The sequence below is a fragment of the Mustela erminea genome, chromosome 1 (genome assembly GCF_009829155.1).
Source record: "Mustela erminea isolate mMusErm1 chromosome 1, mMusErm1.Pri, whole genome shotgun sequence".
Lineage (NCBI taxonomy): Eukaryota > Metazoa > Chordata > Mammalia > Carnivora > Mustelidae > Mustela > Mustela erminea.
This window is the reverse complement of record NC_045614.1, coordinates 2,504,469-2,714,419: the sequence shown is the minus strand read 5'-3', so window position 1 is coordinate 2,714,419 and position 209,951 is coordinate 2,504,469. Positions and strand designations below refer to the sequence as shown.

Here is a 209,951-nt window from a genome sequence, read left to right as displayed (position 1 = left end):
GCAACGCCTTCCTTCCCTCGGGTCTCAGCCCAGACGTCGCCTCCTCACAGACTCCCTGAGCACCTCACCCTGTCACGTAACCACATTCGTCATCTGCTCACCACACACCACTGGTTGCGGTCCATGCGTTCCCTGCCTTCCCCCAGGGATGGGAACTCTGTGGGCAGGGAACGCATCCACTTCACTCGCTGCGGTATCCCCGGGTCTAGAACCTACCGAGTACATAGTAGTCACCCAATAAATGTGTTAACTGCTTGAAGCCGCGCTCTGACACCCAGAGAGGAGTCTCACTGTCCGAGGAGCGTGCCTCCCGCCTGAGAGGACGCTGTTTGTTGCCATCTTATCCCAGGAGACCGTTGTCATGGTTTGGGCGAGAGGCTTCAGCGAAGGCAGGGGCAACAGGAGGAAGGGGCGGGAGGATGGCTTGGCCCCCCGGGGCGAGGACTTGGCGGCCGCGACCATCCCACCTGCTCCGCCGTGGAAAGCCGGGCATCCCCCGCTGCTATGACCCGCACGCGGTTCCCAGCAGGGACAGCTCTGGGAAACCCCGTAACCCACGGTTCGCTGGTCCCCACCCCTGGCTCCTGGGGAAGACAGTGAGTATCTTCACCACCGAGTGGTCTAAAACCAACCCTGTTGACAGGGAGTTAAATCTTTCCCCCCCTAGCAACTCCAAAAAAATAAAAATAAAAATCAAGCAGTTGGTTAGCGAAGCCTTGGGTCCAGATGGATGAAGCGTCTGGGGGAACGGAGCTCCCTGCAAGCCCGAGGAGGGGTCGCTTCTGATCTTCCCTCTCCAGCCGGGCCCCCACCGGCGGAGGACCCCGGAGCGAGCCGCCCCGCGCAGGCGGGCAGGAGACGGGGAGACCTCGGGCTGCGGGCCGCGGGCCGGAGCCCGGTTGCTAGGAGACGGTGAGTGTGGGAGCGGTGACGCTGCCGCGTGGGCGGGGCTGCCGCCGGGCCTGGCGGGCCGCGCGAGACGGAACCGGCGGGCGCACCTGCCACCCCGCTCGGAGGGCAGCCGGGAAAACCCCCGCGTCCTGGTCTGAAACCCCCGCTGGCCGAGGCAGCGTCTCCGCAGGCTTGGCCGCTCGGGCTGCCCTGGGGTGGGGGGTGGGGGCGCCTCCGAGGTCTCCCTGGACGCCTGTGGCTTGGCTGCCCCGGAGACTTGCGGAGCGCGGGTCTCTCCTGCGGTGGAGAAGGCGGCCTGGGCGGGGGTGAGGAGCGAGCCAGTGCCCCGTTTGTCCGGCCAGAAAGAAAGCTCTGGGAAATACGAAGGTATTTGCAGCGCGATGTCACCGCAGCGGTGTCCCCGCAGGCCACAGGGCGCACGTGCCCCACGTGCCCGTCAGCAGGTGGATGGACACACTCGGGACAGTCCACCCAGACTCTGGAAGAAAGGAGGGACCCTGACCCCTGCCACGACGCGGAGGGACCCCCGAGGACACGGGGCTCAGCGAGAGGAGTCAGACCCAGAAGGACCCGTTCCTCCCGCAGGACCCCACTCCCAGGAGGGCCCCAGAGGAGTCGCGTCCACACAGACAGACAGGAGAGGGTGGGAGCGGGGGCTGGGGCAGGGGTGGGGCAGTCTGCGCTTCACTGGACGGAGTCTCCATGTGGGGGACGGAAAGTTCCGGAAGAGGACGGCGGGGGTGGCCGTGCAGCAGCGCGCCCGAGCTCTCTGCCGCTGAGCCGCGCGCTTGCACCGAACGACGGTAAAGACGCTGAGTTTCACGTCGGCTTTTGCAGCGGAGAGCTCGAGTGCGCTGGGTTTTCCATTACGCAGAAGGCCACGCTTCAGGACGACGGCAGAGGAGTGACCCGGACCAGCCCGAACACCCCGTGTTTCCTTCCTTCCGGTGTCTCCCGCGCTCTCGGGTGCGGAGCGGCTCTCGGTACCGCCGATTCCCGCTGTCCTCTCCTTGACCCTGACACAACGCGGGTTTCTCGGGGGGTTTCAGTGCGCTCAGATGCTTTGTCCGATGTAATACTTCTGCAGACCTTACCACGTAATTTTTACAGTCGTGGCAATGACCGCATAACTTAAAACTGCTTCATTTCACAGTGTACAACGCAGTGGTTTTTGGAGCTTTTGCAGAGGAGTGCAAGCATCACCACTATCTCATTCCAGAACATTCTGTCACCCAAAAAGAAGCTTCACCCCCATCAGTAGTCACGCTCCCCTCCCCAGCACCCTTCCCGTCGGTGGAGGAGCCTGGTCTGGGCGCATCGCCCGCGTGGACTCCCACCCCGTGTGGCCATCTGTGTCTGGTTCCCTCGCTGCGCATCCTGGGCTCGGGGTCCGTCCCCAGGGCAGCGCGTGGGGGCCTCGCTCCTGTCCGCAGCTGGTATTCCGTGTGTGGCGGCCACAGCTTGTCAGCCCCTCCTCGGTGATGGACCTTTCGGTTGTTTGCACTATTTTGGCTACTATGATGAGATGTAATTTTTAAAAAAGATTTTACTTATTTATTTGAGAGAGAGCGATGGAAAGGAAACATGAGCAGAAGGAGCAGAGGGGAAGCAGCTTCCTGCCGAGCAGGGAGCCTGATGCGGGACTTGGTCCCAGGACCCTGGGATCATGACCTGAGCCCACGGCAGACGCTTCATGGACAGAGCCACCCGGACGTCCTGGAAGAGATGTAATTTTTGACAGATGCGTAGTATTCCATAAAAGGACAGTACCCGAATCTTAGCCACCCCCTACTGGTGGACACTTAGACTGTTGTCAGATTATAAACAACAGCATGACAAACACATTCTTGTACAGTTGGGATTCTGTCTCTCCCATAGATATCCCAAAATGGAACTTCTCCATCAAAGGGCACGAGCGTGTGAAGGCATCTGAAACTCCCGTGGGCAACATTACGTTCCCCCAGAGCATTGCCGGTCTCCCTCTGGTTAAATGAAGGAGCCCTGTTCTCCGCCCCCAAGCCGGGACTGTGCGTTCTCATTTCCAAAATATCTTCTTCGCATGGACCGAAGTGTAGCAGTTTGGTTTCCTTCTGTGATGTCTTCCCGTCCCACGGCCGTTCTCCCGTCTTCTCGATTACGCAACACGTGTTTACGGAACATCTGTCCCGCGCCATGGACCGCCACTCACGTGGCTTCCGCAGATCTACCCGCGAGAGTGTGGATGCGTGTTCCGTGGCAGCAAGCACTTGGTGCCTTCCCTGGGAGGACCCAAAGAACCAGAAGCTGTCACTTCCTGCATGAGGGTGTCTCCAGTGTCAAGGTGGTCCTTGAACATGTGAGCTGTGGGTTGGGGGGCGGGGGTCAGGACAGCTCATTTCGCCTCCCGAGCCTCTGTAAAGCTTAATCAAAACCAGCAGTACCAGCCTTGCAGAGCTAGGGGAGGACTCAGTAGTAAAATGCTGTTTTGCACACTTGCTGCCCAGAAAGCTTCTGCCTCTGGGACGCAGGGGTGGGGGAGGCCCGGTGGAAAGGTGGAAACCGGCGATCGAGATGGAAGTCGCGCATTGGAACCGTGACCCCTTTAGCTTTCAGAGCAGTTGTTGCTGGTGTTTGGGACTCCCGAGACCAGTGTCCCATACTCAGCCCAGAGTGAAGCCACCCTAAGGGCAGGGCATCTCCTACCACCTTTGCAGCACGTGCCTCATAAATTCTAGCTAGTGAGAGACTAACACACAAAAAGAGGAGAAAAAAGTAACTTGTTGGAGGAAGGAGACAGAACAGAAGGAAGCAGCTGGAGAGAAGCCCTTCTGCAGGTTATCCTTGGAGAGCTTGTAGAAGACACCGTGGACAGGAAACAGCTCTACATTTGGATTTTGAAAAAAGAACATTCCAGGGGTGCCCAGCTGGCTCAGTCAGAGGACTGTGTGACTCTGGATCTCGGGGAGGTGAGTTCAAACCCCACGTTGGGTGTGGAGATGACTTAAAGCGAAGAAAGAAAGAAGGAAAAAGAACATTCCAAGAACTAGAAAAAGCCCTTGGAAGTTAAAAACCTGATAGTCGAGATGGAAATGTTGGCAAGCTTGGAAGAAAAAGAATGAAAAGATGAAAGAAAAAAGGCAGGAAGCCCAATATATGACAGAGGAGAGACTCCAAAGTGGGAGAAATCACCAGGGACGTCATTTGAGAAAGGTTGCTAGGAATGGAAGACACGACAAAGCCCACTAACTGCCCAGCACAAAAAGTAACAGAAAAAAAAACCAACCCCTCACACCAAAACCACACTTTGAAAGTGCAGGGTGTGGTGAAGGAGATTCTACAAGTGTCCAAAGAGAGAGGAACAATGTGACAAGCAGACAATGAGGAAACAGGGTAGCTTCGGGTTGTTCAACTGCCCAAGACTGGAAGCTGGAAGCCCAAGACAAGGGAAAGCCACCACCAGCACAGTGTCCTCAGCCAGAGCACCAGTCACACGGGAGCGTGGAGGGAATATACCTTCTCTGGCAATGCCTAGAGGTGCACATTCCCAAAACGAGGGCACAAACCAAGAAACACGGAGATCTGGACCCCAGAAACAGGAGCGACCCCCTAGGAGCCCCCAAGTGCTGAAACAGTGAAGGGCCAGGGGTACAGCCGGGCTGCAGCTGGCCCCGAGTGGAGAAGTTCATTCCGCTGGAAAGCCTGGGGGAAAGAGAGTGACATAGACACACAAAACAAAGGCAATTACTAACTTCAGGAAAATAACAAAGCCAGTCCTAGAAAGCAAAAGTGTTCTGTAGTGTTTATTGATCTGCTGCAAACAGTTTACCTGAGACTCTGCTATGTGCCAGGCTCCAGAGACAAATGACTGACCAAGTCAGAGACCGTCCTTGCCCTTGCTCATGGAACATATGTTTTGTCAAGGGGGCCAACGCCAGTCCGGAGGGCAATCCACAGGAATGAGTAAGACAGGGTCGCAGGCAGTGGTGTGGGCTCAGATGGCGGGGGGTCGTGATGGGTGGTCAGTAAGGGTCTCTTGGAGGAGCCGGTGAGTGGAGAAGGGCCCATCAGACCATGTCTCCAGTTGCAGAATGAACGATGCAGTGATTTTCCTCGAAAGAGCAGAATGTTCCTCCACCGAATCCCCAAGTCCCTGGCAGGGAGCAGAAAGCTAAATTTAAAGGTGTACTAATTGGGGCAGTCTGATCGGGCCAAGTGCTCCAGCAGAAGATCTGCTGGGGGCCCAGCAGCTCAGCTGTTCCCACATCTGGCTGCCACTGGCCTGCCTCATCCGCTCTCTAGAAAACTCCTTGGGGGTCTGTCATATATACCCAACATCTCGCTGGGCAGCGTGTGGGCTGTGGAGCCTGACAGACCTAGGTTAAAACTGAAGCTTGCCACTTCCTGTGTCCTGGGGTGGGAGGAGCCACAGAACCCTCTGGGCCTCAGTTTTCACATCTGTGAAATGGGTACAATGACAGTGTTTCTTTCCCTTCACGCGTGTCAGTCACTGCTCATTACCCCCACCCTTCCCCAATATTCACTGGCTTAAAAAAATACGTTCCGAGCATCTCCTGTGTGCCAGGAACGAAGGCCACAGCAATGAATGACACGGTCCCAAATCCCCACCCCTGGAGAGCTGATGTTCTAGTGAGGACGCAGCCAGTAAACGAGAAAAAGAAGTAAAACATGTGGTCAGTTAGACCATCGTAGCTCTCCAGAGCTATAGGGGGAGGGGATAATAAGTGTCAGCAGGTTGAAATATTCTAGGGTGCTGGGATATTGGGTAGGTCTGGGGAAGTATCCCAAGCAGAAGGCACAACTGATGCAAAGGCCCTGAGGTAGGAACAGGCCTGGGAGCTTTGTGGACACTTCCTTGACCCCTGCTGTAAAGACTACATTTCCCAGCTTCCCCTGCTACTAAATTTGGCCATGTGGCTAAATTCTACCCAATGAAATGAAGCAAAGGTGTCACAGGCATCTTCCAGGAAGAGTCCTTAAAGGGACTCTTCTCCCAGCTTCCTGCTTCCCATTGGCTGGAATGCAGATGGGAGGGCTGGAGCTCGAGCAGCCATCCTTGCTCAAGAGACGAACGTTCCTGTGCTGAGAAAGGCAGAGCAGCAAGACGTCAGGAGCCTTGGTTCCTGACACTGCCCAGGAGTGCATCCCTCAGAGATTAATTTCTATCTAATTCAAGCCTCTAGCACTTGGGGTCTTCCGTCCCTGTGCAGCCCATCCTACTGTCTGATATGTGAAGTGCATTGTTAACACGACTCCCTCTGTTCTTTGCCTGCGTTGAGTGAGTCCACACGCCTGATCAACAGCCCCAGCCAGCTGTGTGACCACAGACTAGTTGCTTTGCCTCTCGGGAACTCAGCTGCTCTAATCCTAAAACGAGAGGATTGGCTCCCACCAGACTGCCCGGAGTTAGGAGAAGGGGGTGTCCTACACGTCGGAACGGCCAACCTAGACAAAGAAAGGATGGGCAGAGCAGTGAGATTTGAATAAACAAGGACTGGCATTCGGGAGGGAGAGGAAGGGGGTCCCTCTGGGTTCTTCTGTTGCACGGGATGGAAAACGGCACTGGCAGACCCCGTGGAGGGAAGGCAGGTTTGTCGGCTCTTGGAAGGCGACGCCCAGGAGATCCCACTTCCTAGCTGGGTTCAGGGTGCCCTAATCTGACTCACGAATCCGTCTTAGTCTGTTTATTTCATCCTCCCACATGTGGACCCATTTTCAGTATTAGGAATCTTTTTGCTTACGAGTGGCAGAAACCCCTTCGGAAGCAACCAGAAAGCAACGAGTGGCTTCCAGCGCTAGTCATAGTGTGAGCTCGAGGCACGGCTGCTGCATGCAAGGGTTTGAATTCTTCCTGCAGGATTCTGTTCCTGCTTTCTTGTGGGGTGGGGGGCGGTGTTTAGGTTTGAAGCCAAGGCCAGGAAGGAGTTCTTGAGACGTCATTGGTGCAAAAAGGTGGTTTTATTAAAGCCCTGGGACAGGACCCCAGGGCAGAAAGAGCCGCCCTGGGGCCATGAGGAGGGACCCATTATATATTTTCAAGTTGGGAAGGGGTCAGGGATAGTGTAAGCCTCCCAGGTATTTTGGAAACGAGGCTCCGGGATCCTGAGGGTGTAGCTATTGTGGGAAGGGTCGTTCATTACCATTTAGTAAATCCTGAGCCACAAAAACCTTCAAATGTATATCGGTGGGTCTTGGGGGATGCTTGCCAACCTATATCTTGGGGGGTAGAGATAAAAGAAGTTTCCAAAAGAATTTTTGTATGTTAGAGTAGACTTATAGGGTCCTGGGGGTTGGGCCAGGATTGACTTTTTTGCCCTTGGCCAAGTGTCAACGTCAAGGCCATTGAGTCCCTAGAGGAATGTCACTCTGCCTCTTTCAAGGACTTGTCAAGGGGCTATAGGTAGTAAGGAAACGTAATAATTTTTCTTCTGCTTTTGTTTCGCACATCACTGGGCCTGGCCTCCTTCCCAGGCAGGCTGATGGGCTCGGTCACCCAGACCCGGTCCACAGCCCTCACACAGACACAGGAGAGCTGGTGTCTCCAGCGAGGCATCTCTGTGGGGCGTGGGAGCAGGGTCTGGCTCTGAGAAAGGTGCGGGCACCCAAGAAGGCTCCATAAAAGTGGTGCCGTTTGCGGTGCGCACAGGCGCTGGAGATGCCCGCTGGACAGGGTGGGAGAGCCTTCCCGGCAGAAGGGACAGCCGGGCCCCAAAGCACGCACATTCCTGCGGCGGAGAGTTGCCAGACCGCTGCGTGCTTTGTGGGAGCAGGAGACGAGGCCGGGGAAGCTGGCAGCCGAACCGGAAGAGCTCGGGGCGCTGGACCGAGCGTTTCAGGCTGCAGGAGGTCTGGAAGGATTTAGAGCTGGGGAAGGCCTTGGTCACCTTTTCACCCTTAGCCACGCAGGGGAAGTTGAGTGGTCGCAGGGAGAAAAAGCGGAGGCAGCTGGGGAAGCAGGGAGGGCCTTCTGGGTTCCCAGCCTGCACCAGGCGGGTGGCCTGGGGCGTCAGAGAATTTCTGGAGTCAAGTGGACAGGGTAGAAGTCTGGAGGCTGAGGAGCCCGGGACTGGGTCCTCCTGGAGTCCTGTCTGACGGTGTGGCTGCCACCTCTGGGATCTGCAATACCCATTTTGTCTTTGAGATTCCCAGTGGCCAATGCTTTTCATTTTTTTTTTAAATGATGATATTCATTAGATTTTTATGTAATGAGTTTACAAAGAATCACAGATATTGCTCTCACTTTATTTAAGATTTTATTTATTTATTTGACACAGAGAGAGAGATCACAAGCAGGCACAGGGGCAGGCTCAGGCTCCCTGCTGAGCAGAGACCCCCCCCCATGCGGGGCTCGATCCCAGGACCCTGAGATCATGACCCTAGCCGAAGGCAGAGGCTTAACCTGCTGAGCCACCCAGGCGCCCCGCAAGGGGCCAATTCTTGAATGCTTTCAGGAGTGGGAAGTTCACCCCTACTGTAGCTCTGACCCAAAGACACCAAGGACGCAAACCTATCTCCCCAGAGGCAGGAACAGCTCAGGGCCCCGTGCCCATATGCTGAGGGGTGGCGGACCCCCGCGCCCCAGGTTAACCCTTGGAGATTTGGGAACCTGGAGCCGTCCGCTGACGTCTGTCGCTTTCCATTCTCCGCACCTGTGATTCCTCTGATCCCTCCTCCTCGGGTAGGGCCTTCCAGAGCGTGGGACAAGGATCCCTGGGGTCCTGGGGAAAACAGACACTAAGTATGAATTCACAGGGGGGCAAACCAGCCCCTTTCAACCCTCTCCCTGTCTCCCCGACTGCATCAGAGAGAACGTCTCTCCGGGTGCTGGGGCCTTCCCAGGGTCTTACACATAAGGCTCCTGTCCTTGCTGAGCAGAGCAGGCAGGCCTCCATCATGGGACCTCTGTCTGCAGCCTCTGGTCTGAAACTACTGGTGTTACTGGGTTTCCTGTGGCCACTTTGATGTTTCTATTTCAGGCAAGTGATGACGGTTTGCCATATATGGTGGCCTCTGACCCAACTGAATGCTGGCTGCAGTGTCCCCCAGCCCTGGGTCCACAGCAAGGCCCATAGCTGGGAGGTGTGGCCATACGGGGACTCTCCCACAGCCCAGCCCGGGGAGCCCTGCTTACTGGAAATCCGCTGGGACATCTTCCCAGTTGACATCAGCCCCTACGCTGAATTCCACCACCTCACAGGAAAGAGGTCTTCTCCCTCCCTCTCCTCCCGCCCACCGGCCGGAGCTGGGGATAATCGGAGCTGTTGGGAGGGTCCCCTTCTGGAACTTTCCCTGTGGGCTTATTCTCTCCAGTATCACGGGAGCCGAGAGATAGGAGGGGACTGCCCTTTGGGTTGAGTCATACAGTGGTGATGGTGGGTTTCGACAACTGTGGATTCTAGAACCTCAATACATACAATTTCCTAGTTTTTGTTCTAGAATGTTCCATAATAGGGATGTTTTGCAATCCTGTAACTGGGCCTCTGTTCTGAGAAGTCACACGATGCCTTGGAGCCGGACACTTAGCCTTTTGGGCTGACAGAAGACTGAACGGGACTCAGGCTCCCTGGGCGTCCTGGGCCCTCACGCGCCTCCTGACGAGAGCCGCCCTTGTCCAGCGGACTCGGCCGGCAGAAGCGGAGCGATCGCTGGGCTGTGTGCCCTGGGGCCCGTCCGGCGCCCAGCAAATGCTCATCAAACTGTCGTCTGAGGTCGAAGCCCGCGCCGCCGGCCCTAGAACCCCGGGCAGAGCGGGGCTGACCCCGGGCAGGCTCCAGCAGGAGGCCTCCGGTTCCTCAGGTCCCCCTAATGTTGCCGGTGACCCTAACACACCGATGACCAGTGACATTCTTGAGCAACCGCTCCGCGCCAGACGCCAGCACCAACAACCTTCTTGGCAGAGGAGGTGGATGAGAAGGGCATATCGAAGTCCGAAGGGTCCGAGGCACAGTGTGGGCTCTGCGGCTTGCTTATCGCCCCAGACGGGCAACTCACTGTCCCTATTCCCCGCAACTCCTCCGCCCTGTGCGCTGCACCCGCTCCGCGCTCCCAGGCCCCTGTTTCCCAGGGTGGACGGGGTACGCGCCCCGCGGCACGGTGCCAGGGAGCGGCGTGGAGCCGGCGACAGCCCCGGGCCCCCGCCCGGGTGGGGCGGGCCGCGCCGGGGGCCTCAGGGGCGGGGCGGGGAGGGGAGGGGCCGGCGGCGGCGGCGGTGGCGGCGGCGGCGGCGCGCGGAGCAGACCGCAGTGCGGCCGGCGCTAGGACCTGCGGGGGCCTCCTGGGCCGCGGCGCCTCCCGCTCCCCCGCTCCCCCAGCCCTCCTCCCCCCACCCCAAAATGAGGAAACGGAGCAACTTGTTCCAAGTTGTGCAGCCAGGGCTGCCTCGGGGTGCGCAGCCAGCGCGCGGGGGCCCTCCTGGGTGTGGGCGCGGGGCGCGGCCCGGGGGCGCCCCCTGAACAGGTGAGCGCGGTGGCTGGGGGGGTGGAGGGGAGGTGGGGGTGAGGGGAGAGACTGCGGGGCAGTGGCGGGGTGTCAGGGGGAACCCCGAGGGCTCCGGGGGCGTCCCGGGCGTGCGGTGGAGAGGCCGGTGTGAGCGCGAGAGTGCGCGTCTGGCGTGCGCGGCGGGTACGCGGCTGGGGTAGCGGATGGTTAGAGGCGATCGGGCGCAGGGTGGGGGTGTTTTTCTGGGCGCGAGTGTGCGCGTCTGCAAGCTCCCGGGTGTGTGTATGCGCGCGTCCACGTGGAGGGATGTTCGCGTGTGGCCGAGATGCGTGTGCGCGGCCCTGCGTGTAGCTCTGCGTGCGGGGGTGGCCCAGTGGCCGGCGCCCCGCGGCTCCGTGCCCAGGTGTTCAAGTGTGGGTCTCTGTGTGCGCTGGGGGGGTGGGGGACAGGTACACACATTTCTGGATGTCTGAGAGTCTGCCCGTGTGTACACATGTGTAGAAGTGTACACACCTGTCTCTAGGTGAACGTGCTTTTGCTTGCATACCCGCGTGCCTGTGGGTACCTGTGTCCACCTGTGTCCAAGCCCCATGTGTTTCTGTGTGTGCTCGTGTGTACATGCATCAGTATGCGTGTGAGTACACATGGGGCTGGGGGTTTATGGGGGTAATACTGGAGGGTCAGAGGCTCATCCCCCTCGGCCGTCCCCACTGCCCAGCCGCTGGCTGTAGGGTCCAAGGAGAAGGAAGTGGGTGGACAAGCCCCTTCTCCAGCAGCAGTAAGAGACCGCTTGTCTGTTGTAGGTTGGTGTTGGGACTGGGGGGCATCAGAGAGTCTCTGCGGCTGGCCAGAGGAGCCCAGTAGGGCTGCATGCCCCCTCCCCCATGCCCTTCCGGCCCCACCCTAGGTTCAGAGATACTTGGGAATGACCTTGAATCACCTTCTGTTTCCTCGCCCTGCCCCTGCCCACTTATCAGAAAAGAGGAAGAGCCAAGCTCAATTAGGTGGCACCCGGTCCCCACCCACTGTGTGGCCACTGGGGCCTGAGCCAGCAGGCACTTCTCCCCTCCCCACCCTATGGCCAGTCACTCTGGGCCCACCTTATGGCCCCGTTGCCCTTTCGGGACAATGGCGGGGCCGGACTCTATGGTTTCCTTGCTGATGTTCCATGGCCGTGACTGAAGGAACTCCTGTGGGTAAAGACCACCTCCCCAGAGAGGCTTTGGGGAGCCACCGCCTGGAGCCCCCGATGGGGATGCCCTCCCGCCCTTGCCTCCCCCTGGCCTGGGCAGGAAGTGGTTAGTTAGTAATGGCCCTGGGCCCCAGTCTGCCTCAGATTGGGGCTCTCCAGCTGCTCTCTGCCCGCCCCCAGGTGAGCCCCCGCTTCCTCCGTGCCTGGCGTCCGGCATTCATCTCAGCCAGGATGCCAACGGTGAGTACCCCCAACCCAGGCGCTGGGGTTCCGGGCCATGCTCCACCAGGCCCACAGCCGCGGGACCTCATTCCCATGTTGGGGGGTGGGGGCTGTTCTCTGGGACTCAGGCCCCTTCAGCCAGTGCTGCACACTTTTTCACTGTCACCTGATGCTACCTTTCTGTCACCTTTTCTTCCTGACCTTCTGGTTTGGGACCCGGGGTTTTTGAGTGAGATTTCTGCCCTGGCTGCTCCCTCTGGATTCTGTCTCTGCCCTGCTGTCTTTTGCCCAATTTCTACTTCTTTCCCTCCCTGGGCCTCTCCTTCATGCCCCTTGGTCCCTCCCCCACCCCTTCCCCCACCTCTCAGAGGCGCTGGGCCCCAGGCACCCAATGCATCACCAAGTGTGAGCACACGCGCCCCAAGCCGGGAGAGCTGGCCTTCCGCAAGGGCGACGTGGTCACCATCCTGGAGGCCTGCGAGGTGAGTGGTGACTGGAGGGCCTGGGCGCGGGCGGTGGGGTGAGTCTCTGCCGGGACCCGGCCCCCCCATGCCCCCATGCCCCCAGCCCCGACTCCTGCCTGGCTCCCTCCCTGCAGAGCAAGAGCTGGTACCGCGCCAAGCACCACGCCAGCGGGCAGGAGGGCCTGCTGGCGGCGGGGGCGCTACGGGAGCGAGAGGCCCTGTCGGCTGACCCCAAGCTCAGCCTCATGCCGTGAGTCTGGGGACGGCCCGGGGTGGGTCTGGGGACCGCCCGGGATGGGCGGCAGGAGGGCTGGGGCGGCCTGGCCCCAGCGTGCCCTCCCACCCGGCCGCAGGTGGTTCCACGGGAAGATCTCGGGCCACGAGGCCGTGCAGCAGCTGCAGCCGCCCGAGGACGGGCTCTTCCTGGTGCGCGAGTCGGCGCGGCACCCCGGCGACTACGTGCTGTGCGTCAGCTTCGGCCGCGACGTCATCCACTACCGCGTGCTGCACCGCGACGGTCACCTGACCATCGACGAGGCCGTGTGCTTCTGCAACCTCATGGACATGGTGGAGGTGTGGCCGCCGCAGGCCCCGCCCCCTTCCGGCCCCGGGACCCCGCCCCTTCGCCCGGCCCCAGAGCCGCACGGTCTGCACGGTGGAGGCGGAGGGACCCGCACCCTGCAAGCCCCTCCGCCCGATTCCGGCAACTGCTGGGCCCAGGACACGCAAAGCTGCCTGCTCAGTCCCAGTGCGGGAAGGAGCGGCTGTTCCCCGCAGACCATCAGCCCTGCATCTGGTCTGGGTCTCCGGGTCCACCTCTAGGGAGGATCTGGGGTGCGTCCTCTGGGCACCCCTAGGAACCTCCCTGTCGACATTAATCCACAGACCACCGCCCCACCTTCCCCAGGATCCTCCTGTTTCCTAGCTTGGATCCTTTCCGTTCCCATGGAAACCAGTCCAACTCCCCGGGTGGGAAGCGAAGCCGTTCTCCCTGGCTCCTGCCCGCCCCACTCAGAGAGCCCCCGCTGGGGAGGGCACAGAAGGCAGGGGTTCCCTGCCAACACCCCCCGCACCCCCCCGTGGAGGGGGGCCAGGCTCACCGCTGCCTCTGCCCCAACCCCACCCCGCAGCACTACAGCAAGGACAAGGGGGCCATCTGCACCAAGCTGGTGAAACCCAAGAGGAAGCAGGGCACCAAGTCGGCAGAGGAGGAGCTGGCCAAAGGTAGGGCCCTCCCCTTCCCAGGGGGCCCACGGCCAAGGCCATGTTGCATGAGCATGTTGCTGTGCCGGCACTGTGAGCGAAAGACCTGGGGCAGCCCTCAGGTCAGGCAAGGGCACCCACAGACGCCCACCAGCCCACAAAGAGCGAATTCCCACCCCTGCTGCTGCTTCTGTGTCCCCATCATCCGCCCTGTCGCCTGGGCCAAAGACCTGAACCCCAGCCCCAGCCTGGCCTTAGACCGTCCCACCAGACCACCTCTTCCATGGGACCCCTGCCTCTGGGCCCCCAGAAGTGACTTTCTACCATGAAAGTCCACCCACGTCGCTCTCCTGCCTTCCAGAACCTTCCCTGTGGCTGAACCATCTTTCTCCGTTCATCTACAAACCCTTCCTCTTTGCTTGCCTCCTGGTTTTCCTCTCTGGCCTCTCTGCTATGGTGCTTTCTGTTCCCTCCACCTGAAGTGCTCCCCTACCCCCCAATAATGAGATCTTCGATGCTCAAGGCCCTGAGCAATGCCCCCTCCCAAGGCCACTCCTAAACCTGATGATGGTGTCTGTCTCTCCCAGGGAAATCTGGATGATTCGGGGATGGCCTCAAGGGGAGGCTGGTGTCCCTGTCCTTGGCCATGACTAAGGGCTCGTGATTTGGAGGGGGGGCTTTGGGGAGGAAGGGGAAGGGGACTAAAAACCTACTAGAGGAGAGAGGACAGGACACAGGCATGTTTGAGACAGGGAGTCAGGGAGGCTGGACCCCAGACCGGAAGATTCTAGAAGATTCTGGAAACGTTGCCAGAAGATTCCAGAAGATTTACTGGTCCCCGTGTCTCTCGTATTTTTTTGGTGTGTATCCTGGGTGGCCAGAGGTACAGGATTTTAAAGGGAAGAGCCTCTGGATATTTGGAGGGGCACAGTGTTCAGGTAGAAGTGAGAAGGGCAGCCCTAAAGGGTTTGTCAACATCTCCCCCTGGACCTGATGGGGCATTCCTGGAGAGCAAGCCTGGGGTCCACCCCCCCCCCCCAATAACCCCTTTCCTCAGGTCATCCTGGGGCAGACAGGCTCTGCTGCTTTCCAGCACTTGACTACAGGGCTGGGAGTGGGGGGGGGGGGCTCAGGCTGTTGCTGGGAGTAGCTGTATGTGTGCCCTGGCTGGGACGCAGCCGGGGACCCCACCCGGCTTCTCGCCAGGTGGGGCCCATTCCCCCGTGACCCCGTCCCCCCCGCCCCCCCCCACAGCTGGCTGGTTACTGAACCTGCAGCATTTGACGCTGGGCGCACGGATTGGAGAGGGTGAGTTTGGAGGTAAGTGGAGGCCTCGGTCAGAGGCTGAAGGGGGGAGGGGGGCGTGTTCAGGTTTAGGAATCACGGGGGGGGGGGGTGAAGTAATTCTTCCCTGGGTTAGCATCTGCTCTGTGAGGGGCTGAGGTCAGCCCCGGGAGGCGCTCGGCAGTGGTGCGTGATGCCTTCACCCCTCCAGGCCCTGTGCTTGGACGCCCCTCCTGGGAGCTGTTCCCCTGGAAGGCTCTGGGGCTTACTGAGGTCAGGGGTCGGCTTCCCTTCTCTGTAAAGGGCCCTAGTGCACCTGTTCCAGGCGTTTCGGGCCAGACAGTCTGAGTCCGTGTTCAGCTCCGCCTTTGCGGCAGGGAAGCAGCCGCAGACACAGGTAGATGAACGGGCAGGGCCGTGTACCAATAAAACTTTATTTGCGGCCTGACACGGGAGCGCCGTGTCATTTTCCTTTGTTGCAAAGTAGTATTCTTTCAATTTTTTTCCCCAAACATTTAGGACACTAAAAGCCACCAGAACTTAGGGGCCCTAACCGACTGAGCCGCCCAGGCGTCCCTGAACTTGGGGGCCTGGCAGAAGCGGGGTGCCCTCTGACAGGATAGGATTTGGCCCCCGAGCGGCACATGCTTCGTGCTTGTCTCCGATCAGCTTGTGGGCGTGAAGGGTTTCGGGGCGTGGGGCCCCGCAGCGGAGTTGGGGCGCGTGGGGTCGGGGTGGGTGGGCATTCCTACGCCCGTTCTCCCGCAGCGGTCCTGCAGGGCGAGTACCTGGGCCAGAAGGTGGCCGTGAAGAATATCAAGTGTGATGTGACCGCCCAGGCCTTCCTGGACGAGACGGCAGTGATGACGTGAGGCGGGGGCGGGGCGTCGTGGGGGCGGGGCGTCGTGGGGGCGGGGTCTCGGCCGAGCCCTCACGCCCACCTGCCGGCCCCCCCAGGAAGATGCAGCATAAGAACCTGGTGCGTCTGCTGGGCGTTATCCTGCACCAGGGGCTCTACATCGTCATGGAGCACGTGAGCAAGGTGGGGGTGAGGCCTGAGGTGCCCTCGGGGCCTGGGGGGGGCCGCCGAGCAGCCTCGAGCCCCCCAGGCCCATCTCCCTCCCCCGCAGGGCAACCTGGTGAACTTTCTGCGCACACGGGGCCGGGCCCTCGTGAGCACCCCCCAGCTCCTCCAGTTTTCCTTGTGAGTGGGGCTCCCGGGGCAGGGTGGAGTAGGGGGGCCTCCAAGGTCAAGGGGACACTGAGGCTCGGAGCCACCCCCGCCTCGGGCTCCGCCCCCTCCTCAGGCACGTGGCCGAGGGCATGGAGTACCTGGAGAGCAAGAAGCTGGTGCACCGAGATCTTGCCGCCCGCAACATCCTCATTTCCGAGGACCTGGTGGCCAAGGTCAGCGACTTCGGCCTGGCCAAAGCTGAGCGGAAGGGGCTGGACGCAAGCCGGCTGCCCGTCAAGTGGACGGCGCCAGAGGCTCTCAAACACGGGGTGAGCCCCCCACCGCCCCTGGGACCCTCAAAGCCCTGGTCCCCCTGCTCTGTGACCCTGGGCACAGCTCTCATTTGCTCTGGACGTCTCTTAAGGGAATGGCTCTGCCAGCCCAGTGAGCACTTGACCCACGGTCGTCCCCTTTTAGCTTACATTTGGCCTCTCCCTTGTGTGAACCCCTCTGGGCCCAGGTTTCCCCATTTCTGAAACAGACAGGCTCTGTCCTGGGCTCGAGAATACCAAGGACCCCTCCCTGCACTGGGTCTGAGTCCCACTTGGCTCAGGGAGGCTCAGAGGGAGTCTGTTGGGAGGAGACCAGAGAGTGAAGGTGAGCCCAGGAGGACTTCCTGGAGGAAGCTGGGGCCCCTCCTCACCCTGATCCTGGGCCCCACAGAAGTTCTCCAGCAAGTCGGATGTCTGGAGTTTCGGGGTGCTTCTGTGGGAGGTGTTCTCATACGGCCGGGCTCCATACCCCAAGATGGTGAGTGGGGCCTGGGGGGAGGCTCTGGGCTCCTTGCGGGTCTGACGACTGTGGCCCTGACCCCAGCCACGCCGTTGTGCCCTCTGCCCACAGTCGCTGAAGGAGGTGTCTGAGGCCGTGGAGAAGGGGTACCGCATGGAGCCCCCCGAGGGCTGTCCGGGCCCCATCCATGCCCTCATGGGCAGCTGCTGGGAGGCTGAGCCTGCCCGCCGGCCGCCCTTCCGGAAACTGGCAGAGAAGCTGGCCCGGGAACTGCGCAGCGCGGGCGCCTCAGCCCCAGTGGGGGCCCAGGACGCGGACAGTTGTCCCTTGCCCCGAGGCCAGGAGCCCTGACACTGCCCACTGGGGCCTCGGGCCCCAGAGGAGAGAGTGAAGGGCACGGGGTGGGGGCACGGCCAGGCCTGAAGAGGGTCAGGACCGGTGAGTGGCCCGTCTGGCTCACAGCAGGGGCAGGCACCCACAGGGGACTCCAGGCAGCCCGTGGGCACTGCGGACCGGGGAGGCGAGGGTCAGCCCTCCATAAAGACTGCTTTCCAAGGACGGCCGGTGTCTGAGTCTCTCTGCGGCCCTTGGCGTCCTGCACCCATGGGACCCCCTGCCACCATCGCTCAGCCTGGGTCCCTCCGCCTGCCCGGTGTCTACCCACTGAGGGCCCTGCCCAGCCGGGATTTTGCAGCCACCGCAGGGACACAGGTCTCCAGGGATGGAGCCCAGAGACCCCCCAGGCCCGTATCACGACCACCCCCGCGGACCTACTTAGGACCATGATTCCTGCTGTGGTACCCCCACAGCCACCGTATTGGGGTGATGCCTCCACCACCTCTGCCTCAGCCCTTGCCCCTCAGGGTGGGCAAGCGGGAGCCCGGGAGGGTCTCACCCCGTGGTGCTTCCAGACCAGTGACTCCGGGGGAGACTGGCTGCCAAGTGTGGCCCTGCCCCTGTGTCCACACCCCACGCAGAATTTGGGACTCGGGCTTGGACCCCCAGGTTCTGAGCCTTGTGGCCCTGACCTGTGGTGACCAACCATCCGACCTGAGAGCATTTCCAGAATGAGGGGGACATTAGTGCTACACGTTAGTGCATCTGGTGAGCGGGGTAGGGGGTCCCCCAGCCTGGGCTCCAGCAGCCCCTCTATGAGCAGGCGTCTTTTTGGAGTGGCAGCGGGGATCTGAAGGCTCACACCGGCCAAGGGCTCTGCGCGCACAGGCTCAGTTACTGCTGTGACTGACCGTCACCCCCAGCTCAACTGGTGTTTCTATCCAGTGAAGCTTCTAGGATGCCTCGAGGAGTCTCTGGCCAGGCTGGGGTGGTTCTCACCCCAGAAACCCCCGAAGCTAGGGCTGGGGAGGGATGGCCAGACCACGGCACACCTTCCCCCTTTGGCTGGTCCACCTCCAGCTGAGGCTCGGGGACTTTCACAAGGTCACACTGAACGCCTGTGGTGCCCCCCAGAAGCCTTCCCCACCCATTGGCCTCAGTTTCCCCACCAGCACCTGAAGGGGCTTCGGGATTCTTCCTGGGGGAGAGACAAGGAAGGGAGGCCAGTGGGGCTGAGCGTGGCCTGACCACGCGATCCCGCTGGAGGGGTCGCGTGGCCCCGCCCCGCCCCGCCCCTAATCCTGTCCTCTAAGCTGACGCAGCGTCTGCACCTTCAGCCCAGGCCGCTAAGCCACCAAAGCCCCAGCGCCCAAGGCCCAGATCCCTCTTGCAGCCTCTTAACCCACCCGGGGCCAATTAGCTAATTGGGGCCTGAGAACAGAGCAGCTCGTTAGTAATGAAGCAATTACAGACTTAGGGACCCCCCTGCCCCCGCCTCCTACTGCAGGCCTCGTGTCCCCCGCTCCAGAGCCTGGAGCCCACCTCAGGGCTCCAGACAGGGCAGCTGGGCTCACAGGGCCCCGGGGAGCCTTGGGAAGCACCAGCCAGGCCTCCCGCCTGGGCTGAGGGCGGCTGGGGCCCCCTGCCCGACTTCCCCCACTGCTGGGCGCTGAGGCCCGACCCCCCCTTCCTGGCCCTCAGCAGGAGCCACAGCTGGTTCCTCATCCAAGGCCCTTAGTGCGCGCAGGTGGACCCACTCCTCCGGGGCCTGGCGCCCCGTTCTCGGGGGTGCCCACAAGCCTGTCTCTCCTTCCCGCGGCCCCCCCAGAGCCAACACCCAGGCAGGGCCCTGTCTTCCTTGCATTGCTTCCTGGTCCGCACCGGGCCTGGGCCTCCCGCCGCCCTCCGCGGAGACAGTCTCCCTTCTGTCCTCCACGTCTCTGAACCCATCAGACACTCTCTTGGCCTCACCTTAACCCCCCAACCCCCGGTTCCCCTCCTCTTGGGCACCAGGCTCTTTGGGTGGGCGGGGGACGGGGTGGGCAAGCCAGCCTCAGGACCTTCCCCTGGGACCGGCTCTGGCTCTTGGGCCACTGCCTCTGGGACAATCGTGTCATCCCCTGTCCCCAAAATGGGGGCCTGGGTATCCCCAGTGCCTCCCTGTTCCCCAGCTTTCTCCCGGAGGGCTGATCCTCTGTCCCTCTCCCCCATGTCCGTCCCCAGAGCCCTTGCCCTGACCGGGCCTCCAGCCGTCTCCCGGCCTCCCATTTGCCCACAATGGATGCGTCCATCCGGATGCCTCCCGCCCTGCTCCACAACGGTCCGTGGTTCCCTGGTGACCTCGCCTTCATGCAGAGCTGTGTCTCGCTTCTCAGCCTTGGCCTCCACCCCCCATTCGGCTGACTTTCTCTAAAAGAGCAACCCCCCCTCTGTTCCCCCTCCCTCCCCTGCTGGGGTTTTCTCACTGGCCTCGGAAGCACCTGACATGCTCTGTCTTCTTTGCGGATTGTCTGTCTCCCCTACTGGCATGTCAGCTCCAAGATGTGTTCTGTTCACTGCTATGAACAGTACCCAGGATACAGTAAGTGCTCAGTAGCATTCACTGAATGAATGAAGAGTGAACTTCTATTCATTCCTCAAAACCCAGCGCAAATGCCCCCTACTCCCTGGCCAGCTTGGCGTCTGGGGGAGCCAACTGGAATGGCCTTCCCCTGTCAGGACCTTGGCTTCCCCCACCCCTGTCACCACCTGTGTGTCTGAGAGGAAATTTCTGTGGCCCCAGCTGATAAACATAGTAGTGGTGGCCACTGAGCACCTGCTGTGTGCCCGTCGCTGTGCAATGCTCTCTACTTGGCTTCCCTCCTTGCCCCGTGAGAGCCCCATCAGGTAAGTCCTGGTGTCACCCTTCTACAGCTAGGGAAACTGAGGCCCCGAGAAGGGGAGGCCCTTGCTGGTGTCCTGTGAGGGGAAGTGGACCCAGGCCCGTGGCCACCCCACACACACACCAGCCTTCCTCCCCGTGCCCGCCCTCTGCAGCCCAGAGCAGCCAGTGCCCGGGCGGGAGGGGCCGCCTCAATTAATCACCTCGCGCTAATCTTCCCCTCGCTGGACCCCAGCCTGCTCCCCGCCCCATCGGGCAGGGCCAGGCCAGCAGCAGACGGGGTGCTGGGCCCGCTGGGGCCGGAGCTGCGTGGATACTGGGGCCGTCGCGGGGCTGCTGGGGGCGGTGAGTACAGGGCAGGTGGGCACAGTGGCAGCTGGAGGTCCAGAGAGGCCCCACCCCGGGACGGAGGACAGTGCGGCAGCCTCCCAGCCTCCTGTCTTCCTGGGGGTCCCAGGCTCACAGAGGGATGGACAGACAGACCGACCAAAGCTGAGCTGTAGGTCGATGGAGGCCGTCGGGGAGGGCTCAGGCGGGGAAGCGGGACTAGAGGTGGAAGGACAGACGCACGGAGAGCAGACGGACAGACGGACAGCAAGAGCATCCCGAGGGCCAGGGGGGCGGGGAGGCGGAAGGAAGGTGCATCTCCCCCTCCCGCCCCGGCCCAGCGGATGCCGGGGGCTCCCCTGCGCTCCCCGGCCGGCAGTCCCTGCTGCTGTCTCACCGCCTTCCGTCCTGCTGCCGCCCGGCCAGGTGGGGCGAGGAGAAGCCATGTTCCTGAGCCCCGGCGAGGGGCCGGCGGCGGAGGGCGGGGGGCCGGGCCCGGGCGAGGAGGCCCCCAAGAAGAAGCACCGGAGGAACCGCACGACCTTCACCACGTACCAGCTGCACCAGCTGGAGAGGGCCTTCGAGGCCTCCCACTACCCAGACGTTTACAGCCGCGAGGAGCTGGCGGCCAAGGTGCACCTGCCCGAGGTGCGCGTGCAGGTGAGGGCGGCCACGGGCCGGGGAGGGGGCCAGAGCCGCACTGGGACCCTCCCCGTGTGTAGGCGTGAGATCTCGAAGCTGGGAAGGCTCCCCAGAGGAGGGGAAGTGGGACTGGAACCTTAGCGTTTGAGTAGGAGTTTCCCAGTTAGAAAGGAGAAAAGGCTGGGGTGTCTGGCTGGCTCGGCTGCTAGAGCACGTGACTCCTGATCTCAAGGTTGTGAGTTAGAGCCCCACACTGGGTGTAGAGATTACGTTAAAATAAAATAGAAAGAAAGGAGAACGGGTGATGTCTAGGCATCCAGGAGTGCGCGCTGAGCTGTGGGACAGGTTGCACGGGGGGTACTTGCCGCTGGTGCAGAGCCGGTGGCCGCGGAGGCTGAGCGCGGCTGAGGGCGAGCGCCTCGTGAAGGGTGTCCACTGCCGAGCTGAGCGGCTTGGACCCGGTGCCCGGGGCCAAGAGAGGCTGCGGAGCCTGAGGGGCTCAGCGGAGTGGCGAGGAGGGCTTAGCTTCGGAAGACTTGGGGCTGATTTGGTGGGGGGCTTGGGGGACCCTTCGAGACAGGTAACGGTATGTTGGCACTGCAGGTGGGAGTCAGGCCAGACGGCAGGCAGAACCCTGCAGAGCTGGGAGCCCCGAAGGCCACAGCGGGGTGGGGAAGAGAGGGCTGGCTCCTCCTCGCGGGTCCTCAACTGGTCCTCTCGCTACCTCCAGGTGTGGTTCCAGAACCGCCGGGCTAAGTGGCGCCGCCAGGAGCGTCTGGAGTCAGGCTCCGGGGCTGTGGCAGCCCCAAGGCTCCCCGAGGCCCCAGGACTGCCGTTTGCCCGCCCCCCAGCCATGCCACTGCCCCTGGAGCCCTGGCTGGGCCCCGGGCCCCCGGCCGTTCCAGGCCTCCCGCGCCTCCTGGGCCCAGGCCCGGGGCTGCAGTCACCCTTTGGGCCCCATGCCTTTGGTCCAGCCTTCACGGAGGGCTTCCCCCTGGAGGAGGCATCCTTGCGGCTGCTGGCCAAGGAGCACGCACAGGTTCTGGACAGGGCTTGGCCCCCAGCCTGAGTGGGGCCCACCCAGCCCTGTCTTCTCCGCCTGTCCGTGGCCACCCGTGCTGGAGCCCCCACCCCCAGCCGGCCCTGCGGGGAGACGGGCACCGTCTCAGGAACAAGATGGCCTGACCCCAGGCCTCGGTCTCCCCGTCCGCCAGACTGGCGTGGGGTGCACGGTGAGGCTCTGGGAAGCGAGGCCATGGCGAGCCGCACTCCTGCACCCGCGTCCCCTGCCCGCGCTCGCCCTTCACAGCTGAGCCCCAGCCCTTGGGCCTCCTGCCCGCAGAGAAACGCCCGCTTTCACTCCGTGCGCCCACCGGGGCCCGTCGCTTCACCCCTCACACGGCTGCTCTGTGGGGGAGGAAACCGAGGCCCAGAGAGACCAGGCTTGCCGACCAGCCTTCCCAGAACTCAGATGGACCCCAGGACAAGGAGGCCGCGGAGGGCAAGGAACAGGGTGCGACCAGGCTTGGGACTGGCCTAGTGTCCGCACGACAGGGGACCTCCCCATCGGACGCGGCAGCCGGGGTCAGGACAGAGGGGAGGGGCTAAGGGCAGAAGCTGCAGGCGACCAGCACCCTGTGCAAGCTCGGTCCGTGAAGGGACCACAGGCGCACTGCTGGGTCCCCACGCCAGCACATACCCGCTGGGGTTCGAGCGGGTCTGCTCAGCTCAGCTCAGCTCACTTGGCATCTCATACAGGAGTCCCATGGCCGCGTGTTCTTTACGTTGTGGCAGCTGGGCCGCTCACCCGTCCGCCCGCCATGCAGTGCAGACACGCTGGCGAACAGATGAAAACCCCTGCCCTGGCGGAGCCCCGCCGGAGACGAGCAGCACACCCGAATAAACACACGTACGCGAAGCGCCCGCTGGCTTTAAGTGCTGAGGGAAAGCAAGACAGGAGGCAATCGAGTGTGGGGCAGGACTGAAGTTTAACAGGGCGGTCGTGGGCCTCTTGGAGGGGACATCGGAGAACTGGAGGAGGTAAAAGAGCGAGCCATGGGGACACCTGCGGGAAGAGCCACCCAGGCAGAGGGAATGGCATGTCCAAACGCCCTGGGGCAGGACTGGGCCCAGTGAAGGGGAGGAACCACCAGGAGGTCCCTGGGGCTGATCAATGAGCGAGGCGCGGGCAGTGAGGTGATAGGAGGCAGGTCTGGTCAGGCCTTGTGGCCATTACAACTGTTTCTACCCTGAGAGTCCCGGAGCTCCCCAGGCGGGAGGGTTGGGACCTGCTCTGGATGGGCCACCAGGGAGGGCAGGTAATCTGCTTGGCGCAGTCCTCCTAAGCGGATGAGGGCTCTGGGTTTCCTGGGAGGAGGCAGAATTAGCCCCCAGCCCTGCCCGCCCCGCTAGACAAGACAGCACAGAGGGGCCTGGAGGGCCCTGGTCCAGCCCCCCAGGTGGTACCCGCATCGTGCCACTCCACCCCTGCAATCACACACCCTCTCCGACCCGGCCCTGGAGCCCCTGCCCCTAGTCAGGCAGGACAGAAGTGGGGCCGCTGGGAGCTGGTTCTCACTCAGGCTGTGGGTCAGGTTCATGGGCCCAATGCAAAACTCCCGATGCACTTCCTGGTGGGGTGGGCGCGGGAGAGGTTGAGCCCTGGGCACGAGTGAGGTAACAGGAAGACGGTGGGTAGACCTAGGTCCCGGGGCTCAAATGGCCAAGGCAGAGAACACGTGACCTTAGTAGGAAGGAGAAGTCGTCCCGTCCCTCTGGCTGGGCTTGCCAAACCAGGTAGGGGGTGTCAGCCAGGAGTCCTGGAGCTACCCCCGTCCAGGAACTACCCACCGGGGCGACAAGGACCCAGAGCCAGAGGGAGCGGGCCATCGGGATACCGGAGCCCCCGAGCCCAGCACACCGGGAGAGCCCGCCCCAGATGCGTCAGTCCCTCTCCCACAGTCGCAGAGTTGGGAACAGCGTTGAATCCCCTACAACTGAGAGGCGTGTCTAGAAAAGCCTCCCCCCTGGAGCCACAGGCCTGAGGCACCACCTCATCCCCCGGTCCCCGGGCCTGCCACCCTGCCCACCCGCCCTAGACAGCGCCCTGATCCAGCCTTGCTGTGGGGACCAAATAGGCACCAGCTCAGGGGGCTCCTCTGTCCTCAGAAAACCCCGTTTTCTCCAGGAAGATAAAGTCTCCCGTGGAGGCCAGGTGGAGAAGCCAAGGCGTGCCGCAGGGTCCTCCTCCGGGGCCTGGCGAGGTCCCAGCACTCCGGCCGGCCGGCCGCTGGCCCACTAGAACTTCCGGTTCTTGCTCAGGCGGTTGTGACGCCAGATGTTGTGTTTCCGCAGCAGCCGCCAGTACTCCCGGGTCTCGGGGTCCAGCTCCTCCAGCTTCTTGGGGGGGCCCACGTTCATCTGGAACAGCCTGCCGTAGCATGGGCAGGAATCAGGCAAGGCACAGCCCCAGAGGGCCCCCCACCCGGGGCGCTGTGGGCAGAGGTGGCAGCAGCCTGGGCCCTGAAGCCCAGCCACATGGTGGTGGTGGTGGCCTCCCGGGGCATGACCTCCCCACCCTGAGCTGGGGATGCCCTGAGTCTTCTGCCTCCTGGTCACTGTCTGTAATGTCCGCGGGGAACACCTCCCCACCCATTCACTCAAAATTTCTGAACTGTCCCTAAGCTTTAGGGATCAGCACAGTCAATGGCTTCTATGTCCTGCTACTGGTCCTAGGACAAGAGCAAAGTCTTCCCTGCATCCCCCCGGGCCCTGCGAGGGCCGAGATCCATCACCTCCCCGCCTCATCTCCCTCTATGCTCCGCCTTCACTTCCTGCTGTTCTAACAAACTGGGTGCAGTCCTGCCCCAGGGCCTTTGCACTGACTATACCCTCCACCTTTAAAGCTCCTTCCACCCACTGGGGTCTTGAGTCCTGCCTCCCTCCCCCAGGGAGGCCCCACGGAAACCTCAGATTTGATCAGCCAGACCCTCTTCACCCCCTCACGCGCTCTCTGGGCTCTCCAGCCTGGCTCACTCACCACTCAGGGTACTCTGAGTCTGGCTTCAGGACCACGTCCTGGCCCTCTTTGTAGATGTTGACACCCATGGCATGGGTGGTGAGTCGGACAGGGTCTGTGCACACGTCTGGGTCCTTCAGGGCCTCACTGGCCACACCGCCTTTGCCGCCTTTGCCCCCCTTCATGACTGCGGGGTGGGAGAGTCATTTCTGCCAGCGGCGGCCGCGGGAGGCCGGCCTTCCCTTCTGCCCCTCTTACCGCTGGTGCCCCCCACCCCGACTAGACCGTCTGCTGCACCCAAGACGATTTAAAGTGGGACATGGCCTGCATCGAACACTGACGCTTGCAGCGACCGATCACTGCTCTCCAGCTCTGTTCCTCTCCCAGAGAAGGGGTGGCACGCGTCCTGAAGCCCCAACCCCTCGTCAGCTCCCTCCTCCCAACACAGAGCAGGCCAGGCCATACCCGGGAGGTTTTGCCTTTGTTTCAAGCGCCTAATGCTCAGATGGGCCCCAGTCGTCCTCAAACTTCCAGTGGCGATTTGCTCAAGATCACACAGTGCCGTTAAGGCCACAAACAAGACTGGGACCCAAGTTCATGACAACCCCACCCCCCAAGCAAGAAAAACACCCCGCACCTGCGCAGTTGAGAGCAAGCCCTTCCCAGGAATCTCACACTGCGCCTGCGCACATCGCTCAGCGCCTGCCTCTGCGCTTGCGCAATGATTCTAGGAAGCCCCTCCCAACCCAGCGCCTGCGCACTATTTCCCCAGTGTCCCAAACTTCTCTCTTCTGGGTCCCTCTCAACCCAGCTCACCCGGTCTCTTGGCATAGCCCCGTATGAGGAGTCTTCCAGGCTCGGCAGGCACCGGGAGCTCCAGGGTGCGCCAGCAGGTCCAGGTCCACGTAGCCCCAATGAGGCGTCTGGCCGCCATGACGTATGCTGACTGCCGGCACGTGCACTTTTCCGGGAGACGACAGCAGGCAAGGGGTGCTTGGGAGTTGTAGGCTCCTACAGATTTCTGGGAAATGTAGTATTCCAGTCTTGGGCGTCCACGGTGCCTTCTTTAATCTTTTCTAGATACCCTGTTACTGTTCAGAGGGGACTTTAAAATTAAAAAAGTATTTCATTTACCTATTGCCCTTCTTCCGTTATCACTTTAAGGTCATGCTTTATACATTCCCGATTCTATTTAACGGGCCATTACTGAAAGCCTAAAAGGAGCTAATACCTAAGACTCATTATATTCCAGACCTTTTGCCAAATCCGTTCCCAGCGCGATCTCCTTTAGTCTTCACAAGTAGGAGGTAGGTACTATTATTAGCTTCAGCTTCGGGGACGGAAAGTTATACCAGGACGTGCCCTCCGCCTCCCAACTGGGAGCGAAACCGGAAGTCCGTCTACAGTAGGGTCCCTGCGCTGCTTCCGGTGTCTCTAGGGTCGAAAGAGACCGCCTCTCGCTTTAATACTTCCCGGTCCCATTTCTTTCCATCTGCCATCCGTTGGAATAATGCCCACAGCCGTCCATGGCAGGCAGTGATCACTAACCCCAATTTGTAATTGAAGAAACGGGTCCAGAGGGCAGCCCGACTTCCGCTCTGCGTGAAGAGGCCCGGGATTCGAACCCTTGGTTCCGGCACCCAGGGCTCCCGCGCGGTGAGGCTGGCTGGGCGAACTACATTTCCCAGCAGGCTCCGCACACGCGCGCAAGCCCAGTGGGTGCGAGCGCTGCCGGGACAGACCTGGCGGCGCCGGGACCGGGAATCCGGGAGCGGCGGCCGCTGGAGGACTGTTCGGCTGGGGACAATCTGGGGGGCCTCGAAGTCCGAGGCCATCTCGGTTTAGGAAGTGAGTGCCTCGGTGGGCAGAGCGGGGTCTGGAGGCGGCGGCTGGGGAAGGGGGTCTGAAATCTTGAGGCTGGGGTCCGCGAGGGGACTGGGGGCTTCATTCGTAGCTTTAGGTGGATTTACGTTTTCAGGCAGGATTCTGAGGTCCGGGTCAGAGTCCGGGGTTGGTCTTGAGCGTGGCCTTGGAGGTTTTGAGACTAGGCTCCGCTTTCTGGCGTTTTGGATCTCTACTGTTGAGTCTGGGGTCCTGGATCTAGTCTTAGGCTGAGGTCCTGAGTGCGAGGTGTCGGGGACCTGCACCCAGCGCGTTTGTGTAGTCAGGCTGAGTCTCCAGCCTGGGTTACAGGTCGCGCTAGGGGAGACTTGGAAGAACCAAGTCTGGGGGAACAGGGTCCACGGTTTGGGAGAGGCCTGGGCTGACAGGTCCAGGGGCGTACTCCCAGGTTCCGAGCCTAGGAAGCCACTCTCTTACCACTGCCTATTTGGCATCTGGATTTCCTTAGCCGTAAATTGGAGACCATAGCGGACCCGTCCTTGCAGGGTATGATGGGGGCTAGATTCTGTGTTCTACACGGACAGCACCCACCTGGAGCCTGACACCATGCTGGCACTCGGTTAGTCTTATCTTCGAATCTCTCTTGCAGATGCTGGCCTGAGCCTGGGGTCCAGGCATGGAATTCTTGACAGCTTCCCAGTCTCCCGCGGGCCCTCCAGCTATGGACTTGGAGGAGCCCAGGGACACACTTTCACCCTCTCAGGACCTACCCCCCCGCTGCCAGTGGGACCCGGTGCCGAGACGCTCCGGCAGCCTGGGACAGATGGAACTCGATGGGCCAAGTATTGAGGACCTGGTACCCCAGTTTGAGGCTCTGCCTGGTGATCTGGTGGGCTTGTCCCCGGATGGACCTCCCTGCCCTTTGCACGTAGCCACGGGCCACGGCCTGGCCTCTGGGGACATTGCTGATGGCCATGGGCTCTTGTCTGCCGAGGCCGGCCGGGACGACCTGCTGAGCCTTTTGCACTGCGAGGAATGCCCTCCTTCCCAGTCTTGTCCCAAGGAACCTCCGGACCCTGCCCCTCGCCCACTGCAGCCCCCTGAGGACCCAGACGGAGATACCAGCCCGGAATGGGCGGAGGGAGCTTCTGCCGAGCAGGGTGGCAGCAGGAGCTCCAGCAGCTCCCCAGAACCCTGGCTGGAGACGGTTCCTCTGGTTGCTCCCGAAGAACCACGTGCCAGTACCCAGGTAGAGCCTGTCCTGCCCCCCAGGGGACCTCTGCTGCCAGGAACCAAGCCAGGGCACTCAGTGCTACCCCTCTTCTATCTTCTTCCAGAGCCCCAAGACCCCGGTGCCATACCCTGCCCTCCAGGAGGGTGAGTGTCCCGCCCACCCTGGCCCCAGAGATTTAGCAATTTCAGAATCACCCCAATCAGGCTCCTCCCAAAAACGGCACAAAGCTTCCCAGTAAGGAGTTGCTTCTAGAGAGGCTCTGAGGTTGGTTGAGTAGATTCCAGATGGTGTGGGAGAGAATGGTGAGAATGTTCTAGAATGGATGGGGACAGGAGGGGCAGGCGTGGCATTCATGGCGCTGGGTTTTAGAGCAGGGGCTGGCAAATTACCGTCTATGGGTCAGATCCAACCCGCCCGTTTGGGCTTGTCTCATGAGCTAACAGGGGCTTTTATGTCTTTAAGTGGTTGGAGAAAAGCAGAGCAGCATTTCTCGATGTGTAAAAACGCTGTGCAACTCCCATTTCCGTGTCCACAAATAAAGTTTTATTGAGACACAGTCCTGCCCATTCATTTACATATTGTCTACGGTGGTTTTCATGTTACAACGGGCAGGTTGAGTAGTTGCAGTGCAGACCAACTGGCCCACAGAGACAGACTGTCTGCAGTTTGGCCCCCTGCATAGAAAGTTTGTCAATCTTGGGATGCCTGGATGGCTCAGTCGCTGAAGCGTCCAACTCTTGAGCTCAGCTCAGGTCTTGATCTCTGGGCTGTGGGTCCAAGCCCCGTGTTGGGCTCCCGGCTGGGTGTGGAGGCTCCAGGGTGTGCTTTTTAAAAAAAAAAAAAAAAAGAAAGAAAAGAAAAAAATTGTCAATCTCTGCCCTGAAAACATGGAAAGAACCAGTTCTGGGCACCTAGAATGTTCTAGGATTTCCCCCTAGACTACCTAGGGCTGCAAGTCAAAGAGCAAGTTTTATGGTTGTCGGAAGGTGAAGCTCGTTTGGACTTAGAGTTCCAAGAAGGTGCTGGAATCATGGGTGGAGCAGTGACTTACCTTGGGAGTTCCAGAACTTGGCATTTTGCCCCGTGGTTCTAGGTTTAAAAGAACCTGGGCTTGAACGTGTTCTAGAATGGTGAACAGAGCTGTCTAGACTGGGGAGTTTGGTAATCATGGAGTGAATAGAGCTTATCTGCTTACAGTTCTAGACCAGGGGGTGTTCTAGGCCTGTGGACAGGGCTGTCTGATTCCAGAGTAATCAGAAAGTTCTAGAGTCGTGCTATACAATAGAATCATAACGTGAGTGATGTGTGACTTTTTTTAAAAAATTGTATTTAGTGTGAGAGGGAGTGTGTGCATGTTAGCCGTGAGAGGGGCAGAGGCAGAGGGAAAGGAAAGTCCCAGCCAGGGGTGCCTGGGTGGCTCAGTCAGGCATCTGCCCTTGGCTCAGATCATGATCTCAGGGTCCTGGGATGGAGCCCCACGTTGGGCTCCCCACTACTCCCTTCCCCTCTGCTGCTCGCTCTGCTTGTGCTCACTCTTTCTCTCTCTCAAATAAACAAATGAAACATTAAAAAAGAAAACCCTGAGCAGACTCCTCGCTCAGTGCGGGACCCGATACAGAGCTTGACCCCATGACCCTGAGATCAGGACCCGAGCCGAAATCAAGAGTCGGATGTTCAACCAGCTGAGCCAGCCAGGTGCCCCTGTGTGTGACTTTGAATTTCCTAGTCATCTGCTTTAACAAAAATAAACATGGGGCACCTGACTGGCTTGGTCAGAGGATGTGGGACTCTTGATCTCAGAGTCATGATTTCAAGCCCCATGTTGGGTGTAGAGATTGCTTAAACAAAAAGCAAAAACTTAAAAAAAAAAAAAAATCCACCAGGAAAAGTAATAACATTTTAAGTAACTCAGGCGAGTTAAGGTGTCATTTCCCATATAATCAACATCTTAACAATTATTTTACCTTTTTTTCATACTAAATTTCCAAAATCCAGTTTGCATTTCTGAGGTGCATAATCCCTACACGTGTGTGGCCGCTAGCGTACTAGGTGGTGTGGTTCTAGAAACCCTGAGTGGACCTGTTTGTTTTTCCAGAATGCTTAGATCCCAAAAGATAGTGGGCAGAAGGGGCTTTAGATAAAATTCACTTCAGGTCATCCAAAGCTGGGGCCTTCACCTGCAGTTCTAAGCCAGAAAAGCAACCACTCCTTGTTAGGACATTCTAGAACTGGCTGGTTCTGGATTGCTCAGGAATTACGGAGCCTTGACTGCAGAGTTCCCGTGCGGTGCTGGGCTAGGTTGGTGGAATTCTAGAACTACACGCAGAGTTGCTCTTTTCTGGACTACTCATATCCTCTTAGGTTCGCTGGGGACAGCCGAGGTGTTCCGACCATTTGAAGATGTTCCAGAACCATAGGAAGAGCCAATGGCCGTGATGGCCAATGCCATTACAATTAGGAAGTTACAGAGTCATGGAGTAGGAAAATTTGGTTCTGGAGGGGTGCTGAGTTCTAGACCCTGCAGAATCCTGTGGGGTGGGACCTGTGGAAAAGCTCTGGAACCACGAGGAGCCATTTGGCGTTCTGGATAGTGTGAGAATTGTAGACATGGGGGAAGTCATCTCTTCCTGCTCTGATTGGGGAGTTCTGGAACCGTGGAGTTGCCTGCAGTCCTGGGCTGAGAAGGGAGAGTTCTCAAACAGCCGGAAAGCTGACTGGCTCTGGGTTGATTCGGGGGAATTCCTGAACCTTTGAGAGCAGTTGTCTGTGGTTTTATAAGGTTGCTGGTTTTAGAAATGGGAGTGCCTGGTTCTAGCTGGATGACAGAATTCTGGAAAGCCAGGGTGGAGGTGCCCGAGGACTCTTGAAACTGCCCCATGGACAGAGTCCGAGCTGGCTGTAGACAGACAAGAGGTCTCTAGATGTCTGGCTCCTGAAGATGAGATGGTTCTGGAACAGTGGGCGGATGCGTGTGGTTCAGGGGGGCTAAACCACGGGGTAGAACTCTGTGCTTCCAGACCCCTGAGGGAGCCGAGACCCAGGGCAGCGCCCGTGGGGTTGGACAGGCGTGGTTGGGAGCTCGCAGGGGCTGACCGTCCTCCACTGTTGCCCTCAGTCCCTGGTCCCTGTGACCACGAAGACCTCCTAGACGGTGTCATATTTGGGGCCAAATACTTGGGCTCCACCCAGCTGGTGTCTGAGCGGAACCCGCCCCCCAGCACACGCATGGCCCAGGCCCGGGAGGCGATGGACCGCGTCAAGGTGAAGCCAGGGCTGGGCAGGTGGGCTTCCCCGGGGCCAGTGGGCGGGTGGGGCGGATGGGCTGCCGGCCAGGTCCCCCGAGGCCCTCGGAGCCCAGCACAGCAGAGGCTGGGTCTTCGTAGACCTCCACCCCCCACCCACAGGCCCCCGACGGGGAGACCCAGCCCATGACGGAAGTGGACCTCTTCGTGTCCACTAAGAGGGTCAAGGTTCTGACGGCCGACTCCCAGGTATGGGGCCGGGGCCGGCTGCCGGGGTAGGGGGGCCCCGCTGAGGGCCCGCACAGCCCGCCCAGGCCCGGTGTCCCCCCGACTCCAGGAGGCCATGATGGACCATGCCCTGCAGACCATCTCCTACATCGCGGACATCGGCAGCGTGCTGGTGCTCATGGCGCGGCGGCGGCTGGCCCGGCGGCCGGCGTCGCAGGCCCCCAGCCACAAGCTCTACAAGATGCTTTGCCACGTCTTCCACTCCGAAGACGTGAGCAGCCCTGCTCCGGGCGTTCTGGTGGGGGGGTTCGCGTTGGGGGGGGAACTCGGGCTGGCTCCACCCTCTTCCAGAGCCCTCCTGGCCATGCTGTCACCACAGTGTCCTCCCACTGGTCCCCAGTGCTGGCCGCTGTCTCCCTCCCCACCCCCAAAGCCCCTGGCCCTTCCTGGAAGCCCCGGAGACTGGCGGCCGGAGACTGGCGGCCGACCCCGAACCTTCCTGGCTCCGGGCCCTTCTCCCTCCCCTCCCCTCCCCCCAGAGATTCCCCAAGACAGTGGCTGGTTTCACAGTCCCCAGAAGCCACAGGGGATCCACTGCCGCCTGGGAATCGTGCCCCCGCCACGGGGGCGGGAGGGCTCGGCCCTGAGGACGCCAGAGGGTTTGGGGGACCTGAAGGAGGTGGGTGGGGCACCCCCCAAGAGATGTCACCCATCGGCGTGCAGGCCCAGCTCATTGCTCAGGCCATCGGCCAGGCCTTCTCCGTGGCCTACAGCCAGTTCCTCTGGGAAAGCGGCCTTGACCCCAGCCAGGTGGGCGCCCAGCAGAGCCAGGCCGCGGGCCCCGGCCACCTCCACAACGGGGACCTCGACCACTTCTCCAACAGCGAGAACTGCAGGGAGGTGAGCACACGGGATGGTGGCCCCTCCCCGCCTCCCCCGGGGCAGCCCTCATGCCCCCCCACCCCGTGTCCCCCCTCCCAGGTGTGCATCGAGAAGCGCCGGGGCGAGGGCCTGGGCGTGGCCCTGGTGGAGTCGGGCTGGGGCTCCCTGCTGCCCACGGCTGTCATCGCCAACCTGCTGCACGGGGGCCCCGCTGAGCGCTCGGGGGCCCTCAGCATTGGGGACCGCCTCACCGCCATCAACGGGACCAGCCTGGTGGGGCTGCCCCTGGCCGCCTGCCAGGCCGCTGTCCGCGTGAGTCCACGCCGTGGGGTGGCCGGGGTGTCCTTCCCTGGCGCCATCTAGAAGGGGCAAGGCAGAGTGTGAGGTCCCACCCACCCCGGTGTGCTGGGGAGACAGAGCCTCCGAGAGGGGGCGCTGCTGGTCCAGGGGGACCTTGATGGTGTGGGGGCAGCATATGAACTCAGGCAGTCTAGCTGCAGGGCCAGGAGCCTTCCTCTCCGCCATGAGGCTGCCAGTGTGTTCTTGAGCCTTGACCCTTGTTGCCAGCTGGGGAAGCCGAGGCCCGGAGCTGGGGAGGACTTCCCATACCGTCCAGCATGTTACTGAGCGAGCGTGGCAGATGCTGCTAGAACCGTGCTCTTGACGGGGAAACTGAGACCGTAGATGTTCTAGAGGATATTCTAGAACCATAGGAAGAGATGGGGAGGGGAGAGGTCACCGCTTGGCCCCAAGGCCTCCTGGCTTGAGTCTGTGTTCTTAACTGCTTCTCGAGGGGTCTTCTAGAATCCAGAGCCTTGACTCCGAAGCTCCATTTCACGAGTGGATAAACTGAGGCCCTGGGGTGCTACAGTGTGCCGAGAGGCCCGACGGCACCCTGGAGTCCCCACTAGGCCAACAGCCCCCGTCCCGCGCAGGAGGTGAAGTCACAGACCTCAGTGACCCTCAACATCATCCATTGCCCGCCGGTCACCACCGCCATCATCCGCCGGCCACACGCCCGCGAGCAGCTGGGCTTCTGCGTGGAGGACGGCATCGTGAGACCCTGGCCCCAGGACGGGGAGGTTGGGGGGCGGAGTGGGGGCTGGTGGCCCCGAGCACGACCTCCTGAGCCACTATGGCACCTCTGTCCCCACGCCCTGCAGATCTGCAGTCTGCTCCGGGGCGGAATCGCAGAGCGCGGGGGTGTGCGCGTGGGGCACCGCATCATTGAGATCAACGGGCACAGCGTGGTGGCCACGCCGCACGCCCGCATCATCGAGCTGCTCACCGAGGCCCACACGGAGGTGGGCGGGCAGTGGGCGGGGCGGGGGCGGGGCCTCCTGCCCGCGCGCCGCCCCCCAGGAGTCACCACCTCCTCTCTGCCTTCCCCGCCCACAGGTCCACATCAAAACGATGCCAGCGGCCACCTACCGCCTGCTCACCGGCCAGGAGCAGCCCGTGTACTTGTGAGCAGCCACCAGCGTCCCCTCCTTCCCACCGCCGTGCCTTAGCCCCGGGGGCCCTGGGAGCCCGTCTGTGGAGACTCCAAGGCTTCTCAGTACCCTGTTGTTTTCTGACGGAAAACATTAAATGCTAAAAAAAATGGGCGAAATCTTGGCTTGAAGTCTGAGGGGTCGAGAGAAGAAAGACAAAACCAACTCTCACTCCGTGTCCTTTCCAAAAATCGCCAGACACCAGTGTTGTGAAAATACTCTATTTATTAAAAAGACTGGCAGAAGGAGGCTGGGTTCTAGGTTTTGAATGGGAAATGGAGTCCCAGCTCTGGGTTTGGGCCCGTCCGGGGGGAGGGGGGAGTATGGGTCAGCCCGGCCACCGGGGAAGGCATCACAGGTCAGTGGCCGGACCCCAGTCATAGCCGTCCTCATCGGAGGATTCCATATCTCGAGCTCGTGTAAACTTTTTCTTCAGGGCTTCCCGCCCATATGTCCTGGGGATCAGGAAACAGGAAAGGCTGTGGGCGGTGGGGAGGCTTGAACTACCCTTACCTGAGGCTGACTCTCTGCCAGGCACAGTGTGTGTGGACAGAGATGAGCAGGACTGTGGATTTAGGGGTCAGCCCTCATTAACGAACTCCTACGTATCCTTCAAAGCCCCATCTCATGTCTTGTCCTTCTGGAAGCTTTCCCACTCCTCTCAGGAAATGGGCCCTGACTACCTAGGGTGGAACTGGCCCTTCTGCTTTTATCTCGCCCACCAGGCTGGGAGCACGTGAAATCAGCTTGTCCAGGTCCCTTCATCCCCTGAGGCTGTGTCCCAGGAAAAGGGCTGAGGGGCTCCAGTCTGGAGTACAGGAGCTCTTACCGCACACTGTCCTGTCGCCTTTGACCGTGGTGGGGGTGGCTGTCCACCTAGGAGGGGAAGAAAGGAGATCAGCACTCCCCCCAAAGTGAGGAAAATTGGGATGAAGTGCGCCCCCTCCCAGCTCCCCACCTTGGCCCAAGCAGTGCTGCCCACAGGCTCTCCTCGCTCACAAAGCCCGCGACTCCTCTCTCATTTTTAGTGAGAAGATACGCTGGGATGGGGGTAGGGAAGACCTTGGCGGAGATCCCCTAGCCTGTCAGCACAGGAGGAGCTGGGTTTCCTGTCTCCAGAATTCCTCAGAGGGTTGCTAGGAGTTCATAATCATGTATGGAAAGTGCTCAGGATAGTGTCTGTCCCATAAGCAAGCTTCCATGGACAGTTGAGCAGGTCGGGTACTGCTCAACTCCTAGGAGTACATCATAGATGTGTACATTTTCACATTTAATTAAAAAGGGCCTGGAGGAAGGGGTTCCTTTGTCAGATTTACAGAAAGGCACTTTGGGGGCTGAGGCAGCCTCACAAAGAATACTATATGTAAATATTTGTTATTGGTAAACACCCAAGTCCTATGGGCTGGGACTTGGGTAAGCACATTCAATTTAAACCACCACCTTGTGACGTGGAGATTGATCTGTTCCATTGGATCCCAGATAAGGAAACACTGTGGTTAAAACATTTGTTTAAAGTTGTTCAGTGACTCATGGGTTCAAATGGCCTAGGTCTGGGTCTGAGACACTTCTGTTTGTTAATATCTTGAGGGGAAACAGGCCCTCCCCCACCCTGCGGTGTGTCTCAGCCCCATCCCCAAACCCCTGCCAGGGCCACCCCGGGTCCTTGCTCACCTGGGCCCCTTGGGGACTGGAGGCTCTCCCATGATCCCGCAGGCTCTGGGGCTCATCCGCCAGAACCGGCTCCGAGGACCGGGCCAGAGCTGGCGCTGGGGGACCCTCGTCCACGTCCGTGTGGGGCCCGCCCTCGCCGTCTGTGTAGCCCTCGCCGTCTGTCTCATAGTCGCTGTTGACCCGGCTGTCACAGCTCAGATCCGCGGAGCTGTCCACCAGGCCGCGGTGTGGGAGCTCCAGGTTGTCCTCCGAGGAGTTGTCCAGCTGTGGGGCAGGGCGCCCAGGCTGAGCCAAGACACCCCCCAACCAGCCAGACCCTCCCTGATCTCAGACCAGATCCCTGACCCCAGACACCAGCCTTCGATCTCAGTCCCAAACCAGGTCATGACCCTGACCTCAGGTCAAAGCTGGACCGCGGACAAGCCCCCACCCCTGACCCGCACCTGGTCCTCCGCGGTCCAGATGGGCCGGGTCTGCTGCTCACGGATGATGGCCTTGAGCTCCTGGTACCAGCCGTCACTCGTGCCGTGCAGGGGGATGGTGGCTGCGGGGAGGGGGGCATCAGCGCGGCGGAGAGCCTTGCCCCAGCCCCATCGCCTGCCCGGGCTCCCGGGCTCCCAGCCCACCGGTGAAGAGGTGCTCGCTGTGCTTCCGCAGCTCCCGGGCTTGCGCGTAGAGGCGGCGCGAGCTGCGGCGGGACACGGGCGCCAGCCACTGGCGCAGGGCTTTGAGGGCCCCGCGGCTCTCGGGGGCGCAGAAGACCACGATGGGGTAGTACTGCACGTAGTTGAGGCGTTCGATCGCCGACGGCGTCACATCCAAGAGCGCATGCTTGTTCTGGGCCCAGGCCACGTGGAGGCGGGGGCGGGGGAGGAGTGGGGGCGGGGGAGGAAGAGACCACGGAGACAGAAACACGGAGACAGAGTGGAGACGAGTCAAGAGGCAGGTGAAGAACAGCTCATCAGAGATGCGTGTGCGGGGCGAGGTCAAGGTGGAGCCCGGCCTCGCACCGCAGGTCCTGCAGGGCGGAGACGGCCCAGGGCTCGCCTGTCCCTCCCAAGCCCCCACATCACAGCACCTCCCCGAGGGGCGCTGGGGGAGTCCCCGCTTACTTTCTCCGCGATCATGCGCACGGTGTCCAGCTTGATGATCTTGGAGGGTCTGTCCGCCCTCAACACACTGTCTGTGGCGGGGAGAGAAGCCGGGGGCTTCGGAAGGGCGCTCGCCAGCAGCCCATATGCAAGCCCACCTGCCCCTCCCCCGCTCAAGAACCCACCCTGGCTCCCCATCGCCCGGAGGGCAAAACGGCCGCAGCTCTCCGAGCCTCGCGCCTGACGCTTCACGGCGCTCAGTCTCCCTGCTGACCTGCTGACCACGGCCCACACTGCTACTGACCCACTGGGAAACAGCCTCGGGGACAGAACGTCACTGGCTCAGGGTCACGAAGCCAACAAGGGGCAGGGGGAGGAGCCTGAATTGGGGTCTGTGTTCCAGACACTGCCTCTGCCAGACTTGACCCCCAACTCCAGGCCTTTGCTCAGACTGTGGAAGGAGCCTGGTCTCCCATCCCCCATCGGTCCTCCAGGACTTGAGAGGGAGCACTGCTTCCTCCAGGAAGCCCTCTAGCAAAGCCAGGCAGCTGAAGGAGGAGACACGCCCTGCCCTGGGGCACGGAGGGGAGGCGGTTTCTTTTTTTTAATTGTTATAAAATGTGCATAAGGTAAAATGTGCATAGCATAAAATGTACCACCTCAACCCTCTCTAAGCGCACAGCGCCGTGGCACGAAGCACACTCACGCTGTCATCCCCACCCTCCATCTCCAGAACTTTCCATCTCCCCACACAGAGACACTGTCCCTGTGAAGCACAGACTCCCCAGCCCTGCCCTGGCCCCGGCTCCCACCGACTCCTGTCTGTGTGGACGGGACTCCTCTGGGGCCCTCCTGGGGTCCTGCGGGATGAGTCCTTCTGGGTCTGGTTGCTCTCGCTGAGCCCAGTGTCCTTGGGGTCCCTCCATGTGGTGGCAGGTGTCAAGGTCTCTTCCGTCCTAAGGCTGGACCATGTTCCCACGTGGGGATGGACCGAGGCGTGTTTACTCATTGGCCCTGGGTCATGTCCACAGTTTGGCCTCCGTGGACAATGCCGCTAGGAACTGGGGGGAGGGGCGGGGAGGGCGGGACAGGGGTCAGCGGTCAGCGTGACCCCTGCCATTTACTTCTCTGGGGTGTAGACCCAGATGTGGACTCACCGGCTGGGTCAGATGATGACTCTGTGTTTGACTTTCTGAGGAGCTGCCAACTGTCCTCCCCAGTGGCCGCCCCGCTCTGTTCCCCAAGCCACGCACGAGGTCTCCAACTTCCCACATCCTCATGGACACTGGCCATTCATGTTGGCTTTGACACTATGGCCCTCAGGACCCCGGAGCCTCCTCCTGCGGCCAAGTTCCTGTCCCACAGACCCTGCGTCCCAGGTTGCTCTTGGAAAAGCCTCCTGGAAGGCTGCTGAGCCCCGGGGGCAGTGAGAAGGCCAAACAGACACCTCCTGAACCGCTCACACCTCCCTTGGTGGAAAACCCACACCCAGGAACCTCAGCCATGAGCCGCTGTCACAGATACATCTGGTGAGCGCAACAGGCCCCATCCGAGAGACGGGGAAGGGAGGTCTCAGGGAGGGCAAGCCACCAGCTCGGGGCCACCCAGCCACGAGCAGGAAGGGATTTAGGACACTGACTCCCCAGCACTGCTTCAAGCTGACAGGTGCTCGTCTAATGGCCTCTCTCCATCAGAGGACCCTCCAGGAGCTCGATGAGCTGTTGTGTCTGCAAACGCCTCTCCCCCTCCTGTGGGGGCTCCTGGGATCTCAGCCCCATGGGGCTCTGAGCAGAGGCTTTCTGTGTTCAGTGCATGCGCTCTGCAAACGTTTCTTGCTGGACAGCAGCCGCAGGCAGGATGTAAGTCAGCAGGCGTGGCTGTCTCCCAATAAAACTTTATTTGTAGATTCCGAGATTCGAAGTTCATTAGCATTTTCACGTGTCACAAAATTTTTCTTTTCACTTCTCTTCAACCATTTAAAATGTGTAAGTACGGGGCGCCTCAGTGGCTCGCCGGGTTAAGTGTCCGACTGGGGATTTTTGGCTCAGGCTGTGATCTGTCGGTTGTGAGATCAAGCCCTACAACGGGTTCCCTGCTCATGGGGGGGGTCAGCTTGAGATTCTCTCTTTCCCTCTGCCCCTCCCCCCTGCAGGTGCGTATTCTCTCTCTCTCTGTAAAAATAAATAAATCTTTTTAAAAATGTGAAAATACCATTGTTAGTTAGCAGGCTGTATTAAAGCTTAGCTGATGGGCCAGGTTTGGCCCAGGAGCTTTAATCTGCTGACCCCCTAAGCTAGCTTGTTTCTGGAGTCGTTAATTTGGGGCCTCCGCAGGGGAGCGTCTCTCTTGTTCAAAGCTGTGTCGATGGCTCAGTAAATATCTCACCCACAAACGAGGGACCGGGTGGCACGCTGGCTGCCTGGTGAGCTGTGTTAAGAAGGATTCTGAGGCTCTATCTGGACAAAGAGCGCCAAGATTGATTCCGGACATCGGCCCCCAGCATTAGAGGTGTGCTGGCACCTCGTGTGCTCACATCTCCACGGGCTGCCAACAAACAGCAGTCGCAGCAGCCCAGCCATCAAGCTGCTTTGGCCCCAGCGGCGGGGGAAAGTCTTGTCAAATGACCCCGCCCCCCACAACAAGGCCGCTGTAGGACCTGTGTTCTCACCTGCGATTTCGAACTGGTCAGGCATCTCAGCAGTCAACTTCTGCATCGCGATGTCCGCCACAGGCCCCAGGATCACCACCGGGCGCTTGAAGCTGGCTGAGGGGCAGCGAAATGAAAACAATCAAGGTCCCATGTGTAGTGAAGTCGGCTAGATCTAGCCAGGCCCATGGCCGCTCAGCTAAAGACTACATCTCCCAGTGTCCACTGCGGGCAAGGACAGCCATGTGACGGTATCCCGGCCAATGGGGTGCAAGCACGGTTGATGGGTGCGGTGCCGGGTTGTATCCTTCCGGGAAGGATAGGAGCCCTCTTCGCCTACCCGCCTCGTCTGTTACTTAAAAAGAGGCGTCTTGTTTGTGTCTGCAGGGGTCAGGGGTCACGTGGGGTCCGTTAGAGCCGCCGAACCTAGCTAACTCAGTGGTCAGCAAACTACAACCCAGGGGCCACGTCTGGCGCACCACCTGTTTTATGAATAAAGTTTTATTGGAACACGGTCACGCCCACTCCTTTAGGTATTATCTCTGGCTGCCTTCCTGCAGAGCTGAGTCCTTCTGGTGGACACTACCCAGCCCACAAAGACTAAAACGGTGCGTCTCTGACCTTGTACAGGAAGAGTCTGCCAACCCCTGGACGGATGGATGCACCATTTTAGCCAAGAGGAAACTGGCGCAGAGGGCACCCTGACAGGAGAAAGGGGGTAACCAGCACCCCTCTTTGTACCGTGACTCTGTTCTTGTTCTCTTTTCCCGGACTCCAGGCCTTTCTCTCTCTCTCAAAACCTCGATACATTCAGATTTCTAAATATTCTTTGGTCAAAATTAAATTGGTGGCTTTTTATTTTTTAGTCTTTCTCAAAATATAAGTGTTTCTCCTCTCCTGTTGGAGGGGCAACTGCGGAGCAGCTCAGCCCATTCCCATCCCTCTGGCAGATTTTTTTCTCTCTTTCTTTCTTTCTTTCTTTCTACCTTTCTTTCTTTCTTTCTTTTTATTTTTTTTAAGATTTTATTATTTGACAGACAGAGATCACAAATAGGCAGAGAGGCAGATGGAGAGAGAGGGAAGCAGGCTCCCCGCTGAGCAGAGAGCTGGATGCGGGGCTCGATCCCAGGACCCTGGGACCATGACCTGAGCAGAAAGCAGAGGCTTTAACCCACTGAGCCACCCAGGCACCCCAGATGTTTTTCTTTTAAAGGTCTCTGCCCCTGGGGTAATTCCTTCTCCACCCCCCACAAAGCTGTGGGCAAGGGCTCGCTTCCCCGGCTGCAATCTGGATGGGCCCATCTCTGCACCAGCCCAGTGCTCAGAGGAAGGATCTATGATCTACACACTGCTTTTGTGTGTATTTCCAAATATTTGATTAATTTCTTACGATTTTTAGCTCTTTTTTGAAATTACCTTTTAAAATATACATAACCTAAAATTTACATTTTACTCTACATTTGAAGGTGTGCAGTTCAGGGGCATTCAGTATATTCACAGGGCTGTGCGGCCACCACGCCTACTTTCAGAATATTCTCATCACCCCATCAGCAGTCCCCCCCACCCCATCTCCTCCCGAGACCCCATGAGCTCCCTTCCCGTCACTGGAGGAGCCTGTTCTTGACGTGTCACGCACGTAGACTCACACTCCCTGTGGCCTTCTGTGTCTGGTTCCCTCCCTAAGCGTCCTAGGCTTGAGGTCTGCCCCCAGGGTGGCGCACTGGGGCATCTCCCTCCTGCTCGGGCCGAGGGACCTGCCCGCGCGTGGGGGGACACGCTGTGTTATATCCCTTCATCTGCTAAGCATTCGGTTGTTTCCAAACCTGGGCTGTTGTGAATCACGCCGCTGCGAACATGCGCGTGCACGTTTCGGTCTAACACCTGTTCGCCCTACGCGTGTACTTTAAAGGGTGTCTGTTTGGCGCCTGCAGCACCCACGGAATGTGCAGCCCCCCCCGCCCCCCGCAGTGCTGTCTGGTGCCACATGTGGCTGCGGAGAATTACAACTCGGCTGGTCTGAACCAACATGTGCTTTGAGTGCAAAATACACACCAGATTTCTAACACGGTGCACGCACAGAAAAAGATGCAAAGTATCTCCCTGACAACTTATAATTGTATTATCTATTAAAACGATACTTTGGATACATTAACAAGGCACCTTATTTAAACTATCTGTAACCATTTCTTTTTTGATCTTATATGTGGCTAACTCGATTGGAAATAGGAATTAAATTTTTTAAAGCAAAGAAGCCCTCTCCTGTTTCCTCGGGCACCCTACAATAACCCCAAATGGGTATTTTTGGTGGGAGGAGCGAGATGAGGATGGGGGCTTCCGAAGAACACGTGGTCCACAAATTCAGACTATCTTAGGAGCCTTCTTCCCGGCCCCACCCCCTGGCCCCGGCCCCGCCCCCGGTCCCCCTCGCCCCGCCCCCCGCCCTGGAGACCCACCTTCTCGCAGCACCACGCGTTCGTAGGGCGGGTAGTGCCCCTGCCTGGTCAGAGCCGACAGGTCCTCGCGGCTCCGATGGGTGGTCTTCTTGGCTCCGCGCCGAAGGCCCCGCAGCCGCCAGAACTCGGCCCGCGCGCTGGAACCCCCAGAGGCACCCGGCCCGGCCCCCACGGCGCGCTGGGCCTCCTCCAGACTGGCCAGCTGCTCCGCCCTGGGGAGAAGCAAGGGGCTGGTCACCGAGGGCGGCAGAAAAGCAGCCCGGGGACGGTGGGCGGCGAGGCCGTGCCCGTCTGCGGCGGGGCAGCCGAGGCCGAGGGGGCGCGCACCTGCTCTGGTTGGGGATGATGCCCCGCTCCTGCTCCCGGAGGTCGCGCCCCATGCGCACCGCCAGCCAGTGGCCTCCGCGGGCGCGGCTCTGCCCAGGGCCGGGGTACAGCGTGTCCAGCACGTGGAAGACGTCCCCGCGGGTGAAGCCCAGGCCCGACGGCGGGCTGGCCTCCAGCTCGAAGTGCGTGCGGATGTAGAAAGAGTCGCCCACTCGGGACTGCACCATTTTTCGGAAGACTGCGGACAGGGGAGGCTCTGTGAGCGCCTGGGGCCGCCGCCGGGCCCCAGCCCTCTGGGCCACACACACACTCACTGTCCTGCTTCCGCTGTGTCACCAGCGTCACCTCCTCGCCCGGTGGTAGTCCCAGCAGGAACTGCACGGCCTCCTCCCGGGTCAGGTTCCGGAATGGCACATCATTCACCTGCCAGGAAGGGGGCGCGAGATGGGACACAGCCCCAGCCGCCCCCCCACTCCCCCCGCTGGGCATCCCAGCTCCGCCCCTGGACAGAGCCCCCTCCCAGGAGGAAGACAGCGGGGACTAGACGTGGTGCCCCGCTGACAGGGGCAAGGGAGCCCGGGACAAGGAGGACACTCAAGGCGGTTAAGATTATAAAATGGGCTGAAGGAGGCGATGGTTCTAGGGGCAGGAAAGGCACCAGGAAGGCATGACCCCGCTGAGGTGGTGGCCCAGATGAGCCGTGTCCTGGTCAGCAAGGTCGTGATCCGGCCAACAAGGTCATGACGCTGCCAGGGAGGCTTTAAAATGTTCAAAAAGTCCGTGGGGGGGTGTAACCAGCCCGTGGGGCAAGCACAGGGGAGGACACACGGGCAGGAACAGACCCAGGAACTGCACCCACTGCCGGCCGGCCGCAGTCACCTGCAGAATCTGATCTCCCTCCTGGATGCCCTGCCCGTCAGCCGGGCTGCCCTCCTGCACTCCCGACACGAAGATGCCCACGTCATTGCCCCCAGCCAGCCGCAGCCCGATGGTTGTGCCCTTGGGAAAGTGGACCACCCTGGAGTCGGGGCTGTACCTGGTAGGGGAGGCAGAGGCCGGGTCAGGCTGGAGGGGGCAGGGAGGGGGCATGCTGGGCGTCCTTGGGAGAGCCCCCACCCCCTCTGGGCCTCAGTTTCCCAAACGGCACCATATGGTAGATGCATCAACAGACTGGGGCCAGAAGGCAGGACCATGTGTCCTAGAGAGGCGGCCCCTGGATGTGTGGGCCTTGAGCCAGTGGGCTTTCTTTCTGGGGGACATACCCGCGGTCCTCCACGCTCTGGCTGCTGGACACCCTGTAGAGGTCGTAGCTACTTGCCCTCGGGGAGTCTGAAAGGGAACAGCAGTCTCTTTCCAAAGCACACGGACTGGTCCAGCCGCCATCCCGCTGCCAGATGGCCTCCCTACCCTACAGTGCTGTCACTCAGCCCTCCACCCTCCCCAGGGAGCCGTCCCTGACCTCTGAGGCCCATGCCAGCCTCTCCTGCCCTGCCTGGCGCAGACTTACTGGCTGGGATCAGAAAAACCAGAGGGACGCTCAGAGTGACCACCCTTCCCCAATCAGCTCACCTGGTTCTGAGACGGTTCTAGAATCCACCGAATTTTCCCGATGAGGTGGGGGGCTCTCCCTGGAGGGGAACAGACTTGAGGTGAAGTGGGGGTGGACGCTGAGAGGCAACTGTTGGAATTCTGACTTCGCTGCACCCGGGTTCAACTCCTGGTCCTGCTCCTTCCCAGCTGGCAACCACAGGCGCCGCTGCTCTCTCTGGGCCCCGGGGATGGCTCTGGCAGCCATGTGAACTAGTTGGGGAGGGGATCACCCACCCCCAAACCCGACAGTCCTAGGGGGCGCTGTGGCTGTAACCCGCAAAGATCACGCATCAGAAGGGACCCGCCAAGCCGCCCCAGCTCTGGAATCTTGGAAACGGCATGAGGACATTTCCTGGCATTTAGAGCTGCTAGGCTTTGGGGCAATTTGTTACACAGCCGCAGATAACAGAGAGACCTCCTGCCTCACAGATGCGGGATGCTTAAGCAGGATGCCCACTTTCTTATCCCCACCTGTCGGGCACTTAGGTTTTTAAAGATTTTTATTTATTTGGTTGACAGAGAGACACACAGTGAGAGAGGGAACACAAGCAGGGGGAGTGGGAGAGGAAGAAGCAGGCTTTCTGCTGAGCAGGGAGCGTGACGGGGGGGGGGGCTCGATCCCATGACCCTGGGATCATGACCTGAGCTGAAGGCAGACGCTTAATGACTGAGCCACCCAGATGCCCCTGGGCACTTAAGTTTTTAGGCATTGTGTTGTGTCCCCTCAAAATTCATCTGCTGAAGTCCTAACGCCCCACCCCATCTCTGCGTGGGACAGTCCTTGGAAATAGGATCGTTGTGGATATAACGAGCAGAAAGCAGGTCCTACCAGTAAGAGCAGGGCGCATGCACCCTGATCCCTTGTGACTGGTGTCCTTACGAAATGGGACACTTGGACACAGAGACAGAGGGGCACAGAGGGGAGATGATGTGAAGACGGAGAAGGGTGGCGGGGGGGGGGGTGCTACTGGAAGCTACCGGAAGCTAGGAGAGAGCCCCACCCCCACCCGCGAGCCTCCAGAGAGAGCGTGGCCCCACCCACGCCCTCCTGTGATGTCCTAAGCCCTCGCATAGTCCCCATCTGTAATCAACATCACAAGGAACATCACATCGGCTGTTGTGCCCCGAGAGAAAATCCCTAAAGGTACGTGATGCGTTCTGGAGTCTTCTGGGCTGTGATGTGAAATTCAGTTCCTTCTGCATTAAAGTTGGGTCATAGCAGGACCAAGAACCCAGAGCCAGTCATGGGGGCAGGGAGGACTATGGGTGGACAGGGGAAGCCTCTACCAGGCAGGCTGCCAGGTGCAAAAGATGTATGTGCCCATGTTCCCCTCGGGCTCGACCCTTCTGGCCGAGGGCGTACGTACTCGGGGGAGTCGGTTTGGCTGGCGTCCAAACTCCCTCGCAGGTGCCGGGGTGGCGGTGGGACATGGGAGGGCGGCGCCTGGGACAGCTCCGAGTGGAGGTCCGAGATGTCTGCAGGGCAGAGCACAACCCCTCAGGCCTCGGCCCACACCTTCCAGACTGGATCCATTTCACAGAGCAAAACATCAAGGCCCCTCGCAGCAGAGGGGCCCCGACCGAGTTACCCGCCTGCTCTTACTGTGTGGCCTTGGGCAAGTTTCTGTCCCTCTCTGAGCCTCTCCGGAGCTAGGCTCGCCAGTCCCCGCCAGGCTCTGCCCGTCACTCTGTGCCTCCCCTGCCCTCCACTGAACCCCCAGGGCCTGCTTCCGGCCCCTCACCGTCCAGGAGGGAGCTGTCGCTGTTGCTGTCGCTGACGGCCGGCGGGATGTTCACCAGGAACTGCCCTTGGTCCCTGAGCACCAGGAGAGTCAGCTTCCCTTCCGACTTCTCTATCAACCGCCGCGTGTCGCTCAGAGACAGATTCTTGCTGGACACACCATTGATCTAAAAGGGGCCGGGAAGGAAGAAGACGAGAAGGGAGTTAATGCAAAATCGGGGATACCAGAAACAGATAGTCTGTGCACTGTGGGTTGGGGATGGGTGGTTAGAAACACATAATACCCAAGAATTCACGAGAACAGCCAATCTCTAGAGGAAATAATAGAATTGGATTCCTCTTGCTCCGAGGAGACCATGCCCGAAGTACCTCCCACAAGAATTCCAGAATCGGCCAATTTTCTGAGGGGCAGGGTGGCACTAGGGGAAAATTAGAAGCAGGCTGACTCCCCATCTTCCTAGAAGGGGAACTTCTCAGGAGACCCAAGGAACAGTTGTTAGAAACAAGTCTAAATAGGGAACAGGGAGTAGACAGCCAAAGATACTAGAAGAAGACAATTGTAGTAGGCACTAGAAACAGACATTTAGAGGTGCATTAGAAACATAATTTGGGGAAGGACTTAAGGTCCTCTCCGGGGCGCTCCGGGAATCCCTTTCCAACATTTCCCCAGTGGTGTGTCTGTTTTCATCTACCCCGGGATTGTGAGTTTCTCATCCCCCCTGCTGGGTTACCGATTTCTAGCATCTGCCCCAAACCACTAGAAACAGACAATTCCTCCGGGTCACTAGAAACAGGTAACTCTGAAGAGGCTCTCGAAGCAATCCACTGGAAATGGTTTGGAAATCAAACATCAGGAATCACTAGAAACAGGTTTTCAGAAGAAGAGTCTGGAAAGAAACCAGCTCTAAGGCAGAGCCACGCCTCTGAGCCTGGCCTCTGGACCGTCAGCACCGAACACCCAGGGCGAGTTCTGGAAGGAGCGCCGTGGCCAGCCCATGGGATTCTGGGAATCCTGGAACCCGATATTTGGCCGTGTTAGAGGAGAGAATGGAGGCAGGAGGGAGCCCGCGTTGTCCTCTCTAACCTTTGGGAAACAGGCAACACCCAGGAGGCCCATGGTTCCAGCCAGCTCTGCTGACCTTGTCTGTGGCTGGGTCTCCCTGTCCTGTCCCCAACAGGAAGTCTGGGCTCACCTGTAGGATGAGGTCACCTTCCTGCAGCCCACGGTTCCTGGCGGCCAGGCCCGAATCGGTGATGTGCTTGATGAAGATCTGACTGCCCAGGGTGACCCCGAACTCTGTAGGGGGAGGAGGGAAACTGAGGCAGGGCCTGGGGTCTGGGCTGCGGGCTCCTCTCATGCTCAGACTTCTCACCTGCCCTCGACCCTCCCGCCGGCCTTCCGGGCCACCCACCTGAAGGGAGAGCTCGGGCCTGGCCCCCTCCACGCCACCCTGGGGCTGTTCTGACAACCCACCAGCCAGGATCGTGATGTCAGCACAGAAGGTCACGGCCCGGGGCCTGGGAAGGAACAGCGCCGTGGTCCCCGCTCCCCAGCGCCCTGCTCCATCACCCCACGGATGCTACTAATGACATCACCACCAGGATTCAGGATGTGACCGTTGCTATTAAAATCCCAGGGTGGGGGACCCCTGGGTGGCTCAGTCGGTGAAGTGTCTGCCTTCGGCTCAGGTCATGGTCTCAGGGTCCTGGGATCGAGCCCCGCTTTGGGCTCCCTGCTCAGTAGGGAGCTTGCTTCTCTCTCTCCCTGCTCTCGTGTTCCCTCTCTCTCTCCCTCTCAAATAAATAAAATCTTTAAAAAATAGTAATAATGGTAAATAAAATTCCAAGGTGGGGACAGATGTTCTGGTGCCATCTGTCACATCATTACATTTAGAATTCTAAAGTCCGAGGGGCGCCTGGGTGGCTCAGTGGGTTAAGCCGCTGCCTTCGGCTCGGGTCATGATCTCAGGGTCCTGGGATTGAGTCCCGCATCGGGCTCTCTGCTCGGCGGGGAGCCTGCTTCCCTCTCTCTCTGCCTGCCTCTCCCTCTGCTTGTGATTTCTCTCTGTCAGGTAAATACATAAAATCTTAAAAAAAAAAAAAAAAAAAGATTTAGAATTCTAAAGTCCCAGTGCTGCCATGGACTCGATAGGGGTGGAGGTCACGACCCCGTTGGTGGCACGAAGGGAATCCCGTGATCGTGACGCTCCATCCACGTCCAGTATGTGGACTTCCTGGGGCCGCTCGACATCGTCACAAACCTAGTGGCTTTAAAATGATACCGATCTGCAGTCTCATAGTTCTGGGCTCGAAGTTCTAAAACCTGGGCGCAGGCAGGGCTGGTCCTCACCGGGGCCCCAGGGAGCCCCGGCTCCTGCCCTTACCTGGCCCGCGCGCCGTCCCCTCAGCTCCCCGCTAGCGGCGCAGGGTCTGCCCGTCTCTGGGACCCCCGCCCTCTGCGTCCCTCTCATGAGGACCTCATGGGGATGCCAGGCCCCCACAAAACCAGGGTCACCCCCACCTGGGAAGGCGTGACTAGGTCCCCTCTGTCTCAGGAGGGGACACATCCACAGGTCGCGGGGTCCAGGCCAGGCACATCAGTGGGGGCCCTTACTTTGCTGACCACAGGCCACGCGGGATGGGGGCCAGCGCAGTGGTGGTGCCTCTCAGCGGGAACGCTGCACCGCCCGGCCCCAGCGCGCCCCGGCCGCGGGCTCACCTTCGCTTTCTCGCCTCCGCACCAGCACGGATTTCACGGGCCTCATGCGCACGTCCTGCCGCGGCAGCCGCTTGAAGCCGGACACCAGGGCCAGCCCGTTAGCCTCAGAGCTCGCCCCGGGGCTCCTGCGCCCGTGGCTACCAGCCCGGCTCCGGCGGCCCGCCCTTGGCCGGCGCGAGCACTCGTCCCAGGAGCGGCCGGAGCCACTGGACGTGTCCCCTTCATAGCCGCGGCCGTGGTCGACCTCGTCGGAGTCCCGATGGCCCCGGCCGGAGGGGCTGGTCTTGGTGGCGGGCAGCTGGATCTTCCGGGGACGCTTCACTGTCTGTTAGGGGAGGAAGCGGGGGGCCGGCTCGAGGCTCTGCCCCCATCCACTGGGTGGTCCTGGGGGACCCTGGCCCCCTCTCTGGGCCTCAGCATCCAAGCTGTGAAATGGGGACGAGAGTCCACTTGCTTGGAGAAGCTTACACTCCGACTGCCCCTGGGCTACAGGACCAGGTGGGGCTCGGGCTGGGGGGAGAGGCGGCCCCTGGCCCAGAGGCTGCCCCCCCCCGACCCCCCCCCGACTCACAATGTTGGCCAACTTCGTGCAGGTCTTGAGTATCTGAATGGCAAAGGTGGAGGTGACACTCTCCAAGGAGACCCCATTCACCATGACGATGTGGTCCCCCAACCTGAGGGAGGGGGCTGGGTCTCAGGGAGGAGCCCTCACAGGGGAGCCCTCTCCCCAGGCCTTCCCTGGGGGCTCCTAACACTTCCCCCAGTGCCCCACTTTGGGGTAGGCACCCCCAGTTCTGCAAGGCCTGCTTCTAATTCGCTGGGGTCCCATGTCTCATAAAGACCTGAATCGTTCTGGGTCTCAGTTTCCTCATCTGTAAAATGGGGCCAATCATAGATGCTTCTATAATAATAAAATGCAACCACAGAACCGGAGCTATGATTATAATGGGTGTCTTCATACCCCTCATTTCTTCTGTGCGTCCCCTCTTCCTCTGTCTGGGTTTCAACATCTCTCTCTCTCTCTGAAGCTGTTCCTTGAGTCTGGGCTGAACCAGATCACCCATGAGTCGCTCAGGTCCCTGAGCCATTTCCCCCCAACATAACTCCCCAGAGCCTCCTGCCCCCAAAGGCTCAGGACACTGGGTCTCCCTCCAGCCAAAACAGCCTTCCCAGTCCTCTCATTCCAGGAATGCCTGGGGCCACTATGACCCTCAGAGCTACATCGGAGGACTAGAAAGTGCATTGGGGAGAGGGAGGGCCACATCGCTAACTCGGTCCTGCCACCAGCTCCAAGCCCTGTGTTGCCGGAGCTAGAAGGCAGCAGGCACTGTGCTGGCTCCTCGCTTTGGCCCACACGGGTCCCTCCTCTCAGCCAGCACCCCTGCCGCCTCCCTACTCACCGCAGTCTGCCCTCCGCTGGTCCCCCGGGCAGCACATCAGACACAACCACGGACCCACCGGGCCGGTCTCGGCCACCAGAGATCGCAATGCCAAAGCCTCGCTGGGGGTCCTAAGAGATGAGGAGACATAGGATGAGCATCTGCTTCCCCTGGGGACAAAGATTCTCCCATCCAGTCAAGCAGCCCCGGACCAATAGGACATTCCTGTTGGTGCCCACACGGGGAGAGGGAGGCCTCACCTTGCAGAGCGTGGCCGTGTGCTGTTCCCAAATGGTCAGCTCCTCCATGTCCAGCACCTGGAATGAGGGGATGCAAGGTAGGTGTGAGGCCATGGCAGGTCCACTGAAGCACTTGGGGGTCCCCTCCCCGGGTGTGAGGCCATGGCAGGTCCACTGAAGCACTTGGGGGTCCCCTACCCTGGGTGGGGAGCCCGGGTCTGACACTCCCACCATCCAAACCTGTGGGCAAGTGGCCACCTCTCCGGGGGCCTCAGCTTTTGCATCTGTGAAGTGGGTCTACGTCAGGGTTCTCAGTAGGGACCGCTCTGCCCCCCAGAGGATATCGGGAGACATCTGTGGACATCATGACTCCAAGAACCGGGCAAGTGGGGGCCAGGGGTGCTGCTCAAACCCGCAGAGCAGGGCAGTCCCTGGCAGAGAACAATCTGGCCCCAAACGGTCATATGCCAAAGCTGAGACCCCGGTTTAAGTGAACCATAATGGTAAGAGCAGAGAAGGCAAATGCCTGGGGGATGGGGTCTGGGGGGACCCACGCCTGCGAGTCAAGCCAGCTCGGCCAGGCAGAGGGCATTTTTTCTGCTCCAGCCCCCCCGGGGCCTCCTCACTGTTCCTCCAATACTTGGGGCCTTTGCACCCGCCATTCCTTCCTCCTGGAACTCTCTTTCCCCCAGATCTCTGCCTGAGTCCTCCCTTGGCCTCCTGTTCATCTTGGCTCACGTGTTACCTTACTGGGGTGGCCTCCCAACCCCCTGTTGAGAACAATAAGCCCTCGCACTCCACAGCAGACCCCCTTAGCCACCCTGCCCCAACACGGTTTCCCAATTCACACAACCTGGGACCCCGTGACCTTCTCTAGATTTTTTTGCTCTGTCCACCTCCCCTCTCGAGAAAACCAAATCCGGAGGCAGAGATTTTTTCTGCCTCGTTGGCTGTGGGGTCCTGATTCACAGCAGGGGTTCAAGAGCTGCTGAAGGAAGGAAGGACGGGCTTTCCTTGGCCGGGGACTTCGCATGCCCTATCTCATTTAGTCCACTCACTGAAGGGAGCTTCTATTATCTATTATCCCTATGTTCCAGAGGAGGAAACTGAGGCACAGAGAGGCAAAGTCACCTGCCAAGCCAACAGAGCTGACGGAGGTGGGGGCTGGGGAATGCGGACCTACCAGATCATGGATGGGAAGGCAGAAAGGAGACCCCCCCCCCCCCCCGCCGCCAATTCAGCGGCTCTATTTCCCTGGGGCCTGGTAGAAAGGACCTCCCTCCCCAGCCCGGCACCGCAGGTGGGTGATTTTCTCAGCAGAAAATCCCTGCGCTGGCGGCTGCTGCCTGGTTCCCGGGAGAGCAGCATTCCTGGCTCCCAGGAGAGGGGAGGGGGGCAGAGAGGAACAAAGCCCAGGGCGGGGCCTCCCAGGCACTCCAGGCTCTGCTACCGGGAGCCGGAGCGGGAGCCGGAGGGAGAGGGCAGCGCTCACAACGAAGACTCAGCCCCCTTGGCTGGTGATGGTCCTGGAGCCACTCCCAGCCTTGGCTTCCCCTGCTGTGAAATGGGTTGGCCTCCATCCCCGCTGCCCGGTCGTTCAGGGCTGAGGCACCCCGGAGCGGGGCACGGAGGAGCCACAAGCCAAAGGCGGAAAGAGCCTCCGCCCCCCTTCCGCCCCCCTCCCCAGACGCAGCAGGTGTCTCTTTCCTCCTCCGCACACTGATAAGAAAACCTGTTCCGAGGGCTTTACACACACCAACTTGCTCAATCCTGAGGGGCCCTAGGATGTGGCCTCCTCCAGAGGGAGAGGGAAGGACGGCCCAGAGAGGTCCAGTACCACGACTGAGGTCACACAGCGGACGGCGGATCCAGGCAGCCCGTCCCACACCCCTGCGCCCCGCCACAGACCCCAGCCCTCTTCTGCTCCATGCTTCTGTTCTCCAGAAACTTATTTTTCAAAACAGAATCTTTTTACTTGGCTTTGATTTTGTGCTGAATTTGGATTTGTGCTGAATTTGGCCCCCCGAATTTGGATTTCCTGGCCTTCTTCTGAGAAACAGCCCCAGGGAACCAGGGCCCCCAGGGGACAGGTGCAGGTGGCCCAGGCTTGTCCTGTCTTGCACTGGTTCGTGCCTCCTCGGTTGTCAGAGGCCTTGACTAAAACCCAGAGAGCCAACCCTAGCACCCCCCCGGCACCCCCTCAGCCCAGTTCACCTCCACAGCTTTCCCCGATGGCCCCCTATGCCTAACACACAACCCCAGGATTTGCGCACGGTTAGCCCTTGCCGCTCAGGGTCTCGGCTCCAAAGCTGCCTCCTCAGGGAGCCGGCCCTGGCTAGCCAAATTTCCCTGACTCCCTATCACTCTTCCGTGTTTCATTATGTTTTATTCATGGCATCCAAATCGTCTTAAAATATCCTGTGTGATCATCAGTTGGCAAGTTTCTGGTCTTTCCCCCGGGCTGTGAAGGCTGGGTGAGCCTGTCTCTTTGCACACTCTGGTCATGGCCCTTGGCACCTCCTGGGCCCTGTGATCAGCCTCTGCTCAGAGCCTTAGCACGAATGGTACTCTCTGGCAAACTCCTATTCAACCTTCACAGCCCCAGTGCCATTGTCTCCTCCTTCAGGAAATGAGTCTTCAATGGCCCCATGCACACATCTCACATCCTTAATTACTGGAATCTGGAATGTCCCTGTGCACTATGTCCCGTACACCCCTCTAGTCTGGGGGCATGCTGGTGGGCAGGGCTGGGGGCCCAGGGACCCCAGCATCGTCCCCACAACACCAGCAGGGAGACAAGAGTTTGGGGGAACGAGTGAACGGTGGCGGGAAAGGTCTATTCAGCCAGGAGATCGACCGGTGTGTTGGGAACTCCTAGACCCCTCAGCCAGTGACCCACCTGGGAGAGCTCTGAGGGGGCGGGGCCGCACCTGCTTCCCCACCCGCCGAGCCCCAGGCCGGTGACAAACAGCAGAGGGGAGGAGGAGTCGCCCAGAGCAGGCAGGTCAGGTGGTACCAAGTCACACAACCCCAGGCACTAGGCTCTGGGACCGCAGTCCTCACTCCCCCGCCCCGCCCCCAGCTCCGGGAACAAAGGTGGGGGAGGCGGGAAAGGGGGCCACAAACAGGCCAGTTGCGGGGGGGTGGGGTGGGGGGGTGGATTCTGGAAGCTGTTTCCCCGCAGCCAAGATAAAGCTGGCGGGAACCTTAGGGCTCGAGCAGTGTGGTCTGGGACAGCCATATTTCCCCCCAGGCCTCAGTTTACCCCACCCCCACCCCCGCGCGATCTCCCACCCAGTGCAGACGCCGCGAATCGGTGTAAGCTCCATCCCTGGAGGGCGAGGCCCCCCCAAACAGAGACGCGGAGACCCCTCCCAGCAGGTTCGCTCTTGTGGAAAAGGGGCTTCTCGGTCCCCGTCTCGGCCGTCCCAGTATACAGCAAGCGCCCAATACATGGCGGTGGCTTCTCCAGCAGCTTCCTCGCTTTCACCGAAGCCACCCCAGCCCACAAAAGAAGTGATCGCTGCCGTTCCACTGTGGCTCAAACTTGAGGGAACACCGCGGGAGCCCGGCGTAAACATCTTCACAAGGCACCCAGCATGTGCCAAGCGCTTAAAGCACATTTTTCTCCTAGGATCCTCCCTACGCCCTTCTTTTAAAACGGTCACCAATTTTATAGGCGAGGTACAGAGAAGCTTTGTTTCGCGGGCCCAGAGTTATACAGAAAAAGTCAGGATTTGAACCCAGGTCTACCGGGTAACGAGGACGACCCTGGGGCAGACAAAGCCCCCAGAGACAGCTTTTGGACACCAGCGGGCGTGAACGCCCCTCGCTGCGCAGCCTCCAGCTAGCCACGCTATTCCTCTGGGCCTCAATTTCCCCATCTGTAAGCTGGGGTGATCTGGGGCCCTGGGTCTAGGTCGCAGCCCCCACTCCGGCTAGATTCCCCTCCCCCTCCCGCCCTCGGCGGGCTACTCGCCTGGAATCTCACGGCCATGGTCCACCCCCGGGACTCTCCAGCGCCCCTGCCCCTGGGGGGCCTTGGAAACGGTCACTCGGTCCCCACCTTGGGGTGAGGGAGGAGGCTGGGGAGGCTGGCGGCAGAGTGGCCGGCCCTCGCCCTACTCCAGCCCGCTCCGCGGCTCCCGGCTGCACCTGCCCCTCTTCCTCCTCCTTGTCCCCTACCGGCCCCGCCCCCGCCCCGACACGCCTCCGGGACGCCGCGGAGGGAGGCCGCCTTCGCCCCTGATCGCGGGATCCAGGCGCCGGGGACGGGCGAGCCAGGCCGGGTTTTCCACCCGGCTGAGCCACGGCCGGCCGTCGGGGCTGGAGGCCCGCCAGGCAAGGCTGCCGCGAAGACCCGGCAAAAATTCCGCCGCGTTTCCGAACGGAACCTGCGGTTCAACATCCGTGCACCCGGACCCTTTCAAGAATCAGGTGGGACCACGGCAGCAGAGCAGGTTCAGTGCCGGAGACGTCCAGAACCGAGCGCTAGCCTTTCTCGGGGCGCCCCGTCGCCGGGAGCTTTACCCCCATTACATAGAGGGGAAACTGAGGCCCGGTGACGTCAGCGGCAGGGACTTATGATGCACGGAGGGGCGCGGGAGCCGCCACTCTGCACTGGCCCGGGCCCCCAGCCGAGCAGGGCGGGGCTGGTGGGAGGAAATTCTGGGAGCAAAGGTCAGGCTTCCTCCTCAGCCTCGGAAGGTGAGATCTAGGAAGGACAGGGCGGGGGCAGGAAGGCCTCTCCTGGGGAAGGTGAGGGAGCGAGGCTGACGGTGGCTCCACCCACACCTTCCTTCCAGCTATATTTACCTTGACACCCAGCTGTCTGGGTGGCACCTCATGCCAAGGTCGAAAGGGCAAATCAAGGCACACGCTTCCCAGCCTCATCCAGTCCGTGCTGGCAGAGAGGAATCCCACCCACGCTGTGGCGCAGAAAGTAGGGAAGAAACGAGGAAACTGGGGAATCAGGAAATGCTTCCCGGAAGAGGGAGCATTGCAGCTGGGGTTTTGAAGGTTGGGTAAGAGTTTGCCAAGTGAACAGGATGATATAATACAATCTTTGAGCGCCCCCCCATGATTTCTTACCCCTCCCCGTTTCAGTTCTCCCCAAAACACGAGTCCGCAGAGCCCAGCCCGCCAGCATGGGCCTCTAAGCATCTCCAAAGTTCCCCCAAGACGGTAAGCCTTGGCAGAAACCCATCTGAGGACCGACTCCAAACCTCGGGGATGGAGGGGAGAGCTCCGCTTTTCCCCAATATGATCTTTGGCCTCCAGCAGGCTGTACACAAAACCATTTTAGGTAGAACAAGGTCAAACTTTTTTTTTTTTTAAATAGCTGTGTATTTGTTTTAATGAGTCATAGGAAAACATAAGTGAGCTCCCCGCTGACATGCGTCCGTGGGTGTTGGTGGCTGTCAGTGCCCGGGAGTGGCCCGCGTGTGGGGAACACCCCAAGCTCCTGCTTCACTACAGACCTCAGCCCCAGTATCTATGGACTAAAGGGGTTCAATGTGCGGTAATGAGGCTCCCGGCTCACGTTTATCGAGAGTTTGCTTCGCTGAATTACACATAATGATGGGCCTTAAGCCCACTATTCCAGCCACCCCCGAGCCGGATCACTTTAAGGAGATAAAAATCTGCTTTTCCCCAATCTACTTCATTCTTGCATTCATAGTTTTTATTCAGTCATTAACGCAAGAAAGTGTCTCCTGCTCTACACCAAGTACCTAAGCGGGAACCCAACCCAACTGACTTCCTATCTGAAGTGTCAGTGCCAAATTCAACCAGGAGGGGGCAGTGCGGGCATGGCGTGAGAGAGTGGGGGAGGGAGCATGCTTTGGACAGTGGGGTCCCGGAACTAACCCTGGGATGACCCTGCTCCGTCTTTCCGAGTGCCTAGGGGGGAAACTGAGGCTCAGACAGAGAGCCGGGGCTGGACGGAGGTCCCTGAGAGTGGTGGCCGCAGGAGGGGTGAGAGCCTGGGGGTGGGGCCCACGGAGGGGGCTTGGGGCCGGGTGTACACCAAGGGCTGATGTGACAGATCCAGGAGAGCCAGATGATATTCGAATCGTCATGTAACATAAATAGAAAGTGCTACTGAGACTTGTGAGAGCATCGGGAGGAAGACACGACAGGGGCTGGGGGCTCAGGGAGGGGTTCCCCGAGGAATGGCACTCAAAATAAGAACCGAGTTTAGGAGGAGTGCCCTGGGCCAGAGGGATCCAAGCAGAGGAACAATTGCATCTAAAATAGTTGAGGGAGGAGCCGTGGAAAGATCTAGGTGTTCCAGGCAGAGGGCGCAGCCTGTGCAAAGGCCCTGGGGCAGGACCACACCTGGCACATTGGAGGAACAGCCTGGAGGCACTGGTGCAGAGTGGGTGGGGGGTATAGGGAGGAGGGAAGGGCAGGAAGAGGAACGAGGAAGGTCATGCAGGGGCTTGGGGGCTCAGGTGAGGACTTGGGCTTTTACCCCCAGGGAGGACAGAGACCTGGAGGGCAGTGGGCACAGTGGGGCAAACCCTGATTTGGGTGATTGCAGGCGCCCCCTCGTGGTCACTGGGGGAGGACAGGCAGTGGGGGGCTAAGGCAGGAGCTGGGTACTAGGGAGGTCAAACCTGGAGGCCCTTGCAAGGTGTGGCTTTAAAACAAACGTTTTATTTTGGAATCATTTAAAATTGATGGAGTGGGGGCGCCTGGGTGGCTCAGTGGGTTAAGCTGCTTTCGGATCAGGTCCTGATCTCAAGGTCCTGGGATTGAGCCCCACATCCGGCTCTCTGCTTTGTGGGGAGCCTACTTCCCCCCTCTCTCTGCCTGCCTCTCTGCCTACTCGTGATCTCTCTCTCTCAAACAAATAAATAAAATCTTAACAAAACAAAAAAAAAATTTGACCGAGGGGCTCCTGGGTGACTCAGTCAGTTAAGCATCTGCCTTCAGCTCAGGTCACGATCCCAGGGTTCTGGATTCGAGCCCCTCATCAGGCTCCCTGCTCAGCAGGGAGACTGGTTCTCCCTCTGCTGCTCCCTCTGCTTGTGCTCTCTCTGTCTGTCAAATAAATAAATAAAATATTTAAAAATAAAATAAAATTGACCGAAAAGTTGTAAGTACAATTCAGAAAGTCCCCAGATGACCCTCACCCAGTCTCCTCCGGCACTAACATTTTCCACGACCGCAGTGTACTGTCAGAACTAAGACACTAACATCCTACGTCACCATGAACCGAACTGCAGACTGCTCTCACGCACCTACGCACACACCCAGAATGCTGACGTGAACTTACAGATGGACAGTAAGCCCTACGATTGCCACAGGGCAGTAATCAACAGCCTCCATTGGACAAAATTCGTTTGCATTTCTATGGACCTGCACGGTCTGGCATGCTGCCGCCACTGCCACCACTGGTTTCCTCTAACTTACAGGGCAGGGAAACAGTTCCGAGGCCAGGAGAAGCGCAGATAGTTTTAGAGGACACCCCAAAGCCTGGCATTGATTGGATGCTCAATCGCTCTACAAACACTAGGGAGCCATTGAAAGTTCTTGAGCTAAGGTCGCAGCTTATTAACTGCACATTTATTTATGGGACGATTTTTGGAAGATCTCTTCTTCCCACTGGCCTGCGAGCTCTACCCTCAGAGTATCCCAGGCACCTAGAACAGTGCCTGGTATGCAGGAAGTGCTTAATGAATGAGTAAATAGCTCCTGGGGAGCCACCTAAGGTACTGAGCAGAGGAGAAAGGCCAGTGCTGTGTGCCCTGGGGCGGGGGGCACATTCGGAGTGGGGACTGCAGTGGGCCCAGCCACAGAGCCCATAAGGACTGGCAATGTGGGGGTGGCAGTCGTGGGGGAGGCTGTGCTCCTCCCCTGCAGCAGAACTCCCCCCCAGAGCTCTGTCTTCCTCCTGTGGTGGGGAGGGGGAGGGCCAGGTAGGGGTACGTTCTGAGTCCCCCTCCAGCCACAGCTCGCATTGCAATCTTCTAGAAGAGTCTTCATGCCCCTCCTTACCTTCATTCCCCCTCTATGCCACAGTGGTCTCCTTAAGGTGCCCCGGGACCCCCCACGTTGCCAAGCCCTGGGACATACCTCCACCCTCCTGTACATGCTGCCCCCGATGCTGCCCCTCCCCCCGGCCACCCGGGCATAAGGAATGCACCCAACAAACCCCAAACGAGGCGCTTTCTGCAAAAACCCTGATCATCCCCTCCTGGTAGCGAAGGTCAAGGGACAAGGTCACAGCCGGGAGGAGGCAGAGGAATCCTGACAGCTGAATGGGCTCTTGGGTCCTAGATGGGGCTCCCGAGGCAGAAAAGGAAATCCCTGCGCTCCGACGACAGCCTGCCCTCAGCTCCTGGTGAGGGAGGGTGTTGGTGTCAGTCCTGGCCACAGCACCCCGCGGTCGGGACGTGTTAGTGTTGGAGACCAGGTGAGGGTCATATGGGGACTCTCTGAATTGTATCTACAGCTGTTCCGTCAGTTTTAGATGATTCAAAATAAAATGTTCTAAACCCACACTTCGCAGGGCCTCTGCCTTTGGCTTCCCTGGTCCTCCTGCTCCTGCCCTCACCCCCACAGTCTGTCGTTCCCGCAGTGGCCACCAGAGGGTGCCCGGGAGCTCGCGAGTCCAGTCCCACCCTCCTCTGGCCACAGCCCTCCAGGGCTCCCACCTCCCTGGGTCAAAGCCTCTGTGTGGCCCCCAAGACCCTGCAGGACCTGCCCGGTCTCCTCCCCGTCCTCCCCTCCTCCCTCTCTCCTCCTCTCCCATTCTGCTGCAGTCACACAGGTCTCCTGGCTGTTCCTCCAACATGCCAGCCCCGGTTCAGCCCCAGGACCTTTGCATGGGCTGTGCCATCTGCCTGGAACGCTCATTCCCCAAATAGTCACTTCCTTCATGTATCCTCAGACGTCACCTTCACAGCAAGTCTACCCTGATCTTCCTATTGAGGGTTGTAAAATACCTCTTTGACGTTTCACTCCTGTCCCTGCTGCTTTTCCACATTTCCTCCCTGTGACACTGACCAGTCTTTAACCCCGGATACAATTTCCTTCCTTATCATATATCCTGTTTCTTGAATGTCTTCCTCTGCCAAAACACAAGCCCACAAGAGCAGGGATCTTCATTGGTCTGGTTCCCTGCTGAATCGCCAAGGCCCAAAAGGGCACCCGACACACAGTAGGTGCTCATTAAAGCAAGTTTGCTCCCTGGGCAGCCCCTCCTCCCAGCGGCATCTCCCACGAACCTCAGCCCATTCCAAAGGGTGTCAGGCTCCTCCCTGAGCAAACACTGCTCCTCTGGCTCAAGGCCAGGCTGAGGAGGAAGAACAGGCACCCATCTGCGGACTTTTGCCAGAACTCAGGGCCATGCGGAAGCCCTGCACCATGGAGGAAGGAATTTTATAAGATGCTGTGCCTGGAGTGTTGGTTGTTGGGGGTGGGGTGGTCAGAGGCAGCCTCCAGACCTCCTGCTCTCCTGTATGCCTGAAATCCTGACTTGCTGTGCAGCTGCAGGCAAACAGCTGTCCCTCTCTGAGCCTGAGTTCAACTTCTGTCTATTAGGAAGGAAGATGGGACATGGCAACTAGCTTGGCATTCTGAGTTCTGGTTTGGGGTGGGACCGTTTACCCCACCACCACCACCGACTGAGAATCGATTACCTACACTCTCCTTTGCTGCTTTTAGCAGCCCTGGGTCATGCTGACTCGAACTGTACCCATTTTACAGAGTGGAAAATTGAGGTTTTGATAGGCAAAGTGGCTGGTGGCCAGATCTATCTGACTCCGTGGGTTTTCTCTCCAAATCCCAGGCAGGTGGGATTCTCACAGTCAAACTATATCCCCTTCCAATGCCACAGACTCCAGATTTGAAGCCTCTCCACTCCCTGGGAGTGACCCCCAATTCCAGACCTGGTGTATACCCTGAGACTCATGTGCCTGTGCCTCCCTGGCCCCAGAGGGCCCTCTCTGTCCCAGACAAAGAGACTTGAAGTGCAATCAGACACCCGACTGGCCAGGAAGCTTTGTCTTGCGCTTTGGGGAGCAAATGACCCAGAAAAACCTATTTCCTCCCCACCCTGTCCCCTCTGGGTTCTGAGCTTCTTTGATTTGGGGACCACCCAGCACCTTGCCCACAGGAGGCTCTGCCTATGCCCCGCTCCCCCCACCCCTTCTTGCTTTTCTCCATTGGCAAGTTTTGCCCAGAGAAGGAATCGAGACAGGCGAGATAAGCCCGCTGTGGGACCCCTCCCTGGCCCGCTGCGGGTCCCAGCAGTGGGGGAGGCACGTGCCACAGCCTGGAAACTTGGGAGTCTCTTTGGGAGTTCCAGGAAGTGCTGCCTCACCTGCCGCCTCCCTACCCAGGCCTCCCCTTCTCGGTTTTGGGGGCTCAGAAGCCAGCCTTTGCCTCTTCTTCCTCCCTGGCACCACCTGGGGCAACAATGACCCTTTTAAGTCTCTGGCTCCGGTGTCCTGGGCAGGTCGCCAGGGGCCGTAACTGCCAGCCAGATAATCCCTTAGAAACTATGTCAAATGCCCGCGCAGGAGTGTCCGTCTCCTGCTTTCCGGGCAGTTGAGGGGAGATGTTGGGGGGGTCCCAGGACCCCGTGGTCAGGGAGCTGGTGCTGCTCTGAGCAGAGCAGGCTGGGGAGGGGGGGGACTTACCTGTCTAGGAGGCAGGATGGCCTCTGGGCAGGCGGCGGCAGCCAGGGCTCGGGTGCCTGCCTGGCATGGGGGTAAGGAGGGGCCCTGAGGTTTGAGCTCTGTCCTCCTCACTTGGTTCCCCAACTTTTCCTCCCCTGTGGAGGCAGCGTTCTGTCCCGTGGCAGGTGGAACCAGCAGGACAAGGTGCACAACGCCAGAGAGAGACCAGCCGCTGGTTGGGCGTGTGGCTTTGTTGCAAGGTGCTCTCACGTGGGAGCAGCCGGCCTTAACCCCTGCTTGCCCAGAGGCCAGGGACGCTGAGGGACTGACTGCATTGTTCATGCCACTGAGCGCCAGGCCCTGGCTTCAGCACAGGGACTGGAACGCACACGCGGGTCCTCGGGAAAACAAGCACGTCTCGGCTCCCCTTCTCGCGGCCCTCCTGGAACCTGGGGCTCACAAGCCTTTCCAGCAGGCGTGCCATCCCACAGATGACTACGGATTCCTGGCTCCTTCCAGCTGGACAGATCTGAGTGCAAATTCTGCCCCTGCTTGGATTCCTGGATTCCTACCCTAGGAGTCTTCAACTGTTACCTTGATGGGCAGCTTCGGGCAAGTTGCTGCATCTCCTCAGGTTTCCCAGCTGAACAATGGCAAGAGCCCACCAGCCTCTGCCTCCTAAGACTGTTTCAGAAGTTGGATAAGTGGATGGGTGTCTGGACAGTGCTTACAGAACCGTGCAGGGTACGAAGTGGGTCCACACCCTCTATCTGCTATCCATCCGCAGGTCAGAAAGAAGAAGGTGCTTGTAGATGTAAGGCACACGTCCGATCTGGAAGGCTCGGCATGCAAAAAAAGAACGTAAAATAACTCGTTTTTTATTGTGATTCCCACACCTAGAATGTTTTGGGTCAGGTCACATATGTTGTTAAAATTAATCTTACCTGTTCACTTTTCATGCTTCCAAATGTGGTCACAAGGAAAATTTAAAATGATATTTAAAGTTTTAAATTTAAACTGGCTTGCGTGCTCGTTCTATTGAACAACGGGGGAGCAGGGGCTTAACGCGTACTATCCATCACATTCTGTCGTCGTTGTATTGCATCTGTGTTCTTTTCAAAGTATTTATTAGCACCGAAACTGCTCTGTGTCTCATGCCTGTTTATCTGTCTTCTCTAGGGTGTCGCCAAATTGAGGTTATGGATTCTTGTCTTGTTCATTCCTGTGGCCTGGGACAGTATCTGGTACACAGTAGGTGCTCAATAAAATTTTGTGGCCTGAGTGAATGCGTGGATGGATGGATGGATGGATGGATTCTGGGGAAGGGGATGGAAGGACCAGGAGTCCTTCCAGGGACACCTGGCGCTAATGGTAACAGCCGCCAGGGGGCGCCAGAAACCAGGTAACCGGCCCCAGCCAGGCAGCCTCAGTTTCCCAGCCTGCAAAATGGGAATCCAGGAGCAGGACCCCGTGAAAGAATGAAGTAGGAGAATCAGAAGCTGCGACGCCCCCCTCGCCTGCGGCCCCACCGGGATCCCTGCCCTTCCTCTCCGTTCCCTGCCCGAACTTTCTGGCCTCCCACAAAGCCAGTTTGGGGTTGTTTTTCCCAATAATGCACGCACTCAGAAGGGTCAAGTTCTCATGCAGGCTTGTTAAAATCAGCCGTGCCCTAGTCACCCCACCGTTTCTCCCCTCCCAGAGGCACCCCCCTCCTGAGCGTCTTTTAACTGATGATTTTGACATTCACTTCCGCATGTCTAAATAAGACCAGTTTGGCCACTTTTTGGTGGGTTTTTTTTTTTTTTCCCAGTTTTAGTGTTGACTTCCTTCCAGAAGACATTCAGAATCAACCTGAAAGTTGATTTTTTTTTTTAAATTCGGTTCCTTTTCATGACCTTATCATCGGCCCAGCCACCCAGCCCTTCTCCAGTTGGAGTCAGTGGTTGTCAAATTCAGGCCTCTAAACTGCCGAGAGTAGGGGTAGGGGTGTTGCTTGAAACCCAGATTATAGGTCCCACCTATGGAGTGTTTCATACACAAAGTCTGGGGCTGCCTGAGAATCTGCATTTCTTTTTTTTTTTTTTTTAAAGATTTTATTTATTCATTTGACACAGAGAGATCACAAGTAGGCAGAGAGAGAGAGAGAGGAGGAAGCAGGCTCCCCGCGGAGCAGAGAACCCGATGCGGGACTCGATCCCAGGACCCTGAGATCATGACCTGAGCCGAAGGCAGCGGCTTAACCCACTGAGCCACCCAGGCGCCCGAGAATCTGCATTTCTAAAATGCTCCTGGGTAAAGTTGCTGTGGCCAGTCCAAGGACCACGCTTTGAGACCCATCCCTCTAACCATTCAAAAAATGGATTTTAAAGGAGGGGTGCCAAGTTGGCTCAGTCAGGGGAGCGTGCGACTCTTGATCTCGGGGTTGTGAGTTTGAGCCCCGTGTTGGGTGTAGCGATGACTTAAAAACAAAAATAAAATCTTAAAAAAGAAACAAAACAGATTCAAGATGATTCAGGAGATCCATCGTGGCATATGTCCAAAGGGCTCTTCCTGGAGGCTTTTTGTTATTGTTGGTAAATGATGGTAAAAATGCACACAACATAAAATTTACCGCTCTCACCATCTCTAAGTGCACAGCTCAGCGGCACGAAGCACACTCACACTGTCCTGCAGCCACCCCCACCTTCCGTTTCCAGAACTTTCCATCTCCCCACATGGAGACTCTGTCCCCACAAAGCACGGACCCCCACCCCCTGCCCCAGCCCCGGCTCCCACTGTCTCCTCGTTGTGTGGATGGGACTCCTCTGGGGCCCTCCGGGGAGTGGGGTCCTGTGGGAGGTATCCTGCTGGGTCTGGCTCCTCTTCCTGAGCCCTGTGTCCTCAGGGCCCCCCCACATCATGGCAGGTGTCAGGGTCCCTTCCTTCCTGAGTCTGAATAACATTCCAGTGTGTGGATGGACCACATTTTGTTCCTCTTTCATCCTTTGAATCCCTTAAGTCTTTGGACTCCACTCTGCGCTGGCTCCCTTCTAACTGGGTACAGCTAAGCTGGGGGCCCCTTTTGCCACACCCCGAGTCCTGTTCTCCATCCCTTCCCTTTTATTAAAAATTATTTATTTATTTATTCATTTAAAAAATATTTTAATTATTTATTTATTTGACAGATCACAAGTAGGCAGGGAGGCAGGCAGAGAGAGAGAGAGGAGGAAGAGGTCACTGCTGAGCAGAGGGCCTGATGTGGGGCTCGATCCCAGGACCCTGGGATCATGCATGACCTGAGTCGAAGGCAGAGGCTTTAGCCCACTGAGCCACCCAGACGCCCCTTAAATTTATTTTTTAAATTTCTTTTCAGTGTACCAGAATTCATTGTTTATGCACCACACCCAGGGTTCCATGCAACACGTGCCCTCCATCATACCTACCGCCAGGGTCCCCCAACCTCCACCCCATTATCCCTTCCCTTTCTTCCCTTGTCTCCTTATTTTGATGGGAAAACATTTCAGAAACATCTTTCTAACCTCTGGGTATGATTGTGACCTGCTCCCTCTTCCTGATTCCCCATCGTCCCACTGCCAAGCACCCCAGAGCCCAGTCTCCCACCTACCTTGCCCGCACCCCAGACAATGGTGAGGGACCGAGCTTCCAGAGTCAGACAGGCTTGGGTGAAAACATTTTAGGTCTGTCCCTTACCATATGGAGACCCAAATCCCTCCACGTGCCCCCCCCAGCTGAAATCGTTAGTCATGAACAAAACTAATAATAACAACGTTTGTTACCCCCGAATCATGACCTCAGAATTAGTAACCACCAAGCCATATCACCAATAAATTCACCATTAAACTTTAACGATGATGTGAACACAGCTATTCTTAACCCAGTTCATAAATACACTGACAGGCAGCATGATTCTTTGTGATTTCCAGCAAGTGACCTCCACGATCCGAGATCCTGTTTTCTTTGTGTGTAAAACGGGAGTGATGATAGTCCCCATCTGGTTGATCAATTCTATCAAATATTTATTTCCTTCTAGGTGTTATGTTCTATATTAGATACTGGAAAAGTATTATTAGTTTAAAAAAAAAAAAAAGGGCAAACAAGGAATAGACCCCTGACTTCCGGAGAGACTGCTCACGGAAGCTTTCACATCCAGCCTGACATTTAATTACATTGTTACTTGTACTTGCCCGTAAGTTACACATTGTGTTATGTATTATATATGACGCTTGCACGTTCTCTGTCAACATTATCTCTACGCTAGTAATATCATACTTTTGTCCAGTAATGGTATTAATATGCCTGGACCTTTAACCTCACGTACTTTATATACCGTGCTTGCTTGCTAGCACAAATCAAATCTATTTTGGCTTATTACATCACTTATTACGTCATTATAAGGACCACTCATGACCAAGCACGCACCATACGTAGGTGTCATGGGCGCTCTGATGGTAAGTAGTTGGTTAATTGTAGAGTGTGCTTGGGTTTCTGACGTGTGACAGTTCCAGCCACAGGATCAGACGACGCGCACGGCGCCGTCCTTCCACCCCCCGGGCGCGTGGGGGCGCTCGAGACGCGGGGATGCACGCAGGCCCCCCGCTCGGCGACCACCCCCGCCCCGCCCCAGTCCCCGCCCACGGCGCGCGCGCGCTGCACGCTGGCGCACGCTGGCCCCGCCCCCGGGCCCGCCCCCCGTTCCCCGGGCCCGGCCCCCTCCCTCCGCCCTCCAGCCGGCGGCGGTTGTTGTTCGGCGGCGGCGGCCGCAGCTCGGGTGCAGCCTCCGGCCGCCCGCCGTCCGGCCGGTCCGCGCGCGCGGCCATGGAGCTGGAGGTGCCGGACGAGGCGGAGAGCGCCGAGGCGGGGGCCGTGACCTCGGAGGCGGCCTGGGCCGCGGAGAGCGGGGCGGCGGCAGGTAACGGTGCCGGACCTCCCTCCCTCCCCGCGCCCCGAGTGGGCCCGCCCGGCCTCCCCCCGCCGCGGCCCAGTGGAGCCGCCCGAGCGCCGGAGGGGCGCCGGGACCCGCCGCGGGGAGGCCGGAACGTTCCACTCGGGGGCGCCCGCGGGGGGGGGATGGGATTCCCCGCGCGGGGGGCTCGCGGGGGCGCCGCCCTTCCCGGGGGTACCGGGGGCACGTGCGGAGCCCGGAGCTGGGAGGCCGAGGGGCGAGCAGCCCCCCCTTCGGAGGCGCGTGGGGTGGGGGGGTGAGGCCACGCGGTGGGTGGGCGCACTGCCTCCGGCCCCGGGGCGCCTGGGAACGGCGTCGCACCCGGTCTTGTCGGCGGGGGGCTGCTCTCCGTGTGTGGGACGGTGTAGCACCCCCGTTCTGGGGAGGGGCCATGCTTCCGAGGTGGGCATGGCAGGGGAGGTGATACCGCCCCAGGTGTGCCTCCCCCTTCCTAGACAGTCTGCTGGGGCCGCCCGCTTGCTGGGGTCAGCTCTTGGGATCACCCCTGGGGGCACGTCTTCTGGGTGGTGAAGGGCAGAAGCTGCCAGGGTTGAGGGGCGGTCTCTGAGGCCATCTGGGCCAGCCTCCTGATTGTCTCGTCTGTCTCCGGGGGAGTCACTGGACCCGGTTTCTAGCGCGCTGGCCATTCATTGCCTTTCTGGGCCTCAGTTTACCTCCTTATGACAGGAGGGGACTGAGGACAGTGACATCTGGGGGTGCCTTCAGAGTCAGGGCTCTCTCTGCAGGCAGGTGGGGGAGAAAGAGGCGCCCCCCTCCAGCCTTCTCCCTGGACACTGGAGGGCGACTGTTGGCATGTGGGGGCCCTAATCCTCCCTCGCCCTCCAGAACAGCAGGTGTGTGGGGCCAGGTGGCCTGGCCCAACCCCGTGGGCTCTTGGCGAGCCCGCTGTACCCTGGGCAGAGCCGGGCCGCTGCCCGGAGGAATGGCCCCTTCTCCTCTGAGCTTCCTTCTGGGTCACATTCTCCAGCTTCCAGACAGAAGTTTCCGGATCTGCAGGATCGGCTGCTCTCCTCAGGCAGCCCTCGCTAGCGGAGGCCCTGCAGACACCCACACGGGCATCCGTCCTCCTCCTCCCCCAGGCCTCCTGAAGCTTCCTTGGCAGGCGGGCTATGCTGTGCGGCTGGGGGTGGGGGGGGGGGTTGGGCGAAGTATCTGGAGAGAGAGCGCCAGGGCTAGCGAGCTTCCCCCCTGGGCTCTGGAAGCCTCCCGCCACTTCTGTCCCTGCTGCCATCTGGAAGTGCTCCGTCGATGACCCGCTTCCTTCGGCCATCCGGTTGCCTCGCCCTTCTTCTTGGCCGGGCACTCGTGCCCCGGCCTCTTTAGCCTTAGACATGGTTCGGGGACCCAGACACACTCTGTTTCATCAGACCCCTGACCTCCACCATCAGCCCTCCTACCAGGGCTGATTAGAGACAAAACAGCCCAAGACTCAGTGACTATGAGGAAGCCACAGAGCAAACATTTGTTTGTTAAGGGCTCAGATGGGGGCAGATAAGGTCCCAGGCACCTGGGGTTGCTGGTTCTAAGCACTGGGTGTGCGCGACCCGGAAGTTAAGGGACCAGCCCCGGCGGTCTGTCACCAAGATCCACAGAAATCTGACTCCCCCAGCAAATCATTTATTTCACTCAGTTTAAAATTAAGAGCTGCTGCTCCCTTTCCAAACTTATTTCTCTGATGTAAATCCTAAGTGTGGGTGATAACCGTCCAAGCTTTTCCTCCTGCTCATAGAAATGTAGAAATCCATAAACACGTCTGCTTCTCCTTCGCCAAGATGGTTCCATGCCCCACTAGGGGTTCTCCGCCTTGGCATTATTAGTGTTTTGGGCTGGAAAATTCTTTGTGTAGAGGCAGTGTCCTGGGCCCTGGAGGGGACTGAGCGGCATCCCTGGCCCCGCCCATTCAGTGCCTGCAGCACCGCCCCCGAGTTGTGATGACCGTAAATGTCTCCAGACCTCTCTAGTGTCCCCTGGAGACATGGCCACCCTAGGTGACAACCGTTGACCTCACTCTATGTTATCCCATAACTTGGCTGGCTTTTTATCCGCAGGAATCTGAATTTCCCACCCCGGCTGTTGCTATCAGTTACATTTTTCAGAGGGAGAGAATATGGGGCCATGGTTAAGAGGGGGAGAAGCCCAGTCAAACCACCTGGCTTCCACTCAGTTGCTGCGTGACCTTGAAGGGCAAATGCCTTGACTTTTCAGAGCCTCAGTAGCCCCGTCTGTGAAATGGAGTGATGTGTGTGCCTGCTTGGGCCTGGCGGTGGGCCTCGCCTGAGCTAGCGTGAGGCAGCCTGTGAGAGTGCTTGGGGAACCTTTGGGACAGTCCATTACTGGTTCAGCCAGCCTCCTGCTGAGGACCATTCTGGCTGCTTCTGGAGTCCACCTTTTCCTGTAAACATCCTTGAACTTGGCGTCTAACTGTGGCACTTGGACTCCTGGCAGTTGAAGTCTCTGCTTTGGAGTGGCTGGGCTGTGGCGAGCAGCTTGAAAATTGTTCTCTGATGCCCACCGGCTTTCCAGAAAGGTCTGGCAGGGGCCGAGAGAGACCCTTGTCTCAGTGTTGCCAACTCTGAATGTTACCAGCCTCCTTGGTTTCGGCCAGTCTGATGGAGGTGAAATGATAAACACTATGTGTTTCGAATCTGGTTATGTAAATGGTCTGGTCCAGAGAGGGCCGGATGGGGTCTTCTGCCGGCTTTTGGGGGCTTGGATGCATTCACGAGGTCAGCTGTTGGGACCTGCGATCTGCCCGGGGGTTTTGGCCTGAGCCGAGGTGTGGTTTTTCCATTTCCCATTTCCCTCCCGTTCTTCCTGCTTCCCTGATATCACAGAACAGTTGGCTTCCCTCCCAGTAGGGCCCCCCCGCCCCCTCCCACATCTAATCTGGTGGCAGATTATGCTGGTTTTGTCTTCAGAATGGACCCAGAGTCTGCCTACTTCTTCCTTTTCTGCCCCACCTGGTCTAGTCCCGTCATCCATCGCGGGCCCGGTATCCCATCTCTTCCATGCTCCCAGCAGCTCATTCCAGAAAACTGACTTAGGTCCCACTCTCCTCTGCCAGTAGCCCTCCAGGACACCCACCTTCCTGGGGTAAAAACCTAAGTCCTCCATGAGGCCCATGAGGCCCTGCATGACCTCTCTCTCTCCCCCTCGCCCACTCTGCTCCAGCCACATGGGCCCCTTGGCTGTTCCTCTGACACACCAGGCCTGGTCCTGCCCCAGGGCCTTTGCACATGTGCCCTTGTCCTTCATATCTATGTTGTTTGCTTCCTTTGCTCTTTGTCCAGTTTCTGCTCAACTATTTGCTTCTTAGTGACGTCTCCGCCAACACTGGCGGGAGGACCGAAGGAGAGAAAGGAAGACGGCGCGCCCTGCGTGAAGGTCTGGCGCGCAGGGCTGGGGTGAGGCCTGTCGGCGGAGGCCTCTTCTGTAGTTGTGGGCCGGTGGTCTCCCCTTGGAGGCCGGAGTCTCCCAGCTGGAATTCTGTCCTGGATACTGCTTGGTAGAGGGACCCTTTGGACCTCTGATGGTTCAGTCCGTTCTGCGGAGAGGCCTTGGAACTCGACCACCCAGTTCTCATCCCAGATGAGCCCTTGGCTAGCCGGGGACACGCCGCTTCAGTGTCTCCACCTGTGAGATGGGTGTGATGAGCGTGGACAGACCTGGAAGCTCCGAAGTGCCCCCGGCAGGTAGCCAGCTATGTGTGGGCACGGGGAGCGTCCCTCCTCGGACAGATGGGTGAGCTCCAGGAGGCCACACGTGGGCCGCTGCTTCCGCACAGATCCTGGCACCACCGAGGGTCTGCTGTTGGACTCTGTTTGCACGAGGACGTGTGGGTGCCTCTTCCTTTGTCCTCAGACAGTGCTCATTCAGCACTGATCGGGCACCTGCTGGGGGCCAGCGGGGCTCTAGGTGCAGTGAGCCGGGCGGCTCCCTCGTGGCTGTCATGGAGAACAAGTAGACAGAGCGGGTCGGGGTCAGCAGCCTGGCCGCGGGGGCCAAGGCCCATCTAGCCCCAGTTTTTTCATCCATAAAATTTTATTCACGGGGCGCCTGGGTGGCTCAGTGGGTTAAGCCTCTGCCTTGGGCTCAGGTCATGATCTCAGGGTCCTGGGATCGAGCCCTGCGTTGGGCTCCATGCTCAGCGGAGAGCCAGCCTGCTTCTCCCCCCCTCTCTCTGCCTGCCTCTCTGCCTACTTGTGATTTCTGTCTGTCACATAAATAAATAAAATCTTCAAAAAATTTTTTTATTTGCACACAGCCACACCTGCAGACTCACAAACTTGTCGGTGAGCACTTTTGCTTGTGGACCTTATGGCTGGCAGAGTCAGAAATACTCACGGTCTCATGCTTTATGGGAAATGTTTGCCTTCGCCTGGCTGAGAGTGTGCTGGTCAGTGGCGAGCACGTAGTGGGGAAAGAAATCAGTGTTGTGGTGTTGCCAGGGGGAAGTGACCTCGGGAGGAAAGCAGCCACGGGTCCAGTGTTCTGGTAGAGGATTTGCCTGTACAAAGGCCCCGAGGTAGGAACGAGTTTGACTCATTTGATCCATGGAAACAAAGTCCGGGGCGCCTGGGTGGCTCAGTGGGTTAAGCCGCTGCCTTCGGCTCAGGTCATGATCTCAGGGTCCTGGGATCGAGTCCCGCATCGGGCTCTCTGCTCGGCAGGGAGCCTGCTTCCTCCTCTCTCTCTCTCTGCCTGCCTCTCTGCCTACTTGTGATCTCTCTCTGTCAAATAAATAAATAAAATCTTTAAAAAAAAAAAAAAAAAAAAAAAAAAAAAGAAACAAAGTCCGTGTTTTGGGGGCCCTGAAACAGGGCCAGTCATGGGAGGCTGTGGCAGGTGGCTGGCGTGGCCCAGCACTCTGGCCAGTCGATGGGGAAGAAGTGTCCTGGGGCAGGCAGGTGAGCTGTGCTGAGCCGAGCTGGGCTGGCGGCCTGGATGGAGGCTGTGGGGGGTGGGTTGAGGGGGTTGGGGGAGCTGAGGAACCCAGCAGGGATCGGCCTGTGCCCTGGAGCTGGGGGGGGGGTGGCGATGGGGAGGGCCCGGAAGGAGCGTGTTCCAGTGGGCTCATGCTGATGTGGGAGGGGCAGGCAGGGTCTTGACCTCGGTCTTGACCCAGGGCTGACCCTGCCATCACCTTGGATGCTGTGCCCCTGAGCAGATGAACTCGCTGCTCCCTATCTCAGCCCATCTCACGGTGAGGATGGCAGGGTCGCAAGGATTCCGGGGACAGGAGCGGGGGAGGCCCACAGCCCTGGGGTCACGCTCACTGGATGAGAGCTGCGTGATGGCGATGTTCATAGCAGGGAGGCCCAGGCCCCGGGGGGTCTTGGGCTCCCAAGCCTTCCTGCTCGCGCCACCGGCGGCCGTGACTGAGCCACGTGCCACCCCTTGTGACGGGCCTGGTTGAGACCCCGCTGGGGATCGCCTGCTGCCATCAGCTGGGCTGTGGGGCCAGAAGCAGCAGGCCGCCCACGTGTGTGGCGATTACTGTCCTGGGGGATTAGGTACGGGGCCCTGTCCCCGCTCCTCCCCCAGGCCACCCTGGAGGGCGTGGCGAGGGGCCCCACGTGCTTAAGGCAGTGTGATGGCATTTGGGAGACCTAGTTGCTGGCTTGGGTTGGAAAAAGGAATTCCTGACATTTGTCACAGTTGTTTTCTGTCTCGTGCGTGCACCACACACGTGTTTCTTGGCCTTTATTCTGGTTGCCTGGGCTTGCCGCTAAAGGTTTAAGAAGTGGGGTGTGGTTCGGACATTCGTGTGCGAAGGACACCCCGAGGTGGGCTTGGGCTGGTCCCCTTCTCATTGCTGGATAATTCACATCCCAGAGTTCCCCCTCTTTTCTGGGAACTGGGTAGTTGTATCTTTCCCGTATTCAACCGGGCTCTTCAGTCTTTTTCTTATTGATTTGTGGAAGCTCTTTACATATTGTGAAAGGCTTTTGTTTTTGTTTTTGTTTTTCACTTATGACAGCGTGAGCAGGCTTTTCCCATCTTCTCTTCCAACGGGGATGGATGTATTCATGTGGTCAAATTTATCAGTCTCTCCTTCTATGGTGTCTCTGTGGTGTCACGGCTGGAGAAGGGTTCCCTGTTCCGAGGTTATAATTTTTCTAGTACTTTTGTAGTTTCACTTAAAAAAAAAAAAAAGGCCTTTAAAGTCTTGCTATATTTGGAATTTGTCCTCACACAAGGTGTTAAGAGAGTTGACTGTTCCACGTTTTTCCAGGTGGCTCAGGGTTGTCCCAACTCCGCTTTCTGGATAATCTGCTTTCCTCCCTGATTTGAGATGCCCCCTGATCACATACCAGCTTGCTGCACATGGCTGGTCTATTTCTGGACTTTCTGTTCTGTCCCACTCAGCTGCCTGGTTCTTGCAGCAGGCAAGTCTGTGACTACAAGTAATAACATGTTTCCTTTGAGAAAGCGACAGTCAGACCTGCGGTCAGGAAGAAGGGAAGGTTCTCTCTCGCCCCCTCTGTCTCTAGGAGCAGAGAACGGTCATTCCAGGTGGTTTTCTGGGTTCATACCTACCTTTTCTTTCTTAACATCTCATTTTCAAAAATGTCATGGCCGTAGGAAAAGATGCAGTCGTACGGCAGCACGAGGCCCTTAGATTCACCAGCTGCTGACGCTTCACGGCGTCATGTTATCTTTTTACGGAGGGCATGTTATCCTGTGTGCGCGTGCGTGTGTGTGCGTGTGTGAGGGAGGGAGGTGCCGCGGGTCGTCAGCTGCGGACGTGAGGCCCCCTGTCCTCACACATCCGTGTAGCCAGTTCCTGTCCTTCCGGCACTTCTGTCCTGTGACGTGGCCGCAAACACGGAGTTCGCGAATGCTGAAGCAGGGCTCCTGGGGGAACCCAGGGTTAGGTCCCCGTGAACCCCTGGTTATGACATTGTGTCGTGTGTGTGTGTGTGTGTGTGTGTGTGTGTGTGTGTGTTTCTGTTTACTAAACTACGCATTGTTGATTCACTGGCACTGAGCTCGTGGCCGGTGGAAGCTTGTCTAGGGCACGTCACGCACGGTCTTCTGGGCGACCACTGCAGCGCTGGGTGTTAAACAGCAAAAATCCACCAGCAGAAAGCACAAAAAGTTATTTATTTATTTATTTATTTATTTTTGAGATTTTTTTTTTTTTTTTTAATTTTTTTTTTGTTTGACAGAGAGATCACAAGTAGGCGGGCTCCCCGCTGAGCAGAGAGCCCGATGCGGGGCTCGATCCCAGGACCCCCAGATCATGACCTGAGCTGAAGGCAGATGCTTAACCCACTGAGCCACCCGGGCACCCCAAAAGCACAAAAATTTAAAACATGCCCCTTAGTAGGCCGTGGAGAGGGCCCTCGGGTGTGGTCCAGGGGGTGAAACCCGGAGGCAGAGTGACGTCGGCCCAGACACCCAGAATCTTCACTCCCCTGCGTGGGTCTACGGGGGACGGTGCAAGGCTCACGAGTATCGATTTGGGGTGGCACGTGGCCAGTGGGTGAATGTGCGGGTGCGGGATCTGTGGAGAAGGAGCAGCTCTGTGCCCTGTCAGCAAGGGTGTCCTCTTCGCGGAGTGTGAGGGTCACGTTTAAGAAGTTTAGCCCCGATCCAGTCCACGGTCCACGGGCAGGATTCACGTGTTATCAGTTAATCCAGAATCGTCCTGTTCCCTTGCTAGGGTTCAGTGCAGGGTCACCCTCCAGCACGCAGGCGGCTGGTCTCCCCGGGCCCGATCGGACGAGACCGACTCCCGGCTGTCTGCCCCGGCCGGCCGCGCCCTGAGCCCTTCTGCCTGAGTCCTCGGGAGCCAGCCTCGCACCTCCGCCTGCCCCCTCGGGAAGCCACCTGATGCCCTCAAGCTTCAGGCCCTGGACTTCGGTGGAGGCCTGCGCCTGGCCCATACATGTGCGTAACCGTGTTTGTGGCAAGGGTGGTCAGAGTTCTGGAATCTTCATTCCCTTTTTCTTGAATGCTGTGGCTTTGGAAAACTGTCTGCTGGCCTAAGTGCCGAGTTCTGGATTGATGGCCACCCCTCCCCCCATCCTTTGCAAGGCTTCCTGTTTACCCCTCTGGAAATGCACTTGCTTTGTGCAGTGAGACTGGGGTGGGGGAGCAGGACAGATCTCACTATGGGGGAAGAAGGGGGGGCTGCTGGTCAGGGCTCTGCCCCCCCGACTACCCCCTGCCTCCAGCCTCGGCACCCCTAGGTCCCCTCCAGCCACACCAAATCCTTTCTGTGCTGTTCCTTAAAACCATCCCATCCTGTTCCCACAGGACCTCTGCCTGTGCTCTCTCCCCCTTAGCAGGCCCTCACCCTGCCCTTCCCCGACGTGTGCTCAGGGTCCGTCCATGTGGTAGTGCGTGTGGGTGCCTCGGTCCCCTTCTGGCTTAGTGGCGTTCGGTGACACGGATGGCACGTGTTTTGTGTCTCCATTCATCTGCTGTGGACGCTGGGTCGTTTCTACGTTTTGTCTGTTGCGGATAGTGTGGCCACGAATGCGCATGGGCAGGTTTTTGTGTGGACAGATGTTGTCATGGATGTGCTGGGTCGAGTGGAAACTCTAAGTTTAACCGTTTCAAGAACTGCCAGACTTTTCTGCAGCGGCCGCCCCGCTTTCCATTCCCACCAGCTGTGCGTGAGGGCTCTGACCCCCTCCGTCCTGGACACTGCGTGCTCCTCTGTGTTTGACGCTAGCTGTCCTGGAGGGCGTCAAGTGCTCTCACTCTGGTTTTGATCTGTGTTCCCTGGTGATCAGTGATGTAGAGCTCCTTGTGGGCTTGTTGGCTGTTCGTACATCTTCTGTGGAGACGTTCAGACCCTTTGGTCATTTTTCATTTGGGCCATTTTTCTTTTTATTGAATTGTAAGTGTTCTTTATGTATTCTAGATACTTTTCCCTTTCCAGATCTCTGATTTGCAAATATCCTGTACCGTGCTGTAGGTCTTCTCTTCATTTCCTTGGTGGTGTCCTTTGAAGTGCAAACATTTTTTAAAAATATATTTTATTTAGTTATTTTTATTTTTTATTATTACTATTTTTTAATAGGGTACCATTTAGTAAGTTGGTATCTTTTTTTTTTACTATATATTTTTAAGATTTTATTTAGTTATTTGGCAGAGAGCGAGATCACCAGCAGGCAGAGAGGCAGGGAGGGGGGAAGCAGGCTCCCCGCTGAGCAGAGAGCCCGATGCGGGGCTCGATCCCAGGACCCTGAGATCATGACCTGAGCCGAAGGCAGAGGCTTTAACCCACTGAGCCACCCCGGCGCCCCTATTTAGTTATTTTTAAAGCAGGCGCCATGCCCAGCGTGGGACTTGAATTCATGACCCTGAGATCAAGAGTCACGGCCCCACCCGCTGAGCCGCCGGGCGCCCCAAGAACAAACGTTTGGAATCTTGAGGAAGTCCGGCTGTTTTCCCTCGGTGGCTCGTGCTCCACTTGTCACGCGCACGAAACCACGCCCGGCCCCGCGCCACAGAGACGTCGCCCTTTTCTCTCCTGAGAGCTTCAGGGCTGCGTCTGTTGCCCCGGTTAGATTCCGCTGGCTTCTGAGCCACTTCTGCATGTGGGGTCCGGCTTCATCCTCCGTGCGTGGGACTCCAGCTGTGCCCGCGCCGCTGGCTCAGGCCGTCTTTCCCCGGGGCTGGTCTCGGCATCCCCGCGGAAATCCGCGGGCCGTGACGTGCTCGCCGACTTCGGGGTTCTCACAGACGTATTCGGGACCAGTTCCTGACGTCTCTGTCTGGCTTTACGGCAGGACCCCACCATCTCAGTGACTGCGGCTTCGCGGTCGGTTTTAAAACAGGGAAACGTGAGGGGCGCCCAGGGGGCTCAGTTGGTTCTGTGTCTGACTCGGTTTCGGCTTGGCTGGGCTCTCCGTCCCCGTCGGCTTAGCTCACAGCCACCGTGTTCCTTTAAATCCCGTATAAAATTCCGCCGTGCACGGGCTGGTCACTCGTTCTGCTTGCCCGTCAGCTCGTTATCGCGCACTTACCGTCTGCCCGGCCTGGAGGGGAGCCCGTCGCCAGTGGAGCCCAGAAGGAGCGCAGGAAGAGGCCGGCGCTGGGTGGGCGAGGATCCCTACCCCGTCCCGGGCTCCTGAGCCTGCGGGTGTCACGGATACTCATTCAGGAACCAGATCGGACTCCAGCCCCAGCCTGGCCTCCAGTCGGAGCACCGGCCAGGGTGGATCCCAGGCTTGCCTCCAGGAAGCCCCCAGTCTGGGAAGGGCTGGAGACATACCCTCGTCGTAAGCAGCCGCACGTGGGTCCTTGCGGTGACAGTGGCAGCACGGCCTGTGCCATTCCTGTCCTCATCTCTCCTTACTCTGCTCCAAGCCCGTGGGCCTCTGTACTGATTCCCCAACTCTTCAGGCATGGTCCTGCCCCAGGGCCTTTGCACTGGCTCTTCCTGCTGCCTGGGAGGCTCTGCTGGCTCTAGTATGGCGGGTCTTTCCCCATCTCCTTCCCTCATGCTTGGGGCTCAGGCGGGAGCCTGACTGCCTGGAATCACGTTCATCCAGTCCCATTGTTTCCTGGATAAGCTCAGGCCAGTGACCTGGCTGGTCTCTTGGAGCCCCGGCTTCCACTTGAATGTAGGCAGCCATAGTGCCAACCTGACGTGGCTGTAGGGAGGGTTTGATGAACCACAGGGGGACCAGACTGGGCTGACCGCTTCGTTACCGTGTCTGTGCCCGTGCTACTTCCTGGCCGGTTGCTGGAGCTGACAGGAGCTTTTCATTTGGTGGCTCAGAGACACAAAGCAGGCTGTGCCCAGAGGCGCCTGCTCCCCCATTTGCCTCCTGAGCCGAGCCCTTAGTGCCCTGGGCCCAGACCTTGTCGGGACTCCCGGTGTCAGCACCGGGGAGAAGGGAGCAGGTGCTGGTGGCCGGGCACCGTACTGGGCACAGGCCTCCCTGGGCCGTAGCAGGGAAGTAAGTCGTGACTCCTGCCTCGGGAGGCACCTAGCCTCTGAGAGAGCAGCCACTGCAGGACCGAAGGAATAAAGAGAAGACTTGAACTGACCAGGGGTAGGAGTTACCATGGGGATGGAGATCGGCTCAGGGAGGCAGCTTCAGCCAGGCGTGTGGGGAGGGTCTGTCTGAGGAGGACACTTCTGATCCGGACCTGAATGCTGACATGGGGAAGAGCACCCCAACCAGAGGAGTGTGTGCAAAGGCCTTGGGGCAGGGCTGTGCCTGGCGCATGTGAGAAACAGTGAGGAAGCCATGTGGCAGGAGTGCAGTAAGGGGAGGAAGGGTGGAGGGAGGGCTAGGGGCCTCGCGCAGACCCCCCAACCCACTCTCCTCGTCTGTACTCAGGAGCCATGGGCAAGCCCCACGTTTATCAGGTAGTAATTGCTCTGAAACAGATTACCCCAAAATGCAGTGGCTTTAGACATATTTAGTATCTCACAGCATCTGTGTGTCTGGAAGCTGGGGGTGGCCAAGCTGGAGGCCTCCGGTGCAGGGTCTCCAATCACGGCATCTGTGTGTCTGGAAGCCAGGGGGCTCTGGTGTGGGGTCTCTGATCACGGCGTCTGTGTGTCTGGAAGCCAGGGGGCTCTGGTGTGGGGTCTCTGATCACGGCGTCTGTGTGTCCGGAGCCTGGGGTGGCCGAGCTGGGGGGCTCCGGTGCAGGGTCTCCAATCACGGCATCTGTGTGTCTGGAAGCCAGGGGGCTCTGGTGTGGGGTCTCTGATCACGGCGTCTGTGTGTCCGGAGCCGGGGGTGGCCGAGCTGGGGGGCTCCGGCGTCGGGTCTTCAATCAGGTTGCAGATGAGCCTCCTGCCTCATCCGAAGGCTTGACCGGGGCTGGAGGAGCCGCTCCTGAGCTGCTCCCTCGTGTGGCAGGTGGCCTCGGTTTCCCAGGCTATTGACCTGTCCTCAGAGCAGGGTGGCCACTTGTCCCCTGGTGCACAGTCCAAGAACAAGGGGACACGTCAGTGTCTGACCCATGTTGGGACTCACACGCTCTCGCTTCTGCCATACCCTGTTGGTGACGCCCACGGCTGCTGCAGAAGCACGTGGATGCCAGGGGCCTGGGCCCACCGGAGCCCGTCCTGGAGGCTGCTCCCCCCACCACGGGCAGCTCGCTTGGCTTCAGAGCCTCCCTCTCTCAGCTGCAGAGCGGGGCCGGCGCGGCCCTCTCCCCGCAGGCACGAGCCAGAGCTTGAGTTGAGCCATCAGTGCACGCCTGACGCAGAGGGACCCTCGAGGTGCGGGGGCTCCTGTGGTAATCCTGGAGCCTGGCGGGCACTGGGGGCCTGGTTCTAGCTTGGCTTGTGTCCACATCCTGGCCCTGCCCCGCCCAGCCTCCCTGTAAAACAGATCCGTCCCCCTAGGATTCTGGAAGCCTAGACCCACCATGCTGGGGAGACTGGCCCACGCTGGGAAGTTATTGTCAGGTCAGAAGAACACCCAGGTCCCCACCGTCTCCCTAGAGTCCGCCCAGCAGACACCCGCACAGGTGACAAGACCCAGGCCGAGGGGCTTCTATCTGAGCAGCCCTGGCTTGCCTCGCTGGCTCCTGGCATTTTAGAATTCAAGTGCAGTGTTGCAGCCCAGCCCTGGCTTCCGGGGAGTAAAAATATATCTGGGAAGGAAACTGGGCCAAGAAACCTCACACGTTGGTCCTGAGACAGCGCGTGTTCTTCTGTCGGGCACCTGCTGGGGGCGGGGCTCGCTCCAGGGGCGCTCCTGCTCTCGGTGCTCAGATCTGCTCGTGCACAGGCCCCGCCTCCGGTGGAGGTCTGTGGTGGCATGTCCCGTGTTGGCCGCCGGTGTCCCCTCGAGGAGCCCCACCCCCATGCCTCTGCAGGGTGCGGCTGGCTCCGGGGATGGGTGGAGAACCAGGCCTCAGGCTCCTGACCTGGAGGGCCCTGCCTGGGGACTTGACAGGGGACAGGCAGGCGCCCCCTGGGAGGACAGCAGCACGGACAGGTGCGGGGGACGGTCCTCAGGCCCCCAGGCGCGGGGGACGGTCCTCAGGCCCCCAGGCGCGGCCAGACTTGAAGCTCACCACGCGTCTCAGGTCAGGGCTCGCAAGCTTTCTGCAAAGGGCCAGATGGTCTCGCTTCTAAGGGTTCGGTTCTGTCGTCCTTGTGCGGAAGCCGCTGTAGATATTCCCTCATGAGTGGCCGTGGCCGCGTGTCAATAAAACTTTATTTATAAAACAGACGGTGGGTTTGGTCTGCAGGGCACAGTTTGCTGGCCTGAGTTATCTTAATGGATATCCCTCCCGCTCTCTCTCTCCAATACAGCCTGAGCCTGGGTGGCTCAGTCAGTTTAGGGTCTGCCTTGGGCTCAGGTCCTGCTCTCAGCTCCTGGGATTAAGTCCCTACGCATCCAGCTCGGCGGGGAGCCTGCTTCTCTCTCTCCCTCTCCACCCGCCCCTCCCCCTGCTCATGCTCTCTGGCTCTTACTCTCTGTAAATCTTTTTTCCAAATGAATAAATAAAATCTTAAAAAAATAGTCCTCTCCGCACACACCTTTATGCTTCCAGCAGGGCCGGGCCGCTGCCCCAGCAGAAAACAGCGTAACGCGCCTCCTCTGAGCCTCAGCCTCCCTCTGAGAAAAGTGATGGGAGGCGTTGCCCAGGACAGGCCTGGTGGGAAGCTCGTGGCCTTGCTGGGCCCTCAGCCCCTCATCAGGCGTCCAGCTTGGGTTGCACGTGAGAGCTCCGTCCCCCCGCTCTCCCCTGAGGCTCCCAGCGGTGCTTGCCCTCCGCCGCCTCCTCCTCGTAGCCCTCCAGGGTTTCCCACTCTGTGAAGCGCACTGAGGTCGGCTCTGTGCAAGGGAGCTGGTATGGGAGTCACTGAGGGAGATCGTCAGGGGGCGGGGAAGTGGCCCGTCCTCCGGAGCTCTTGGAGTCTCAGTGACACTGGGCAGTGACAGCTGCGTGCCACCAGTTGGCTGAAGGTGGCGCCGGCTCAGGGAGCACACAGCCCGGAGTGTCTGTGCCTGGGGCAGGGGAGAGTGGTGTAGAGCTCTCCTGCCGGGCCCAGCACACAGGGTGGGGAGGGGGGGGTCACACGGTGACCTGATGGCTGCAGGGGACAGTGAACCGTGTCAGGAAGGAATTACAAATTTTCCCAGGCCGCGTGCTTGGGAGCACAGTCAAGAGCCGCGGCTGGTCCCTGAGGGTCAGGGAGAGCCGCAGGAGGGCTTTGCGAGGAAGTTTCTGGTCGCTCATGAGGACAGGTCAGCTCGGGTGGCCTTGAGCCGGCTCGGAGCCAGCGCTGGCCGGCGGAGAGGGTCCGCAGGGCCTCGGGTGCAGGCTCTGCCGCCTTGAATGGGCCCAGCCCTCTGAGCCTCAGTCTCCCCAGCTGGATAGTCGGCCAGGGAGCGCTGCCTCCCGGGAGGGTGAGAGGTTGGGGTGCAGCTTTGGGGGCAGCAGCCCAGCCCTAGGAATGTGTACACGCTGTCGCTCTGCCATGGGGGCTGCAGACAAAAGTTGAAGTAGACAGGCTAGTACACTTGGGTACGTTTGCATCGTGACAGGTTTTACTACCTAGGGAGTACCGGCCCCATGTCCTCCCCGCCCCCATCCCCCCGCACCCCCCCCCCGCAGCGGCTCCGGAGTCCGTCCCGGCACTGCGGACACAGGGCTGGGTCATTCTGGGGGGCGTCCCGAGCACACTGGGGGCTGAGTGGCGTTCTGGGCCCCACGCCCTCCACGCCAGGAGCCCCCCCTAGCGTGACAACCATGGATGTCCCCAGATGGGGCGGGACTGCCCTGGGTGAGAGCCACCTTTATGTCACTCCCCCTCCCCGGTCACTGTCCCTGCCTCTGCTGGGTCCCCTCGGGTCCTTCACAGGAGATACTGGCCGATCTGTTTAACCTGCTGGGATCTCCTACAGGATGCTGTGCTTTTCCCGGTGCTGGAATCTGCTACTCAGCGACAGACCCTCCGTAGCGCTTTGTCCCCGCGGCAGGGCCCGGCCAGGAGGAGGGGGCCGCAGTTCGCGATGAGCTAGTGAGGGAGACGGGAATGAACAGAATATTCTTTGGGAAGCTGCTTATTAGGGACAGTTTCTAATTCCTTCCTGACACCGTTCATCGTTCCCGGGGGCTCAGAGTGAAAATGCAAACCCGCGGGCGAGAAGACCATGCCAGAGGACAGAACAGTTCTGCGCGTCCCAAAGCCTTGGTCTGCGCTGCCCTCTCTGGCGAAGCTCTCGGCCGTTGCCTAGTCCTGCCGCTGCGAGGCCCCACGTGGCTGCCCGGCGCCGCGGCGGCTGTTCTCCTAGGGCTGCGGGCTCAGAGCCCGGATGGGTTTCCCTCATGCGCTGGGCACAGGGGAGCTGGGGAGCCGCGTTTCCCCACGGTGTGTCCAGTCCTCGACAGAGACGTGGATTGGGGACGTCCCACGTGCGGGACCCTGTTTTCTGCACTTGCTACCTCCACGCGCCATCCGGCGTGGTGCCCTGCCCTGGGTGCCCCTCCTCTGCAGCCCCTGTCTTGGTGAAGGGCCCGCTGTGCGCCTGACCCGGCCTCGGGCTCCGCGTCTTCCCCAGTCCTCCCCTCTTGAGCCGGGGATCTCCTCGTCCTGGCTGTCATCCCGCCGGGGTCCTTCCCAAAGCCATGCCCACCTCGCCTTCCCACTGTCCCCCGCCCAGCTCCACGCAACCTGTGCTTGCTGCGCTCAGACCATGTGCCAGGATTGGGTCTGGATGTGGGGTGAACGTCCGTCGGCAAGACGGTCCTGGTCTCTGCTCCACTTGGTAAGGAGCAGGGCAAGAGAGCAGTCAGCTTCCGACAGTGACCCGTGTCAGGAACCAAAAAGACAGGTGGGGCAGAGGGCGGGAGCGGACAGCCCCTCTAGGAGGCTGCACTCAAGCTGAGAGCCGAGTGACGGAGGGCAGCAGCCAGCGGCAGGGAGATGGAGGGATAGGTTAGCGCCTCCGGGCAGGGCACGGTCGGCACAAAGGCCCTGAGGCCGGTGGACGCAGGGATCCCGTGACAGCGCCTCGCACGTCAGAGTTCCGAGTTCCCTGTCGGCCGCTGTTTCCCACACGTTCACCCACATTCCTCGGGCAGAATCCACTCAAGAAACGCGTCTCCTAAGTTTGAAAACACCAGGCCGCGCAGGTCAAAATTCACCTTTAACCTGGGGAAAAACTGCATGAGGAAAATTTCCAGCTGTTCGGAGAAGCTGAGAGAATGGGCCGGGGGCGGGGGCGCTCACTGCAAACCGCCCGGCCCCAGCGTGGGCATGGCGCTGTGTCGACATGATGCGTCCCCCCCTTACCTCCCGCCGCGCACCCGGACCCCCACACCCCTCCCCGCTCTGGGGATTCGGTGCCCCTGGGGGACGTGTGTTCACGGGGAAGGGCCATCAGCATTCGGCAGATGAAAATTCACCCGAGCGTGAAACCAGGGAGAGGCCAGGGAGAGGCCCCGTGAAGAGCAGGGGTGGGTGCAAAGGGCGGGAACTCCCAAAGGCTGCCTCCCCCGGCACTCCTGCCGCGGCCCGCTCGGCTGGGGTTCGCGCCGACGGTTGGCCCTTCGGTTCTCCTGGACTTTCTAAAAGGTCGTCTTTCTTTGGGATCTCCGTTCCGTCTCTCTGCTTGTCCTGCCGTGCTGGCCGGCATCCCACGGCCGCGGCAGCTCCTGGCCGCACCCCTCCCCTTGCGGTGCACGTTGTGTGTTTGCCGTGGGTTTTCTCTTCCTTCTGTGTTTTCAAGTAAGGAAGTCATTCCCCCCCATCCGCCCGTTCCTGTCCGTTTCTCTCGTTTCTGAGAGTTTTCGTACGTGGAACTCGGGTTGCATTTTGCTGAGTGGCTTTCTGGATTCTGAGATGGGATCGTAGGCTTTTCACTTTCGACCCCGGGGAGTGTCTTGGATCCCTGTTTCGCTGCCCCTGGGATGACGGCTGCAGAGTAAGATCGCGACGTCGGTGGCGTCTGGCCCCTCTGGCCTCCGTGCGGGGGACGGCGTGACCGAGGCCGCTTGTCCGCTCACTCGCAGCACTGCCTGCCGGCGGGGAGCATGTCCGGAGAACGTTCCGGTTGGCGCGCATCGTTGGGCAGTGGTTTTGCAACTGAAGGGACTCGTTTCTGAGACGCGTTCACAGAACCGTAAAACTCACTCTCCTGGGGCGCCCGGGTGGCTCAGTCGCTTGAGCATCCGACTCCTGATTTGGATCAGGTCAAGATCTCCGGGACATGGGATCGAGCCCCAGGTGGGGCTCCACACTCAGCGGGGGTCCCCTTGAGGGTCTCTCTCCCTCTGCCCCTCCCCCAGCTCATGCGCACACTTGTTCTCTTTTTCTCCAAAATAAATAAATTCACCCTCTTAAAGGACACAATTCCGTGGGTGCTGCTGCATTAGCTATGTCGTGCCGTCACGACTGTCTAGTTCCAGAACATTCTGTCACCCAAGAGGAGCCCGTCCCCATCAGCCATTCCTGTCCCCCAGCCCCTGTGAGCCCCTTTCCGTCCGTGGAGGAGCCTGGTCTGGGCGTGTCACGCGTGGACTCACACCCGCTGTGACTGTCTGCGTCTGGTTCCCACCCTGAGCGTCGTGGGCTCGGGGTCCATCCCGGGGCAGCGCGGTGGGCGGGGGGGGGTGCACCTCATTATTTGTAAGACGGAACAATCAGCGTTTGAATATATTTAATGCTTTTTTAAATGTAAGGCATCGAAGTTGGACAGAGGAGTTAAAGTTCTGTTTCTTTTTTCCGTCCCCAAAGAAGCCCTTGGCAGTAGATCCTCATATCCCTTCTAGAAACGCTCTCTGCGTGTCAGTGGGTGCCCGCGTCCGTCAGCCGTGGCCGCACCGCAGACTGCGCAGAGCTCAGTGCCGGAGAAGACAGAAGACGGCTGTGAGTCGGCTTGGGATCGTGCCCCTGGGCCGGCCGCGCCCGGGCTCGGTCACACAGCCGTGGTCAGCAGGGCCCCCGGGACCCAGCAGGCTCCCGCACCCTGGTCCCAGCCCTCAGCTGGGGCGGCCTGCCTCTCCACGCGGCGGGGGCTCAGGGCTCGTAGAGGGCAGAATCGGAGGCCGCCGGCCTTCCCTGCGCCCCACGGTTCCTTGTGGAGCACAGAGTCTCTCGTGGCTGCAGAGAACCGGCTGTCCTCACCCGACCCCGGGAGCCTTTCTTCCTGTTCAGAGAGAGGATTTGCAAGCGTGACTCGTGAGCGTCCTGGCCGGCCGAGGCTGCCCAGGACTGAGGGTTGGCACTGCCCCCCGGGGTTCCCAGCCTCCCCACACCTCCCCGTGGGGCCCTGCTCTGCAGGCCTGTGCCGCGGGAGGCCCGAGGCAGCCCGATGGTTCCAGCTGATCAGGGGCGAATTTGCGGCTGGGCCTCAGCACCACTTCCTGGCTTCTCGGGGCTGCTGGCCCTGCCTGCCTTGTCCTTGTGCTCTCTCGGTGGCTCTGAGTCACGCAGAGCTGGCACCCTTCCTGGGCAGGAGGGGCACAGCCCCTGCACGGAGCCGCCAGACCTCATGCCTGCCCACCTGCCGCCCGCGTCCGGCAGAGACTCTGTACTCAGAGAGCTCTGAAGGTGTCTGTAGGGGGCAACCGAGCAGACCAGGTCTCCCTTTGGTGGGAGGTACATAACACGGAGGTACTGGGTGCTGCTCTGTGTCTGGGAGACGGAGAAAGCCAAGGTTAGGAGAGTGACCTCAGAGGGGCTGTTTTGGGCGAAGTGGTTGGGGGACAGCTCGGAGGGGGGTAACATTTGAGTCAGGTCTTGGATGAAGCAAGTTAGCAAACCCTACAAGTGTCTTGGGAGTGGTGTTTGGGGGAGGGGCAAACTGTGCAAAGGCCCTGGGGCAGGACCCAGGCATGTCAGAGGAAGAGTGAGGAGGCCTGTATGGCTGGAGCAGAGTTGGGGAGAGGGAGGAATGGAGGGCAGAGGAGGAGATGGGACAGGTCACGCGGGGCTTGGGGACCCCAGGGAGGACTTGGGGTTTTGCCCCAGGGTGGTGGGAGCGCTAGAGGGCTGTGAGCAGGGGAGGGAGGGACCTGACTCGGGTGCTCACGGGTGCCTTCTTGTGGCCAGTGCAGGGAGGATGGCCTGGGGGCAAGGGCTGGGCTGGAGACCAGGGGAGAGGAAAGGGTGTCTGTCTGTCCATCCATCTGTCAGTCAGTCAACAAACATTAGTAGGTCCCTGCTCAGGGCAGGCCAAGCCCTGAGGGAGGAGGCCCCCTGCCCTGAGGTTGGTGTCATTTTTGCCCGGAAGGACAGGACAGGGTCTGCAGGGTAGGGCAGTGATCTGACGGTGGCGAGGGATGGTGGGCTAGGGAGAGGGGGCCCAGCTCGGGAGCCCTACCCTTGCTCACTCACGGGGGCACAGAAGAGACCAGAGGAAAGCTGCTCAGAGAGGTGGAGGGACTTGCCTGAGGTCACACAGCGGTGGGCCGTAGGGGCTAGCTAGGGGTTAGGGAGTGGGGGAAGCATGGGGTCACCCCCTTACCCTGAACTCTCCGGGCCTGGCCGCCCCCTGCCTTTCCCTGGCAGCTAGGAAGCCATGTCCCAGGGCAGGTCTTGGCCCAGCCTGGGCCTCTCTCCCTCCCCAGGCTATTTTTAAAACTTAATTTCCTCAAAATGGGGTGGCTGGTTCGGAAGAGAACGGGTCTTGTCTCGGGCTGGGAGGAGCTCCTGTTGCCTGCCGTGCCTGGCCTGGCTGGCGGAAGCATGGCTGGGCCGTGGGACCTCCCCAGCCCACCCGCCCAGAGCAGCCACCGCCCTCTGAAGGTGCTCAAAGCCCTCAAGGGCTCAGGGGTGTTGGAGGGAGCAGCGGGCTTACTTGCGGGCATCAGGCTGTGGTGGGGCACACGGACCCCCACCCCGACCCTAGGCCGGCGTGTAGCCTTGCATGGCCTCCGCTGGTGTGGGTCCTGGACATCCCAGGTAGGAGGGCGCGTCTCTCCCTTGCCAGAGTGTGGATCGGGCAGGAGGAGTGTGGCCGTCGTGGGGACCCTGGGTGTGAAGCAGGTGACCCTGAGGCATCCCCAGGTGAGGCCGACCCGGGCAGGACTTTTTGACAGACGCTGGGGCTGGCGTGGCCTGGACGTGCAGGGGAGCCGCCAGGCCGCCCTGACAAGCTGGGAGAACTCAGGGGCAGTGGGAATGGTTTGGGGGAGGCCTGGACCGCCCAGGCAGAGAGCCCCAGGTTCAAGGGCTGGGGGCTGCAGAGGTCACAGGTGGGCACAGTTGGTTGGGCTCCAGGGCCCAGAGCCCCCAGGCTGGCCAGGAAGGGGAGGGGACTGCAGGGGCCCCCAAGCCATGTCCAGAATGTTCTGCGTGCTCTACCTCTGGCCTCATTCCTTCTCTCTTCCTCCTCCCCCCACACCCCAGATGTAAAACCAACAAATAACTAGTCAGCTTTCTAGCACCTTCCATTGCCTGCTTGTCTTTGACCAAGCCTCAGGATAGGCCCAGGTTCATTCCTGAGTCTAGGGCGCCTAGGCTGGGAAGTCCCACACCCACACTGGCCTGCGGGTGGGCACTTGGGGCCTTGGGCAAGTGACCAGCCTCGGTCTTTTGGCTTTGACCTCTGGCTAGGGTGGCCCCTGGTGGTCCCTGCGACCGTGACCCTGGTATCGGCCAGTCACCCACCTAGCCTGTTCCTCTGGACCATCGCCGGCATCTGGCCGAGGCCCAGGGCACAGTGGTGGTTCCGGCTGAAAGAGGACACCCGTCCCCCACCCTGCCTGCCCCAGGCTTACCCCAGGTTCAGGGTCCTCTTGGGTTCGTTTTTTCCATAAGTATCATTCATAAACCATAATTCATACTTTTAAGCTTACAGTTTAGTTTTTAGTGTATTCACAATGCGGTGCAGCTGACCACACTGATTCTAGAACATTCTCATCCCCCAAAGGAAACCCCGTTCCCATCAGCAGTCACTCCCCTGTCCCCAGCCTCTGGCCCGACCTGGTGTTAGAAGTGGAGGGGCCCCTCCTCTGCTGGGGGGAGACCTGGCCCGGGGTGCCTCCCCCAGCGTCCACGTGGGGTCCTGGGGCCTCGTCCCTCCCCACCCGCTCCGCTCCCGGCCGGCCTCGTCCACCCCCCACTGGTGGGACGACGTCCCGCCTTGTGTCCAGCCTGGCCCTGCCCTGAGCTCTGGACTTGGGGGTCCGGCTGGTCTCACACAGCTCAGCCGCGGGCACCTGACCGTCCCCACGCCCGCTCCGGCCTCGACGCGTGTCTCACTGAGGCCGCCCTGCCCTGTTCGTCACTTCGGCCGGAGCCGTGGGCTCTCGACTCGCTGGTTTCTTCACTTTGCCTCCAGTGAGCAGAGCCCGTCCGCCCTGGCTTCCCACCTGCCGAATCTGCCCAGCCCTCTCTCTCCCGCCTCCACCTGGCCCGGCCCAGCGTCTCCCACCCGGACCAGAGCCGCCAGAACCTTCCCTGGTTCCCGGCTTCTGCCTTCACCCTCCGCCCCCAACCCCGCCCAGTCCATCTTTCCCGCAGCGGCCAGCAGAGGGCGCCCGCGAGCAGTCGAGTCAGGTCCTTCCGTCCTGTGCCCACAGCCCTCCAGGGCTCCCACCTCCCTGGGGGAAAGGCCCAAGTCCTCCCTGGGCGACCTGACCCCTCCTCCCACATCATCCTCCTGGCTCTCACTCCACCGTCCAGGCCCTTCTCCCGCCCCCACCCCGACTGGGAGCCCTTGAGCGTGTCTGTCCTGGTTGCCCCCTGCCTTCCTGCCAGCCCGACCCGTGGTAGACCCCCAGGGTTAGGAGCGTCTGTTCCAGCTGTGACACGTCAGCGCAGCTGGGTCGGAACCACACACGCTGACTAGCACACACTGGAGGTCGCAAGCCTGAAATGGTCTCACAGGCTGAAACCACGGCACGGGCAGGGCTGGTCCCCCCCGGGGTCCCAGGGAGACCCAGCTCCTGCCTCCTCCAGGCCCATGCCCCCCCATCCACCCCGCCGGCAGCACGGGGTCTGCCTGTCTCTGGGACCCCCACTCTCTGCCTCCCTCTCGTGAGGACACCAGGCCTCCTGGGAACCCAGGGTCACCTCCGGGGCCTTGACTTGCCCCCCTCCCCCGCAAAGCCCGTTATCTGTGGGGAGCGGCCGTCTGCGCTCCTTGAACAGATAGTCCTCAGCAGAAGCCTGCATGCCCAGCGAGAACGCTAAGGCTCGGAGAGGTCAGTGGGTGGCTTCACAGGGAGCCGGGATGAGAGGGAAGGGTCCGGACAGACAAACGTACCCGCACCCTCACTGTGAGCCTCTCCCTGTGGCGAGCAGCTCTCCCCAGGGACTGTGTGGACAGGAGCTGACCCCATGGGTTACCTGATATCCCCGTGGCCTGAGTGGGGAGCTCCCACTTGTGAGTGTAGACAGCACTGTGTCAGCTCAGCGAGTCGCTTGCCACTGGGGACCTGATGTCTTCGGGGTTGGTGCCCACTTCCCACCTTGCGCCCACACGTCCCTCTGTAGGGGCCCGGGGAGCTGAGCGAGGCCGCAGGCACCTGTGTGCAGCAAAGGCAGGGCAGGCCACCCCTTCTCCGGGCTGAAGCCTCTCCCTTCTCTCCCGCAGGCTTGGCCCAGAAGAAGATGGCCCCGACGGAGGTGAGTGTGCTGTGGCTCTGGGCAGCTCACTGTGCCTCCCTGGGTCCCTCCCTGAGTCTGGCCAGTGTCTTGAGTTTCAGGGAGGGGAGCGGGTGGGACCCGGCCCAGACAGTGAGGGACAGAGGGACAGGAGACCGGGGGCGGAGAGGTGGGCAGGAAGCGGGACAAGTGTGTGCCCTGGGCTGCCCTCGCGCTGGGGTAGTGCTGGTGGGGGGTCAGCACTGTCCCTGGTGCTGAAAGGAGCCTGTGGGAGCGTGTCTCTGAGTCCCGCGTTCCGGGAGCCGCCCAGGATGTGCCCTGGTGTGGCATCCCGGTGCCTGCGCCCGGCCGCCGAGCCCTAGACCTCCATGTCCCCTAGATGCCACCTGGCACGTGGGGTCCTTGTGGGGAGGGCTTTCCTGGAGGGAGCAGCTGCAGGGCAGTGGGGAGCCGGTGAGGGCGTGCGCCTTCCCATCGCTGAGGAGAGCCCACCCCCTGGTGGCCGGCGTGCAGAACACAGGCGGCGGAGCTGAGGGGCGAAGGCGGGGGTTGAGGGGGTTGTGGGGGGGGTGCAGGGGGGTTGGCATTAGTGGGGCTGCCCAGACCCTGGCGTGGGGCAGTGGGGCTGTGCGGGTCAGGTGGGTCTGAGCACTGTCAGCTGGAGGCCGAACGGGCAGATGGGCCCCGTGGATGGCACAGGTGCACGGGGCATGTCAACGTCTGTGACACTCCAGCCTCTGGACTGGAGGGGCACCAGCTCCCTCTGCTGGCCAACCCGGGCCTTGAGCCTGGGCCCCTGCCACCCCTGTCCTCTGGGGAGTCGCTCACACAGAACCTTGTCATGCCTGCCGTGGCTGTCCCCGTAGGAGGCCCAGGCCGGTGGGACCTCTCCCTCAGTTCCACCCCAGGGGTCTCAGCTGGGCGACTCCGCCCTGGGGGATACTGTGATGTCTGGGGACATCTGCGCTTGTTGGGACGGGGAAGGCTGCCCTGAGGGGTGGGGCCTTTGGGAATGACCCGGCCCTGTGCCAGCAGTGCCTGGGAGCCCCTGAAGCCAGGCTGCTGCCCCCCCGTGCACGCGGAAGGGCTGGGGTTGCCGATCTTCCTGCTTTTCTCGAGGAGCTGGAAGTCGCCGGTCTGGGTGTGGGCCCTTCTGGATGTGGAGGGTTGGGCGGTGTGGCCGCTTCTGGTGACAGCCCGCCCACAGCAGCCTCCGCACCACATGCCTGGTGAGGACACTGACTCAGCCCGTCTGGTCAGGATTTCCAGGGCACGCTGGCCCGGCGGCGCCTCCTTTGCTGATTTCCTGCTTCCTCTTCTCCAGGCCCCACTGATGACTGGACAGCCGGGTCCCGGCCACGGGAAGAAGCTGGGTCATCGGGGCGTGGACGCCTCTGGCGAAACCACCTACAAGAAGGTTCCCTTCTGCCCTCTGCTGGTTGGGGGGGACTCCCAGCTGTCCCGGGGCCCCCACACAGGGTCAGGGATGTTCCGTGCCCGTGTCCAGCTGGAGGCAGATGCTCTCGGGACAGGCCCCTCCACGCAGGCCCCTGGTCCCGGTGAGGTCCTTGCTGCCTGTCACGGAATTCACAGGTGTCGCCGGCAGCCCTGTCTGAGCCTCCGGCCCCTCTGGGCCTGCCAGCTTGTCGGGGGAAGGGGGAAATGCAGTTCTTCCTTCCCCCGGAAAGCGAGGCTGAGCTGATGGGAAGCCTGTGGGACGCCAGGCCAGGCGGGGCGCAGGGAACATTCCTAACGGAGCAGCCAGCCGAGAGGTCATGGGGGCAGCACGAAGTTCGATGGTTTCTAGCGTGTTCTCAGTGTGTCCAGCTGTCCCCACAGTCAGTTCCAGAAGATTTCCGTGAGCCTAGACTCACACCCCGTCCCATGACCTGTCGCTCCCATCGCCTCCTTCTCAAGTCTGGGCAGTTTCAGCCCAGGCGCCTGGGTCACATAATGCCAGCAGCCCCGGATGGCCAGGACCGCCATCTCCACACCCAGCTGTGGGTGGGGAAACTGAGGCACAGAGCAGCGTGTTGCTGGCCCAGCGCGACAGTGCTAATCACCGGGAGAGTGGGTAGAAGGACCCCGGGTTGCAGACATGAAGTCTGGCTGTCATCGGGTACATTTATGTGCCCCCACCCAAGAAAATCCTGACGGTAGACCCCAGCTGAGTCGGGACAGTTTTGAGAAGTTGGAACCTTCTAGAACCTTGATGGGAAATGGGCCTTGGGGCCGCATGAGGTGGTATGGGGGTCTCAACCAGGCCACCTCCTTGCTGTGTAGTCGTGTGAGCTCAGGGACAGCCCAGAGGTCAGCGCTTCTGTGACACATACTGGGCAGGGGCCCCGATCTCCTGCCCTGGGGTCTGTCACCCTGGGGGCCGAGGGTCTTGATGCAGTGGGGTTTTCCCGCAGACCACCTCGTCCACCCTGAAGGGAGCCATCCAGCTGGGCATCGGCTACACCGTGGGCAATCTGAGCTCCAAGCCAGAGCGCGACGTGCTCATGCAGGACTTCTACGTTGTGGAGAGCATCTTCTTCCCCAGGTAGGCCCAGGCCCCGCGCCGGGGAGCGGCCGTCGGGTGCGGAGCGGCCATCGAGTGCTCGACAGCCTTGCTGCTCTCCGCACTCTCTTCTCTGCGGGGAAGAGCTCGGGCCTCTCCTGCCGTCTTCTTGGCTTGGAGGTCGGACTCCGTATGTCATGCTCTTAACTCTCTGCTGAATCAGAGAGATGCAGCGTAACAGCGATTTTAAGAAAACAGGAAAAGAAAACGTAAAGTTTCTTTTTTTCTCACGTGAAGAACACTGCCGGGCGGTGCAGGGCTGTGAGGCGGCTCCCCGGTGTTGGGGTCCCCTGTCCCCTCTAGGGGCTCTTCCATTCTCATGTGCAGCTTTTCCAGCCAGTGTTGCCAGGTGGCTGCCTGGGATCCTGCCATCACGCCTGCATTCCACCTGCAGGAGGGAAAGGAGACTGGGAGCACAGGACCTCTGGGGCAGGACCTGGAAATGACATGTGTTGTTTCTGCCCCGCCTGTGGCATTGGCTGAGCAGTCACGAGAGGCTGGCAGTGGACTTAGCGCGGGAGGGAGTGGATACCGGGTGCTGCCCCAGACCAGCCACACCCTTTGGCCCCAGGGGAGCTCTGTGCTGGTTGCTGGGTTGCACACTGGGAGGCCTCAGGCGCTGCTCTGGGCCCGGGCAGTGGGAGAGGTGCCCACAGCGTCCCTGTCCCTCACCAGCCTCCCTTCTTGCCCCACAGCGAAGGCAGCAACCTCACCCCCGCCCACCACTTCCAGGACTTCAGGTTCAAGACCTATGCCCCCGTCGCCTTCCGCTATTTCCGGGAGCTCTTCGGGATCCGACCTGACGATTACTTGGTGAGAGCCGTGGTCAGCCCGCTACTGCTGTGCCACGAGTTCTGAGAGGCACGAAACACATGTGTGTTACCTCGTGGTTTCCGTGGCTCGGGAATTTGGGTGCAGCTCGCCATACTTTGCCCAGTGTGGCGGTGGAGGGTAGGCTGGGGCCAGAGACTCAGAGGGACCAGCCTGGCGGATGGTCAGCTTCCAAGCCCACGTCTTGGGGGCCCTGTTCCTCGCCCACTGGCCGGGGCCTGTTCCTCAGAGCATGAGCGACAGGACTGTCCTGTCACCCCGGCCACATCACAGGTCCTGCCTCCCTTTGAGGGGAGGTAGGTCGCGGGGACCAGCTCAGCATGTGCCCCCAGTTCTGGTGTGGTTTCAGTCTCTCAGATGAGAAAAATGGGAACGTAGGCCCTACCCTTTGATCTCACAACGCACGAGTGGGGCTCCTGGAAGTTACAGGGCGTGTGTAGACGGGGACCAGTCTGCACTTCCGTTGTTCGGCGACTGTCTTCCAGAAACCTCCGCCCCTGCACGGGAGCAGGGCCTTAGCCGCCTGGTCTGCTCTGCCCAGTCCCCCCACCATCTGCCGTCCCTGGGGCCGTGGTCTTGCTGATTCTTCCCGGTGGTGACTCGTTTCCCTGTGTGCTGGCACGACCTCAGCTGCGTGCTCCCGCTGGGTTCTTGGTCCACGGGAACCTGTGCCCTCAGCCGTGACCATGTCCTTCCACCGGGGACCAGCCCTCGTTCCGGCCAGGGGTTCTCCAGCTGTCCCGCTGTCCAGTTGCCAAGGTCAAGGTCCAGTCCTCAGACCACAGCGTCCATGGCAGGCTCCATGGCTTCCCCCTCTGACCTTGCCTGTGGTCCCGCAACCTTATCGGAGGGAGAACAGCCTGATGGTTCTAGAGTGGAAGTGACCCTAGATTTTGGGTCTCGGGTAGAGCGAAGGTCCACGGCATTAGTCGTGCCAGCGACGGGATGGCCTGGGGCCCGTTAGCGGCATGCGGACACCAGCTGGCGGGTGCTGGCCCCAGAGTGGACACACGAAGGCAGCCGAGGTCCTGTCTTGGCCTCGAGTGGGTACTCAGCAGGTGTCCTCTGTCCTCTTTAAGACCTGCCCTGCTGCTGTGATGGGGTGACGAGGCCCCCTGGAACCGAGAGGCCCTCCCGCAGTAGGGCTGGGGAGCTCGGACGCGGCTGGATCGTCCCTGCCTGTCGGCTCTGCCCCCTTGGGGTTCCTGTGTCTTCTCGAGGGGCTCCCAGGGGCCACAGGCACTGCCTTGGCTCTAGAGACTTCTGGGGCCACCGTTGCTGCAAATTTCATGGGGTCCTGAGTTTCGTGGGGGCATGCCCACTGTCCCTGTTTGTGAGAACCCTGTGCTGCCCCATGTTAGCTTTAGCTAGGGAAAGCAGGGGGGAGCCGGGGGAGGGAGCATGGGTAGTCAATCAGCCTTGGGCCCCAGGTGCCCCCCTGGGCTCTGAGGGAGAAGGGGGCACATCTGGGGTCACCACCCTGGCGGTTGGTGACCTGGCTGGAAGGTCTGTGCATGTCACCCTGGCAGCATGGGCCGTGTGAGGCCTGACCCCATGCGCGGACCAGGGACACTCCCTGAGGACAGCTGCTCTTAGCCACATAGTTCTAGAACATTCTCTGCTCCTAAACTTCTGTACAAAGCGCACAATCCCCTTCCCCTACTCGTGTCTCCCCGCACTTCCCCTCTCCTGCTAGCTGGGGTCGGCTGCAGTGCCTTTGGGGTAGCCATGGGCTCCAGAGGCCGTGGACACCAGCCCCTGTGGGGTCCCTGCCCACCCTTGGCTGCCATCCTAGGAGCAGGTGGGAGGTGAGGAGGGAGAGCATGGGCAGCTGGGCGTGGGCCTCTGTGATTCCGTGGGGATTGGTGGCTTGTGGCTGTGGGTGGGCAGGACTTGCGGCCCCCCTGGGGAGGGGGCGTCCCCGCTTCTCAGCTGTGTCCCGCCCCCTGCCGCCATCTGCCAGCCCCCGTGTTACACTTCACCGAGGAGGACTGGCACCCTCCGCCCAATGGGGAACATGCTGCGGCCTCTTCCGTGCTGTACACCGGTGGTACTCAGGCCTTGGTCGGGGGGCTCAAGGGACAGAAACCCACCACAAAAACCTTAGTCCTGAAAAGCTCTTCATGGACTCACTAGCTGGAAAGGCTCGGGGAGAACAGCCTGTAGGACCTAGCCTTCTAGCTGGGCTGGACACTGTCCTGGGTGCTGGGGACCCTCCGCGATCAGAACCCTTAGCAATCCTTGCGTCCGAGAATGTCCTGCCAGTAGGGAGGATGTGTGAGGCTGCTGGGCAGCAAACCCGGGGGTGAAGCAGATGTCGGTGGGAAGAGAGGTAGGGGTGCCAGGTGCCGGGGGGCTGCGCCCCGAGACAAAGGTTCCCCTTCTCTCTGCTGTTCTGGTGCGTGGCCTCCGTACTCAAGGTCACTTCCTGAGCCAGCATGGTGACTGGGGCTCCAGCTCTCACATCAGCATTCCAGGTGGAAATAGATGGGATGGAGGGAAGGGCACAAACCCGAGGTGCCCCAGCTCTAGTCCCCCACTCAGGGAGCCTTCCCTGAAGCCCCACTCAGAAGCTCCCATAGGCAGCTCCTGAGCCCGAGTCGACGGCTGTGGCCTTACCTAGCTGCGGGGGAGGTTGGGGAGGGAGTGTTGGCCAGATGTGTCAGCCCCCAACATACCCGGGAGTCTGTCGTTCACAGGAGAGGGACTGGGCCCTAGGAGATCAGCACCCAGGCTGCCGGTCAGCCCGGGGATCGAATCTGTGCTGTGTGGCCTCGGGCACGTCAGTCTCCCTCTCTGAGCCTATTTCTTCATCTGTAAAAGGAGGCTGACACAGGGACCTGTTCCAGAGTTGTCCACTAGCCGCTGGGCCCGTGGGGTGTCAGCGACCCACCTGCCCACTCCCTGCCCCCGCAGTACTCGCTGTGCAACGAGCCACTGATCGAGCTGTCCAACCCTGGTGCCAGCGGCTCCTTGTTCTACGTCACCAGCGACGACGAGTTCATCATCAAGACGGTGATGCACAAGGAGGCCGAGTTCCTGCAGAAGCTGCTGCCCGGCTACTACATGGTGAGCGGCACTTCCCTCGCCACTCTCTGGCCCAGAGGACCCAGCTGTCCCCGGGGCACGCCCACCCTTCTCCTAGGGTCGGGAAGCCTTGCTGGGCCACTGAGCCTCGCCCTCAGGACCCCCTCACGCGGCCCCCCTCCCCAGACACGGCAGGCAGGAATGGCCATCCAGGCCCGCGGGGCCTTCCCTGAGAGCCGGGTGGGGTGCAGGGGGCTGGGGGCGGGGCACCCGCTCCGCCCTCGCTCCCCAGGCCCCCCCCAACCCCCCGCCAGCCCTGAGTCACGGATCCCAGAAATCATGTCTCGTGGGGCTCCTGGAGCTGGTGACTCAGGCGTGGGGGAGGGGGGCCGGGCCACCAGCTGGCATGTCACAAAGGCCCAGCTGCTGGGGCGCGTCCCGTTCCCCATGTGACTCACAAGCTGGAAGGGCTCCACGGACCCCCGGGCGGAGGTGGACGCGGGAGCCGGGGTCCTGCTGCCGGCACAGATGGGGGTGGGCTCCGCCTGAGTGCCCACCTGCCCTGCTGGGCCTTCCCGGGCAGCTCTGCGTGGACTGTGCGCCATCTGCGCCTGGGGGTCTCGTCTGGGGCACGTGATGCTGGGGTGGGCCCCCGGCTCCCCTAGGTCGGGGGTCGGCAGGCTTCCCGTAAAGAGCCGATCAGCCTCTCCTGTCCCAGCTCCGCCCGCTGCTGCAGCGGGAGGGCCCCCGAGGGCCTCGAGGGAGCAGCCCGGGGTGGCCCGGCGCCCGTGACCTTCACTTACTGACACTGAAATGTGAGTTTCAGGGAAACCTCACATCCCAAGACGCTAGTTTTCTGTTCTTCGCCCCGCAGTGTTCTATAACACAGAGCTGTCAGCTTGCGGCGGGAGAACAAGTGGGTGTTTGGACTTGGCCTTCCCCCCAGAGTTTGCCGATCCTTGCCCTGGACGGCGCCCAGAGGCCGGGCCCGCCTGTCACCCCAGGGCGGGCAAGTGGGACAGCTGGTCTGGCCCTGACACCTCGGCCGGGGGCCCTCCTGGAGCCTCTCGTCTGGGAGACACAGATCCCGGCGCACGTCTGGATGCTGGGAGGGCCGAGGGAGGGGCTGGCCCGGGGCCCAGGTGGTCAGCGCGGGCTTCCTGGGGCGGCTCCCAGGCCGCCGCTTTCCTGAGACCCTGCCGCTCCCCCGCCCCCAGAACCTCAACCAGAACCCGAGGACGCTGCTGCCCAAGTTCTACGGGCTGTACTGTGTGCAGTCGGGCGGCAAGAACATCCGCGTGGTGGTCATGAACAACGTCCTGCCGCGGGTCGTCAAGATGCACCTCAAGTTCGACCTCAAGGGCTCCACGTACAAGCGGCGGGCCAGCAAGAAGGAGAAGGAGAAGACCATCCCCACCTACAAGGACCTGGACTTCATCCAGGACATGCCCGAGGGGCTGCTGCTCGACGCCGACACCTTCTCCGCGCTCGTCAAGACGCTGCAGCGGGACTGCCTGGTGAGGCCGTGGGGCTCGCCTCTGCAGGGCTGGGGCGCGGGGCGGGCCCTCGGCCTCCAGCCTCCGTGGTCCCCTCCCGGACACGGTGACGCTGGATGAGCGGCCGCCGCATGAGCACCTGTAGGGCGGGTCCTTTTGGTCTCCTCAACCCCTGCAGCCCGGGGGGCATCGTGCCTGCTGCTCTAGAGATGAGGGGCATCCCGGGCCTTCCAGAGCCTTCTGCGGCATCCCTGGCCCCTCGGCCCATCACCGCTGGCCCCCAGGCCTTTTTGAAAACTGTACCCGGTCTCCCCAGACGACCCCCCAGACCTCTCTGGACCTGCTTCCCTGTGTCCAGGTGTCAGAGCCCTTGGGGCCAGGAGGGGTCCCAGGCTCCCCAGCTGTCCCCGGGCAGGCCAGAGCTCTGACAGGAGGAAGGAAACGACCAGTCCCTACTCGGAGAGGCGGCCCCCCAGGTGCCCCCCACCCTGCGCGTGGCCCGGCCCCCGCCCGGTCTCCTCACACGCGTGAGACGGGGGTCAGGACAGGCCCCCGTGTGGCTGTGGGACGGGGCGGGCACGGACCCAGACGCAGCTTGGGACCGCACGGAGGAGCCGGGTGTGGGGAGGGGGCGGGGAGCGTGACCTCCTGACCCCCTCCGGCAGGTGCTGGAGAGCTTCAAGATCATGGACTACAGTCTGCTCCTGGGCGTGCACAACATCGACCAGCAGGAGCGCGAGCGGCAGGCCGAGGGCGCCCAGAGCAGCGCGGACGAGAAGCGGCCGCTGGGCCAGAAGGCGCTCTACTCCACGGCCATGGAGTCCATCCAGGGTGGGGCCGCGCGGGGCGAGGCCATCGAGTCGGACGACACGTAGGTGGCACGGGGCCTTGGTGGGGCGGGAGGCGGGCGGGGGTTGGGGGATCTGGCCTGGAGGGCGAGACCATCTGCGGCCGCTTCCTGGTCTGCGCTGGGACCCCCCGGGGGTCCCACGGGTGGACACACAGACACCCGGCTGTGTGACAACCAGGGCCTTCCAGATGAATCTGCCAGTGGATGGAGGCCATTGGCCATCTGTAGGGGGACACGGGCCCCTCCACATTCTGGAGCCCCTAGCGGGTTCAGACACCACTGTCTGCAGCAGACAATGTTGAAGAAGGTTGTGGCGCTGGGGACCAGGACGCCAGGCCCAGAGTCCCTGGGACAACAGGCCGCTGGGAAGGAGGGCGAGGTCGTAGGCTCAGAGACAGCGGGCTGACCCGGTCCTGCCGCGGGGGCCCGGGGCTTGGTGGGGAGACAGCGGGCTGACCCGGTCCTGCCGGGGGGGCTCGAGGCTTGGTGGGGAGACAGTGGGCTGACCCGGTCCTGCCGCAGGGGCCCGAGGCTTGGTGGGGAGACAGCGGGCTGACCCGGTCCTGCCGCGGGGGCTCGAGGCTTGGTGGGGAGACAGACTCGTGGGTGCCCCCCCACCCTCCCAGCCCTGTGGACACTGGGCGGGGTTGTTCTGTATGGGGGGGGGTCCTGGGCCCTGGGGGGACTGAGCAAGCAGCATCCCCGGCCCTCACCCACCTGGTGCCAGGAGGCCCTCCGAAGTCATGAGGACCACAGACGTCCCGGGACACCACCCGGAGCTCGTGGAAGGTGGTCTGGGTGGGAACTGCGGCCATGGTCAGGTTCGAGGTTGGCTTCTTGTAGCTGTGCATTGAACTGCTGGGAACCAGTCCGGGGTGGGGGGCCTGAGTGGGGAAGGTGCCTCACCCCACATCATCAGCTGGGGAAGCGGGGGTTCGGAGGCGGAAGCAGAAGCAGATGTCCTGGTGCACAGCCGGGGGGTGGGGGCTGCCACTCTAGGCCAGCTGTGGGGGGGGGCGGGTGGGGAGCAGGCACCAGCCCCCCACGGGGCCAGCCTGGTGGGGAGCCGCCAAGTCCTCGAGGGCTGGCCCGACCTCCCGCCATCTTGGTGTTTGTAGGGTCTGCGCAGGGCCCGGCAGGGGATGGCGGGGTACGCAGGTGAGCTCACCAGGGCGTGCAGTGCCGTGAGAGGGGCCTGCGGGGCCTGAGCCTGGCGGGTCGTTGGTGACCTGAGGACAGTCGCTGCCTTGTGTGACCTCACTAACCGCTCTGGGCTGGGCATGGGGGAGCCGAGTGAAACCACTAACCCCCCAGACGGCACCCAGAAGCCCTGGGGGTCCTGCCCGGGCTGAGCGTGCGTGTGTGCGTGCATGGGTGTGCGCGCGCGGGGGTGTGGGGGCGGGGCCGGTCTGTCCGCAGCCTCCTGCTGACTATGGCCTGTCTGAGAGGAGCGGAGACTAGCCCGTCCCCGAGGAGCAGCCCCCGCAGGGAGTGAGTGGGCTTGGGGGGGCGGGTGCTGAATGCGCTCCCCACCGCAGGATGGGTGGCATTCCCGCCGTGAACGGCCGTGGCGAGCGTCTCCTGCTGCATATCGGCATCATTGACATTCTGCAGTCCTACAGGTGCGAACCGCCCGCCCCCCCACCCTGCTGCCTTGGCTCCCCGCATCTCCCCCTGCCTGCCCCCCACCCGCCTCCCCCTTCCCCCATGCACTCGCTTGCTCCCAGAAGCCATGTGCTCTCCTGTCCAGACTTCCTTAGTCACCATCCGCCCCCACGAGCCCCCCACACACCGAAGGCTCCCAGGGGGCTGCCAGGTCCTAAAGGGAGGCATTTGGTCCCCAGCCCGGTGACACCACCTGCAGGATCTGTGCTAAGAATGTGGTGAGATCTCCTGTCAGCTAGAGGTTGGGGCTGGCATGGGGCCTGGGGGGTCGGGGAGGGTGTCGCCAGCCCATCTTCCATGCAGTCCTGTCTTCTGAGCACCTACTGTGTGCTGTGTGCTGGGGTAAACAGCAAGATGGGAGCGCCCCGTGGCCACGAGGCACGGCATCCCAAGACAGCTCATATGATGGGCAGGAAGACACGCTCATGGCCACAGCTACACGTTGTGTGGTCTCGAGCATGGCGGAGCCCCGGAGCAGACAGTGAGGCCTTACCTGTAGCTCAGAGCTGGGGTGTCGGCAGCCCCATTACCCGTGCTCGTCCTCTACGAGGTCTCGGCCGTGAGCGTGGTTTAATTGTTAGTGTTTTGTTAAAGATTTTGTTTATTTATTTGACAGACAGAGATCACAGGTAGGCAGAGAAGCAGGCAGAGAGAGAGAGGGGGATGCAGGCTCCCCACTGAGCAGAGAGCCCGATGCGGGACTTGATCCCAGGACCCTGAGATCATGACCTGAGCCGAAGGCAGAGGCTTACCCCACTGAGCCACCCAGGCGCCCCTTAATCATTAGTGCTTTATTCCGAGAGTAGCATGTGTGCCTCCTGCACGATCCGGACCAGACTGAGGGGGCATTGTGGGTGCGGCAGTCCCCACTTCCTGTCCACCCAGCACTGGTGACTTCTCCCTTGTGTGTCTTCCTTTCCTACATATGAAACTCGGCTCCTGCCCATCCATCGCTCGTATTTGCAGCCTGCGTTCCGACCTGGGTAGACCTCTGTCACAGGACGTCCCTCCTGATTTAGAGCAGGATTAAGAAGTTTCTCAAATAGCAAACTAAGGCTTCTGCAGAGGCTCTGAGTGGCGGCAAGGAGGGGGCTGGCACATGTCAGGCAGCCACAAACCCATCCTGGGGCAGGGGTGTCATGAGGGGGTGTGTGCTGAGGAGAGGACCCTCCCCTGTGGCGGACAAGGCGGTGTCCAGGAAGGCTGCCCGGAGGAGGCACCATTGTCCTCAGCCCAGGTGTGCAGGGACTTCGTTAGAGCCACAGTGCCAGACGATAATTTCAGCTGAGAGGACCAGGGCTCAGCCGAAGCCATGAGGACAGGGGAGGGATGTATTCTGGGAGGCACTGGTCTCCAGTCCCCCACATGGGGTCAAGCAGTGAAGCCTTTTCACTTCCTCCCCCACAGAAGCAGTGGTAGGAGCCGCCGGGATGGGGAACGGAGGGGACAGGAAGAGGGAGGTGGCCCCGCTGGTGCCGCAGGCAGCCTCAGTTCCTCTAGACTGGGGCTTCCCACCCGCTCGGTGCGGGAGCAGCCCCTGTCGTGATGACCACAGGTGTCCCCAGACACGGCCCAGTGTCTGCCGGAAGCGAGGCACGTGCCCAGCACTTTCCTCTCTGCAGGTTCATCAAGAAGCTGGAGCACACCTGGAAGGCCCTCGTGCATGATGGGGTGAGTGTCATTCATGCGCTCCTGAGTCCACAGACACAGCGGTCCCCCGGCGCCGTGACGAGAGACGTGTTCCCTCCTTCCGTTGGGGGCGGCCGTGTGACCCGGCAGTCACGGGCCAAGGGCTCAGGGTCAGGAAGGGAAGACACAGGCAACCGGACCTCCAGTGAGGACCTCAAGTGAGGGGGTCTGATCTCCGCGGGGGAGGGGACAGAAAGGCTTCTTGGAGGAGAAGAGCTGGAAGCTGAGTTGGAAGGATTCCCAGAAGACAGCCGGACCAGGAGCGTCAGGGGCCAGCTAGGCAGAGAACGTTCTGGAAACGTGTTGTGATAGGAGGTCGCCTGGGTCCAATTGCACAACACTGACCCATTGCCTCGAGGGCTGAGGACTGCTGCAGCATGTCTCTGCTGCTTGAGAATGGGCTAAAATGCGCCTTTTTCCTGCAACACAGCCAACGCATGGACCTTGGCAGTAGGTTATTTGCAAATATGAAAGACTTTGAGGACCAGCTGCAGGGGAGCAAACAGCCCATCTGGGGGCCCCAGGCACCGGCTGTGCTGACGAGCTGGCTGGGGCCTTGGATGCACGCCTCTCCTCCCATGGCCACCTGCAGACCAATTCTTACTAAAGTGCTAAGGGCTGTATGTGTTCATGTAGTCTGTAAAAGCCTCCGACACTCCCCTCTGTTTGGGGGCGGGGAGGCGGGGGTCCAGATGGAAGCTTCCAGAAAGTGCACCGAGATGGTCCAGGGGGCAGCCAGTCAGCAGGAAACCCTTTCGTGGCATTAGAAAGACGCCGAGGAAAGGAGAGTTGCCAAGTCCCCATGAGGCCACATGTAATCCCCAGAGTAAACTGTGGCTCAGCTCTTGGGGGTCCAGACGTTAATCAGAGTAACGTCACAGGCGTGAGCCGTCTGGGGCAGGCAGGGTGGCCTGTGGAGTAGAGGCCTGGGTCCTTCTGGGCATGGCCCTCAGCCCCCAGCCCAGGTGGCTGGCCCCCGATGGCACTCCAGGCAGAGGAGGGGGCGGGAACTCCGTCCCGGTCTTGGCTCCCACGCCCTTGGCCAGCACCGGGTCCTGCAGTCCTGCCTCACTGCGGTGAGGATGGGAAATGTAGTGTGCGTTCTGGAGGCCGTGTGTCCCTATGGGATCTGTCACATTACAGCAGGCAGAGGACCCAGGCCGTGTCTGGGGACATCTGGAGGACTCCTGTGGTTTCCATGTTTTGCTCTTTATTCACTTACTTCTCTGCGGTTGCTGTTTTAGTCACGTGGTTCGAAGGATTAAAGGATGGGTTTATAAGGAAGAAATGTCCCTCCCAGGCCCCTCCCTGCCGGGTTACCCGCCAGCCCCGTGCCGTGGACCCGTCTCTCAGTCAGACTGCCGCTCTGTGGCCTGGGCTGTCTCACGGGACACGGGGAGCACTGGTGGCGTGGGGACACTCAGCCCTTCCTGCCTGCGGGCCCCCTTCTCTCCACAGGACACCGTCTCTGTCCACCGGCCCAGCTTCTATGCCGAGCGCTTCTTCAAGTTCATGAGCAACACGGTGTTCCGGAAGAATTCCTGTGAGCTTCCCAGGCCCTCTGGCCAGGAGGGCCCCCAGGGGTGCGGAGCGGGGAGGTGGGGTCGCCAAGAGTGCGGTAAACCCAGAGCCCCTCCTCTGGCCATGTGGCCATCCGTGGGCCTCGGTCGGGCACTTGATCCAGAGAACAGGGGAGTCAGGACGCCACCGTCCTGGGGCCCAGCATGGGGCCTGGGGCCCGCTGTTTGAGCTTGAGTTCTGGCCCCATCGAGTCCTGCCGCTGTGACTTCAAGCGGGAGACGCCCTGCCCCATGCCTCAGTTTCCCCATCCGTACAGAGGGCAAGATGTGTTTACCCACATGACAGGTGCGTTTGGCCTGTGCCGGTCCTTACGGGGACCACCTGTGGCCTTGAGTCCTCAGCAGGGAAACGTGGCCTCAGGGGACACAGAGGCAGCTGGCCATCAGCCAGACCAGGCATTGTCAAGGTGGGCACCGGACAGAGGCAGCCCGTGCCCCGTGGGTGTCCCCAGAGGGTCCCCTCTCTGTGCTGGGCCTCAAGTGTCAGAGCCGGGTGCACACCCCAGGCCAGGATCCCATATGCTGCCCAAAAGGGTTGTTTCTCCCCACATGTCTGTCTGCCATCTGCCCTCGGCTCCCTGTGTGCCCAGAAGACAGCGTGCTTGTCAGCCTCGGTCCCTCTGTGTCCCCAGTGTCCAGCCCGGGATGCCAGCACGCCATGGGTGTTCAGGCAGAGTCATTCGTGGCAGTGGTCTCAGCGTGCACCTTACCATCCCGGTGGGTCCACAGAGACAGCAGGGGCGGGCAGGGCCGACGCCTGGCGTGGGACCTGCTGTCCCAGCCTGGGCCAGGCCTGTGTGGGCGATGACCCCGCCCAGTCACCTGGAGCCAGCTCGTGGAGCCAGCACGACTCCACGTTCCCCTATGTCGAGCCAGTAGCTTGAAACCGATGGCAGTGGGGTCACTGGCATCGCGGAAGTGGGCAAACCCCACGGTTCTGGCCTTTGTCTCCCAAGAGTGGGCCGTCATCAGCGTCTTACTTTCTCACTTCTTAGAACTCTTCCTGGGTGTCATTCTCACTGCGGCCAGGGGGATGCCAGCCTCCGGGGACGGGACGGCTGCTCACCAAGCGAACTAAGCACCTACTGCGTGCTTGGCGTTGTGCTGGCCAACCCCGGGGGCCGATCAGGGAGAGAACCTGGTGACGTTCGCTGACGGGCGAGGCCAGGGGCAGAGGGCGTCAGGGGGTCACCCCCCTTGTCTGACCCTGTTGCTGCAGACGAGGTTGCTGGGGCTCAGAGGGGCTGAGCCACATTGCCCAGGCCACTCATCCTGGACGGGAGCCGGGGCCTCGGTGCTGAGCCCCGCATGGCCCCAGGCCTCCGTTTGCATGTCTGAAAGTGGAGGCCACGGCCGGAGCGGGCTGCCAGAGGGGCTTCTGGGACCTCCCGAGGCAGAGCTGGGTAGGACGCAGGACAGGGTTTCCTTTGCAAAGGATGTTGCTTCTTGCCCAGGCTTGAGGGCCGGGCTGGAGGCCGGGCAGTGGGAGCTGTGTACGCGGGCAGCAGGCTTTCATCCAAGGGAGGGATGGGGGCTGGTGGGGCCTGGCCACGGGGCTCCCAGGCTGCCCCGAGTACCAGTCCGCCTCTCTCCACAGCCCTGAAGTCCTCACCATCCAAGAAGGGCCGTGGTGCCTTGCTGGCCGTCAAGCCCCTGGGGCCCACTGCTGCCTTCTCGGCCAGCCAGATCCCCAGCGAGCGCGAGGACGCGCAGTACGATCTCCGTGGGGCCCGCAGCTACCCCACACTAGAGGACGAAGGTGACTGGGCTGGCTGGGGAGAGGGTTCTCTGGGGACAGGAGAGAGAAGGGGTCTGCTGGGGAATGGTGCGGTCCCTGCGGGGCTGAGAGGGGAGGGCATTCAGGAAGCAACCCGGTTTGAGGAAGGGGTTCTAGAAGCTGGTGGCCTGGATGGCAGGGTCCTGGGTCCCAGTCACCTCCCTACCCCAGTCCCAGCCTAAGCTCTGCAGCCATCCAGGGAGTGGGGAGTGGCTCGGATGGCCGCAGGGAGAGCTGAACAGAAGATGCCACCCGAGGAGGTGACCCACCCCATTGCCAGGTGTCCTGAGACCTAGAGGGAGGAAGCATTTGATGGGGTTGGGTGTGATGGTTTGAAAGATCCCTCCCAGTTCCCCGAGTTAAAGAGTCAAAGATTCCTGGCAGCAAGGGGCTGGGGGGAATAGCCTCAGGGAAGGGAGAGACCGCACATGCAGAGGCCCTGGGGCAGCAAGGGACCTGGTGTGTTGGAGGGACAGCAGGCGGCCTGCGGTTGGAGCAAAGTCGGGGAGGGTGAGGAAAGAGGAAGCGGCTGTTCACGCAGGACCTGTGGGCTTGAGCAGGGTTTGGACTGCGGTCTGAGAGCAGCGGGTTATGGGAAGCCTCTGTGCTGAGGGTAACTTCGAAGGTATTTGCCCTCTTAAAGCGGTGGAGCAGAACAGAGTGTTGGGTGGCAGGTGGGGCGGGGACCTGGGTGGCTACAGGCGAGGCAGGCTGCAGGTGGAGGCAGAGAGAGGTGTGGCAGGGCTGCCCCGGCACCCACAGCCCCCGCGCCCCCTGCAGGCCGGCCCGACCTCCTGCCCTGCACGCCGCCATCTTTCGAGGAGGCCACCACCGCCTCCATCGCTACAACCCTGTCCTCCACGTCGCTCTCCATCCCAGAGCGGTCTCCCTCGGAGACATCGGAGCAGCCGCGGTACCGGTGAGGGTGTGGAGGGTCAGCGTCCCTGCGGCAGGGGGAGGGACCGGCTGGGAGGCCAAGGCCCCTGATGCACCTGCTCTGGTCTCTCTCTCTGCAGGCGGCGCACGCAGTCTTCGGGACAGGATGGCCGGTGAGCTGAGACCCCCAGCTTCCCCGCCCCACCGCCCCACCGCAGCCCCAGGACTTGCCCACCCAGAGCCCCGCCTCTCTGACCACTTTCCCCGGGCACGGATTTAAGTTAGGCTCTTGAACTGCACAGAATCCTGAGTCACTGGAGTCTTCTCCAAAGTCCACACCCCCGGTGGGTGGGGTATGGGGCAGGCAGAAGACCCGTCCACCTGCTTGTTGATCCTTTTTAATTTTTATTTTTTTAACTAAATTCTTTTTTTTTTTAATTTTTAAAGATTTTTTTTATTTATTTGACAGAGAGATTACAAGTAGGCAGAGAAAGAGGGGGAAGCAGGCTCCCCGCTGAGCAGAGAGCCTGATGTGGGGCTTGATCCCAGGACCCTGAGATCATGACCTGAGCTGAAGGCAGAGGCTTTAACCCACTGAGCCACCCAGGCACCCCTGATCCTTTTTTATTAAATATTTTTATTCTAACTGGTACACAGAGAATATAGCAAAATACCTTCCCTTGCCCCATGCCCATTCCTGTCCCTGGGAGCAACCCCTGGACGGGTTTTTTGTCTTTCTAGAAATACTTTATGAATATATATGAGAAAACCAACCTACGTGCCTCTTTCTACCTTTCGTCTTGCCACCAGCCTAGTTGGTGCCCCTTGCTTTGGGCACAGAGCAGATGGAGGTCATCCGTGAGCAGGGAGCTCCTGGGGCTCCGTTCCCACGGACTGCCCTCGGGCGCATTTCCATTGTTGCCAACACGACCAACAGGCGTTGCTTCCCTTAGTGTTGGGGCCATTATTCCTGCCATTTGGGAAAAAAAAAAAGTTATGCATAAAGTACATTTGGCAGAATGCACTTCCCTCCGTCTTGCTGCCTACTCCCGCCCCAGCGACCTTTCTGCTGCTGGGGGCTGTCACTGGGAGACAGTCTGCCAGACTGCTAGAATGTTCTGACCCACCTACGCCAGGGGCCTGAACATTTGAAAGCCCTGGAACCAGCCCACTCCAGGCCAGGCCCCAGGCCCGTGCCCAGCTACCCCCAGGAGAGTGGGCAGGATCCAGGCCAGCAGTCACTCCCCTGCACCTGCTGGTACCAGAGTCATAGGATGGCCCCAGGTGGACAAGCAGTCCCTGCCCCTGTGCAGGCCTCAGGTGGGCAGGACAGCCTGAGGGACCAGGGGTGAGCTGGGCCAGCTCAGGGCATCGGTCAGATGCACCCAAAGAGCACCCCATGGAGGCTCCCACTAGGGCTGGAGACCAGCACTGGCCTGGAGCTTGGCTAGCGGCCCTGGGGGACAGAGTTAGGAGAGAGAGTGAAGTGTGGCCTCCCACTGCCTCCAGGCCCCAGGAGGAGACCCACGTGGAGGAGGACCTGCAGCAGATCACGGTGCAGGTGGAGCCTGCGTGCAGCGTTGAGATCGTGGTCCCCAAGGAGGAGGACGCGGGGTGAGTGCCCCATTGCGGGACATGGCCAACGGGCGTCTGCTCTGGTTCCATTGGCTGAGTGGTCACGTGGCCACCCGGCAGCAAGGCAGGCTGGGGAATGTAGTCCACGTTCTGGGCGGGGGTAGGGGGAGAGACTGGGAAGGGGGCCTCCCCCTGGAAAGTGGGGGATGCAGGGCGTGGGAACCCGGCCGTCTGCGCAGGGGCCCCGGGGGGGCTGGGACGGCTGCCTCATCCGGGGCCTCAGATCTGCGGCAGAGCTGCGAGCCATGCGTGCGTCCAGGGGCTCTCACGCACCACCCACTCGGTCCTGACCCCGGGCTTGCGGGAGGCGGCCTCTGGGTCGTCGGGGGCCACCTCTGGACGCAACCCGCTTTGCCGACTGTGTCTTGTTCTGTGTCCTCGTTCGCTGCCGCTCTTCTCAGTGCCTGTCTTCCGGCTCCTGGCTGGTCCCCGCGCACGGTCGCCGCCGTTCGCGCTCCTTTCTTGTCCCGTGAGGAGCCGCCCTGGGCCCCGGGGTCCCGGGTGCTCATCCTGCCGCGATCGGCGTCCGTGGGAGGCGGCGCTTTTATCCTGTGGGTGGCTGGGGCCACTGCGCTCGTCGCACTGGGGGCTCCTGGGGAGGGGCCAGGGTCGCGCCCCGCCCCCCCCAGCGCCCAGGCCCCCACAGAGCCCCATGGAGGCCACGGCCCTGGGCGCGGGCAGAGACCCTGCTCAAGGATTTGTCTACCCACGTCTGAGCTTCCAGCAGTTCAGAGCCCGGCTCCTGGCTAGGGGTGTCTGTCTGTGTTTAGTTTTAAGTTGAAGAAAGCGGCCGCTCAAAATGGATGTATATATGAAAACCAGATCAAAGCCTTCGCAGTCAAACATAAATTCATTTTTTTAAGATTTTATTTATTTGAAAGAGAGAGAGAGAGAACAAGCAGGGGGAGCGGCAGAGGGAGAGGGAGAGGCAGACTCCCCGCTGAGCAGGGAGCCCCAAGTGGGGTTGGATCCACCTGAGCCAAAGCAGACACTTAACTGAGCCCCCCGGGCACCCCAGAATTCCTGTTTTAAGGTCATCAGGCATGTGGGGGAACCGTGTGTTCCCTGCGGGGGGCTGGAGGGGAGCTGGCTGGGTCTGATGTACTGACCGGCGGTGCCCTGCTGCGTCTCACCCTTGTCTGTGGGTCCCGTTCGGCCGGGTGGCTCAGTGTTTGCGCTATGACCAAGTTTCTCTTGCTTCCCTTGGGATTTCTGCTTTACGGGTCTTTAAAATTTCTCTTCGATCTCAAGACACCTTCCTTAGTGGTCACCACGTGCCCAGCCCGCACCTTGCCGGCAAGGGTAACATCACAGATAGGCGGGTGTCCCTGCGCACACAGTGGGCTCTGCCACCCGCCGTGTTTTCCCTGTTACCGGGATTTTTGCGGTGTGACTTATTTGGGGGGGCCCCCAAACCAGCCCCCTTCCCTGCGGCTAGAGAGCCACTTTTCTGTGGTTCTAGGTGCCCCCCCCAATCCCCGGAGCTGGGCATTTTGCTCGTGAGATGGAAACTGCACCCCAGAACCCAGCCACCTGCTGAGGCCTCGGCCTCGCCTCACCTTCCATCTAGAACCTGTTTCCCCGTCTGCAGCTCAGGACAGCGGCAGCCCCCGGCCCAGGGGACGGTCGCGGGGGAAATTCATGCCGAGCTCTTGAAAGGGCCTGGCATGTAGTAAGTGCTCAGTGAAGGTTACAGAGGTTCTGGGCGCGGGGGCCAGGGGTCCCCGCTTCACAGGTGAGGATACTGAGGCTGAGCAATGGGAAAGGACCTTCCAGGTCACCCAGGGGGTGAGTGGTGAGGCCGGCACCCACCCAGCGGGGCGTGCCCTCAAGCAGGAGTGGGGACAGGCTCGCACCTGAGCCGGGGGACAGAAACTCCCTCCCCTTTGCCGGGGAGGTATTTGGTGGGGGGGAGGTTTGTTTTATTTGGCTTCTCTGTGATGACCTCCTGATGAGAGAGGAGAGGGGCTGGGGCCCCGGATGCTCTTCAGAGCCCCACCCCAGGACTCCTGTGTCTGCGCGTGTCCCCAGGGTGGAGGCTTCCCCAGCCGCTGCCGCTGCGGAAGCAGAAACCACCAGCCAGGCCTCGGAGCCCGCCAGCCAGGCCTCGGACGAGGAGGACGCACCCGCCACAGACATCTACTTTGTAAGTTCCCCACGGCTCCTTCCGTCGCCCGGCCCTCAGCCGGACACCCACTCGTGCACACGCACACACGCATACATACACACATGCACACTCACAAGGTACTCTTGTGGACACAGTGCTCTCACTGGTCAACTCACATCCACACACTCTTGCACACCCAGTGTGCCCCTGCACGCATTCACACACGCGTGCACGGTGTGGGAGCGCCCTGCCCCTTGCCATCCGGGCCAGGCCACTCCGAGGCCAGGGAACTGCCCCGCCCCTCCTCCCCAGGACTCATGACCACCGCCAGGCCACCAGTCAAGGTCCTGGCTCTAGCCGTGCCACCACATCCCCTTAGGAAGCATTGGGAGTCCTCAAGCTCTGAGCTCCCCCGGGACCCCCTCGGTCCTGGGAAGACCCGGGGTCAGCCACCAAGGGCCGCAGACTGTGTGGCTCTTCTTCCCCCCCGGGGGCGGGGGCAGCTGGGTGGGGTCTGTCCTCTAGGAGGCAAGGGGACTGTGCCCTTCGCGCCGCCGTCCTCACTGGGCGAGGACTCATGGCTGCTCTGGGAATGGGGGGGGTCTGTCACAGCTGGAAGGGGCCCTGCCCCCAGGGACCCGGGACCTCTCTTCCAGGGCAGGGGGTCACCTCCCCCACCTTGCGTCTCCCGCAGGCAGCCAGGGTAGCTGGGCCGGGAGCTTGGTGCGGGGGGTGCAGGGGGACCACGGAGCCGGCAGGGTCCCATCCGGTGACCCCACCACCACCGCCGGACAGTGGGTCCTGCGGCTGCCTTCCTCGGATAGCCCTGCTCCGGGGTCACATGGCCTTATCCGATGAAGGGGACTGCCCGTCCTCCTCCCGGGCCTTCAGTCTTGTCTCTGCCCCCGTGGCCGGGTTGCGGGGGGCCCGATAAGGCTATAAGGCCACTGCTGCCTTACAGGTACCAGCACCCTGCTCTCTGTCTTGGGGCCTCTGTCTGGCCTGAAAGTCACAGGTGCACACACCATGTGTCCCCACACCCGCCGTCAGCTCCCCGTCCCTGGGGGCTTGGTTTGTGTCCCATCCTGTGGATCACTGTGTGAGAGGCCCCAGGGGGCCATGTCCTACGTGTGCGTCTGGGTCCTGACTCCGGAGTGGGCGGCCAGGCCCTGCGGGCAGCAGAGAAGCTAACGGGCTGCGGTGGGATCCCGCCACCCCAAAACTCCCCTCCCGCTTGGCCATCTGCTTACCTGCCCCTGCCCAGCGCCCTCCCCACCTAACCACCCGCTGGATTCCTGTCGCCTCATCCTGTGCTCTGTCTGCTTCCTCTCCCGCCCGCCCGGCCCGCCCAGTTCACCGATGGGAGGTACTGGATTTACTCTCCCCGGCGTCGCCGACTGCGGGCCGTGACGCTGAGCTCCTCAGGGACTGTAAGTGACCACAGCAGGCGTCCAGGGAGCCCATCCCCCGTTCCACCACCCGGGGCAGCAGGGAGCTGCAGGTTCTGGCTGTCCCTCGTCCTCTGAGAAGGGACTTGGGGAAAGAATCATCACGACCAAGGCTGGTCACGTGTCCCCCAGTGATGTCACTCGTCACTTAGGTCCCCCTGAGGTGGGCATTGCTAGGCCTGCAGGCTTACAGCCGGGGCTAAGGGGACCTGGCCGTGGTGGTGGGGTCTGCATCTGACCGCAGCCCCAGCCTGAGTCAGGGACAAGTTGGTGGACACTTGTCCTGTGTTCAGATCTGACTGCCGATGGCTCCCCAAGGGGCTTCTGCCCTTGGGTCAGCAAAGCCTAGCTCTTAACTGCAGGAGAGAGGAGATGTATTTCCATACCCACTTCACAGTGGGGAAACCACGATCTCAGCTTCCCAGGAAGCCCACAAGAGGGCACGGTTTAGAGAAAACATGGGTCCGAATTCCCAAGCCGCCCCTGTGTCCCGCAGACACCCATCTGCCCGTTGTGTTTGGGACTCTGTGTGGAGATCACGTAGCAGTGGTGTTATCAGAACCCGTTATTGTCCTCATGAGCAATAAATGAGGGGCCCAGAGAGGCCAGGTAAGCTGCCCAGAGCCACACAGCGCTCAAGCAGGCAGAACAGGTTGAACAGAACAGGCCTGGAGCAGGAGTTTCTCTTCCCAAGGTGAGGGACCTTGGAGGCTCACACCCCAACCCCAGATGCCTCTGAGGGTCACTGGGTGTCCAGCTTTGCCAAGCAAACCCAAGAAGTGGAAGCCACTTCCCCAGACGTTCCCACCGTGCTGTGTCCCACTGAGACAGGGACGCTACTCCCCTAAGATGATCCAAGAGCTGGGGACACACAGCAGGTCCTGAGAGCCCCTCCGGGGGGGAGCGGCTTATAAAGGCGGCCAGAGAGGGGTTGCTCCCGCCTCCGGGTGTGGGGAGGTGGGAGAAGGAAGGGCGGACAGAGGGCACACAGGAGCAGGGGAGCAGCAAGTGTGCAGGCTGGGTGAGTGCAAGCGGCCTGAGGGCCTGCAGTACTGGGGACATGTGTCTGTGGGTCAGCACGGGATTCTGGGTCCTGCTGCCCGCGATCCCTCCGTCTGTCGGGCTGGCTCTTGCAGAATTCAGGTGGAGACTCTCTTGTCCTAGTTCTGGCCCCAGAAGGGCAGCTACCAGGCTCTACACACGTGCTGTGGCTGCCCCATGCAGGACACGGGGTGTGGGCGGCCCCAGGCAGGCCCCATCCCTGGACTTCCAGGCAGGCTCTGGTTTTTGTGTGCTGTGACCCCTGTGCTGTGAGCAGGGCCCCTGTGCCCTGGTACCCGTCGGTCCGTGGGTGGACGGCCTTCGGGATGTGTGTGGCCCTGGGCCAGGTGCTGAGGCGAGAGTGAGCTACCCACGACGCCCAGTGGGTCAGGGGCCTTGTGTGGGTGCCGGCAGTCTGGCCCGGGAGGGTGGGTTCTGCAGTGAGAGCTGTAGGAGGGGCAGGGAGGAGCGAGCACAGAGGTGAGGAGGGCCGGTGGGGGCCCCAGGGGCAGCCAGGGCAGGAGTCCTGCGTTCACCGGGAGAGCATGGAGGCCGCCTACTGGTGCTAGTCCTTCATGAGGCTTGGATGAAGCCACCCGTGGAAAGGCGAGGCTGGGCATCGCCATCCCATGGAGGAGGGGCAGAGATCTGGGGGCTCATTAGGTGTGGCCTCCGTGGCTCTAGCCAGGGTGAGTGCCTACTCGGGCTGCGTACTCCAAACAGAGGCCGGGCGAGGTGGGTAGGTGCACAGGCGGTGAAGACGGGTGGCGGGCGGCGGTGATGGGGATCCCGGGGAAAGAGGAAGAATGAGAAGGGGGCTGTGGGGGTTCTTGCGGTGAGAACCCCCGGAGGGACAGGTGCTGGAGGAACGTGCGATCCCGCCTGCCAGTCTGACCCAGAATGGGGCCCATTTCCCTGATGCAGCCGGAGGAAGAGCAGCCCACCCTCTGGCCGGGCCTCTGTGACTTGCTGTCTGGGTGGCCGGGGCCTCAGTGTACCCCGGCGGATCTGTGCGTTTGGGCACTAGATGGGCCCCACCCTGCGCCCCCGACTGCCCTCATCACCCAGGCCCCCCAGGGGAGGGTCCTACGTGCCCTGCGCCAGCCCGCGTCCCCGGTGGCCACCGTGGCCACGCAGCCGGCGGGATCTGAGGCTGCGGTGCCGAGGGCCTAGCAGGAGGGGAGGGGACAGCAAGCGACCCCGCCCCCGCCCGCCCCGCTGCACCGGGCCCCGCCTGCGCTCCGCGCACCGCTTCCTGCCGCCCACCCCGCGCGCTGCCGCCGCTCCGCCCCGCCGGCCCCAGAGCGGTCCGGGTTGGGGGCGGGCCGGTCCGGGGAGGGTCGCGCGGGGGCCGAGCCGCCTCCTCGCTGTCCGCGTGGGGGTCCGCCTCCTTTATTTCTGTTTCTTCCTTCCTCCCTCTCGCCTGTCTCGCGCCTCCTCGCACCCCTGCTCTTCTGCGCGCTTCGTGCACGCGCGCCCGCCCGCCCAGCCCACCGATGAGAGGAGCTGGGTGTACTCCCCGCTTCACTATAGCGCGCACGCCCGCCCAGCCTCCGACGGCGAGAGCGACACCGTAAGTGCGCCCGCGGCGCGCCGCGCCCTGGCCGGGGGCTCGGGCCGCCCGCTCGGCCGCACCTGCCCCGGGACCGCCGGGGAGACGGAGGCCGGGGGCGCGCGGGCGGGGGCGGGGCGGCGGCGGGGCCGGGGCCCTCCCGGGAGGCCGCGCAGGTTGGGGTGCTGCCAGGCCGCCCCCCGCGTGCTCACCTGCGCCCCCCCCCGCCCACTTTGCCTTCCGCAGTAATGTCTATGCAGTCACCGACCCGGAGCCGAGCGCCCGCCGCCGCCGCCGCCGCCCTGGCTGCTTCCCGGAGGCGCTGCCCGCCCGCAGGACCTGGCTTCACCGCCGGCCGCCGCTCCCGTCGACTACCTATGCCTGTGAGACTGTGAACCTCCCTGAGTGTCCGATCACGTATTTATTTTGGGTCCTTACTCTTTGCACAAAGACCGCAGCACAGGTGTGCTTTTTTACAAAAAGATTTTAAAAAACAAAACAAAAAAAAAGGACGTGTCGGGAAGAGCGAAGCGAGTCCACTCCGACGCACGTCGGGCTTGTTGCTGTGTTTGCGTGTGTCTCCCTGAGGGGACAGGGCCTGCTGGCTCTGGGGACCTGTGCCCCGTGGCCTGCTCACCCCGGCTGAAATCCACACTCCGAGGTTGCCTCTCTCCTCTTGGATGGGCTGCCGCCCAGGAGGGACGGGCCCCCGCGCCCGCAGGCACTCCGGGCTCAGGTGTTCCGGGCCAGGCACTGGACGCATGTCCTTGGACGTGGCCAGCCAGTGGTCTGGGGGTGGCCCTCCACCCTGCCGGTGCCCGTGATCTCTCTGCATCTGCTTCCCACCACCTCACCTGCCAGGGGACTTGAGAGGCAGGAAAGGCCAGGAGGCCACCCCTCTCGATGGAGCTCAGGACTGTGGGCCTCTCTGCCCTCCCCACGCCCCCGCTTGGTGTCTCGAAGAGAGGGCCCAGGCAAAGGGAGGAGCGCTGGGCCCTCAGGCCGGGGGTGCTTCCGGAGAGCAGGGGCGCTCCAGTAGTCAGGCTGCTCAGATGTCCAGTAAGCGAGCCCCCTTCAGGACTGGGATGGGCTTTCTCTGTTTTGTTTTGTTTGTTTAAGGTGGTGACATGTAAGCAAGTTACAGGATAGGTGACAAAATTCTTTGTGGAAAAGAAAAGTCTTTTTGGTTTGTCATCTTCGACAGGAAGCAACCTCACCTCAGAGACCCTACTCAGTCCAGAGGGGACTATGGGAACTGACAGTCTGGCGGGGGGGGGGGGGGGGTCTGTCCTGCCCCCACAGAAATGCCCTCCCACCCCTGGAGAGGCGGCATAGCGGGGATGGTTCCCTCTGCCCGCTCTGAACCCCTCCCCACTCGCACTGGCCTGCTTGCGTGGGAGGAGGGGGAGCTGGCTCAGAGCAGAAGCTACAGCCGGAAGAATTTCTTCCAGCCCCTGCCTTCCTGGTGGAGAACCCACGGATCAGGAGTTTGATTTTCCGAGTCCCTCTTGTGGGTCCCTCGCCTGCTCTCACCTCCCCCCGGCCCCCGCACAGCTCATTTTGTGCACCTGGGGGGAGCCTGTGGGGCTGGCTGCTGTCTGTCCAGGCTGGCCAGGGACGCGCCAGCGTGGGGCCCGGGGAAGGCAGCCCTGAGAGGAGCCATCAGAACAAGGCTGTGGATGTCCCAAATCAGAAGCAAAATGACATCTTCTCCATCTTGTCGAAGGGGGCTTTGACCAGATGGCGGGAAGCATCCTCACCCGATTTCAGACGCTGTCTGTCTGCGTGCCCTGAGTCGCCAGTCTGTCCCACCCCTTCCCGCCGAGGAGGTGGCCGCTGAGCAGGCGGAGGTCCAGAGGTGCGTCTCAGGCCTTGATGACTGACAGGGACAACTGTGTCACCCACAAGCTGGCACTGGAGTTCCCCCGCTCAGGCCCCCAAGGCCAGATAGTCAGGCACGTTGCGAGTTCTGTCGGGGATGACCAGAGCCGCGCACACGTTCCTGGCACAGTGAGCCCATGCCTGGCGCACCTGCAGCCACTTGGAGCTTGAGGAGCAGGAGGGGAGCTCTGCCGGCTCCCTCGGGCTCTCCGGAGCGAATCACGGAACAGAGACATCGCTGGGATGCTGACTTGCCAGAGAAGTCTGCAAGCCTCCCGGATATCATGACGTTTCTATTTTTGTGCTAGTTGCTGAGACCCCTTGGGGGACCCGTTTTGTGTGGGTGGCATTCTTGGTCCCTTTTCAGAGAACTGTCACATGGATGCCAACATGGTCTGCAGACTGTGCCGATGGGAGTTGTTGGTTTATTATTTGGGGGGGTCAGGGGTCAGAAGGCAAGACTTTATTTATAATGTGTAGCAAATCCATGGCCTTTCCCAGGCTCCCCCCTCCGTCCCTGCCCCCTCAGGAAGGCTCTGGACCCACTCAGCTGTCGCCCACCCCCAGCATAGAAATCTAAATTCCTTCATGGCGACACCCTGTCTCCCTCCTGGTGCGTCTCAGATGGCATCTCGGAGAGCCTGGGATTGCTGAGCTGTGAAAAGTTCCGAGACTGACAAGCTGCAGCTTCCCGGGAGCCCCCACCAGCCTCCATTGTCCACCTGCCCTCGCCCCTCCCTCCACCACTCGGCTCAGTGCAATAGTCCCCTTCCAGTGGGGTCCCTTGCCATGGTACTGTCGCTGCAGCCCCTCAGTCCGCACCCTGGGCCAGCACCCTCCACCGCCTTTTCTCTGGTGGCTCAGTTGCATCGCCTGCCCCCCCCCCCCCCGCGCCCCTCCATGTCGTTTTTATGGTCGAACTGATTTCCAAACAACAAAACTGCAAACCTTGTGTGTCTTAATTCTCTCCGGGGGTTCCGTGTGCTCAGCCTCCGTGGTCTGGTGTGTGACAATCTGGAGTGCGGCCTCATCGGGCACAGAATGCCGTCTCTCAAACCCAGAGCTGTGGGCACCTCTGTAACCGTGCACCCCGCTGGCCCCAGTAACATATGCAGCCTCGGGCCCCTTCCCCCTCCCCACCGCCCCTCCTCCTTTTTACGTTGAAGAGTTCTCTCTAATAAAATCGGGTAATAAGCATCAACCTTCTTTCTCTTTGCCTCTGTGCGTTCTGGGGGTCTGCTTGGGAATTTAAGGACTGAATGAGGGCAGAAAGAAACCTTGGTCAGATTTAAAATAACAACAGTGGGACCCAATGCCTTGATAGCTGTGGCCACCTCCAGGTTCCAGTTGAGTTCAGAAAACGTTGAATAATCTCTGACATCAGTGCAGCCCGGCTCGAAAGAACACTGCCCAGACTTTGTATTGGTTTTGCCAGAGTTGCTCAAAGTGAGTAAAGCGTGGACCCCTTTTAAGGGGAAAACGCTTCTCCAGGATTTCCGACTGGAGAAACGCTGCATTGACAGTGAGGTCCCATCCCGAAGCTGGCCCCTGGAAACCCGGTTTTGTCGTGATGAGGAACAGCACAGCCCCTTTACAGGCCGGCCATGCAGAGATGATCTGGAATGTGCTTACTGTCCCACACTCACCTGCCCGTGCTCTCATCCGTACCTCTGGGTCTTGAAAACCACAGGGCCCACCTCCACCTGTCGGTTTATCCACATCCCGTGACAAGCTGGCTTGTTATGAACGGCTGCAGAGAAGGTCCTTGGAAATCCGTCCGTGCCACAGTGGCCTCCACACCAAGCAGCGGGCGCACCTAACCTTCAGGGTGAGGTCGTGAAGTTGTGTGCTCAAACACTTGAAGAGCTTGAACTGGAACATGAAGTACCATCCTCTGGGGTGGGCTGGGGGAGCTTTGAACAGCGACTCTGGGATCTTCCAGCTCTACCCGCTGTGGTCCTTCCTGGCCACCAGCCCAGCAAGGACTCCACATAACCACCAGCCCCCCTTCCTGCTTAAAAACCCTCCCGTGACTCCCCAGCACCCGCAGAACAGAGCTGAACCACCCGGTTCAGATCCCAGTTCCATGTTGCCTCAGTGGGGCTGTGGGAGGAGGGGACTGTTTATTAAAGTGACTTTACATCTCTGGGTCTCAGTTTCCCCATCTTTGCGGGCGATGCAGCATGGTGGTGATTCTGAAAGGCTGTCCAGCCTCAAGGCTATTCAGTCTCCCACCTGGCTTCCGTGCGCCGCCTTTTTGAGCGGCCTGGACTCGAACCCACGATCTCAAAGTTTCACCGCCTGGCTGCACCGGCCCAGAGACCTCGGCCGCACGGCTCGCCTGTCGTTGGCCCCGCCCCAAGTCCCCGCCTCCTCCTGATCCCGCCTTGGGGCCCCGCCCACGCCGGCTCCACTTCCCCTGGAACCCTCTTCTTCTGGGTCACGCCTCCCCAGGCTCCGCCCCGCTCGCTGTTCCTGGTTCTCTCTTGCTCCGCCCACAGCCCTTAGGGCCCCCTCTCCTAGGCGCGAGGACCGACATGGGGCTGCCCCTAGTACTGCCTGGAGGCCGAGGCCCCAATTCTGGAGAGGAGAGCCAGGCCGGAGTCCGTCACACGGGCCACGTTTGAGGGCAGTGGAGAGCTTGCGGGGCGTCGGAGCCCCTGCGGGATGGAGCAGCGAGACGGGTTTCCTTCTCCCGGCTCAGGCGCGGATGGGGCAGCCCGGCGCGCGCCGCAGGGGAGGAAGGCCCCCGGCGCGGGCCCCGGATATTTGTGTCAGCGCTGCCGCCACGGTCTCAGCTGATGGGTCGGGATACACGCTCGCGCTCGCGGTCGGCTGGTCGTAGGGGCCGCAGGCAACGGAGCGGGAGTCGGAGCCGAAGTCGGAGCGGGAGCCATGGGCGGCGAAACCGCCGGCGCCGGGACGACGAAGTACGGCGCAGGCGGAGGAGGCAGAGCCGAGAGCGCCGGTAGGGTGGCTGCGTGAACGGCGCTGGGGATCCGGCTCCCGCCCTCGGGGAGCCAGAGATCCTCGAATTAGTCCGAGAAGGCTTCCTGGAGAAGGGGGCGTCGGCCGAGAGTCGCCGTTAGGCAGCGAGGAGAGCGAGAGGCGCTCCAGGCAGGGTACCCGGTGGTTGAGGGGCAGTAGAGGAGCGTAGTGAGCGAGGCGGGGCGGAGGGGAAGTTGGAGAGGAGGTCGGGGCGGTGAGAAGAGAGCGGATCGTGCAGTTCTGTGTACCGCGGGGCAGGATTTGGCCGCTCTTCGGAGGGAAGTAGGAAGCCAAGGGAGGATAGATACTGAGTGATGTAGTCTGGCTTACCTGTGGAACTTCTTCCGGTTTTCGCGTGGGGAAGGGACTGAGGAGGTTGGCAGGAGTGACAACAGGCAGGAGGAGGATGGTGCGGTTGTCTAGGCAACAGATGGTGGTGGCGTTCAGAGCGGAGAGGCAGTGGGAGGCGCAGTGGGGAGAGGGCAGATTTTCTAAGTAGGGGCGACAACACCTGCTATTGGAAGTGGGAGTCAGAGGAAGGCGCTTTTGGTGACAGGTGGCTGGCTGGATTGACTCCTAGGACCTGGGTCTCAGCTTCGCCACAGCCCACGGTCGTGTCGTTTCGGACACCTGTCCAGGCTTGGCTTGAGTCTGCTCCAGCACGGAGGGAGCAGACAGTGCCAGGGACTGCCTTCCAGACCTAGGTCCCTGTGCCGACTCAGCCCCTAACTGGCGGTGACCCTCTGGCCGGTCCCTGACCCCCTGTGGTCCAAGTTTGCTCCTCTGTGTACTCATGACCTCCCTGGGGCTTCTCCTGGCACATCGTCTCCCACCCTGTCAGCCTGTTCACACCGTGGCCACAGTGGCTGTAGTTGATTGCCCTCTGTGTTTGAGAAAGGGGTCATCGCAACCCAGGACTTCCAAGAAGTTATAAGAAGCAACACGGAAATAACACAGACATGGTTTAAACCACGGCTTGGCAGCCTGCAGCCTGTGAGCCAAGAATGGTTTTAATGTTTTTTTTTTTTTTTAAAGATTTCGTTCGCGTATGAGAGCATGCGGACACGCATGCGTGAGCAAGGGGGAAGGGCAAAGGGAGAAGCAGGCTCCCTGCTGAGCAGGGACACCCCCCTCCGATGCGGGACGCTATCCCAGGACCCTGAGATCATGACTAAGTTGAAGGCAAACGCTTAACCAGCTGAGCCACCCAGGCGCCCCTGGTTTTTACGTTTTTAGTCGGTGAGGAGAAAAGTCAGAAGAGGAACGCTATTTCCTGACATGTCAAGATTTTATGAGATTCTTGAATACGTCCCAAGTTTTGGTGTGCGGACGTGAAAGCTTATTGGGGTCTGGCCATGGCCAGCTTTTCCCACCTGTCCAGAGCCGCTTTTGCTCAGCAGCGGCGGAGCGGCAGGCTCACGTCCTCGGCCGTCGGGCTCTGTACAGGGCAAGTTGGCTGGCTCTGCGGTGAGCCCCTGGCCCACTGTTTTCCACGTGGGCTCACGTGCAGCAGCAGTCTGTGGTCATCCGCGCATCTTTTGTATCTGCTGTTTCCTGATGTTTGAGTTACTGTGATCAGCCGCCCTGGACGGTAATTTGAGTTGGCAGTGTTAGTGAAGGTTGGGTCAAAGGTATAGTCTGCTTACAGAGACTCCAGAATAATTGGTTTCCATAGTATAGGTTTTTTGACGTGAGCTCAACAGCTGGAACACTTAATGAAATACAGAGACTTGTTCCTCTACACATTCGAAGGGCCCTGAGCGTTACAGAATTTGTCCTTATGGCTCGTGCGTTCCGTTGCCAGCTCACAGTGGTTTTGCCTGGCGTTTCAGTCCTGCGCGTCTTACTCCATTTCACTCTTGCCCATCCTGTGGGACCTTGTCCTATAAGTTCCCTCTTGTCACCTTGAACAGATCAGGTCCTCTGGTTTCTACATTTATAGCTCCGGCACCACCAGACCGTGGCCTTCCTCCCTGTCCTCACTCCCGCCCTCACGCCCCCTCATTCACACTTTCCACCTGGGCCTCCTGCTGCTTCTTGAACGTGCCACGTAAATTCCTGCCCCCGGGCCTCTGTTCTAGCTGTGCCCTCTCCGTGGAGCACTCTCTCCCTGTAGCGCCCTCCGCATTTCCTCCAGAGTGGCCTCCTCAGATCTCCATCTCCTGATGCTATGTCACTCTTCTTTGCACTGTGTTGTGTCTCGCTCTGTGTTTATTTGTTGATGTGAGCCTCTCAAAGGCAGGGACCGTGAGTATCACTGCTCGTGACTGCCGTGTCCCCAGAACCTACAACCTTCCCCGGCACAGCAGATGCTGTGGAAACATCTGTCACACGAAAGACTGGCAGGCAGTAAGCAGACCTGTGATTCCTTCCACAGGTCAGATTCGGAGGAAGAAAGGTGGCAGCGGCGAAAGAAGCAGAGCCCGAGCCCACTGCCGCCGCGCTGGCGCTCACAGGAGCGGTCCTCTCAGTCCGACTCCGATGACGGGCGGCAGGAGCAGCAGCGGGGCCGATGGGCCCGCCGGCGGCGGACGCGCTCTTGGTCCCCCGGCTCCTCGGCATCCAGCTCGGCCTCCCCAGCCCGCTCCCAGAGCCCTCGGGAGGCGGCGGCGGCCCTGAGCCAACAGCAGAGCTTGCAGGAGCGGCTGCGGCTGCGGGAGGAGCGGAAGCAGCAGGAGGAGCTGATGAAGGCCTTCGAGACGCCCGAGGAGAAGCGGGCCCGGCGGCTGGCCAAGAAGGAGGCCAAGGAGCGGAAGAAGCGGGAGAAGATGGGCTGGGGCGAGGAGTACATGGGCTACACCAACACCGACAACCCCTTCGGCGACAACAACCTCCTGGGCACCTTCATCTGGAACAAGGTGAGCCCGTCACGGTGCGCTCGTGTGCCTCTCGTGGTTTTGCCGCGTGCGCCTGTCGTGATGTCCGTTTTAGGACATGGGAGTTGGCGCTCACAGCACGCGTTCCCGGGCGCTGCTTGGCTGCTAAGAGTTTAAAGATTTCATTCGTGTATGAATCATCTACGTGCGCGTGTGCCCTCCCGGCCGCCGGCTTTTCCTGCGGAAACGTTCCTGTCGGCCAAACTCGCAGGTGCTGCGCCTAGAATACGGGGCTCGGCTCACCGTGGCTGGAGAGCAGGTTCTCGGCACTTCACGCCCGAGACAGCGTCCCAGTGGACAGGTGCTCAGCCACCTCGATGCTGACGCCTCACTCCCGGGTCACTCACCGCTAGCAGCGGTCCCGTGCCCAGGACTGAAAGCTGCAGGTTTTGTTGCCCAGCTGTGGAGGTCAGCTGCTGGTGGCTGCTGGGGACTCTTGGCTTGTGGCTGCTTCACCCCAGCCTGTGTTGTCTTCGTCACATGGCCATCTTGCCTGTGTGTCCCCCTTTCTTTCTTGTAAGGTCACTGGCCATTGGGTTAGAGCCCAGCCTCACCCCCTGTGACCTTGTCTTAACTCATTCCTTCTGCAGAGACCCCGTTTCCACGTAAAATCCCCTTCCCGGGTTCCGAGGTTGGGACGGCGACTCCCCTTTCCAGAGGACACGGTGTAACTATAACACGTGCCCTGTTCACTGCGGGGAGGCGGGTGGCCTGGGGTGGCGAGAGCAGCCGGGCACGGTCGGCGCCGTGACGCTTTCCCTTCGCCACGTGCCCTCGGACCTCTGTCTGGAACACACCAAGCCCATGCCACCTTCCCGCGGGCCCGCAGGCCCCTCCTCGCACCTCATTGGCTCGCCTTCCTGTGCACTTGCTGGTGCTGGGGGCCGTGGGGGCCGGCCCTGCGTCAGGGAGCTGGAGAGACGGAGCCCCTGTGGAGCCCGCAGCCTCCCGGGGGAAAGACTGTAAATGAGCAGAAGAGCCAAGTGAGCGGAGGAGGGAGGCTGCCGCGGCTGTGGCTTGAACTAGGCAGGCCCAGAAAGGTCTTGCTGCGGAGTGAACATCTAAACAGTCTGATTCCTAATGTGCGATTCCTGCCAGACTGAGCCCCATGGGGCAGTCTCTGTCCCCAGAGCTGGCGCGTGGTCGGCCGTCGGCGAGTGTCGAATGAGCGGGTTCGGGGTGGTTTGTACACACGTGCTTGAGCATTTCCCCACCAAGTCTCTCTTGGAGCCCACGCTGGCTTTGGGGAATTCACCAGGGAGAGCGTCATCAGCCCCTCCGGTGATAAGCATGTGGGGGCTCTGCCCCCGCTCAGCCCCGAGGCCTCTCTAGACAAGCCCATGGTTTGGGCAGCATCACACGTCTGTCCCCTCTTCCCGGGGCCGCCGGCCGGCAGCATGGGCAGCCCCCAGCAGGAACGGCGACGCGCGCGCCATGCCGGCCGGCGTGCCGCGTGCTCTGCGCACCTCGACTCTCCCCTATGCGGCCTCATCTGCGTCAGGCCACCGAGTTGCTGGCCCGTGGTCCCCTGCTCATGGGTGGCAGAGCGTGACCCGAGCCAAGGCTGCCTGGCTCCTCGCCCGTGCCCTAGTTGCTTTTCTCTGTGGCTGTAGGTGACAAGTACGGTCACCGTTAACACGGCGGCCTGGGCTGAGGCTGGGGAGACCAAGGAGCGGCCCAGGCGTCCTGAGGCGGCCCCGAGCCAAGCAGGCTCGTGTCCCACCAGAGGCACGTTTTCCTGGGCCCCGGGGTGTCCTCACACAGCCCGGTGGGCCCGGATGTGGCGGGGGAGCACTCATCTGTGTGTGCAGGCTTAGCGCCCGCTCAGGCAGGGACTGTGGGGGCTGTCCAAGGGCCTGAGGGGTCTCCAGCCCCGTGCCCCGAGCACCCTCCACCAGACGAGGACACACACAGGGAGGAGCCATCTGCTGTGATGCGCGGTGGCCCCAGAGCTGCCCTGGGCAGTTGTGCCTTGAGTCCGTCTCCTTCCTTTGCTGTCCTGCCTCCGCCCACACGCGGTGCACGTCTGAGCTGCTGGGGGCTTCCACCCCCCCGCCCCAAGCTGGCCCAGCAGGGCTTCCGTGTGAACCAGGGCGAGCGGTCCCCGGAAGCCCCCTGGGGCGGGCGGCTGCTTCCCCTGTGCACGGCAGCGCGCGCCTCACCCACGCTGGAGGCCGCTCCGGAGCGCTGCGCTCTCTCGTGTCCAGTCTGGGGGCACTAGGGGGGCAGCGTGTTCGGCGGTGGTCTGCAAGGCGCGGCCGTGGGCGGCTTACTTTTCTCATCTCGTCTCCAGAGACACCGCCCGGCCTGCTGGGTCTCCATCGGGATCTTGCAGGGGCGCCTGGGAAGGGGGGAGGCATCTGCGCTCAGTGGGCGTGTGCTTGGCGCTTCCAGGCCCTGGAGAAGAAGGGGATCAGCCACCTGGAGGAGAAGGAGCTGAAGGAGCGGAACAAGAGAATCCAAGAGGACAACCGCCTGGAGCTGCAGAAGGTGGAGTTGCCCTTGGCCCGTCTCCGCGGGGTCCAGAGCCCTTCCCTCGCGACGGCCTGAAGGTCAGGCGAGACCTAATTGGCTTACACAGAAAGTCCAGGGGAGCTGGCTGGCTTCAGGCACAGCTGGATCCAGGGCTTTGGGCAGTGCCTCCAGCAAGCTGTCTCCCTCCACCTCTCCGTTCTGCTGACCCCTGGGCTCTACTCTCAGACACTTCCTTCCTGGGCACCAGAGGGACCCTGGCTGCTGCAGGCAGCTGTGTCTCCCGCAAAAGGACTCTTCCTCTGTCTTAGGGTCTGCATGAAGCTTCTGGCCTCCCTGACCAATCCAAGCCCGGGGCCGGTGGGCTGGGGCCGCGCCTGGGTCATCTCCCCATCACCCAAGAGAGTACAGGGCAGGACCCACGAGACCCCCTTCTGGCGGTTCTGGCCTGACTCTACCCCCCACCCCATCCTTCCGGGCGCCCCCAGGTGAAGCAGCTGCGGCTAGAGCGGGAGCGCGAGAAGGCCATGCGGGAGCAGGAGCTGGAGATGCTGCAGCGGGAGAAGGAGGCGGAGCACTTCAAGACGTGGGAGGAGCAGGAGGACAACTTCCACCTGCAGCAGGCCAAGCTGCGGTACGCGCCCGCAGACACGCTGCTGCCTCCGCCACCCCCCGCCCTCATGGGCCCAAATACGGGGGCCCCGTGTGCCCCAGGGCCTTTGTACATGCTCTTTCCGGTGCCTGGAGCCTTCCGCTCTGGCTGGGCCCCCTTTCCCTTCAGGTCTCCCCCAATCACCTCAGAGCGTCCCTCCCTCGAGCCCGTCTCCCCGTCGAGTCGCGTGCGAAGGAGACGTCTGAGCGGTCTCTGCCGCGCGTAGTGCTGCTGCACCAGCGTCAGGTGCTAGACCCCGAGCTGGTGTGGTCCTCTCTCTCTGCCCCCAGCCCCCGAGTGTCTGCTCATCAGGCCCCATCACACACGGACTCAGGAGCGCCTGAGGCCACACAGCGGGCGTCTGAGCCCCAAGCCTGGCGTGTGTGCCCGGGGAACCCGGTCTGCCCTCTCTGGCCTGCCACTTCTGGCCGCACCAGCCCCCAGGGCTCGGACCTGCCTGGTTCCAGGCGCCCTCGGGTTGGACCAGCCTCAGCCTCTGATGCGCCTCTCCACGGTGTAGCACTGAGGCTTTCATTGCCCGCCCCGGCAGCCCGTCCGCTGGGAGGGGTTGTCCCGCCTGCCCCTCCGTGTTTCCCCGCCCTGCTCCGCTCCCACCGGCTGCTCTTCACGTGCCGCGCTTGCCGGGCTCCGGGCTTGGGTCTGTCACCTGTCTCGCTCCTGTGCCTGGTACCCCCTCTTCCAGGAAGACTTCTTTGACCACCACGGCTGCAGGCCTGGCCCCTCCCCCGGCTCCCACACAGGCGCCTCCTCCAGGGCAGGGTCTTCAGGAGGGGCCGGCGCGCACCCTGGGCTCAGACGCCACTTCCCTGCTCCCTGGCAGCTCTAAGATCCGCATCCGGGACGGGCGGGCTAAGCCCATCGACCTGCTGGCCAAGTACATCAGCGCCGAGGACGATGACCTGGCTGTGGAGATGCATGAGCCGTACACCTTCCTCAACGGCCTCACCGTAGCGGACATGGAGGACCTGCTGGAGGACATCCAGGTACCGGCCGGCCCCGCTGCTTGCGCCCGGGCTCCCGGAGCAGCCCTTGGCGGCGCTCAGCCCCCTGCACGTCCCTCCCCAGGTGTACATGGAGCTGGAGCAGGGCAAGAACGCGGACTTCTGGCGGGACATGACCACCATCACGGAAGACGAGATCGCCAAGCTCCGCAAGCTGGAGGCCTCGGGCAAGGGCCCCGGTAACCCAGGGCTGGGGCAGGGGAGCCAGAAAGTGCCTGGTGGGCTCTCGGGCACATGGGGCTGCGTCTGCAGGGAGCTGCCTTGGTCCAGTGCTCCCTGCGTGTCTTGGTTTCCCCATGTGGGGTGTCCCTTGCTCTCTGGAGGCCTCTTCAGGAGCCACCAGGGGGCAGCAGCAGGTGCTCCGGACTGTGAATGGGTGGGGGCTCAGAGCCCAGCGTGGCCCCACCGGCTTCCTTTAACCGCCCGCCCACTTTCCTGGGAGTGGCGCCCCCGGGGTTGGTTTGTTTGGGTGTCAAGTTTTTGCTGGAGACTGGGTGTGTTTGAGCACGACTGGGGCTCAGCTCTGACCGTCTGGGAAGTCCCTGGAGCTCCAGACCCTTCCGTCTGATGCTCTCCGTCATTCACTCCCTTTCCCCGGAGGCGGCCTCACACATGAGCTCTGAGGGAGTGAGCCCAGGAACTGGGTTTCTCGTACTTTCTCAGGCAGACACAGGCCCCCACCCGTCCTGTGTCATGAGCACCCCCAGTCGGGACAGCCGCAGGTGTCCCCATACGTCCCCTGGGGACAGACTCGCCCTGGGTGAGAACCACTGTTCCCGAGGCTTACACCGACTGCATTCCTGCCCCTCGAGGCCACCGCTTCAACAGCGCCCGGTTCCCGGGGCCTCATGGGCTGTCCTAGGCTCCACCGTCTCTCAGGCCTGGTGGTGGCTGAGGACACGCGCTCTCCCCTCCCCCAGGCCTGTTTGCTCAGACGGGGTGGGGGGCTGGTTTCCTCTTCTTAGGAAAGGGAGGAATGTCTTTCATCATCTCTGTAAGTGCTGATTTGTTTTCCTGCGTCCTTGTCCTCTCGGCAAGACGCGTCCTGTAGTGACTTCAGGAGAAAGAAAAGGGAATTCTTTGCTCTCAGAGATGTATGAGGAGGCATTTCCTTTGGTGGCAGTGACCTGGGTCTAGAACTCTGCTCCCAAGGTCGCTGACCAGGGCAGGTGTGGCCCTGAGTGCGGATCCAGCCCACCAGGCGGCGGCGACTTCCTGGGAGCGCAGTTGTCCCTTTTGTCCCCTGGGGATGACAAGACTCCTTCAGGAGTGCCAGGTGGGAGCATCAAGGAAGTGGTTGTCGTGCCCCGGAAGCCGTGCTGGCCCCTGTGCCCAGGGGTGTCGCGCTCGTGGCCGCTCGTGGCCGCCGCGGACCCCAGGCCTTCTCAGGCCCCTTTCTCCTTGTCCCTGTGTCCTCTGTGTCCCTCGCCCCGCCTCCCGCGGCTTCCCTTCACTCTCTTGTGCTGGAGCTGAGCTTTCTGTGACCCCACATCTTCCCTTCTTGTGCTCTGTGCCCTCGTCTCGGTGGGGCGCATCCTCCAGGAGTTTCTGGCGGAAAGCAGGATGTTCTTGGACGTCACGCGCATCAGGAAATGTGTTTCGCCTCCCCTGTGGCTGCGGGCAGCAGGGCCCCGGCTAGAACTCGGGGGGTAGGGCCTTCTCCGTCAGACGCCGAACACCTGACCCCACTCCCCCCGCAGCTGGGGAAGAGCGAGGGCCGCCTCTTGTGTGTCTCCCTTCGCACAGCTCGCCTGCCCCGAGCCCCCAGGTCTCTGGCCGGCTGCCGCTGCGCTGGGCTCCCTCACTGGTCGCCCCCTTGCGTGGCCGCTTCTCTTCTCCCAGGGATGGCCGAGGCCCTGCTGTCTGCTTCCCCTCCTCGCCTGCTACAGCAGGGGTCCCAGCGGGCTCTGGCTGTTCTCAGAAACGAGCTTGTGTTTCCGCGTCTCCCTTCAGCATGATTTCCGAGAGGTCTCTGCTCCTCTGTTCTGGAGACCCGCCAAACACTGTGCGTCATCTTTACAAATCAAGTTGTGCTTATTTTCTTTCTCTTATCGGTAATTGGGACGTTCCAACTGTGTGATAAGAGTGGGCGTCTGCGGCGGGCCCCCCACTACCTTTCGCTGTGGGTGCTTCCCATGGTGCTGCCCTCTGTCCTGAGCACTGTCCCAGAGTCTCCAGTCAGTGGGCTGGAGCCACTCCAGCCCCCGTCAGGAGCCAGCCGGGCCTTGTGCGTTCGGGACCCGGGACCTGGCTTTCTTCAAGCCGTGTGGCAGAGAGGGGCTCCTGCGGGGGCCGCGCTGGCGGTTGCTGGCTGGGTGGGTCGTGAGTTCCATGTGTGTGAATGCGGGATGCGGCCCCGCGGGCAGGTGGGAGTGGTCGCTGAATTCAGTCCTCTGGTCCCGTAATGTTTCTGTGCCTGTCACAGACTCAGCCAGAGTCTGGGACCTCCTGGGGACCCGCAGCTGTCTGGCAGGGGGTTTGGGTCTCTAGGTGCTGATTCTCGTGCTGGTTGGCTAGAGGGACTTGGGTCTTCTGTGACCGTGTCTGACAAGCCGCAACCCTGTGTCCAGTGGGAGGGCTGCCAAAGCTGGTTGTTGAACAGGGGGCTTGTGTTGCTCGTGCACCCCTGCATTCGTCAGCAGCTGCACATCAGCTGCAGGCCCGGCTCGGTGCCAGAGAGGCAGCGTTCCGAAGCCCCACGAGGTCCCTGCCCTGGGGAAGCCACAAATCAGGCTTCCAGGCCAAGGGGAACAGTCTGGGAGGCAAAATGGACCAGGAGGATCATGTTGCTGGTGGGAAGCGACACATGTGCAAAGGCCCTGTGGCAGGGCTTGGTGTCTGCTGACCAGTGAGGAAGCTGGTGTGTCAGAGCAGGTAGAGTCAGGCTGCGCCCATCCCCTCTCAGGGACCTCTCCATCCAAGGGCGCAGGACATGTCCCTGGGCTCCCAGCCCGTGACGGATGCAGGACAGGGGGACACGCTTGCCTTGGGGCAGTGTTAGGATTTTGCAGAGCCCAGGAAATGACCAACTCCCCTTACTGAGGGAAGAGTCAAGCCCAGAAATGGTGACCCACTTCCCCAAGGTCACCAGCCGAGGCTGACAGAGCAGGGTCTGAGTTCCCCGGGGTCGGGCGGTCAGGTGCTTCCTCTTTGCTGTTGCAGTGCGGGTGGGGGTGGCAGGCTGTGGGTGGCAGGCCGAGGCGCTCCGACTTGGCCCAAGGGTTGGACCACAGAGAGGCTGGAAACACCTGCCTGGCTCCCCTGATCCGTGGAATCAGAACCATCCCCGGGGAAGGTCTGTGGCCCAGAGTACCCGTCACGTGTTAGACGGATCCAGCCAGAGGCGGGGGTGGCTGGGAGGAGGCAGGACCCCAGGACCCGAGGAAGAGCAGTGTGGGCAAAGGGCAGGGTCTGGCCCCTGCCCCGAGCTGAGCGCCCCGTCCCCCGCAGGGGAGCGGCGAGAGGGGGTCAATGCCTCAGTCAGCTCCGACGTGCAGTCGGTCTTCAAGGGCAAGACGTACGGCCAGCTGCGGGTCATCTTCCAGGGCATCGAGGGCAAAATCCGGGCCGGGGGCCCCAACCTGGACATGGGCTACTGGGAGAGCCTCCTGCAGCAGCTCCGCGCCCACATGGCACGAGCCAGGTCAGCACCGCCTGGCCCTGCAGGGATCGGGGGCCCCGGGTGGGGCTCGGGGGGCCCGGCCTCCAGCAGCATCTGCCCCTGTCTCTTGGGGTCAGCAGACACCGAGCAGGCCCTGAGGCCACCCGCCTCCTGCCCACCCCACACCCTCTGTGTACAAATTCTCTGCGAGTTTGGCTGCTCTGTGTAAACACAGCGCTTGTCTGCAGCGAACCGGGCGAGGCGGCTCCACGTTCATTCCCCCCTGCCCGCCTCCTGGGTCCTGTTCAGCCCCGGCTTGGTGGCTCCCAGGGCACACGCGTCCCCGCTGTGGGGCCCCTCCCTTCCCAGCCCTGGAGGGCTTCCCAGACCCAGCTCCCGGCAGGGTCTGTGACCTGAGTCCCGTTTTCTCGTTGCTGAAGCGCGGCCCCCAGCGGCACCCCCTCCGCGGCCATAGACCTGTGCAGCCCCCAGCACCCTCTGTGCTCCGCAGCCTGGAGCGTGAGGACGCGGCCTGGGCAGGCGCCGCTTGTCGCTCTCCCTGGCTCCCAGGACCCTTGCCTTGAAAGGGGGTCAGGACGAGGGCTGGGGCGGGGGGTGACCGCCAGGCGGTGTTGCAGGCTCCGGGAGCGGCACCAGGACGTGCTGCGACAGAAGCTGTACAAGCTGAAGCAGGAGCAGGGCGTGGAGAGCGAGCCCCTCTTCCCCATCCTCAAGCAGGAGCCCCCGTCACCTGGCCACAGGTATGCGGCCTCCTGTCCCCACGCCCCTCCTCAGCCAAGGACCTCGTCGGGGCCCCGGGCCGCCTGGTCCCCAACCCGCTGCAGTCCGGCCCAACCCAGCCCTCTCCCTTCCGCAGCTTGGAGCCCGAGGACCCAGCGCCCACCCCGCCCGGGCCCTCGTCAGAGGGCGGCTCCGGGGATCCTGAGGCCGAAGGGGCCGTGCCCGCGGAGGGCGAGGCAGATGGGGAGGCGGTGCTCATGGAGGAGGACCTGATCCAGCAGAGCCTGGACGACTACGACGCCGGCAAGTACAGCCCCCGGCTGCTCACGGCGCACGAGCTGCCGCTGGACGCGCACGTGCTGGAGCCCGACGAGGACGCGCAGCGGCTGCAGCTGTCCCGCCAGCAGCTCCAGGTCACAGGTGCGGCCGGGGGGACCCACGCTGTCTGCCCCCCGGGGTGGGGGTTGGGGCAGGGACAGGGCCCTCCCCCCACCCCCAGCCCCACTCACTGCGCCCCCCCGGCAGGCGACGCCAGCGAGAGCGCCGAGGACATCTTCTTCCGGCGGGCCAAGGAGGGCATGGGCCAGGACGAGGCGCAGTTCAGCGTGGAGATGCCGCTGACGGGCAAGGCCTACCTGTGGGCCGACAAGTACCGGCCGCGCAAGCCGCGCTTCTTCAACCGCGTGCACACGGGCTTCGAGTGGAACAAGTACAACCAGACGCACTACGACTTCGACAACCCGCCGCCCAAGATCGTGCAGGGCTACAAGTTCAACATCTTCTACCCCGACCTCATCGACAAGCGCTCCACGCCCGAGTACTTCCTGGAGGCGTGCGCCGACAACAAGGACTTCGCCACGCTGCGCTTCCACGCGGGGCCGCCCTACGAGGACATCGCCTTCAAGATCGTCAGCCGCGAGTGGGAGTACTCGCACCGCCACGGCTTCCGCTGCCAGTTCGCCAACGGCATCTTCCAGCTCTGGTTCCACTTCAAGCGCTACCGCTACCGCCGGTGACTGCGGGGCCCCTCCCGGCTGCTGCTGCTGCCGCCGGGCCCGGGCGGGACCTTCCCCTCTCCCAGCAGTGTGGGGTGGGAGGGGAGTCCCGGAGAACCTGCCCCGGAGCGATGAGTGGGCAGGGACCCGCGTCCAGGGCCGACCCTACCCCCGGCCCTTGCCCGGGCTGGCCTGGTGCTGCCACGGGTCCGTGTCCCCCACTCATCCCGGGTGGGCATGCATGACCCCTCTGCCATCGCGTCCAGCAGCACAGGACCTGCGGAGATGCTTTCCGTGTGAGGCGCCAGCACCCCCACCTGGCCTGGGTGCTCCCCTGTGTCGGGACAGCTGCGTGCCTGGAGGCCGCCGCTCGACCGGCCCGAGACTGCCCTGGCGTCCTGCGGGTGGCCGAGCTCGGCTGCGGGGCTGACAGGTGCGGCCCCCCCACACCCACATGCGGCCCCAGGACCGTGGCTTCTGACACCTGGTTCCAGAGACGGTTCCCCCCCCCGAAGGGGGGTGACCCCCGGCGCCGGCTCCCCTGGGGGCCGCACCCACGTGCCCTTTTCCGTCTGGAAACATTTTAGGTTGTTTCTCTAAAATGACTTTTTTTAGGTGGGGGGAAATATCTTATTTTCATTGAATAATTTCAACTCATGAAGTTGCATGTTTTTTTAATAAACACTTTATTTTAGAATATTTCCAGAGTTCTGGAAATGCTGCGCAGACGGTCTGGAGTCGCAGGCCCTGCCACCACAGGCGGTCACATTGTCCCGTCCTCTGTGGGCGCAGGACACACAGCACAGCCGGGGCGAGAAGACCTTTAACCACAGCGCTTAAAACTCGTCCGTGGCCGTCCCTCGGGAAGCCTCCTGCCGTCCGCAGGTGTCCTGGGCTTTGCCTGCCCGAGGCCTCGCGTCCCCCTGGGGGTGCCCGGCCGGCTCGAGCGCAGATGCTGGGGGCTGAGGAGCTGCTGTCCCAGGCCAGGGGATGGCGGCCTGCGGTCACGTGGACGGGAGCTCTGGGCCAGGAAGGGGGTCGGGGACGCTGCTCGGCCCCCCACAGGGAACCGTCCGGCCCGGTGTCCGTGGCCCAGACTGACCGTCCCCGGGCCACCGGGCGCCGCCAGCCCTGTGTTAGTCCTATCCCAGGAGCACCCGGCGTAGCCCGGCCTCTCCTTTGGCCTGCCTCACCTCACGCACCCACAGCAGCAGCGGGGACGTGGGTCTGGTCGAGGAGCCTCCGAGCCGCGAGCCGGGGCGGCAGCTCACCCACCCACAGCAGCCCGGTGCGGGGCAGGACGGCGCGCGGAGCACGTCCTGGCCCTGCCCCACCCTGACGCACGTCGCTTGCCCATCTCTGACTGCCCGGACCACCTTCGAATCTTGGGTGTGTCTGCACAGTTGGTACCAGGTGACCTCTGGGCCGCTGCTCTGTCACTGCACACAGAGCAGGCCCCTGGGTGCGGGGCTGAGTCTGGGGCACACCCAGGAGGCCCTTGAGCGTAGCCCGGCACTTGGTCACAGGCTGGGTAAGGTGGCGGCTGTGTCCCGGCACCGTCCAGCTTTACGCAACGTCGTCTGTGTCCGTTTGGGGCTTCTGAGGCTCGCAGAGACCCACATCTTCAAGCCTAGAAAGTGGTGGTCGGGTTAGAGCCTGCAGCCAGGGGAATCCCACCTCCCAGCTCGCCGCCCGTGTCCAGCCTCAGTTTCTCCACCTGCTCCCAGGAGAGTCCCAACTCCGTTTCTGCAGTCCCCGAAGGGTGTGGACCCCAAGGGAGGCAGCTGCGCCAGGAGGGGGAACCGTGTGGCTCGCCAGGTGCATGTTTAAGCCGGGATACCCAGTCTGAAGGGCCCAGACACCCCAGACCAAGGGGTTAGGCTGCAGCAGGGGGAGGCATTGGGTCTCAGGGGCCCAGAAGTCACGCAGAAGGCTTCCCAGAGATGGGGTGCAGGAGCCGGACTGGGCGAGGCAGCGTGGGGCTGCTGGGCAGAGGAAAGGCCCACAGGTGCTCCCGGGGAAGGGGGCCAGCGGGGTGACAGCAAGCCCAGGGGCTGGACTCTTCCCAGTGCCCTGAGGAGCCAGAGAGGGCAGGTGATCCGGACAGGGCTGTGAGCTGGGGTCAGGGGCGACCCTTGAGGCGGGATGGAGGCACCCCTTGGCCCCCACCCTCCTTACCCAGGGTCCACGCAGTGCCTTAAGCTGCCCCCAACCCCCACCCCATCCTTTTCCTGCCCTGGGCTGCGGAGGCTAAGAATAGATCCTCCCTGCTTGGCCCCCACCGGAAACCAGCCCCGGGGGGCGCATCCTGAGCCTGGCCTCTGTTCTCACCATCTGGTCCTCCCTAGCCGCCCTAGCGACTGCCAGGGGCGGGGCTGGGAGGGAGGCCCGGAGGTACCGGAAGCCAGAGCTGTGTGCAAATCTCACCCACATGTGGCCTTAGATGCCTCATTTCCTCCCTCTGGACCTCAGTTTCCCCTTCTTTTTTTTTTTTTTTTAAGATTCTATGTGGGGTTTTTTTTAATCTTTTTTTTAAGAGTGAGTTTATTTATTTGACAGAGATCACAAGCAGGCAGAGGCAGGCAGAGAGAGAGGGGGAAGCAGGCTCCCGGCTGAGCAGAGAGCCCAATGCAGGGCTCGATCCCAGGACCCTGGGACCATGACCTGAGCCAAAGGCAGAGGTTTTAACCCACTGAGCCACCCAGGCGCCCCAAGATTCTGTGTTTTTACGTGCTCTCCACACACGTAACAGGGGGCTGAAATTCAGTCCCGAGATCAGGAGTCTCGTGCTCTACCGACGGAGCCCGCCGGGCACCCGTCAGGTTCCCACAATGCCTTGCAGAGTTGCGGTGCTGCCCGGACTCAGTGCGGGGCAAGTGCCCCTCTCTGACGCCTGCTGTGGCCCGTTCCCAGAAAGAACGCTGGTCCCTGTTATCTCGGGCAGAGGACGTGGGAAGGGAGCCGTGTCCCTCCAGTCCCCCCACATCTGGAGCCCGGCTCCACATCCTCTTTCCAGCCATCTGCCTTCCTCGCAATTTCCCGAAGCCTCGTGCTCCCTTTCCTCCCCAAAGCTTTAAACAATTTCTGCCACGACCGCGTGTCTCTGGTCCCTGGCACTCCTATTCATCCTACAAAGCCCAGTTCTCACCTTCTTCCCCCAGGATGCCTTCCTGGCTCATCTCTGCGCCACCCTAAGCCCTCTCACTTCCTCTGGCCCCCGGCCTGGCCGCAGGGGGCTGGACTCTGTCCAACTCTGTCTCTCCAGCAGGAGGGCATCCTCAAGGGCAGATCTGATGCAGAATTGTCCCACCACGTGGACTAAGACACGGAGTTGCTCTTGAAGAGGTTTTGGTGGGGGTGGCGGCGGGGCGGGGGGGGGGGTTGAGACTTCTTGGGAGAACGCGGCTTTACACAAGCAGGACCTTGGAGCCAGGACTCTGGCAGATGCATAGGAGCTGGTGAGACCCCACACCAAGGAGGAGAAGTCAAAGTTAACCTCTGAATCCTCCACACCTCAGACGCTGGGCCAGGACGGGAGAGGCCGCCCGGAAGGACGCTGGGGATGCTGGCTGTGCGCTGGGTCCTGGAGGCCGGAAGGATGGTGGGGTGGGGAGCCAGAAGAGGGGTGTCAGGACACGCAAGGCAGAGCAGGAGAGAGTAGAAAAGCACGTCCTCACTCAGAGCCAGACCTTGCGTGTCCTTCCAAGCTCCCAAGGACTGGCTGGGGCAGGGCCAAGGCAAACCAGCCAACCCTGACCCAATGCAGGCCCTAACTTGGGGCCAGTGAGGCCCAGGGTCACCCCTTCACACCCAAATCCTGCTGTCCACGTGGCTTCAAAGGCTGACCTCAGCTACTGGACCCTCTTCACCCACTGGAGGCCTAACCTGGCTTTTCTCCAGCCACACCCAGCCTGATAACCCGTTGCTTCTGTGGCTGATGATACCCTGGCCCAGAGCCCTGGTTCTGGGGGTCTTCAAGGAAGCCCACCCTGCCTGTGCCAAGCCCCGCTCCAGGTTCCCTGGGCTCACTCTCACTCCCTCCCCGAGTGACTGGCTGGGGCTTCCTTCTGCACCCAGCACCGGGGTTGGGGACGGAGGGGGATGGGGACTGACCTCCTCACCCGCTGGCAGGGAGCTGTCTGGGGGCTTCCCTTCCTCCTCCAGCCCCACTGCCATCTCCAAGCCTTTGACCTCAGGGGACCCCCTTCCTGGAATCCCAGAACCTCCACCAGGGCCTGCAGACCTGCTGGGGGCGGGGGGCGGGTGGGGGGGCGGGGAAGGCTGTCTCCGCAGGGCGCCCACAGAGCTGCTCCCTGAGTGTTGGCGCTCCTCCCCTCTAAGCACACCCTACATCTATTAGGTACCTACTGTGTGCCAGGCCCCAGCCCATCAGTTTCCCAGTTTGGAGCTCTGGGCCCCTGGGCGGGGGTCTGGGAGCCTCCCGGGCCGGTTCCGCCCGTCGCCCCGCCCCTCCCCGGCTGCCCTTGGGTGCTGCCCAGATGGTGAATAATTCGGGGCCTGGCTCTGGCGGCCCCGGGCCAAAGGCTCCCGGGTGGGCGCCGACCACCCCGGCCACCCGCATCCCTTTCCCTGAGCCCAGGAGGACGTGCCCACTCCCCCAGGCGGTTGCGCGGGTTTCCGGGCGGGCTGGGGTTGCCCACTGACCCCCATCAGCCGGGCCGGGCCACAGGGGCGTGGCCAGTGCAGGGGGAGGGGCCCGTAAAGACGGACGGAGAGACAGAGAGACAAGGACAGACAGGGCGCCGGCTGCGGATCGGAGCCCGGGGCCGGGGCTATTTTTAGCCCCCGCGGATCCCCCTTTCGGGCCCCGAGGGCTCGTCGCCCCTCCTCCAGCCCCGGCGGACCTCACGCACCCCGGCGTCCGGAGCTGCCGCGCCCTCCATCTGTGCCCTGCGGGGACGTGAAAGGCCGGGGGTCCTCTGGGCGGCCCGCCCCTGGCCGTGCCTCGGTTTCCCCGGGGGCTCCGGGAGGCCGGACCGCCCTGCTCCCCGCTCCGCCCTCCCCGGCCTGGGCCCGGCGGCGGCCCGCACGCGGGGCTCCGCGACAGGCGCGACCCCCGCGCGTCCCACCGGTCACCGTCTCCAGGTGAGGCCGGGCCGCCAGGTTAGGGGCGGGGCATGAGAGCGGGCGGGTGTGTCCCGCGGAGGCCCGCCCCGCTGTGGGTGTGTCCCCGCGCCGGCCCGGCAGCCAGGTGCTGGGCGTCGGGGCGGGGGCGTTGTTGAGACCCGGTCTGTGCCCCGAGGGGGCGGTCGCGCCCCCACTGTCCTCCCTGGGCCCGTCCCAGCGTTGCTGAGGATGTGCTCTGGGTGCGTTTCCCTGGGTGGGCGCCGAGCCGCTCAGGGTCCTCGGATGTGGCAGGAAGGGTGCGAGGCGCTGGGTGCGGCCGTGAGCAAGCCCGGCCGTGCGTCCGTGTGTCTGGGCGGGCGCAGCGAAAGGTCTCCGCGCAGGTCTGCAGCGTCTCTCTAACTCGGTGTCCATCGCTCGGGGTCCATCCTTCCCGGTGAGGCTGGTCCCCTCACCGCGCACCACACCTGCCCTCCTGTGCGACCCGCACACCGGCCGCTGAGTGGTGAGCCCTCGAGGGCACCCATTGTACAGATGAGGGAATGAGGCTCCCAGGGCAGAGCTGGAATGACCGTGGAGGCGCCCCCCCAACCCCGCCCCCTCTGAGGTGGGAGCCGGTCGGTGTCACAAACAGGAAAAGTTCCCGGAAATTAAGCCTTGTGGTGTGGGGAGGGGAGACAAGAGCAGGCTTGGGACCGACAGGGGCCCCACCCGTAAGTGTGCCTCTCCCCGGGTGTCTGCGGAGGGGTCCTGGTCCAGGGCCTGCGAGGCTGCCCAGGCATGGGCTGGCCTGGCCCCCGAAGCCTTACGCCAAAGGGCGGCGGCCTTCACTTGGCCAGAGCTTGGAGGACTCAGCAGACATGAAGGGGGCCACCTCGGGGCTGTCCCCTGCACACACGGCCAACCCGCAGCACCCCAGGAGCCGGCAAAGCTCTTCAGGCATGGGGTGGGGGCGCGGAGGGCCATGGGGACAGGTCAGGCCTGGGTAGATCAGCCAGAATACCAGTAGGCGACTTTGTGTCCCCGTTTTCTGCATTTCACAGAGGGGGGGACACTGAGGCTTGGCGGTGTTGGCCTACAGCTTGGCGGTGGCAGATCAGGGACTCCAGTCCGAGCTGGTGGGAGGGCATCTTCGCCCCTGCAGGGTGTCTGGACGCGCCTGGAGACAGGCGGCCCGGCAAGCTGGAGGATGAAGTGTTGAGCGGGAGACGGATGTGTTGAGAGGCGGCTAGCTCCGGAGCCGGAGGAGAGCCCGCAGGCAGCCGCCAGCAGGCAGGGGAGGGGCCTGGCCCTTGGGAACCAGGGATCGCATTCCACTGGCGGCTGGGCTTGGGAGGACCCAGCCTGGTGTCTGTGCCTCTGGGGCAGGATGGAGCGGTCCACCCCCGCCCTGCCGTGGCCCAGCCTTACCCAGGTGGACTGATGTCCTCCAAGAAGTTCCAGGAGCTGAGATGGAAGTTCTGGATCCCAGGACCCAGCCTCGTTCCCGTCAAGGTTCTAGAACCTCGGCCCCTTGGGATTCTGGACTTGAGGCCTCCTGAGTTCCAGAACCAGGAACTTGTTAGAATGCCAGAGCCCTTGTTAGAATGTCAAAGCCCAAACCTCCCTGCTCTTGGGCCATGGAAGCTTGGGTTTGTGCAGCAAATCTGGGGTGGGAATCGGGGGTCCGTGCCTCCCACGAGGCACAGAGAGGGAGGCGTATTCCCCCAAGGGCCACACAGGACTGATTCTGGACTTCGCACTGTGTCGACAGTCTCCTGCAGGGGAGGGCCTGCCATGCCTCCCAGCCAACTTCGGAGGGGAAAGGAGGCCTTGCCAGGGGTCCCTACGGGCCTGGCCCGCGTGCCTAGGGAACTTGAGACGGCAGCTATCACCTGAACCTGTTGCGGGGGAGGGGGAAGTGGAAACCACCAGCTGTGCCCAGAGAGAGTCACGCCAGTTTCCAGCCTCCCCCACGGCCAAGGGCTCTGGGTCATAGGTTTGTTCCCAGACAGGGGAAACGTGAGGCAGTCTCAGGGTATGTGGCCCCACGGCGAATGAGAAGTGCCTGAGCTCCCACGCAGGGTGGTGCCGTGAAACCCCAGGAGGAGCTGGTGGTCCCTCCAGGCTGAGGTCGGGTTAGGGGCTGCAGGCACAGCCCAAGTCCCCAGAAAGGTTCAGAAACAGTGTTTAGCAGCATTCGAGGGAGCGAGTGCCCCGTCCTAAGAGGAATCCAAATGTAGGCCAAGTCTGTGACTGCAGAGAGCACGCCCCTTGCTCTGCAGTGGAGGGTAAGGGCGTGATCACTGTGAACAGCCCCTGCACATCCGCCCACCTCTCTCTGGACCCCTTTTTCCCACCGCAGCACCCCCCCAACCAAAGTGACTGTGGCCATGGGCTTGGCTCTCGGCCTGGGAGCAATGCTCAGTGCGGTTGCCAGGGACTGGATAATTCATGAGGAGCGATAGGGAGTCGCTGAGCAGAGGGGCCAGGCCAGCACACCAGTTGGCAGGACGGGGAGCCAGGGCTGGCGCGAAGTGAGCGCCCACAGGGCACTAAGCCCTGTACCCAGCTTAGCTCACTCCTGTCCGCCCATTCTACAGGAAGGGAACTGGGAGCTCCCAGTGGGGGCCTGTGACGGGGTTCATGGCAACACCCGGATTCCAATCTGGCCAGACCCGCTTTCTAGAAAATTCCAGCCCTTACAGCAAATTGTGGTGATGGGGACCCCCCACATCAGGGTTCCCTCCGGCCGGCAGGCCTGCGAATCATTTACACTGGCTTGCCCACAGCAAGGCCTGGATTTACATCAGATCAACTCAGGCCAGGCTGTGGGGCCTCGGAGGAGAGATTCGGCCTCTCTGGCGCCTCTGTCTTTCCCTTCTGCAAAATGGGGGTCACGGAAGGAGCTTTCTGAGTTCTAACTGCCCGCCGGCCCTACCTCCTGCCCACGCCCACCCACCTGCGTCCCCTCTGCCCTCCCCCCAGGGCAGCCTCACTGGCCACACAGGGGGACCTGCGGTGTAGACCCAGGGCAGGAGCCCAGGGACCCGGCAGTTAGGCCCCAGCGCCCCCAGCGGCCTCTCTGGTGTGTCCTTCTCGGCACTGGGAGCTGTTCTCTGGATGGTCTCTTGCTTCGCTTCTGCGTGACGTCTCCACGTCTGGTCTGTCCACCCACACTCGCAGCAGCTAGGCCCGGCAGCCCCGGAGGGTAACAGGTCGCTCTGGCTGCCATTTTTAGCTCGTCCCCAGGGAGTCTGTTGCTCCAGATGAGCTGGGTTTTTCTGTTTTTGTTCCCAGAATGGAACTAGATTTCTGCATTTATTTCTTCATTATAAAAACAATGCCACAGGGCGCCTGGGGGGCTCAATCTTGGAGCTTCTGCCTTTGGCTCGGGTCATGATCCCGGGGTCCTGGGATCGAGCCCCGCATTGGGCTCTCTGCCCTGCAGGAAGCCTGCTTCTCCTTCTCCTAGTCCCCCTGCTTGTGTTCCCTCTCTCGCTGTGTCTCTCTCTGTCAAATAAGTAAATAAAATCTTTTTTTTTTTTTTTTTTTTAATGCCATGAGAACGGGGGGGAAAACCCACACGATCCCACCATGGGCAAGACAGCGTTTTCCAAAAACGCCGGAAGTGTCAGGCCTCCCATGTACGTGCAGGTGCAGTGGTGACCTCAGAGCCGGTGGCCTCAGGCCACCCACCTGCCGCCCTCCTCACCTCGCACACATCCCGTCTCGCAGCGGCTGAAATCTGCCCCGGGTTGTGCAGTGGGCTGAGGGCTCAGCCAGGTGACAGCCAGCGGGGCCACGGAGCCCAGGGCGAAGAGACCGTTTGCCTGGGCTCACGCTGGGGCCGCCAGGTTGGTGGTTCCCGGCCACAGCTCCTTGGTTCTTCTTTGTGACTCAGAAAAGACTCCCGGTGTTGTGCTCCAGGGGCCGCAGAGCAGACGGCACGGATCCTCACCCTGGTGGGTCACTGAGTCTGGGGAGGGCCAGAGCTGGTGGTAGTAGCGGTGGGAGCCATGATACCAGCGCTCTTAGTCATAGTAATACTGCGTGGGGAGTGAGAGGAGCCAGGACAGGCTTCTTGAAAGAGGGGATATTTGACGTGGGTATTGACGATGGTGTAGGAGTTCACCAGGCCCCCTCCAGGGAAAATGCACAATGACTCACCAGCAAATCTTCTCTCTGCTCCCCCAGGCGTGCCTGAGCCAGCGCCAGCTCTCCCCACCCGCTGCGTCGGCCCGATGGGGTGGTGACCCTCCGCTCCCCGCCCCGGCGCCATGTGGCCCAATGGCACCTCTCTGGGGCCCTGTTTCCGGCCCACCAACATCACCCTGGAGGAGCGGCGCCTGATCGCCTCTCCCTGGTTCGCGGCCTCCTTCTGCGTGGTGGGCCTGGCGTCCAACCTGCTGGCCCTGAGCGTGCTGGCGGGGGCGCGGCAGGGCAGCTCGCAGGCGCGCTCGTCCTTCCTCACCTTCCTCTGCGGCCTGGTGCTCACCGACTTCCTGGGGCTGCTGGTCACCGGCGCCATCGTCGTGTCCCAGCACGCGGTCCTGTTCGACTGGCGCGCCGCGGACCCCAGCTGCCGCCTCTGCCAGTTCATGGGCGTCATCATGGTCTTTTTCGGCCTCTGCCCGCTGCTGCTGGGGGCCGCCATGGCCTCGGAGCGCTACCTGGGCATCACCCGGCCCTTCTCGCGGCCCGCGGGGGCCTCGCAGCGCCGGGCCTGGGCCACGGTGGGGCTGGTGTGGGCGTCGGCGCTGGCGCTGGGCCTGCTGCCCGTGCTGGGCGTCGGCCGCTACACGGTGCAGTACCCGGGCTCCTGGTGCTTCCTCACGCTCGGCGCCCAGCCCGGGGACGTGGCCTTCGGGCTGCTCTTCACCCTCCTTGGCAGCTTCTCGGTGGGGCTGTCCTTCCTGCTCAACACGATCAGCGTGGCCACCCTGTGCCACGTCTACCACGGGCGGGAGGCCACCCAGCAGCGCCCGCGGGACTGCGAGGTGGAGATGATGGCTCAGCTGATGGGCATCATGGTGGTGGCCAGTATCTGCTGGATGCCGCTGCTGGTGAGTGCGGCCGGGGGCCCTGCCCGGGGCTCCCACCACCCTCGGTGGCTTTGCTGACTTACCTTTAGAGATCGTGTTTATTTGGGAGGGAGAGAGCACAAGCAAGAGCCCAGGGAGGGCCAGAGGGCGGGGGAGAAGCAGGCTCCCTGCTCAGCAGGGAGCCCAATGCAGGACTCGATCCCAGGACCCTGAGATCACGACCTGAGCCGAAGGCAGAGGCTTCACCGACGGAGCCTCCCAGGCGCCCCTCCACAGGGGACTTAAATCCTCAGGTTCTCATCCACCCAAGAAAATGTGGGCACAGACCCCAGTGTTCAAATGTCCTTGCTTGAGGAGCTCCCAACGAGACACAGACGACCCCCAGCTGGGGTCAGGACTGGGTTGCCCAGGGAGGGATTCCCATGTTCTATCTGGGGTATCAGAGGAAGTTTTCCAGAGAATGGGTATTGGAGCTAGGGTTTTGAAGGATACATAGGAGTTTACCTACTAAACAAGAAAAAGGAAGGCATTCTAGGTAGTATCACTGAATCATCAAACATTTCCCAAGCCTATTACTTCTGAAACCGGGCTCTGGCCAGATTTTCTGACTCGGGGGAAAGCTTGGCTGAAGTCCTTCCACTGTCAGTGTGGTTCCCATTTGGGGTGGTATTTTTTTTCCATTTCTGATTTGATCAGGACATGTCTGGAGTCTGAAGTCAGACACTTGGTGTCCTACTCATGCCCAGCAAGGACTTGCTATGTGACTCTGGTTCTGGGCTCCCCCTCCTCCAGCCTTGGTGATCAGGGGGATTAAAGAGCGTCTGCCTTTCCGAGTTATAGTGAGACGGAAATGAACCCATTAATCATTTGCCCCTTCCGCAAACATTTCATGAGTGACTCCTATGTTCCAGGCTCTAGTCCAGACACTGAAGATGCAGCAGAGAACAGAAGCGACAGAGATCCTTCTTGGAACTCTTGGCAGTGGGGAAGGCGGGCCATAAACCTTGTGTATGGATGCAGGAAGGGGTCGATAGTAGGAAGTGAAAAGAGCTAGAACAAAAACCAAACCTGCAGGGGTGCTGGTGGGCTCAGCTGTTGGAGAATGTGACTCTTTAGTTCAGGATTGTGAGTTCGAGCACCCTTCTGGGTATAGAGACGACAAAAATTAAATCTTAAGGGGAAAAAAAAACCCTGCAAATGGAAAGATCACAAATTTGTTTTTTTGCTTTTGCTTTGTCTTTTTTGTTTTGCTGAGAATTTTTTACAAATGTAAGTGGTCGGAGGAAGACCGCAAAGAAAGGAGCATCACATTTTGACATTTTGTGACACGTGACAATGACACGGAATTCAAATTTCCGCATCCAGAAATAAAGTCCTGTTAGAACATAGCCACACCCGCGTGCTTCCTCGTTGCTCGGAAGCTGCAGAGCCTAGCTGTGGCCGAGACTGTGTTTACAAAAGTTATTACACCGTCCTTGAAGAAGAAGTGTGCCACCAAGGGGCCCCAGGAGTCATTTAACAATTCAAGGAGAGTCTGTCTAGAATGCCTTCCTGAGTTTTATTTAGCAGTGATACTCTTACCCATGCTTCAGAGCCCCCGCCGGAATGGTTCAGAGCAGAGCAGGGCCCATTCTGGATGTCCCAAGAGACTGGGCCCAATGGTGGTCAGGGACCTCTCAGTGAAGGTGAAATTTGAGCAAAGACATGGTGGAGGTGAAGAAGTGAACTATGTGGAGATCTGGCTTGGGGGGAAGCATTCCAGGAAGAGGGCATAGCACATGCAAAGGCCCTGGGGCAGGACCCTGCCTGGCATGTTAGAAGATCAGTGAGGAGGAACAGAGTGGGTGCAGGGGAGAAACGGAGGAGGGGAGGACGGAGAGGGGACTAGGGGGCACTGCAGGGAGGACTTGGGCTTCTCCCCCAGGGAGATGGGAGCCCTGGAGGGCTGTGGACAGAGGAGGACCTGACTCGGGTGCTGCCCAATAAATATGAAGGGTAATATCCATGAGAACAGGCCTGGGAAGGGCACCTCAGGGCAGGACAAGAGCATATTTTCCAGCCAGAAGCAGCATTCTGTGGCTGCTGCTCCCGTGGGACCCCATCGGTGCCAGCAGCTGGGACCCACCCCAGGAACTGGCTCCTTGCTGGCTCTCTGCTTCCCTCCCCTGCGTGAGGTGCACACACATGTCACCTCCCAGGACCCTGACCTCCAGCAGACGCGTCCATGCTGCTGCGCCTTGCTCTCCTCCTGGCCACCCAGCCTCCAGTCTCTTGGGATGCCCAGAATGGGCTCTGTCCCGCTCTGAACCATTGGAGCTGAGGCTTTGAAGCACGAATAGGAGTTCACTCACTGGGCATAAGGGGAAAGGCGTCCCTTCCCTTAGTTAGAATCACTGAATCACTAAACAACTACTAAAAAACAAACAAACAAACAAACAAAAAAACACAACAACAACAACTCCTGAGTCCCCTTTGTGGGGAAACTTTTCCATAAAGGGCCATAGGTAAATATTTAAACATGGCCTCTGTCACAGATACTCAGCTCTGCTGTCCCGACCGGATGGGAAAGCAGCCACCAGAAACAAATGGGTGTGGCTGGGTGGGTGGGACAGGGAGCCCTATGCGGGGCTCGATCCCAGGACCCAGGGATCATGACCTGAGCAGAAGGCAGATGAAAGCAGACGATTAACCAACTGAGCCACCCGAGTGTCCCCCAAAGATCTTAAATCATCTCTGCCCCACGTGGGGTTTGAACTCACAACCCCAAGATCAAGAATTACACGGTCCACAGACTGAGCCAGCCAAGTGCCCCAGTATGAATATTTCACCATAATAACTTACTTTAATGTAATAACTTAACACAATATGAATTATAATTATGCTTAATATGAATTTTAATTATAGTTATAAAATATACATTATGACTATCACATTGTTGTATTATAATTTATGTTTAATTATATAAATTATACAGTTATATAATTACAATTGTAATATTCTGTAATTTTAAATACCATATAATATATACCTCTAGTATATTAGTATAATGATAATTTACAATGTGAATTATTAAATAATTCCTTTTTCCATATTTGTAAATAACTTACATATATATCATACTAAACATAAATTTCAATAGTGACAAAATATATTTAAATAATTCAATATACAAATTTAATATAGAATTATTTCGTGTAAAACCATGTCATAAATTATATAAATTTTAATATAAAATAAAGTTATTTAAAATAAAACATACAGGGTTGCCTGGGTGGTTCAGTGGGTGAAGCCTCTGCCTTCCGCTCAGCTCATGCCCCGGAGTCCTGGAATCGAGCCCCGCATCAGGCAGGCTTCCTGCTCCGCGGGGTGGGGGGGCCTGCCTCTTTCTCTCTCTCGTGAATAAATAAATAAAATCTTTAAAAAATAATAAGCTAAATAGAACATAGAATATAAAAACTAAGAATCTGGGGTGCAGTGGGAAAGTTTCATCCTGACATGTTCAGAATGGGAGGGGGTTTCAGGGCCCAGCGAGGCGGGCCGGCTCCGGGGCTCCCTCCCACCCGCGCCCCGAGACGCGCAGGAAGCTGAAGCTCAGAGAGGCCGGGCAGCCCTCCCCGGGTCACACAGCAAGGCCGGGCCAGGAACCGCGAGGGTCTCGCGGGTGGGCGTGGGCCGCGGGGCAGGGGCTGGCGGGCGGCCGGGCTAACTGCTCTGACCCCCCGCAGGTCTTCATCGCCCAGACGGTGCTGCGCAGCCCGCCCGCCATGAGCCCCAGCGGGCAGCTGTCGCGAGCCACTGAAAAGCAGCTGCTCATTTACCTGCGCGTGGCCACCTGGAACCAGATCCTCGACCCCTGGGTGTACATCCTCTTCCGCCGGGCCGTGATCCGCCGCCTCCACCCTCGCCTCAGCGCCCGGCCCAGGTCGCTGTCCCTGCGGCCGCAGCTCACCCAGAGACGCCCGGTGCCCTAGAGCCGGTCGGCTGCGGGGGGGGGGGTCCCCCAGCTGGCGCGTCCCTCCCGAGGACACAGCTGCCTGTTCTGGGGTTCCGGCAGCCCGGAGTCTCGGAAGGACCAAGCCTTGGAGTGGCAGCATTGTGGGCTGTTCTCCCGCAGCCTTGGAGACCCCCTAACGCTCCCCGGATGCCCCTTTCCCGTCCCCCTCCGGCCCCAGGAAGGGTGATGTCAGGTCAGGGGGTGTCCGAGGAAAGGACACTTACAAGCCTCCCCTTCCAGCAATCCTCTGCGAATGGGGGACTCCGACCCCTGACTATGACCTGCTTTCTGGGGTACGGTCAATGCCCTTGGACACCCCAACCCACGAAGGCTCTGCTTAGGAAATACTGAGTGTGCACGGGTGAGACTCCTCCCTTGCCAAAATATATCACGGCCCCCTCGGCCGAAATTTCCCTCGGATCTGAAGTCATCAGTCTTTAAAGTTTGTGCATTGGATCGCGTTGGACCACGTGCCCACGGCAGCCAGAGCAGAGCTGGGGGCGGGGGGCCGAGGGGGAGCCTGTTTCGTTCGCTCAACACTGAAGGTGCCCAGGGCCTCGAGCAAACGCACCTGGCGCATAGTAGGTGCTCAGTAAACATCGGTTGAAGGGACAGATGATTGAGGCTTTGCAGAGCGCAAGCTTCGTGCAGGCCGGCTTCGCACTTAGTAAAGGGCTTGGCACAGAGCAGCGGCTTAGAAAACATCCGGTGAGGTCAGGTGCGCCCCCTCCAAACCCTCATGCCTGCCCCTTTGTCTGTCCTCTTTGTGAACTCCCCCAAAAATGACACACGCAGCTGCAGGGGTGGGAGAGGTGCCTTTATTCCCCATGAGCCCTCAAGGTACATGAGGACACAATTGCCCCCTGACCCCCGTTTCTCTGCCTCCTGCCCACATGCCCCCCCCCCCCCAACGCACGCACACCCAGCTTTCCACTCCACAGACCTGGGATCTGCTTACACCGCCCAGAGCCAGGCCCAAGTGAAACTCAAGTCCCTGTTTCCACTCTTCCTCCTCCCCCAACACCTCCCTGCTGGGGGAATGAGGTCACCTGCTGCCTCCAGGGGACCCAGCTGGGAGGGACAGCAGACGGGATTGTGGGGGACTTATGGGAGCCAAAACTGTGTTGCCCTCAAGCTACAGCTCCCCGTGGTGGGGGAGGGGCTCTGACCCCGTAGGAGCAGGCCTTGACTCCTTGAGTGTGGGGGAGGGGACAGGCTTCTGGGCTAGGGACTCAGGGGGCTGGGAGTGCGGAAGGGCCGCCCCGGGAGCCGAACTAGAGAGGATAGATCTGGTGGGTGGGGTGGACTTCTGGGGTCCTAGCTGGGGCTTGGGGAAGAGGGCTGGTTTCTGGGGGGCTGAGGGGATCTGTGGCTGTGGGGCTAGGTGGGAAGTTGGTGGGCTTCGGCCCAGGCCGCTGTTGGCCTGCGTTCCATGTACCAGATCATGGGGCTGGGGCTGGGGCTGAGCAACTATGCTAGGGGCCAGAGTCAGGACTCTGGGCGGTGGGCCTGGGGGCTGATGTTGGGCTGGGGGAGTGAGATCAGCTTGGGCTCTAGGGTCAAGGCCAGAGGTCTGTAGGTGGAGTCCATTTCTAGAGCTGAGCTGGATCTTTGAGCTGGACTGGACTCCAGAAACAGGCTGGGTTCTGGAACTAAGGTAAGTTCCAGAGCTGGGCTGAGTTCTTGTACTGCTCTGGGTCCCAGAGTTGGGCTGGGTCTCAGGGCTGAGCTGAATTCTTGCCCTAGGCTGGGTCTCTGAGGTGGGCTGGGTCTCAGGACTGAGCTGGGTTCCAGAACTGATCAGGGTTCTGGAGCTGGGTTGGGTTTCAGAGCTGAGCTGAATCTCAGAGGAAAACTGCATTCTCGAGCTGAGCTGGGCTCCACAGCTGGGTTGATTTCTTGTGCTGCTCTGGGTCCCAGAGCTGGCCTGGGTTCCAGAACTACTCTGGCTTCTGGAGCTGGGTTGAGTTCCAGAAAGAGGCTGGATTCTAGAACTGAGATGAATTCCAGAGCTGGGCAACATTCTTGACCTGGGCTGGCTTCCAGAGATGGGCTGTGTCTCTGAGCTGAACTCAATCCCGCGACCGAGCTGGGTCTCAGATTTGAGCAGGGTCTCAGGACTGGACAGAGTTCTGGAGCTGAGCTGGGCTCCAGAGCTGGGTTGAATTCTTGCACTGCTCTGGGTCCCAGAGCTGGGCTGTGTCTTGGAGCTTAGCTGGATTCCAGAACTGGTCTGGGTTCTGGAGCTGGACTGGGTTCCAGAAACAGGCTGGGTTATAGAATTAAGGTAAATCCCAGAGCTGAGCTGAGTTCCTGAACTGCTCTGGGTTCCAGAGTTGGGCTGGGTCTCAGGGCTGAGCTGAATCCTAGAGCTGGGCTGAAATCTTGCACTGGGCTGGGTCTCTGAAGTGGGCTGGATCTCAGGCCTGAGCTGGGTTCCAGAACTTGTCAGGGTTCTAGAGCAGGGTTGGGTTTCAGAAACAGGCTGTGTTCTGGAATCACTCTGGGTTTCCAAGTTGGGCTGGGTTTCTGGGCTGGAGTGAATCCTGGAGCTTGGCTGAGTTCCAGAGCTGGTCTGCTTCCCAAAGTCCAGCTCAACACCAGAGCTGCCTTGGGCTGTGGCCTGCAGCTGGTGTCTAGAGCTTGATAGCGTTTCTGAGGTACGCTGAGTCCCAGAGATTGACTGAGCTCCCAGACAAGTCTGGGTCCTGGAGCTGGGTCCGCTTTCAGAGCTAGACAGAATTGTGGGGCTTAAGTCTGTTGCTGTCTCTGTCTGGGTCCCGAGGCTAGGCCGGATTCTGGAGTTTAGCTGGATTCTGGAGCTCAGTGGGCTCTCAGCAACCGACTGTGGTTGGCAGCTGGATGGGGTTTCAGACCCAGTCCGCGCCTCAGACTGGAGCGGAGTTCTGGAGCTGGGTGGACTGCCTGAGCTGGACTGAGCTCTGGAAATGGTCCAGGTCTTGAAACCGGTCTGGGTCCCAGAGTTAGACAGGATTCTAGAGCTGGTCTGCGCTCCGCAGGGAGAGCGGGGCTTGGCATCCAGCCGAGCTCTGGAGGCGGGCCTTGCCTCAGAAGTGGATGGGGTGTCAGAGCTTGTCTGAATTCGGGAGTTGGGCCTGGTAGTAGCCCGAGACTGGGGTCTGGAACTGGGCTCGGTCTCTGAGCTGGACTCATCGCTGGAGCCGGACCAGGCCCCAGGATGTTGGTGAGTACTCGAGGGCAGTTGGGTTGCAGAACAGGGCTGGGATCTGGGTCTGGACTGAGCTGCAGCAAGCTTCTGGGCTCGTGAGCAGGGCTGGGTTTGGGAGCCGTCTTCCAGTCCTGAGCCTGGGTGGCTACTGTTGCTGGATTGTTTCTTGAGTCTGATCTGGGCTCCAGAACTAACGGGAGTTCCTGAGCTAGACAGGGCATCTAGGTACGGCTGTGTCATGTGACTGTCTTGAGTTCCCCCATCAGGTTGAGTTTTATGGCAGGGCTTGGACACAGATCTGGGCTGGCTTCCGGAACTGGGATTGATCTCCGAACCGGGCTGCGTCTTAAAACTTACCTGGGACCCAGACCTTAACTTGGTTTCTGAGCTTGGTCTAGCTTCAGAGCTATCTTGGGTTCTAGGGAAGGGCTGGGTTTCGGGGCTGTGTTGGGTCTCAGAACTGAATTGCCTTCTAGCGATGAACTTTGTCTCAGGGTTGGCCTGAGGTCTAGAACAGGGCTTGGTCTCAGAGCTGGGCTTGGTTCTAGAGCAAGACTTGGCCTCAGAGCTGAGACTTGACCTCTCAGAACTGGTAGCGGTTCTAGCGGGAAGCTCGGTCCCAGAGCCTGCCTGGGCTCTAGAGCAGGGCTGGGTCTCAGATCCGGGCTGGGCCCTGGGGCCGAGCTGGGCTTCAGGAACCGGCCTGGCGGGCTGGGGTGGGGGGCTGGGTTCTGGGCTGGGGCTGCGCTCGGCCCCGGGGCAGACTAGCCACAGGCCTCCCTGGCCTCGCCGATGGCGGCCCACACCTCCACCACAAACTCGTCCGGGAAGGCGAACTCGCCCAAGACGGAATCTAAACGGTGCGCGAACTCCTGGACGCTCCGCGTCTTCTTGGACGTGTCCACCATGGTGGCTGCTGCGGCGGAGCAGGGAAGGCGGGTGAGGGGGCTCCTCGGGCCTCGACTCCTCCCGGTGGGCTACCCTCCCCCCCAGGGTCCACCCGGCTTACCCTGGCCCCTTACCCAGCTCTGGGTCCCGAATGCCCATGTAGCTCTCCAGCAGGTCGTCTACTCTCCGCGACGCCTCCTCCTCGAACTCGCTGGGCTGGGGGAGGGGGGCAGGGCCCGGCCCAGAAGGTCAAAGCCTGGGATCCCTCCAGCCCAGCCCCTCCGCAGGCCCCGCCCCTGTGCCTCGGCGCCTGTCCTGCCTCCCCACGACGCCCCATCTCGCAGGGAGGGGAGCGGCTTGACAAAGGAGAGGTTCTTACCCGCGGTCCCACTGAGTCAGCCGGGTGCTCGGTGCAGAGCCCCCCGAAGGCTCCTGTCCCCCTCACTCACCATTTCCTCCACTGTGGCAGCCCCCCCAGAACGAAGACGCAGGGTCTCCCTCCCACTGGCCATTTTTGCTTCCGTGGGACATTTGCTGCCGCGGCTCCTCTGGCCGATCATATCTGGAAGGGACAGAGCCAGGGGAGGGGCACGTGTTCTGGGCGGGTCCGCATCTGTGTAAGTGCTCCGAAGCTGCCAGCAGAGCCTTTCTAGAACCTTCTTGTCTTTCAAAGCCCTCCTTACATCCAGGGGTTAATCCTCAGAGACCCTGCTTGAGAATTCTTGCTTCCTCCAAATCTCCCTCCTTTTTAAAAATTTTATTTATTTTAGATTTATTTTTTTTAATTATTCATTTGACAGAGAGAGACACAGCAAGAGAGGGAACAGAAGCAGGGCGAGTGGGAGAGGGAGAAGCAGACTTCCCGCCGAGCAGGGAGCCCGATGCAGGGATCCATCCCAGGACCCTAGGATCACGACCTGAGCCCAAGGCAGATGGCTAACGACCAAACCTCCAAGGCGCTCCTCTTTTTATTTTTATTTTTTATTTTTTTAAGATTATTTCTATATTTATTTGATAGAGAGAGCGATCACAAGTAAGCAGAGAGGCAGGCAGAGAGAGGGGGAAGCAGGCTCCCCGCCTAGCAAAGAGCCCGATGCAGGGCTCGATCCCAGGACCCTGAGAGCATGACCCGAGCCAAAGGCAGACGCTTTAACTCACTGGGCCGGCCACCCAGGCGCCCCCCTCTTCTTTTTAAAATGACTTTCTAGAAGGGACTGCTTGAGACCCTCTTGTAGCCAGAGGATCCATCTAGAAAAGACTGTCTAGAACTCATCCATCTAACGTTTGGGCACGGCTCTCAGCGTCCACTGCTGTGCTAAAGGGCAGATCTGGAAGCCCACCCTGACCCCTTCTCCCCGGGACCTCCCTCCAGATGTGCCTGGGTGCTTCTAGAACCTCTCGCTGGAGAACAACACAGCTCAAAGGGCCAGTCCATAATGAAATAAGAAGGTGGTGCCGGAATGGAAAGCAGTGTGTTGATTTCTTCCTTGAGAAAGTCTTGGCTATTAAAAAAACACCCCTGCCCCTTAAACAGGAAGCCTGCATTCTAACGCAGTAGTTCTCGACCCCAGGGGCAGGGGCGAGTGATTTCACCCCCAGGTGACCTTGACCATATCTGCAGGCATTTTGGTTGTTACAACCTAAGGGTTGCCATCGGCATCTGCTGGGTCAAAGCCAGGGGCGATGCCCAACATCTTACTGTGCCCAGGGTGGCCCCCACTTCAGGGAATGAGCTGGGCCAGATGTCCCAGTGCTGAACTGGGGAAAACCTCTTGGAGAGCAAGTCCTTTACCCCATGCACGGACAGCTCGCAGACCTCTCTGTGGAAAGCACCGTTCTATGGGCAACTGGGTGGCTCCGTCCGTTAAGCATCTGCCTTCTGCTCACCTTGTGATCCCGGGGTCCTGGGATCAAGCCCCACATCGGGCTCCCTGCTCAGTGGGGAGTCTGCTTCTCTCTCTGCCCCTCCCCCTGCTCATGCTGAATCGCTCTCAAATAAATAAATAAATAAATAAATAAATAAATAAATATTAAAAATACGGTTCTAGAACACACCTGGAAAAACCTTCTCTAGAACCACAGCCAAATACGTCCAGATGCCTCCTTCTCCGATCCTGATCTTTCCAAACCCGCCTGCCCCCACCCCCGGACAGACTCTGACAATCTAGAAACTACCTACCTATTTCTGACACAGTGCCAGAAGCCCCCGTCATGGCGCCAGAGGCATCTAGAACCTTCCATCCTGTCCCATTCCCCCCCATATACGCCCGTGCTCCACTGTACCGGCGTCCGGAGAACCCGCTTCTGGAAGAGCTCCTCACCACCACCCCACCTGCCCCCTGGCCCCCAGGTGGCCCTCACCGAAGGCTCTCTTGGGCTGCACCAGGCGCAGGGTGAAAGGCTGGGACTTGGGCAGCTCCCGGAGCATCTTGGCCACCTCGTAGTGGCGGCAGCCGACGATGGAGTGGTCGTTGATGGCCTCGATGCTGTCGCCCACGCACACGGCCTGGACCCGGTTGATGATGCTGCCCTCCTTGATCCTCTGCGGGGACCTAGAGTCACTCACGGGGCCAGCCCAGCCGCCGCCCCTCGGCTTCCCAGAGCCCAGGTTAGACCGGAGAGGGGCAGCGCCTCGTTCCAGGTCCCCGAGCACCCAGGAAGTCACCCGCCCTCCCTCGAGCACCTTAATGAAGGCGTAGCCGGCCCCGTTGTCCGTGATGGTCAGTCCCAGGGCGTCTTCGGTCTTCGTGACCTCTACCTCCTTGGTCTCGCCACGCACATGGGCAAAGATAAAGTCCTCCAGCCCTATCTGGCCGCCCAGGAGTTTCTGCATGTCCACTTTGTGGCTGTTTAGGGTACAGAATAAGATCTGTCCCAAGGGGAGGGGGAGTCCAGAATTAATGACAACGCTTATTGCCCTCTGTGCAGACAACCAGGGTGATGGGTTCGGCAGCCTGAGAGGGAAACCGAGGCACGAAGAGACATGAAACGTGTCTGGTCACCCACCCACCAGGATCCCAGTCGTAGGGGAAAAGGCTGCACGTGAGACCAGGATGGGGCGGGCAAGAGGGAGTCTGAGACCCTCCTAACCAGGAGCAGGGTGATAAGGGGGTTGTGGGCAGGAAGAGACCCCTCCTCCATCCCCAGTCTTTCAGTTTTAACCAGTTGGTGTCCTGACACTCCAGCCCAACTTTTTCAGTCGATTCTGAATCTACTGGCGCCCCCTGGGGGCTGCGAGTCACACAGCCCTGCCGCCCAGCCCCTGACCCCTGGGGCCTCCGACTTCGCACCTGGAAGGCGGCTGCCTGGAACCCCTGCCCCCGCGGCGCCCAGGAGCCTTGGACGCGCTTCCCCTTCCCCGAAGGCTGGGATCCACTCCCAGCCGGTTCAGCGCAGTGGGTCCTGGACCGCCTGGGGACCCACTAACCCTAACCCGGGCTCCTCTTTTGCGCAGGGCGCGAAGAGGGTCTCTAGGCTATGGGCACCCCAGGATCTGAGGGGTGTGTCTTTGAGATCCGGTGATCGGACCCCCTCCATCCGAGGAGGGGGAATCCGGAGCCCCCGGTCCCTGGCTCCAGGCTCCACCCTATCCCCGATCGGACGGGTGCGCCTCCCGCGCTGGCGGGGGGTGGGGTGGCGGGGGTTCGGGGGTCCTCACCTCTGTGGGAGCGATCCCGAAGGCCTCGGCGATCTTGGCGTAGAGCTCGCGGACGTTGGTGAAGCCCTCGATCTTGCCCGTGGGGCTGCCGTGCGCCAGCTGCGTGCGGAAGACCAGGCGGGGACGGGCGCGGGGCGCGGCTGGGGGCTCCGCGGGCGAGGGCGGGGGCGCGGCCGGGCGCGGGGCCTCTGCGCCCCGGGTCTCCTGGGCCGCGGCGCTCTCCATGGCCGGAGGAGCTGGGCCACCCCGGCCACCGCCACCGCCGTCGCCGCCGGATCCGCCGCTTCCTGCAGCCTCCCCTCCCCCGGTCCAGGGCGCGACAGTCGAGCCGCCGGGGTAAGGGGATCCGGGAACCCGAGCCGCCCGGGAAGGCGACACCGCGGGCTGCGGAGGGGGGTCCGGCCCCAGGTGTCCGGGCCTTGCCAGCGCCAGCTGCGCGCTCCCAGGGGACCCCAGGCAGTCCTCCGGGCCCTGGGCTGCAGACTGGGGAAGAACAGGGATCAGGATGAAAACAGCTGAGCGCGCCTAGTGCTCACTGTTCTCTAACCAGGTGCTTATTTAATCCTTGCAACAACCCTGGAAGGGGGCAGGACAGGTACGCTGGGATAACCTCAGCCACATCCTTCCACTGCTCCCTCCTGGGGTGTGTGGGTGGGGGGAGTCCTCCCTGAGGCCCACCAGGCCCTGCACAACCTGCCCCATGCCCGCCCTCTCCTCCCTTCCTCCCCATCTCCCCATCACCCCCCCTGCTCCATATATACTGGCCCCTTTGCCTTTTTTCTAATGCCAGGCTGGGTCCTGCCCCAGGGCCTTTGCACATGTGTTCTTTCTGTCTGAAAGTCATTTCCCAGTCATCCATGCGGTTTCCTCCCACACCTCCCTCGGCTACTTGCTCAAATGTTACTTCCTCCCTCCACCTCTCAATCTCTTCCCAGATTTTTCTCCCTGGTATCGAGCACTACTGGAGAGATCAGCTGTTCTTCTTGTATCCTGGCTGTCCCCAGCACTAGAATGTCAGCTGTAAGAGGGCGGGGGATCTGGTCTCATCGCCCCCCCTGCCCCGGCATATCCTGGGGCCCCGTGCCTGGCAGACAGCAGGCGCTCAGGCGATCTTTGGTGAGGAAATGAATGAACCCCCAGGTTACAGATGAAGAAAGAGGGAAGGAGTTGGGGGCACCAGGAAGATCCATAACGATTTCCTGGGACCACAGCACGGAGGCAGCCAGCAACAAGAATTTTGGCTCTGGGGGGCATCTGGGTGGCTCCGTGGGTTCCACGTCTGCCTTTGGATCAGGTCATGATCCCCGGGCCCTGGGATGGAGCTGGTGTGGGGCTCCCTGCTCAGTGGGGAGCCTGCTTGTCCCTCTGCCTCCTGCTCCCCCTGCTTGTGTGCTCTCTCTCACTCGCTCTCTCCAATAAATCTTTAAAAAACAAAAAACAAAAAACAAAAAGCTTGGCTCCTATAATACAGAGCAATGGAATGCCATATAGTGGTGGCAGGGAGGGGTGTTCCGCCTTGGGAGAATCTCAGAAACCAAGCGCTAATGGAAAGGGCCAAGTTGCAGAAGGCTTTGGACACTGTAAGAAAACATTGTGTCAAGTTTAAAAGTCTGGATGTTATGACATTGATGAGCCTTGAACACACAGCGCTCGCTCGGGGAGGGAACCAGACCCAGAAGGCCGCCCTGGGTGTGAGCCCACGTGTGTGACAGGCCCGGAACAGGCTCCTCCGTGGACGGGAAGTGGATTCGTTTCTGCCCGGGGCTGAGGGAGGTGGGAGGGTTGGTGACTGCTAAGGGGTACAGGGCTGCTCTTTGGGGGGATGGGAATGTTCTGGAATGAGATTGCGCTGATGGTTGCACAACTCTGTAGATATACTAGAAACCACAGACTTGTACACTTCAGAACCTTTACAAACTCAAGGAGAAAACCAAACCCTACCAAAACGGTACTATTTTGGGAAGATAGGCTTATGTGCTAAAAGTTACAGAAAGGCTTGCCTGAAAAACTCTAAATTTGGGGCAGGGGTACCTGTGCCGGGAAGGGGGGGACAAGGGAGCTGGGGTGGGGAGGTGAGAGTATCTGGTTATAGTAGTCTCCTGGGGTGGCCGTAGGGCTTCAAACAACAGGGATTTACTCTCTTGTTTCCAGGGGCCCGAAGTGTGATGTCAGCCCGTCGGCAAGACCATGCTCCCTCCAAGACCTGGGCAGAGGCCTGCCCCGCCGGTCCTCCCTTCCGGTGGTGGCTGGCCCTCCTTGGCGCTTGTTGGCAGCTTTCATTCTTCCCATTTCTGCCTCTGGGGTCACGTGGCTGTCTCCTGTGTCTGCTTTCGCATCTTTGTCTTCTTATAAGGACACCAGTCACATTGGATCAGGGGCCCACCCTACTCCCGATGACCTCATCCCTACTAATTATATCCGCAGCGACCCTATTTCCAAATAAGGTCACATTCTGAGAACTGAGGTTTAGGGCCTCAGCATATCTTTCGAGGGGACATGATTCAACATCCCGTTTGTCAAATTATTCTCCAAAAATTTTAAGATGGCTTGAATACTGCATTACACAGAAAGTCGCAGAGAGCATTCCTGCGAAGCCCAGTGCGGAACGTCCCCGGACCAGCGGTTCCGCGCTGAGAAGACAGCTTGCAGAACTGAGAGCTGGTGTTCCAACGGCCGCACGTGCATCACACTAGCCTTCCGGGTGCCCAAACCACCAGAACATCCATCCGCAGAGAAGGGGTAATAGAATGTGGTCCATCCACGCATCGGAGTATTAGTCACAAAAAGGAGGGAGGCGCCCACGCGCTGCCCTGGGGATGGACCCCAAGCCCACAACACTCAGGGAGGGAACCAGACACAGCCACACAGGTGTGAATCCACGCGTGTGACACGCCCAGACCAGGCTCCTCCAGACAGAAGGGGGGGGGGTCAGTGGTTGCCAGGCACTGGTGGAGGGCGGGCCTGGGACACCCAGCAGGGGCGTCTTGGGGGCCTTGGGCACACCTTCTAGCCCACCTCCCACCCCCCCAAAAAACATTCACAAGCTTGGAAATTCAAATTCCACTTTATTTAAAAAGTCCAGATTGAGCAAAGGCAGAGGATGCCTCGGCAAGGGTCCTTCGGCTGGATGAGGGAGGGGCGGTCAGTACCAGCCGCCCCTAATTCTGGGGTGCAGGCCACAAGCAGAAGGCCCCACCTCAAGTATAAGAGCAGGTCCCTGCAGCATGCCTGCCTCAGGGTAGGGAGGAGCCTGCGGTGAGCACCTCTGGGGGTCCCAGCATGACAGGTGTGGGGTTTTATACCTTGTCCCGGGGTCGGTCCGGGAGAGCCAGTGTAGCAGGTATAACCCTCCCCACCCTGAGCATGCCAGCAGCTGCAGGTTCCCTTGTGTCTTGGGTTCCGCAGCCCCTGTGGTGCTCCCATGTCCCTGTAGTGTTGTGCAAGGGGAGCGCACCTTGCTGGGCCCCAGGGCTCTGGGTTCTAGGCGTTTCATGTACAGCAGGTGATTTTTCTGGGGTTAGGCTGCTGGGGGAATCGAGAGCTAGAGGGACGCTGTAGAAATTTAATTTTGGGGGGCTGGAGCCCCCAAGGTGCAGGATTGGGCATGGCCCCAAAAGGTGGACCCCCAATCCTCCTCCATGGGGTGGGGAAGGGGCCGTGACCAAAGGCAGTCTTCTCTGGATCCGTGGGGCCGCGGACACCCTCATAGGTGCTCACTATGACAGGAGAGAAGGGGGGCTCATGATGGGGAGCACATCCCGCCCAGCAGCATTCATGAAGTCCCCTGGGACCGGCACCCCCCAGCGGTCCGGCCACTGGCCGCCCGCAGCAAATAAGACCCACCTGGTAGATCGCGTGTGGGCGGTGCCCTCGGAATAAGATCCATCAGCCCGATCCCACCCAGCCGGCAGCGCCCCGAGTCCCGGAACCCCGTTGGAGGCGAAATCCAGTCATTTCCGCGGGGCCCAAGGCAGGTCTAGCCCCAAGTGACCCCCAACCCCCCGCGCAGGGCGGCCCCACGCGGGCCGCGCAGAGTCCCGGGGGTGACCCGCCGCGGCACACACCTGGCGACCTGGGCCAGGATCTCCTTGATGCGGACGATGAGCTTCTCGTGCTGGGCGGGGTCGCGCTCGATGGCGCCGTGCAACCGGGCCATGTAGAAGTCCAGGGTGCCGAGAGTGGGCGTCTCGCCCGTGCCTGGAGGAGGACAGGGAGCGGTCACTCGAGCCAAGCGGCGGAGTCGACGCGGTCAGGACCCCACAGAAGCAGAGGTCAGAGGCGCGGGGTGGGTCTCCAAGGCCAGGGTCCCGGGGAGGGGGCCAGAGGCGAGGCGCGTCGGCGGCACTGGATGGGGCGGAAGACGGAAAGCGGTGAGGGCGAGGCCCGGGGTGGGGATGGGGGGGTGGGCCCGGGGGGATCCGGCTTACAAATTGGGGAGGAAGTAGCCAAGGTCAGCTGATGCCAGAGCCCGGAAGGCCAAGAAGTAGGGTCACGGGCAGTGCCGGCGAGGGCAGGGGTCTGCGAGGGCGGGCGCGTGCTCAGCTCACGCGCGGGAGGGGCCATTGGGGCGGGGCTGGCCGGGGCGTGTGCGCTCCGACCCCCGAGCGGCTGGGGGCGGGGCCGGGAAGTGGAGCCGGCGGGGCGGAGCTCGCCCGACAGAGGGTGCGGGGCGAATGGGCGGGGCCTCGGCGCTCGGGGGCGGGGCCTCCGCACCCGGCACCGGCAGCGAGGCGAAGCTGGCGGTGAGCGCTTGGCGCACGGCCTGGAGCTGCTGCTGCAGCGCCAGCGTCCGCCGCTCCTCCAGCGCCAGCTCCTGCTCCAGGCGCTCCCGCGCGCTGCTCATGCTCTGCGTGTGCCTCTGCAGCACCGCGTTCTGCTCCTCGAAGGCCACGTTCATCTTGCGCAGGCGCCGCAGCTCTGCCTCCCGCGCTGCGGCGTGGGGGAGCCGGGTCAGAGCCTGGCGCGTCCCCCCTACCTCCCGCCGACCTTGCCTTAGCTGTGTCCCCCACCCCCGCCCCACCCCGCGCCAGGCCGGCTGTCACCGCTCTGCCTCCACCTCCGGGGGTGGGGGGCGGGCCGGGGGTGGGGGGGGAGAGGTGGGCGCCTCTGCTTTTTCCAGTGGTCACCCCCCCCCCGCCACCATCTCCGGCCTTGGCACCCGCTTCCCCAGGAACCCCTAGTCAGTGCTCACCTTTGTTTTGGTCCAAGAACTCTTCAGTGAAGATGGGGACGTCGAAGGTGGAGAAGCCATCACAGTCCCCACCCTGGGACAACAGGACAGGTGACAAATTTTGGGGGGGGCGCCAAAACCCCTCCGGGACGTCCCTCAAGTTTGGGAGGGATTCCTCTGGTCAGCTGGGTTGAAGTCCTTTAACAACATCCCAAGGCGTGCAAGCGGCCCCACCTTTGCTGGCACGCCTGGAGGAGGGGCACTCGCCTGTGCCCATGAGTTGGGGGCTCACGCGGGGGGGGGGGGGGCGCGCTCATGACCTCCAGACCTTTCTCGCCCAGCCGTGGTCCTTGCAGGAGGAGGACTTACCTTGTGTCCATTTAAGAGGGTATTCATGAGCCCAGAGCCCGAGTCTTCTGGGGGGGGGGAGAGAGGAGGGCACGATCAGCCCGCCCCGTGGGTCTCCTCTGAGCGCACATAGTGCTTTGCGAGTGCCCTCCCCTCTGCCTGGGATACCCTACCTCCCCAGTTAGCCCTACTCATCCTGGGGCAGTCTCGTGCCTTGGCCCCCAGGTCAGCACTCAGTCTGGTTAGGGGAGTCCCACGGAGGAGGGCGGCTGGGTCCACCTGAGGCCACCTGTCTCTGAGCCCGCGCCCAGCTGCCTGGGGGCTGGGTCCCTTTCCCACCTTTCTTGATCTTCTTTTCCTGGATCTTCTCCGTGCACATCTTGTAGGCTTCTGACTGCTGGTAGGCGCGCAGCTCCTTCATGTACTGCTGCTTCTCCCGCTCCGCCTCGTCCAGGTACCGCTGGTGGGGCAGCGGGGAGGCTCAGCCCGGCCCAGGGGCAGGGGCGGCGGGCCTCCGCCACCAACACCCCATCTGGCTCACTGTGCACCACCTTCCCGTAGCTCCCTACTGGCCTTGGAGACAAAACCTGCCTCCTCGGCCCACAGCTCAGGGCCCTCCCCACCAAAGTCCCGCTGTTCTCAACCTCTCCCTGTTGTCTGACCGCAGGCGCCCATTTCCAGGCTGGACTGCACCCCCCCACTCCCCGCGCACCCATTTCGCTTGCTGAAATCCCACTTAGAGGGCACAGACTACTGCTCTGTTTTGTTTCCTTGAGATCTTTGCAATTTTAAGTTAATGACCAGGACTTGAAAACCGGAAGATAGCCCATAAAAATCCGGCCCCCAGCCCTACTTCCTCACACCTATCCACGTTGATTCTTAAGTTTTACGTCGATTCTTGCCTATTGCTGGCCTCCCCTGGCTTCAGCCTGCTAGGGAGGGCCCACGAGTGGTCAGTTCACCAGGCGGGAGCAAGGACCCTCCACATTCTGTCCTTTGGGGGATGTAGCTGCAGGGCAGTGTCCGAGTGGGTCGGGCCAAGGTCAGTGGTCCTGGGGCAGCCCCCGCCTTGCACACCTGCTTCTCGGCCGGTTGCAGCTTGCTCCACTCGGCACCCAGCATCTTGGTGATCTCGGGAAAGGGCAGGTCTGGGTGGCGCGTGCGAATCTGCTCACGCCGCTCGTTCAGGAAGCGCACGTAGCCGGTGACCGGTGCCTTGGGCCCATTTGGCAGGATCTTCTTCCGCTTCTTGCCCTTGGGCCAGCCGCGCTTCTTCACCGGCTGCAGAACCGGACCACGCCGTTGGGAGGGGCCTGGAGGGCTGGGAGAGGGCTAGAGGGGGTGGGCGGGGCCTATCCAGGAAACAGGGCCGGGAAGGCCTGTAGGTATGTATGGCTTGGTCAAGGCCCAGGATTGGGAGAGGGCGGGGTTACGAGGTCCCGGGAGCAGGTCATCCGGGACGGGGTTAAGCCCCGCTTGTGGGCGTGGCCTCTGGCGTGGGCACCGCCTCTCTGTTGGAGGAAGGACCCACAGGACGGAGCTGGTATTGAGCGATGGGCGGAGCCTGGGCTTAGTGGCAGAGGATCCCTTGGGGGCGTGGCATGTGGCGGGACCTCACCGTCCGGAGGAAAATCTGGACTGTGGGCGGGGCCACAGCGAATTCAAATCTAGCCCGGGGTGGGGCTTCCAGGCTACGGGCGAGTCCCTCAGCCTCCCCCACCACCTCGCAGGGACGAGGGACTCACCTCTTCCTCGTGGGACCCCTTCTCGCCGGCCCGGGGGCCCTCGCCGCGCTCTTGCTTGACAGCCACCACGAAGCCCCCATGCTGCCCCGGAGCCTTGCCGCCCGCCGGCCTGGAGCCACAGGACGCCAGGGTCACCCCCATCCTCACCTCCATCCCCGACCGCGGAGCTGGTACGGAGGGGGCCTGAGTCTTGGGAGGAGGAGTCTGTGGGGGTCATTAACCCGCGGGACGGGGCCGGAGCACTAGGGGGGCCGTAGGGACCTCTGGGAGGAACTGAGCCTGGGAGTGGCGGGGAAAGAGGCCCGTGGGGACGCAAGGGGGAGGTCCTGCCCCGGCAGTGTGCGGGGAGTCAAGACCCCGGGGGGCGCGGGGCGAGGAGCTCCGACAGGGCGGGCGGGGGCTGGGCTGCAGCCCCGAGTGGGCTGGGGGAGGGGATGTCGCACTCACGCGGCGGCCGCGCCGGGCTGCTTGGAGCCGTGGGACATGGCCGCTCCCGGCCCCACCTGGAAGGCAGACGTGTGGCCGAGTGAGGGGCGCCTGAGCCTCCGACGGGGTGGCCCGGCGGGGGAGCTCCGGAATGCCGGGCCCGGGGTGTTTGGGGGGGCCGGATCCAGGGGCGGGGAGGCCCTCGAGGGCGGCCGCCCCGGGGATCCTTTGTTGGGCGATCGCCCCCCGGAAGGGCCGGCCCACTCTCCCCCGGTCCGGGAGGGGCCCCTCCCCGGCCCCAGGCCCCCCCCTTGCCCCCACCCCCTCGCAGGGCCCCGAGTTCCGCGGCTGTTTTCACCTCCAAAGAAACTTTCCCGGACCTCTCTGCTGCTGCGCCGCTCCAACCAACCGCCCCGAGCCCGCCCCTGCCTCTCGCCCCGCCCCCGGCATGCTAATACAGCCTCCGCGAGCATTCGGATTGGGTGTAGTCTTTCCCTGGGGCGTGACCATGCAGATGAAGGTTGGCGCGCCGGCCGGCGATTGGCTGGGGCAACAGCTGGGCCGCGTGGGAGGTGGATAGGGAAGGGTGCGGGCGGGTGCGTCAAGTTCGGCTGCGCTCGGCCGCTCTCGGGACCAATCAGGGCACTCTGAGGCCTCGCCGGGCGGAGCCCCTTAAAGGGCCAGAAGGCGCGGCTCGGACGCCTCCTCTCCGAGTAAAGGCGAGACTCCCCGCCCCTGAGGGATCCCCAGACCGGCAGGGCCAGATCGGGCCCCTCCCTAGTTGTCATGGAGACGGCGGCCAGTTGCTAGGAAAGGGGGTTAAGGTCTCCCCGCCCCCGGACAAGGTGGGACCTGTCTCCGTGTCTTGCAAACCTGGCGGGGAAGTCGGCCATGTATTCACTGAATCTAGGGCCCCCGGCCCCGCGCTGTGCCTAGCTCTGCTGTGAGCCGGCGCGGGCTGCTCTCCCCCTGGGGGCTCTGCTCTCCCCTGTGCTCTGGAGACCTTGCACCATGTTTAGGACGGGGAGGCTGGGATGCTGCGGCGCTGAGCTCCAGAACTGGGCCGAAAGCATTTGGGAAGAGGAAGTGAGACAAGGCTGCAGGGAGCTCGTGAAGATGTAGGGGCGGCAGGCTCTGCTCTGGGATTTGAGGGGCCGCTCGTACCCCCACCTCACCGCGGCAGTGTGGTCTTAGGGCCTGAACTGGGACTTCCCCTACTCTCAGGGTGACAGTTGGGGTCACTGAATGCTCACGATGTCCTATTAGACCCCAAACGACTTGCCCACATCAGCACTCTGCCTCATTTCCCTTCTCTGCCTCTTTGATATTCCTCAAATACAGACACGTCCATTTCATTTCTCTCTCTCTCTCTCTCTCTCACACACACACACACACACACACACACATCCCGCCCCTGGGCCTTTGCACTTTTTGTGCCCTTTCCTCCTGATTACCTGCCTGGCCATTGCTAAATCTCCTTCAGATCTTTGCTCGAATGTCACCTTCTCAATGAGGTTTACCCTGTACACCCTGTCTTAATTTTTCTCCATATGTTTGTCTCCTCTGTTAAAAATTTTTGTTATTTCCTTGATTTAAGTAATCTCTACCTCCAATGTGGGGACTTGAACTCCCTACCCTGAGATCAAGACTCACATGCTCTGTATGACCGAGCCAGCCAGGCACCACTAAAGAACATTTGGCGGAATAGATTTGAGGATGTCCTTGGCTCTGTCGAGGGACTCACGGCGGGGACAGCATTCCACGCAGCAAGTAGACGGGCGCTGCAAAATGGAAGGTTATATGGGATGGAAGAAGGGGTAAGGACGTTCCTAGCAAGAGAGAAGAAAGGATTGTTCCTCCTTGAAAGGTCACCTTCCCTTAACGGGGGGGAGAGCAGGAGGTCTAATCAACACAGATTCTCTCCTTTTCCTTTGGGGTGGAGAGGGAAAGCTCCCAGCTGACCCATCAAGACTTCACGTCTCTGGGGGAGGTGGAAGCTGCAGTTACTCGGTATTAAGCCCGCCTTTGGTGATGTGGCCTAAGTGGCTGTTTTATGGGCCCGTGGTTTTTAACTCCGAAGCTCCTAGAACAGCACGTCTAGGAGCTACTCAACCAGATTTGCTGAATAAACAAATGAGGAAATACAGTAAATATCTCAGAGGCAAGGGCTTTGGAAAACAGCTAAGCAGTTCCTCAAAACCTAGAACATGAAGTTACCATGCGATCCAGAAATCCCGTGCCTAGGGATATACCCAAGAGACCGAAGAACATGTGTCCACGCAGGAACTTGCGCACGGATGTTCACAGCTGGCACGATTCACAACCGCCAAAAAGTAGAAACAACCCAAATGCCCATCTGTGGATGAGCACATAGAGAGAATGTGGTCCGTTCAGCTACTGGAATGTTAGTGGCCATAAAAAGCAATACATTAAGGGCGCCTGGCTGGCTGGGTCGGAGCAGCCCTGGACTCTTGGTATCCTGGTCATGAGTTTGAGCCCCCTGTTAAGTGTAACTTTAAAAAAGGGAAAAGGACTAAATTGCTGATTCATGCTGCAACAGGGGTGAATCTTGAAGACACGAGGCTCTGTGAAAGATGCGAGTCACAGAAGAACCACAAGTGTGTGGCTCTGTTCACATGAAAGGTCCTGAACAGGCAAATCCATTGAGACAGCAAAAGAGCGGTTGCCTGGGGCTCGGGAATCCGTGCGGACGGGGGATGGGGAGAGACGGCAGATGGCCACGGAGTTTCCTTCTGAGTAATCAAAATGCTCTAATGTTCTAATGTTGCATAACTGTAAATATGTGAAAGGCCTCAGGGGGCGCCTGGGGGGCTCAGCGGGTTAAGTGTCTGCCTTTGGCTCAGGTCAAGACCCTGGGGTCCTGAGATCGGCCTGATGTCCAGCTTCCTGCTCAAGAGTGAGTCTGTTTCTCCCTCTTCCTCTTTCTCTCCCCACTCCCCAGCTTGTTATCTCTCTCTTTCTCAAATAAATAGATAAAATCTTAAAAAACAAAACAAAACAAAACACCTCAGAATTGCACACTTTACTTTTTTTATTTTTTTAAGACATCTATTTATTGGGGCGCCTGGGTGGCTCAATGGGTTAAAGCCTCTCTGCCTTCAGCTCAGGTCATGATCCCAGGATCCTGGGATCGAGCCCCGCATCGGGCTCTCTGCTCAGCGAGGAGCCTGCTTCCTCCTCTCTCTCTGCCTGCCTCTGACTGCTTGTGATCTCTGTCAAATAACTACATAAAATCTTAAAAAATATATATCTATTTATTTATTTGACAGAGAGGACCCTGGGATCATGACCTGAGCGGAAGGCAGAGGCTTTAACCCATTGAGCCACCCAGGCGCCCCAGAACTGCACCCTTTAAATGAGTACATCATATGGTATGTGAATTCAGTCTCAATACACCTGTTTCTGTAAGAGGCAGCCCAAGGCTAGGAATCTTGACAGACCCAGATTCCAGACCCCGCTCCGCTGCTCGCAGGACGCACCACCCTCGCCTGTGCTTGCAATCTTAAAACACTGTAGGTGAGAAGTCCCGCTGGGAGGTCGGGCAAGCCCTCTCCTCCAAGCCCCGCCTCTTTGGCTTGATTGACAAGGGTTGCGCTAGAAACGGTCCTCCCGGCTCCCAAGTTCCCGCACGCACGAGAAACCCAGGGGTCTCCCCATACATTAAAAAGAAAGGAAGTGGGGCGCCTGGGTGGCTCAGTGGGTTAAAGCCTCTGCTTTCGGCTCAGGTCATGATCCCAGGGTCCTGGGATCGAGCCCCGCATCGGGCTCTCTGCTCTGTAGGCTTCCTCCTCTCTCTGCCTACTTGTGATCTCTGTCTGTCAAATAAATAAATAAAATCTTAAAAAAAAAAAAAAAAGAATGGTCTTAAAAAAAAAAAGAAAGGAAGTGTTTTGAGGTTGATTATATATATATATATTTGTGTTAAAGAGAGAGCGAGAGGTGGAGCCGGGGAGGCGGAGAGGGAGAGGGAGACCATCCTAGCGGACTCCGCACAGAGTGGGGAGCCCATAGCGGGGCTCGATCCCACGACCCCAAGATAATGACCTGAGCCAAAACCCAGAATCCCACACTTGACCGATCGAGCCATTCAGGCGCTCCTGAGGTTGATTTTGAGAGCAATTTGCAGCTCTTTGACATGAAGAAAGTATCTTGCTGCGCGGTTAGTCTCTAGAAAGAATAAAAGCGTCTTTGGTCCACACAGCCCGTACATGCCCGCACCCCGCGCAAGCCACTATAAGGAGCAGCATTTATACCATTTGACTTTATATCTTTCGTGCATTTAACAGCAGATCCTTTCTGCCCTGAAGTTTTAAAGCCTTTTTTTTTCTTTTTTTTTTCAAGTAGGCTCCACACCCAATGTGGGGCTTGAACTCATGGCTCCAAGAGCAAGCGTCACCAGCTCCACGCACTGAACCAGCCAGGCACCCCTTGTTTTTTCTCAGCAGCATTAAGTTCTCTCGATACCTAGATCTCAGTGGGGGCGCCTGCGTGGTTCAGTTGGTTGTGTGACCAGCTCCTGACTCCAGCTTATGTCATGATCTCAGGGTCATGATCTCAGGATCATGAGATTGAGCCTGGTGAAGGGCTCCGCACCCCCATGGAATCTGCTTGGGATTCTCTCCCTTTGCCTCTCCCTCTGCCCCTCTCCCCAACTGCATGATCTCTCTCTCTCTCTCAAATCAATAAAATCTTAAAAAATAAATAAATAAAAGCCAGCCCTCCCTAATGACCCCAGCTGTCTAAAGTCGTCAATTTTGTGTTCGTTTCTTTGCATCATTTCTGTGCCTCCCTGGGAAATTTTGTCCAGCAGGAAGCCAGGTACAGAATCCCAACTGGCAGTCCCAGAAGTACAAGATTCATTAAGGATGGCCTAAACGTTCGCTTTTGAAATTGTTATTATGCAAATATTCCATTTCTTACTAAAACTCTTCCTACACACAGGAACTCAGAGCTGGTTCCTTCTGTGGGCCTAGGGGAGAATCCACCCCAGGCGCTCCCAGCTTCCAGGGGGTTGCTGGCCCTGCCAGGTGTTGCTTGGCTGGTCCCAGGGTCACCACAGTCTCTCTGCCTTCATTGTCCCTTGGCTTCTCCCCAAGTGTGTGCGCCCAGCTTTCCCCTTGTGCTGAGTCCATGGGCGACTGTCCCAGCGTGCTGTTGTCTTGACTCACCACTTCTGCTATGACTATTTCCAAATGTTGAATTCCAAGGTCCTGGGGGTTAGGACTTTCACCATCGCCTGCTTTTCCAGGAGAGGTCGGAGGACACGGAATGGCTGGGTTGTAGCTGTGCCTCCCACTGAAGTATGTGATTCTTATTCTCGACAGGAGAATTTAACCCCCAGGAAGAATCAGGATGCAGTTGGCGCACCGGGGACACCCCAACCCTCCTCTGGCATTTTTAGGGACAGATGTAACACAGGGGTCCACTGGGAGGCCTGAGGACACAGCAGGGAAGCAGGGATCACAGTTGCCCCCCAAAAGGGGGGCTGGGCAGGGACATCAGGCCCCTGAGGACGGGGCACCCCGGGCTGCTGCAGGACCCTCACAAGGTCAGGGAGGTGCCCTGAGCCCTAGATGTGTGACTTGAGCCATCGACCAAAACTGTGCCCCAGTCAGCCCCTCCGCAAAGTGGGACCATAACTGTGTCTGACCTCAGGAGGTCGTGGGGAGGGTTTAAGGAGCTTGACTGACGTTCTCCCTTAGAACCAGGGTCAGTGCCGCTGGGAGTGGTAGCTGGCTTGGTCAGGGCAGCTGCAGACCCCGTTCAGAGAATTTTCTAGTACAGTGGCTGCCGCCCAGGGTAGTTCAGGGGACACTGGACAATGCCCAGAAGCATGTTCGGTTGTGACGACTCACGGTGAGGGAAGGGCGTGCCCCTGGCTTCTGAAGTTGGAGGCCGGGGGCTGTGATGCCCAGGACAGCCCCCCACCCCAGAGAACGAGCCGATGCCTGTGTCAGTCCCTCCCAGGCTGGCAAACCCCGATCCGCAGGCCGGACCCGCACCTGCCTCATCTCCCGTAGGCCACCATGTGACCCTCTTCAGCACGGCTGCTTGTGCCCACTTCACAGAAAAGGAAACTGACGCTTGCGGGCTTGCCGGGGACCACCTGGGTTTGACTCACAGCCACCCTGCGATCTAAGCCAAGTTCCTGGCTGTTTTTCCCAGGTTTCCCAGGTTTCTAAGAACTCTCCCTCCCCTTCCCTCCACCCAGTGCCCCCCTCCTCCCAGCCTGGTCTGAGAGAAGATCAAAGACACCCCCCCCCACCCCCCTCACCACCACCCCCCCCACCGCCTTCCCACCTGCAGCAGGACTGGAGCCACCAGGACATCGGATCCCCAGCAGGGGCTGGGGGCAGTTGGGATGCTCTGGGGACATCAAAGTCTGTCCTGGATCTCTCGGAACCCCAAGCCTGTCTGTCTCCTGTTCCTGAGGGCAGGCACTCGTGTCTCCTTTCTCACATCCTCTCTCATGGCAGGACGTTCTCTGATCCTCCCCGCAAATCTCACCCCTGCTCTCCCGGGGGCGTGGGTGCTCCGCGCTGCTGTCCCAACCGCTGGGGCCCAGGCCTGCTTTGGAATGGACAGGCCCCATGCCCACCCCCGCCTGACTTCTTATCGGACTTTCCCAGCTCTCTCTCCCAAGCCTTCCACGGCTCCCCAGTGACCTGCAGGTAACGTCCAGACTCTGCCGGCCATGCAGCCAGCCCTCCCGTGTCTGGTGTCTGACCCCTCCGGCGCCAGCACCCACCGAGGAGGGGCCGCGGCCGGCTCTGTCCCCACTTCCGACTGACTGGGGCTTCAGAATCTCTGGGGCTCCTGCACTGCTCAGCGTGAGGGAGTCCAGGGGGGAAGGAAGGAAGGAAGGACGCAGGTCAGAGGCAGCCTGCTCCCCCGAGGCGGGAAGACCCCGAGATGCGCTGGTGTTTCTGCCAAACGCCCCCCTGTGCTGGGTCTGCCCGAGGGATGCCCCCTGTGGGTTCCAGACCCCTGCGGGGGTGCCGGGAAGAGTAAACACGGGGCACCTTTCCTCCTCAGGTGGGCCCTCCCCTGCCCGAGAATAAAGAACTCAGAGATGCTGCCGATCACGAGGGGAGCCCAGTTTGGATCCTGAATCTGCCTCTTGTTCGCCGCGTGCCCTCCGGCAAGGGACTTCTGTAAGAGCCTGTTTTCTCTGCAAAAGGAGCAAGCAGCGGTGGAAGGTCCCCCAGGGACGGGGCCAGAAAGGAGAAGAGAAATGCGACCACAAAGCTTAGGTGAGGGGTGCCCGGCTGGCTCCGATGCGCAGCGTGGGACTGTGTGACTCTTGATCTCAGGGTCGCAAGTTCGAGCCCCACCTCGGGGGTAGAGAGGACTGAAATCAATAAATAAGAACTTTAAAAGAATGTTAAAGAAATATAGGCAAGCATTTTTAAACGGCGTGTAGAGCTGAGGCAAGAATTTCTTTACGTCTCTTTCGCTGCCCCAGAGAAAGGGAGCGGGAGCGCCCAGCAGGGAGGAAAGAATGGAGATTCTTGTCTCTCCTTATCTCCTCCGACACAGTGACCCCTTATCTCCCCGCTCCCCAGCCAGGTTATCATGACCCCGCCCACACCCATTTTTCAGGCTCCTTTTCATTAAAAAAGTGGGCTTTGGGGTGGGTGGTCTGCATCCATGTGGACGTCTGGGCTGAGACCCCGTTGGGCTGTTTGAGCCTCTGCTTCTTTTAGTGGGTTCCTGTTTCCCAGTTCCTGCTTGCTCTTTTCAACCTCTCTCCGTGCCCGCCACACAATCCTTGTACAGGTATTTCTTGAGCTCCTGTGTGTGTAACTGATCAGCCCCTGCCTTCATGGGGATCATAGTTCGGGGGGAGACAGGGTCACAGCTAGGGTTGGCGGGGGAGAGCAGATATCAAGATTGTGATGGGGGGCAGCCCAGAGTACTGTATGACTTACACGGGAGGAGGGGGTAATGAGAAAACTTTCTGGCTGAGACTGTTAAGAGCTAACAATTACAAAAAAAAAAAAAAAAAAAAAAAAAGCTAGCAATTTTATCAGGTTTTTATTTTTTTTTTAATTAAAAAAACAAAATTTTAAAAATTTTAAAAAATTATTTATTGGACACAGAGAGAGAGATCACAAGTAGGCAGAGAGGCAGGCAGAGAGAAAGGGGGAAGCAGGTTCCCCGCCCAGCAGAGAGCAGGATGCGGGGCTCGATCCCAGGACCCTGAGACCATGACCTGAGCCGAAGGCAGAGGCTTAACCCACTGAGCCACCCAAGTGCCCCTGTATCACTTTTTTAAAAAAATAATATTTTATTTTTTAAAGGACTCTCTCACCCAATGTTGGGCTGGAACTCAGGACCCTGAGATCAAGAGTCGCACCCTCTATGGGCCCAGCTCCCAGGCGCCGCGTATGACTTGTAGTAGTGCACATTATACCCATTCTAGATCTGGGAAGACTGAGACCCCGCACAGTTAAAGGACTTGTCTGAGCTGGACCAGCTAGGAGGGAGTGGGGCTGGATCTGGACCCCAAGCTTCCGGCTCGGGAGTGCAGGTGTTTAACCGCTGGTGGAGGAGGCGCCCAGGGGTGGGAGACGACTGCCCGCAGGGCTAGGAGGAACTTGAAACCTCTGGCGTGGTGCCCCAGTGGTGGGAGGACCGTTGGAGGAGAGTGGGCAGGGGTTCTGAGCGCAGGCCTCGGGTGGTGTCGCCTGCACCTGACTCACTGCGTCCCCGAGCGCGCCCTGCCCGCTCTCCGGGCCCGTTGGTCGCCTGTGAAATGGGAGACAGTCGCTCCGCGTCCCTCCCGGCTTGGGTGAGCACACCCACGTGGGGCGTTTGGCACAGTCCGCGATCATTAAATCCCAGCTGGTGTTGTTATGATGATTACCCCCATTATTATCCTTAATAACTAATTAATTAGAACTAATGCGTCCTCTCCGCGTCCGACTGGGTCTCTCCGGGCCGGGAAGGTACCGGACCCCGAGGAGTGGCAGCTCGGCCTCGGAATTCCCCCCCATCCCCTCCGCCCCCAGCCCACCCCGCAAGCCCCCAGCCCACCTCGTCCTCCTCCGTCCACAGAGTAGGCCCCATAAAGCTGCAGGCCGGCCGGGGTGACGCGGGCGCGAAGGCAGGAGTCTGGGTGTGGGCGCCCTTGCGTCGCCCGCCAGCTCGTGAGGGTCCCGCTAACACCAAGTGGAGCCGTCGGGCGCTAGGACCGTCTCATCCCGCCAGCGCGGGGCGCGAGGCCACGCCTCCAGCCTGATTATTGGCTCTCGGGACCCGGTGCGCGGCCCCGATTGGTGGAGGCGGCCGCCAGCATTCCCCGCCCCGCCCCGCCCGGGCCTTAGTCTAGGTTCGCGGCCCGGCGGCCGCAGGCGCGCTCGGCCGGGCGGGCTTGGGCGGTGGCGCGGGGACGGGCGGGCGCGGTCGGCGGGCGCGGTCGGCTCGCGCGCCGGGGTCCGTCTGTCGCGCGCCAGACCGCCCGGCCCGGGTGCGGAGCGCGGCCATGGGCCCGGGGCCCCCGGCGGCCGGAGCGGGGGCGCCGCCGCAGTCCCTGTCGCTGGCCGCGCGGCTGAGCTACGCCGTGGGCCACTTCCTCAACGACCTGTGCGCGTCCATGTGGTTCACCTACCTGCTGCTCTACCTGCACTCGGTGCGCGCCTACAGCTCGCGCGGCGCCGGCCTGCTGCTGCTGCTCGGCCAGGTGGCCGACGGGCTGTGCACGCCCCTCGTGGGCTACGAGGCCGACCGCGCCGCCGGCCGCTGCGTCCGCTGCGGCCCCCGAAAGGCCTGGCATCTGGTCGGTAAGTCGCGGCCGAGCCTCCTCCCTGCGACTGCCTGACCCCAGGCTTGAGCCTCCCCTCTCCGACTGCCTGCCCCCCCCCCCCCCGGGGCCTTCGCGTTCCCCTTTTGCCTGCCTGCCCCTGGCCTGAGCCTCCCCGCTCTGCCTGCCTCTGGCCTGAGCCTCCCGGCTCTGCCTGCCTGCCCCTGGCCTGAGCCTCCCCTCTCTGCCTGCCTGCCCCTGGCCTGAGCCTCCCGGCTCTGCCTGCCCCTGGCCTGAGCCTCCCCGCTCTGCCTGCCTGCCCCTGGCCTGAGCCTCCCTGTCCGGCTGCTCTGTACGTTTCTATTGCCCCATCCTTGACCTCCTCCATCTGTCTGCTTAACGGCTCCGGACTCCTTCAGTCTGCCACCTGACCACTCATGTGACCTTCCAGGGGCACTTCCCTTTGTTTTTCTGTCTGACTCCCATGGGCATCCCGAGCCCTCTCCGGATTGGGTATGACTGCTGGTGCCCCCGCTGTCAGTTGGCCTGGTCCGGCTGGGCTTTTCCGTATGTCTGTGTGGGTGACCGCCCAGGACAGCTCTGAGTGAGGGGCAGGCTGCTTGGAGCCCCCGCGTCAGTCTGCCCGTGTCTCCAGTGCCCTCCTGCCCGCCCTCGGCTCCATCACAGGCAACCCGGTGCTTGGGCGGTTCAGGGGTGCTGCGCTAGGGAGCCCAGGCTTGGGGGCCAGGTAAGACCCAAGAGGCAGGGGTCTCCGTGTGTCTGGCTGAGGGGTGGGATCTGCGAAGCTAACAGGGTCAACCCGTGTTCTGGGGGAGCCGCCAGAACACCTCCGCTGCTGCGGGGAGGGGGCAGGTGCCCCGGGAGCCAGGGTGTCCTGCCCAGTGCGCACCCTTGATAAGGCCTCCCTCCCAGCGCCCCTTCTCTGCCGAGATGAGCCCCAGCCACTTTCTCTGCCATTCTTTCGCTGGCAGGAGTGCCTGCCGCATCCTGGCGTCGGGGACCAGCTGGGCATTTTGGGAAGCAGGTCTCGGAATCCTGCCCAGTCCTGTGAATTTTGGGTAGCAGCTTTCTAGAAGGTCGGAGGGGCTGACTGATGGGGGCAGAGACTGGGGAGGCAGTGATCCGCCCGGGGCTCGTGGGGAGGGGGGGCAGAGGGCGTTTTTGCAAAGGTGCGGTGGACTTCCAAGTGGCCGGATATCAGGTTTCTTGGGCACCGGGTCCCTTGAGACTGTAGCCGCCAGGGAGGGAAGCCGGGAGAGAGAGCCTGGCGATCACCTCCTCTGGAAAAACAGATGTGAAAGCTGCCCCCCTTTGGGCTGATGTGGGCATGACTTACACAGCTGGGCCCAGTCCTCAGGGCACTTTTGCTCATTATAGATAAACTCATGGACACACAGACAGGATAGCTCCGCGGCCTGATAGGTGAGAGAACCAGGCAGTCTTTTCCCCGGGCCGGGGCGGGGGAGACTGACCGCCCCTGAGGGGATGCAGCCAGCTGTGGGAAGGGAGCGGGGCAGCGGACACTGCCCCTGCCCCCAGGCCTGATGGTGTGCCTCTCTCATCCGTGGGAGGGTCCGCCTGACCCCTCAGGGAGAATCCGAGTCCCCAGCAGAGGCAGGAGATAGGCACCCTTGTAAATAAAGAACTGAAGGCTTCCGTGTTTTTGTAAAACAGGCCTGGGGGAAAGGGGCCCCTACCGGCCTCCAAGACCTTCACTGCACCCTGTCTCCACCTCGGGAGGAGCATGTGGGGAGCTGCAGGAGGATCTGTGGAGAGAGGAAGCTGGGGCAGCCCCTCTTGGCCTGATGAGGTGGCTTGAGTGAAAATCATCTTGGAAACAGGGCCCACATCTTTCTTTTGCTCCCAAGTCTATGGGTTCCCCTTAGCAGACCCTCTGGGCTCCCCTGCTCTAGCCCAGAGAGGACCCTTAGAGCCACACATGGATTTTCCTGTGGGATCCGGGCTGGAGCGTGTGGCTGGAGTGGGTTTCACAAAGGAGAAGTGGAGGTCTGAGGAAGAGGACATTAGCTTTGGGGTTTTGAAGGATGAGTAGGAGTGTAGGAGTGTGTGTGTGTGGGGGGCATGCCAGCCTGTTGAAACAGCTGTGTAAGTGTGACCTAGCCCAGCTTCGAAGGAAGCTGCTGAGGCAGGAAGTGGCCGAGAGCCATAGGAGTTCCCGCTTTTCTACGGTAACCCTTGGTTCTCATGCTGGCTTTGGGAGGCGGGTATTTCAACGTCCATACTTTTTGGGAACTGCAGCCCAGGGAGGCACAGTCGCTTGCCCGAGGTCCCCTGGCCAGGCAATGGTTAACCTGGCCTGGCCAGCTTTGGGGTGGATTCTGGCCAGAGCAGCACATTCTTCTGATCAGAGTCTACATAGTTTGTGCCTGGCCCCGAGGCGGCCCCTGGGGCGTCCAGACATGAGCTTAGGACGCTCCTCCCAGGCTCCAGTTCCAGGGAAATCGCAAGGAAGGGTGCTTTTGCTTTCATTTCTCCATCCCAGGACGATGGAGGCGGCCCTAAGGTCTGGGGCATGAGGTCCAGAGCCTGGAGGGAGGAGGGAAGGTCAGCTGCCGGCCCAGGCGGGAATGGGGGGGTGCTGAGCTGCCAGCCCAGGCGGGAATGGGGGGTGCTGAGCTGCCAGCCCAGGCGGGAATGGGGGGGAGGGGGTGCCGGGCCTCACACACTGAACCTGTGTCCCCTTCTGGAAAGTGGGGAGAATAGTAACACCCACCTCTTGGGCCTGTAAGTGGACGACACTAGTGTAATCATTCACTTGTCCAAAAGGTAGGCGCCAGGCTCTGTGCTGGTGGCCCGGGCCCCAGAAGTGACCTCGGGAGACTGACTGCCCACCCTCCTGGCGCCCGTCTGGTGGGGGAGGCAGGCAGGAAGCAAGTGGAGACAAAAGAGTGCCTGTGTATGCTAAGGCATGTGAGAAGAAAGCCATGTCCAGACTGTGTCCGCACAGGGAGGGCACGGCTGGGGACTGCGGTGGTCAGGGAGGGCTTTTCTGAGGGGGTAGCATTTGGGTTGGGTCCTGAGGCATGCAAGGACGCGAGGGGAGCAGAGGACGCATAGCTGGTGCAAAGGCCCTGGGGCAGGACTGAACCTGTGTGGCTGGAGCAGGGGTGGGGGTGGAGGGGCAGGTCGTGCAGGGCCTGTTGGCCGCCCCCACAGACTCGGGCTTCTTCTGAGATACCGGGTTTTTCCAGGAAGAGAACCCCCGCCCCCATGAGCTGGTAGACACTGGGGCTCAGGGAGGGCAGGGTCCACCGTAGCCTGACCCAGCGTCACCTGGCCTCCTGACTGCCTGGAGCGCGGTGGGACGCTTGGCAGGAGCTGGGGGCGGGCGGAGGTCCGGGAGGGTGGAAGGGAAGGTGCGCGCATAAACAGCGAGTTTGTGGTGTTTGTGGCGTCCCTGGTGTTTGTGGCGGGCAGCGCGCCAGGGGACCCCACAGGTGCTCTGTGCTTCCGTGTCCCCACCTGTCACCAAGGCAGCACCCTGGGGACGCTGATGCTGGCAGGGGGACGCCCCGTTCTTGTCTTCTCATAGATCCTGGCCCTGCCTTGTACTTGGGAGCATGTGACCTCGGGAACACGACGGCCCGCGGTGTGCCTCAGTTTCCACGTCAGACACTGGGGGCCCTGCTGTCCTCTTGGGCTGCGTGACCTTGGGGCCGCCCCAGGTCTCTCTGCCTCGGTTTCCTCATTTGTCTAAAAACCGTGGCCTCTCACCCCAGGTCTCTCTGCCTCGGTTTCCTCATTTGTCACGGGAACCGTGGCCTCTCACCCCGCCCCCCCCCCCGTGACCGTGGGAGGGTCCCCGCCGCCGAGGCCCTGGAGTGTGACGTCCCCTCCCTCCGCCCACCCACAGGCACCGTCTGTGTCCTGCTGTCCTTCCCCTTCATCTTCAGCCCGTGCCTGGGCTGCGCGGCCGCCACGCCGGAGTGGGCCGCCCTCCTCTACTATGGGCCCTTCGTGGTGGTCTTCCAGTTCGGCTGGGCGGCCACGCAGATCGCCCACCTCAGCCTCATCCCGGAGCTTGCCACCAGTGACCACGAGAAGGTGGAGCTCACGGCCCTCAGGTACGGCCTCCGCCCAGCCCAGCCCTCAGGCCCCGGCCCGAAGTGGGAGCCCTTCCGTGCTTGGGCTCAGTCGCGGGGGCCCCAGGACGGTGCACCCCAGCTCCGCCCCAGCTCCCGGGCCTGCCGGGTGGTGTGTTGATCAGCTGTAGCCACAGTAATGCACGGCCCCAAGCTGGCGGCCTTAGACGGCGTGCCCGTGCGGCTCGTGGTTTCTGTGGGTTATGAGTCTGGCTCAGATCAGCTGTATTTTCTTTTTTCCAAGATTTATTAGAGGGTGGGGGGAGGGGCAGAGACGCAGAGCCCGACACGGGGCTCGATCTTGTGACCCTGAGGCATGACCAGAGCAGAAACCCAAGTCTGATGCTGCCTGGTCTGTCTGGAGGCTCCCATCAGGGCACCCGTTAGGGCTGGGGTCTCAGCGGTCCTAAGGATGTCCTGATGAGGTCTGGCTCACCCAGGACCACCTCCTTTAATGTGAGCTGTAGAATCCCTTTACCTGTATTCACAGGTCCCCTCCCGTGGGGGAGGGGCTGGCCTGGGAGGGACCAGGGTCATCTTAGAATTCTGCTTGCCTGGCGTGGAGAGGGTCGGCCCGTTGCCTTGCTTGAGGCACAGACAGGAAGTTCTCCTGGAGAGAACCTAGGAGCATTTATGGAGTGCTGGCTGTGTACAGGCGCATTTCTGGGTCCTTCACGTGGATTACTGTCTTTAATCCTCCTGGCAATCGTCACAGACCCCCTTGCGGGCTTGAGCAGAGTGTCCCCTGCGGGACGGTGTGCGGTGGGGAAGAGGAAGAGTGGGTCGGGTTCCGGAAGGGCTCGCACGGACGGCTGGAGCTCCAGAAGAGGCCCTGGGGAGGGGCGCCTGCTACGTGTGTGCTCTGCGGCTCTGGTCGTGGTGGCATCTTCACGGGGGGGCCTTGCTGCCCCCATGGCGGCCCGCTGGGCCCGTGCTGCCCGGCCTGGCTTCCTCCCAGCCCTGCCTCTGGGTTCTGCATTACGGCACAGGCACAGCCCGGCGGGGCCAGTGACAGCCCTCGGGCCCCAGCTGCCGGGGCGGTGGTGCCGAGACCGGGCTCCGGGGCACGCTTTCCCGCCAGCCTTGTAGCCTCTTCACTTTGATCTCTGGGGTCTTGTGCTCACTTTCAGAAAGGGAAATTGAGTCCTGGCATGTGATCCAGAGGCTCTGCCCCCACCCCCCCCAGCCCCTGGAGGGACACTCAGATACTTCTAGACCACAGAGCCCCAGCCCTGTCGAGGCCCAGGGTCCGGGAACCAGGAATCCCAAATCCTGGCTTCTGAGTGTCTCCGGTCTTCCTGGAGTCTCTGTGGCCCTGGCCTGGGCGGCTGGGCTGTCCGGGTGGAGTTGTGGGGCCGGTGTCAGTCATCAGATAATGTGCCACCAGGGCTCTCCTGGGGCCACCCTGTGTTTGGGGGCTGAATGCTCCGCCAGCCGGAGATGCCCCGGGTCCCGTGCCGAAGCCTCCCCTGCCCCCGCCAGGTACGCCTTCACCGTGGTGGCCAACATCGCCGTGTACGGGGCCGCCTGGCTCCTGCTGCACCTGCAGGGCTCCCCGAGCACGGAGGCGGCCCGTGACGTCACCGACCAGCTGGGGGTCCAAGACGTGCAGGTGTTCCAGGTGAGCGGGGCCCAGGCCGGACACCCCCGTGGCCCTGACCCCGGGGGCTCAGGCCGAGAGCGCTGCCGCTGACCCCTCTCCCGCCCGGCCTCCAGAACCTCTCCCTGTTGGTGATAGGAGTCGGAGCCGTGTTCTCGCTTCTGTTCCACCTGGGCACCCGGGAGGGGCGCCGGGCCCCGGCGGAGGCGCCGGACGAGCACAGCCCGCTGCTGGCCCCCACGACTGCCCGGCCCCTGCTGCTCTGGAAACACTGGCTCCGGGAGCCGGCCTTCTATCAGGTGTGCGGCTGGCCGGGGAGGGGGCCGGCGGACACGGGGGCAGACAGTCCCTTTGCGGTCCTCCGGTGGCCACGGTCTGCCCTGCCCGCTGGCCAGGCGGTCACCGCGAGTGGCTCAGGCGCCGCCGCAGGGCTCCCTGGGCCCCCCGGTCCCCGCTGACCCGCGCCCTCGGCTCCCCTGCCGCAGGTGGGTCTGCTGTACATGAGCACGAGGCTCATCGTGAACCTGTCCCAGACCTACATAGCCATGTACCTCACCTACTCCCTCAACCTGCCCAAGGTGAGCTGGGGGCGGGCCTGGGTCCAGCGCGCCCCGTGCCCCGCCGAGTCCCCCAGCCCGCCGAGCTCACGCTGCTCTGCCCCCGCAGAATTTCATCGCCACCATCCCGCTGCTGATGTACGTCAGCGGCTTCTGCTCCTCCTTCCTCATGAAGCCGGTCAACAGGAGCATCGGGAGGAACGTGAGTGGCCCGGTCGGGCGGGGGCGGGGGCCCCAGAGGCGCAGGCTCCGGACCGGGGCTGTCCCGCGTCCGGCTCCCGCGTGGCTCGGGGCTGCGGTGCTCTTGGACTCGGTGCTGCCCGGGGCAGTGGAGCGCTGGCCGGTGCGGCCAAGAAACGCCGCCCGTCACCGTGTTTGATTTTAACGGCTCAGCGGCACCTGGCGTTAGCGCCCGGGGCTCCGGGTCCCCCGGGGCCCGAGCGAGGGCACCGCGGGACAGTCCAGCCGGACGCCCTCCCCGCGGCGGCCGGCTGAGGAGCACGCGGACCGGCGGCTCTGACGCCGGCCCCGCTGCCCCCACAGCTGACCTACTTTGTGGGGCTCCTGGCGATCCTGGCCTTCGCCGCCTGGGTGGCGCTGGCAGACAGGCTGGGCGTGGCCGTGTACGCGGCGGCCGTGCTGCTGGGCATGGGCTGTGCCACCATCCTCGTCACCTCGCTGGCCATGACGGCCGACCTCATCGGCCCCCACACGGTGAGGCGGAGCGGCGGGGTGGGGCGGGGGCTGGGGTCCGGGCCGCGGATGCTGAGCCCCTGCTCTTGCACCCCAGCACAGCGGAGCCTTCGTGTACGGGGCCATGAGCTTCTCGGATAAAGTGGCCAACGGGCTGGCCGTCATGGCCATCCAGAGCCTGTACCCCTGCTCGTGAGTGCTGCTCATTTGTTCACGGGGGGAGCGTGCGGGGGCTGCGCGCTCATCAGGCCCTGCCCCGGGTCTGGGGGTTTGGCCCGGACAGAGGACAGCCCGCGGGTGGGGCTCGCACACTGGGGCCCCACTTGTTCCTGACCTGGGGCACCCCGCCAGCTGCTGGATGCTGGGGACACGGCGTCCGGATGTACCGGGGCAGTGGGAGTGGGCAGGGCCGGGCAGAGCCGGGATCTGCTCAGACCCTCAGAACCTAGTTCTAGACCCAGATGGTTCTAGACCACTGAGTGGAGACTCGTAGAAGCCTGGGGTCTGGGAACAAAAGCCCATCTGCTCCTCTGTCCTCAGGGGCCTGGGGGCAACACCAGCTACTTAAGTAAGCACAGACCCGTGTGACCCAAACCAGTGGCGAGGGGGTGTAGGAAACACCACTTACGGAGGCCTGTCTGGGGCAAGAGGTCAGGGAGAGCTTCCTTGAGGAGGTGACGTTGGACCTGACACCTGTCAGGGAGTTCCAAGCAAATGCGGAGGAAGCACCCTACGAAGGTCCTGGGGCAGGACTGGGCTCGGGGTCGGAGGAAAGCGTGGGGAAGGCCCGCGTGGCTGGAGCACTGAGGGGATGGGGCAGGTGTGCAGCGCCTCGGGGGCCTCGGGGGCGGTGGTGGTCCAGGCAGGTGGTGGTGATGGGGCCGGACCCGCAGGAGACAGAGAATGGGAGAGGAGGGGCAGATGTGGGCAGAGGCGGGGGCGGGGGTGACTCCCCCGGTTCTGGTGGCCCAGTAGCTGAGCGGCAGGTCCATGCTGGAGGGTCCTGACAGAGGGCGACGCCCCCGCCTCTGCCCTCCCCTGCCCCACAGCTTGGAGATCTGCTGCAGGGCCTGCATGGGCTTCTACCGCTGGGTGATGGTGGCCGCCACCGGCGGCGTAGGCGTGGCCGCCACCCTCTGTCTGTGCAGCCTCTTCCTCTGGCCCATCCGCCTGCGGAGCTGTGAGTCCCGAGCTGCGCCCCACCCCCAGGGACCAGGGGCTAGCGGGGTGGGCCCACAGCAGCGCCCCTGCACTGACTGCACCCCCTCCCCCTTGTTCTGCAGGGGACCCTGGAGCCCAGCCCTGATGACACACGCGCCTGTCGCTGTCGCCGTCCTGTGAACAGGGACTCGGTTCCAGGCCCCGCGGACGCGGGGAGCAGCGCTCCCTCCGGGCTGGCCCTCCCTCCGATCCCTGCCCCCACCCTTGCTGGCAGCGGGGGGGTCTGGGGGGGGGGGACGGTCCGGATCCCAGACATGGAGGTGAGCCCTCTGGGATCCAGACGCGCGCCTGGCTCACCTCTCACCCCGGGCTCGGCTGCAGTTTCCTACGTGCCGCCAGGTCCCCTCGGCCATGGTGCGGTCCCTGGGCCTGACGGGAACCTCAGGCAGGGGTGGGGAGGAGCAAGTCCCATGCCCTGTGCCCAGGCTACTGCTGGCCACGAATAAAGAGCCACCCGTGGGTGAGGGCTGTGGCCTCAGCTGTGTCCCCGCAGTCCACAGTGGGGAGAGGGCAGCTGAGACGCCCTGAAGTCGGCCTGCCTCTGGCCCAAGTTTGGGTCACCAGGGTGTTGGCTGGTAGCTGGACCACCCAGGGTCCCCAGGGTCCCCGAAGGTAGAGGGGTGCACGGAGGGGGGCTGCAGAGGGTGGCGTCGGGCAGCATGAACTTTATCAGCGGATGGGTGTGTACACGGGTGGGGGCCGCTGGTTGGTGGAGGGGCAGTACGGTTCCAGGTCCCACTGCCTGTGGTTCTGCGTGGTGTAGCGCGGGCGCTGGGGCGCCGACAGGAGCGGCACGTAGTCAGACCCCCGCCATGGCGGCTCCGTCTGGTACTGGTGCCTGGTGACCACTGTGGGGCCAGGACCCAGGTCACCTCCTGTCCCCGGCCACTCTGAACCCCAGCCGAGGTGGCCTTGGTCCCCCCGACCGCCTCTGCTCCTCACCGTATTCCTTGCCCCGGAAGGGTCTGTCTGTCCACAGCGCGCTCCCCCACCGCGTGCTGGGGACCCTGTACTGGGCGGGGAGGACGGGGTCGCACCAGGAGGTCTCCCGGAGGCGCTGGGTGTAGGCTGTAGGGGGAAGGGGCTGGGTAGGTCACCAGTGGCCCTGGCCCTCCCCTTGGGGCTGGGAGGGGCAGGCCGGGCCAAGCACTCACCGGAGGGCATGCTTCGCTCCCGGTGGCTGTGACAGCCGAGCCAGCGGGTATAGGCCTCCCGGTATGGGCTGTCCAGGGCCCGCGGGAGCGTGTACCAGGCTTCCCGAGACTCAGAGTTGGTCAGGCCGGTGTACCACGGCTGGCCCGCGGCGTCGCGTCCCATGGGGGCGTACTTCCAGCGCACTGCCTGCCTGATGGCGGGTGTCCAGCGGGGACCCTCCAGGGACAGATAGTCATCGCTGGGGGGGTGAGGGCAGCAGAGGCTGAGCCTGGGGGCCTCCCCTGCCCCGCACTGCTGGCGTGCACAGCCCTGGCCCTGGCAGGCAGACGAGTGCAGGCGCGGAGCCCTGTGGCCTGCTTCCCTCCAACCCCCACCTCCCGGCCCCGCATTAAACCTTCTCCTTGTTCAGCACGTCTGATCCATCCCCCCAGGGACCCAGGGTGGCGGGGGAGGGTGCGCCTACAGCATGAGGCCTCTGCTGCCAGACCCGTCCTAGGCAGGGCACTAAGACGGCCTCCCCAGGGAGGCAGCAGCTGTCCAGGGCCAGTGGGTGTCCAGAGGCCCTGGGGCAGCCAGGACGGGTGTAGGGAACGGGACCGCAGTGCAGAGATGGGAGTGCCTGGTGGTGCAGTTGGGGGAGCCTGCGACTCAACCTCGGGGCGTGAGTTCGAGCCCCATGCTGGGTGTGGAGAGAACTTGGAAATAAAATCTGAAAATCAGGTCGCTGTGTGGTACTGTTAAAAATGACAGGGAAAACCCCAGAAGCGGGAAGGAAAGCTGAGAAGTGAAAGACACCCCCAGAGCTGCTCAAGCCGCAGGGACCTCGTCGGGCAGAAACCTCATTGGCCGTTCCTCTCCCGGAAGGCCTGCCGGGAGCACCACTGCCCTGCAGAGGTCCAGCGGGCCCTTCGCCCTGGCGGGTGGGGGCACTGCTGACCACAGGCTCTTTGGACCTGCGCCCTGTGTGGCCCAGAGATCACGGAAAACTGGAAACCCACGCGTCTCCCTGAGGGTGAGGTGAGCGTGGAAGGTTCTGGAACATCGGTCTTGGGAACCTGACACACACTGGTTTTGCCAAGCGCCCATAATCCTGGGTCCCGTCCTAGCAAAGGGTATACTTCTGAGCCCCGACGTGCTCAGCATTTGTGAAACGCAAGGTTGCCAGTCTACCATGATAGTGGGAGGTGGGCCTCTGGGAGCAGCAGGTCAGACCTGGAAGAAACCCCCGTCGATGCCTGCTCGGTCCACGATCCAGAGCCTCCTGCCCTTTAAGAGAGCGCACGTGTGCCCCTGGCCCCCGCACCCCACCCCGGAGCGGGCACTGCACAGGACGGACGTGTGGCGGGGTGGCCCAGGGGCACACCCCGGTCTTCCTATAGCTGCAGAGCCCCCCGTTTGGTGCCTTAGCCAGTCCGCCGGGGTGAGAGGGCTCCCCAAATCCATGCCCTCCTGGTCTCAAGCACCCCCCTGGGGAGCTCAGCAGAGAGTGTTTCTAAGCTGTGGGCCTCGGGCTGAGCTGGCCCTCATGCACGGCCTGGTGTCCTTGGAAGGGGAGCCTGGACACAGAGAAGGCCATGTGACACCGGGGCAGAGATCGAGGTGACCTGTGTTCAGGAGGTGCCAAGGACAACCAGAAAGGCGCTAGAACAGGGAGGCCCAGCAGAGCTGCTCCCTCAGGCCCTGGAAGGAACCAGCCCTGCAGACCCCCTTGATCTCTGGCTTCCGGCTTCCAGACCCGGGAGAGAGTCGATCTCGGTGGTTTAGAGTCACAGAAGCCTGGCCTGGTTCTGTGAGAGCGGCTGCGGGCGACTCCTGGAGAGACCCAGTCAGCTCTGGACTGTGCCCGTGCCCGCAGCAGACCCCCGGCCGGCGGTGCTCACGCACACCCTGCTCTGGCCGCAGGCAGGGAGGGCAGTTCCGGGGCAGACGGTGCGGGGGGGCAGGTGGTCAGGACGGGGTGAGGCGGGGCGAGGCAGGGCGAGGGTTGAACACCGAGGTGCCTGGACTGAACAGTCAACCGAGGCCTGGGGCACAGAGGTGGGGCGCAGGGCCATGGGGGGGCACTCACCTGAACAGAGGTGCTGGGAAATCTGTTTCGAGGGTCCCCCGGGGGACATAGGGCCGGGCAGCCTCCCGCCGCAGGGTCTGCATGTCTGCCTCTGGGTCCCCAGGGGCTCATGCCTAGAAGGCCTGTGGGGCCATTGTTGACAGCGACAAAGGCGTCCCTCGGTGTCCCGGCAACAGTACTGGCCAGCGCTGGTCCCCTTCCAGACCGCTCCCCCCTCCCCCAGCAGAGGCCGGCGGGCAGGTGGTGGGAGGCACAAGCAAGGGAGCCAATGTGAGCCCTGCTGCAGGGGCCGGGCACGGGGCTCCCACCTCTTCCCCTTCGGGCCCCCTCAGAACAGCCCACTGGGGGCGCTCCGGGCCGCTCCCTCGGGCGCACCCTTCCAGGAGCTCCGGCTGGGACCCCACATTCCCAGCCGCCCCTCCTCTGCTTCTGGGATACGTTCGGAGCTAGACCTGCGGGCACACGCCGCAGCTCGATTCGCAGCGCTCAGCTGCATGAGGGACACACGGACCACGGTCCCTCAGGCGCGGGAGCGTCCTGTGGCCACGAGCAGGACCAAGGCACCCCCACGCACAGCCCCAGGGACGGACGCCGAGCCCACGACGCGCAGGGAGGGAACAGACACAGGAGGCCACACAGGGTGTGAGTCCATTTATGTGACACGCCCAGACCAGGCCCCTCCATGGACGGGAAGGGTCTCGCGGGGGCCGAGGGCTGGGAGGGTGAGCGGGGAGTGACGGCGGACGGGGTTGCTTTTGGGGTCAGGGAACGTTCACAGACGGTGGCAGCACAACCTCACGAACGTACTAAAATTCACTGAGTTGCGCGCGTTAAGATGGTCAACTGTGTTCCGCGTGTGTCATCGCAGTAACGGGGAACAAGATCGCCCAGACCCGCCCACCCCTCACTCGCACCTGCTCCTGGTGGCCTGGGCCTCGTCTCCTCCAGGTCCCGTGCTGGGTCTTACGGCCGCCTGCTTCCTTCCCTCTCAGCCACGCACACCCAGGGCTCCCGCCGCCTCGGGGGTGGAAGCCGGAGTCACCCCCGCAGCCCCCAGCCGGCAGCCCCTGCCCCTGCCTCCCCCACGCCGCTCCGGAGCCTCTGCCACCAGCGCCACCAGCGCCCCCCACACCAGGGGCTCCCTGCTCTCCAGGCCCGTCTGGGGCTCTGGGTCCCGGGGTGCCCTTCCCCAGGGCCTCCCGCCACCTGTCCCCCGTCCCAGCCACACGTGCTCCTCGCTGCCCGCCGCAACCAGCTGTGCCGCAGTCTGGGCTCTGGTCCCTGCCGCCCCGGACAGGGCTCCTCGTCCGCAGGGAGGGACCTCGGGGCTGGCGAGCTGCTCACTATAGGGGGCTCGCCCAGCTTCCCAGGAGCCCCTGACCTGCCACATCCTGCTGGAGTCCCCACTCCTCTGGCCTGGCTTTACCTCCAGCCCCGACTCTCTGCTCCCCTCAACCGCTTCCAAGGCCCTCTCTTCTACAGCCCTCACGGCGGCGTCGGCCCCGTCCCTGCTGCCCCCTGTGCCTGTGCCTCACCCACCACCACCACTAATTCCCTTCCCCTTCCCTTACGAAAGCTACATTCAAGGATCCACAGAAACAAATCTTGCCTCCCGTGGGAGATGCTGGGCCAGCGAGGGCACCCACCGGCCTCAGTCTCCCTGGCGGTCAGGGGAGGAGGCAGCAATGCCTACCCCGCCCGAGAGCTGCGGCGGGGCCCCTGAACCCAGCACCCCCGTCCTCCTCTGCTTGCTCCTCTGCTCCCAGCCCAGCCCTGCCCCACCGCAGCCCGCCTCCTGCGCGCACAGACCGCACCCCTGCCCTGTCTCCCCCTCCACAGGGCACCCAGGCAGTTCCTTCCCCACGGCAGGGCCACACCCTCGCTGGGCCACAAGGACTGGCCATACCCCTCCTCAGCCCCAGGGGACTCTGAATTTGGGGTTACCGGCACCTCCTGCGGACAGCCTGTGAGTCTCTCCATGACCAGCTCCCCCAGGGCGAGCCGCCTGCCCCTTGCGAGCGACATCTGGACACCCCAGCTGGGGGCCAGCCGGCCAGCCAGCCAGTGCAGGAACCCACAACTGGTGTAATGACGACGATGCTGTGTCACAAGAAACAGGGCTCGCCCTGCACTAGGCGCCCCTCCGTCCCCTGCCCTGCCGTCAGCCCCATGCAGACCCGCACCCTGCCATCCCAAATCCCTGGTGCGGGTCCGAGCGGGGGGCGGCCCCGCGGGCACCGCAGCTCCCGGGCTCCTGCAACTGCCCAAGGTGAGTGCGTGGCTGAGTCAGGCCTGGTTTCTTAAACACTCCCACAAAAATAAGAACTCGACCCATCAAAATACACACATCTATGTACACGGTTCCTCGTCTGCCCCGCGGCAGGCAGATGTGGCCCAGGGCCCGGGAGGCGGGCGCCCACCACTCCCCACCTGCGGGCTCCGCTGATCGGGAGCGGGGAGCGCCGCCCCCCACGGTGGGTAGTGGGGGAGCCACTGCTGCCCCCTCCGGCCTTAAACTTTCCTGGGACCAAGCTACAAAGACACAGAAGCAAATCCGAAGAGCCACAAGTACGTATATACACGTGCACACACACAGCCAACGGAGCGGGGGCACAAGGCCATGGGGACCTGGAGGGGCTCTGCCCCACCCCATCCACTCTGCAGCGCCCGGGAGCCGAGGGGGCGGCGGGGGGGGGGGGGGCTGCTGACGCCCTGACCACACGCAGGCCGTCCCTCCCTCCTCCCCCGGCTCCTGGTCTGGAGATGAGGCAGGAGGGGACGGGCCCACGTGCAGCTGGGCACAGACCCGAGAACTACAGGGTGGGCTGGGGGAGGCTCAGGAAGTTTCTGGAAGGACCTATGGGTACCTCCTCCCTGGCTGCCCCACAGCCAATGGCATAGACGGACAGGACTCGATGGGGTGGCCTGGGGGAAGGGGAACGGGCTGCGGAGCAGGAGCCAGATGCCTAGAGGACACAGCCTCTGGGGTCGAGTCTGCTCTTGGGTCACCCTGACCGGCCGCCCAGCAGGCCACAAGCGCCCGAGTCCGGCTTGGGGATGAAACAGGGCCGTGACCCCGTCAGCAACAAGGACGGTGCGGGATCAGGGTACGCACAAGGTACGCAGCGAGCGGACCTGACTCGTTCTCCTCAGACAACAAGTCCGGCTCCTGATGACCGCCTTCGGCCCGGACACTGCCCGGGGCCCGCTCCAGATGTGGCGCCATGTCCCCGAGAGAAGTCAGCAGCACAGACGCCGGGGCAAGGGCAGCCGTGCTGGCCGCAGAGAAACCCGTCAGATGTCTGTCCCTCTGCTCCGTGGGCCGACCCCAGCCGTCCGCCTGGCCCCAGCTGACCGGCCTGGCGTCCCGCCGTCTGTCCCGCAGGCGTGAGTGGCGATGGCGGCGGCGAGCACATACTTCTCGGAGGAGCACGGGCCCCGGCGATGCCGCGGCGGACGGAGACGGAAGCAGGCTGGGTCCCAGGAGGCGTCCGTCGTGCTCCCAGCAGAGCAGCCCCACAGATGGTCCCCGCCGGGGCCCCCTCTCCTACTGGGGCCCGGCCACGTCCCCGCCCCAAACACCGGCTGCCAGGGTTCGCAATCAGGCTTTAATGAGAATCTTCGGGGTCCTCCAGGCCCGACTCCCCGCCCGCCCCGGCTGCGTCCTCTGGGGACTGTGTGCTGGGGAGGGGAGGGTCCATGCACGCTGATGAGGTGGGACTCTGCCGACACGGACGGTGAGGCCCAAGACTTTACCGGATCCTGGTGAAGAGGTTGAGGACTGACACAGACTCCTGCGGGGGGCACGGGAGACAGCACTGAGCCGCAGCCCCTGGCGCGGCCTCCCCGGTGATCGGGGGCCGCTGGGCCAGACCACTGGGGCCGGGCCCCCCGCAGCACCAGCGCGAGAAAGGACTTCTGCCTGGAGGGCATGCGAGGCTTCGGGCCAGGGGAGCCTGTGGGCACCGTGCCCAGCACCCTGAGGCGTATAGGGGAGCGAGTCTCTGAGCACCTTGGGCCATGTGGCCTGGGCTGTGTGGCAATACGGGAGCAGAAAGGGGACATGGGGGGTCCCAGAGGAGACCAGAGCTGATGGGGTAAACGGCGCTGGCCGGGTGACTCGTGGGGGGGCCCCGGGACAGGCTGAGGGGACGCGCGTGGGGGAACATCTGGCACTGATACCGACCCACTTTACCTTTGTCGAACGGGTTTTGCTAAAGACGTTCCAGAACCGCAGGGTTTCGTCCCCAGCACCAGTGACTATGGCCTCTCCATCAGGGGACATGGCCTGTGGAAGCAGACAGACCCCCCCCTTGGCCTTATGCCCCGTAGACAGCCCTACTCGGACAGAGCTGCTTGGATGCGGCCAGGGGCCGGGGGGCAGGCCCCATGGAGGCCACCGGCCCGTATGGGGAAGACCTGAGGTGGGCTGGCAGAGCCTCGGTTAGAGCGTCCTGTTGAGGACACACGGCCGCCCCCCAGCTGCCTCAAGGACAGACAAACTGCTCCGGACAATCAGATAAATGATGTGTGGGTTTAAGCACAAAACGTTTTCTTCCGCCAAGAAAAAAAACCGAGCACATCTGGAGAGAGGGATCCTTTCTCCAAGCCAGCGCGCATGGCAGTCCGTTGAAACGTTCAGGGACCAGCGAGCGCCGGGACCCAGTTACCGGCGGAGGCTCTCTGTGCGCGCGCGGACACACGGCTGAGCGGAGGAAGGCCAGGGCTGCAGGAAGGCGGTGCCGGGTGGTGGGACAACCTGACTGTGCAGGCAGGAGGCCGCCCAGGCAGGGGGACACGGGGGCACGGGGCAGTGGCGTTCTCCCAGACCCCGGGCGGGGCACACTCACCAGGTACAGGACCCTGTAGGAGTGCCCGGTCAGCTTCGCCACCTGCGTCAGGGACGGATACTTCCAGACCAGGATCTGGTTCTGTGAGTAGCCGTGCGTGCTCACCTGGGGGGGGCAGAGAGGGTGTTGCCGGGACTCAGGCCCCCCCTTCTGCAAGCCGGGGGCTCAGACGCGAGTGGTGCGGCGCACCCACCCCAGGAGGCATCTCGGGCTTGCCAGGCAAGGCACAGAGGCCGCGGGTGACGGCCCTTGCTCCCCGCGCTCCGGGAAACAGCCGGACTGAGCTGTCTGAGCCGACTGAGCTCCCGGAGCCCTGGGCTCTGAAGGCCTTCCGGCGCCGAGGCAGGAGGCGTGCGCGTGGCCCCGTACTCACCAGCTCGTTGGCGTGCTTGGACCAGGCCAGGTTGCACACCTGCGAGCCCGTGTCGATGCACTGCAGTGGCTGCCCGGTGAGCGTGTTCCAGAAGCGGATGCAGCGGTCGGCCGTGCCGCCGCCGGACGCCAGAAGCCCGTGCTGGTGCGGGGACCAGGCGATGGCCTTCACGGCCGCCAGGTGCTCCGTGTACTGCTGCACGGGGCTCAGGCTCGAGTGGTTCCAGACCAGCAGCTGTGGGGGCAGCGGCTGTGAGGCCCCCGAGCTCCTCAGCACCCCCGCCCCGCCGGGGCAGCACCCGCATCGCCATGCCCTGCAGGCGGAAGGCACAGCCTGAGCCGTGAGGGCAGGGCCCACGGCACCTACCTTGTTGTCGTTGCCCCCTGAGGCGAGGAGCTGGTGGTCCGTGGACCACTTGAGTCCACACACCTCCTGCCGGTGGCCCTGTAGCCGCCGCTCGGCCTGCAGGGGCGGCGTCCGGATGTCCCTCTGCAGGATCATGCGGTCGCGGCTCCCGGACGACAGCTGGTCGGCGTTCCAGGCCAGCGCCCCTGTAGGCCGGGCAGAGGGCAAGGGAGGCTGAGGCCTGGCCCCCCAGGAATCACACTTGTCCCCCAGGGACCGGGTGGCTCCTCACCGACGCGGGCCGTGTGGCCCTCCAGCATGGACAGCTTCTTTCCTGCAGCCGCGTCCCAGATCTGCACGAAGCCCTTGTGCGTGCCGACGGCCACCAGGTTCCCCTAGGACCGATCACACAGGGAAGGGAGCGGGCGTCAGACCCTCTCCCTGACGGGCGGCCCTGACTCTCCTCTCCCTCCGGGGGAGGTGCCACTTCTCTGCGAGTCCCTCTGGGCCAGGAGGACGGCCATCCTCAGAGCCCGCTGGGAAAACGGCCACACAAGCACTCTAGCCGACGCGCCAAGCATCCGTGTGCTTCTGCGTGTGGCTTCCGCGCCAGCTGCGGCAGTGAGGAGGGCAGTCCGCAGGGACCATGTCTGGCCTCGAATCTCTGGGGAGGAGCAACCATCTCGACCAGGCTGGGGACAGGCAGGAGTGCCGAGGCTGTTCCCCGAGCTTAGACAAGTGACCGCCAAGCTGGGGCCTGGCCCTTGTGGGTCTCCGAAGCCCCCACAGCATTGTGCAGGGCACCCACCCGTGAGACCAGGTCACATCTCCCCTGTGCCAGCCCTGCCTAGCTGGGGTCCGGGATCATGTACTGACCCGTTCAGACCAGCCCACAGATGTCACCGAGTCCCCTTCCACGGAGAGGTCACAGAGCCGGGTCACCTGGGGGAGAGGGGAAGCAGCCGGTGTGAGCAGACGCGCTGCCCGCCTGGCCTCTGAGGCCCGCCCCATCTGTTCATCCCTGTCTGTCCCCGTTCATTTGCTCCGGGACACCTCAGGTCCGTGCCCATGGGTGTGGGGGCTGAGAGCCGGGGCTCAGGAGGCTGCACGCTGGGAGGGGGGGACACACACCAGCATGGGGACGACAGTGTGCACAGAGCCTGGACCAGGGGGTGGGGTTGGGGGTGCCTGGGTGACCAGGGCGCCGTGCGGCAGGCACAGGCCACAGGCTGCCAGGAGCACAGGGGCAGCCCTTTCTGAGGCGGCTTCACGTGCCTCGTTTGGAACCTGTCTGTGTTTTATTCCCGAAGACGGCCCGCCCCAAGCTCACGAGTGTCCTGCCCAGCAGGCCCTGATCCCCGGCACTCCTCGGGCGGCCCCCTCAGCACGGCCCGGCCAGCTCCGTCCCACCCACCCCCACGCCCACCCCCACACCCGCCCCCACGCGTGCAGCGGGGCCACCTGGCTGGTGCAGGCGCTCCACAGGTACACGCAGGTGCCCAGCCCCACGCTGAGCACGTTGAGGGACGACCAGTCCACCAGGTTCAGGTAGAAGTCGTCCTGCAGCTCCGGGGCGTCCAGAACCTTGAAGGGGATCTTGGAGATCTTGCGGGTGGGTTTCCGTGGCGACCGCAGCAGCTTCTGACTGCAGGAGGGAGAGCCCGCTCCCCGCCCTAAAGCAGCCGCAGCCTCCTCTCCCTGCAGCCCTACACGCCCCCTCCCGGCCCGACGGGGTCGTCTGCTCATCTGGCCCAGCTTTCTGCCGCCCAGGTGATCCCAAAGCTACGGGAACCCAGCGGCCGCCCATCTCCCCGGGCTCTGACAGCCACAGCACGCCCTCCGCCCGGCACCACCTCAGGCGCCTTCCCTGACTCCCTGCTGGGCCTAAAGCCGCCGAGCCTGCAGAATGTCCCCAGCGCGGGAGGCCCCGAGCCTCTCCTGCACCCCGAGCACAGGTCTTGGACCAACCCTGCCTCCCAGGCGGCACGTGGTTGCCAGCCCGGCCCCGTCCCAGCCCCATCCCTGCGCACAGGCCCGGACTCACCTCTTGTTGCTGACCGGGGACAAGGAGTAGGGAGACACGTCATTGCCATCGTCAGGGCTGGCGCGCTTGGTGCTGAGGGAATACTGGAGGCGGGGTTGGGGGGGACCGGGTGAGCACAGCCTCCGCCCGAGCTCAGGGAGCTCCCACCTGAAGCCCCGGTGCCCCCCGCGCTGCTGGAGGCCGGGCAGGCGTGCAGGGTGTGCACAGAACCCGGAAGAGCTCTGGGGAGAGGGATTCCGAAAAGTAAACCAGGTCTCAGGCCTGAGGCATTGTCTGGACAGTGACTTGCCTGTGTTAGCCTCCCCACTGTCCCCACGGCCACCAGCCCCCTGGCCATCTCTCAGGAGACCCAAGCCAGGCTCCTTCTAGTTCTTGCCGGGGCCACCCTGAGGTTCGGGACCGTGCACTTGGCCGCTGCCCCAGCTCTGCCTTCACGGCAGCAAGAGAGCAAAGCCTCGGCTCGTGGCGTGGGGCCAGGTGTCTGCCAGGCTGGGTGCAGGAGGGCCGAGCAGGGACCGAGCCAGGTGGCCCGGCGTGGGCCGCGGGCGGGGAGGGGCTGCAGGCTCACCGTGAACAGGCCCTTTTTCTCAGGCGTGGAAGGCTGCAGCCTGCGGTCCTCCGTCTGCGGGTCCTGGACCTTCTCGATGCCGGCTCCCAGCAGCTCGTTCTTCAGCAAGGCAGAGTAGGCCAGGCCGTCTGCGGACAGCGGGCTCCGTGAGCCACGGAGGGGCAGGGGGGTGGGGGGCATGGACGTGGGGGCAGGGGCGCGGGTGGCCTGACTCCTGACCTTTGCCGTTGTCGGAGGTGGCATCCTTGGCTTTCCGGTTTTGGCTGGGGGACTTCTCATTCTCCTGCGGGAGAGGGACGGGGAGGAGGCAGGGCCAGCTGGAGCGAACCTCAGGGGCTCCGCTCCCCCCGGCCCCAGCCCCGGCCGCCGCCCTCTGGGCAGCCCCTCACATTGATCCTGTGGAAATTCACGCTCCAGTTGGCACCGGCCCTGGAGGGGATGAAGCGGTCCCCGTGCTTGCTGGGAGAGGACACGGGCGAGTTGGCCGGCGTCAGGGTTCGCCGCATCTCCGCGACCTGCAAGGACGGTAGGCGGTGCAGGTGCCTCAGAGCCCGCCGCGGTGCAGGTGCCTCAGAGCCCGCCGCGCAGGGCCGAGGCCGGCCTCCCTGCACTTGGCCTCTGGTCACTGAGCCAGGGCATCGGTTCTAGAAATCCGGGTGGCAGCAGTGAGCCGGCGAGTGAGCCGCGGGCTTGGGCTGGCCTCCCTGTTCCTGTCCCCCAAAAGGACACGCTGAAGCTCTAACGCGGCACCGGGATGTGACCTTACTCAGACGCAGCGTCTTCGCAGGTGTAAGCCGGTTAAGACGGCCACGCTGGAGTGGGACAGGCCCCAAATCCATGCCCCGTGTCCTCCTAAGAGCCAGAGACGCTGACACACAGCAAAGGGGACACGAAGACAAGGCAGAGACGGGGGGGGGGGGGGGGGCGCTGGCCCTGAAACCAGGGACTGCCGGCCACACCAGGAGTCCTAGGAAGGACTCCCCCACAGGGCCCCCAGAAGGAGGTGGCCCCGAGACACCAGGGGCTGAGGCCTCGACAGCCTGCGGAGCTCCGGGAGCGCAGAGAGGAGCAGTGAGCACGGCCTGCGACGCGTCAGGAGCCCGGGACACAGGCAGCACGGCGGACCGGGTGGGGTACAGGGAAGAGGCACCCCCAAACGCTGCTGGCTTCCAGCAGATAAGGACCGGGCTCCCTCATGCCACCATCACAGCTGTGCGCAGTCAGGCCAGCCCACAGGTCTGAGACACTGGGCCCCCTGCCTCAGCCCTGAGCGTGGCCCCACGGGAACAGGGGTCTGGAAGCTTGATGGTCCGCGCGGGTTCCAGCAGCAGGAAGGGCGCGGGAAGCCGGAGGAGCGGGACTCCCTGGTGTGGCGGTGCCCCTCCCCCACCCAACACCCCCACCCCCCTCCGTCCTCTAGGAGGTGGAGCCAGGGGCTCACCGCAGTCCCCGCCCCAAGCCCCGCATGGAGCCAGGCCAGTGCCAAGCCAGTGCCAGGCCAGTGCCGGCTGCGGTGGGGCGCCGGGAACTCACGCCGGGCATGGTGTTCTCATTCTGAACGACGATCTGCCGGAGGAGACGCCGCTCGTAGTCCTGGTCCATGGCGACACAGGGCAGGCCCAGCCCGCCGGCCGAGGTCAGCTGGCCGAGGTCAGCCTGGGGCAGGAAGGGCAAGACCAGGATCACACCACTGGCAGCAGCCCCTGCCACTGTCTGGTGGCCGCGGGGAACTGCGCGGTGACGGCCGGGACCCCCACCACGTGGAGGGCCTCTCTCCGAGACACTGAGGTGGGGGCCTGGTGCACCCACAGGCTATGGAGGCCACAGGGGTTGGGACGGGGAGGACCGGGGCTCTCCCCCGGCCTTTGTTCTGGTTAGTGCAAGTCTCTCCTCTGTCTCTGGGTCATGGAGCTCGCCCCAGGGCCACCCCTCCAAGCCACGCAGCCCACCGCGTCGCTTCCTGCTTCAGACCCTCTGAGGCCACAAGCTGCCCCTCGACCACACCCAGCCCTGAGATGGGGGGCTGGACAAGGGCTCAAGTGGTCCCAGCACGGGTTCCTCCCTGAACGGGGAAGCCTCTGTGTCCTAGAGCAAGACTGGGGAGGGGGGGGCACAGTCCTCACCCTGCTGGCCTGTGTGCACAGCGGGCGGGGCTCAACAGCACCACGTGGCAGAGCTCACACCCACTTCCCACTGTGCTCAACTCCCCGGAAGACTTCTTGGTAGACGAGCGAGAAGAGAGGAGGCAGCCGGAGAATGTTCTAGAAGGAGGAGCACATGGAGGGAAGAAAGGGCTGAGCGCTGTCCAGCAGAAGGGGGAGCCAGCGGCCACCTCTGGGAGGAGGGTGCTCCTCACCACGGGGCCACCCGCCAGGCCCCCTGCAGGGGCTGCTTCCAGAAACCAAAGCGGAACATCTGCCAGCCGCGCCTCCCCTGGGGGCTGTGCAGAGCCTCGAGGCCAGAGCAAGGTCGTGGGGGACAGAGCCCGGCACAGGGGCTGCGCAGAGGACGGGGGTCTCCTGCGGCGCGCCCACTTTCCACCCCAGACTCCCTAAGTCACCGTCCCCACTACTCCGGCTGGAGCCCTGCGGCCATGACAGGGAAGGACCAACTGAAAAGCAGAAGCCGGCCCAAAGCTCTACGTTTAGGAGCTCTGAAGTGTCGCGCCCTGCGGAGGTCAACAGCCGCGTTTAAGGAAAAAACCACAGTAAGAGACACGCAACATAAGACGGGGCGTCGGGGGCACCTGGGGAGGGGGCTCAGTGGGCTGAGCCTCTGCCTTCGGCTCAAGTCATGGTCTCAGGGTCCTGGGATCGAGCCCCGCATCGGGCTCTCTGCTCAGCAGGGAGCCTGCTTCCTCCTCTCTCTGCCTGACTCTCTACCTGCTTGTGATCTCTGTCTGTCAAATAAATAAATAAAATCTTAAAAACAAAACAAAAAACCACGTAGTGTCAGCACGGCTTTAAGCACACAGCTCTGCGGAGTCGAGCACTCACGTTGTGCTGCGAACACCCTGGGCTCCAGAGCGAGCTCCAGAACCTTCTCACCCTCCCAAACTGAGACTCTGTCCCCACGAGTCCCCACGAAGCACAAGCCCCACCCCGAGCCCACGAGCTTGTGTGTGTGTGTGTGTGTGTGTGTGTGTGTCTCTCTCTCTCTCTCTCTCTCTCTCTCACACACACACACACACGCACACAGCCCGGGGACCCAGGAATTCCACTTCTAGGTACGTGTCCCGGAGGAAAGGCGGACCCACACGCAGCCAAGCCCTCCCGCGTCCGCACTGGCATGACTCCGGACAGCCGAGGAGACAGGCTCCCCAGTGTCCGCCCCCAGAGAAGGACAGACCCAGCGCAGTCCTCCCACACGCTGAACGTCTCTTGGCGTTGAAAAGAAAGGGCAGTCTGACCCCTGCGACACCACGAGCACACCTGGAAGACCCCACGCTCAGGGAGAGAAGCCAACCCGGGACCCATCCTGCGGGATCCCACTCACGGGGGCTCCCCAGACGGTCCTGTCCACAGAGACAGAGGACAGACCAGAGAGAACACCTTCCCTTGCAAAGACACCTGAGGGCGGCCAGATGGCTCAGTTAAACGTCTGCCTTCGGCTCAGGTCATGATCCCGGGGTCCGGGGATCGAGTCCTGGATCAGGCTCTCTGCTCAGCGTGGAGCCTGCTTCCTCCCTCTTCTTCTGCCCCTCCGTCTGCTTATTCTCTCCCTCGCTCCCAAATAAATAAAGAAAATCTTCAAAGACAGACACCTGAGGAGAGTACCAGCTGCGTGTCACCTGGAAAGGGACAGACCTGGGGGTCCACCACTCACCACTCAATCCAGCTGGGGCCACACAAGATACCCAGGCCAACCTGCCTGAGCCCCACTTTCGACATCCCCAAATGGCCTCTCTGTGGGTTCCCGGGCCTGTGGTGGAGAGACCGGGTACAGCACGTGGCTGAAGGACCAGCATGAGCCCAGAGTCCTGGACCCTCACCTGCCACGAGGGTCCACGAGCGCTGGCCTGGTGCAGTCCAGGCCCAAAGCTGGACACTCAGCCAAAAACAAACCAGCTGGATTAGACCTGGAGGAACAGGTGTGCAGCCACTAGTCGCCACCGTGCGCTCCACACCGTGCACCACGCTCACACACGTGAACCCACGACGGCGGAGTCGGGGCAGCAAGGCCCTGGGTCATGTAGGGGTACGGACAGGGGCTCCTGCCCAGAGGCCTGACGTGGGTGCCCACCAGCCCCCGGGGCGCCTGGGGTTCCCGAGCTCCCCCAGCCCCATCATCCCCACAGGGCCTCCTGCTCTGAGTGAAGCAGGGCTGAGGCGCTCCCTCTGGGGTTTACCTAGGGGAGCAGCCGCCCCTTCTTGGCAATCGCCCCCCACCCTGCATGGACACTGTATGCCCCGGCAAGAGGCACCGGACTGGCTCAGCCCACTGGTCACAGAGTCCGGAAGTGGGCTCTGCCCCTCCAGCCTCCCCCACCTCTGGGGGCGAGGCCCCTGCCCATCCGGCTCCCAGTCCACCTACTGGCCCGCCCCAGTATGAACCCTGTGTGCCGTCACCACAGGGACGACTCCTGGGCCGTGTGGCCACACGAGTTTGTGTCCAGGCTGGAGATGCCCACGCAGAGGACTGGGGTTCCCCCACGGTGAGCCCGGGCCACAAGCAAACCAGGGCTGAGCTCTAGGAGGCCAGCGACCGCTGTGAGAACGACTCCCCCGGGGGGTTGTGTCCGGGAAGGAAGGGGTCAGGGACACCAAGAGCAGCGCTGACGGCTCCGCTCTGCTACGTTCTACCCTCCTGGCTACTCTGCCGGAGTCGGGCCGGTCAGCGGTCCTCTCCACCGCACAGAACAAACAGGGGGAGGCAGCTGACGTCCCCGGCCGTGTGCGGAGTCAACCCTGGCCCGCCCTCCTGGAAGCCGTTTGCCGCCGCCCGGGCAGTGAGCCCTGGGGGGCCGGTTGAAGGCCATGTTCAGTCCCAATGCTCAAGAGATGTCCCCCCCTGCTCTCCCCACGCAGGGCTGCTCAGGGATGGTGGGGCTCTGGGGGGCACGAGGGCTTTAGCAGCGGTCACCCTGTGGGCTGCGGGCTCTAAACCTCTCAGCCCAGGTGAACGTGGAAACCAGAGCCCCCTATTCACAGAGCAAGGCCACCACGCCTGTGTCCCCAGGTGACTCCCTGGGAAGCTGGCGAGGCTGATGTGCTGCACGGACGGCGGGGCCCAAGAGAAACCAAAAGTGTCCGCAAGACGAGACAGACCACAGATGCTTTTATTTAAAAAGACGAGACAAGTGGGGGGTGGGGGGCTATGAAACCGGCCAGCCATGGGAGGTGGCGGGCGCGCCCACGGCCACCCCGGCGCGGCTGGAGGGCAGCAAGGCCCCAGCGCCGAGCCCTGCGCTCCCAGGCGGGCTGACGCCCCCGAGAACGGAGCAGCAGGCACATGGGCTCTTGGCAGGAGCTGAAACCTGACTTCCGACGAAGGCAATTTGGCAGTTGCCTTCCAAATTTAAAACACACGTCCTCTCCCGTGCGGCGTCTCTGCTTCTAAGAATCCGCCCGTAACAGCCCCGTGTGAGCAAAGCCACGTGTACAAGGACGCTCGTGCAGGCCGCGTGTGCAGCAGAAGGCGAGGGCCGACGCAGTGGCGTGAGGCTCTGGTCCCCACTGGGGCACAGGGCAGCGGCCAGGCTGGCGGGAGGGCCAGCGGGCCACACACACGGAGTGCAGCTCCGAGCCAACAAGCCACCTTCGGAGGGAGAAGCCAGCGGCAAGGGGCAGCGTGCGGAGAGGAAAAGGGGCTGCGGGAAGGGAGAGGAAGGCGCCCGCTTCCCGGGGCGAGCCTGCGCTGCTTGGATCCCTGCTGCGGCCCCGGCGGCCCCGGGGCGGGGCACCCCGTGTTGGCCGCCTTCACTGCACACCTGAGAACTTCCTAAGGAAACCCTGAGAGCCTGCGGCGACTCGCGTCCGCGAGCAGTCCAGAGCACGGACTGTCCACAGGCTGCAGCGGAAAGTGCCCCCCGCGCCCCCAGGCCGAGCCCAAGACAGAGCCGAAAGGCAGCAGCGAGCGCCCCCCTGGCCCAAGCTCGCCCTGCTGACGGGCAGGCTGGCGTCCAGGTCACGTGAGGGGGGCCGGAGTCCTCGGCCACTCGCTGCCACTGTCCCCACCACGGGGTGCCGCACTGGCAGACTTGCCCTCCCACCAAGCCAACCCTTACGAAGGGGGTCACCTCTTCTGCCAACGTGGCCCCCAGGATGAGGAGCCAGGAGACCCACCGCAGGCCACTGCCTCACACAAGCTTCCAACCCCCGACCCCCCTCTTCTGGGAGACGGGCAGCACCCCAGTCACCTCAGAGGACTATGATGAGGTCCCCACGCAGTGGAAGCTGGTCTGCACGGGTCAGAGGTCGCCGAACACCCAGGGCTGCCCTCCCGCTCACTGGCCGTGTTCCGCTCCTCGCCCACCCAGGGCCCCGATTCCCCCCGGCGGTCACGGAGCAGAGCCCAGCTCCTCTGCAGGCCCCCGCTAGCCCCGAGATCTCCCAGCCCCGCCGTGTGCTGCTCACGCGGCTTCCGCCCGCCGAGCGCTCAGCAAAGATGCTCTCACTGCAGGTACCACCCAGCGGTTCTCTCCGGGGCCATCCTGCCCCTCTGGGGACACTGGGCAGCGTCTGGGGACACATGTGGCTATCGTGACTGGGGTGCTCCTGGCACTGAGGGGTGGGGTCTGGGGCCGTGACTCAGCCCCCCACAGTGCTGGGAACATGCCCCCACCGAGAGCAGGTCTGGCCAGAATGTTCCCAGTGCCCTGGGGCAGACCCGCTGGAGGCCAGCAGATGAGGGAGATGATGGAACACAGGCTGCGCCCGGTGCGAGCAAGGACCAGTGACACAGCGCACACCGTCTCCCACACCGTCGCCCAGCCCCCTGGAGTGGGGGTGCGGCTGCGGGGGGCACGGCAAGGGCGGTGGCACGGACACACGACAGTTTCCCCTCCAGGCCCGGGGGCAGCGCAGCACGCGCCGCAGCTCCTCCCAAGTTCGCGCTGGGCCCCGGGCCCCTGGGCCGGAGCACGCCGCTTCCAGGAGCGCTCACCAAATTTCAAGTCCTTCAAGGTCCTGCCCATCTCGAAAAACCAGTCCCTCCTGGCTCTGACGTTGTAGGGCTTCCCAGCAAAAGCTGAAGGAAGGAAACAGGCCCACAACAGGGCTCTCGTGACTCGGTGTCTCGAGGGTGAGGATGGTCTGCATGTGGCCGCCTAGGAAACGGTTTACACTGAGGCCCTCCCTGTTGTGAGGACCGCAGAGGTCCTGGAACCACCCGGCGTCCCCCGGCAGAACCGTGCTGGGTGAGGGTAGGTCCAGCTTCTGCGGGGGAAGCCGCACGGGCCAGCGGGTGGCGGTCGGGGGCACCTGCTGCCCACACGGTAGAGAGGAGCCCGCGGACACCAGCCGCCCCTCCCACGTGCGCCCGGCCCCCCGGCGAACCCGGCCCCGTGCGACAGGGCTGGCGGCAAGCAGCGTCGCTCCGGGTCCCGGACTTGCGTCTGCCCCAGGGGCAATGCCATCGCGCTCGCAGGAGGAAGCTGCGGGGGTCCTCCCCGGGAAATGCAGCCGGTGCCCACGCTGCCCCTCCTGCCCGTGGCCGCTCAGATCACGACGCTCCCTCAGGGGGGAGGGTCCCCAGCCCCAGCACCCGAGGACCAGCCACCAAAGACCGAAGGCCTGCTCTGGAGTGGGGCGTCAAGTCGCACGGTCAGTTCCGGGGGGACCACCCGCCCGTGAGAACTAGGCTCCTACGCGGCTGGGGGCTCCCTGGGCACCGTCACCCAGGCACGGGCCTCCGCGGGGCCCCTGAAATCTCCAGCACGCGTGCCCGTCCAGAGGCCCTCAGGCGGGGGCGGCAGGAGACCCGGGAGAGTCTGAGGAAGAGGAGGGCGTCCTGCGGGCCCTGGGCGCGTTCTCCTCAGCCATCCTCCAAGACGCTGGGGAAGTACCACACGAGGAAGGCCCAACCAGAAGAGGGGGAGTTGTCCAATTTTCTGCTCACGTGGGAACCTCTGGCTTTGCTGCCTCTGCCTTGGCTCAGGCCCCCAACCCCACCCCACACCGCACGGTCCTGGAAAGATCTACCGGAGAAAGGGGGGCTTCAGAGGAGGACACCCCTGGCCTGGAGCCTCTGCTTCCGCTCCCACTGGCCCGGCAGCCCTGGCCGAGCACCTGGAGACGCCGCTTTCGCAGCGACCAAACTGGGTCTGACCCAGAGGAGAGGCTGAAGTGGCGGCGGGCCCCGTGGGCTCAGGGACAGGCGCACCAGACTCCAGCCGGGCCTGCTCCCTGCCCCTCGCCCCACCCCCCCAGGGCCTGCCCCTGCCCCAGAGGAGGGAAGACTTCGGTCAGTAAAGACGGGGCTCCGGGGCGGAAGGCCTGGCCGTGGTCCCCAGACGTGGACTAGATCGCACGCTCCCGGGCTGCCAAGAGCTGGGGCACAGAACAGGGACTTCAGACCATGAACTCCCGCCCCTCAACAGTGGAGGGGGCGCGATGAGCTAGCGGTCCCTCTCCTTGCGCGGCCGCAGAAGGCAGGCCTGGGAGCGCTAGAATCAAAAGGGACCGCGCCTGACACAGGACGGGGAGATGACAGACCTCCCCCGGGGGCCGGTATGAATCAGCACGAGGGTCAAGTTATTTCTGGGGAGGCCCGGGCCAGGGCCCTTGAGGAGCGTGTTCCAGCACGCCTGACCTCCCTCTGTGCAGACAGGCCCCAGGGTTCGTCAGCAGGCCTGCGCCCCAGGCCTGGCAGGCTTTCTGGACCAAAGGCTCCCCTTCCTAGCCTGTGACAATGGCCCCGGGAGACATGGCCAGCTCCCCAGGAGAGCACAGCTGCGCGAAGCCCCAGAAATGTGCCCAAGGTGAGGCCACTCGTCTCCCAGCTCTGCTGGGCGCTGCTAGGCGCCCATTCTCCAGTAAGACGGGGTGAGCCATCCAGCCCGAGGGCATTAGGGTCCACACCAGCGCAGAGGACGCAAGCCGCCTCCTCCGCAAAGGAAGGATGACCTGGCAACAGCCCCAAGCGATTCACGCTCGCGCATGTGTTTGCAGCTATGGCTTATGTCAGAGCACCTGACCACACGCTGGACAGGCCTTAAAGGGGTTCAGGGCGAGCCCCTCACAACAGCATCTGCTCGCACACCTGCAGGATGGGGAACTCACCCCTCCCAGGTAGCCTTGAGCATCACAAAGTGCTTCCTCAATTATGGCTCTCCATGGGTTCCCACCTCTGGGTCCCAGGTGGGGGCAGAAGAAAACCCTAAAACCTAGTACGTTTAGGGCAAGGACCCCCAACCTCACCTGCTGGCACTGGGGCCACATCACTCTCCGTAGGGGGCTATCGTGGGCACGGCCGGGGGCTGAGCAGCACCCCTGGCCCCCACCCCCAACGCCAGAACACGCACCGACAAGCACAAATATCCCCAGACGCGGCCCGCAGCGAACTCCGAGCCCTCGGGACTCCTCAGGGGGAGCAGCGGTTTCCCTCAGGCCGAAGACACCAGTGCTTTCCCAGTCTCCTACCGTTCAGCCTCCCGTAAGTGAGGACAGACAGACAGACAGCTCCCAGCAGCCATCGGCCTCCCCCTTGCCCCCTCCGCCCCAGCCCGCCTCTGCGTCTTCCCCTTCTGGTAGGAGCCGTGCAAATACAGCCGGACCCTTCCCGCACAAACCCACCGTTCCTTCCTCTGGGCGGAGCACGAGCGAAAAGGCACGGGATCTGGCAGGAGCAGCTGCTGTCCCAGAGAACCACCCAGAGGCTCAGGGAGGCCGGGTGTGAGAACGCGCTGGGGGCAGGAAGAGGGACAGGGAAGGCTGACTGTCCTGGGCCACGTCCTGGGGTGGACGGCAGGACAGGGGGACCGGAGTGGCAGGAGTTGTGCCTCTAGGCACCGAAGGTGGCGTCCCGCAGAGACTGGGCAGAGCACCTGGGGGCGGGGGGACCCAGGCCAGGGGAGGAAGCGGGCGGTCCTGAGAGCATGGGGGATGGAGACGAGGGCCCACGGGAGGCCAGGGCGGGAAAGGCTCAAGGGAAGAGTGACCTCTCCTGGGCTAACTCAGCCCGACGCCTGCAGGACACCCAGACAACTGGCCACGTGGGCCTGGAGCTCCAGAGCCAGCCTTGGCACCAGCAGCAAATGAGGACAGGAAGTGAAGTGTGCCCGCCAAGAAGGTGTGCAGAGAGCAAAGCCGCATCTGAGTTCAGATCAAACACGAGGGTCACCACGCGAGAACCTGTGCTCAACTGTTCGCAGCGGCTCCGGTCCCCGCGGGAGAAAGGTGGTGACAGCCCAAGCATCTGCCACCTGGGGAGGAGACACACACGTGTCCCCCATGTGCGGGAGCATCCGGCAGCCGCCAGCGGGAGCGAGGCCCCCACATGCTGCCCTGCGAAGAGACCCCGAGCTCACAGCGCTCAGGGAGGGACCCGGACACAGACGGCCACATGGGATGTGAGTCCACGCATGTGACACGCCCAGACCAGACTCAGCCTGACAGAAAAAATGGGGCAGTGGTTACTGGGGCTGGGGAGGGTGCAGGACTGATGGGTAAAGGGAAGAAGGTTTGTCTGGAGTGATGAGAATGTTCTGGAATTAAGGTGATAGACGCAAAAGCTGAAAAGCGCTGCATTGTATACTTTAAATCGGTAAATCACATGACATGGCAATTCTATCCAAATCGATCTGTTACCAACAAAGACTCAGCAAATAAGCAAAAGCAGGGCCAGTAAAAAAGGCTGCTCGCTGGCGGGAGGTGGAGGAAGCCCGGGGAGAGTGGAATCCACAGTCCACTTTTCGGGGGCCGGGGGTCATCCGTTCGGCACGACGGTCGAGGACCAAACCAGTTGCGCCTGCTGGGATACGCCGTGCGCGCCTGTTCCGGTCTCAAGCGAGGAAGCCACGTAGGAGAAAGCAGTGGTGCCAAGGACCCAAGGATGCGCGGCGGCTGGGGGCACAAGTGTCCGGAGCGCTAGTGCCGCACAACAAGGAGATCTGTGTGCGAGTCCCGGTGCTCGGCAGAAGGAAGCAGCTGCAGGACGCGCCCAACTCCAAACCGCCCGCCACCTGCGGCCACTTTGCCAGCACTAAAGCTCGGGCAGGCGGAGTGAGGGGTGGCCAGGGCAGTGACCAGTGGCCCTGACAAGGGGGAGGCTACTGGGGCCAGCGATGGATCAGAAACCGGACGGCAGGAAGCTTCGGGGCAGAAGAGGGGCAGCTCAATATTCCTTCCCCAGCTCTGAAAGCCACCTGCTCCCTGTGCCAACTCCCAGGATGGCCCAGGTGGACCCTACCCTCTGGCTGTCCCCACCCGTTAGCTCCCACTCCAGCCAGTGTTCTTGAGCTCCAGCCTTACGGGGCACTGAGCAGGCTCTGGGGACAGAGTCCCTGCCCTCACAGGGCTCTCGGGCTCAACTCCAGTCCCTCCACACCGCTACTACTTGGGGACATCCTGAGCACGGCAGGGCAGGGCAGCCGCATCCCTGACCCCACCCACTCGATGCCAGGAGGGCCCGCAGTCGTGATCACCACAGATGTGCCCAGACAGCACCCACGTCTCCAGCTGAGAACCTCTAGGAGAGAGTGGCGACCGTAGCGCCATTTCACTGGTCCTTAAAAGACCAAGTCCCTTGATCCTGACGCCTGACCTGAAGGTCCAGGATCCACCCTCCGAACAGAACCATCTGGGACCCTCTCATTCTGCTCAGTGCCACCAAGCCAAAGGTCCCCACAACCAGCCCCACTCTGGTCCCCAAACCTGCCAGGCCAGAGGCCCCAACAAGCAGTACTGGGAGACTTTGCTGAAGCAGAGCCTCATGCGAGAGTGGAGGCAGACCGGCTTCGGGAAACTCGTCACCTCCCTATCTGCTTCTGGACACTTCCCTCCTAGCCCCAAACAGCCACTGCCACCGGCTGGGCCACGGGGGTCTGAGATTTCCCCCGGAAAACAGTCACGGGGGGTGGGGGGTGCTCCAAAACGGCCAGCATGGCTCGCTCCCTGGACTGCCCACCACCCCGCAAAGCACCCGTCCTTTGAACCAAGAGCTGTCCAAGGGCCAAAAGCCCAGTTTTCAGAGGGGGCGAGCCCAGAATGCTCAACAAAACCCTCCCGGAACAGTGGAACCTTGTTCCCTCCGCAAGTGCCCCGACAGCCAGCACACCTGCCTGCTCTGGGGCCTGGAAGTCACGGCAGTCCAGTGGTTTCTGCTGGAACAGAAGGGGCGCGTGACCTCCCAGGCTGAGACGGCCCACGAGAAATCCGGCACAAACAACAGCCTAGAATGCGTTCTAGGGGACAATGCACTACTCTGGGGACTGTCCCCAGAAGATCTCATCAGCCTCTATGTGCAAACCCCCCCACCGCCATCGTCCGCCAGGAGGGACCACCCAACCTCTTGCGTTTTGAAGACCCCCTCACCTGCCCCCAATCTGGGGTAGGGGGAGCAGCTGTTTTTGGTAAATGCTCCCCATTTCAAGCATAGTAAGAAACTGGGGGGGGGCGAGGGCGTGGTGCAGCCTCACCAGCGGGAGGCATGAGGTCATCACGCTGTGGACTGGAGGGAAGGGGGGGCTCGTGCCCAGCATGACAGGCGCCTGAGAGAGGGGCGGATTTCGCGGGGAAAACAGAAGAACAAAACAGGTCTAGGCTAGACAGCTGCAGAGCGGAGGGCCTCCGGCTTTGCGCTGGGGGGAGTCTAGACAGAGCAGACCCAGCCCGCCCGGGAGCACGGCTGAGATGGGGAGAAGCAGCCCACCCCTGGGGGCTCCCGCTGGCCGCGGGGGGCTTCCAGGAAGAGGCGGGATGTTGCGGGGCAGGCGGGCGGCTGCGCAGAGCCAGGCCCTGTCCGAGTTCGCTGGGGTCAGGGCCCACACGGAGAGCTGGACACGGCGGGCCGGCAGCTGGAGAGGGTCAAGCCGGGAGGCCGGGGGAGCAGAAGGCCGTGGGGCTGGGAGCGAGGCGGGTCAAGCGCCCCAACGGCAATGCCCAAGTGCTTCTGGGTGCCAGGAACCCCGAGGGGCGCCCACACCCACAGGGTCCCCACACCGGCGTCTACTCGCCGCGGGGGCCCGGTTCGAGCCCCGCCGCGTCGTGACAGCCATGGGGGGCAGGCTCGACCGCGCAGGGCCTGCGCCGGGATGGCCCCAATTTGGAAGGCGGCCTCGAGAGGCCGGAGATGAGGCGCCGAGCTGGGAGCGGGTCGGCTCGGGCCCGTGTCTAGCGGACCGCGGATGCGAGCCGCGGCGCAGGTCTCGGGCGGCCGCTGGCTCGGGCTGCGGCGCTCACGCAGGGCCGGGTTTGGCGGTGAAGACGGGAGGGAGGTGCGGAGGTCACCCCGGGCCTAGCTCGGCCGGGGGGCGGGCTCGGGGGGGCTGGCCGGCTCCCGGAGGGGCCCGAGCGTGGGGGCCGCCAGCCCGGGGTCGGGCGGTGGGAAGGCCCGCGCCGCCGTCAGGCCCCGGCCCGGCTCGGGGGGTCGCGGCTCGGGCCCGGGGGGCGGGTCCCCAGACCCCGCCGCCTCACCTGGCTCGCTCCGGTCGCCCGCTGGCTGCGCCGACCCCGCCTCTCCCGGCGCCGCGCCGCACCGCTCTCGGCCGCCCGCAGCTCCACTGGTCCGGCCGCGGCCGCCGCGGACGGGACCCCGGCCTCCGCGATCCTTAATATGGCGGCGGTCGCTGTTCCGCGGCCTCCCGGAGCCCTCCTCCGCCGCGCGCGCTCCCGCGGCCAGCCACGCCCCCGCGCCGGCGCGCTGCGTGCGGCCGCCCCGCCCCGCCCCGCCCCCGCGCGCCCGGGCCTCCCGCGGGGGCCGCGCCCCGCCCCGCCCACCCTGCACGACTGCGCCTGCGCGCGTCGGGCATCTCGGGAGGACGTGACGTCGCTCGTGATTCGAATCAATACAGGAAGCGCGGCGACACGCGTTGCCACGGGCGACCGAGGCCCGCGGGGTCCTCGGGGGCGAGCGGAGCCCGTAGCGTGGGATCTGCGGGAATGGCTCCGCTTCGTTTAGGACGTGGGTCTCCGCAGGGGACGGTGCCAGGCCCGGGTCCTCACGGGCGGGCCCGCACCCCGTGAGGGCGGTGACGCTGCGTGGTCAGGCGCGGGTGCGCGCAGCGGCCGGTGCCCGACCCGCCCGGACGACCGCACCGCCCGCGGCGGGACCTCCGTCCGGCCGGCGCAGGTTACCGCGCTCCCACCCCGTGCTCGCCCGGGCCCTGGCCGTCTCGGCCCCACGCCGCCGCCCCCCGTGGGCGGAGGATCCGGCATCTTCCAAAGGGCAAGGGGAGGGCGGGCCGAGCAGCGGCGCACGGGGGCTCGCCCCCGGGACGCGCCGGGAAGGGCGAGTCGAAGCCAGCGAGCGGCCCCTTCACGGCCGCCCGGGCGCCCTGAGGAAAGGGCGGGAGGCAGGGCGAGTGCGGGGGGCCGCGGGGCCGCGGCGCGGGTCGGGTGGGACGTGGGCAGCCGCGGTGCGGACGGTGCGGACGGTGCCGCCGCCCCGCAGACGCTCGGTCCCCCGCGGGCTTCCCGGCGACGCGGGCGAGTCCCCTCCTGCGCGCCCGTCTGCCCGGGAGAGCCGAAGCCGGGTCCGCCGAAGCGTCCGCACACGGAGGCCCAGAGCACGGGCCACAGTAACCGAGCAGGGCCGACGGCGCGGGGGTCTGCCAGCGGGGGTCGCGCGGGCCGAGCGCCGTCGTCCGCGTCGCGGCGCCCCGGCTGGCGGGGAGAAGGCGCGGGGCGGCCCGTGGACGGCCTCGGCGGAGTAATAAAACCAGGGAGGATGGGTTCCTAACGCGGCCCATCGGGGACACGCGGGCGAAGGCTTGAAGGAAAGAAAGAGGCCGTGGTGCCCGGTTTCTGTATGTTTGTAGGAAATCAGACGCTTAGGCGACGCACCTGTACCTGACTTCAGTGAGCCCCGCCCACAGCGCGGGACCTGGCGTCATCCAATAAACACATAGCCCGAGCCACAGAAGTAGATTTTAAGTTTTCCTGTCAGCCTGCATTTTAAGAATACAAAGAAACCAGTGTCATTAATTCTAATATATTTAATTAACTTAATATGTCCAAAGTAGTTCTATTTCAACGTTTTATCAGAATCAACAGTTACCCGTGAGATACCGTTTGTTCCTTTGCTCACAATGTCTTAAAACCCAGGATGTGTGCGCTCAGAGCCCATCCGTTTGGTGCTAATTGTCATTGTTAAACCTTGATCTCTACAATGTATAAAATTGACAGTGGGACAAGTAAATTCACGTACAAGCGTGCTTCACACGTTTCCAACAACTGGATCAAGTATCAGATTTTTCCACCTCTATTTAAATTAAATTTTATTTTTTATTTTTAAAAATATTTTACTTATTTGAGAGAGTGCACACAAGCTGGGGGAGCAGCAGAGGGAGAGGGAGAAGCAGACTCCCCGCTGAACAGGGAGCCTGATGCGGGACTTAATCCTGGGACCCTGAGGTCATGACCTGAGCCAAAGGCAGATGCTTCACCGACTGAGCCCCCCAGATGCCCCTAAATTAAATTTTGAAAATTAAAGTCACTTCTGTAACTACACTGGCCACCTTTTAAATGCTCCATAGCCCCCAGCCCCTCTGGCTAGTAGCTATCCTACTGAACGGTGCAGATATAGAATATGTTTGTCGTAGAAAATTCTACTGAAGAAAAAAGGTGCAGAGCAGTGCCTGGCACAGGACGGATCAAACATCAGATGAGCGGGGCGCCCGCCTGGCTCAGTCGGTACAGCATGAGACTCCTGATCTTGGGGTCATGAGTTTGAGCCCCATGTGGGGTGTGGAGGTTACTTAAAAATACATATATAAAATCTTTAAAAAAGTTTTTAAAAAAACTTTAAAATCAAACAAATGTCAAATGAAGAAACTTCTTGAATATCTACCCTTCCAGACAAGGTCCAATCATCCTTCCTCAGACCCACCACCAGATTCAATAACCATGTCTGGGGGCGCCTGGGTGGCTCAGTGGGTTAAGCCTCTGCCTTCAGCTAAGGTCATGATCTCAGGGTCCTGGGACCAAGCCCCGAATCGGGCTCTCTGCTCAGCGGGGAGCCTGCTTCCTCCTCTCTCTCTCTGCCTGCCTCTCTGCCTACTTGTGATCTGTCAAATAAATAAAATCTTTAAAGAAAAAAAAAAATAACCGTGTTTGCGCGTTGCTGCTTCTCACTCCAGACAGTCAGCATTCCAGCTCCAATGGAAGAGCCGAGCTAAAGGGAACAATTCAGATGCTGTATTTTCTTTTCTTTTCAGATTTTATTTATTTGACAGACAAAGATCACAAGCAGGCAGAGAGGCAGGCAGAGAGAGGGAGAAACAGGCTCCCTGCTGAGCAGAGAGCCCAATGTGGGGCTCGATCCCAGGACCCTGGGATCATGACCTGAGCCGAAGGCAGAGGTCTTTTTTTTTTTTTTTTTTTAAGATTTTGTTTGTTTATTTATTTGACAGACATCACAAGTAGGCAGAGAGGAAGACAGACAGAAGGGGAGAAGCAGGCTCCCTGCTGAGCAGAGAGCCCGATGCGGGGCTCCATCCCAGGACCTGAGATCATGACCTGAGCCGAAGGCAGAGGCCCCAACCCACTGAGCCACCCAGGCGCCCCCCGAAGGCAGAGGTCTTAACCCACTGAGCCACCCAGGCACCCCTTTTGTTTTCTTTTTTTAAGATTTTATTTATTTATTTGACAGAGATCACAAGTGGGCAGAGAGGCAGGCAGAGAGAGGGAGAAACAGGCTCCCCGCTGAGCAGAGAGCCCGACGTGGGGCTTGATCCCGGGACCCTGAGATCATGACCTGAGCTGAAGGTAAGAGGTTTAACCCACTGAGCCACCCAGGCGCCTCTACACGTCGATTTTTAAAAAGGAAAAATCGAATAAAATAGGCCTCTCTGCCTACTTGTGATCTTTCTCTCTGTCAAATAAATAAAATCTTACCAAAAAAAAAGCCTTAAAATATTGCTGATTTACGTGCTGAGGTTTGGGGCCCCCCCTTTCTTTTTTTTTTTTTTTTTTTTTTTAAAGATTTTATTTATTTATTTGACAGACAGATCACAAGTAGGCAGAGAGGCAGGCAGAGAGAGAGGAGGAAGCAGGTTCCCTGCTGAGCAGAGAGCCTGATGTGGGGCTCGATCCCAGGACCCTGGGATCATGACCTGAGCCGAAGGCAGAGGCTTTAACCCACTGAGCCACCCAGGTGCCCCGAGGGGCCCCCCTTTGATTTGGGGCTCACCTGCCCCACGACTGAACAAACCCTTTCTCTGGTTCCAGTTGTGGAGGGCATCATGGAATTCCTACTTAATTAGAGTATTTATTTAAACAAGTATTTTGTTTTCATTTGGAAAGAGGGCACGAGCCCAAGTGGGGGGAGGGGCGAAGGGAGAGGGAGAAGCAGGCTCCCCCGCCGAGCAGGGATTCCCACGATGTGGGACTCGATCCCAGGACCCCAGGATCACAACTTGAGCCGAAGGCAGATGCTTTGCTGACTGAGCTACCAAGGTGCTCCTAATTTTTTTTTTTTTTTAAAGCAGATGTTCCTATTTTTGACAAACCAGAAATCCAGAGGGGTGAGAGCCCGGGAAACGTTCCATGAGTCAGTGCGGAGCCCGGTCCTGGGCACTGAAAACTGGCCGTGCAGGAGCCCAGATGAATTCTCTCACTCAGCCTGCGTTGGGGGCAGTGTGGGGCTGACCCCCGACCTGACATCAGAAGTATGACAAAGGCTTATGGGTTTCACTGTGTCCCCCCAAAAATGGCCTGTTGAAGTCCAACCTCACCCCCATCCCTGGGAATGGACCCTTACTTGGAAAGTGGGGTCTCCGCAGTCAGCAAGTTAGGACAAGGTTATACGCCCCAGTGCGGCGGCGTGCTTGCAAGAGGGACATCTGGACACAGACGTAGCGGAAGAGGAGAGGGCCACGTGGGGACGAGGCGGACCCTGGAGAGGTGTGTGCACAAGCCAAGGAAGCTGGAGGAGACAGGGGGACCCTTCCCCAGCGCACCAGTCGCAGGGCGCTGCTGACACTTTGAGCTTGGACTTGCTCGGGTGTAAAGGAATCGCAGCATGGAAGGTGTGGGGGGTCTGCGTTTAGCACAGATGCCTGTCCTGCTATCAGCCTGTCAACAGGTCTGGAGGTTCGAGATTCCAAGTTCCCTGACCTACAGGCGTCTTGCTTTTGGGCGTGGCTTCCCATATCTGCTTCCTGCACTCCTGGGTCTATCTCCTTCCCCCAGCACATCCTGGGGGCCAGTCACACCTGGCACTCTGCCTGGGAGCCTTCCAGAGTGAGCACCATGCCCGGCCCCTGGTGAGGCCATGCGCGAATCTTAGCATGAGTCACAAAACATGGTGGAGATGGTGTCCTTGCTGGCCAGCCAAGGTCACCGCAAAGTCTGTCGGAGTCAACTCTCGAACACAAAGGAAGACAAGAAGAAAATAATATTGGGGACACCTGGCTGGCTCAGTTGGTAGACCATGTGATTCTTGAGCTTGGGGTTGTGAGTTCAAGCCCCACGCTGGGTGTGAAGAATACTTAAAAAATTTTTTTTTTAAAGATTTCATGTATTTATTTGAGGGAGAGAGCACAAGCAGGGGTGGGGGGTGGCAGAGGCAGAAGGAGAAGCAGACTCTCTGCTGAGCAGGAAGTCCGCTGTGGGGCCCCATCCCAGGACCCTGGGATCACCACGACCTGAGCAGAAGGCAGACGCTTCTTTGACTGAGCCACCCAGGGACGCCCGCGCACATTTTTTTTTTTTTTAAAGATTTTATTTACAGACAGAGGTCACAAGTAGGCAGAGAGGCAGGCGGAGAGAGAGAGGGGGGAAGCAGGTTCCCTGCTGAGCAGAGAGCCGCGATATGGGGCTCGATCCCAGGACCCTGAGATCACAACCCTAGCCGAAGGCAGAGGCTTTCACCCACTGAGCCACCCAGGCGCACCCCCCTCCCTGTGCACATTTCTTAAATAAGAGATGGTACGCCGAATCCATTGCTGTCTGCCTTTAAAAATGGGAACATCCCGCCACAGGGGCGCACCTGCTTCCTCCCCTGTGCTCTCCGCCTGGCCCAGGAAGCAAGAGGAAGCCAAGAGCAGGACCAGGGTGGCCAGGCGAAACCTGTCCCCTCGTGCAGGCTGTTTGCTCCCTCTGAAGGGGCCACCGTCCCCGACCCAAACAAGTGTCGAGGTAAAACATCCCAAGTAGGCCAGGGAGGTCCAGGATTGAAAGTACTTTGGGTAAGTGCTTGGGTGTTTCTCAAACTCGTTGCCTGTATGTAATTTACAAACATCGCTCCATCTGCACAAACGACATCACATGATTCTGCTTCTCCGGTTCCACTTTGGAGGTCAGCCTTGGACTGCCCTCCCGTACCACAGGTGGGTCTACCCATCCGAGCGTCGGATTGCTAACGATACGTGCACCACTGTCTAAGCTTCACCCCTGCGGACAGGTACTCCTTAAATATTTACCTGGGGTGTCTCGGGGCTGGGGACCCACTTAGGCTGTGCGGGAGCCCGTGGGTGCGGACTACAGAAGTCACGGCCAGCAGCGGCATGCATGGTGCTCGGCGGGGAGATTTACGCTCGGGGAACGGTGGACGCTATAGAGGAGGGCTTCATCGGTATCTTCCGGATTGCCGCTGCACCACCACGCCGCCGTCCCATCCCGGCGACAGCGCAGACAAAGCCGCTGCTCTTATTCCCGTGGAGAAACCAGGCCATGAACTAATCAAGAGAAGGGTACGGGGAACTATAGATGCTATGGAGGCAAAGAAAACAGGGAACAGCACACAGGGACACTGGGAGTGAGGTCATGATTTCAACCCAGGTGCTCAGGCGAGCCTCGCTGAGAGGGGAGGTACCTGGAGGGAAAAAGGTTCCCGGTGAACAGCGCACGCGGAAGTCCTGGGGCAGGACTGGGCCTGGCCCTTGCAAGGACACTGAGGAGGCCTGATTGGCTGGAGCAGAGGGTGCCACGGGGAGGGACCGGGCAGGGCCGGTTGAGGGCCCTGGGGAGGACTTGGGCTCCCCAGCCTCCGCCCACGCGCGGAGGGCAGCCCTGAGTGCTCCCCAGCTCCCTCTGGCGGCCGCTGCGGAGAGGGCGGACTCAGGGAAGGGAAATGGGGGTGGGGGGGAGGTGCAGAGGGCATCGTGCGGGTCCAGGCAGGTGGCGATGGTGACTGGGGGCACAGGAGGGAGGAGAGGTGGACAGATCTGGGGCCAATATTAAACGGATCCAACCCGGATGTTTTTAGGCTGAGCCCCTGAATGAGCGTTCTCACTTCCTGTGGGAACAGCTTTGGGAGGTAATGTGGGGAATCCTGAGGGCACGCTGTTTGGGGTACCTCGCCAATATCCAAGTGGAGACATAGCGGGGCGGCTAGACCCCACATCTGGAGCCCAGGAGAGGGCTGGGCATCACCCTGCTGTAGACATGGGGCGGTGGGGGTAGGGGCTGGGGGGGGCAGTGGATGAGCTGACCACTGGGGAGTGGGGAGGGAGGGAAGAGGCTGGAGGGCCCAGCCTGGGCATGGGGGAGGGGCGGCAGAGGAGCCTGGTCCCTGAGGAGCTCCAGGAGGCTGGGGGCTGGCCAGAGGAGACCCCACCGTGAGGGGGAGGAGGACAGAGACTGTGACAGGTCTGGGGACAGGAGAGCAGAGCCTCCTGCAGCAGTGGGGGAGGCGAGCCACGGGCGGCAGTCAGGGTTTGGCTCTTCTGGGCCTCTTGCTGGAGAGAAGCAGAAAGTGGGCGGGAGACAGGACCCGGCGATGCCATGAGGTCAGAGATTCTCCCTTGTTTTTAAGAAATTCCCACTGGTCTCTGCTGCTGGGCACAGGTACATCTGACGAGAGCAGGGAGGGTGGCTGGTGGGCCCGTGGGCAAGGTGCCCGGGACACTGAGGTAGTGGGGAATGTGTGTCCCAGGCCCTGGGCTCCAGCCCCTTTTAAAAGTCTGTAACTTCCCCAGGGAGCCTGGTAGTTGGTTGGGTGACTGACTCCTGGCTTCAGCTCAGGTCGTGATCTTGGGGTCACAGGATTGACTAAGTGCCCAGCACGAAGTTGGCTTGGGGCTCTCTCTCTGCCCCTCCCCCCCACTCTCTCTAAAATAAATAAAAATGAAGTTTTAAAAAAGCCTGTAACTTCCAGAGAGGCAAGGGCCAGAGGAAGGCCTGCCCACGGCACCTGCACTCGCCAACCAGGCCGGGGCCGCGGGCTCCCAGGTGGCTTCAGGATGGGGCTAGCAGTGCAGGCACTTCCGGCCACCTCCTTGACCCTGGAGGAGAGGGAATCACCAACGGCCACCGACTGAATCAATCTTGTGGCCCACGGAGCCTCCACAAAACCCCTGAGGGGCTCAGAAAGCTGCGGGGTGGGTGAGTGCACCCAGTAACGGAGGGGCTGTGCCCCAGACTCCGCAGGAGGAAGCCCTGGACCCAGGACACTTCGTCTGGCTGCTTGTGACATTCTTTCTATGGAGCAGGCAAGTCATGGGCTTTCTTGCGCTCTGGGAGCTGCGCCAGCAAATCACCGGTGGGGAGGGGCCCGGGGGCCTGCGTGAATTCGGGCGGTGAGTGGCAGAACTGCGTCCACCTGCAGGACACCCACGGAGACGTGAGTTGCCTGGGCGGAGACCCCGTGTGCCTGGTGTCAGAAGGCCCAGGGGCACAGGGCATCCATGTGGCAGACCCAGCTCACGATCACGGTGCCCAAGGACCCCCACTCTGGGCATCTACGCCCTCGTGTGACCCGTCAGGGATGTCACCGGCCGGCAGTCAGCAGCAGATCAATGTGTCCCACGTGAGCTTAGGCTCTATGGCCACATCCATTTTATGACCGTCAAACAGGGTGTCCACGCCGCACTGGACGAGGCGGGTAGCCGGGACG

At 61.7% G+C, this 209,951-nt stretch overlaps 13 protein-coding genes across 22 annotated transcripts; 7 read left to right on the top strand and 6 right to left on the bottom strand.

The window, feature by feature from the left end:
• The first annotated feature begins 10,441 nt into the window (after positions 1 to 10,441).
• MATK (megakaryocyte-associated tyrosine kinase) lies at positions 10,442 to 17,236 on the top strand. Its single transcript, XM_032306144.1, has 14 exons — positions 10,442 to 10,981; positions 11,473 to 11,539; positions 11,720 to 11,779; positions 12,130 to 12,243; positions 12,360 to 12,475; positions 12,579 to 12,798; positions 13,356 to 13,449; positions 14,683 to 14,748; positions 15,481 to 15,580; positions 15,670 to 15,754; positions 15,843 to 15,916; positions 16,020 to 16,215; positions 16,610 to 16,696; positions 16,790 to 17,236. Exons 2-14 carry the CDS (start codon positions 11,516 to 11,518, stop codon positions 17,027 to 17,029), a joined length of 1,476 nt encoding a protein of 491 aa, XP_032162035.1. The 5' UTR covers positions 10,442 to 10,981; positions 11,473 to 11,515; the 3' UTR covers positions 17,030 to 17,236.
• A 1,750-nt stretch (positions 17,237 to 18,986) lies between these two features.
• Positions 18,987 to 22,678, top strand: RAX2 (retina and anterior neural fold homeobox 2). Of its 2 annotated transcripts, XM_032306159.1 has the most exons (3): positions 18,987 to 20,240; positions 20,649 to 20,882; positions 21,595 to 22,678. In XM_032306159.1, exons 2-3 carry the CDS (start codon positions 20,667 to 20,669, stop codon positions 21,931 to 21,933), a joined length of 555 nt encoding a protein of 184 aa, XP_032162050.1. In that variant the 5' UTR covers positions 18,987 to 20,240; positions 20,649 to 20,666; the 3' UTR covers positions 21,934 to 22,678. The 2 variants fall into 2 exon arrangements, with proteins under 2 accessions (XP_032162050.1, XP_032162041.1); XM_032306150.1 differs by having other exon boundaries at positions 18,987 to 20,882.
• Positions 22,679 to 22,780: 102 nt separating this feature from the next.
• MRPL54 (mitochondrial ribosomal protein L54) lies at positions 22,781 to 26,250 on the bottom strand. Its single transcript, XM_032306175.1, has 4 exons — positions 26,137 to 26,250; positions 25,699 to 25,973; positions 24,904 to 25,069; positions 22,781 to 24,294 (listed from the first exon to the last, which is right to left on the bottom strand). The coding sequence occupies exons 2-4, from the start codon at positions 25,814 to 25,816 to the stop codon at positions 24,162 to 24,164; spliced, it is 417 nt and encodes a 138-aa protein (XP_032162066.1). The 5' UTR covers positions 25,817 to 25,973; positions 26,137 to 26,250; the 3' UTR covers positions 22,781 to 24,161.
• A 36-nt stretch (positions 26,251 to 26,286) lies between these two features.
• Positions 26,287 to 34,051, top strand: APBA3 (amyloid beta precursor protein binding family A member 3). Of its 2 annotated transcripts, XM_032306142.1 has the most exons (11): positions 26,313 to 26,730; positions 27,374 to 27,973; positions 28,062 to 28,101; positions 31,074 to 31,219; positions 31,363 to 31,449; positions 31,538 to 31,699; positions 32,152 to 32,328; positions 32,410 to 32,622; positions 33,246 to 33,365; positions 33,474 to 33,614; positions 33,709 to 34,051. In XM_032306142.1, exons 2-11 carry the CDS (start codon positions 27,401 to 27,403, stop codon positions 33,778 to 33,780), a joined length of 1,731 nt encoding a protein of 576 aa, XP_032162033.1. In that variant the 5' UTR covers positions 26,313 to 26,730; positions 27,374 to 27,400; the 3' UTR covers positions 33,781 to 34,051. The 2 variants fall into 2 exon arrangements, with proteins under 2 accessions (XP_032162034.1, XP_032162033.1); XM_032306143.1 differs by lacking the exons at positions 33,474 to 33,614; positions 33,709 to 34,051 and having other exon boundaries at positions 26,287 to 26,730; positions 33,115 to 33,334.
• An 81-nt stretch (positions 34,052 to 34,132) lies between these two features.
• Positions 34,133 to 60,535, bottom strand: TJP3 (tight junction protein 3). 2 transcript variants are annotated; one of them, XM_032306141.1, is made up of 21 exons: positions 60,313 to 60,535; positions 49,682 to 49,738; positions 49,443 to 49,552; positions 48,614 to 48,716; positions 48,043 to 48,367; positions 46,517 to 46,620; positions 45,325 to 45,490; positions 44,950 to 45,058; positions 43,562 to 43,620; positions 43,255 to 43,321; positions 42,872 to 43,028; positions 42,307 to 42,415; positions 41,993 to 42,230; positions 41,666 to 41,877; positions 39,234 to 39,329; positions 36,587 to 36,657; positions 36,101 to 36,311; positions 35,918 to 36,018; positions 35,475 to 35,738; positions 34,633 to 34,679; positions 34,133 to 34,258 (listed from the first exon to the last, which is right to left on the bottom strand). In XM_032306141.1, the coding sequence occupies exons 2-21, from the start codon at positions 49,727 to 49,729 to the stop codon at positions 34,156 to 34,158; spliced, it is 2,700 nt and encodes an 899-aa protein (XP_032162032.1). In that variant the 5' UTR covers positions 49,730 to 49,738; positions 60,313 to 60,535; the 3' UTR covers positions 34,133 to 34,155. The 2 variants fall into 2 exon arrangements, with proteins under 2 accessions (XP_032162032.1, XP_032162031.1); XM_032306140.1 differs by lacking the exon at positions 60,313 to 60,535 and adding an exon at positions 53,640 to 53,869.
• A 4,462-nt stretch (positions 60,536 to 64,997) lies between these two features.
• On the top strand, positions 64,998 to 114,977 carry PIP5K1C (phosphatidylinositol-4-phosphate 5-kinase type 1 gamma). Of its 3 annotated transcripts, XM_032306136.1 has the most exons (19): positions 64,998 to 65,200; positions 87,748 to 87,779; positions 89,083 to 89,175; positions 90,173 to 90,303; positions 91,017 to 91,134; positions 94,069 to 94,221; positions 95,397 to 95,696; positions 96,341 to 96,546; positions 98,064 to 98,147; positions 99,813 to 99,861; positions 101,338 to 101,422; positions 103,057 to 103,218; positions 104,017 to 104,155; positions 104,253 to 104,285; positions 105,622 to 105,726; positions 107,779 to 107,893; positions 109,207 to 109,284; positions 111,833 to 111,916; positions 112,142 to 114,977. In XM_032306136.1, exons 1-19 carry the CDS (start codon positions 65,107 to 65,109, stop codon positions 112,142 to 112,144), a joined length of 2,064 nt encoding a protein of 687 aa, XP_032162027.1. In that variant the 5' UTR covers positions 64,998 to 65,106; the 3' UTR covers positions 112,145 to 114,977. The 3 variants fall into 3 exon arrangements, with proteins under 3 accessions (XP_032162027.1, XP_032162028.1, XP_032162030.1); XM_032306137.1 differs by lacking the exon at positions 109,207 to 109,284; XM_032306139.1 differs by lacking the exons at positions 109,207 to 109,284; positions 111,833 to 111,916.
• Positions 114,978 to 116,529: 1,552 nt separating this feature from the next.
• Positions 116,530 to 129,242, top strand: CACTIN (cactin, spliceosome C complex subunit). The gene is made up of 10 exons (XM_032306135.1): positions 116,530 to 116,744; positions 119,142 to 119,622; positions 122,035 to 122,130; positions 122,601 to 122,746; positions 123,606 to 123,768; positions 123,851 to 123,965; positions 127,237 to 127,429; positions 128,026 to 128,148; positions 128,265 to 128,548; positions 128,654 to 129,242. Exons 1-10 carry the CDS (start codon positions 116,578 to 116,580, stop codon positions 129,142 to 129,144), a joined length of 2,259 nt encoding a protein of 752 aa, XP_032162026.1. The 5' UTR covers positions 116,530 to 116,577; the 3' UTR covers positions 129,145 to 129,242.
• Positions 129,243 to 134,140: 4,898 nt separating this feature from the next.
• TBXA2R (thromboxane A2 receptor) lies at positions 134,141 to 143,646 on the top strand. 2 transcript variants are annotated; one of them, XM_032306123.1, is made up of 3 exons: positions 134,141 to 134,229; positions 138,385 to 139,253; positions 142,958 to 143,646. In XM_032306123.1, the coding sequence occupies exons 2-3, from the start codon at positions 138,468 to 138,470 to the stop codon at positions 143,201 to 143,203; spliced, it is 1,032 nt and encodes a 343-aa protein (XP_032162014.1). In that variant the 5' UTR covers positions 134,141 to 134,229; positions 138,385 to 138,467; the 3' UTR covers positions 143,204 to 143,646. The 2 variants fall into 2 exon arrangements, with proteins under 2 accessions (XP_032162014.1, XP_032162017.1); XM_032306126.1 differs by lacking the exon at positions 134,141 to 134,229 and adding an exon at positions 134,814 to 134,921.
• Positions 143,647 to 147,079: 3,433 nt separating this feature from the next.
• On the bottom strand, positions 147,080 to 151,487 carry GIPC3 (GIPC PDZ domain containing family member 3). Its single transcript, XM_032306134.1, has 6 exons — positions 150,963 to 151,487; positions 149,988 to 150,173; positions 149,666 to 149,846; positions 147,754 to 147,866; positions 147,439 to 147,520; positions 147,080 to 147,332 (listed from the first exon to the last, which is right to left on the bottom strand). The coding sequence occupies exons 1-6, from the start codon at positions 151,185 to 151,187 to the stop codon at positions 147,181 to 147,183; spliced, it is 939 nt and encodes a 312-aa protein (XP_032162025.1). The 5' UTR covers positions 151,188 to 151,487; the 3' UTR covers positions 147,080 to 147,180.
• A 2,945-nt stretch (positions 151,488 to 154,432) lies between these two features.
• Positions 154,433 to 159,086, bottom strand: HMG20B (high mobility group 20B). 2 transcript variants are annotated; one of them, XM_032306104.1, is made up of 10 exons: positions 159,010 to 159,086; positions 158,673 to 158,728; positions 158,226 to 158,334; positions 157,558 to 157,761; positions 156,820 to 156,940; positions 156,502 to 156,548; positions 156,154 to 156,226; positions 155,676 to 155,891; positions 155,027 to 155,159; positions 154,433 to 154,678 (listed from the first exon to the last, which is right to left on the bottom strand). In XM_032306104.1, exons 2-10 carry the CDS (start codon positions 158,708 to 158,710, stop codon positions 154,666 to 154,668), a joined length of 954 nt encoding a protein of 317 aa, XP_032161995.1. In that variant the 5' UTR covers positions 158,711 to 158,728; positions 159,010 to 159,086; the 3' UTR covers positions 154,433 to 154,665. The 2 variants fall into 2 exon arrangements, with proteins under 2 accessions (XP_032161995.1, XP_032161999.1); XM_032306108.1 differs by having other exon boundaries at positions 156,502 to 156,545.
• An 8,999-nt stretch (positions 159,087 to 168,085) lies between these two features.
• MFSD12 (major facilitator superfamily domain containing 12) lies at positions 168,086 to 177,090 on the top strand. Its single transcript, XM_032306069.1, has 10 exons — positions 168,086 to 168,457; positions 172,313 to 172,523; positions 174,024 to 174,162; positions 174,258 to 174,440; positions 174,627 to 174,719; positions 174,808 to 174,900; positions 175,242 to 175,412; positions 175,489 to 175,583; positions 176,441 to 176,571; positions 176,675 to 177,090. Exons 1-10 carry the CDS (start codon positions 168,160 to 168,162, stop codon positions 176,695 to 176,697), a joined length of 1,437 nt encoding a protein of 478 aa, XP_032161960.1. The 5' UTR covers positions 168,086 to 168,159; the 3' UTR covers positions 176,698 to 177,090.
• A 167-nt stretch (positions 177,091 to 177,257) lies between these two features.
• On the bottom strand, positions 177,258 to 180,373 carry C1H19orf71 (chromosome 1 C19orf71 homolog). 2 transcript variants are annotated; one of them, XM_032306091.1, is made up of 4 exons: positions 179,836 to 180,373; positions 177,767 to 178,005; positions 177,555 to 177,680; positions 177,258 to 177,460 (listed from the first exon to the last, which is right to left on the bottom strand). In XM_032306091.1, exons 1-4 carry the CDS (start codon positions 179,916 to 179,918, stop codon positions 177,282 to 177,284), a joined length of 627 nt encoding a protein of 208 aa, XP_032161982.1. In that variant the 5' UTR covers positions 179,919 to 180,373; the 3' UTR covers positions 177,258 to 177,281. The 2 variants fall into 2 exon arrangements, with proteins under 2 accessions (XP_032161982.1, XP_032161973.1); XM_032306082.1 differs by having other exon boundaries at positions 177,258 to 178,005.
• Positions 180,374 to 180,587: 214 nt separating this feature from the next.
• FZR1 (fizzy and cell division cycle 20 related 1) lies at positions 180,588 to 201,799 on the bottom strand. 2 transcript variants are annotated; one of them, XM_032306043.1, is made up of 15 exons: positions 201,590 to 201,799; positions 190,139 to 190,276; positions 189,549 to 189,671; positions 188,405 to 188,530; positions 188,235 to 188,298; positions 188,016 to 188,143; positions 187,448 to 187,530; positions 186,865 to 187,048; positions 186,280 to 186,345; positions 185,696 to 185,798; positions 185,425 to 185,609; positions 185,059 to 185,292; positions 184,686 to 184,790; positions 184,022 to 184,123; positions 180,588 to 183,629 (listed from the first exon to the last, which is right to left on the bottom strand). In XM_032306043.1, exons 3-15 carry the CDS (start codon positions 189,615 to 189,617, stop codon positions 183,588 to 183,590), a joined length of 1,491 nt encoding a protein of 496 aa, XP_032161934.1. In that variant the 5' UTR covers positions 189,618 to 189,671; positions 190,139 to 190,276; positions 201,590 to 201,799; the 3' UTR covers positions 180,588 to 183,587. The 2 variants fall into 2 exon arrangements, with proteins under 2 accessions (XP_032161934.1, XP_032161944.1); XM_032306053.1 differs by having other exon boundaries at positions 184,031 to 184,123; positions 201,590 to 201,798.
• Between the last annotated feature and the right edge of the window lie 8,152 nt (positions 201,800 to 209,951).

Excerpts from the sequence above, each read along its gene's own strand:
- MATK (XM_032306144.1), top strand. The coding sequence starts at position 11,516 with ATGGCCGTGACTGAAGGAACTCCT. Across the intron at positions 12,799-13,355 it reads ACCTCATGGACATGGTGGAG|CACTACAGCAAGGACAAGGG; the intron begins GTGTGGCCGCCG and ends CCCACCCCGCAG. Across the intron at positions 15,581-15,669 it reads GACGAGACGGCAGTGATGAC|GAAGATGCAGCATAAGAACC; the intron begins GTGAGGCGGGGG and ends CGGCCCCCCCAG.
- RAX2 (XM_032306150.1), top strand. The coding sequence starts at position 20,403 with ATGGAGGCCGTCGGGGAGGGCTCAGGCGGGGAAGCGGGACTAGAGGTG. Across the intron at positions 20,883-21,594 it reads TGCCCGAGGTGCGCGTGCAG|GTGTGGTTCCAGAACCGCCG; the intron begins GTGAGGGCGGCC and ends CGCTACCTCCAG.
- MRPL54 (XM_032306175.1), bottom strand. The coding sequence starts at position 25,816 with ATGGCGGCCAGACGCCTCATTGGGGCTACGTGGACCTGGACCTGCTGG. Across the intron at positions 25,070-25,698 it reads GGGCTATGCCAAGAGACCGG|TCATGAAGGGGGGCAAAGGC; the intron begins GTGAGCTGGGTT and ends CCCACCCCGCAG. Across the intron at positions 24,295-24,903 it reads GACTCAGAGTACCCTGAGTG|GCTGTTCCAGATGAACGTGG; the intron begins GTGAGTGAGCCA and ends ATGCTACGGCAG.
- APBA3 (XM_032306142.1), top strand. The coding sequence starts at position 27,401 with ATGGAATTCTTGACAGCTTCCCAGTCTCCCGCGGGCCCTCCAGCTATG. Across the intron at positions 31,220-31,362 it reads AGGCGATGGACCGCGTCAAG|GCCCCCGACGGGGAGACCCA; the intron begins GTGAAGCCAGGG and ends CCCCACCCACAG. Across the intron at positions 33,615-33,708 it reads TCACCGAGGCCCACACGGAG|GTCCACATCAAAACGATGCC; the intron begins GTGGGCGGGCAG and ends CCCCGCCCACAG.
- TJP3 (XM_032306140.1), bottom strand. Across the intron at positions 42,416-42,871 it reads AGGGAGATCAGATTCTGCAG|GTGAATGATGTGCCATTCCG; the intron begins GTGACTGCGGCC and ends CCTTCCTGGCAG. Across the intron at positions 42,231-42,306 it reads GACACAGCGGAAGCAGGACA|TCTTCCGAAAAATGGTGCAG; the intron begins GTGAGTGTGTGT and ends CCCTGTCCGCAG.
- PIP5K1C (XM_032306136.1), top strand. The coding sequence starts at position 65,107 with ATGGAGCTGGAGGTGCCGGACGAGGCGGAGAGCGCCGAGGCGGGGGCC. Across the intron at positions 103,219-104,016 it reads CCCCACACTAGAGGACGAAG|GCCGGCCCGACCTCCTGCCC; the intron begins GTGACTGGGCTG and ends CGCCCCCTGCAG. Across the intron at positions 104,286-105,621 it reads TCTTCGGGACAGGATGGCCG|GCCCCAGGAGGAGACCCACG; the intron begins GTGAGCTGAGAC and ends CACTGCCTCCAG.
- CACTIN (XM_032306135.1), top strand. The coding sequence starts at position 116,578 with ATGGGTCGGGATACACGCTCGCGCTCGCGGTCGGCTGGTCGTAGGGGC. Across the intron at positions 119,623-122,034 it reads GCACCTTCATCTGGAACAAG|GCCCTGGAGAAGAAGGGGAT; the intron begins GTGAGCCCGTCA and ends TGGCGCTTCCAG. Across the intron at positions 123,966-127,236 it reads GGCCTCGGGCAAGGGCCCCG|GGGAGCGGCGAGAGGGGGTC; the intron begins GTAACCCAGGGC and ends CGTCCCCCGCAG.
- TBXA2R (XM_032306123.1), top strand. The coding sequence starts at position 138,468 with ATGTGGCCCAATGGCACCTCTCTGGGGCCCTGTTTCCGGCCCACCAAC. Across the intron at positions 139,254-142,957 it reads TCTGCTGGATGCCGCTGCTG|GTCTTCATCGCCCAGACGGT; the intron begins GTGAGTGCGGCC and ends GACCCCCCGCAG.
- GIPC3 (XM_032306134.1), bottom strand. The coding sequence starts at position 151,187 with ATGGAGAGCGCCGCGGCCCAGGAGACCCGGGGCGCAGAGGCCCCGCGC. Across the intron at positions 150,174-150,962 it reads TCGGGATCGCTCCCACAGAG|ATCTTATTCTGTACCCTAAA; the intron begins GTGAGGACCCCC and ends CCCTTGGGACAG. Across the intron at positions 149,847-149,987 it reads CCGGCTACGCCTTCATTAAG|AGGATCAAGGAGGGCAGCAT; the intron begins GTGCTCGAGGGA and ends AGGTCCCCGCAG.
- HMG20B (XM_032306104.1), bottom strand. The coding sequence starts at position 158,710 with ATGTCCCACGGCTCCAAGCAGCCCGGCGCGGCCGCCGC. Across the intron at positions 156,941-157,557 it reads TGCAACCGGCCGAGAAGCAG|CGGTACCTGGACGAGGCGGA; the intron begins GTGTGCAAGGCG and ends CTGCCCCACCAG. Across the intron at positions 156,227-156,501 it reads CCCTCTTAAATGGACACAAG|GGTGGGGACTGTGATGGCTT; the intron begins GTAAGTCCTCCT and ends CTGTTGTCCCAG.
- MFSD12 (XM_032306069.1), top strand. The coding sequence starts at position 168,160 with ATGGGCCCGGGGCCCCCGGCGGCCGGAGCGGGGGCGCCGCCGCAGTCC. Across the intron at positions 168,458-172,312 it reads AAAGGCCTGGCATCTGGTCG|GCACCGTCTGTGTCCTGCTG; the intron begins GTAAGTCGCGGC and ends GCCCACCCACAG. Across the intron at positions 175,413-175,488 it reads ACCTCATCGGCCCCCACACG|CACAGCGGAGCCTTCGTGTA; the intron begins GTGAGGCGGAGC and ends CTTGCACCCCAG.
- C1H19orf71 (XM_032306082.1), bottom strand. The coding sequence starts at position 179,918 with ATGCAGACCCTGCGGCGGGAGGCTGCCCGGCCCTATGTCCCCCGGGGG. Across the intron at positions 178,006-179,835 it reads TTCCCAGCACCTCTGTTCAG|CGATGACTATCTGTCCCTGG; the intron begins GTGAGTGCCCCC and ends TCACCCCCCCAG.
- FZR1 (XM_032306043.1), bottom strand. The coding sequence starts at position 189,617 with ATGGACCAGGACTACGAGCGGCGTCTCCTCCGGCAGATCGTCGTTCAG. Across the intron at positions 185,293-185,424 it reads CAGGGGGCAACGACAACAAG|CTGCTGGTCTGGAACCACTC; the intron begins GTAGGTGCCGTG and ends CTGCCCCCACAG. Across the intron at positions 184,791-185,058 it reads CCAAGCACGCCAACGAGCTG|GTGAGCACGCACGGCTACTC; the intron begins GTGAGTACGGGG and ends TGCCCCCCCCAG.